The 224,395-nt window shown below is 55.1% G+C and overlaps 85 protein-coding genes across 85 annotated transcripts; 39 read left to right on the forward strand and 46 right to left on the reverse strand.

Moving 5' to 3' along the window:
• Nucleotides 1–1,159: 1,159 nt before the first annotated feature.
• Nucleotides 1,160–1,876, forward strand: LTR77_010609 (uncharacterized protein; the record flags this gene model as incomplete). Its single annotated transcript, XM_064807826.1, has 2 exons — nucleotides 1,160–1,579; nucleotides 1,628–1,876. 2 exons carry the CDS (start codon nucleotides 1,160–1,162, stop codon nucleotides 1,874–1,876), a joined length of 669 nt encoding a protein of 222 aa, XP_064653904.1.
• A 264-nt stretch (nucleotides 1,877–2,140) lies between these two features.
• Nucleotides 2,141–3,016, reverse strand: LTR77_010610 (uncharacterized protein; the record flags this gene model as incomplete). Its single annotated transcript, XM_064807827.1, has 1 exon — nucleotides 2,141–3,016. The coding sequence occupies one exon, from the start codon at nucleotides 3,014–3,016 to the stop codon at nucleotides 2,141–2,143; it is 876 nt and encodes a 291-aa protein (XP_064653905.1).
• Nucleotides 3,017–3,157: 141 nt separating this feature from the next.
• On the reverse strand, nucleotides 3,158–3,939 carry LTR77_010611 (uncharacterized protein; the record flags this gene model as incomplete). Its single annotated transcript, XM_064807828.1, has 3 exons — nucleotides 3,158–3,393; nucleotides 3,474–3,619; nucleotides 3,677–3,939. 3 exons carry the CDS (start codon nucleotides 3,937–3,939, stop codon nucleotides 3,158–3,160), a joined length of 645 nt encoding a protein of 214 aa, XP_064653906.1.
• A 1,627-nt stretch (nucleotides 3,940–5,566) lies between these two features.
• LTR77_010612 (uncharacterized protein) lies at nucleotides 5,567–6,404 on the reverse strand (the record flags this gene model as incomplete). Its single annotated transcript, XM_064807829.1, has 2 exons — nucleotides 5,567–5,722; nucleotides 5,778–6,404. 2 exons carry the CDS (start codon nucleotides 6,402–6,404, stop codon nucleotides 5,567–5,569), a joined length of 783 nt encoding a protein of 260 aa, XP_064653907.1.
• Nucleotides 6,405–6,498: 94 nt separating this feature from the next.
• LTR77_010613 (uncharacterized protein) lies at nucleotides 6,499–6,814 on the reverse strand (the record flags this gene model as incomplete). Its single annotated transcript, XM_064807830.1, has 2 exons — nucleotides 6,499–6,708; nucleotides 6,779–6,814. The coding sequence occupies 2 exons, from the start codon at nucleotides 6,812–6,814 to the stop codon at nucleotides 6,499–6,501; spliced, it is 246 nt and encodes an 81-aa protein (XP_064653908.1).
• Nucleotides 6,815–7,170: 356 nt separating this feature from the next.
• Nucleotides 7,171–8,745, reverse strand: MSS51 (translational activator for mitochondrial COX1; the record flags this gene model as incomplete). Its single annotated transcript, XM_064807831.1, has 2 exons — nucleotides 7,171–7,862; nucleotides 7,926–8,745. 2 exons carry the CDS (start codon nucleotides 8,743–8,745, stop codon nucleotides 7,171–7,173), a joined length of 1,512 nt encoding a protein of 503 aa, XP_064653909.1.
• Nucleotides 8,746–8,979: 234 nt separating this feature from the next.
• On the forward strand, nucleotides 8,980–12,987 carry RSE1 (pre-mRNA-splicing factor rse1; the record flags this gene model as incomplete). The annotated part of the gene is made up of 3 exons (XM_064807832.1): nucleotides 8,980–9,247; nucleotides 9,402–12,103; nucleotides 12,157–12,987. The coding sequence occupies 3 exons, from the start codon at nucleotides 8,980–8,982 to the stop codon at nucleotides 12,985–12,987; spliced, it is 3,801 nt and encodes a 1,266-aa protein (XP_064653910.1).
• Nucleotides 12,988–13,256: 269 nt separating this feature from the next.
• Nucleotides 13,257–15,717, reverse strand: LTR77_010616 (uncharacterized protein; the record flags this gene model as incomplete). The annotated part of the gene is made up of 16 exons (XM_064807833.1): nucleotides 13,257–13,276; nucleotides 13,327–13,417; nucleotides 13,516–13,857; nucleotides 13,917–14,153; nucleotides 14,209–14,401; nucleotides 14,458–14,478; nucleotides 14,529–14,560; nucleotides 14,623–14,670; nucleotides 14,732–14,829; nucleotides 14,903–14,985; nucleotides 15,035–15,074; nucleotides 15,130–15,155; nucleotides 15,219–15,235; nucleotides 15,292–15,360; nucleotides 15,408–15,464; nucleotides 15,520–15,717. 16 exons carry the CDS (start codon nucleotides 15,715–15,717, stop codon nucleotides 13,257–13,259), a joined length of 1,572 nt encoding a protein of 523 aa, XP_064653911.1.
• Nucleotides 15,718–18,021: 2,304 nt separating this feature from the next.
• LTR77_010617 (uncharacterized protein) lies at nucleotides 18,022–19,109 on the forward strand (the record flags this gene model as incomplete). The annotated part of the gene is made up of 3 exons (XM_064807834.1): nucleotides 18,022–18,234; nucleotides 18,299–18,830; nucleotides 18,895–19,109. The coding sequence occupies 3 exons, from the start codon at nucleotides 18,022–18,024 to the stop codon at nucleotides 19,107–19,109; spliced, it is 960 nt and encodes a 319-aa protein (XP_064653912.1).
• Nucleotides 19,110–19,970: 861 nt separating this feature from the next.
• Nucleotides 19,971–21,348, forward strand: LTR77_010618 (uncharacterized protein; the record flags this gene model as incomplete). Its single annotated transcript, XM_064807835.1, has 3 exons — nucleotides 19,971–20,213; nucleotides 20,273–20,435; nucleotides 20,489–21,348. The coding sequence occupies 3 exons, from the start codon at nucleotides 19,971–19,973 to the stop codon at nucleotides 21,346–21,348; spliced, it is 1,266 nt and encodes a 421-aa protein (XP_064653913.1).
• Nucleotides 21,349–22,191: 843 nt separating this feature from the next.
• Nucleotides 22,192–22,859, reverse strand: LTR77_010619 (uncharacterized protein; the record flags this gene model as incomplete). Its single annotated transcript, XM_064807836.1, has 3 exons — nucleotides 22,192–22,513; nucleotides 22,569–22,775; nucleotides 22,828–22,859. 3 exons carry the CDS (start codon nucleotides 22,857–22,859, stop codon nucleotides 22,192–22,194), a joined length of 561 nt encoding a protein of 186 aa, XP_064653914.1.
• Nucleotides 22,860–25,851: 2,992 nt separating this feature from the next.
• On the forward strand, nucleotides 25,852–27,426 carry LTR77_010620 (uncharacterized protein; the record flags this gene model as incomplete). Its single annotated transcript, XM_064807837.1, has 4 exons — nucleotides 25,852–26,083; nucleotides 26,164–26,455; nucleotides 26,515–26,825; nucleotides 26,882–27,426. The coding sequence occupies 4 exons, from the start codon at nucleotides 25,852–25,854 to the stop codon at nucleotides 27,424–27,426; spliced, it is 1,380 nt and encodes a 459-aa protein (XP_064653915.1).
• A 1,563-nt stretch (nucleotides 27,427–28,989) lies between these two features.
• On the reverse strand, nucleotides 28,990–30,810 carry LTR77_010621 (uncharacterized protein; the record flags this gene model as incomplete). The annotated part of the gene is made up of 3 exons (XM_064807838.1): nucleotides 28,990–29,344; nucleotides 29,395–29,611; nucleotides 29,664–30,810. The coding sequence occupies 3 exons, from the start codon at nucleotides 30,808–30,810 to the stop codon at nucleotides 28,990–28,992; spliced, it is 1,719 nt and encodes a 572-aa protein (XP_064653916.1).
• A 1,695-nt stretch (nucleotides 30,811–32,505) lies between these two features.
• LTR77_010622 (uncharacterized protein) lies at nucleotides 32,506–33,692 on the forward strand (the record flags this gene model as incomplete). The annotated part of the gene is made up of 3 exons (XM_064807839.1): nucleotides 32,506–32,671; nucleotides 32,749–33,003; nucleotides 33,052–33,692. The coding sequence occupies 3 exons, from the start codon at nucleotides 32,506–32,508 to the stop codon at nucleotides 33,690–33,692; spliced, it is 1,062 nt and encodes a 353-aa protein (XP_064653917.1).
• Nucleotides 33,693–34,069: 377 nt separating this feature from the next.
• Nucleotides 34,070–35,122, forward strand: LTR77_010623 (uncharacterized protein; the record flags this gene model as incomplete). The annotated part of the gene is made up of 3 exons (XM_064807840.1): nucleotides 34,070–34,366; nucleotides 34,427–34,936; nucleotides 34,985–35,122. The coding sequence occupies 3 exons, from the start codon at nucleotides 34,070–34,072 to the stop codon at nucleotides 35,120–35,122; spliced, it is 945 nt and encodes a 314-aa protein (XP_064653918.1).
• An 857-nt stretch (nucleotides 35,123–35,979) lies between these two features.
• On the reverse strand, nucleotides 35,980–37,944 carry LTR77_010624 (uncharacterized protein; the record flags this gene model as incomplete). The annotated part of the gene is made up of 1 exon (XM_064807841.1): nucleotides 35,980–37,944. One exon carries the CDS (start codon nucleotides 37,942–37,944, stop codon nucleotides 35,980–35,982), a length of 1,965 nt encoding a protein of 654 aa, XP_064653919.1.
• A 731-nt stretch (nucleotides 37,945–38,675) lies between these two features.
• Nucleotides 38,676–39,946, reverse strand: LTR77_010625 (uncharacterized protein; the record flags this gene model as incomplete). Its single annotated transcript, XM_064807842.1, has 4 exons — nucleotides 38,676–38,812; nucleotides 38,867–38,959; nucleotides 39,009–39,155; nucleotides 39,205–39,946. The coding sequence occupies 4 exons, from the start codon at nucleotides 39,944–39,946 to the stop codon at nucleotides 38,676–38,678; spliced, it is 1,119 nt and encodes a 372-aa protein (XP_064653920.1).
• Nucleotides 39,947–40,212: 266 nt separating this feature from the next.
• Nucleotides 40,213–41,385, forward strand: LTR77_010626 (uncharacterized protein; the record flags this gene model as incomplete). The annotated part of the gene is made up of 3 exons (XM_064807843.1): nucleotides 40,213–40,229; nucleotides 40,468–41,188; nucleotides 41,242–41,385. 3 exons carry the CDS (start codon nucleotides 40,213–40,215, stop codon nucleotides 41,383–41,385), a joined length of 882 nt encoding a protein of 293 aa, XP_064653921.1.
• Nucleotides 41,386–42,002: 617 nt separating this feature from the next.
• LTR77_010627 (uncharacterized protein) lies at nucleotides 42,003–42,530 on the reverse strand (the record flags this gene model as incomplete). Its single annotated transcript, XM_064807844.1, has 1 exon — nucleotides 42,003–42,530. The coding sequence occupies one exon, from the start codon at nucleotides 42,528–42,530 to the stop codon at nucleotides 42,003–42,005; it is 528 nt and encodes a 175-aa protein (XP_064653922.1).
• Nucleotides 42,531–43,322: 792 nt separating this feature from the next.
• Nucleotides 43,323–45,926, reverse strand: LTR77_010628 (uncharacterized protein; the record flags this gene model as incomplete). The annotated part of the gene is made up of 4 exons (XM_064807845.1): nucleotides 43,323–44,431; nucleotides 44,487–45,620; nucleotides 45,679–45,792; nucleotides 45,854–45,926. 4 exons carry the CDS (start codon nucleotides 45,924–45,926, stop codon nucleotides 43,323–43,325), a joined length of 2,430 nt encoding a protein of 809 aa, XP_064653923.1.
• A 1,508-nt stretch (nucleotides 45,927–47,434) lies between these two features.
• LTR77_010629 (uncharacterized protein) lies at nucleotides 47,435–47,987 on the forward strand (the record flags this gene model as incomplete). The annotated part of the gene is made up of 2 exons (XM_064807846.1): nucleotides 47,435–47,775; nucleotides 47,840–47,987. The coding sequence occupies 2 exons, from the start codon at nucleotides 47,435–47,437 to the stop codon at nucleotides 47,985–47,987; spliced, it is 489 nt and encodes a 162-aa protein (XP_064653924.1).
• A 917-nt stretch (nucleotides 47,988–48,904) lies between these two features.
• LTR77_010630 (uncharacterized protein) lies at nucleotides 48,905–49,183 on the forward strand (the record flags this gene model as incomplete). The annotated part of the gene is made up of 1 exon (XM_064807847.1): nucleotides 48,905–49,183. The coding sequence occupies one exon, from the start codon at nucleotides 48,905–48,907 to the stop codon at nucleotides 49,181–49,183; it is 279 nt and encodes a 92-aa protein (XP_064653925.1).
• A 199-nt stretch (nucleotides 49,184–49,382) lies between these two features.
• ALO1 (D-arabinono-1,4-lactone oxidase) lies at nucleotides 49,383–51,149 on the reverse strand (the record flags this gene model as incomplete). Its single annotated transcript, XM_064807848.1, has 1 exon — nucleotides 49,383–51,149. One exon carries the CDS (start codon nucleotides 51,147–51,149, stop codon nucleotides 49,383–49,385), a length of 1,767 nt encoding a protein of 588 aa, XP_064653926.1.
• Nucleotides 51,150–51,762: 613 nt separating this feature from the next.
• LTR77_010632 (uncharacterized protein) lies at nucleotides 51,763–52,769 on the forward strand (the record flags this gene model as incomplete). Its single annotated transcript, XM_064807849.1, has 3 exons — nucleotides 51,763–52,131; nucleotides 52,181–52,703; nucleotides 52,759–52,769. 3 exons carry the CDS (start codon nucleotides 51,763–51,765, stop codon nucleotides 52,767–52,769), a joined length of 903 nt encoding a protein of 300 aa, XP_064653927.1.
• Nucleotides 52,770–53,621: 852 nt separating this feature from the next.
• On the forward strand, nucleotides 53,622–54,587 carry LTR77_010633 (uncharacterized protein; the record flags this gene model as incomplete). Its single annotated transcript, XM_064807850.1, has 2 exons — nucleotides 53,622–53,635; nucleotides 53,690–54,587. The coding sequence occupies 2 exons, from the start codon at nucleotides 53,622–53,624 to the stop codon at nucleotides 54,585–54,587; spliced, it is 912 nt and encodes a 303-aa protein (XP_064653928.1).
• Nucleotides 54,588–55,082: 495 nt separating this feature from the next.
• PAP1 (polynucleotide adenylyltransferase) lies at nucleotides 55,083–57,161 on the forward strand (the record flags this gene model as incomplete). The annotated part of the gene is made up of 5 exons (XM_064807851.1): nucleotides 55,083–55,225; nucleotides 55,277–56,625; nucleotides 56,676–56,787; nucleotides 56,843–56,972; nucleotides 57,063–57,161. The coding sequence occupies 5 exons, from the start codon at nucleotides 55,083–55,085 to the stop codon at nucleotides 57,159–57,161; spliced, it is 1,833 nt and encodes a 610-aa protein (XP_064653929.1).
• Nucleotides 57,162–57,690: 529 nt separating this feature from the next.
• LTR77_010635 (uncharacterized protein) lies at nucleotides 57,691–60,158 on the reverse strand (the record flags this gene model as incomplete). Its single annotated transcript, XM_064807852.1, has 2 exons — nucleotides 57,691–59,487; nucleotides 59,538–60,158. 2 exons carry the CDS (start codon nucleotides 60,156–60,158, stop codon nucleotides 57,691–57,693), a joined length of 2,418 nt encoding a protein of 805 aa, XP_064653930.1.
• Nucleotides 60,159–60,407: 249 nt separating this feature from the next.
• LTR77_010636 (uncharacterized protein) lies at nucleotides 60,408–62,672 on the reverse strand (the record flags this gene model as incomplete). Its single annotated transcript, XM_064807853.1, has 4 exons — nucleotides 60,408–61,585; nucleotides 61,660–61,963; nucleotides 62,020–62,503; nucleotides 62,560–62,672. 4 exons carry the CDS (start codon nucleotides 62,670–62,672, stop codon nucleotides 60,408–60,410), a joined length of 2,079 nt encoding a protein of 692 aa, XP_064653931.1.
• Nucleotides 62,673–63,402: 730 nt separating this feature from the next.
• Nucleotides 63,403–65,407, reverse strand: LTR77_010637 (uncharacterized protein; the record flags this gene model as incomplete). The annotated part of the gene is made up of 8 exons (XM_064807854.1): nucleotides 63,403–63,796; nucleotides 63,857–64,170; nucleotides 64,228–64,269; nucleotides 64,327–64,730; nucleotides 64,816–64,892; nucleotides 64,946–65,025; nucleotides 65,082–65,259; nucleotides 65,313–65,407. 8 exons carry the CDS (start codon nucleotides 65,405–65,407, stop codon nucleotides 63,403–63,405), a joined length of 1,584 nt encoding a protein of 527 aa, XP_064653932.1.
• A 585-nt stretch (nucleotides 65,408–65,992) lies between these two features.
• On the forward strand, nucleotides 65,993–67,986 carry LTR77_010638 (uncharacterized protein; the record flags this gene model as incomplete). The annotated part of the gene is made up of 4 exons (XM_064807855.1): nucleotides 65,993–66,182; nucleotides 66,242–66,496; nucleotides 66,555–67,242; nucleotides 67,296–67,986. 4 exons carry the CDS (start codon nucleotides 65,993–65,995, stop codon nucleotides 67,984–67,986), a joined length of 1,824 nt encoding a protein of 607 aa, XP_064653933.1.
• Nucleotides 67,987–68,052: 66 nt separating this feature from the next.
• Nucleotides 68,053–70,045, reverse strand: LTR77_010639 (uncharacterized protein; the record flags this gene model as incomplete). Its single annotated transcript, XM_064807856.1, has 6 exons — nucleotides 68,053–68,518; nucleotides 68,572–68,645; nucleotides 68,700–69,234; nucleotides 69,285–69,697; nucleotides 69,751–69,892; nucleotides 69,966–70,045. 6 exons carry the CDS (start codon nucleotides 70,043–70,045, stop codon nucleotides 68,053–68,055), a joined length of 1,710 nt encoding a protein of 569 aa, XP_064653934.1.
• Nucleotides 70,046–71,193: 1,148 nt separating this feature from the next.
• Nucleotides 71,194–72,988, forward strand: GTR2_1 (GTP-binding protein gtr2; the record flags this gene model as incomplete). Its single annotated transcript, XM_064807857.1, has 5 exons — nucleotides 71,194–71,374; nucleotides 71,423–71,522; nucleotides 71,573–72,037; nucleotides 72,091–72,397; nucleotides 72,461–72,988. The coding sequence occupies 5 exons, from the start codon at nucleotides 71,194–71,196 to the stop codon at nucleotides 72,986–72,988; spliced, it is 1,581 nt and encodes a 526-aa protein (XP_064653935.1).
• A 1,789-nt stretch (nucleotides 72,989–74,777) lies between these two features.
• Nucleotides 74,778–77,369, forward strand: LTR77_010641 (uncharacterized protein; the record flags this gene model as incomplete). Its single annotated transcript, XM_064807858.1, has 6 exons — nucleotides 74,778–75,103; nucleotides 75,180–75,468; nucleotides 75,525–75,629; nucleotides 75,694–76,626; nucleotides 76,679–77,117; nucleotides 77,170–77,369. The coding sequence occupies 6 exons, from the start codon at nucleotides 74,778–74,780 to the stop codon at nucleotides 77,367–77,369; spliced, it is 2,292 nt and encodes a 763-aa protein (XP_064653936.1).
• A 1,241-nt stretch (nucleotides 77,370–78,610) lies between these two features.
• On the forward strand, nucleotides 78,611–79,948 carry GTR2_2 (GTP-binding protein gtr2; the record flags this gene model as incomplete). The annotated part of the gene is made up of 4 exons (XM_064807859.1): nucleotides 78,611–78,885; nucleotides 78,938–79,039; nucleotides 79,096–79,779; nucleotides 79,834–79,948. 4 exons carry the CDS (start codon nucleotides 78,611–78,613, stop codon nucleotides 79,946–79,948), a joined length of 1,176 nt encoding a protein of 391 aa, XP_064653937.1.
• Nucleotides 79,949–80,498: 550 nt separating this feature from the next.
• On the forward strand, nucleotides 80,499–81,587 carry LTR77_010643 (uncharacterized protein; the record flags this gene model as incomplete). Its single annotated transcript, XM_064807860.1, has 4 exons — nucleotides 80,499–80,559; nucleotides 80,649–80,756; nucleotides 80,820–81,343; nucleotides 81,405–81,587. The coding sequence occupies 4 exons, from the start codon at nucleotides 80,499–80,501 to the stop codon at nucleotides 81,585–81,587; spliced, it is 876 nt and encodes a 291-aa protein (XP_064653938.1).
• A 134-nt stretch (nucleotides 81,588–81,721) lies between these two features.
• On the reverse strand, nucleotides 81,722–82,417 carry ARL3 (ADP-ribosylation factor protein 3; the record flags this gene model as incomplete). The annotated part of the gene is made up of 1 exon (XM_064807861.1): nucleotides 81,722–82,417. The coding sequence occupies one exon, from the start codon at nucleotides 82,415–82,417 to the stop codon at nucleotides 81,722–81,724; it is 696 nt and encodes a 231-aa protein (XP_064653939.1).
• Nucleotides 82,418–82,756: 339 nt separating this feature from the next.
• Nucleotides 82,757–83,166, forward strand: RPS25 (40S ribosomal protein S25; the record flags this gene model as incomplete). Its single annotated transcript, XM_064807862.1, has 3 exons — nucleotides 82,757–82,802; nucleotides 82,863–83,078; nucleotides 83,141–83,166. 3 exons carry the CDS (start codon nucleotides 82,757–82,759, stop codon nucleotides 83,164–83,166), a joined length of 288 nt encoding a protein of 95 aa, XP_064653940.1.
• A 238-nt stretch (nucleotides 83,167–83,404) lies between these two features.
• On the reverse strand, nucleotides 83,405–84,187 carry LTR77_010646 (uncharacterized protein; the record flags this gene model as incomplete). The annotated part of the gene is made up of 1 exon (XM_064807863.1): nucleotides 83,405–84,187. The coding sequence occupies one exon, from the start codon at nucleotides 84,185–84,187 to the stop codon at nucleotides 83,405–83,407; it is 783 nt and encodes a 260-aa protein (XP_064653941.1).
• Nucleotides 84,188–84,865: 678 nt separating this feature from the next.
• Nucleotides 84,866–86,082, reverse strand: LTR77_010647 (uncharacterized protein; the record flags this gene model as incomplete). The annotated part of the gene is made up of 2 exons (XM_064807864.1): nucleotides 84,866–85,550; nucleotides 85,601–86,082. The coding sequence occupies 2 exons, from the start codon at nucleotides 86,080–86,082 to the stop codon at nucleotides 84,866–84,868; spliced, it is 1,167 nt and encodes a 388-aa protein (XP_064653942.1).
• A 961-nt stretch (nucleotides 86,083–87,043) lies between these two features.
• Nucleotides 87,044–87,914, forward strand: LTR77_010648 (uncharacterized protein; the record flags this gene model as incomplete). The annotated part of the gene is made up of 2 exons (XM_064807865.1): nucleotides 87,044–87,234; nucleotides 87,473–87,914. The coding sequence occupies 2 exons, from the start codon at nucleotides 87,044–87,046 to the stop codon at nucleotides 87,912–87,914; spliced, it is 633 nt and encodes a 210-aa protein (XP_064653943.1).
• Nucleotides 87,915–88,132: 218 nt separating this feature from the next.
• Nucleotides 88,133–91,121, reverse strand: LTR77_010649 (uncharacterized protein; the record flags this gene model as incomplete). The annotated part of the gene is made up of 4 exons (XM_064807866.1): nucleotides 88,133–90,064; nucleotides 90,115–90,812; nucleotides 90,868–91,028; nucleotides 91,093–91,121. 4 exons carry the CDS (start codon nucleotides 91,119–91,121, stop codon nucleotides 88,133–88,135), a joined length of 2,820 nt encoding a protein of 939 aa, XP_064653944.1.
• Nucleotides 91,122–91,473: 352 nt separating this feature from the next.
• Nucleotides 91,474–95,285, reverse strand: LTR77_010650 (uncharacterized protein; the record flags this gene model as incomplete). Its single annotated transcript, XM_064807867.1, has 2 exons — nucleotides 91,474–95,140; nucleotides 95,260–95,285. 2 exons carry the CDS (start codon nucleotides 95,283–95,285, stop codon nucleotides 91,474–91,476), a joined length of 3,693 nt encoding a protein of 1,230 aa, XP_064653945.1.
• Nucleotides 95,286–95,616: 331 nt separating this feature from the next.
• Nucleotides 95,617–96,796, reverse strand: fsf1 (Sideroflexin FSF1; the record flags this gene model as incomplete). The annotated part of the gene is made up of 3 exons (XM_064807868.1): nucleotides 95,617–96,392; nucleotides 96,443–96,576; nucleotides 96,693–96,796. 3 exons carry the CDS (start codon nucleotides 96,794–96,796, stop codon nucleotides 95,617–95,619), a joined length of 1,014 nt encoding a protein of 337 aa, XP_064653946.1.
• A 1,729-nt stretch (nucleotides 96,797–98,525) lies between these two features.
• Nucleotides 98,526–100,475, forward strand: LTR77_010652 (uncharacterized protein; the record flags this gene model as incomplete). Its single annotated transcript, XM_064807869.1, has 1 exon — nucleotides 98,526–100,475. One exon carries the CDS (start codon nucleotides 98,526–98,528, stop codon nucleotides 100,473–100,475), a length of 1,950 nt encoding a protein of 649 aa, XP_064653947.1.
• A 553-nt stretch (nucleotides 100,476–101,028) lies between these two features.
• On the forward strand, nucleotides 101,029–106,573 carry LTR77_010653 (uncharacterized protein; the record flags this gene model as incomplete). Its single annotated transcript, XM_064807870.1, has 2 exons — nucleotides 101,029–105,716; nucleotides 105,769–106,573. 2 exons carry the CDS (start codon nucleotides 101,029–101,031, stop codon nucleotides 106,571–106,573), a joined length of 5,493 nt encoding a protein of 1,830 aa, XP_064653948.1.
• A 490-nt stretch (nucleotides 106,574–107,063) lies between these two features.
• Nucleotides 107,064–107,918, reverse strand: LTR77_010654 (uncharacterized protein; the record flags this gene model as incomplete). Its single annotated transcript, XM_064807871.1, has 2 exons — nucleotides 107,064–107,632; nucleotides 107,687–107,918. The coding sequence occupies 2 exons, from the start codon at nucleotides 107,916–107,918 to the stop codon at nucleotides 107,064–107,066; spliced, it is 801 nt and encodes a 266-aa protein (XP_064653949.1).
• Nucleotides 107,919–108,827: 909 nt separating this feature from the next.
• LTR77_010655 (uncharacterized protein) lies at nucleotides 108,828–111,578 on the reverse strand (the record flags this gene model as incomplete). Its single annotated transcript, XM_064807872.1, has 2 exons — nucleotides 108,828–109,151; nucleotides 109,389–111,578. The coding sequence occupies 2 exons, from the start codon at nucleotides 111,576–111,578 to the stop codon at nucleotides 108,828–108,830; spliced, it is 2,514 nt and encodes an 837-aa protein (XP_064653950.1).
• Nucleotides 111,579–111,949: 371 nt separating this feature from the next.
• Nucleotides 111,950–115,351, forward strand: LTR77_010656 (uncharacterized protein; the record flags this gene model as incomplete). The annotated part of the gene is made up of 1 exon (XM_064807873.1): nucleotides 111,950–115,351. One exon carries the CDS (start codon nucleotides 111,950–111,952, stop codon nucleotides 115,349–115,351), a length of 3,402 nt encoding a protein of 1,133 aa, XP_064653951.1.
• Nucleotides 115,352–115,781: 430 nt separating this feature from the next.
• LTR77_010657 (uncharacterized protein) lies at nucleotides 115,782–117,306 on the forward strand (the record flags this gene model as incomplete). The annotated part of the gene is given in 2 exon segments (XM_064807874.1): nucleotides 115,782–117,264; nucleotides 117,278–117,306. 2 exon segments carry the CDS (start codon nucleotides 115,782–115,784, stop codon nucleotides 117,304–117,306), a joined length of 1,512 nt encoding a protein of 503 aa, XP_064653952.1.
• A 478-nt stretch (nucleotides 117,307–117,784) lies between these two features.
• On the forward strand, nucleotides 117,785–118,924 carry LTR77_010658 (uncharacterized protein; the record flags this gene model as incomplete). Its single annotated transcript, XM_064807875.1, has 1 exon — nucleotides 117,785–118,924. The coding sequence occupies one exon, from the start codon at nucleotides 117,785–117,787 to the stop codon at nucleotides 118,922–118,924; it is 1,140 nt and encodes a 379-aa protein (XP_064653953.1).
• Nucleotides 118,925–119,031: 107 nt separating this feature from the next.
• On the reverse strand, nucleotides 119,032–120,343 carry LTR77_010659 (uncharacterized protein; the record flags this gene model as incomplete). Its single annotated transcript, XM_064807876.1, has 2 exons — nucleotides 119,032–119,712; nucleotides 119,768–120,343. The coding sequence occupies 2 exons, from the start codon at nucleotides 120,341–120,343 to the stop codon at nucleotides 119,032–119,034; spliced, it is 1,257 nt and encodes a 418-aa protein (XP_064653954.1).
• Nucleotides 120,344–121,433: 1,090 nt separating this feature from the next.
• LTR77_010660 (uncharacterized protein) lies at nucleotides 121,434–122,986 on the reverse strand (the record flags this gene model as incomplete). Its single annotated transcript, XM_064807877.1, has 2 exons — nucleotides 121,434–122,031; nucleotides 122,085–122,986. The coding sequence occupies 2 exons, from the start codon at nucleotides 122,984–122,986 to the stop codon at nucleotides 121,434–121,436; spliced, it is 1,500 nt and encodes a 499-aa protein (XP_064653955.1).
• Nucleotides 122,987–123,246: 260 nt separating this feature from the next.
• On the forward strand, nucleotides 123,247–127,911 carry LTR77_010661 (uncharacterized protein; the record flags this gene model as incomplete). The annotated part of the gene is made up of 2 exons (XM_064807878.1): nucleotides 123,247–126,307; nucleotides 126,719–127,911. The coding sequence occupies 2 exons, from the start codon at nucleotides 123,247–123,249 to the stop codon at nucleotides 127,909–127,911; spliced, it is 4,254 nt and encodes a 1,417-aa protein (XP_064653956.1).
• A 1,560-nt stretch (nucleotides 127,912–129,471) lies between these two features.
• Nucleotides 129,472–133,446, forward strand: LTR77_010662 (uncharacterized protein; the record flags this gene model as incomplete). The annotated part of the gene is made up of 2 exons (XM_064807879.1): nucleotides 129,472–129,956; nucleotides 130,035–133,446. 2 exons carry the CDS (start codon nucleotides 129,472–129,474, stop codon nucleotides 133,444–133,446), a joined length of 3,897 nt encoding a protein of 1,298 aa, XP_064653957.1.
• Nucleotides 133,447–133,860: 414 nt separating this feature from the next.
• Nucleotides 133,861–135,071, forward strand: ADO1 (adenosine kinase; the record flags this gene model as incomplete). The annotated part of the gene is made up of 4 exons (XM_064807880.1): nucleotides 133,861–133,925; nucleotides 133,985–134,474; nucleotides 134,525–134,967; nucleotides 135,032–135,071. The coding sequence occupies 4 exons, from the start codon at nucleotides 133,861–133,863 to the stop codon at nucleotides 135,069–135,071; spliced, it is 1,038 nt and encodes a 345-aa protein (XP_064653958.1).
• A 477-nt stretch (nucleotides 135,072–135,548) lies between these two features.
• LTR77_010664 (uncharacterized protein) lies at nucleotides 135,549–136,358 on the reverse strand (the record flags this gene model as incomplete). The annotated part of the gene is made up of 2 exons (XM_064807881.1): nucleotides 135,549–136,119; nucleotides 136,165–136,358. 2 exons carry the CDS (start codon nucleotides 136,356–136,358, stop codon nucleotides 135,549–135,551), a joined length of 765 nt encoding a protein of 254 aa, XP_064653959.1.
• Nucleotides 136,359–136,947: 589 nt separating this feature from the next.
• Nucleotides 136,948–139,760, forward strand: LTR77_010665 (uncharacterized protein; the record flags this gene model as incomplete). The annotated part of the gene is made up of 2 exons (XM_064807882.1): nucleotides 136,948–137,947; nucleotides 137,998–139,760. The coding sequence occupies 2 exons, from the start codon at nucleotides 136,948–136,950 to the stop codon at nucleotides 139,758–139,760; spliced, it is 2,763 nt and encodes a 920-aa protein (XP_064653960.1).
• A 1,347-nt stretch (nucleotides 139,761–141,107) lies between these two features.
• On the forward strand, nucleotides 141,108–142,961 carry PDE1 (3',5'-cyclic-nucleotide phosphodiesterase pde1; the record flags this gene model as incomplete). Its single annotated transcript, XM_064807883.1, has 1 exon — nucleotides 141,108–142,961. The coding sequence occupies one exon, from the start codon at nucleotides 141,108–141,110 to the stop codon at nucleotides 142,959–142,961; it is 1,854 nt and encodes a 617-aa protein (XP_064653961.1).
• Nucleotides 142,962–146,151: 3,190 nt separating this feature from the next.
• Nucleotides 146,152–148,385, forward strand: BNI4 (bud neck involved protein; the record flags this gene model as incomplete). Its single annotated transcript, XM_064807884.1, has 2 exons — nucleotides 146,152–148,284; nucleotides 148,338–148,385. 2 exons carry the CDS (start codon nucleotides 146,152–146,154, stop codon nucleotides 148,383–148,385), a joined length of 2,181 nt encoding a protein of 726 aa, XP_064653962.1.
• A 2,115-nt stretch (nucleotides 148,386–150,500) lies between these two features.
• On the reverse strand, nucleotides 150,501–151,755 carry LTR77_010668 (uncharacterized protein; the record flags this gene model as incomplete). The annotated part of the gene is made up of 2 exons (XM_064807885.1): nucleotides 150,501–150,604; nucleotides 150,657–151,755. The coding sequence occupies 2 exons, from the start codon at nucleotides 151,753–151,755 to the stop codon at nucleotides 150,501–150,503; spliced, it is 1,203 nt and encodes a 400-aa protein (XP_064653963.1).
• Nucleotides 151,756–154,619: 2,864 nt separating this feature from the next.
• Nucleotides 154,620–156,486, reverse strand: LTR77_010669 (uncharacterized protein; the record flags this gene model as incomplete). The annotated part of the gene is made up of 3 exons (XM_064807886.1): nucleotides 154,620–156,076; nucleotides 156,130–156,333; nucleotides 156,381–156,486. 3 exons carry the CDS (start codon nucleotides 156,484–156,486, stop codon nucleotides 154,620–154,622), a joined length of 1,767 nt encoding a protein of 588 aa, XP_064653964.1.
• A 279-nt stretch (nucleotides 156,487–156,765) lies between these two features.
• On the reverse strand, nucleotides 156,766–158,393 carry LTR77_010670 (uncharacterized protein; the record flags this gene model as incomplete). Its single annotated transcript, XM_064807887.1, has 2 exons — nucleotides 156,766–156,956; nucleotides 157,382–158,393. The coding sequence occupies 2 exons, from the start codon at nucleotides 158,391–158,393 to the stop codon at nucleotides 156,766–156,768; spliced, it is 1,203 nt and encodes a 400-aa protein (XP_064653965.1).
• A 287-nt stretch (nucleotides 158,394–158,680) lies between these two features.
• On the forward strand, nucleotides 158,681–159,517 carry LTR77_010671 (uncharacterized protein; the record flags this gene model as incomplete). The annotated part of the gene is made up of 1 exon (XM_064807888.1): nucleotides 158,681–159,517. One exon carries the CDS (start codon nucleotides 158,681–158,683, stop codon nucleotides 159,515–159,517), a length of 837 nt encoding a protein of 278 aa, XP_064653966.1.
• A 411-nt stretch (nucleotides 159,518–159,928) lies between these two features.
• On the reverse strand, nucleotides 159,929–161,707 carry LTR77_010672 (uncharacterized protein; the record flags this gene model as incomplete). The annotated part of the gene is made up of 5 exons (XM_064807889.1): nucleotides 159,929–160,527; nucleotides 160,583–161,292; nucleotides 161,342–161,377; nucleotides 161,431–161,630; nucleotides 161,705–161,707. The coding sequence occupies 5 exons, from the start codon at nucleotides 161,705–161,707 to the stop codon at nucleotides 159,929–159,931; spliced, it is 1,548 nt and encodes a 515-aa protein (XP_064653967.1).
• Nucleotides 161,708–162,383: 676 nt separating this feature from the next.
• Nucleotides 162,384–164,105, reverse strand: LTR77_010673 (uncharacterized protein; the record flags this gene model as incomplete). Its single annotated transcript, XM_064807890.1, has 1 exon — nucleotides 162,384–164,105. The coding sequence occupies one exon, from the start codon at nucleotides 164,103–164,105 to the stop codon at nucleotides 162,384–162,386; it is 1,722 nt and encodes a 573-aa protein (XP_064653968.1).
• A 705-nt stretch (nucleotides 164,106–164,810) lies between these two features.
• On the reverse strand, nucleotides 164,811–165,161 carry LTR77_010674 (uncharacterized protein; the record flags this gene model as incomplete). The annotated part of the gene is made up of 1 exon (XM_064807891.1): nucleotides 164,811–165,161. One exon carries the CDS (start codon nucleotides 165,159–165,161, stop codon nucleotides 164,811–164,813), a length of 351 nt encoding a protein of 116 aa, XP_064653969.1.
• Nucleotides 165,162–166,762: 1,601 nt separating this feature from the next.
• Nucleotides 166,763–168,030, forward strand: LTR77_010675 (uncharacterized protein; the record flags this gene model as incomplete). The annotated part of the gene is made up of 2 exons (XM_064807892.1): nucleotides 166,763–167,678; nucleotides 167,732–168,030. 2 exons carry the CDS (start codon nucleotides 166,763–166,765, stop codon nucleotides 168,028–168,030), a joined length of 1,215 nt encoding a protein of 404 aa, XP_064653970.1.
• A 3,527-nt stretch (nucleotides 168,031–171,557) lies between these two features.
• Nucleotides 171,558–173,182, forward strand: LTR77_010676 (uncharacterized protein; the record flags this gene model as incomplete). Its single annotated transcript, XM_064807893.1, has 4 exons — nucleotides 171,558–171,820; nucleotides 171,893–172,120; nucleotides 172,169–172,205; nucleotides 172,256–173,182. 4 exons carry the CDS (start codon nucleotides 171,558–171,560, stop codon nucleotides 173,180–173,182), a joined length of 1,455 nt encoding a protein of 484 aa, XP_064653971.1.
• A 1,001-nt stretch (nucleotides 173,183–174,183) lies between these two features.
• AAH1 (adenine deaminase) lies at nucleotides 174,184–175,298 on the reverse strand (the record flags this gene model as incomplete). Its single annotated transcript, XM_064807894.1, has 2 exons — nucleotides 174,184–174,811; nucleotides 174,883–175,298. The coding sequence occupies 2 exons, from the start codon at nucleotides 175,296–175,298 to the stop codon at nucleotides 174,184–174,186; spliced, it is 1,044 nt and encodes a 347-aa protein (XP_064653972.1).
• Nucleotides 175,299–177,994: 2,696 nt separating this feature from the next.
• On the forward strand, nucleotides 177,995–180,593 carry LTR77_010678 (uncharacterized protein; the record flags this gene model as incomplete). The annotated part of the gene is made up of 2 exons (XM_064807895.1): nucleotides 177,995–179,286; nucleotides 179,360–180,593. The coding sequence occupies 2 exons, from the start codon at nucleotides 177,995–177,997 to the stop codon at nucleotides 180,591–180,593; spliced, it is 2,526 nt and encodes an 841-aa protein (XP_064653973.1).
• Nucleotides 180,594–180,971: 378 nt separating this feature from the next.
• LTR77_010679 (uncharacterized protein) lies at nucleotides 180,972–181,645 on the reverse strand (the record flags this gene model as incomplete). The annotated part of the gene is made up of 3 exons (XM_064807896.1): nucleotides 180,972–181,117; nucleotides 181,187–181,253; nucleotides 181,340–181,645. The coding sequence occupies 3 exons, from the start codon at nucleotides 181,643–181,645 to the stop codon at nucleotides 180,972–180,974; spliced, it is 519 nt and encodes a 172-aa protein (XP_064653974.1).
• Nucleotides 181,646–182,131: 486 nt separating this feature from the next.
• LTR77_010680 (uncharacterized protein) lies at nucleotides 182,132–183,841 on the reverse strand (the record flags this gene model as incomplete). Its single annotated transcript, XM_064807897.1, has 2 exons — nucleotides 182,132–182,383; nucleotides 182,438–183,841. 2 exons carry the CDS (start codon nucleotides 183,839–183,841, stop codon nucleotides 182,132–182,134), a joined length of 1,656 nt encoding a protein of 551 aa, XP_064653975.1.
• Nucleotides 183,842–184,243: 402 nt separating this feature from the next.
• LTR77_010681 (uncharacterized protein) lies at nucleotides 184,244–185,215 on the forward strand (the record flags this gene model as incomplete). Its single annotated transcript, XM_064807898.1, has 1 exon — nucleotides 184,244–185,215. The coding sequence occupies one exon, from the start codon at nucleotides 184,244–184,246 to the stop codon at nucleotides 185,213–185,215; it is 972 nt and encodes a 323-aa protein (XP_064653976.1).
• Nucleotides 185,216–186,653: 1,438 nt separating this feature from the next.
• On the reverse strand, nucleotides 186,654–187,073 carry LTR77_010682 (uncharacterized protein; the record flags this gene model as incomplete). The annotated part of the gene is made up of 1 exon (XM_064807899.1): nucleotides 186,654–187,073. The coding sequence occupies one exon, from the start codon at nucleotides 187,071–187,073 to the stop codon at nucleotides 186,654–186,656; it is 420 nt and encodes a 139-aa protein (XP_064653977.1).
• A 722-nt stretch (nucleotides 187,074–187,795) lies between these two features.
• On the reverse strand, nucleotides 187,796–188,615 carry LTR77_010683 (uncharacterized protein; the record flags this gene model as incomplete). The annotated part of the gene is made up of 2 exons (XM_064807900.1): nucleotides 187,796–188,441; nucleotides 188,581–188,615. The coding sequence occupies 2 exons, from the start codon at nucleotides 188,613–188,615 to the stop codon at nucleotides 187,796–187,798; spliced, it is 681 nt and encodes a 226-aa protein (XP_064653978.1).
• A 714-nt stretch (nucleotides 188,616–189,329) lies between these two features.
• Nucleotides 189,330–190,379, reverse strand: LTR77_010684 (uncharacterized protein; the record flags this gene model as incomplete). The annotated part of the gene is made up of 1 exon (XM_064807901.1): nucleotides 189,330–190,379. One exon carries the CDS (start codon nucleotides 190,377–190,379, stop codon nucleotides 189,330–189,332), a length of 1,050 nt encoding a protein of 349 aa, XP_064653979.1.
• A 513-nt stretch (nucleotides 190,380–190,892) lies between these two features.
• On the reverse strand, nucleotides 190,893–192,324 carry LTR77_010685 (uncharacterized protein; the record flags this gene model as incomplete). The annotated part of the gene is made up of 2 exons (XM_064807902.1): nucleotides 190,893–191,897; nucleotides 192,190–192,324. The coding sequence occupies 2 exons, from the start codon at nucleotides 192,322–192,324 to the stop codon at nucleotides 190,893–190,895; spliced, it is 1,140 nt and encodes a 379-aa protein (XP_064653980.1).
• A 913-nt stretch (nucleotides 192,325–193,237) lies between these two features.
• LTR77_010686 (uncharacterized protein) lies at nucleotides 193,238–195,344 on the reverse strand (the record flags this gene model as incomplete). Its single annotated transcript, XM_064807903.1, has 2 exons — nucleotides 193,238–193,419; nucleotides 193,442–195,344. 2 exons carry the CDS (start codon nucleotides 195,342–195,344, stop codon nucleotides 193,238–193,240), a joined length of 2,085 nt encoding a protein of 694 aa, XP_064653981.1.
• Nucleotides 195,345–196,666: 1,322 nt separating this feature from the next.
• On the forward strand, nucleotides 196,667–198,865 carry wis1 (MAP kinase kinase Wis1; the record flags this gene model as incomplete). Its single annotated transcript, XM_064807904.1, has 2 exons — nucleotides 196,667–198,346; nucleotides 198,416–198,865. 2 exons carry the CDS (start codon nucleotides 196,667–196,669, stop codon nucleotides 198,863–198,865), a joined length of 2,130 nt encoding a protein of 709 aa, XP_064653982.1.
• A 1,166-nt stretch (nucleotides 198,866–200,031) lies between these two features.
• On the reverse strand, nucleotides 200,032–204,183 carry LTR77_010688 (uncharacterized protein; the record flags this gene model as incomplete). The annotated part of the gene is made up of 3 exons (XM_064807905.1): nucleotides 200,032–201,641; nucleotides 201,701–203,557; nucleotides 203,613–204,183. 3 exons carry the CDS (start codon nucleotides 204,181–204,183, stop codon nucleotides 200,032–200,034), a joined length of 4,038 nt encoding a protein of 1,345 aa, XP_064653983.1.
• Nucleotides 204,184–204,722: 539 nt separating this feature from the next.
• Nucleotides 204,723–206,357, forward strand: LTR77_010689 (uncharacterized protein; the record flags this gene model as incomplete). Its single annotated transcript, XM_064807906.1, has 2 exons — nucleotides 204,723–204,931; nucleotides 204,986–206,357. 2 exons carry the CDS (start codon nucleotides 204,723–204,725, stop codon nucleotides 206,355–206,357), a joined length of 1,581 nt encoding a protein of 526 aa, XP_064653984.1.
• A 5,075-nt stretch (nucleotides 206,358–211,432) lies between these two features.
• LTR77_010690 (uncharacterized protein) lies at nucleotides 211,433–212,856 on the reverse strand (the record flags this gene model as incomplete). Its single annotated transcript, XM_064807907.1, has 2 exons — nucleotides 211,433–212,189; nucleotides 212,240–212,856. The coding sequence occupies 2 exons, from the start codon at nucleotides 212,854–212,856 to the stop codon at nucleotides 211,433–211,435; spliced, it is 1,374 nt and encodes a 457-aa protein (XP_064653985.1).
• A 1,011-nt stretch (nucleotides 212,857–213,867) lies between these two features.
• On the reverse strand, nucleotides 213,868–214,827 carry LTR77_010691 (uncharacterized protein; the record flags this gene model as incomplete). Its single annotated transcript, XM_064807908.1, has 1 exon — nucleotides 213,868–214,827. The coding sequence occupies one exon, from the start codon at nucleotides 214,825–214,827 to the stop codon at nucleotides 213,868–213,870; it is 960 nt and encodes a 319-aa protein (XP_064653986.1).
• A 1,237-nt stretch (nucleotides 214,828–216,064) lies between these two features.
• On the reverse strand, nucleotides 216,065–217,339 carry LTR77_010692 (uncharacterized protein; the record flags this gene model as incomplete). Its single annotated transcript, XM_064807909.1, has 1 exon — nucleotides 216,065–217,339. The coding sequence occupies one exon, from the start codon at nucleotides 217,337–217,339 to the stop codon at nucleotides 216,065–216,067; it is 1,275 nt and encodes a 424-aa protein (XP_064653987.1).
• Nucleotides 217,340–217,640: 301 nt separating this feature from the next.
• Nucleotides 217,641–218,647, forward strand: LTR77_010693 (uncharacterized protein; the record flags this gene model as incomplete). Its single annotated transcript, XM_064807910.1, has 2 exons — nucleotides 217,641–217,703; nucleotides 217,757–218,647. 2 exons carry the CDS (start codon nucleotides 217,641–217,643, stop codon nucleotides 218,645–218,647), a joined length of 954 nt encoding a protein of 317 aa, XP_064653988.1.
• Between the last annotated feature and the right edge of the window lie 5,748 nt (nucleotides 218,648–224,395).

Here is a 224,395-nt window from a genome sequence, read left to right on the forward strand (position 1 = left end):
CCCTAACCCTAACCCTAACCCTAACCCTAATTAGGAAATTCTAGTAGATAGTTTTATTCTAAATCCTTATCGAACCTTATCGGCGTATAGTACTACTCTCTAGCTAAGGTAGTCGTTAAGATTTCGATTTTCTAAGTATAACCCTAAGTCTATCTTTAAAGGCCTATATCTCTATAATCTTATTAGGTAGTATAGTACTTTAAAGGTAATTTTCTATACTTTAGACCCTTCTAAAGAAGATCTCGGCTTTAGATTTTAATAATTCCTAATCGTACCACCGAAAAATTACATTTTTAGGGATTTGCCGGTACGATTAGCTTTTTTGCCGGTATTCCTTAATCGTACCACCGTAGAAACAGTTAGGGCAAAGAGTACTACGACCTCGCCGTGGACTTCGAGAAGCTAGGCAAGCAAGCGCCTAGGCTTCGAATCGTGCCTCCGGTACAAGAGACCAACGACGAGCGAGCGGGTCGTCTTGACGATATTGCGGTCATCGACGCACATATTGATGCGCAGCGGGAGAAGATCGTAGCCTTCCTCGTCGACCTGATGTGTCGAACTCTTGACGGCACGCGTCCCGCCACCAACAACAACACCCCCTTCGGCGTGAACCGCAGGATGACTCAGGCCTACATCAGAGCCGAGCATCACCGCTTGGGTCAGCTTCTCGATTTCAACCGCTGCCTCCCACAATGCTACCCCAAGCTTGCTGAAGGCCAAGAGCCTGAAGTTCCCGAAGACTACGCCAGCCTGCCGGACGATTGGATTCGCTTCGGCCTCCTTAACAAACAGGCGGCGATGGCGGTGTTCCGTGAAGTTCTACCCGTTTACGTCCCCACTTCGTTCATCGGCTGCATTCCACCGATGAAGATCCGGCCGACCATGGCCGGGCCGAGGGGTGTCTTAGAGTACTACGACGTCGGCATGGACTCAGAAGCTAGGTAAGCAAGCACTTGGGCTTCGCATCACTCAACCGGATGGCGAGACGGTTGAGGATCGTCAGGAGAGATTATGCCAGATCCCGGTGATTGACACTCACATGGACTCCCAGTGCGAGGAGCTGGAATCCTATCTCACTGATCTGATGGATCATGGATGCCACTGAGGCGGGCACGCGCGCCCAACCAACCACAGCAGCCTCAATGCCATCAATCGAAACATGGCCACGGCATACATCGAGGTGGAGTGTCGCAGGCTGGGCCGGTTGCATGATTCTGTGCAACCCCTCCCTAGCTGCCATACTCTTCTTCCGGTAGGTGAGAAGCGTGAGGCGTCACAGGATTATGCCCAGCTACCAGACCACTACATTTTCTTCGACCTGCTCAAGAAGGAAGCGGCGATGGAGGTGTCCGCTGGAATCGCGCCCCTCGACGTCGCTACCTTCTTCCTCAAGTGCATTCCGCCCATGAAGATTCGCGCCACGATAATAGATCCTACAGGTCCGTTCATGATGATCCGCACACGGGATGCTATGATGGATGTCGCCAAGTTCGTCATCAACCCTCTCGAGCAGGCGAGATGCTTCCGAGAGGACCCCAACCTCCAAACCCTAATCAGAGCTCAATGGCCTGGTATTGATGTAAGTGTGCCCAGCCCTATTCATGATCGTATGCTAGTGCCTTCGCAGGGGCTTGCTTTCCGTACCAGCCAGGAAGGCTTCCTGGAGAGGTATAACATCGAGATCACCCGCCAGAACCTCACTCGTGCAGAGGGTGACAAGCTGCTGCATATACGCGATCACCGCTACGTGATGGTCGCGGTGGGGACGGCTCACATTCGCAACGTGAACAAGGCTAAGAGGGTGGAGTTGTTGAGGGACTTCGTGGTTGCTGGCGACGTTGGCTTGAGGGAGCTTGCCCCGGGCATGTTCTTGTGAGGGTGGCATTTCGTGGGGGTGGGTGGTCGGAGACGAGCTGAGATCGCGGAGCGTATGGAAAAGAGGAAGTGATACGATATGCGCGAAGGAGGAATGCACGACGGCGAAACGAAGCCAGCTGGCGCATCAACGATTGGAGTCCTCACCTTGGTTATCAGTAGTCGAAAGGGAGGCTCTGGTGCCGCGGCGACTCTTCATGCATACAGATTGATAGCACACACAACCACTTGCCTACATTTCGCTCTCAGCCGTATCATCGCAGCCTTACTTCTCCGTCCCCTCCGTCTTAGATACCTTCTTCTCCCACAGCCGTCCTTTGCTCGCTGGCACATCTCCATCCACACGGTAGAAGCCTGCCGCACTGGCATCATCCGTCTCCCGTACCTCCGGGTGCAAAGGCAACAACACCAACCCCCCGTTCACTACCTTGAGGCAGCACCTTTTCCCGGACGTGCAGTGCTGGCAGGCGTACTGCTCTGGCTCCGTACAAGTCCAGTAGCTCCTGCCTTGCCTGTTCACCCGATTGTGCATGCACGCAGCGGCTGTGGACTGCAAAGCCTTCTGCAACCAATCTCCTCCTCTGAGCGAGCTTTTCGATTTGTTAGCGGCCTTTTCCCATTCTCGCTCCATCGCCACAAGCTCTCCCATCAGCTCTGATTGTAGATTTTCGACTGGAGCAGGCTCATCCTCAGCAGCATCCGCGATCCTGTCGATGGCTCGCAGGACATTGAAGGCAAAGCTAGGTCCAATTGGTGATCGCACGTCTGTCTCCTCAGCTTCAAACACTTCCGTTTGCTGTTCCACACTCTGAGCCCGAGATCTAGGTCCATGTGTAGTCCGAGCTGCCAGTTGCTGCTTGACTGTGGCAAGTTCCGCTTCCAGTGCTTGAATCTTTTTGGGCTGCTCGTTGTGCAATTTCAACAGCTCGCCTCGTTGTGTTTTGATGTCATCCTTTGAAGCCAGCGCCTCATCTCGTGCCTGACAGGCCGTTTCGTAGTTCGCTTGCAAACGTTCGTTGTCGCTCTCCAGACCTTGTATACGCTGCTTCAGTTGGCTATTAACGTGCTGCAGGACTGCCACTGTTTGTTGCTCCACGGCATCACTAGGGATAGTCGTATCATCCGACCCGACCTCGTCCATGCTCGTGAAAACCTGGATGAGCTGGTATACCGGTCGATGAACTGTTGACGACGGACACTGCCAGTGCTTGACAAGGCAACGGCTACAGCGTGGACAGACAGAATTCTTACACCTGACCGTCCAACAACACTCTGATTTGTACTACAAGCTAGCATTACGCTTGATCGCTCTCTGCTCGTTCAGGTCGATGACATACGACACGAGTAACTCGCAGGTACTCATGACACGCAGCCGCATGAACTCACGCATCTCCGGCGAATTGAAGGTTGCACGGAACACCATGGGGCCGACCAGCGGCGCCAACAGCGTGGCCGTGAAGGTTGTTGCGATGTCGCGATACACATCTCGTCTTGCGTCCACGGACAGCTCGTAGTACTCTACTCATAGCGATGGCAGCTCCTGGTATGTTGATGCACCTTGCCCGCCTTCGGGGAAGGCTTTTGGGCCTGTCTCGTACGGGAGATGAGCTTGGGTGATTCTGTCGACTTCGTCTTCGATGTAGGTGTGGCCGAAGATTGCTGCCGGAAATGACCACCGTCGTTGGCCGGTTTCGAGAAGTCGCGGGTTGCATCGATTAGCTCTTGCGTATTCTCCAAGTACTGGCTGCGGTAAGCGGCGAGGCGGGCGGTGACACGAGCTAGGTGTTCCAGCCGTGTCTACTGGGCGTCGGGACCTTCGCCTGCTGGGATGATGGAGAGCGCCGCCTTGTGAATGCCGAGATTCTCGAATATCGCGCGATACGTATACTCTTGCTTCAGCTGACGAGCAATATCCGCCAGCGACTTCTCCGTCCCTCCGACCATGAACTTCTTCCATACCGTTTGCGCCTTCTGCTCCCACTCTGCTCTTTCGGTGGAGTTGAACTGTCCACTGCCCAGGTGGCCAATAATCAGGTGAGCTTGAGGCGATTCTTCAGCGGCCATGGGATTTTGGAACTGCGTGAATGTCAAAGCGAAGTCAGCTAGATGTGGCTGAGTTATGCAAATCACAAGATCGACCTAACGATCTGAATTTATGTAAGCACGCCGCCGCCTGCGTTCTTGAATTGTGACCGTCACTACGGCCTTCGTCGCATACCTATAGAGGACTAGCAGCGCTAGACCTACGCGGGGGTAGCACCTGGTACCGCCTCTGAACGACGCTTCTTGCTAGCTCTGACGTGGACTATACCGTTCAAAGGTTGATCGCTTTGTCTCATTGCCGGTAATGAATGGGCTCAGCCGATCGGTCGGGGTCCGGTGCCCATCTGCTGTCGGGTCGTGGAGATCTTGGAGCTCGTCGATGAGCGTCTAGAGGTGGAGCTGCAGTGGGTTCCAGGCACGAGTTCGGGATTGTTCGCGAAGGTCGCGCGCCGCTTGGTCTTGGTTGTCAGGGCGGATCGACAACACGAAGAAATGGCGACAGAGGTCCCATACGCACGTTTTGTATCGGTACTACGTATAAACCTGCATAGTGATACCGGCCAATTTGTGGGTGTCGAGAGACGCAGGCTGAAATTGGTACCAGAGGCGATTCGCAAAGGTGCTCAGGTATTGATCTTCATCTTCTCGATACTGGCCGTGGCCAATGTGCCTGATGGTAGACTTTAGAACCGGCTTGATTATGGTGCCAACGGTGTAAACCATTAATCCTATGAAGGTCGGTCAACCACATACTTCGTCGTGGAGTGACAATCACCGCTTCAGAAGCAGCGTAGTGTCTGTCGTTGTGCAGCATGAACGGGACAGGCTGCGGCCGGGTTCTTGAGCGCACTCTTTCAGGCTTGTCTTCATACCGTGAAAGTAGGTTCGGATACTGTCAGGTCTGTGCCGGTAGAACATCGGTCATGATCCTCATCCTTATGCTGCGAAGCTGCTGTTGGTCGAACCACTCCCTCCTGACAGACGTAGCAGGAGAAGCATCATTCAGGCTTTCGAAGCGCATGAGAGTCCGCGAGCTTGCCCTTTCAGCTGGAGTAGCGTGCATTGTTCGTCTCAAATGTCAGTGACGGATGGCCTAGCCTGGAAGATGGGGGCTTGATCGTTGGATCGTACAGCTGATACCACGGGCCAGCGGTGGCGTCTTGCGCTCTTGCTTGAGGTAGTTGAATGTGAAGATGTGTGGGTGAAGAGCAAGGATGGTGGTAATGGGTTTCAGAGAAAGTTGAAGGTGGAGGTTAGTGATGAGGAATGTAAGGAGTTGTGAAGCCTGTGGTTCCGAAGCTCTTCTGCAGCGAAGCTTTGGTCGCCGCGCTGCGAACGCAACTTCTGTCATGGTTTGAGGCAATGAGATAGAAATGAGAGCAATATGCTGTCCCATAACGGAACGATTCGACTCACCATTTGCCTGCGAGACCAAGGACCCTCTCTTCAGCTGCATACAATCAACTCTGTGCTGACAACCAAAGACCACCACTTTACGCCTTGCCCAGCTTCATCAACCGTAGATGCAGCTGCCCGCCCCGCCGGTTGGAGGAACCGCATCATCGACACTTCTTAAGCCGCCCAAGCCTCCTCATACCCAGTTCCATGCTTCCTCGGAAGGACCGAGCGGTCATGCAGTCCCGCCGTATCATTCGGCCCCCGGCCGCTCGAGCGGCAACACCTGAACGAGCGAGTGGTCCTGCATGAGCTGCCACCCGGCCTGAGGATCATCCGCGATCAACTTCGCGATATGGCGATTGTACTCAGCCCTGTACGCTTTCACGTGCTGCCCAAATCCCTCAGCCTGGCGCACAGTCAGCACGAACCACACCACAACAAAGGCGAGAGCATCAACTTACATCAGGGCCAATGGAACCACCTTGCACTCCGAACCGCAGCTCGAGCCTCTTCGCCTCCTCACTCGGCACGATGAGGTAGTTCACCAAAGCCGCCGCGGTGTACGTCAAGCAAAGGCAGAGGTAGTACTTCATGTTCTTGTCCCGGAGCGTCGCTTGGTACTGCATGGCGGGCAGGGCGAACGAGAACAGCACCGGCGCGAACTGCAGAGCCATGGGGTTGAAGACGGATTGTTTGTCGTCGAAGCTTAGCCAGCGGTATTCTTCGAGCGAGGCTGGTAGTTCGGCGTACGTCCTGGGAATGTTTTCGTCGTCGAATGTCTGCTGCCAGGTACGGACTCCGTCCATGAGAGCGGTCAGGCGGTCGCATTCTACGCGGACTTGCGGGCGGTTGGTTTGGCTGTCTACGTCGAACTCTTCTGCGCCTGTTGGGTCCCTGTCGCCGCTCGCGGTGTGATCGTGCAGCTCCTGCAAAAAGGTAAGGAGCTTGGCGCAGTGGTGGTTGAAGCAGTTCAGCACGATCTGAGGATCTCGCAGGCGACGCTCCAGGTCGTTGTCGTCCTCGCCATCCGGCACAATCGAGAGCGCGAAGTAGTGGATGCCGAGGCTACGAACCTGGGCCTTGTACATGTACCAGGTGGAGTACTCCTTCGTGATGTCTACCAGCTTGTGCGTCTTGAGAGAGGCCGGCTGAAACTTGCCCCAACAACGGGTCCGCGAACCACTAAAGCTCCTTCACCTCCGATGACAAGTATTGGCCGTGCCCAACCTGACCGATGACGCTTTCCTCGACCTTCTCGAACATCGTGGGTAACCGGATGGTGTTCTTGGCTTGCTCCTTGGCAGGCACAGCGAGGGGATCGTTGCGGTCGATCACTGTCGGAACCTTGAGTCCTCCTTGGTCAGAGGTCGCAGACACGGTATCGCCGGCATGCTGCTCGTTGGGAGCTGGCGAGAGCGATGGTGCGTAGTGGGAAGAGGCATAGGTGCGGGTTCTCCATCACTTCCAGTTCGCCGTCAATGAGGTAGCGGTTCGGCATGGTGGAGGTTTGGTTGGTCGGTGGGTTGGTGGATGGTAGGCCGGTGGCTGCTGTCGAAGTAAAGAATGCCCCAGGGCAGAACAGAAGGATGAGAAGAAGCAGAGACTTCAGGGGTTGGAAGGTGCAGTAGAGAAGAGGGAGGGAAGAGAGGGCAGATATATCCAGCGCTGAACGCATGGACCACCTCTGAACTGGCGACAAAACCTGAAACAGTCTTTCGGATTCACGTGCTGTGAATGGTGATGAATATGGAACTGTGAAGAATGTGAAAGCTGTTGGGTGAAACATCTCAAAATCTGTCGAACGTATAGGCAACGGCTCACCATAACGACATGGGCCGGTCACAACCCTCACCCTCACTCAGCACCCCGATACTCATCCGCCTCATACCTCTTCCCCCTAAACCCCCACACGCCCCAGTTCCCACAACTCACATCACCCGGATCTAGATCGTTCAAATCCCACCTCAAACTCCTAAACCGATTCTCCCCGGGCTCCATCAGCACGTCCATCTCGCCCCCCGCCTCCTTCTTGACCCATTCAATATCGCGCTGCATGTCGAAATCGGTGTATCCGGTGCACAGGATGGGGATCTTAGTCGATAGAAGTTGTGGTAAAGTCGGCGCCCACTCGTGTGAAGAAGCAGGATGTCCGAGCCCAGGATGGAAGAGCAGGAAGGCGTCGAAGTAAGGGTCGAATGGCGCGAAGTGCTGGGCTTCGAAGAGCGTGTGGAAGTACTCAACGTAGGTGCTGACCTTCATTCCGCCACCCAGACGGTCTTCAACAATGGCGCCGTAGGGATTCTGAGGTGTCCGGGAAGGTAGGGGGAATTCGTCGTCTCGGTTCGCCATGCTCTCCGGACCGATGAAGATGAGGTGGAAGGAGACACGAGGGAAGAGGTGGGAGAGCTGAATCCAGACTTCGCGGGGGAGAGAGGACTCAGCACGGGCGCCGAGAATGAAAAGACGGATCGGAGGAGGATTAGGTCGGATGCCGGACATGGTGGTGGAGGCGCCAGTTCGAGGAGGGTGAAGTGAGTAGCGTAGGGCTGTCATTGACATTAGCACTGAACCAGATCACATGGATGCTGCCGAGGACAAGGGTAATATACCAGACAACGAGCGCAGCCCTTCCGGCGTCAACCGCTGCTTCAAGCTGTACGGGCTCAACTCATGCAGCACACTGCCCACGGTCATCGGATACGTCAGCAACCTCGTCGCCTGCCGCATACTCCTCTCATCGTTGATCGCATTGAACTCTCTGCTGTACAACAACGTATCCCAATTCGTCATGTTCACCTGCGCTTCCTCAATCTGTGAGCTCGGATATTGAAACTCTGGAAAGAACCTTCCCGACACCAAATCATGGTCGTCCTCGTTGATCTGTCTCAGAGTATCGCAGATCTGCAGATGACTCTCATAGTCGCTCGCAAAGTGTTCCTCGGAGCAAGAGACGGGGATGCCGCAGTCTGGGCACTCGTAGCGGACGTGTGCGGGTGGCATTTGGCCCGTCTTCCTTCCCTCTGCATCATGAGGTGACTGAGGGTTGCGGGTCGGCTGGTGTGAAGGGTGGGGACAGTACGCATTCTGGCGGATGATTGCCGCCCGTTTGCGAATTTGAGGAGATGGCGAGTTCGTGAAGGGGTGGAACAGATTGTGCCGCTGTAGGAGGGCCCGGTCGTAGGGATTGGTGGCAGGCTGATCCACTGTGCGGCCTCGAGTGGCGGAGAAGGGGGGTACTGGGGAGTCCTGCTGGCGCTGTCCTTCTACTGCCGGCGCTCTTGGGTTGCTCGATTGATGTATCCGTCTTCGAGACGGCTGCTGCTTCGCCGTGGTGGTGAAGGCTCGTCGTGACTCTCGCCCAGCATTACCATTGCGTGGCAGTTGAGAAGCCAGCCGTAAGCAGCGGCTACATATCGAATTGGAAGCCATTGTTGTTGCTCTTGTACACTGCACCAATGTTCCGACTTGAATCCATCTCGTCACTGAGCCGGCAGAACCACGCCTGCCCCAAAGGAGATGTCGCCCGCGGGCAGATCCGGCGCTAAACTTTAACCCCGGAGCTTGGCCTAAATCTTTGGCGGGCTTGAAGATCAACCTCGAACAACTTCCACTCGACGATGCGCGCGACATAACCACCCCTACCCCCCTCCACCGCCGGCGGACATGGCCAACACACAATCCTCGCAGGCCTTCTACAGCCTCACCCTCGAGGCCTCCTCCGCGCCCACCGCTGCCTGCACATGTAACGTCATTCCCGGCCTGAAGCTGCAAGACCAGCAGATCTTCGAGGCGCGAGGCCAGCGACTCTACCTCCACCGCATCATTGAGAACAGCGACCGCACAGAGGTGCAGGTGTCGACCTTCTTGGATCAGGATGTCTTCGGCATCGTGCGCGGCGTGAGCGCCTTTAGGATTCCCGGCACGAGCACTGGTAAGTCTTCTTGCTGTTCAGTCCGAGAGAATGTGGTAGTGATGTCTGCAGCATCGATTCCTCCGATATGAGCGCTTCGGTCGTGGCTGGGGACTCGGTGTCTGTGGGTGTTGGGATCAGCTCCGTTCAAACTGCTGCTAATACGTCTTCGCAGACCAACTCGTCGTCTCCTCCGACTCCGGCCGTATCGTCATGCTGAATTATGACGCCGAGAAGAACGTCTTCAAACGCATCCACCTGGAAACCTTTGGAAAGTCTGGCATTCGACGCACAATCCCCGGGCAGTACTTGGCGAGCGATCCAAAGGGCAGGTGTTGCATGTTGGCTTCGGTCGAGAAGAATAAAGTGGTCTACATTGTGAATCGCAATGCAGAAGGAGGCATCTTGATCTCGAGTCCGCACGAGGCGAATCAATGGGCCAGCTTGTGCTTTGCCGTGTGCGCGCTGGACACTGGCTGGGAACATCCGGTCTTTGCGACGCTCGAGGTCGACTACAACGATGCCGAGAACGATCCGACGGGCGAGACGTACGAGAACCGGGAGAAGCAGCTGGTCTATTATACCGTGGATCTGGGCCTGAACCATGTGGTGAAATCATGGAGCGACACGGTCGATTACACCGCCAACATGATCTTTGGAGTGCCTGGAGGTGCAGACGGTCCGAGTGGTGTGCTGGTGTGCTGCGAAGACCGGATATACTACCGCCACGACAAGTCAGGTTCCCTCTGCATACCTATTCCGAGACGGAAAGGTGCTGGAGAAGACCAGCATCGGAAGCGGTGCATTGTGGCTGGCTGTCTGCATCTCGCACGCACGAAACACGAATTCTTCTTCTTCCTTCAAACGGACGATGGCGATGTCTTCAAACTCACCATGTCCATGGCCGAAGATGATCAGGGCAGGCCGACCGCGGATCCGGAAGCACTGCACCTCAAATACTACGACACCTTCCCCGTGGCAAAGCACATGCTGCTGATCAGAAAGGGCTATCTGTACATCGCAGCTGAAAATGGCAACAACAAACTCTACCACGTCACCGATCTTGCCGATGATCCAACAGTCGAGCCATGGAACAACTTTTCCTCCGCAGAGTATGGCGATCTCCTGCCCGCCCAAGACTACAAGCCTCTCTACTTCAAACCGCGCGGCCTCATGTACACATCTCTTGCTGTGGACGTCCCTTCACTACATCCTCTTATGCGCACAACAGTCGACAACCCGCTCAACGAGGATGCACCTCAAATCTACGGCATCCAAGGGACAGGTAAGCGGAGCAAGTTCAAGACGATCCGCCACGGCCTCAACATCCAAGAGATCGTTTCTTCTCCCCTCGGCAACGTCGACTGCTCCAACCTTTGGTCGATCAAACATCGAGCCTCCGACCAGTATCACAGCTATCTTCTGCTGAGCTCCGACTATGCAGACAAGACGATCGTGCTGGGTATCGGAGACGAGGTAGAGACGATGGAGGAGTCACCCTTCCTCACAAACCGCGCGACTCTGGAAGCCGGCTTGATGGGCGATGCCACTCTTGTGCAAGTCCATGCGAGAGGCGTGAGGAGTATTCTCGAGTCTGGGACAATCAATGAATGGCCTACCCCTTCACATCGCACGATTGTCTCTGCGTCAGCGAATGAGAGGCAATTGCTGCTGGGCCTGAGCTCTGCTGAATTGGCTTTCTTCTTCATGGGCGATGATGGTGTCCTTAACCAGCTGGAGGAGATGCCCGAGATGAGCGGCAAGGTGACGGCATTGTCAGTCGGCCAGACTCCGAAGGGTCAGATGCAGGCGAAGTTCGCTGTTGTTGGATGCGATGACTGCACCATTCGAGTTCTTTCCATCGAGCTCGACTCGCCACTTGAACCACGAAGCGTGCAGGCACTCAGTGCCGTCCCAACGAGTCTGGAAGTCGTGGAACAGGTCGATCCCACTACCGGCGTTGGTGTGACTTATGTCCATATTGGTCTTCAATCCGGCCTCTACCTCCGTGCCGTTATCGACGAAGTGACAGGCGAGCTCGGCGAAGTACGGACCAAGTTCCTAGGTGCAAAGGCCACTCGTCTATTTCCCGTTAACGCCAGCGGTGGTGCTGCCGGAGAAGGAGAGAGCAGCATCCTCGCTTGCTCTTCTCGACCATGGCTCGGATACAACCATCCTTTGTCGCAACTCTACACCCTCGCGCCGCTGGTCACTTCACCATTGGACGCTGCACGAGGGTTTGTGAGCGAGCATATCAACGGGTTGTGCGCTATCCAGGGCACCAACCTGCTGATTTTCGAGCTAAGCTCATTGGAAGGACGGCTGGCGACTGAGGAGATCGCGCTCAAATACACACCCAGGGGAATGTGCAGGCACCCGTACGGGACCACCTGGTGGGTGGCGCAGAGCGAAGGCAACGTATTGAGCCCGCGTACCAAGGCGACTCACATCGCGAACGAAGAAGCCAAGAAGCTGGGGAATGGCGTGAACGGTGAAGATGCGAAGATGGAGGATGGCGATGAGGACGGAGGAGTGAAGATTGATGAGGATGGCGAGAAGCTGACGCCGGAAGAACTAACACCTGATGAGCTCGAGCGACACCTCGGACTCACCAAGGCCACCGGACATTGGGCTTCCTGCATCTCGGCCATTGATCCGTACGAGGCGAAAGCAGTCACTGCTACGATTGAGTTTGAGGAGAATGAGGCTGCGCTTTGCGTGGCTGCTGTGCCGTTCGAGGTGCGGAATTGGGAAGTGTTTGTGGTCGTCGGAACGGGTCAGCACCTCCAGCCGGGCAATACAATGGTGCAGAGCAAGGGATATGTACATGTGTTCCGGGTAACGGACGAAGGGAGAGGGTTGGAGAGAGTCCACAGGGTACGTTGGCCAACCCATCTCGTGAGCGCTCACGTACTGACTATTTCGAATAGACCGAGTTCACCTCACCCATCTACGCCCTCCACCCCTTCCACGGCCGTCTCGCCCTCGGCATCGGCGCTGAACTGTTCCTCTACGACATCGGCATGAAACATCTTCTCCGCAAGACCCGTGGTGCCGCCGTGCCCAACCAAATCACCTCACTCACCTCCCAAGGCAACCGCCTCATCGCCTCCGACGTCTCGGAATCCGTCACCTACATCGTCTACAAAGGCGGCGACGCCAACCGGCTCATACCTTTCGCCGACGACACCGTGCAGCGCTGGACCTCGAGCATGACGATGCTGGATTACGAGACGGTGGCGGGTGGCGACAAGTTTGGGAATCTTTGGCTGGTCCGCAGTCCGGAGCAAGCGAGTAAAGAGTCAGACGAGGAGGGTATTGGTGGGTACATTGTGAACGAGCGCAGTTATCTTGGGGGAGCCCCATACCGGCTTGAGCTGCGCGCGCACACCTTCACTCAGGATATACCGACTTCTATCCAACGCACCGCTCTGGTGGCCGGCGGGCAAGAAGTGCTGTTCTGGTCCGGTCTCGAGGGCACCCTCGGCATCATGGTACCCTTCGTCTCGAGAGAAGACGTCGAGTTCTTCAGTCAACTGGAAGGGCTGCTGAGATCGGAAGATCCTCCATTGGCGGGCAGAGATCACCTGATGTACAGGGGCTACTACGTCCCGGTCAAGGGCGTGGTGGATGGGGATCTGTGCGAGAGGTTTTTGCGGCTGGGCTTCGATGCGAAGCAGAAGATTGCTGGAGAGGTGGAGAGGGAGGTCAGGGAGGTGGAGAGGAAGGTGCAGGAGATGAGATCGAGGGTGGCCTTTTAGGCGAGTAGCATTGTTGAGGGAATGCGAGGTGCACGAGGACACGATTGTGAGCAATAGGCTTCCGGAAAAGTCTTCGCTCGCGCGAAATGGATACACAGCGCTCAAACAAGGTAGCACTGTACCAGTCTTCTCCAATGATTCAGTGCGCAATTCTCCACATCTCGATCCGTATGACCCCTGCTCCTCTCCCTCCTTCGCACCGCTTCTCCGGACGACTCAATGTGATCATGGGTTGGCAAGCTGGCGGCGGGCAGAAGACTTCACCATGCTTATATAATGTAGCGGTACCCTGGGCTGTCAGTACAACGATTCCATGGATTGGAAGCTTGCGCCAAATACCTTTCTGCAGCTGCCTTGCAGTGGCCATGTCGATTTGCTCAAACTCGGCGGTCTTGCGGAGCTTGGCCAGCTCTTTTTCGTCCAGTTCGACCTGGTGATGAATGTCAGCATTGCTCTCTCGTGCTGACGTTCCCAGCCCGAAAGAATGGGCTCAAGAAGAAGAATTGGCAAAAAGAGGAATATCCTCACGTCCTCGTTCTCGAGTCTCTCCAACTCGCGATTCATCTTGATCAAGAGGAAGCGCAAGATACACGCTCCCGTAGCGCTCACAACCAGGAGTCCAATCACGACGCCGAGGGCTGGCCGATAGTACGGCTCGCTTCCATCAATATAAGTGTACGGAGTCCAGATCGAAGCCATGTTGCCAATGCTGTTCATAAAGGCGAGCGCGACAGTTCGCTTCGCCGGCGGGCGTGGGATGGCGTTGGAGATCCAGGCGTAGATGGTACCGAAACTCGCGAACGCAAAGTTCAGCAGGAAGAGGGAGAAGTAGCGGCCACCGAAGTTGCCCTGTGGCACGAACATGAACACCTGCGTGAGGAGGAAGTCAGCCATTTTGTACAGAATTCGGGGGCTAGAGGGTGAGTCACCAGGCATCCAATCGTGCAGACAATGAGTGGGTAGATGAAGAACCAAAAGCGATTGCCAATCTTGTCACTGGCGATGGAATGGCCGAGTGCATAGACCATGATGAAGATGTACGGGGGCGCGACCAAGAGCAGGGATATGACATGGTCGTAGCCGAGCGTGTCGGTCAAGGTCGGGAAGAAGTTCTGGAATCCAGTGGCGCCGACAATGGCGTGGTACATGATTGCCAGGAGATAGGTCTAGACGCAGAGTTAGTTGGGGGCCATCACACCAATCATGGCGATGTCGACGCACCTTCGGATCTGCAAAGGCCAATTTGGCGCCCTGGAGGTAGGACATGTTGCCTCCGGTGTCAACATCGGCTTCTGCGCCATCAATAGCCATGCGGCGGTTCGCAACTCTCTTGAGCTCGGGCGAAAGCTTCTTCCAGGTGTCTGGGAAGTCTGGTAGTACGACAACGACGAGGATGCCGACGGCTATGGTGATCCTTGAGCAAAGCTCAGTTAGCGTGAGTTGAAGTTGAACTGTGTTGCGCATACTCACGATCCTTCAAGGATGTACAGCCTTCATACGATCAGTAACAACCCTGGACATAAATTGATCGTAGTACGAACCATTTCCACGCACGCATTCCCATCGCGTTATCCTGCAGAGAATGATCGGTCAGAAAAGGGCTGCGATGCCGTAGGAGAGGTCAGGTATGTTCACCAGCCCACTCAAGATACCACCGGCGATGAGATTGCCAAACGCGCCGGCCTGAAGCACACAATGTTGTCAGCTTATGCAGTAGTTTGGGCATGGGATGGAGAAGTCCCACAAGCAATGACCCGGAGTAGAAGATCGACATGCGCAGGTTTAGCTCGCTCTTGGTGTACCACTTCGAAAGGTAGAAAAGCACTCCCGCAAAGAACGGTGCTATTGGGAGCGTCAGTAAATCGCATCGCAATCAGGCAGACGTCCGCTTCGAGGGTAGCTCTCCAGAACTTACCTTCCACAAAACCCAAAATAAAGCGGCAAGCAATAATTCCGCCGAAGCTGGTGACTTGACTTGTCAAGAGAGAGACTAGTCCCCTGTGATTATCAGTTTTGGCGCTGTAAGTCATGTCCTGCGTGCTCCTACCAGGCTATGGTCCAGAAGCCAAGATAGTACGAAGGACGACCTGTACGAAGGAATCAGCGAACAGATTCCTGGCAGAGCTACGTCGCTTGTGATACCGCAGTAGTTGAGGAACATGTTGGATCTGCCGCAGCGTTAGCAACGCCCTCAACATCGCCGCGTGTAGGCTGCCGAAAAGTGTACGTACGGCACCTGCATCAATACCTGCAGAGCTCAGTCAGCAGGACTTCCCCCGACGAGGATGAAGCTTTTGAACTTACGTAGCCAACAAACAAAATGGACAGACCAGTCTGGAACTGTTTATCATCTAGTCCGAGATCATCTTGTAGCTATTGATGTGTCAACTATGTTCCAGCACTCTTGGAACGTGACATACTCCGGATAATTTCGCCGCCGGGTAGTTGTTGCGGTCTATGTAGTTCATCAAGTAGACCTGTCCATAATCAGCCCATAGCTTGGGTAGTGAAATGGTTGCCTCGAGCCCGTACCAACACTACCATGGGCATAATGGTACCATCAATCTTCCTCCTGAGCTTCTTCTCATCGATCAACTCTTGCTCTGAGAGGTGCCCATGGTGCATAGCCTGCTCTTTGGTAGCCTCATTGTGTCCAATGATCTCATGGTCATGGAGAGAATCACGGTGGCCGATGTGGTGCTTCTCGATGTCGTTCTCGCTGGAATCCATGGCTGTGGAAGTTCGCAGAGAGTGGAAGGCAACGGAGTTGAGAGGAAGAAGCGCGTCTGAAAGTGGGAATGACGCGGGAGCAGAGAGAGACTACTATACCTTGACCTACCTCTGGACGTCATTAACCCGAGGCGTTCGTAGCCAAGGTGACAGGCCGCATCCTAAGCGACTTGGCTATGGTAGCTTGAAGTCTGCAGGCCAGAGGCACTCGATCTCTCTCTAGTCTGCTGGGAATCGGTCGGGGTGTAAGACGCGCTTCTTGGTATGGTACATATTTTGCACCAATTTTCCGCATGGTACCATGCCGCCCTATCGGTCAGCTAGATGAAGAGACGTGATTTCGAGCATCACGGTACACGATCGCCAAGTAAGCTGCCAATGCGCGAGTGTTGGCGGTGCAGGAGAGTTTGGGAGGTCGCGTGGTGAGAAAGCCATCGGACGTAGAAGCCGGAGATCCCGCGGTCTGGACTTGCACGAGACGCGGGGAAAGCTGGGGAAGCCCCAACGACTGGGGTCGGGAAACGACGGTATTCAGCCACGGCATTAACCACGGCATTGTCGTGGTAATTTATGCCGAGTGTAGGAGGGTTGTTGCAACATACTATTCAGCATGGTGGGCGAGCTACTTCATGGTTGCCACGTGAGAAGCGACGATCTGACCAGGTTTCGATGCAGGGGGGGGCTCGGAAGACAACGGCAAGGTCAATTGGATGTTGGCAGAACCAAGGTAAGCAGTCGTACGGACAGTACGTTTTTGTAGATAATAGTTCAGATGTACACATGGCCGCTCGATCACCATCAAGTCGACAGCTCCCGCTTTCAGCACAACATGTATGTCTTTCTCTCCTGTATTCCCACCTGCCTCCGGATCAACCGCATTTATCTCCACTGTTATCGGCGGCAACGCATTTGGCGGATTCACTTGAGCGGTTGCCACGGCGTTCGCACCTGCCCAGGACGGTCTGCCTTCTTGACCCATGGAGTGCGAACATCGAGTAATACTCGGCAATCTGTTCTCCTGACAGACAGGCGGTGGATGAGACGGAGGCATATGGGGTCCAGCCATAGGTGGCAGAACGTTTCTTCCTGCAGTTTGCTGATGGGTTGTTGGAGGGTGTAGACCTGGCGGCGGCCGATAAGGGCCATCCTCCCGCGGCAGAGGCAAACCGCCCATTCCCGCCATTCGCATTGGCGTTGAATGCGGTGGTTGCTGAGGGTGCGAGGACACAGGAGGACCAGGAGGCATCACCGGATAGCCGTTCTGTTGCGGTGGTTGCTGAGGGTGCTGAAGATATGAGGGTACAGGCAGACCAAGTGGTATTGGCTGATGGCCGTTCTGTTGCGTTGGTTGTTGAGGATACTGAGGATGGAAGGTCAAAGGAGGACCAGATGGCAATGCTAGATGAACGCTTAGTCGTGTTTGCTCGCCGACAATAGCCTGTTCTGCCGCGAGCCAGACTCCTTGCGAAGGTGGCGGTGGATTTGCAGGTCTCCGATATACGGATCCGCCTTGGAACTTGGAGGGAAACCCGGGGTCCGGGACACGGATATCTTCCCCATACATGACCTCCTCGGTATTCTGCCCATCTCTTGTAGACGCCCAGGAAGCACTGGGCTGGTTCCGACATGGTCGTGACTGGTGTGCGGCTGTGGCTGCTGCAAGAAGGATATCGGCTGCTCCGGCGCAACCGAGGGCGCGTTGCCAGGACCATGGTATTGATGCTGGTACGAAGGAGGCAGCAGGTCGTGTGTTGAGATGGGACCAAGGTTCATGGTTCAAACACTGCTTTGGTCATATGCATTTGAATCGCTCCAGCACAAGTCGTCCAGGTGTGCGATGCTGTCTGTTTTCGCCCTTGCTCTGGACCCAGCCTTGCATTCATGGTCATGACCATCTCATCTCGTCTTGTCTTGTCTTCTGCGAACGCTGGAGGGCGTGTAACTCGAGCTCGGAGGTCTTGGAGCGTAGGCCAAACTGTCTTTAAACAACATCTCTCCAGCTCTTTGTACACAAGGCGGCCAACAGAAAGCCTTTCGGCTCGACGTCGCTATGGACCAGGGCAAGAAGCTGTAGGGTTGCGGGGTGTGCATACAGCAAGGTCACACCATCAACCGCATCAGGCTGTACTGAGCCTTCCTCAGCCTTGATGAGGTTGCCATCATGTCCACAGCGACGAGTTCAATGTTGCTTCACAGCACCGCTTGACACCTTGCGATATTATCGTGCGGGACCTGCCTGAGAAGCAGGCTCGCTCGACCCTTTTGACTGAGCCGTCAAGATGCGTCTAATCAACAACAACCGACATGACGTTCAAGGAGTTCTTCAATCCTCGGGATGTCGAAGATGCGATTATCTCTCACCGCTGGACGAATGACGAGGTATCTTACCAAGACTACCCACAGTACCTTTCAGGGCTTCGTTCGGGAGATGGCTGGACCAAAATACTGCAAGCATGTAGGATCGCACGTTTCGCTGGCTACCTCTGGGTTTGGTACGACAGCTGTTGTATTGACAAGGTGAGCCCGCGGAGGAGCGTTCATGATAATGACCCGTTCGTGCTGATGATTGTTTTCTGTCAAGCGATCAAGCGCAGAACTCAGCGAGGCAATCAAATCAATGTACAAGTGGTATGCATCCTCGGAGGTGTTTTATGTCTTTCTGTCCGACGTACATCCCTCTGAACAGGATGACTGTATCGCACCAGAAGGTCTTCTACAGCAAGATCTCGCGCATTATCAGTGGCCTGCCGACGAAACAATGCCACAAGTATCAAAAGAAACGCGCTACTCCTCCCCACCATCGGCAGGGAGCGCAGAAAGCAATGTCACAACGCTCCATGAACGGTTCCGAGAGCGTGAGTTCCAGAAAAGCGAGTGGTTTACTCGCGGGTGGACACTACAGGAGCTTCTTGCGCCGGCCTGCGTCTACTTCTTCAACTCGCGTTTCGAGTACATTGGGTCTCGGTATGATCATAAAAACTTGATCGCACAGACGACTGGAGCCCACGTTGCCTGCCTTGGACGCAGGCAGTATGTTCACTCGGCCAGCATAGGCACACGCATGATCTGGGCTTCATCGAGGAAAACGACACGAGAGGAAGATTTGGCCTATTGTTTGCTTGGTAGTAGCCTTGCCGCATTCCTCTCTGCATCTCAGATACTAATATCGTGCTTCAGGTCTATTCGATGTCAACATGCCATTACTTTACGGAGAAGGCCAGACCAATGCGTTCATGCGCTTGCAGCTCGAACTCATCCGTAAGAGCGATGACGAGACCATCTTCTCCTGGGCCAGGCAGTCCACAACTTTTGAAATCCGCGGAACATATCGCTGGAAGGGCCTGCTTGCACAGTCGCCTGCAGATTTCGGCAATAGCAACGTTAGCAAGTAAGACAGACTCGAAGGCTTCCGAATGCCTTACGCTGTCACTAACAAAGGGATCGAATTAACGCTCGATCTTCCAAGAGGGGCCCTCAACGTCCTTGACGTCTGTGTGCTGCGCTGCCGATCATTTCTGCTTCCGCTACACTGCGTGTTGACGTTGGAGGGGATTTTCATGTTTCTGCAATTGTATTCAAAGCATCCTCAATATTGGTACAAGAACGGGTCGCGGAAGGACAAAGGCTCGCGCTTTCATCACGTGGTCTGAAATCCAGCGAGTGGTCGCCATGCGAAAATGCCGAGCCCATCGTCATCGGCGAGCCCTTTGGCGCGAGTCACGCGACCGAGAGGTGGAAGATCTACTTTCCTCAGACCGGTCTTAACGGAGGAGGGAGGTACTGAGGGAAAGCAGCATTGGGAAAGGTATTCGCGTGGCTGGGGCTTCATGTATCGGTGACGAGGCGACACGAAGTTCCGATGCCCTGACATATCTGTCAGGCGGTAACAATGAACCGGTGTCCAGATGCTTCAAAACTCTCGAAATCTCGAGGGGTATGATGTACTGCAGGGTACACAGACACATTTCCACGTGCTTTTGGTCCACCAGGCTTCCAACCACACCTGAGCTCTAAGCCTGGCAAGTTACACGCAGGTTTACATGCGCGCAGCCGGCCAGTCCTCAGCCTTATAACCAGCACCGGGCGGCTACAGTCTTGGCCTTCCAGGAAAGCATTTCTTCAAAGACGACCATGGCCGCCGTCGGTTCTCGAAATCTCTCTGCCATCGCTAAGCCACACTGTGGTCTTTCAGCACATCCAGATCTGGGTAGGTAGCTTTTGGTCAAATCGAGACGGCAAGATGACTCGATACCATGCGATTAATCAACACGACAACGTTGACCTTCAAAGAATTCCTCGACCCCCAAAAATGCCACCACGCCATCCTCTCCCACCGCTGGACCGACGAAGAAGTCTCGTACGAAGACTTCTTATTGCACCAGCAGTCAGCACTTCCACGGCACAGTTTGGGCTGGAAGAAGATCCGCGAGGCATGCGAGCTCGCCCGGCTCGAGCAATTGGAGTGGTTGTGGGTTGACACATGCTGCATAGACAAGGTCTGTATACCCACTGTCCATGAGTTCGGTCGAGTCTGCTCGCTGATATCTGCGTCCAGAGATCCAGCGCCGAGCTGACTGAAGCCATCAACTCGATGTACAACTGGTATGCCTGGTCTCGGCGGTGCTTCGTCTTCTTGCACAATGTCGGTCACGATGTCGCTCAGCTACACGACGAAGGCCGAAATCGGAGGTGCTCGCACGTCTACGGCTGCCCCTTCGGTACAGAAGAGTTCCGAGCGAGTGAGTGGTTCACCCGTGGCTGGACGCTGCAGAGCTTCTCGCCCCGGATGTCGTTCTGTTCTTCAACTCTGCCTACGAATACATAGGCTCGAAAGCCCAGCTGGCTGGAATCGTTAGCGACATTGTGAACATCCGGCCCGAGTACATTGTCTACCCCGAGCGGATTGGCACAGCCAGCGTAGGCGAGCGGATGAAGTGGGCTTCGTGGCGGAAGACTACACGAGAGGAAGACATGAGCTATTGTCTCCTGGGAATGTTCGGTGTCAGCATACCTTTGTTGTATGGTGAGGGAGGAACCAGAGCCTTTCTCCGGCTCCAACTGGAGCTCATGCGGTACAGCGACGACGAGAGCTTGTTCGCATGGAGCGTCTCGCAGGCCGGCATCTGGAATGGACTTCTCGCGCCCTCGCCGGCTGCCTTCTCGTCCGCGAACGGCCTGTCGATCGAAGTGGAATCATCCAGTGACTTCCGACAACCATATGCAATGACCAACAAGGACATCGAGATGACGCTTGATCTGCCACTGGATATGGAACTGATCGAGGACTGGGTACGACACAAATATGGCCCTGCAATACGCATGGACGGGGTGAGGGGTCTGATACTGCTCCCTTGGCGCTGCAGATGCGTAGTCGACGGCGTAGCGCAGCGAGTACCAGCGATCGCGATAGCCGCAGCTGTGAAGTCCAAGGAGACCAGAGTGATCGAGGGCAGCAGACTGTACTCACCTGAAGTGTTGCCTGTACGCTCAGGTCCTGATGACATGGTCCGATGGGTGCCACAAGAGGAGCGTAATTGGGCATGCGTGGTTGGAGAGTACTCGGGTCCAACAGAGAAGTGGAGGGTGTGCTTTCCTCAGGACGGCATCAATGGGCTCGCCGGCTCGCAGTGAAAATGCCTACCCATTCGAGCCATTCCATGAATCCGTGCCAGCCCTTTTACAGGAGCGAGCACGTTGTGGCGAATGCATCAGCGCTCTACCTTTCACAGGAGCGAGGGTTTCGTACCAAACGCATCAGCATTCTAATACTGGTCGTTACCATAGGATCACTACTAATGGCGTCTCTTGTGGCCCACGGGAGACACATCTCTTCTTGGCTCCACGGTGTCTGAGAGGAGACGTCCCTCAAATTGCTCGCGGCCCAACAACAAAGCTTCACATCTCGATCTCCAGCAGGCGAGCGAACGTTGAGCTCAGGTTCCATGCGTAGCAGGTCTCTCCGACTCTCAAGGATGATAGGAACACTTATTATTCGATTCTTCGACCGTTGTGGGTGTTGAAACCGTCGTGATGGGAGAAGTGTTTGAGCTGCGAGCAGTTTGACCGAGAGCCTAGGGAGCTTCCCAATGGCCGGCGTGAGTTCAGCGAGCTCTGTTCTCCTCGCACTGCGGTACCTTGCATGACACCTCGGTCTCTAAAATCACAATGGAGTACGGCGGGTACACAGGTAGGAACCAAAGGAAGAGACGGTCAAGAAGATATAGTCCACTCCATTCATTTCCACATATCTACAAGTAGCGTCAACGCCACCGTCCATTACCATTAAATTTCATCCCTCATTGTCCACGCGGACTACGAACTGCGTTGCACATCAGCCCGCAGACATGCATTGCGCGGAGCAAGCAGCCTTCGCGACCGTGTCAACGCCAGCTCGAGCGACATCCGGGATCCTTCCCCATTGCACATTGAAACATTGTCGTGTTCGTGTCCTTTTGGTCGTGAGGTTCAGGCTATTTACAAAAGCGCAACAGCGAGACCAGCAACGGCGACGAGGCCAGCGACTGGGCCATTGGTGGCAGCGGCTCCAGTCGCGGGAGCGACGGAGGAGTATGGGCCAACGCCAGTTCCGGTGGGTGCGGCCACACCGGTGCCGGTTGGGTAGTAGCCGGTAGCGTAGCCGGTGCTGTACCCGCCAGTTGGGTAGACTGGCGCGGCAGAGGACACTGGCGCCGCGCTGGAGACCGGGGCCGCGCTTGAGACCGGGCACTGGGGCTGGCCGTCTACAATTTGAGTGCACGACGGGGCCGGGGCGGGGACCATGGAGCACTGTGGCTGGCTAATAGAAGCAGTCAGCGAACTGTAGAACCTCAAGGAAGGCATCGCGATCTTACCCGTCGACGTATTCGGAGCACTCCATGACCATAGAGGCGGAGGGCGCAGCAGCCGAAGACACTGTCATTGACGGTAAGCATTCACCCGACGCAAGCGGGATGGGCACGGTCTGGGTGACACCCGCGTCGGTCAAGACGGTGTGTGTCCAGCCGCAGGCGGGGATGGGCGCACCGGAGTACTGTGGCATGGGGTTGGCAGCAGCGGCCCTGCGTGACTGTCAGCTCGGAGTCGAATGGGTGTTGGGTGAACGACACATACACCACCAAGGCGAGAAGAGCGTAGGACTGCATTTTGCTAGTAATGGTAATAGTACAGATAGTGTACAGATCGATGCAGGCCGGCGGATGAGGAGTTGTTGGCGCGTTGAATAACGACAGGTAACGGTTCTCGTTCGCGGTGCAAAGTGATCGGAGGGACAAAAACGAAGGTGCCTTGCAGGAAAGTCGAGGAAGCGGAGAAGGGCGGCGGGTTATATTGGCTTGGTGGTGTCGCCTCGTTGCATGCCGTCCACGCTGACCGGCGCGCAGCTCTCTAGCCAGCTGCTTCTTCCGGCTGTGATAAGCATCGGGTTGCAGCAGCAGACGGCTCAACGGACGCCACCATGACGGCGGGACTAACCCGAAGCGTGCTCGCTATTAAGCTTCCTTCAACAAGCCCTGCTACCCGTGCGGCCATTCATTGGTGGAGATGGGAGCGGGCAAGGTTTGGACCAGGGTGTGTATGCGGGGTGGCCGCGCACGCCTGCAAGCAGTCCGTTCGCTCCGTCCAGTCTTCTCGAGCTCTGCATCCACATCCAGGCCGTTCGAAAGGAAGCCTCTCAGGTACGCTGCTGCAGGGCCGCTCGCCGTCACCCGTGGTTGGACGAACGTCGCACGCTTTGTTTGCCCGGAAGGACGTTTCCTGGAAGCGCACCTCGACTGCTTGAAGCCGAAAAGACAAATAGCCGGCCGGCTGCACAATTCGCGCCGATTGATTGCTGATGATGTCGCCAAAGGTAAAACATGGCCAGTACCAGGATCCAGCCTGTCAATCAGCAACCGTGCGAGGGTGGGGATTGCGATTGCGATCTCATCAGGCTCCCCGCTGCCGTCATCGACAAACTCCAATGACTCCGCACACTTCGCTTGGAGAGAGATAACGGACAACGTTCCTCGGAGTAAGCTTCCGGAATGCAGGCTGGGTTCGTTGCCGTTAGGTTACATCAGCATTTTCAGACTCCACGTGCAACAAGCCGATGTTGGTCAAAGGCACCGCTTCGGGAGAGCGGACTCGTCCGATGGAGAAGCGACGACCTCAGCGCACCTTCGAATCGCATGATGCCTTGACATTGCGTTGCTGCCATTTTCATTGCCTTCAGCTGCATCCGTAGAGTTTTTGCCGAAATCTGCGATCCAGCCCGCCACTCGCCTGACTGCCTGAATTGCTTCCAGCAGTCCTAGGCAATGCTGAGTTGCTTGGCGCGCTTTCCGCCCCAACGACTAGCCTCCGCTTTGATGAGAGCCTCAGGCGGGTGAGATGCAGTCGCGCCGTACTTCCGTTCGCACTGACCTGCAGACAAAGTGGTCCAGGTGGAGCGCAGAAGGTATCCGGCAGAATGTCGCATCCTCACAGCGGGATGGAGCGGTAGTTGTGTGTGCCTACAGTTGAGCGCAATGTCGGTAGCGTCGAAGCAAAGACTCCTCTTGTCCTTCTCGCGTGAATAGAGCCATCTCTTGTGAACAGCGGGAAAGGTGGCGAAATGGATCGAGACGGTCGCGATCGCTTGTAGCCAATCGAGCCTCGCACAGAGCAGAACATGCATCCTGAAGCATCTCATGTCTTGCCCCGAGGCAGCGTAATGAAAAGCGCATCGAGACTACGCCTATGTCGCTTGGTCGTGTCTCTTGTAGACCGTGCGCGACTTCGTTTGTCATCTCTTCTGCTGGTTTGAAGCTTCGCGTACATAGTCATGTGCAAGTGTTCGGCTGAAGTTGTCGCCTTGTCGTTGCATTTTCGCATTGTCTGGCATCGGCATGTTGCCATCGCATGAAGGTTTCCTCTCAGACCGCATCGGTCTTGTTCGAGAGATCACAGGTACGCTCTCGAGTATCCTCTGCACAGCAGACGCTTAATGCCCAGTAGCACTGCTCATAGTAGTGGTAGCGTCCAGAGGAAGTATGATCGTGATGCAAATGGTTCGGCATAAGATGCATAGCGACCTCGTCTTCGAAGCTCGGTCGAATCCACTCAATTCACCGCCGAGTCTCGTTCTGAGGTCTCCGCATCTTCGCAATTTTTCGAACCGGGTGTGATCCTCGTGGGAACAAGAGAATGGGAGGCTGGCGCATTAGTACAGATGGATGCACGTAGCCAGAGATCTTCGGGCCCGGTTTGATTGACTCTTGGTTCGAGGATGGAGCATTTCCGCAAATGGCCTGTAAGGCTCAAGCCCGCTTAGAACCAAGCTCGGCAGGTGGAAGGGGCAGGATGGACCTGCGCTGCAGTCAAGTAGCGATTAATGCTGCCCGCTTGTTAAAAGCCAGCAATAGTTGTGAGCATGAGAGGTGTCTATGGCTCATCTCCAGATCTGGCCGCTTTCTACATGCTTCCTACCTTGCTCAACTTTGCCTTCTTGTAGCGTAGGCCGCCAGCAGGTTACCATCTCTCTTCTACTTCACTTCGTCTGGCTGTATGCTGCAGGCCTCATCGCAGCAGTGTGCAAGAGGTCTCTTTGCGGCGTCTTCGCTCTGCGAGAATAGAGAGTTGAGCGGTCAAACGGTCGGACTCGCTTGGTGTATCCACGGAAGAAGAACAAGATGTGTAGAGTAGAAGAATCAGTTGAGAGAGTGGAAAAGATGAAGAGAGGTTGAATTACGAAAAAGGAGAGCTCCCAGGAGACGCGATTTCGCCTTCGAGCACGCCATTTCTGCATCGCGCGCTCTTCTTCTAACGGCAGCTGCAGGTCTTCTTGGGCGGCTGTAGTTCGTGTGTGGAGGGGATGAATGTAGTACTGGCTTGCATTCTTTTCAATAGTTAATAGGGTAGTGCATCTGGTCAGTCGTTGTTGCTGCTGCATTCGACGACATTTGATGATCGACAACGTCACCCCCGTCGTATTCATCCGTGCCTTCCCTTCGTTCCACCCAATGAGAAGACGATGGGCCTCGCGTACCTGCCAAGCTGCGCCTTCTATTCCTAGAGACGCGCAAGCCTGAGCTAAGCCTCCAAGTCTTCTCTTGTTTCCCTTGTCAATCTCTTGGCCTCTGTTCCTACGACACTCATTACCACAACATCCCACCCACTATGAGGCTATCATGGACCGCTCTGGCGTCGCTGGCTATCGGCGGCGTCGGCGCAGTCGAGCTGGACATCGATTCGGCAGATTCGATCAAGGAGGCGTCGAGCACCATTGCCTACGACATGATGTCCTTTTATACCGGCAACAACACTGGTGACAACCCAGGCAACCTTCCCCAACCCTACTACTGGTGGGAGGCCGGCGCCATGTTTATGCACATGGTTGACTACTATTACTGTACGTGAGCTCGGCGTGAAGCGGACTTGAAACAAATGCGACGCTATGAACGAATGCGCTGACCGGTCCACGTGCTACAGACACCGGCGATCCAACATACAACCCAACCACCATCCAAGCCATAACATGGCAGGCCGGCGACACCGGGGAGTTTATGCCGCAAAATCAAACCAAAGACGAAGGCAACGATGATCAGGTGTTTTGGGCATTCGCAGCCATGGCAGCGGCAGAGCTCGAGTTCCCTCCACCAACCCAAGGCTACCCATCATGGACAGCCATGGCACAGGCGGTGTTCAACTTGCAGGCAGAGAGATGGGATCCGGATAACTGTGGCGGCGGGTTGAGATGGCAGATTCAACCGCTGAACGCTGGGTGGGTTTCCAACCAGGCCAAGACCGTCCGTCCTTCAGAGTATTGCTGACGCCACCAAGTTATGACTACAAGAACATCGCATCGAATGGCGGCTTCTTCCAGCTTGCTGCACGTCTCGCGCGATACACCGACAACTCCACCTACGTTGACTGGACGGAGAAGATGTGGAATTGGATCTCGAATTCGACCCTTTACGAACCTGGAACAGCAGTAGGCACGAAAATCTATGACGGAGCTCAAATCGAGGCACAATGTAGCAAACCCAACCCAGCGCAATATTCGTACAACTACGGAATCTTGATCGGCGGTCTGGCCTACATCTACAACCACACCGAGGAGGACAAGTGGTTGGAACCAATCTATGGCATTTGTAAGTCGACGCCGAAGAGTCCACAAGCCCCGGGCAAGACGCTTACATTGCCACAGTAAACGGCACCTTCAACATCTTCTTCCATGACTCCAGCCAGGTCATCCAGGAAGTAGGCTGCGAGCCCCATAACTCCTGCGACACCGATGGCTTGACCTTCAAATCTTTCACTCTCCGCTGGCTCGCCCTGTGCGCGCAACTCGTCCCGCAGACCGCCGAGCAGATCTGGCCGTACATCGACGCATCCGCACAGGGTGCAGCTGGCCAGTGCAGTGGATCCAACGACGAGTGCGGCTATCACTGGCTCGAGACCACTTGGGACGGTTCAACCGGCGTCGGCCAGCAGATGTCTGCGCTCGCGGCCGTCCAGGCGCCCATGCTGCAGGTGAAGGACTTGAAGGCTCCTCTGACGCTCAAGACCGGTGCTACGAGCAAAGGCGACGCGAGTGCAGGGACGGGCGGGGACACGGATACCAGTGGCGATTCGGGCAGTGAGTGGCTGACCAAGAGGATCACCACGGGCGACAAGGCGGGTGCAGGGATTTTGACGGCGCTGCTGCTGATAGCGACGCTGGGTGGGACTTATTGGCTTGTATCATATTGAGGGACGTTCGATGTTGGATGCGGGACTACTTTGCATATGGGTCGCATGTGCGCTTGGCGCCTTTTTAATGATACCAATGGGTGATGTTACGATACCGGTGGAATTGCATTTGTAACATCAGATCAATGCTTCAAAAATCGTTGAACCAATTTCAAGCAGGCCCATCCCAACTCTGATTCCCCCCATTCAGACGAACAACACCACCACCACCAAGCCCTGTCCAGCATCCCTCACGCCTCCACCGCATCAACCAACAACCTCGTCCCCGCACACCAACCCCCCTCATCCAACAACAACCCTCCCCCCAACCACAACTGCCTCTCGCAATCCACGGGATAACTCAAATCGTGCTCCCCCCATGTGATCAAACTCAACCGGCACAAAAACGTACTATACCCCGCCGTCACAATACTAGACCCACTCCCCTCTTCCGGCGGACTGTTGACGTCGAAAAACAGCACCGCGCTGCCTAGGTCGGAGATCCCGGACGTTTGGATGTAGGCGCCGTACATCCTATGCACAGTGGAGTTGGTAGTGGATGGGAGGAGGAGCGCGAGTTGCGGTATCCCTGAGATACTGCCTAAGGTAGCGTTGGGAAGGATGAAGAAGGTGGAGGCTTCGCCAATGTGGGCGAACGTCGCCGTGCCGGAGAGGTTGTTGTACGAATCCACCTTGAGGGTTTGGCTGTGGGGGTTGGAGATGTGGAATAAGGAGGGTGCGGCGGAGAGGGTGCAGGTTGCTGGTGGAGGGGTGGGGGGTGCGGATGGGGGAGGTGCCTGTGCCGGTTCCGGAGCCGAAGGGGGAAGAGGTGGTGTTGCAGTAGGCGGATTTGGTGAGGGTGCGGGTCATGAGGGTTGAGAGGGGGCAGTTGCAGCGGGCTGGTGATAGGATAGAGGAGGTGACTTGGAGTAGGGTCAGCTTCAATGGAGAGTAGGTGGTCTGCGTTGGTATTCTGACTTGTGGAAGTTGCTGTGATTGTAGCGGTCGGCAGGTGGTGGAACCAGGGTGGCCAGAAAGCTGCAGCAGCATGGCCCAGGGAGACTGCGAAAGGGACTGCGATGCGTAGACAGATCATCTTGTCACTAGCCGAAGATGAGATGACAGTGGAAGTACTGCCATCATCGCTCCAGCAATGGACTTCCGCGGTACTATATCATCTCTGTTCGTCCGGCCTTAATGAATTAACGTTCATACGATGGGTAGTACAAGGTCTCCTATGTCAACGGCACCTTGCATCGTCTGTGGCTTACCAGTACCTAATACGAGCCCCTTGGCTTGGTGAGATGGTGTGAGGCGAGTCGACGGTAAGTACAGAAGCAGCGACATGATAGCTTAGAAGGAACCAAGATAGGACTGAGGCCCTCATTGGGTATTTTCATTTAGAGTCTGCTATCTTACATCATGTCCCTTGATCGTTGCTTGGTCCTTGGTACCGCCCTCGAATTCGAGCCAGTGCTTGATAATGGCTGTATATTGTGAGCATCCGCTAGACAAAAGGAGTGGAAGGAGCGTCCGAAGGCGGCGAAGGAGTGTGTTTTGACATTGATCCCGGTTGCAATAGCATCACTGACTCGAGTGCGTCCTCCGAATCGACGGCGCAGGAGCAGCCACATGGTCATGCCATCCCTCGTCCGAAAAGCGCGGCTCCATCGACGTTCTTCTGGGCTGCACCGGCTGAGCATTGAACATGCGTTCCGGACTCGAGCTGTTGTCGCCGCTAGAAGTGGCCATGCCCTTCTCAATGTCGTCCTTCTCGGAGCCGCCGTAAGAGTCCGTCGGCTCGCCGTTCTTGTCGTACCATTTCGGCTCCTCCTTGGCGGCCTTGACTGCGCTGAGCCATGGGTTGCCGCGTTGCGAAGCGGACTTGAAAACAATGTCGACTTCTTCGAGAGAACGAGCTCCGGTTTCTGGGTAGAAGCTGTTTACTGGTCAGCTGTGCATTCAACGAGAGGGACTGTCCAGACTTACATGTAGATGACTGGGATAAAACAGAAATTGGTGACAGCGAATACCACGTAGGTTCGCCATGTGATATCGTCAAACATGACAGGCGTGACGAGGACGACCACAAAGTTGGAGAGCCAATTTGCGGCAGTTGACATGGCATTTGCTGGTCCTCGAATGCTCAATGGGACCAGTTCGACAGCCCACATCCAGCTCATTCCTTGCCAGCCGATGGCGAAGACTGTTGGACGGTCAGCACGATATCACCAGTGTATCATGGATGGGGTACTCACAAGTCAGGTACAGGAAGAGGAAGGCAGTCATGACCTTGAAGGCCCACGGCTCGCCGTTCTCCAAGCCGAGCCAGTTGAAGATGGTCAACATGACCATGCAGAAGCACATGCCCGAAGCGCCGAAGATGGTCAAATCTCGTCTCCCCCAAAATCGATCGATGACGAAGACAACACCAACGGACGCCAGGAAGAACTCAGTCGAGCAGCAGGCGGCCAGCACCATGGACACCCTATTGGCGTAGCGCAACTGGTTCACGAACATGGCGGCGAGGTACTGGATGAAGATGTTGACGCCGGTGAATTGCTGCATGATCTGCAGGCCGACGGCGAGCAACGTTCGCTGGAGGTATCGGTATTCGCCATTCGTGAAGACTTGTCCCGGAGCTGAGGAGGCCATGTGCTTGACGGCGTACTTGATCTGCAGGATCTCGCGGCGAGTGTCTTCGTGGTCGATGGGTAGCTCGTTCAATGCCGACAACACATTCATCGCCTCCTGCTCTCTGCCCTTGAGAAGCAGCCATCTAGGGCTTTCCGGCATGAAGACGATGACCAGTAGTGCCGGTAGGGTGAACATTGCGGCCAAAATGATGGGCACCCGCCACGCTGCTGAGCTCGGCTGCGTGAATGAAAAGGCGTAGACGATCCAGTAGGCGATGGCATTTCCCAGAGTAATGCAGCTCCCGAAGGAGACGAGCAGCAGTGTGCCACGCCTATGCGTCTTCAAACACTCCGCCTGATATGCCGGTACACCACTGGCGACGAAGCCATTCCCGATCCCAGCAATCATCCTGCCCGCAACGTATTGTCCGATCCCAAAAGAGCTGCATTGGATGATCTTGCCAATAGTCTCGCAGATGAGACCCGTGACCACGGTGCCCTTCCTTCCCAACCTGTCGCCCAAGAAAATGGTGAAGAATGCGCCAACGAAGCATCCAATGTTCCAAGTCGCGATGACGGAGCCGGCGTAGATCGGGGTCTCGAAAGATGGGAAGTAGTTCATGAAGGTGGACTCGACAATCAGCCCTCCGACGTCTCCCTGGCCGTACCCAAAAGCCACGAAACTCAGACCCGCGGCCACGGCAATGGCGGTTTGCAGAGCGGTGCCCGCCAGGCCCATGTAATGGGAGTGCATCTCGACGGTCGCCATGGTGCTCCGGTCGTGATGAGGGAACGAAAACGAAGAAACGACGACAACGAAATCTCACCTCGAGGCACGAAGGGAGGAAGGGGGTCCACTGCAAAGCAACAACTCTTCTCCCACTAAAGATCCCAGCTCACGCCTCTCGTCGACGACACGGCACGGCATCGCAGGCCGGCGGAGAAGCGAGAGTAGGCTTCAAGTAGCCACATTATCTACCAGGATCTCGCATCTGTGCAGCAGCCAAAGGCCAGGGTCGAATCTCGGTCGAACGTCATGACTTGAGATCCCACAAAGATAAAACAGCGCAAGCCTGTGCGAGACGAGACGGTGATTCGTCGACTCGACGCAGGAACAGCTTCGGCGTGGGGCATTGACGCTCGATCTCGGCTCCATGAGATGCGTTGCGATGGAGATGCGTCCGCTGCTGCGAGATTCGGTTGAGAGCATTTTCGTGAAGCTCTCTTTCCATGTGGATCGAAGTGTCATAGCCGCTGACGCGGTCGTCAAGCTGGTCGTGTATCTAGCTGTTAGGACACAGTCGGACACCAGCATGCGCAAGACGTGTTCAACGGGATGGATCAACTCATCTTGTCGACGGCGATCGATCGTGCGATCCCGCGCCAGGGGCCCAGGATCTGGGGAGTAACGGTTCTCCAACACGTTGTTTCATCTGGTCGCCTCCTGAGCCGTGCTTCGCATGCTGAGATTGAGAGCTGGGATTGTCCCGTCACGGCTGTGGGAGTCGACGACTTGCCGCTGTCATCTACTGTGTCGCCGTTGCGCTTGTACTCCATTCCACCCGTCGCTCACGAGAACAGCTCCATGGTCGATTGAGGTGCAGATTCGGTGTCCTCTGGCCAGAGATTATGTCGTTAGGATGACCTCGATAGGGGAAGGAGATGGCTTGTCGCTTTCGCACCGTGAGCTCATCGTCCACAATGTCCAGCGGCATGTCGTTGGACGGTATGGTATCCTGTCTTAGTATTCACGAGCGCCTGAAGGGAGAACAGCCTGGTCATTCTTACTGATGGCATTAAGTTGCTGACGGTGATGCTTGCGATGAGGATCAGATCATAATCTGGAAGCGAACAGCCACGAGGATCGAGCTGAATCGAAAGGCACGGGACTCTCCAGACCCAGTCTTCGGTGAAGAACACGCACATCATAGGGTAAAATACATGTGATTTTCCTTTTGCCCGACCGCCTTGCACATTCTACATTGGGATGCCTGCTGTCAACTTTGGTTCCACATCAGCTCACATGCGACCGAATCGGTCACGCCACAGTACGGGCAGCGCCGCTGTCACTTCTAGCTGGTCCATACAGAGCTTCGGACAAACGACAGCTGCTGCAGGGATCCTGGGCCAGAAAGGTCTCCAGCTACAACCATTGCATCTTCCGACACAAGCGAGGCGATCATATGCGTGCGCCAGACCACCTGAAGCGGTATGAATGCTGCCAATGGCTACGGCAGCGCAGAGGACATCGCGGTCGAAGCCCGCTAAGCAGAGCGAGAGCGTGCACTGCGCAAGATGTATGGTGCTCATCAGCTAGCCACTATCCTTTACCATGTTTACAATGGCGCGTCGGACGGTCACGTTCAACACATCGATCATATCCACAAGGGCCAGCTTCCCTGATGCCGAAGCAAGAAGTAAGTAAATTCCCGATATCCTCAACATTCACCGTACATTGCAAAGTATGGAGTACTTCAAAGAACAGATTGGCAGACTGCGAGCGGCACCAAACGATGAAGAAGCCAGTCGACGCGCCTCCGTGTATACCGAACAAGAGCACAATCATTTGCCAGGTCCTCAAGACGGTCACTGCCCGGTCGACGAGTCAAGTGTGAAACTCATGGAGTTCCGTATGTTAGTGGGTAGTAAGTCTGCCGCCATAAAGCTTCGGGAGAAGTTGGACCGTTCCAGCTAATGGTGGTAACAGTCAGCACCCACGGCTCATTCAAGGCACCAAAGGGCTTCGACAGCAATCAAAGACCAGTAGCAAGGACCCGTGGTAGACCGGCTCCCAACAGAGGCATCTATGCGACTGTGGTCGACAGCGAAATCAAATGCAGAAGGAATTACAGATTTTGTTCGAGACTCATCAACAGTTGTCTTGGACTTCAGATTATCGTTGCTGCCGCCCTGACTGCTCTAGGAGCTGCAAAGTCCAGTGGAGCAACAGTGACAGTCTTTGGTATGTGAATGAAACTCGCATGGTTGAGCGATATGCTTACCGTAGCAGGCGCCATCAATACTGTCATCGCAGGATTCCCGACATACCTCAAGGGCTCAGGTCTTCCGAACCGGCTGAAGTACTTTCAGCAAGAATGGTCCAAGGTGCGGGAGTACATCGAACAGCGTGAGCGCGACTTTAGCATCATCACACCGACCAGCGTTATGGACGAGGTCACGATCATCAGGCACACGTTCGAAGAAGTGCAAGCAGACGTTGAAGCAAACACGCCCAATCGATTCATCAGCACTGGAAGCTTGAGTCGCAGACGGCCGACGGTCTCGCCAATGCGTGCGATTGCTGGAACTCATCAAAGACATGGTAGCTCAAGCATGAGTGAAAAGGTCGGGCACAAGATACATACTCTTGAAGAGGGTCCTGGAAAGCCTGCTGGCCGGGTTGGCGCGGAAGCTCGTGATTTTGGATCACAGATCACGACTGAGCTCGACCACATGAAGAACATGGTGCAGCAGAAGGTTCAAGAAGTCGCCCATCTCGAGCAGCAAATTGAATCTCGCAGCAAACGAATTGTCGAGACCACTGAACGAGCGATTGGTATCCAACTCCAAGATCGACTGAAGGACGTAGGAAAGCTCGAACGAGAGGTTGGATCGAATAGCCACGAACCAGACGTGCGATGGAAAATATAAGTCCAAAGGCCACGACAAGGACGATGATGACGATGAGCGGCACGCTATGCAGATATGAATGATTACGTTGAAGTCAATCCGTTCACAACCCGAAAACGCAGATCAGGATACCGCTAATATGGTCTGCGGCTGGCCCATGCACTCCAACAGATACCGCTGACTTCATTCTCCGTCTCCTGTGAGAGTTTGATCCGGCTCTCTAGCAATACCTCAAAGCATCTTCAGCCGCAGACATCGTTCATGCGGTCTCCGACGACGCACTTTCTGGCCCCCAGCTGATACTATAAAGGCTTCAACGCCATTGTAGGAAACACTTCTGATCGCCAGTTCTCTCTATTCAGCTTCCGCACCATCACTTTCTTAGCACATCAACAGCAATGGCTGTCAGTACACCCACAGGCAATTCTCCTCTACGAGTCGTGGTCTTTGACAATCTGCGGGTACGCAGCCATCTGTTCGCGAGGCTCTTCTCCGAGCATCCACGGTTCTCGCAGATCTACCATCCATTCATGATGGCCGGGTTCCTTGGGCCAGAGGGAGTACTGCCGAAACTCCGCCATTCTGAGACAAGAAGCAAGGAGCTGGCAGAGGACTGGCAGCCACTCTGGGTGACTGATACGCACGGGTCCTGTCGACGACAGCTTGAGGACGACGTTGCTCGCGTCGAAGCAGCTGTAAGTAAGAGTACCCTCCCGCCGCACTTCTGTGAGTATGCATCACTAATGCTTCGACAGGGCAAAAACATCTGGGTCAATGAACACAGCTGCCTTGCAATCAGACAAGAGGTCGCACTTGCTCACCTTCGTGGCCACCAATACACGCCGCAGGATCTGGGCCCGAATCCAACCTACTGTCCAGACTGGCTCTTCGACACCTGCACGCCCATGATGGTTATACGGCATCCAGCGCTTAGTGTGCGTTCTCTGTACGACATGGCGATTCAGGTGCAAAAAGTGCGGCCAACTGACGAGGACTTTGTAATGTGTACGTCGCTGCACTTCTGTCGGTTGCTGTTCGACCTGTTCAAATCACAAGGCCGGACTCCGATCGTAGCTGACGGCGAGGATGTGGTTTTGAGGCGGAAGGGGATGACCGATGGTGTTTGCGAAGCGTTGGGCATCGATCCAGATGGCGTGGTCGAGCAATGGGACCCTACACCATTGGATCAGCGGCCACAGCACCCCATGATCGCGGCGTTCACGAAGACGATACACGAGTCACACGGCATCGAGTTCCCAAATGAGGTATGTTGGACTGCCCTTCCATCTGAATCTTGTTGACGTCCTGCGCAGAACAACAAGCCAGTTGATGTGGAGACCGTGCTGGACACATTGGTAGAACGGTATGGCGAGGACCTCGCCGCGGAGTTGAAGAGGCATATTGATCTCAGCACCCCAGATTATCAGTACATGAAGCAGTTTGCGGTGTAGCTTTCACAATGGAGGAAGGACGGTCTATTGGTTCAGCAACATCCACCAGTTTTGTACTTCTCACTTGTCTTGCGAGGGACCAGCCACCCGCTGCAGACTTGCTCCGTGTCGTGAGGATATCTCTATCGTCCCGTCCAGAAGCATACGCATGAAGCATTATCGTTGGGGTTTAACGACAATTCAGACAACAGCCTCTCACAAACACCTCCTACATTGACGCCATCACCTCACTCTTCAATCCTCAATATCTCCCTGCGCAACCCCAATCTCTCTCGCAAGCCTACCAGCATCCTCCTGTGCCCTCTTCGCCATCTTCGCCAAACCCACAATCGTCCGCCTCAGCGCCGACAGATCCAGCATCGTTGCACGTCGAATATCTCCTTTCCATGATGTCCACCACAGCTAACGTCCAGAGGGACATTCCTGCCTGGCTCTCTCACACCAGGACTGTGCTTCTGGCCTGGTCTTCTTCTTTTGCCTGCCGCCGACTACATGACGGCCATGGCGGCCAGAAGTATGGGAGGTTCAAGCCTGCTCGACGTGATTGCGTTCTGCTGCGCCTGCCTGAGCCGGGTCGCTGGGTTCACCGCCAGTGGTCAGGTGGAGCCTGCAATGTGGGCAGTATCTGTAGATATGAGCCCCTCGGCGGTCAAGCTGCTCGTGATGGTGTAGTGACGTCGGCACCAGGAGGCTGGAATACACCTCTGGTCGCGCCAATAGTCAATCTCCAGAGTGTAGAGAGCTGCTACGGCCGCGCATTCGATCGTCGAGCGAAGCGTGGGCAGCCATGCGCCCTGAAACTCTGCCACCGTTCCGGCGATATCCATTCGGAGGCCGTTATAGTCATCCCAGCACAATCACACCTCCCCCTTCTGAAACTCCATCCGCTCATTCATCTCCTCCACCATCGTATCCTCGTTGAAATCCTCCTCATCAAGCTCCTTCTCGCCCACCGGTTCATAAGGCTTCCGCTGCATCCAAGAGCTACCACCATGTCGGGCCCTCCACAGCAGTGCTGCCACCAAAACCGTGATTGCGCAGCTCACGACACCAAGGATGTAGGTGACGATTGGGCTTTCGAGCACAGAGAGCCGAGATCCGGACTGAGAGGTTACGGAGTGCGCTTGGAGCCATTGCGCTTCGTCTGCTACGACGTGGCTGATCAAATCTGATGGTGGGAGGGTTTCGATGGTTCTGGATTCCCCAAGCGCATTGCCATCGGCGTCAAGTGCCTCCACGACAACGTAGCTCGCATAGCCTTGATACGAGATCATACTCTCGAACCCCTGGCGCAGCGTCGAGCCGACAAGTTCCCTACCCTCGCCATTCGGATTCGTCTTGTAAAGATTCCACGAATGGACTTCCGTAGCCCCATTCCAGCTGACATGCACGATAGTGTTGACTTCCTCCTTCACGCCATCGATAGCCGCTGAATGAACATCGGGAGGTGCCTGCGGTCGACCTACCCACTCGTACTTGTACGCGCGGTAGGTGTTGGCGCCCTCGTGCCTGAACTGCGCTTGCATAAGCGTGCGGCCGTCTGGGGCGTGCTCGGACTGCAATGAGTGCTTGGCCCAGCCCACGAAGGCGTTGCCGTTGTCGAGCATTTGTACGCTGCCGCGAGCGGCGGTGTATTTGCCTCCTGGACGTTCGTACTTTGCGGCCACGTCGACGGTCATAGGCTTGGTGTCGGTGCGTAGCGAGAGAAGGAGGCCGGTTGAAGCTTCGCCCAGAGGGTGCTCCGCCTTGCCGGTTCCTCTGGCGTTGTTGAAGACAGTAACAAGTGAATGCGTCTCATTCGCACTGACGACACGAGCATGATGCTGACGTCGGAACTTCGCGTCGTCGTCGAGATATTTGAAATCGCCATGGTCAGCCTCCAGCCGCCACACGATCGAGCCGTCCTCGTGAGACACCTTGTACAAAGTGTTGGTGTGGCGTGCAGACAGAAGATAGTCACCATCCGGGAACTTGTCAATGGAGTTGAGGTGAAGAATGTCCCAACCGCCGGGTCCTGCATTGCCGTTGCACATCTCGTCGAGTGGGCCCTTGTGGTATGTGCTCTCCTCCAGCTGGATGTGACCATGTGCATTCCACTCGAACAGTATCTCGCCAGTCGCAACATCAACCTCTTTGAAGCCCTGCCATTTCGCTGTGCATTCGCCGTCAAAGCCGACAGCTTTCGACTCTGCTTTCGTGGCATTTTCATAAACCTTCGTCAGCATGACCGCGCGCTTACCGTCGTCGATCACATTGAAGTCGTGCATGTTGGTAGTGTGTCGATGTCCAATCTGCTCCATCAACCAATCGGGCAGCTCCATGCCGAACATATCAACAGTGTGGTGGATGTTGTAGCCTTCGTCAAGAATCAAGCCGTCTGAGTGTTCCGTGAAGATCATTGTCGGCATCATCTTCCCTCCCACCTCCGCAAGTCGAAAATCGTAGATGTTGAGATTGTTGAACATGGGCGAGCCACTCCAGATGAGCTCTCCCTTTTGATCGTAGATATGCGGGCCGTTCCAGCTGTTGTACTCGCTCTGTTCAAGAGCCGCATACGGCGCCAAAAACCAATACCCCGGCGCGAGCGCTTCCTTGTCGAAGTTCTTGATCTCCCAGCGGATCGGCTGGATGTCGGGTCTGGACACATAGCTGAAGTACGTCTCTTCATCGGAGTACTTGGGCTTGTCCGGTTTCTTGTGCTTCGGACGCCGAGGTCCTGCGTCTCTTGCAGCATGTGGTGTTCGTCGCGCGAGGACAGTGTCGGAACAGAAAAGAAAGGCGAAGACAGCGAGAAATATCAGGCGCGAGAAGGAAGCGGCCATCTTGTCTGAATGAGTGACTGTGGTGAGGGACAAGAAAGGCAGAACAGGTCAACGAACGACAGCAGGAGCAAAAGGGAAGGGCAATACCAGACCTTGAGGACCACTCTTACATCTATTCTTATTGAATCCCCGCAGCATGGCTGGCTGAGGCTGGTGCTGACCTTAGGTCGTGTCCTGATATGGTTCTGGCCTGCCTTGGCTCGGTTGGTATTGGATTAGCCTGTGCCTAAAACGATCAGGGGTCCGTCCGTTCGTCAAACGGCTTTCGCAGATCCCTTTGACAACCGAGACGCCCTCGAAGTACCATCCAGACGTTGTAGATTTCTCCGGCTCATGTACCGACTGTTCTACAACACTACTATGCGGCAGAGACAGTCGTCATCGTCAACGCACATCAACAATCGACGTGGAGTGTGGCAGGGTATCAGCCCTGTACGAGAGCCAAGGCGTCCCTGTACCCCTGAACGCCGCCCGTGTAAGATGATAAGCAGGCCTTATTCTGCAGGCACCCGGGACACGGCATGCAGCTTGCCGCTTGTTGGTTCTTCAGGCCGCCTTGTTGGTGTGCTCGCATTGGAGCGCGAGCAGGATGCTGGCACAGCCTCGAAGGATCACCAATGTCACAACACGGGTAGGTGAAATGAACGAGATGATACATAGCCGCAAATGCGAAGCAAGCGCGTGGAATGTACATTACACGATTTGTTGTTGTTCGTTACACCACAGCAGCATCAACCAGGAACCCCCACCGACTTCTCTCCACCAGACTGCGGCAGAGACGACTTCGTCTCTTCCATACTGCTCTCCTCGAAGAAGTCGTGCAGCTTCTGATCAAGCCATTTGACGTCCTCTGTACTCTGTCCTGGGCCTGTGCGATCATGTCAGTTGGCGAACTCGATCGGCTGAGGACGATCGGTCATACCTCCAGCCCAATGGCCCCATATTGAAGGGAATGGAATGCACTTTCCGATTCCTGGCCTCATATGTGCCACCTCGTTCTCAGAGTCTTCTGGAGCTGCTGGACGTCAGTTGTGTCCGCCCATGGACCTAACAGACATGCTCACGGAAGTATAGATCTGTCTTGCCCGGCAGCACCAGCGCCTTGGCTTTGATGCCCTTCATTGCCGCATCGAAATCGCCGTTGTAAGGCTCTTGGGCTGAGCAGTCTCCAGCTTGCCAGGTGAACAACATCACCAGCATGTTCTCCGGGTCTACCATGGTCAGCGCTCGTCCGAGTGACGAGCACAAATGACGGCTCACCTTTCGACAACGCCCAAGCCTCCCAGAAATTCACCATAAAGTCCTCAAGACCCTTAAAGCCGAGGACGGTCTCGTACAACTTCTCTCGGTAGAAAGCTTGCGAGAAGCCCCATCCAGCATACACACGACCGAGAGCCTTCAGCCCGACCTTCCGCTCCTCCTCCGACCACGACCGGTACTGCCCCTGGATAGCCTCACCTTTACAGACACCACCAGATGATGCCTGCTTGCCGCCCAACACAGCACTCTTGACACCCTCCAAGAACACCTGGTTGTGCAGCGAGGTCTTCGCGCTTCCGCAGAATGGAACGACAACATCCATGAAGTCAGGATACTGCGTAGCCCACTGGTACGTCTGTCCCGCGCCCATCGACCACCCGAGCACAGCAAAAGCATGGTTGAAGCCCAGTTTCTCCGTGACGAGCTTATGCTGCGCTCTCACGTTGTCGTAGAACAGCACTTCCGGAAACGGCTTGAGATCCGGTTTGTTGCTTGGACTGGACGACTGGCCATTGCCAAACAAGGCTGTGATGAGGATGAAGTACTTCTTCGGGTTCAGCGTCTTATCGTCGCCGATCAACCATTCATTGTCAGAGATGAGGCCGGAGTACCAGGAAGGATAGATGACGAGAGGGAGACTCGGGTTGCCGAGTGTCTTGTAAGCGATGTGAGCGTCTGGGATGATGCCGCCGTTCTTCAGCTTCCAGTCTCCGAGCTCGTACGTCTCGTAGTCGGCAGGCATGATTACGGTGCTTTCAGACGACAGTAAACCATTCCTATGGAAACATTGTCAGTTCATGTCCTAGAGGGCCCGCTGAGATAAGGCTGTCGATGCCCCACCACGCCCATTGGGACGAGATGGGAGGGGTAACGGAAACACAATGCGAGTCTCAGCTTCGCGAACGGCAATCAATTCAATACACAGACGAAGTCATCACACAATGTGTTGTTCAACTTTCTGAGTGTTAGTCCCACTGAAGACTTGTCTCTTCGAACAGCCGTTTTCCAATGCGTGTGTCGAAGCTGTTCGTACTGTCTAACAGTCTGACGGTGATGACGTAGAAGCGTACAAAGATTTGGCTTCAATCGTCCCAAAGAAGTTTTGTTCATCTTCCCATCAAGATATCTTCCAACTCTCCCTTACAAGAAATCTCATTCACTCTCAACATGGCGCCAACCCAACCCCACGAACAGAATGCTCACGAGCAGATGATGGACTCGCACGTTTCCCGCCCCAAATAACAGAAGAACCCACACTGATAGCCCCAGCGAACACCACGTCAAACGCAACCCCCACGGCAACTTCAAAGAAGTCGAGTCCTCCCGCGTCGACTGGCGCCAAGAAGGCTCCTGGACCATCTACAAAACCAAGAACCCGGACTGGAAACCCGGCCAAGGCTCGAACGATGATGGCGAATGGAAGAACCACAAACACATCCCCATCGACCCGTACCAGGACGGCCGACCCGCGACCTTCAACTACAAGCTCCTGATCAGCGCCATCATCCCCCGACCCATTGGATTCGTGAGCACGCGGTCCAAAGACGGGAGTAGCACGAATTTGGCCCCGTTTTCGTACACGCAGGTCATCAACCACGACCCGCCGATCTTCATCATAGGCTACGCGGGCGGGTTCGACAAGGCGAAGGACTCGCTGCGGAATCTAGTCGATTCGGGGGAATGCACCATCAACATCATCAGCGAGCACTACCTTGAAGCAGCCAATGCCAGCTCCGTGAACGCGCCGTACGGGGTTTCAGAATGGGCACTGACGGGTCTGACGCCGATGGAGTGTCAGGATGTCAAATGCAGTAGAGTTGGAGAGGCGGTGTTTAGTGTCGAGGGCAAGCTGTTGGAGACGAAGGAGTACGAGAGCCGGGCGACGCCGGGGAAGAGGACGGGGGTGTTGGCAATTATTGAAGGGGTGAAGTTTTGGGCGCGGGAGGATGCGTTGAATGAGGAGCAGAATCAGTTGGATACTAATGTGAGTCTGGATATGAGAATGATATTAGTGGTGGATGGACTGACGATGCGTAGGTGCTCCGGCCCATGGCCAGGTTAGGCGGCATTACGTACGCTCGAGTGTCAGAGGGTGTGGAGATTCCCAGGCCAGAGTGGGATGAGTTCAAGAAGGATGCAGAGCCTGCTGGACTGGCGAAGCCGAAGGCGGACGGTCAGTGAGATGAGAACACGCCTCACATTTTAAGGCACAATGGATAGAGCTAAAGTAAAGCCTTCGCACTGCCGGGTGGTTCACCAAGGAACGCACAAAGGTAAGCCAGTTCCTCCTCATCCCTCCCAGGCTCAACGACACGGTTCAACATCCCACGCAATACCATGCCACAGCAAGAACCCAACATCCCTCGCAAGAACCACGGCTTCTCGCACCGTCTCATCGTTTGGATTTGGAATACAATCCATCAAAGCACTCAAGAAGACCCCCCTCAGCTCCCGAGCGCAGTCGTACCAAACGAACCGCCCGCCAGCATTCCGTCCAAGCAGACGTTCAGCGCAATACAAGCTCAGCCCGAACGGTAGGTACTCGGCCTCCGCCCAGTCGACGAATCCGGACACCCTCCAAGTCTCCGGATGCACCATGATGTTGGCCGGAATGAGGTCGCCATGCGTGAGCACCAGCGGCAAGACGTCCAGTGCGGTGCTTCAACCTTTGCCCTACACCCCTTCGCGATTGCCCGGAGCGCAGCAGTCGGCAGACCAGCTTCCAGCCACCTTAACCGTTCGAGAAGACTCGATCCGATACGGCCAGAACACCCTCTCCGTTCCCCCTCGCTTACACCTCACTCCCACGAACTCGCATGAAACCCCGCCAGCCCCTCAAGCACACTCCTCAACCTCCCCCTCGTCGCGACATCAACCGAAGAAGTCTTCGGCAGTACCTCGCTCAGCCTTGTTCCTGGGAGGAGCGACATCCGGCAAACCTGGTACATCGCAATCGTCCGCGTCGGAACAAACCAGTCTAGTTCTTCGAATTCGGGAGCCAGGTCGGCGTACCACTCCCTGGCATACCTGCCGATTGAAGGGGTGATGGCGTGGCGTTCGGGGCGGATCTGGACGACGAACTCGGGTTCGGCGGGCTCTCGACTGCTGTCCATGACAGGATTCGCCTTGACTCGTAAGAGGGTGGTGTAGGAGCATCCCCCCTGCCACGCAGCCTCCTCGAGCACGTGTTCCGGAAATCGTTCCCGGGTGAAGCGGAAACACGTCTGCAGCTCCTCAGCATCGAGTCCAACATTCGACCCTGTGCAAGTTGAGGGAGCAGGAGGGGTAGGAGGGAGCTGCTGGAATATTGGTGGACGGCGATACATGGTTCGTATACATACATGTTTCTATGTTCATGTAGAGTTGCAGGAAGGTGAAAAGGAGGACATGCTGTCGAGCAGAACTCGCAGGGAGCGATGAGGTTGATTGCTTGCTTGCTACCACCGCATGCACGACGCAGCACACGACAGCGATCAAGCGAAGGGGGTACATGTGCATGTACATGTGTTGCTACCGCATGCGATAGAGGGGTAGAGGTACCTAGAGCTCTCCCATGTGCTGCCACCATCAATCGAGCGACTCGGCCATTGTGGTAGCATTGCTCTGACAGTCAGACAGAGTAGGCGAAACACATCTGACCCTGAGCATCGCACAGGCATCAGATAGCACAAGGGGATGGACGAGAGAGCCGATCTGAACGTCACACAAGAAACGTCTGTCTATACGCGTATCCGTATCCACTCATACCCGTTCATCCGTTCTGTCTGTCTGTCTGTCTGTCTGTCCTGTGCATATATCTACCCGTGACTCACGCGTGTGCAGCACATCGACACGCCCAACTGCACACACAAACACAGCCGTCCCAGCATCCATCATCACATCTCCAATGGCCAAGTAGAAAAAAAAGAATCAAGGGTATCGCTAAAGTTGAAGCCCCAACACAACCCGCTCCACTCCCATCATCATCATCTTCATCCCAAAAAAGGGTCGCTCAGATCCAGTGGCGGCGACCCATCTCTCGCGGTCCGCAAGAAGTGAAGAAACACGTCGCTGCGCAATCTATACCTCGTAGAACCGAACCGCAGGCGCTCTTTCCAACGCTCACAGTCAAACCATCATCACGTCGTCCCAAAAACCGGCGCTTTCACCAACACGCTCCTGCCCCGAACCGCAACCCCAATCCCGGCCGCCATCCTTACGCGCGGCATATCCCTCACCCCCTGCGAGCTCTCGGGTCGATTCAAACTGCTCGAACTCCCCGTCGCGCCCGCCGCCTGCTTCCGCTGCTCGGAGCTCTTGCGCTCGCGCTCTTTCTCGCGGCCACCGCTCCCGCCGGTGATGGCGCTCAACATACTCCTCCCCTTAGAAGTCTTATCGCCACCGCCGTGTCCATTGCCGCCCCCGCCCTCGGTGTTGTCCGTCATATCGCTGTGCGCGCTGCGCATGCTCGAGCGCTCTGCCGCGTCGTCTAGCGCGGAGTATTGGAGCGGTGGGATGCCGGATTCGAGCTTCATCTGGTCTTGCAGGATGCTGTGGCCGGGCATGTAGTACTGGATGTTGACGTCGCGGCTCTCGAGGGGGAGGTGGATGGCGATGCTGACGACGAGCTCGACGATCATGTGCACACCGCCCTCGAGGTCGGAAGGAGGTGGGTCGTGGAGGTGGGTTGCGAGTGCGCTGCAAAGGCCTTCTTGCAGCGACTCGGTGAGGTAGGTACGGTTGTCGGCGCATGACGGTGAGCGAAGTGACTCTTGCAGACCTTCAAGAGTGGACAGCCGCCAGCTGACGACTTTCGAAGTGAGGTTCTCGTCGTCTTCCGAGGTTTGTGAGGGTGGTGCCGATCGGCGAATGTTGGTCTGTATCGATTTGAGCTGCGCGGAGAGTGTGGGTTCCAGGTCGGGGTGGAAGATCTTATCGAACACCTCCGACACGATCCAGCATGATATGAAGGCTCTGCCAGCCGCTGTCATCTCTTGCTTGCCAGTCGCAACCGCATCCCGGTTCACCGAACCCATCAGCCATTGCGGCACGCTCTTCCAGCTCTTACGAATACTGAAGGCCAATTGCGCAACCAGCCCGTCGAGTCGGTTGAAGCGTGTGCTGTATTCGCTGTCGTCGAGTGATGTTCGTGATTGGGAGAGGCGTTGGTGGGCGAGACTGTTCTGCAGCTGCTTGACCTGGTCTTCCTTTTCAAAGTAGTACTTCTTGACTTTGGTATACTTCTCGCCTGTCACCTGCGTCAGTATCGATATGAGTGAAGTTGGTGGGAATATTCGACATACGCAACTCCTTGTGATCTTTAATCAGCTGGTTGACATCCTCTTCGGTCATGTCTTCGCTGGATTGCGTGGGCTGTGGCGTTATTCGTCCCACGGTGACGTCTCCCGACTTGCCCTGTGAAGTGGCCTGCGAGGGCATGCCTTGGCTGGCGGCGGGGACGACAGAGGCATTGAAAGCAGGTACGCCCTGTTGACCGCCGTTCTGCCCGCCGAGAGCCGAGCCTTCCCGAGAGTTTAATCCATTGTGCATGCTCTGCCGGTTCGAGTTGCCCGAACGCTGCGCTCGTGGTGCTGGCAAGCTGCCATTGTTGTTCGAGGACATGGACGGCTCCTCGGCGCCTGCGGACGATTGCTGCTGATGTGGGTTGCTGTAGCTGCGCGATGACGCCAGTTGCGGTCGGGAGGTTTCCTGTGACAGGTACGATGCGCCGGCGTCCGGGGGAGAGTATTGGGAGTTTTGTTGCTGCAAGGACTCCTGAGAAGTGTAGTTGGGGCCGCGAGAGGACGTGCTGATCGGTTGGGTATGTATAGCGAGCCCAGTGTTGGTGTGGCTCGACGGGACCGTGCGCGAGCTGTGATAGGTGGACGGCTGCGTTGAAGGATGCTGCGGCTGCGGCTGACTCGCTTGGTGATAGGCTGCTTGTGGCTGTGCTTCCTGCGGTTGTGCTGGATAGGGTGCGTTGTTGTAGCCCTGCTGCTCGCTCAGCGACCCCGGAGGGCTCAGGACCCCCTGCGCGCCGCCTTGCCTCTGCTCCCGGAAGCCTTGTTCGGTGTTCAGCCGCTGCAGCCGGCGTTGCGACCAGCGATCCAGATTGGCGGGACTGTGTCCGCTGTCGGACGATGTCTTGCCCGGGGCTGTCGAATATTGCGCGCTCATGGGCTCCGCCGCGACCTCGTATATATACTCCGGTTGGGCCTCGGGCTGCTCGCTGGGCGTCGGCAGCTGTACGAAATCCGGCGACCACAGCGGTGCTGGCGACGGCTCCGCGTACTCGTTCCTACGCGCGCCTTCTCTTCTCGACACCGTCTGCGACCGGGAAAGCCCTCCGGTCAATGGCGGCGAGGCCTGCGGGAAGTCGTCTGGGGAGAAGGGGACGTTCTGGTCGAAGCCCGGCTCGATAGCAATAGACCTTCTGTCTGTGTGCTCAAGCGGGTTAGCAATGTGTCCCTGACCCCCTCCTGCGGTCCCACGTACCGCCGGCGTATGTGGAGTTGAAATTCCGTTCGCTGACTGTCGCGCTGCGATTGAGGTTGGGGCTACCCTGAGGGCGGGGGCTGCGGGACTGGGGTCGCGGCGACAGAGGGAGATCTGATGTCGGCGTGTCAGCGGTGGTGGACTGGTGCTCTGACAGAGTTTCTTTCGATCGTACCAGGGTGCTGCGTCTCGGGAAACAGCTGGTTGTGAGAGATCTTGCGCGTCGCCGGCTTCAAGGGCCACCGCATCGAGCAGCGCACCAGGGCCCAGTATGTCCAAGTGGACGCGATGGGCCTGTCTCAGTGGCCTTGGTCGGTGCGCGGGGGTTCTCTGTTCTATTCTTGCTCAACGCGCCATTCCACCCGGCCGTGTGCCTGTTACTATCAAACTGTCAGGAGTGCTTCTTCAATATGACTGCTAACGGTGGCTCTGGCGGTGACAACGGTGGATGTGACAGGTGGTGTGTGAAGACAGCAATGTATCTATTCAGCTAATAAGCTGGACGAGCAAGCCATCCCGCTCGCGAATCAAAAGGCTAGATCTCCAGAGACTGCCCCAGGTGGGAGCTGTCTCCGCTGACTTTGCAGTATTACATGCTATTCATGGCGTTAGGATACATCTCGTTGTCCTTCTTCCTCTTCTTCAGCAGCTCGAATTCTTATATAATCTATATCGAAAGGTGTTCGGGTTGTTCCTCCTTCCACAGCTTCCTTCCTTGCACCGCGAAATGCACCCACCACGCTTCTTCTCCACGCTTTCTATTAATAACCCCTCCCCCTTCTCCTCCGTGTCAAGACTCAACTCTGTGGCGCCCTCCAGCGTTTCTCGAGCAGTCGCACAGAGGGGATGCAGTCTCCTACAGTCTTGCGACCATGTTCCATGCAAGCGCCGAAGCCTTCGAGACGGCAGAGAGTAGATTGAAGCATCATCTATCTGAAGGGAGCCAGCGCTGAATCTATCCTCATCGCGCTCCATTAGGCCGACTTCTCCTAGAATGCGGCAGACTCTCGGTTCGACGTGTTCTGTTACACCATCACCGTCGTTCACGATCCGGCGGGCGACCACCCGAAAGCCCCCCCTATTCCTGTCTTTTCGCTGCAGGAACACGGCACAAAGAGATTTGCTGCGCATCCATCAGATCCATCCTGCTCAGGGCCAAGGACAGCGGCCGAATACAGGTAAATGCTCCCTCACCAATCGTCCCGCGCAGCAAACAACGCACGAAGACGACACTTTGCGCTCATGGTCAACGTCAAGGCCGTCTGATCGCTTCCAATGGCTGGTTTCAAAGATTGCACCCAGCCAATAGCTGCGTGCGACCTCTCCTACTTCTCGCAAAGCTTGGCGATATGCACAGATGTGTACCTGTCGATCTCATCCACCGAGTGCACCGTGAGTCTTCACACGCCAGCGGCTTCAACGACTCGCAGGTGGGTAGGGTAGGCGGGCGGGGTTCCCAAACACGCCAGAGGATTCACGATTCACCTTGTCGTCAGTCTAAAGGATCGCGCTTTCCACCACAATCTTCCTTTGTCGCCGTCCTCTTCTCTTGTTGTTCGTGCATTCAACTACTAATACAGCTTTCCTTGTCCCGACTTCACCAACTCTTTGACCGATTTAGATTGCTGGGCGGTGCACGTCACACTACCTCACCGAGCAATACTTAATACAACCCGCAGAACCTCACTTCAATCGACGACATCACTACACGGAGGCATTAAGCGAAGACTTCATACAACAACACACCACCAGCAAAATGTTCACCACCACCCTCACCCTCCTCACCCTCCTCGTCACCCTCACCACCGCCGCCGCCAACAACGCCGGCCTCCCCTTCCAAATCTCCAACCTCAGCATCGCCCGCGTCCTCGGCGGCAACGTGACCCTCACCTTCACCGTCCACGACCCCGACCCCCTCGGCAAAGCGACCAAATCCTGCAGCGGCTCGTGGGTGACGGGCTCCAAAGCGTATCCCGTAGACACGTACCAGGCCTGCGGCAACACGACGTTTGGCTGGCACATGGAGAGCTACGAGAGCATGGGCGATTTCGTGCTGGGGCTGGAGCACTCGTACACGGATCCGAGTGTTGGTGAGCCGTGAGTACACCTTCTTTTTTTGCGTGTGGAGTATGAAGATGAAGGCTAATGTGTATATGTACAGACCCTACGACCGCATCACCAACTTTGCCAAGACGAACATGACGCCCGCCAACCACCCGTGCAAGACCAAGAACGGGCAGAAGGTGTGCGCGCAAAAGAGCAACAGCGTCATTAAAGCACCTATATGGGGCACGATCGCGAAGGCGTAGACTTTCGTTCTCGATGATTGATGTCCGTGTCGGGGAGGATATTTTAATCAGGATCTACCCGCTGCCGTGCACCCAGAAGGTGCCACCACGCTGGGAGGCTGCAGCGAGCGTGCGACCACGACGGCGACATGTTCGGTGCATATGCTGTGGCAGACGACAGGCCACTATTAATGTCAAAAAGGCGCATGTCACTCGATGTGCATTGCATGTGATGCTGGGTACATGTAATATGTAATACTAGATACACCCGCCTGTTCATCAGGCATATGATGACACCTGTTGACACCACAACGACTCATCTCTACATAGCTATCTTCGCTGTCACGAGATATCCCGATTTTCCCCCGTCTTCCACCGTCCAGGAGACTCCCGTCGTGGCGTGGGCGTCGCTTCGCTGCAGGCCGAGTCATGCCGACGCTTCGCTTCCAGCTTGACTCATCCGCTTTGCTGCCCAAAAATCACCTCACCTTTCCACGCATCTAGCAAACTTTTCCTATTTTTCCCTCTAGGCAACGTGACTACACGCGCCCTCGTCACATGAGTCCGCGGTTGGGCGCGGCGTTTGCGACATCGGTGAGTCGTTTTTGTGGGATGGGTTAGGTTGGTAGAAGCCTGCTCTGACTCTCACGAGCATACAAGTATAAAAGTCAAAGGTCGGTCACTCATTCTGCTTCTTTTTTTATTGTTAGACAGGACACTCCTTTAAGATGGAACGGGCACGATCACACTCCCTTGCGTTCGGAGATGGGGGTACATGTATGGATGAGACCTACCACATGGGCCAGCGACAGAATCGCAAAAGAGTGCGACATCGACCGCATCGTGCTGCAAGGAAGGCGCAGATGCAGGTGCAGTCCACACAGACGGATCCATCGATGCGGTCGTTCTCATCGTTTCCATCCTTTCCATTCACGACGATGCCGACGGCCATGTCGATGGGCTACAGCTATCTCACTCCCTCCACCACAACCACTTCCACTCCGACTCCCACAGCCTACCAAATCTCCAAGGCGGAGCGAAGTACATGTACTCACAGCAACCCCTTCAAGAAGGAAGACCCATCAACTCGAGACCTCAGGATCTTCGGCGGCACGGAGGATGAGCGGAACGCGAACGCGACGGATCTGAGAGGGGCGATGCTGGATGTGGTGTTGGGCTTGTTTGATGGGGTGGATTACGATGATGGGTTGTGCTAGCTCTTCGTAAGGGAGAGTGGGGAGGGGGTGAGGGTGGCGGTGCTGGTTGCGACGGAACGAAGACGAAGACTAGCAAGGAGCTGGAGATAGGACAGGCAAACAAGCCATAGATTGAGTAGAGCGCGAGCTCGCCCGCTAGATAGATCATCACGGCATAACACATCAAACATCATCTCCCCTCATCCCTCCAAATGTCAATTCACATCTTATGGAACACCGTCGTCCCCGTAACCGTCTCCTTCGCCCCCGGATGATACCTAAACCCCTCCTCCTCCCCCTCCTTCGCCAACGCATCAAACACCGTACTCTTCTCCGCCTCCGCGCCGTGCATCATGTCAAAACTCTCGCCACTCGAACTCGCACTCGGAGACTCGGCTTTGCTCTCCTTGGTCTCGAATAACTCTGCCTCCGTCTCCGTCGGCCGGGACCGCGCGGAGCTGATCTCGCCCATCCAGACTTGTCCTCCGTTCGGGGCTTTCGAGCGGGAGACCTCGCGCTCTTGGTGCGAGAACTCGGATCTTTCGCCTAGGCCGAGCGCGCGATGGTGCCATTCGCCCAGGAACATGCCTTCCGGGTCGGCTTCGTTGCGGATGCCCTTCCATTTCTCCAGATCCGATCCAAAGGCCTGCTGGAGGTATTCGGCGTTGGTGTAGGAGAAGTTCTTCGCGTAGTGCGGTTTCCCGCCCAATTCACGCATGAGATACTCGAAAGCTTCGTAGTACCGGTCTCGGCACGGCGGGTCCTGAAGGTAAGGGCGGTAGAGCGTGGCGTTAAGGTATAAGGTTGGACCATCAGCGCAGGTGTTGTCGAGGAACGGACGGGGAGAGGCGCGGTAGGTGCTGTCGCTCACCCGGACTTCGATGGGACAGTGCACCCACAGGCCTTTGGAGCTGAAGGGGATGTCGCTGCCGGCTTCGCCGTTGATCCAGGCGGAGAGGCGGGAGATGGCTTCGGGTCCTTTGCTGAGCGGGATGGCCCACTCGTTGACGAATTGCGAGTAGAGGCAGTTCATCAGGAGGCCGTCGCGGATCTCTTCGACGGCTGTGGTGGCGTTGCCGGTGCTGAAGCCGTATTGCATGCCGAAGACGAACCACTCTACAGCCGGCAGGATCCAAGGGATATAGTTCGACAGCCAGAGGAGGTTGTGGTAGGTATGGAACCCCACCGACCCGCCATACCACGTCTCTTCCGGCGCTCGTCGCTCTTTAGTCGTCTTGTCGGCCGACCAAATGATCGCGCGCTTCATGTACGGCATCCACCAGACCCGCGTAAACTCCTTCTGCGTCCACAGATCCGTCTGCCACCGCGTCAATATCTCATCCAGCCCAACCAACTTCTGCTCCCACTCAACATTACACGACTCCACCATCTGAAACTCCACCTCCGTGATAATCCCCAACGCACCCAACGATATCAACGCCGCCCGAAACAAATCCGGATTCTGCTCCGCCGAACACCTCACCGCCTGCCCGTTCGCAAGCACAATCCTCAGCGCCCGCACATTCTCCGACAAAATACCATGTCTTAGCGAACTCCCATGCGTCGCCGTCGCGATCGCGCCAACAATGCTCTGCGCGTCAATGCTCCCCAGATTCGGCACTGTCAACCCATACTTCGCCGCCTCTTCATTGAGCTGCCATATCCGTATCCCCGCCGCGACAGTCAGGGTCTTCTTCTGCGCATCCACTTTCAACACACCACTGTAATCGTCCAGGTTCACCATCCAAGACGATGTACACGTCAGATCACTCGGCGAGTGCCCGCATCCCACGACGACGATGCGGCGACGGCATCGGCGGGCGAGCGTGACGACTTTCTGGATCTCGTCGAGGGACTGCGGGCGGATGTAAAGTTCGGGCCGGGACTGGAAGGTTTTGGCCCAGGTTTTGTGGATGTAATTGGGGGTGGCGCGGAAAGGGGTGGAGGGGGAGGTTTTGGCGATTTCGCGCTCGATAGAGGCGTCCATGATGCTGAGTGGTATCGTGTAAGGTAGTCGCTTGTCGGTGATGGTTTTTAAGTTCCTGTCCTGGATTGACGACAACTTCAGCCGCAGCTATTGGAGAGTGTCTTCATCACCGTCGTCAACTCGGAGGATAGCATGAGAAAGAATTAGTTTGTTGGTTAGCTAGAACGAGGTGGTGTCTGCAAGGGAAGTCCCTCGGCCTAGACTGGCCCGCGCCGTCATAGACTTGAGTCAGCACCTTCCTTCCGGACAACAACACCTTCACCACATCTACCATCAATATCAAGTATTTGATGTAGCACGTTGCCATGAGGAGATAGCAACAATGCCATGCTGTACACTGATCTATTTGTATGACGAATGTTCAGCCAGCTGTTGTGCATGCATAACTCCAGCCTCCTATCTTACTAACTATTGCATTCACAACCTCCAGTCCAAGAAGTTTCAGGTACATGTAGGTATATAAACGGTGGCTACTAGGAGACTTGACATAACTATAACCACTCGTGCATACGGTAAGCACTACTTCCGACATTCGGCTTCTATGTTCTGAGATCACTACCAATTCCATATCCCTTTTCCCTCCTCCGAGCCTGGCCCACCGCTCACTACAACCATGCCCGCCCGGCTCATCTGTGGCAACATCAACGACCTGGACCCTGGAAACCTCAAGGCGACACTCAAGGACGCTAGAATCAACCAGCTCGACACAGCTGCCCGTTACAAGAATGGCGAATCCGAACGGAAGATCGGCAGTGCGAACTTGCCGAAAGACTTCAATATCGACACGAAGATCGATCCTGGAGCCAACGGAGAAGGTTCGCTGGCCCCGAAAGCCATCGAGAAGAGCCTAGCCAGTAGTCTACGAGGGCTTGGTGTAGAGAGCGTTAATATCCTCTACTGCCATGCGCCGGACTATGTCACGCCTATCGCTTTGCAAGCCAAGGCGTTCGACGAGCACTATCGCAAGGGAGCCTTCACACACGTACGTCTTCCTATCTGCTTGAACAACTGCGACGCTGAACGTCCCTTAGCTCGGCGTATCCAACTTCCCACCCTCAATGATCGAAGAATGGCTCTCCATTTCCGAGCAAGAAGGCTACGTCAAGCCCTCTGTCTTCCAGGGACAGTACAACCTACTCTGCCGCGGCTACGAAGAGACTCTCTTCCCACTGCTTCGCAAGCACGACATGATCTTCAACGCCTTCAGCCCGCTCGCAGGAGGCTTTCTGCTTGCTAATTTCACCGCGGATGGTGTCCAGGCTGGTTCGCGCTTTGCTCAAGCAGCCAACTTCCGCGGCTGGTACGATAGACCGAGCATGCATGAAGCCGTCAAGCGCTTGCGGCAGATGGCAGCGGAGGCAGGAGTGGGGATGGATGAGCTGGCGCTCCGGTGGATTGTGTATCATTCTGCTCTGAGTGACAAGGATGGGGTCATTCTTGGGGCGAGCAGGATCCAGCAGCTGGAGAACAACCTGGCTCAGATCAAGAAGGGCCCGCTGGAAGAGGGAGTGGTCCAGCAGCTGAATGAGCTGTGGGAAGGAGTGAAGCATGAAGGTATGACTGTCGATTTTGAAGAAGATGTGGTCTTTGCTGACGTTGATGGCTGTAGCGGAGTTCTGATTGTCTGGACGGACACTTTTTGGAAGTAGTAAGCCAATATTGATGGGACATGCTGGAGATGTAGTGTCTTTGAATGCCACGCTGGCTGGCCTAGTCCACCCACTCGTGTTCCCACATCAGCCCTAGACCTAACGGCGCATTGGAGTTTGCCTTGTGGCTGTGTTCCAGTCAGCGCAGCTCAGCCTTCAAATCCGAGTGCAACTTCACATCTTTTCGGAGGAATGCACCAACTATCAATGCTTGCACCTGTACCTGTTCCGTGAGCTTAACTCCATTATGACGTGCGCTCGAGTACTGTCCAGCATCTATGTAATGCACCGTCGTCATCCTTCAGCGCGCGTCCCATGGTTGGAGCTGAGAGTCTTCGCCTAGCGCGAACTGTGCCATCTCGTCTTGCCAGGGTGTCGACCACCGTACTGCCACTCGTTCTTCATTGAGCCTTGCTCCTGTATTTTACACTGCAGTGATACTGATACATACTGTTGTACTTTTGTCTACAGTAAAGCGCGCCTTTCGCCAGACCATCGAGACTCGCGCAACGACACCAAGAACCCCTACGAGCACGCCGCGAACGATTCAAGGAACGACCATCTGTACGACCGGCTGAACGAAAAAGCGAAAGTAACTTGTTCATTTGCAAGAGGTGCCTGCTTCAGTAACAAACATTCATTGGAACAGAGGACGTAAGAGGAGGCATTGCGGTCACCACCCGCGAGACTGGATGCCATAAGGCGCATGCGCCTGCCTAGAAGGCCGCGGGCGCACAACTATAGGGCCACAATCGATGATTTGAGCACAAGTCGGGATGACGTCGCCTGGTACTGGCGGTTGTTGGCCGTTGTGGCCACGACCATGATACTGGGAGGGTAGGTAGTGTGCTATTATCAAAGAACGGTGCGCGTTGCTAACTGGTACTCAAGCTTCCTCATGCTCCCGGCAACGTTCATACACGACGACGAGCTTCGAGTGTCGAAGCAGGTCATTGGAATCTTTGCGGTCGCCATACTAGCTGGCGGGTTCGCCTTCACCGGACTGTTGACCTTCGCTGTCCGCGATGCCGAGTTCCATGCCAACACGGTCTACCTACAAAGCCTCGTATCGTGTGCGGTTGGTCTGTTGACCGTACTATACAGCTTGTTTATCAACAAGCGCTACTACTGGAATATCCCAGCATATCTGTCCACAGCCGTTGCAGTCATTGGTATTCTGGCATACAGCGGGCTGGTGTTCTACAAATCCCACAGGACAGGACGCGTGAGACCGCGACGGAGCATGGTACCTAGCTCGCTCCCTGTCCAGCCTGAAGACAGCAGGAGTACGGAGACCTTGGTGCCTCGATATCAGGATACAGCGTTTTACGACAACTACGTCCAGAACATGTGGCCGACATCAACGAGATCGCCGAGTCACTCGCCCCAGCCTGGAGGCCATACCTCGGAGGCCATCAGCGAGGAGGAGATGCAGCGACAGCAAATGCTCATGCTTCTGAACCGGGAGACTCCAAGCACGACACCAGATCTTTCTCAGAGCACATTCCGAATCGACTGGCAGGGCCAGGATCAAGACCAAGACGACAGGACACCCGTCTCAGGTTACTACGAAGCAGGAACACAGACCTCAGGCTCCGGCTCCGGGTCGTCCGGTTACCCACGAAGCGGTATTTCGAGGAAGTTTTCATGGCAGACACAGACTATGCAGCCGTGGGATGGAGTCTGGCGTGATCCTGTACCTGCTTCCATGCGAGCACCTGGTCGGGCACAGATGTCTGGGTTTGATGTGAGGGAGGAACGGCGGCGGCAGATTGAGTCTGGCCGGTGACGATATTCACGACGTTGTGACTATTTAATCGACGCTTGGCCGTCGCGACCCTCTCGCCAGGGCCTGTCTGCACTGGAATTGAATACAGCTTCAGACCAAGTGACGGATGCCGTGCTGTGTTCTTTATCTCATGACCCAACGACGAATGCTCTCCACACTGTAGGCACATCTTGAACTCTTTCACATGTCAATCGCATACTCGCTCGGCAAGACTTCCGAACTAGAGGTCGGTGATCGGCCCGTCCCACACGCTAACATCTTGAGAATCAACGGCTCACAGCAGCTCTCCGAACAACTCCCACCACCACCACGATGGCTCCCAAACCGCCGTCGCATCGTGTTCTGACATATAGATAGCCCTAGGTTACTAACACATGTCAGGACGCAAAGTCCGCCTTCTCACCCTTCCAACGCTGCCGCCTGGCCGAGACGAGCATTGACAGTGAAGAGCCGACTGTGAGCGCACTCACGGTAAGGAAGCAGCAATACCTAACGATGGCGAGCGATCCGAGATTGGGCGTGACGCCCACCATGTCCAACGATCCGCCGACACCCAAAGATCTCAAGCTCGACGATGCGCTGCTGCAAGAGTTGAAGTCGCGGAATGAGTTTGAGGCGCAAGAGGAGACGCAGAGAAGGTAGGTGGGGTTTGCACATGCTGCGAGGTCAGTGATGCTGACGTATTGCAGACGGACCGTGCTGGAAAGACTAGAGAAAGTACTGAAGCGGCTCGTTGTGCTGGTCGGCAAGCAGAGGGGACTACCTCAGGGCATCCTCAGCGAAGCCGGCGGGAAGATCTTCACCTTCGGCAGCTTCGAGCTGGGTGTATACGGCCCAAAGTCCGATATTGACACGCTCATGCTCGCTCCAAAACACGTCAACAGAGACCACTTCTTTGAGCACATTCCAGGCCTGCTCAAGAAGGAGTTCAAGCCAGAGGAGATGACCGAGCTCACACCAGTTCCAGGGATCAGTGTGCCAATCATTAAGCTGGACCTTTGCGGTGTCTCGGTGGATCTGATCTTCTGCAGCTTGCAGCTCTCCTCCGTGCCTAAGAATCAGGAGCTCAACGATCTCAACCTGCTTCGTGGTCTTAATGAGACAGATCTGCGGTGTGTGAACGGTACACGAGTGACCCGCCGGATCCTGGACCTGGTTCCTCAGACGAAAGTGTTCCGGATGGCACTGCGTGCCGTGAAGCTGTGGGCCAAGCAGCGTGCGCTTTACGGCAACATCGTCGGCTATCCCGGGGGTGTCGCATATGCCATGATGGTTGCTCGCATCTGCCAGCTCTACCCAAGAGCAGCGGCTCCCAACATCATCCTCAAGTTCTTCTTCTTGATGCGAAAGTGGAACTGGCCCAATCCGGTCCTGCTTCAGAACCATGAGGATGCGCCTCTGACGCTCCGTGAATGGGATCCTGCAGTTTACCCGGGCGACAAGCGACATCTCATGCCGGTCATCACCCCAGCTTACCCTCGCATGAACGCTTGCCATACCATCGGCCCATCTACCAGAAAGGTTCTCATGCGAGAGATGGAGCGTGCCGAAACCATTGTGAGAAGCATCTACGACAACAATCGCCCATGGAAGGATCTTTTCCAGCGCCACAACTTCTTTACTGATGCCTACAAGCACTACATCTGCGTCATCACCGCGGGCAAGACGAAGGAAGCGCAACAAGCCTGGTCTGGCCTTGTTGAGTCGAAGGTCAAGTGGCTCATCGCTGGTATTGAGGTGTCGGATGCTAAGAGCGTTGAGCTTGTGCAGCCTTTCAACAAAGGCTTCCTCCGTGTTCACGAATGCAAGAACGACGAAGAGATGAACAAGACGCTCGAAGGAAGTCTGGACTGCCAAGTCAAGGAGATCAAGACGGAGACCACCGAGCAGGCCAACGATATCGTGGTTCAGTCCGCAGCGCAGACGGAAGCAGATGGTCAGCACGTCCCTGAAACTAACGGCGCAGCACCAGCGGAGACGAACGGGACTCGAATGATCTGGACCACTACATTTTACATGGGCATTGGGTTGACGAAAGGTGAGTACTCTAGGGGTCCATCTATGGGAATTCGCTGACTGAAATATTAGGTGCGGCCTCTCTGGACATCTCAAATCCAATTCAGGATTTCAGGCGTACTTGCATGGACTGGCCAAACTACAACCCCGAACTGCATTCGATTCGTGTCAAGCACATGCGCAAGTAAGCAATCACCCAACCCGCAATTCCATTTAAGGTCCACACTAATACGCGACAGCTACGATCTCCCAGCCGACGTCTTCGTAGACGGCGAAACGCGGCCGACACGCGTTAAAAAGGCGAAGGCGGCTCCGAAGCCTGAAGACGCGGCGGCTAACAAGCGCAGCTTCTCCAGCACGGGCTTGGACGTATGTGACAGCAGATATGAGCATCGCTCACACAATCCTAAACGTCTCTCCCGTCCAAGGTGAATTGACATGCTAACCGATGCGTGACAGGATAACCATGATCCAGCTAAGCGCCGTCAGTCGGCCAACGGGCCAAGCTCAGCCGCGAGACCTAACGGAGTGACCGGCATGAATAATACGGGTGGCTGAGCTCCATGATGCTGTCGGCAGACCACGATCAGACGATCTGCTCCACGACCTCCAGCATTTGGACCTTAATCCTTGCAGAATGAGACATTCGGAGCGCGGAGGAAGCTTCGCCTTTGATCAGTCGCTATGCTACGCGGCCAACGATTGAAAGGCCAAATGAGGCTCTACTTGTCGCACGGTCTACTCAAAAAACGAAAAGCAAAAAAAGCAAGAAGAAGTTGCAGGTGCTCAGTGGCTACACACTAACGTGAGGGTACAGCAGGTGAGTGTCCTTGACAGCGCCGAGCTCGCGCCCGCTGAATAATGGCCACGAGAGCTGTAGGGCGACCGACGACATGGGAACCGGCCAGCGTGTGTTGTGGAGGACCTGACGGCCAAGCGATCGCTTCATCGTCGAGGAGGAAAGTGGATGTGACAAGAGGTGGACATTATTACTTTTCAGCTCAAGAACTTTCTACGTAGCTGTGCAATCGAACGAACGTTCCTCAGGCCTACGGGTCTTAACAACCACAACCATACTCCCTCCAACTCAGCGACTTGGAAGTGAACCATCCCAAAGAAACGCCTCCAAGACTTTGCCCGAGAACTCTCCAAGAAGGTGTTCTGTAGCACTGTCTGCAATCTTACAATCAATAAGCTCCGGCCTCACGCTGCTGCTGGACAGCAAGCATCGCTTCAAGTACATATCACACGCCTCCAAACAGCCTTCTGCTGCGCACTTGCAGATGTAGCTAAGAGGCTGCTCGTGGTTCGCATCGCTGAACTTCCGCATAAAGCGCATGCATGCGTGGTAGAAGGCGAAGTGGTTGATCCGCGTAACGGGCATCGTAGGGTCGTTGAACTCTGAGAGGACAGCGGCTTGCATTCTTTCGACCTTGGTTGCTTGGAGGCGGTGTTCGTCCGCTCCTTCTACTCCCTCTGCTTGGACGTGCGCTGATATAGCGCTATCACGCCTCTCAGTCGCAGCGATCCGTTGCATCACGTCCTCATCGAGCTTGTACTGCCCTTGCACCACAGCAGCGAAGACCGAGACTTTCGTTGGACAGTAGCTGCGTCTCCAGTTCGTGCTACCATGGCTCGAATCGTGCACGGAACAGAGATCCCACCTCTTGTCCCCCTTGCCTGATCCAGATCTGCTGTGATGTGAGGACCGCAGGACCTTGGCGCCTCCCCATCGCTTCCAGCAGCTGAATACATTGTGCGTAGATCGCTTGCCCAGGAAAAGAACGTCCTTGTATGTGTCGCACACAGCTTCCAGAACAGGGAGCTGGGAAGCGTCCAGCAGTCTTGCTTGAACCAGCGCGTTGTAGACGTGCAGAGTTGTGCCGACGTAGTATCCGTAATGCCAGAGGTTCGAGCCGCACGTGGCAGTCTGAGCAAGATTCGTCATTGCGTGGAAGCCGGACATCCATGGAGCTTGGTAGAGCAGATCGAAGCGGTTGATCCTGGTGAAGTGGTTGAGGCTGTTGTGCCAGTCTACAATGCTGGCTAAGACTGTGGTACCGTTGGCTCTGAAGCAGGAGCACGGGACGTCTCTGTTGTGGAGGGTTGACTTGACCGTGATCAGGAGGTTGAGTGACAGCTTCAGTGCATGTAGGCGAGCGATACGCTTCTGTGCGGGCTTTTGTGGTCGCTCGATAGTCGTTGCGTCGCTGTCAATTGCATCAAGGCTCTGAAAAGTCTTGTAGGACTCAATAAAGAGATACAGTCCGAAGCAGAGATTGATATGGTTGAGTGGAGCTTCCTCTTTCTCGTTGTCGCCCTCCAGAAAGAGCTCCAGGTCACGCCAGACGGGAAAGCATGGTGTCTGCTGATGCTGGCTTTCCTTTCGCATCTGGATATCTTGATACGCTCCACGTAAGACGGATCTCAGTACACGTCGCTCACTGGCTTCGAGATCTTCGGATCTGGATACCGTCGCCGGATCCGTTGCGAGGAAGTCCGTAACGTCCTCAGTCGGGAACGAACAGGAGGCGCATTGACATTGGCGGCATTTGACACGATAATCGAGATCGTGACGAGAACTCAAGCCACCTCTGAACGCCAGCAACTCTTCCCAGACGAGGTGCAGTCCATCCAAGGTAGCTTTGCCGCTCGTCGGAGCTCGATCTGGCACAGAAGTTGCATGAAAGTCCCGCGCCAGGGCTTCGTATCGCTTCTTCAACTGGGAAGGATTGCGGATTTGGTAACTTTCAAGGGCACAGGTGAGCGAGCTGCTACACTCATACGCACAGCAACTGGACATTGCAGCTACCGCAAGCGGGATGGAGCCATCGGCAGCCTGGCGGTAAGACCGTTTGATTGTGGTCATTAGATGCTCCAGTTGCTAAACGTGCTGTCAGTCAATTCCAAGAATCAGTAGTCGCGCTGACTTACAATGAGGAGCGAATGAAGACTCGCCCACTCTTCCAAAGCGTCGTCTGCTATGGCTGGCCCCTGAGTTCGTAGCTTGTTCTCTCCCTCTGGATCAACGTCGGAAGGTACTGACGGCCCCTTGTTGCAGTCTTCGCAGCTGCTGGTCGTGACTTTCCGCGTGCCATTATCGCCGTCATTGATCTTGAGGCAGTCGAATGAGTTCAAGAAGGGCAAAAAGAGTTCTTGAGACTTGCTCCGAGCGTGCGACAGGCGGCAGTTGCATTGCTTATGGGCCTGGTAGATGTCTTGGTAGATCCCTTGGAAGGTCTCATTAAAGTAGACATGGTGGTCCGTGGACTCACAGTCAGCAGTGTTAGGACTGGACTTGTAGAAGGTCGTCAAGCGTCGGCGAGCATTGATTGCTTGTCGGAACTTCTTCAAAAGCTCTTCCGGGATGTCCACGCCGCACGAGAGAATGCAGTCTGTCAAGTACCTCATTTCCTTGACGGAGTGAAGGCATGCCCTGGAGATCCCAGCGCCAGTATTCTTCGTGAGCCATTTGATGACATAGTTGGTGGCTTCCTTGTAGCTGGCATATAAGGGAAAGAGGCTTCCATCGAGACTGAAGGAAGCGGTACCCATGTTGTGCTCTGGAATCAGTACGCTGTTATCGCAGTGGTCCTAGATGTCTCGGTCCTTGACTGCTTCAATGTTTAGTTGTGGCAATGAGGTAATTCCCATCAAGGTGCCGGTCTCCATCAATGTTGTTATGAACAAACCTTGTCTCAAGAGCTACCCAACAGCTGTTTGAGGGTTGAGTAAGAGAAGGTGAGCAGAAGCACAGAGATCATTTTATTCAGCAATGCCTAGTATCCTGTCTCAACAGCAGCTTTACAACTTTGGCCTGAACCCTGGCGGCTTGCCTGGACGACCATGCCCCTTATGACCCGGCCCGCCGTGCTTCTTACCACCAGAAGGCGACGACGAGCCAGCAGACGACACATCAGTATCAAGCACAGCAACGCTTAAATTCGGCATGCTGAACTCGAACACACCGTCCGCATTCGCCGTGATGACCTCGGTGGTGGTTGATACCACGTTGACTCCAGTAAAGGGGTCGTTGTAAGCCCAGGGATTACCCTCAGCTTGCGTGCGCATGTCCAAAACAGCCTTCGTACCAGCTTTGACGCCGTCAAATGCCACGGAGATGGGGACGTCGGCTTTGTTGGTGGAGTTGTAGACTGCGCCCTTCCAGACCATTGCTCCGTCTCGTTCCTCGTCTGTACCCGCTCCGTAGTAGAGAGGGCCGTAGCCCGCTGGGCTTTCAACAGGCAAGACATGCGTGATCGGATGAAGAGCGAATAGGTCCCAGACATACCAGCTGGTGCTTCTCGTAGTAAGAGCTGGGTCGGCTGCGAACTGGACCAAGGTGATAGACCACTGCCAGCGATTCATGTTGCGGAGAACAGGTGCATAGAACGTCCCGAGTACACGGTCAGCGTTGCGCTCGTAACCGATCATGCTGACGGCTTCGCCAACAGTGCCGATCCACCATGGGAAGGGGTGGAGGTCTCCGTCGAAACCTGTGCCGTTGTTCACGAAGGTGGCTGCCACCTCTCCGACGATATGTCTCACGGTCTGATTGTCAAAGAGGTCGAACTCATCAACTAAATCGTCAGGTTCACGATACGGATGATAGTCGCCAATGGCAGGGTTCTGCGGTGGGTGATAGTTGCCTGGGCTGCTGGTATCGTACGCCGAACCGGAGTACAAGATCTCGATGTCTGGGTACACCTCATTGATTGCTTGCTGGAACAGCGGGAAGCGGTATCTGAAGTAAGCATTCCACCCCTTATCCCCGCCGGCGAGCCAGTCTTCGTTGCCCACTTCGACATACTCGAGGGTGAAAGGCTCTGGGTGTCCCAGCTCAGCACGGCGGGAGCCCCAGGTAGAGTCGGCAGGACCGCGGACGAATTCGATCTCTTCCAGAGCTTCATCGATGAATCGCTGCAATTTGTCCTCAGGGGTGATGTCTCCGTTGAGTGACAGGCCGGCGTATACCGCAAGTACTATAATGAGATAACCTGTTAGCATTGAAACGGCGTCATGTCTTCTCTGAGTGAGAGGACATTCGACAACGTACCAAACTCCACCTCAAAGTCTTCTGCCCACTCGAGATACTCGAGCAAACCCAGTCCATGAGTCTGCTGATAGCCCCAGACGCCAGCGAATCCAGGTCGCTCAATGAGTGGCCCAATCGAGTCTTTCCAATTCCAATAGGATCGGTTGGTGTTGCCCTCAAGCATATTGCCACCCGGGAAGCGAATGACGGAACTCCATCCATACAGCGTCTCGGCCACATCCACACGCAGACCGTTCTTGCGGTCTTTAAAAGTTGGCGGGAAGAGTGAGATAAAGTTGAAGTCAAGGTGGCCAGAAGGAGCACCCTGCATAACATCAGCATAAATCCAACCAAATTGGGTGAAGCCAAATCGGCACTCACAGCAGCATCAAATGTGATGGCCAGGGTGTTGTTACTATTCGGGGCATCCTTCGTTGGCACCAGCTCGTAGGTGTGCTCAACCCACTCGTCGCCGGTCTTGCACTTGGACTTAACCTTCGTAGACCCGAAGACAGCGTCCGTCAGGTTCGACTGCAGCGAGGCGGTAAAGTGGCCGTGATATTCGCCCTTGACCCAGAAAGTTCCGGAGTACGGCTGCTGCTTGACATCCATGCCCCAGTAGCCCTCGTTCTCGAAGCCAACAACACCTCCGCCTTTAGGAGCCTTGACACGCATGGAAGCCGGCAACGCCTCGGAGAGCGGCTCGTCAAGCATTTGGATGCTGAGCTTTGCGCCATTGATGCTGTAGTAGCCATCCGTGCTGACTGGATACTTCCTGGAATATTGGAATGCTCGGTTCCTCACGAGTTCGGCATAGATGCCACCATCACCAGAGTTGTTGATGTCTTCGTGCAAGAAGCCGTACCTATCGAGGAGTGCCGTCAGAGAAAGCCTCGATACCAGTAAGATTCGACAACATACCTAGTCTGTCCATAGCCGGTTGCATTGCCTCCAGAAGAGCTGACAGAGACCTCAATGGCAGCGGTAGAAGCTACGCAAGCTGCTGCTGCGAAGGCATATTTAATGGCGACCATGTCGATTTCGGCGGCGCAAAGAGCGTGCACTGGCAATCTACAGATCCAGTCTCCATCGCGGTCGAACGAGCTACAGCCACCTTATACATCACGCCGATCTGGGCTCCACGAGCTCTCATGGCATTCGAGGATAAATCGCAGTCCGTTTAGGGTAAGAGATTGAGGGGAGATCGGGGTTGTGATGCAGGCCAAGGCAGTGTTAGTCCATGACAAGACGGAGAAACTCAGTGGCTCGTTTTCTTGCTTCTATTACGCCTTTTAACCAGCCAAACATCGTGTCGCCGTACAGCCACGGAGACATTGGCATTTCTTGTTTCCAGTGCAAACAGAGTTCGACGTCAACCTGTTACCTGCGGTGGTTGTCGCCGAGGCTTGAGCGTAATAAAGAGGATAGGCTAACGATACTGGGTCAAACAGCCTATGCAGACCGGTGCGATAGCCCACGGGAGGCTCCTCTCAGTCCTTGATGAATTGCCGGAATGTGCCTCTTGAAGTGCCGTAACACGGCATTGTGCAGACAGCAAGTCTTTGCTTTCAAAGTCGCCAGGCTAGACGAATGATGGGGATTGAACCAGGTTCGAGGGATGATTGCAAGACTCAAAGAATGAACGCACAAGAGCAAGTGTGATGCAAGCTTGGCAATTTGAGCAAGACGACCTCCATGTTGACTTCAGTCGTATTCTTAATGAAGAACCGCTCATCTTCCCACAACCGTTTTGCAAACAGTCGACTAGTTCTTTCCCGTCCCATCCGAGTCCTCCCTAAGCTCAACAACGCCATGCGGTTTAGACAAAGCATCTTTCTCATACAGCTGCTCCGCGTTCTGAGTAGTGATCTTGGAAAACGTCCTCAACGGAGCTCCACTGGCGAAGAGCTGATCGACCTCTTCCAGACTCCGGTTCTTCAACTCCGGAATGATAAAGAAGACTCCAATGACCATCAGGACGTTGATGCCGCCGTAGATGTAGCCCAGCTTGCCGCCGAGGTTGGCATACTCTTCGTTGATCAGGTATGGCACCGTGAAGGAGGTGACGAACGTGGTGAGCACGGACACGACGATGGCCAAAAGGTTGGTCTTCTCCTTGACTCGCGAGGCAGCCGCTTCGGATACAACGACGTAGGCTCTGCAGGGACCAACGGTGTCAGTGTGATGAAGTGTTTCATGCTCACAATTATCAACTTACACTGGCGCCCACGAAATGTTGAAGAAGAATTGGAACAACATCAATGACGCCACCATTGTATCTTTCCCGGATTGCGAGAGTGTGTTGGGGTTGGTGCCCAAGCCACCGAGGATGAGCATGAAGACGCCCATTAGCGAGCCACCGCAGAGGAGCATCGTTCGACGTCCCATGCTGTCGACAACGAGCAAGGCCAGTAGGACGGCCACCAGTGAGACGATGTTCTGCACGATGTTGAAAAGGAAGGATTCGCTCGCGTAGCCCTGCGACTGGTAGAAAACAACGCCATACTGCGAGGGGAATGCTTGGCCCGTGATCTAATGTATGTCAGCCTATGCCGCCGACAAAATAGATGTGCATTGGGCTGGGCTTACCTGTTGCCCAAACATTGCGAACACTGCAATACCGGTACGGAGCTGGAGAATCAGTCAGCGATAGGACATGCACAACCACCGCCAGTGTATCCGACTTACCCTATTCTTACTGTCGAACACTTCTGCCCAGCTGCCCTTGTGGGAATTGGCATCGACATGTCGGAGGCTCTCGAGTTCGAAGCTGACTTCCTCTTCCGTCGCCTTCTTTCTCAGCTTTCGCATGTTTTTGGCAGCGTCATCATATCGATCCTGGCTCAACAACCATCGGGGAGATTCCGGCAAGATCGGCAGCAGCACAAAGATCAGACCGGGCATCACGAGCTGGAGGCCGATCGGAATCTGCCAAGCTGCATCGGTCGAGAGGCGCTGGGTGCCGTATGAGATGACAGCCGCAATGACTTGCCCGAGAACGATCATGCCTTGAATCGTGGAGGCGAACATTCCGCGCAGCTGAGGGGGAGCGACTTCAGACTGGTAGATTGGGACGACAACGACGGCCATGCCTGTGACCATTGAACCCGAAGTCAGCGTTGGTGTTAAAACGAGCAGAGCGATAATGCAGTACAACTCAGCTGCCGTGCTACTTACCCGTCATAGCGTAGGTAATGATGCGTCCAATAGTAAACTGCGCGGACTCGACCGCTGAGGTTTGCAACGCTACACCACTGTGTTTTTCGTCAGCATCTCGATCCGTGTATCTCAAAGGCCATGGACGTACATGAACGAGACAATGCAGAGACCCAAGATGGCAGCGCGACGACCCCAGCGTTCTGCAATCATGCCGCAGGATATGGCACCCTAATCAGTCAGTCTTTTTGACGAACGCTGCGGATCCCAGGGACAATGCTTCGTACCAAGGCCTTGCCAATGAATGGTGTCGCCGTCATGATGGAGCGCAACCAGCCAGCCAGCACATACTCGTCGCTCTGTGCATCGTAGTGACCGAACTTCTGCACGAATGGCGCCATAGCCTGTACGCCGCTAAACGTTCCGACATCGAAACCGAAATTGAAGGCGCAGAAGGCCATGTAGCTTGTAAGCAGGTCAGTAACAAGTCCTTCAAGCAAACGTATCTGTCCACGTACACCATGATGAAGACTAGAATGCCATTGAAGTATTGGAAGCGCTCAAGGAAGGATATCTGGTCCTGTTTGTCTTTGGTCGTGTTTGGGGGCGCCATTCTTGCTTGGGTACGTGGGAGACACGAGATGGTGATTCTGGGGGAGGTGAGCAAGGGTGCATGTATCAAGATGAGCAGACGAGCCGTGCATAATATACACTCCGCGGTACACCATATGGCCTATTGCGGGGACTCTTGGAGCAATGCATGTCGATATCTGGCCGCGAGAAAGAGAGTGGTCCGTGAAGTCCGGACTGCAGCATCCTCGTGGCGACAGCGGCTTGCGCATTGCTGTTGTCGGCTCTCGCGGCGGCTCTCGCAGAAGATCTGGTTCCCGCACCCTCACCTCCACTCCTGATCTGGTTCCATGTCTGCTATTGCACGGCAGTGTTCAACAACACCAGTGCTTCCGAGGGGGCACTACCACGCGGCTCTCCGTCTCCATCCGCTTACTGGTGGATCTCTAGTTGATGTGCCAGACCGAGTCATGATTTATTCACTCTCAAGATTCTCTCCAGTAGGTATTCTCGGCTTTCGATGAGCAAACCGCATCGTCCGAGGTTCTGGATACTCTGTCTGTAATAGAAGTCCAACTCCAGTCATTTGGCTTGCAGGGAGAATCGACAAACAATCTCCACCGCCAACATGTCTAGCAAAAGGCCTAATTTCCTCGTCATCGTGGCCGACGATCTGGGATTCAGTGACTGCGGTTGCTTTGGCTCAGAGATCCAGACTCCGAACGTGGACAGGCTTGCGAAGGAATCGGACGCGGCTCGATTTACCAACTACCATGTTGCGGCGGCGTGCTCTCCTACCCGTTCGATGTTGATGACTGGTATAGTTCTACCCCGTCTACCCTTGAAATACAGCATATTGACCAAGCCGACTTCATAGGAACCGACCATCACATTGCAGGACTTGGTCAGCTCCACGAGATGACACGAGCATCCCCGGCCCATCGTGGACAACCCGGCCATGAAGGCTACCTGAATGACCGTGTTGTCGCTCTTCCAGAGTTGCTCTCCGAAGGCGGATATTTCACCTGCATGAGTGGCAAGTGGCATTTGGGTATGCGGCCGGAGCACCATCCAATCCAACGTGGATTCAAGAAGTCATTTGCCTTGCTTCCAGGATGTGCCAATCACTACGGTAAGCATGCCCCTTCTTTGCCCACGTTATGATTGTGCTGAAATGACCGATCTTGAAGCCTACGAACCTCAATACGAGGATCCTCTCCATGAACCGACCAAGTTCTTCGAGACTGCCACCAGGGCTCTCCACGCAGAAGATGACCACTTCATCAAGGAGTTGACGGAGGACTTCTACAGCAGTGACGCCTACGCCGATAAAATGATCAGCTATCTGAGCGAGCGAAGCGAGGCTGAGAAGGACCAACCATTCTTCGCCTATCTCCCTTTCAGCGCTCCCCACTGGCCTCTGCAAGCGCCCAAAGAAAGCTGCGACAAATACCGCGGGCTCTACGATGACGGACCTGAGGCGTTACGTCAGCGACGTCTTGCTCGTTTGGTCGAACTCGGCATGGTCGACCCAGATGTGAAAGCCCACCCCGTAGTAATTATAGACGGCAAGCCGGAGAACTGGTCTGACCTCCCACCTGAGATCCGGCAAAGCTCATCTCGAGCTATGGAGGTGTATGCGGGCATGGTCGACCGTATGGACCACAACATTGGCCGGGTGGTAGACTACCTGAAAGAAACCGGTGAATATGATAATACCTTTGTATTGTTCATGAGCGACAACGGCGCAGAAGGTGCAAGCTACGAGGCTCAGCCGCTGGTGGGTCAAAGCATTGTTGAGCACATTGACAAGTACTACGACAACAGCCTCGACAACATTGGTCGTGCGAACTCATTTGTGTGGTACGGCTGTCGATGGTGAGTATATTGTCTGCGGTGTAGTACTGGAGCCTTGCTGATTGCTTTCGCAGGGCTCAGGCAGCCACGGCACCTTCGCGGCTGTATAAAATGCACTCCACCGAGGGGGGCTGTCGGGTGCCGTTGATCGTGAAACCGCCTCGCCAGAAGCAAATGTCTGGCGGCTCAAATCCAGCTTACATGACAGACGCTTTTTGCACGGTGATGGATATTGTGCCGACGGTGTTGGAATACGCCCAGCTGAAACATCCTGGTGCGCAGTATCGGGGGCGCAAGATCGCGCCACTGAAAGGTCGCAGCTGGGTTGACTTTTTCACTCGCCCTGTCTGCAATGGATCTATCGTCTCGTCGAAGAAGACCATTCACGACTCAGACTATGTGGTCGGGTTCGAGATCGCTGGGTCAGGAGCACTGAGGCGCGGAGACTGGAAGATCACATTCGTGCCGGCGCCCAAAGGGCCCCAGAAATGGGAGCTCTTCAACATCAAGACCGACCCAGGCGAAACCGACGATCTAGCAGATAAAGATCCCGCGAGGATGGCAGAAATGCTGGCGCTGTGGAAGGAGTACAAGGAGGAAGTTGGCTCTGTCGGCGTTGCAGGTGAATATCCTTCTTATGTCCAAGGCGACCCCAACACGACAGTTGCGGACGAGTTCGAGGATCCTTATACGTGGATCAAGTACATTGGGCGACCAGAGATGACACCGGAGCGACTCAAAGCGACGATACCTTCTTGCAGGTAAAGCAGTCTTCAGAAGCGTTTCGTTCAGTAAATTATATTATGTATTGCATACAGTCGTGCGTCGGCACTACGGCTCCTGATACATCATGTCAAAGTCCCACAACGTGGAGAGATCCGCTCCGGTGCGAGTCAGGTATTGAGACATTTCTTCGGCCACTCGAGTGTAGTCCTCCGCGGCCGCCGGTTCCAAGGACGACGCTGACCATGTTGTGTGTGGCAGATTTGAACCATCGTGAAGTGGAATTTCTGGTACTGGAGCTGCAGCTGGGTGCGGCAGCCAGGTATAGGTGTCTGGTTGGCCCAGGTTTCGTGCCGTTGCCGGTTCATTGTCCGCATATCGGGCGCCATTGGTTATTTCGGGCGGGACCCTGCTATCGAGTGTTCCAGGAGAGGTACCCGAGGCAGAAGAAGGTGCGCATGCAGCACTCGCTATCTGCTGTCCATCTGCAGCCTCGTGGCGTGCTCTCCGGAAATGAGAGATATTCGACAGATGGTCCAGGTCGGCAGGACCGGTAACCTCGACAAGCCTTTCACTGCGCAATCATTAGTACATGTGGACGATCGGAAGGATCCAAGGAAGACTCACATGCTCTCCGCCCCGTATTCGCCGGCGATATCGTGAAAGCCAAAAGCGTTGCAGATTGGTAAGAGTGCTTGCACCTACAACCGTTAGCCTTTGCATTCACCAACAGAGCAAAACAAAGTGAAGATTACGTGTGGGCTAGGTTTGGACCTATCGAGTCTTAGTCTGTGCAGCAGATCCATGTTGAGCATTATGTTGTTTCTCGTTGCCCGAAAATTGACGTGCTGTGAGATGATTGCTGAATAGATGATCTGGATCTTAGTTGACTCCATTGTAGCATCAGCAACAAATGGATCGTCGAACGCCGTATCGCCTGCCAATTGAATGCGCCGTATAATGTTCGAGATCTCCTCCGCATGGAAACAGCAACGCTGCTGACATGACCGCACCATTTGCGAGGGAGACCTCCGAACCGCATCCGCAAGAGGGAAGTCGAAGCCGGGAAGGGAGATGCGTGTCAGGTCGCAAAGTGCGGCATGGTAGAGCATGTGCAAGAAGACTACGCCCCCCAAGACGCGGTGGTCCTTGTGCACATAGATGTTCAGTTCGGTCAATTCCCATTTGGACGGGAGTTGAGTCCGAAAGCGCTCCAGCTGTGCCAGGAGGCTGACGAACGGCGAGGTCGGGGTTTCAATGGTATCGTACATCTGAGCGGTACGTATACAGCTAAGCAGTGTCAGTATTCCGTGCTTTGGTCCTCAGAAAGATCGACTAACCGCAAGACTCTCGTGCGCAGGTGTATTAGCACCACGTTCAACGCAGGTAGATCTAGAACAGGCACGATAGATGAGGTACCCAACTCCTCTATCGATGCCAGGAACAACGGCTGCGACGCCTCTTGAGAAAGAACGGACTCGTTGGAGCAGGGCAATGGGATGCGAGGAAAGTCATTGCCCCAGGACGAATGCTTATCCACCCCCGAGCCGAGCAGGACGTCAATGCTGTAGGAGGCCCAAACGATTCGGTGTTCGATTTCTCTTTCTGGTGTCACGAGGGACAGGCTCGAAGAGTCTCCGCGCGGAACATCCAGGCCCAAGATCCTGATGTGCCGGAAGACACAGCCAGCCATCCCGAAAGCCCAGGAGAAATGCTCAGTTCGGTGTGCATACTCGCACAAAAGCAATAGAGCCTATCAATCATTAGTGTACGTCTCCTGGAGCGGCCGGCAGCAATGCAAAATACCATCAACTGTTGGTTCGTCGGTACTTTGAAGGAAGAGAAAATATTGGCTTGGGCACCCTCCGCCCAAACATGATCTGCTCCTGGTGGAATGTTCACATTGGTTGACGTTGAAGGTGCTAGAATCTCGTCGCGTCTAATCTGCCTAGATATAGGATCAGCTTCTTGTCACGAGACGTCGCCCCTGCTGGTCACGTTGATCGTAAAGGAAAGCTTACCAGGCGCCTAGAGCGAGAATGATATCGATCAAAGGCTTCTCGTAATCCGCTTCGAGTCGGCCATGGTCGAATGAATGCATGAAAGACGGCTTGTGAAGAAATGAATAGCATCGTAAGGGATGTATGCGGTCGAAATAAGAGTGGAGTAGCTGCTGTTGCACGCTGCTTTCAAGGCTTTCCAGTCTTGAACGGGTAGTAAGGCTGCATCGAGTATTAGTGACTGTCTTCTGCAGAGAGTGTTAGTAGTGTTGCTTGCTGACCTTAGTTGAAGCCCTGCGGGACCACTGGTTGGGCTCCCTGGAGTCGTATCGACGTCGTAGACACAGTCGATGCCACGAGCATTGCATCTTGTACATGGGGTACTGCGACTGCAGCGGCTCTTCGAGCTACGGCAAGCTTTGCATGCGCCAACGCTTCGTCGTTCCTTGTTCGAACTGCGGTAGACATGCTCTGCCACCTTGTCTATCTCCCTTCTGGAAATCTCCTCGTTCGCGTAGCCGGGGCACTGAAGCGCTGACTGTTGACAGCGCTGGCAATGTGGCCGTGCAAGGTCGCATCGGATCTACTGAAATTCAGTGAGCTATTGTACGGATAATGCGAGTGCTTCGCGCCGTCGGCGATATGGCTGCGGCGTACCTTGCGGGCGCGGCATAACAAGCAGCCCAAGGAGCTGTTTGCCCTGCGTGTCGCTTTTACGACACCCCGGCATGACGCTGTGCTCGAGTCTCCATCATCGCGGTTCTCGCGAGCTACGGCATCTTCCGTGGCTGCATCTGCTTCACTCATCCCCAGTGCCTTAACGGCAGAAGCGATCAGTTGGTGTTGGAGGAAGCGACAGGGGCAGAGTGCGAGAGCCGGAGGGGAGACGTTTGCCTTTCCCAGCACTGACACGCGCACCCCGCACGCCATCGTCCAGGTCTACGCCCGTGGGTCTGAGCATGATTCGTGTATTCCTTCTAACGAGTTGGCAAGCCAGAGTGTTCTCGCTCGAATATGTACTGTGTATGTACTCCAGACCCTGTCAGTGTCCCCAACCGAGAAAATTTGCGAGAGCCGTGCGAGAGCCGAGACACACTTCTCCATCCAAGATCATCACTCCATACTACCCCGTCATGCGCGGGGCACAGACGAAGGCAAGACAACATAAAGACACGATTCCGTACACGATGCTCTCATTCCTGTCATACCCAACCCTTGCTCGAGCCGAATCGTTGCAGTTTGTAAAGCCATGGCGCCTAGCATTCGCTGCACGACCGCGTTGAGCTTGCTCACCATGCAAGCCACCATCGCTACCAGTGAGACTTTCAGCTTCTCCTCGCCCAACAAGGTGCCCAAGGGCGCATCTGGAATCGTACCCAAAGACTTCGCCTCCTACTCCTGGCCGGGGCACTGGTTTACGGACTTCGCTGGTCAGTTCTGCACCCCTTTTTCTGGTGAATTAATCTGACGTTTCCAAGGCAATGCAACGTATCCAAACCTTTTCTCGAAAGACATTCTAGACCTACTTGCGTCGAAGACGGGAGCCCAACCGTTCGTTCGAATTGGCGGAACGTCAACGTAGGTCTATTCCTGCAGTCCTTACTTCGGCACCAAGCTGATTTCGACAGTGACCGAATCTGGTACAATGCTTCCCAGCAAGTCGCTTCCCGCAATGTCTTCGAGAATACCGGATCTCTCACGTCGAACATTGGCATTCCAGACCGTGTCGAGATCGGTCCTGCATTCTTTGAAGGTTTCCGCAACTTTCCCGACACCAGCTTCTCCTGGCAGATGAACATGGGCAATACCTACGGCACGCCGGGCGGGCTCGAGAATGCTCTCGAAGTTGCGCGACACGTCATGCATACCGTCGGCGGGCGACTGGACTCCTTTGAGATCGGGAATGAACCGGACATATTCTATCTTGTTGGCCATCGACCTAAGAACTACACGTTGGCCGACTACGTCCGACAGTGGAACGAATATGCGGACGCCTGTAGCTCGCAAGTGTTGAAGGGAAACCCATACGGGCTTGCGGAGACCAGGTTCTTCCAGGGTTTGACAACTGCGTCGGGGGAGCAGGAGTGGTCGGCGTACGTATGATGGTTGGTGTTCCCAGACTGCTCAATGTTCTGATAGCAAGCAGTGACAACGTCCTTAATTCCGGTCTCGACAAACACAACCACCTGAAGTCCATGTCGATGCACCATTACGACAGTAATGGAGAGCCTTGGGTCCGATTGCAGAACTCTTTCATGAACCACACGAATATCGCAGCGAACGTGTCGCTGTACGACGACGATATTGCGGCCTCTCACAACTACAAACCGTCGCTGCCCTTCATCCTCGGCGAGACAAACTCAGATTCTTCCAACTTGAACATGTCGCAGTTCATTGGAGTATTTGGCTCGGCACTGTGGACGATTGATCGGACCTTCCTTAGCATGGCTGCTGTGAGTTTCGATCCCGCAGTTCTTGTCGAAGGCTGAGTGACTGACCAATCTTTGCGTTTCTAGAACATGCAACGTCAGAACTTTATCCAGGGCACCACCTTTGGTTACACTCAATGGGTTCCAGTCCCGCTCGAGGGACGACAGCCGTACACAAGGCCACCCCTGTACGGATACATCTTCGCTGCGGATGCCCTCGGACGCCATCCTAAAGCGCAGGTCTACCCGATCCCAACATCGGTTTGGAACCTCTCCGCGTACGGCATCTACCAGGCTGGCAAGCTTGCCAAGTACGCCGTGATCAACTTGGACGAGTACAACAGCACCGCCTCGTATGCGCGCCCGGAACAACGAGTCCGTCTTACCGTTCCCAAGCACGTCCGCCATGTTGGAATCGAAAGGCTGACGGCTGCTGGCGCCGATGCTGATGAAGGCGTCCAATGGGCGGGGTTGAGCTGGAATTACACCGATGGAAGGCTTGCGCAGTCGGGCAAGCACAAGGTTGAGAGGGTCCAAGCCCGGAGAGGTGTTGTCAACCTGCAGATTCCGTCGACGCAGGCAGTTTTGGTGGCTTTGGATGGGTGCCAGGACTGAATAGGGAAGATGATGTTCGCTGGCAGCTGGAGGTGTCACGTCGAATAGCCAATAGCACTCAGCACATTCCATAAGGTAGTGTTGAATCAAAAGCTGTCGGTAATCAGTCTCCTCTGAGGTCGTGAGTAGAGTAGAAGGACACTTGCAAAGGACTGGGTAAAGTCGTCATGAGTGAGCAATGAAGTGAGGTCAACACAAGGTTGAAGAGGAGAGAAGTCAGGGGAAGGAGCGCTGTGGGTCGTACCTTCCTCAGCTGTGTATTTGGAGACACCTTTTCTTTGGCCATTGCGAAAGTCACACTGTTATTACTCGCGCCTGGCACAATTTCTTGTGTACTAAGGCAGAAGACAAGTCAACAACTATCGAGTCGTCACAGCCGCTGTCGAACAGAACGATCGCCGACAAGGAGCGGGAATCTGGCAAGATGGCATACACCTAGAGCAGGAAATCAGCAGACCGAAAAATCAGAAGTTTAACTCTCAAAGCCAGGCATCCATGATGTGCGAGGCGAGAGATATGGAGAAGGCGGCGCTCGCGGCAAACACGTGAGGGTGAAACGGCAGTCTCTACAAACCCGGCTGTCCCTCGTTCCATGGCATGAACTCATTTTCCGGTGCGAGTAGCCTCGGGCATCGAGATGTTGCGTTATCCAGATCTGTTCGAAATATGTTGGAAGGCCTGGACGTCCAGGCAGGATGTGAAATCCTTGCGGGAGGATCTGTGCGATCCAGCGGCTAAGCGCGTCTCACGGTCTCACCGGGCATTAGCATGGCATTGAGGAGAAAGCAGCTGGCCGGAATGCAGGAGCAGTGTTCTCTCGACACGTTCGAAAAGGTTGACTGTGATCCAGCTTCGGCCATGATGGAGAGCGAAGACGAGAAGCGACCTTTCGACCCGCTGAGAGGAAGGTGAGGTGGGCTTTATCAAAACAGTCAGCCTCTTCAGGTCCTTGATCTGCAGCGCCCAAGCGCTTCTTGCCGGTCTACGCCGAGGCGCCTTACGCCACCCATTGGAAAGGCTCGAGTTGGCCGCTTTTTCAGCACGTGGAGATATTCATGGATCAAATGAAGGACGATCCTGCCATCCTTCTGCTTGCAAACGGACATGTGTTACGCGCAACGGCTCGTGTCAAGCCGAAGTCATTGCGCTGAACCGCCTTGTCTGACGGTCGGCAGGGCAAGCTCCGCGTTGGTTGGAATTGAAATCCATCGCTCAGGCGATGCGATTGGCGGCGCACAAATCAATAGCAGTATGCAGCCAGGCCAGGCTAGTCAACTGAAAGGCTTTCAGCTCGGATCCACCAGCAGGGCAAGCAGGGCTGTCAGCAACGGCAGTCCAATTTGGGGCTCTCGCTTGGCGTCCTGTTGCTGGCGGCGGGCGGGAAGATGGGGTCGGCTGTGCGACGTGAATGGGGGCGGTGGGCGGACAAACGGGCGAGAAGTTGTGTCGGCGCCGTCGAGTACTCCGTAGCGTGGGTGTGCATGTAGTTTATGTATGCTTTTCCATCAGGTTGCAGTCTGGTAATTGTACAGCACTCTATCGTGCATATCGCCCGGTGTGCATCCTGGCCCAGTCCAGTCGAGCTGACGAGTGGCTTTGAACTTCCGGATTCTTGGCCCATCCATCTCCACCACCTGCCTCGCTGCACCTGCACCTTGCACCGCAGCCCTCAGCAGCGACCCCAAGCAATTGCGCGAAGCTGGTACAGCCTTCCGCTCCGCAAACCATGGTCTAGCGTGGCTGTTAGTTCTGCCGACCACTCGCTCCTGCTCACCCATCTGCGCTGTCCATGTCGTCGAGACGCTTCAGGGAACGGTTCTTAGGTTCTACTCGCAAATCGAGCAACATCTCCAACGGGCCCAACCACTCCTCCACCTCCGTCGCCTCGCCCGCACCCGCTCCCTCCGCCGCCTCTCCCCAGCCGACGCACCCTCCCTCGCTCACCAACGGCAACTCCGCTCCCTCTGAGCGCAGCTCATCTCAGACCTCGTCTATCCCCACCCTACAGCACACGACGAGCAACACCCCGCCCGCCAACTCCACAAACCAGACCGCACCCGCCGCGTCAGCACCAACTCTTGCCATGAGCGGCCAGCAGCCTCTTGGGCGACCTCCGTAAGTGAGCTCTCGACACCCTCATTCGATACATCGTCCAGGGCATGTGCTGACAGGTTTTAACCTTGTGCGACAGGTCATACCAGTACGCGAATACCGCTTTGGGCGCCCCCAACCCTAACGCTCAGGGCAGGCCGACCTCTCCCATGCCTCCTCCCATCAACACCGGCGGTGGCTACGGAGGCCACCCCGCAAACACGAATCCGATGTACGGCGCGAATCCACCCATGTATGGCGGCCAAGCACCTCAGCACCAAGGCTATGGCTATCCCGCCCCGCCCGGCCAGCAATATGGCCAGAGAAGTCTGGCAGAAGTAGAAGGCAACCAGCGAAACAGGGCGCAGCTTATCGTGGGCATCGACTTTGTACGGACATCGAGCCTTGATATGCTTGGCACGATGAGCTGACAATGTGATCGCAGGGTACAACATTCTCAGGTGTGGCATTCGCGTTCGCGACCAACACCGAGGCGAAAGAAGACATCATTGTCGAATGGCCAGGCGCAGGTACTCAGACCAAACAGAAGGTGCGCCTTGCACTCGACGACATGCTTCCTTCAGCCGCACAGCTTACTGACTTAATCTTCTCAGATCCCGACTGTTCTGTACTACGACCAACACCAGCAAGTCGTTGGATGGGGTCCAGACATCGCAGAAGCACTGGCGCCCACCGGCTACCCAAAGCCCGGCGTACAAAAGGTGGAATGGTTCAAGCTGCAGCTGATGATGAGCGGCAACACATACATTGACCCGATCAACCTTCCTCCGCTCCCACCGGGCAAGTCGGAAGTCGACGTTGCCGCAGACTATCTCTTCAAGCTTCGGCAAGCAATGCGCAACCAGCTACAGAAGTCGCTGGGCGAGGTGTTCAACCGTGAAGAGCGCAACATCCGATACTTCCTCACAGTGCCTGCCATCTGGAACGATGCTGGCAAGGCTGCGACAAGAGCAGCCGCCATCCAGGCTGGCTTCCTCCGCGACGAGAACGACAACCGCCTGACCCTTATCACCGAGCCCGAAGCAGCCGCCATGTTCTGTGCCAAGACCGGCCTCCTCAACCTCAAAGTACACGATGCGATATTGATCGTGGATTGCGGCGGTGGTACAGTGGATTTGATCGCATACGAGGTCGAAGAAGAACAACCTTTCACCGTCGCCGAGTGCACAGCAGGCTCCGGAGATTCTTGTGGTTCGACAGCGCTCAACCGCAATTTCTCCAACATCCTGCGTGCAAAGATTCGTAAGATGAAGCTTCCTGATGGCTCGAAGACGGCTGGCAAGGTTTACGCCAAGTGTATCATGGATTTCGAGAACAGGATCAAGGCAGACTTCCGCAACAATGGCCAGAAATGGGCTGTGGATGTGGGTATCGAGGCGGAGTTCCCGGAGGCTGGTATTGAAGAGGGCTACATGACCTTTACGAACGAGGAGATTCTGCAGTGCTTCGAGCCGGTCGTGAACCGAATATTGGAGCTGGTTAGGAACCAGATCATTGCCATTCAGGCTCAGAACAGGCTGCTGCAGGTGAGTGTGATCATGGTTTGCATCTTTGGGAGACAAGACTAACTTCCTGCAGAACGTCCTTGTGGTCGGTGGATTCGGCGCATCAGAATACCTCTTCCAGCAGATCAAGCTGCACGTCCCGCCGCAGTTCCAGAACAAGGTGGTCCGACCCATGGACTCCGTCGCCGCCATAGTCAAGGGAGCTGTCACCGCCGGTATTACCGAGCGGGTTGTTACCTCGCGTGTGGCCCGTCGGCACTACCTCATGGCCACCCTGCAGCCATTCAAGGAGGGTCACCACCCGGAGCAATACCGCGTACCTTCGCTGGACGGCAAGGACCGATGCAAGTACACGAGACAGATCTTCGTGCAGAAAGGACAGCGAGTGAAGATTGGCGAGCCGGTCAAGGTTTCGTTCTTCCGGCAGGTGGCGCCAGGCGCGACGCTGATGTACGAGGATGTGCTGTATGCTTGTGACGAGGACGTCTGCCCGGAGTATACAAAGGATCCTCGTAAGTTGAAGCACTACTGAGCTTACGCTGGAACATGCTGATAGTCTCGCAGGTATAAAGGAGATCGTCACCCTCACCTCGGATCTCAGCCGCAAGAACCTCGAGAAGGACTTTGAGCGCATGGACACCCCGCAGGGCACCTTCTACCGCGTGTACTTCGACATCTACCTGACGCTGGACGGTTCCGAGTTCAACGCCGAGCTGGTGTGCCAGGGAGAGGTCATGGGAAGATGCTCTGCCAGATTCAGATAAGCGGAGACGTCGCTCAAAAAGAGCTTCGTGATGGAGGCAAGCAGCAAGTGCTTGCGAGGGCAAACGAAGTGGACATGGGTAATGGGGGAGCACAGCACTTGGATCTAGTAAAAGTGGTATTCGGGGAGGCATGGCGGATGTACTGTGCCGCACGAGGGGCCTGGATAGCAGGGCATGGCTTACGAGGACGTCTAATCACGATCGGAGAAGGGGAAGGCAGGTCGGGAGTGATGCCATGGCTGTGCTGGAAAGCAGAGGACTTTTTGTATTTGCTTTTCTCAAGCTTGAGAGTACGGCGTAGATAGCTCGGCGCGAGGTGGGTTCGGGGTAGATACCTTTGGTAGCATCTGTTGATAATGGAGGCATATATTGTTATTTGGGCTCCTTGTGCGGAAGAGGTGATGAGTGAGATGAAGTCTGATCATGCTTTTCGTGCCAAGCTCGTGCATTGCTCTTTCCGAATCGAGTGCGCACGCACATGCAACTTTGCATATACCAATTGTGTCGGTCCTCGAGCACATGTAGCGCCGCTCCTCGAATACTCCGGGAGTCCTTGTCGGTGTGCGACCAGGAACACGCTACAGGCATCGCCCTCAACTGCAACCTGATCTGTCTCATCGGGCAGCAATCTCGACATATCGATCTCACATCCCCGACCAGCCGGATCGCAGCACGCGACGCCTCGCTACGGCCTCCAACATCCGAAACATTCTTATCAGGACCTCCAAAACTGGTTCCATCGTCTGACTGGATGCGCGAGATCGGTTCCACGAAAATCTCGATAGGCGGTGTGCTGCTGGGCCGCCCTCCCCGGGTTGTAGGGCAACGCAAGGTACAATCGTCGACTGGGATCTGAGGAGTGGCGGTATGAGAGTTGACTGGCGACGATGACGACGAAGGGGATGGAGGTGAGTTGAAATCTTTTTATTTCCTTTTATTCTCGGAAGGGTAGCGTGGGATGGTTGGGTTGGATGAGTGAATTCCGATCGTTGTGAAGGATTGTGTGTGATGATGATGTGTGCTACGAGTGCACATGGCTGAAACGGTTTGATCATTGTTGCACGTGGTTGAAGAGGTCGTGCTACGCTTGCTGGAAGCCGTCGAGACCTCTTGCCCTGCTTGTTTGGGGCGTTGATAAGGCAGGTGGGCGTAGGAAGGAGTGCTTGAGGTTGGTCTGCACCAGTTGAAGAAATCGATCAGACGCTGCGTACGCAACGACAATCATCCCTGAGTCGAGAGCCATGCACACTCTCTTCGGCGAGAACATACTCAGCCCACCGCCTCAAGAGGAGGAGCAAGCTTCAACCAATCCGTTCGACCTCGCCTTCAACTCCAACCCACCAGCTACCTCAGATGCATCCGGTGGAAGTTCGTTGCAGCAGAACGATTGGTTGACACAGCATGTACAGAACTTGTCCGTAGTCGACGGAGCGACCTCATACTCCCATGGCGAGCAGTCAGGACCTCCACCTAGGCGAAAAGGCAATCCCAGGTTGCTGTTCATGGGCTTGAGAAGGTGAGGTATCATGTTAACCTTGTCAAGACCACCAGGTTGCTAATATTCTCAGATGTGGCAAGTCATCTGTGCAGAAGGTGGTCTTCGAAAAGCTGCCACCTGCAGAAACACTATACCTCGAGGCTACCACTAAGATTGAGAGAGCCTCGATGCAGTAGGCCACTGTCCGTTTTGCGAATTCAACACAGCCTTGCTAACCATCCTATCCAGATCCTTCATGACGTTCGACAGCGCCGAACTCCCTACCTCCCTCCCCGTTCAATCGCCGGACTACGACCACGCCTCCATTTTCACCAACATCGGCTCAGTGATCTGGATCATCGACAGCCAAGACGAATACCTCACCAGCATCTCCGAACTTCTCCGCCTCGCAGTCTTCCTGGCCGAGAACTACCCACGTATTAACCTAGAAGTCTTCATCCACAAGACTGACGGCCTGAGCGAGGAATACAAATACGACACCTTCCGCGAGGTCCGCCAGCGGGTACAAGATGAGCTGACTGACTATGGCTACGGCGATCGACCGGTCAGCTATTACCAAACGAGTATCTTCGACCACTCCATCTTCGAGGCGATGAGCAAGGTCATCATGAAACTTCTTCCAGCCCTCCCGTCCATGGAGACTCTCCTGACTAAACTCTGCTCAACATGCCGAATCCAGAAGGCATATCTGTTCGATACCCTCAGCAAGATCTACATTGCCACCGACACGAGTCCGACTTTCTTGAAGGACTACGAAGTATGCTCGGACTACGTGGATGTGATCGTGGACATCAAGCAGTTGTACGGCTGGCGAGATGAGGGCAAGCAGGGTGATCAGAACTCGATTGAAGAGAGCATGGTTTCGTTCGACAAGAGCGGGGATACGTATATCTACACGAGGGAGATCAGCAAGTGAGTGTTGCTTGCTTTGACATTGTGCTGTTCAGGAAACTAACGCTATTATAGTAATCTCTCGCTCATCTGTCTGATGGGCCAGGGCAGCGGGCCCAACATGCGACCAGTACTCGACTACAATGTCGAGATTCTGAACGGTGCGCTGCAAAAGGTCTTCAAGGTTTAACAAAGAGGATGAGAGATGTCTTGGAGGCGTCGGAGAAGGAGTGATTGGCGATAGAGCAGCGCAGCTATGAAAGCGACATGCTCCACGTGAGCTGGGAATGAAGAAGCCGTCGTCGTCGTCGAAATGTTGGCGCAGACTCGATTGTGGAGATGGCAGTGGATGTTAGTTGGATATGCGTCCAACGAGCCTCATCGGGCGCCCGGACATATAACAGTCCGTAGCCGGTACCATTCAACAGCTCGATCGACATCCTGACGAGCTAATAATGTCCAGCTGCTTCCGCTTCGCTTTCGTGTTTCGCGTGCGAGAGCGTTACAAAGGACAACTACTTCGCACTACAAATTCATCTTCAATCTTTGGTAGAAAAGTCTACTGCAGAGCATTGAAGGGCGCCTATAACTGGACTCTGAAGGACTCAAGACCGTCATGTCAAACCAAGAAGTGATGCTGGAGGTTGATGTGAGCCGCTTCTCTCTGACTCAACCCTTAACAAAACCGGCACTGAAGCTCGCTATGTACTCAGGCCGATGACAACATTCCAACCGCGGACATGGGCGAGGAGAGAAAGCGATACGGGCTGCTCGACGGAGATCCTGCTATTACGAGATTGCGTACGTCTGCTTGCCGCTCAAGCTCGAAGACTACACGCTCGACTGCGACAGTCCGTTCGCAGCCAGAATCTAACAGCAAGCGTTTACAGAGCTGCAGCACCGTATCTGGCAGCGGACACTGCCCGACCGCATTACTCTCGCACCTATTCCAGCGTCTGAAGCCGGGAAAGTGAGAGATGTCATCGATCTCGGCTGTGGTACATCTCCGAAATGGCCATTACGAAACTGTCAGATGAACCTGACCACAGTTCTGTGACCAGGCACCGGCGCATGGGCCCTCGAGTTCGCAGCTGCATATCCCAGCGTACATGTCCGCGGCGTCGACCTCAAGCCTCTGCAGCCGACCTCCCACCCTTCAAACGTCGAATTCCTGGTGGACGACATCACGTACGACTCCGCCTGGGCCAGTCCTTCGGCCGCAGCGCAACAATACGACCTCATCCACTCCCGCAGCATGTCATCCGGCATCAAATCCTGGCCCGCTCTCATCTCCAAATGCTGGGAACATCTCCGCCCGGGTGGGTGGTTGGAATTCCAGGAGTTCCATCTGCCAATGCGGTGTGATGACGACTCGATGGCTGGGACGGCTTTTGAGCGGTGGAATCAGTTGCTGGTCGAAGCGAGTGGGAAGGTAGGTGTGAAACTGGATGGAGGGTTCGCTGAAGTTCCTCGCCTGCTTCAAGGTGCTGGTTTTGCAGGTATGGGACGGAAAGCGCTGAAGTGGCCGGTTGGGCCTTGGCCAAAGGACGACAGGATGAAGGAGGTTGGGCGGATGTTTCGAGCGGTTAGTCTTCCCTGCGTCTGCCGAATGCGAAGGTGTGGCTTGCTGATCGTTATTGTCGCAGGACCTGTCAGTTGTCCTAGAAGGCGTAAGTATTGGCCTCTTCACCAAGGCGCTCGGCTGGGAGCCGGAAGCTGTTCGGGAGCTGTGGAAGGAAGTCGAGGGAGAGATGGCGATGGCGAAGATGCATGCCTACGTTTCGATAGACATTGTTTGGGCGCAGAAGCCGGATGGCGCTGTCGGCTAGGGCGATGTCGTCTCCTCAGTGGCCATGATCCGTGAATGTTCAATTTGAACTGTCAATCATTCGGCGGAGTAGCAGGCCGAGCAGAACATTTCCCTCTTGCGTAACGATGTTTTATCCTGAGACCTTAAGACATCTCATCTCATCACTGGCGGTCGGCCCTCTTTGTTCCATTTCACCCGTGAACAGATCCATTCCACGGCTTCCTTCACGCCTGTGCCCGTCAATGCACTCAGCGGCAGCACTCTTGAGTCACGTACATTCTGCCCCTTCTCACCCTCAAACACTTTCCTCACAAGTCCCTCCTTAATACGCACAACTTCCACGCAGTCCTCACGATCTTGCTTGTTGGCCAGCACGAGCACGGGGATGCCAGAGGTGTCAGAATGCTGCAGTACGTCCTCCAGCACCAGTTTGCACTCGTCCAATCGGCCCTCCCGTTCAGATGATGTCGCCGGATTCGGTGTAGCTGGAGGGTCCATAGAAGAAGATAGGTGCGCTGCATCGCCATCTCCAATGTCCGTGCTGTCAACCACAAACACGATCGCGTGAGCGCTGCTGTAGTAGCTTTGCCACAAACCACGAAGGCTGTGCTGGCCACCAACGTCCCAGATGCGGAGGTAGAGATCCGGTAGGTCTATCAAGCTGACGTTCTGGCCTACCGTGGGCACAGTGCGAAGGTTGGGCTCGTGAGGCGCGTGGTGGGAGGCGAAGATGGATTTGATCTGCTCCAAAAGAGTGGTCTTGCCGGCATTGTCCAGCCCGAGCAGGAGAATGGAGTATTCTTCTTTACTAGTGACGCGGTAGTAGAGGCTCTTGACTAGGTGATACATTGTGCATCGAAGGTCAACTTGTCTTCTGTCCTCTTGGCTCCGTGGAAGTAGTGGCCGACTGTTAGGTGCTGAAGCTGATCGAAACCCTTTAAGCGCAGTGCTACACTTCCAAGAGACCCCTATTCATAATCACATCTGGAGGAATCGCCGGAGGTTAGATCGACGTGTTCTTCTCCGGTTCACGACAGCTGAGCAAAGTGAAGTTGTCCTCCGTCACGTGCTAAAGCGGGCCATGCCGCGCCAAGACCACACAGCGCAGACTCCATCCCACCAAATCCGACTTGCGAAGCACCGCCGACGACACCATTACTTCTCCATACCACATCAACATCAGCGGTCATGGCCCCAGCAACCAAAGGGAAAGCGAAGAAGAAGTGGTCGAAGGGTGCGTCAACAAACCCACCAACAAATCCGAGCAAAAACTAACGGAGCGATCACTGTACAGGAAAGGTCAAGGACAAGTCCAACCACGCCGTCATCCTCGACAAGGCCACCGCCGAGAAACTGCAGAAGGATGTGCAATCGTACCGCCTCGTTACCGTCGCCGTGCTGGTCGATAGGCTGAAGATCAATGGATCGCTTGCGCGCGCGGCGCTGAAGGATCTTGAGGAGAAGGGTACGATCAAGAAGGTTGTGGCGCACAGCAGGGGGAACATCTACAGTATGTTGAGGCTTTTGAGATGGTATTGTATTAGTGCGCATGTACTGACGATGCATTCACAGCGAGAGCGGTTGGTGGCGGCGACTAAACGATGAATGAGATGGCCATGGTCTGCTGTGCATTTCTCGGCGTATGTGTGGATGACGGACATGAGGACATCGGGTCGAGATGCGGAGGATCTGGGAATGAGCAGCAACCCATAGCGCTCCGATAGTTCAGCAATCTGTCCGCTGCACAAGAGAATGAACTCGGCCAAGGTGCTATGAGACATTCTACGCCTCCAATACGGGTATATGCCACATCAAACCATTACAGATCCATTACTCTTACGACGGCCGGTACGCCGCGCCAGCATCCTTAGCACCCTGCTTCGGCTTGGGCCTACCCTTCTCCGCGCGCTCACACAAAGCCTTCCGTGGCTCCTTTTCCAACCAACCCTCCTCCCTTACCACCTTGCCAACCTCAAAGTAATCCTTGCCACCATCGCCCTGAAACATGCTCGCCCATCCATCCAGCGTCTCCTTGACCTTCTTCCGCGCTTTCCGTAGCTCTTGTTCGCGATAAACCTTCTGCTCCGCCTGCACCTTCTCGTCGAAACCCGGCACATCGATCGGGACATACGTCCACTCCGCCCCTCGCAAGTCTGGCGTCGAGTCTTCCGCGAAGCAACCCGTGATGAAACCGCGCGCTGCGTCTTTCCCGGCGAAGACATTGTAGGAGCCGCCTGGCCCATACACTCGTCGTCCAGCCGTCACGTCGTAGATCGTCCCGTTTAGAGCGAGGTATACAGGCAGATCAGGATCACTTCCATTGTACAGGCTCAACTCGGCGTCAGTCAGCATGACGGGTCCCTGGAACCAGCGTGCGACAAGTCTAGGTCGCGCGAACCAAGGCCGGTAGCCCCAGAGGAAGCTGTCATTGGTGATGAAATATGACCCGAGGGAGTTGAGGAGCAAAAGGCCACCGAGGATACGCAGGATGTCCAGGACGCTCCAGCCGGTCTTGTCAGAGGCCAATGTGCCCTTGCTGCTTGTGTGAACCGTCGCATTGGGGCCGCTGGTGTCCTTTGCGCCTTTTCGCTCTCTCAGACCTCCGTTCGCGTCTGCCATGATGAGCCTCCGTCTCGCCCCCTACCGCTCTTGTTCTCCGGTCTTCCTGGCCAATGGCTCTGCTGGTGTCCTTCCTTTTGAGTGATTCCGCGCCCGACTGCTACAGCGACAGAAGAGCGTAGCTCGTGTTGAGCGTTTCGTACCAGAGCGCTATGGTTATAGGAGCACTCGGCCTGCAGCTGAAGCACGGTAACGTGGTCTTCTCAGAGCAGCGCCGTTGTTCTCCGCCAGACTGTGCCGAGGCTCGATATTTAAGGTCAACAAGGGCTCTGAGCTTGAAGACGATTGGCTTTGGCGCTACTCTTAAGAAGAAAGAGCGGAAGCCGATCGCGAACAACCACGACACAGGATATATGATTTGAAGCCAAAGGCACAGCGATACACAAACGCTGTCAGAGCCTTGGACCTAGACTGTCTACATTCTTTAAAGCAGCAAATTCAGCGTAGCCAGTATCTGCCGCTCCAGCTGTCTATGATTTTCAGATGCCTCCCTGAGGAAGTAAGGATCATTGTGAAACCTCGAGACAGGGTTGCCTCAGAACGGATGATGGTGAAGGTGTTCTTTAAAAGTACACGCACGGTTGGGTATCTTAATATAAAAACAACAAGTGAGCGTGAACCCCAAAGACTGCTCACTGTTCCGGAACGCCAGCGCTATGCATCACCAACCCACTCCTCTCACTCCACAAGCCTTTCGCTATCCGGCAGCCGCAGAGCATTCTGCACCGCGATCATGCCCCCTCGCATCTTCTCCTTATCATCAACTTCGTAGGTCAAAGCGTACGACAGTCGCCTCACGGCTTCCCAAACAGCATTATCTTCCTGCCGGCTCCGCGCCACGCTCAGGAGCTGACGCGCCTTGCGTATCCGCTCCCAATAATCGGAGATCTCGCTCTCGTAGGTCGTCTCCTCGAAAGGGACAGCCCACTTCTTCTTCGCCTTCGCTGTCCGTGCGAGAGTATCGGCCATAGCTGTCCATTTGTCGCCGCCGATGTCGTGGAAGTGGACTAGTAAATCGCCACGGTGGCCTTCAAACTGAGTTGCATTCAGTTGGTATGCATTATACCATGTTCGCGGCTGGTATACCACTTGGCCGCGGAAGCGGTCAGAGCGCAGCACCTCGTCGAAGGCTGCTTGTGTCTTGTCCTCCGCGCGTTCGATCTCGGGGTGGAAGTTCCCTGCGTACAGGACTTCGACTAGCATCTGCACACTCCAGTCGTGGACTCGGAGGAAGAAGACGCCGCTGTTGAAGCCTTTGCTATCGTGTGTGCCCAGCAGATGTGTTCGGCTGAAATCGGCAGGAGGGAGAAACGACTCGAGTGGGACATGAGGGTTCAGGATGATCACGTCAGGTCCAGACCACCTGTGCCCTCGGTCAGCGACAACTACACCGTCTAATCGAGGCATACCCACATCAGCCATTCCGACCGCAGTTCCTTTGGTTTCGCCAGCTCTTCGACAACCAGCGAAAGCAAATAGGTTGGCGTGCTCCAGTACTTGCTCACAATCTTCTCCCTCAGCACCTTCATATCATACTCATGAATCCGATTGTGCTCTTTATGACTTCGCAACGCGCCCTCGTACAACTCATTGTCCTGCCCAAACACCGAGGTCACCTTGACGATCTTCGAGCCATGGCTCTTCCACAACGACTCGGGCGTCAGGTGGCTGATAGCCTGCAGCGACTGCCGAGTTGTCCTTTCGAGTTGGTGCGGTCCGACATTGAGCGATTGCAGTAGGATATAGAAGGTCACTACTAGGATCGTCCCGAGGGCGATATTGCGGACCTGGTGGGTCTCGAGTGTGAGCTTGTCTTCTATTGCGTTTGGAGCTGTCTCGGGTGTTTGCGACTTACTGCGCGAACTGTCAGCGTCTTCATTTCGACGACGAGCCATGTCTTTCAGCAATACAATGTAGGAAGGGTATACTCACCCTGCGATCCATTACCCGTCGATGGCGCAAGCAACATTGCGCGCAATCGCCTCCGGCGCAGATCACTCACGTCGGCGGCAAGTGCTGTCTTGCGTGCTTCTCAGACGACAATACATTCGCGCGAGGTTCAAGAAGCGACTGTGGTGAAGGACTCGAGGTGGTGAAGTGGAAAAGAGAAGAAACCCGACCTGCCTGTGCTGCGCGTCCATGGCACCTCCCCTCATTCCTTTGGATCCCTCCGACACGCCGCCGCCGACACCAATTTCATGGATCCGCGCTAGCGGGTGTTCTGATGATAAGGGGACCACTTCCGACATCGTGGCCTTGTAAAAGTGTCGACAAACGTACGGATACGTCTTACCGGCATCATCAAGGAAGCTGAAGAAGATTGTAACAGGTTGAAGGGTTCTTGTGTAGCTGTGGTCAGAGAAACCCGGTCGCACGGCCGTCACTGGAAGCCAATCGGCCTGACGAAGTTTGTGCTCCATCTCACAGATCTCGTCTCAGGCAAGACGTCGGCTCAGGCCGAGTACCGCAAGACGGAACACGATCTTTGTACGACGTTGCTGTGCAGCACTTCACAGTGTACATGGTATGGCGGGTTGGGACAATCAGAAAACCCGTATACTGGATGCGGAAGACCCGGATGTTCAAGGATTTGTGTGAACCACGGTTCAAATTTCGATATTGGTGAAGGCAAATGGTCCTGGAACTCTAATGACCAGAACGTATATGCTTCTGAACTCTCATGAACAACACCCACGCCTGCAAGCCCTTCAAGAATAGTCGAAGAAGTATAAGTATGGTCTCCCTCCCTGCAGTAAGTGTCTCCAAAATACCATCATCTCTCAAGAATCCCGTCATTTTCCAACACTACTTTCATCCAAAAAGCACACCCCGACAGCGCTACCCAACCACCTCACCATGGCCTCCCTCGCCCCATGCATGGCTGTGGCCGCACCCATCCGCAGCAGCTGCATGGTCTGCGAGCGCATGCGTTTTAGCAATAAACGCTACAACATCCACAAGGATCACGCCAACCTGGTCACTAAAGGACCCAGCCGAGGCTGCGTGCTCTGCAACCATTTCTTCTGCCCAGCCCACAAGTCCGACAAGTATGACAACGTCTGCTCAATCGACCACCTCGTGTACTACAAGAATACGATTGGCAGGCCGGATATCTATCCAACCATGGAGCGCCGGGATGAAGTCCTCGGGTTGAAGGAGGCGAACGCCTCTCCGAGTCCATAGTCGACGGTGACGGTGACGACTTCGAAGGCGAATAGGCCAGATGCTTGGAGGTATGTCGTCTCATCTCGAGATTTTGCGACTGTTGTACTAATCGATGAACAGCAAAGCCGCCCAAGCCATGATCGACGCCGGTCTGGATAGCTGCAACTCAGGATCGAGCAGCGATAGCGACTGCGGATCCAGCCCCAGCACGCCAGAACCACATCCAGACACTACCCGCGAAGGGGGCCAGTACAGCACATTTGAGGGATATGTGTCAGCGGCCGCGCCAAAGACAGCGGACGAGAAGACGAGACCAAGCAACGGATATGATCCAGTGGTCTTCGTGCCCATAGCTGATAGGATCCAGCCTCGCGATCGGACACCGACAGATCCCAAGACACTGAGGCCTTTCGCACTGCTGCCGGACTGGCGTACACGGTTTCCCGAGCCCGAGTCGAGCGGAGAATTCGAGCAGAAGCGTGAGCCAGTGGGACGTTGGCCGAACCTCAGATTCTCTAATAGCTATGGGTCTCGGCGCGAGTTGGGTCTGATGTACGGATAATCTCCGCCTCATCATCGTCGTTGGGGTGGGACGGTGGATTGCGGTCAGTGGGTACATTACTGAGTTCGGCGTGCTGCGACTCTGCTGGAGCTTGAATCACTCAGAAAGCGATTGGTTTGGAGTTCAGGGTTGATTTTAGGCGCTACCCTCGCCGTCAGGAGGCGTGTCGGCGAAGCTGTTGGAACGACATGGCGGAGGAACAGGGATCCCTTCGTCGGTCACGACCAGACCATTCGTTTCAGCGAGTATCCGATAGATTCCATATAGCCTGTGCTCTTTTTCGCATCTGCCGCTGAGATGATGGGTTTCTCTTCGACCTGTATGTCGTCGTCCGCATGTATTGGATACATTCTGGCTTTTGCCGTCCTCGCGGTATCCCGCAGTCGATCACAGACGTGCGTCACCAGCCGGACTTCGTTCATTTTCTCCGTCGCTTCAACATCCCCCTTAGCAGCAGTAGAGCTCGGTGGCAGCGCCTTAAACGCAAGCATCCTGCTCTCATCCTTTTCGGGCTCGGCCTGCTTCTGCAGCTCATCCTTGCCTGCATTCTCACTGCTCGTCTCGCCTTTATTCTGCAGAGTGCGAGTATTCCTCCTCACAATCGAGTTGCCCTTCGTACTATACCGCAGCGCAAAGCCATAATTCTTCGCTTCGTCAAGATGCGTCTCCCCAAGCGCGGAGGTGATATACGCCCCTCGCCAGACCTCCGTCACATCGCACAGATCCACCCTCTCAAACGCCCCGACCTTCTCCGTATCCCAGTCAAACCGACACAAATAGAAAGCCGCACTCGTAAGCAACACAACACACTCCTCAAACGGCAGACTCCTCAACGTGTTCGATTGCTTCGGACAACCCATTGTCCATCCCGCAAGCAACTTTTCACTTGGATCCTCAAGCACGATCTTCACACATGTCTCGATCGCGCTCTCCCTAACCCTTCTCATGTCCAAAGAGTAGTCTTTACTAACCATCTCCGTTTCAAACTCCTCAAACACACCTTGCCCTTCATTACCCAGGAAGAAATCGATGCAGGTTTGTAGGAAGTAATCCCCAATCATGTTATTGTAATACCTCGTCAACGTGATGCTGAAATCCGACAGCGCGCCCGCCCAGTTTCGCTTTCGGGTGCGCGTGAAATCGCCCTTCATCGCTGCGGTGCCGGCGTACTGCATGGAGCAGGCGTCGCCGTTATCTGCCCAGAGAGTGTTGAACCATTGTGTTGTTGGGTCGGTTTTGAGGTCGATGTGTAAACCACGGTCTTTGAGCTGCTGCTCCAATGCCCAGCCTGCGATGGAAGACTGGACGATGTTGGTTCGATCGAGGCAGTCCATGCAGTTCGTTCTCACAACGCCCGTCTGCTGGCCGATGTTACGGTCGTCTTGCTTGACGATCCAGCCGAAGGACTTGAGCGTGGGTTCGATGGCGTCCATGAGGATCGAGACGTTCTCAAACTTCATGCCCCTGCAGATGGTGTGGAAGTCGAACCATTCGAAGCCGATTGGTTTCCCACTGATGCCGCCAGCATCGTTAAGGAGTGTGGTGTGCGTTTCGAAAGCTTCGCCAATAGGCACTTCGGGGCTATTGTGCTTGTCGATCAGTGAGACCACCTGGATCTTGCCATATCTCGAGCCAACAGATGAGAGATGCTTCTTGAACGCCGCCTGGTTCGTCGCCTCCGATCCAAACATCACGGGCGTAGGTTTGAGCCGGCCAGGTGTTTGCGTAAAGTGCAGTGGTATCGACCCTCGGAGCTGAACAAGCGAATAGGTCTTGTCGGACATACTCCAGGTCATCGGCGAGAGGATCTGCTCCGTCTCGACCGTATTCGCCACGTATCCATCATCGTCAACGCCTCGCCGCATGAAACGCAGGCCTGCTCGCTTGACGGAACGTCGGGATATCAGTGTTAGCAGGAACTCTTGTGCTTGGGTGCCCTCATCTGTGAGTTCCGTCTTCGAAGGCGTCTCCTGAGCTGCGACCACATCTTCAGGGGCTTGACTTGCTCCAGCGACGGAGTGTTCCTCTTCGTCTTCGCTCTTCGCGATGGAGAATGCACGCTGGCCCACGAAACCTTGCATCAGGGGTAGCACAAGCTCATCGTGGTTCGTCTTCATAAAAGGATCGATCAAATGTCTATTCCAGAAGTACTGCCACGCTGTCAGCCGACATTATTCGGGAATGAGAGAAGGAAACATACAAGACCATCGAATCGCTTCCACAGCGGCATCCCTGAGACCATTGTACTCTTCTGCGTCAACGTTCCGGACAAGTCATGATCATAGGAGAAGTAGAAGCCGCTCGTGCTGAACATCATTTTGGCAGTCCTGAGGATACGAGGCGTGAGGCTCTCGATGGTGCTTTTCCCCTGCGAAGGCTCCGTGGGCTTATCATTGCCCTCGCTCGAGCGGTCTCTTGGCGGAGACTGGGGAGTTTGCTCGTTTTGTTCGTTGCTAGTGACGGAAGCATTCTGATCATTGCCTTCCTCTGCCACGGTTTCTCCTTCAACTGAACTGTCCTTGCTCGTCGATTGCTTTCTACCTTTTGGAGCATTCCTGCTAAACCACCGCTTAGCGAACGTAGCACTCTTCTTCAGTCCTCCCTTAGGCAGCTCAGCGGCATCCTCCTCTGGGCCCTCATCCTCAACAGAGACTACCGAAGCCGTCTCAGCATCGTCTCCAACATCGCTCTCATCAGTCTCAACACTGGCAGCAGTGCCGGCTGCCTTGGCAAGACTCTTCTTTGCTGTATCAATACTCACCTGAGCTTCCGCCTGGGATGTCAGTGGTATCAAGGTGACATCTCGAACGCCGTAGATGGCTTTGCCACGGATGGAAGCGACGTGCTCTCTCCGTGTAATCACAATGAGGTGAGACGATGTGACAAGGTCGAGTATGCCTACTTAAGATCAGTTTCCAGAACCAGGAGCAACAGACCGGTCAGTACGAAGTACCAACGAGTCCATGGGCTTCCAAAGGCGTCGAGAATGTCCCATCGTCTTCATTGCGAGATACGCTCGTTATCTTGCTGGTCTGGTAGTGAACTTGTACATCTTTGCTGCTATGACTGTGGCTCCCCGTAGGTCGGACAACCACACCACCCTCTGTGGCAGCTCTGCGACACTGGTCAGTTGAATCATCCCTCACAAAAATTCTTCTTGGAAAGCGCAGAGGCCTACATCAAAAGTTTCCACGCCAGGCCCGGCATGTTTCAGTCGTGGAGTTTGAAAGAAGCTGCAATGTTGGAGGTAGGAGGACCTGGTGTAGTGTCTTGATTGCTCGTACGTTCGTCATGACGTCGCCTTAGAGAGCTCAACAACAAATCTTCATGTTGTTCGGAACAGAAGACGCAGCATTTGCACGGCATCTATGCAACTGCTTCTAAGCGTTCAAGGCTAAGAGAGATCAGAGTTACGATCGATATTATGGAGCAAAATGCCCTAAGAAGAATTTTCAAAGTCTTCATTCCTCACACTACTCATAACGCTCACAGCACTCAGCCGTTGAAGCCTAGGTACACACACAGGGAGACTAGACTAGACTACCTCACACCCCCGCCCCTACCAAATCTCCTCCAGCCCCTCATCCAACCACCCCCTCCTCCCCTCACCCACCGCATCCCTCACATCCCAATACTCATGGTTGAAAACCCAATACTCCTCCCCGGTAACCGGGTGCCGTCCCTTCTTGAACCACCTCGGCTCGAACTCCTGGCCCTTCGCCTCCCGCTCCCTCCTCCGCGCCCGCTGGCCGTCTTCCACGCGATTCTTCTCCGTAGCGGCGAAGTCGTACTCGCCTTCCTCCATCGCGCGCTGATCGGGCCGCAGACGGGAGTCCGTGGGCGCGAGCCAGGGCTTCAGCGACTCGGGCAGAGCGTTGAGCGTGACGACGTAGGGAGTGAGGTTGAACGGGATACCGGTGGGTCGTTCATGGGCTTCCCAGACGAGGAAAGCTTTATCGTTCGCTTTGCCGCCGCCGGAGAGCTGCTCGAGCGGCGCTTCGTAACCGGGCGTCAGACGGGCGTAGATCTTGTCGTTCCAGCGGCCGCCGATGGACCAGCGCGTGGTGCCTTTGGCGTCGACGACTTTGCCGGCGACTTGGTAGGCGGAGTTGGCTTTCCAGCCCTTGGCTTTGAAGTCGAGGGTGCAGACTTCGCCGGTCGTCCAGTTCTTGACTTCCATGGGGCCGTAGTTGTCGACGGTTGGGTTGCCGGTGATGATGCCTACGACGCTGGAGGTGACTTTCTTCCAGGTGTACATCTCCTCGCCGCCGTCGGGGGTGCGGAGGTGCAGGAACCAGGTTCCTAATGGATTGAACTCGAAGCTCTTGCCGTAAAACTTTGACTTTACTGCACTTTCGCCGTAGTACTCCCACTTCGGGCTCTGCGCGTGCGCGGCGCCGACTGGCGGATGATGCGAGACTTGCTCAATGAAGAAGCGGTATCCCAGGTCTGGCCGGCAGTACTCGTACGTCTCACCCAGAAGCGGGTTGAACGGCTTCGCAACACGTCCAATGGTGCTGGCGTAGATACTGGCCGCAAACCCTGCCACGTAGACCATGCGCTCCATCGAGTCGTTGCGGTCAGCAGCGATGTTCAGGAGATCAGCGTACTCCATGTCTTCCACCACGCGGTAGAGCAGCGATGTCGGCTCGTTGAAGGACACCGGCAGCGTCATGCGTGTCATGTCCTTGCCAATCATAGACTTCAAGATGCCCCAAAGCCCGACCTTGGGCCTGTTGTCTGCGTCCAGCTTCAGTCGCTTTCGCAGGCCATCTTCGTAGCCCTTGAATGATCGGGAAATCTCCTGAGCTTTCTCCTGCTCGCCTTCCCTAGCAGCCGGGGTATCGCTCACTGCCGCAGCAGTAGGATCTGCCATCTTCTCGGCCACAGCAGGCGGGCTGGTCGGAGGCAACGACTCCACCACTTCCACCTCACCCGCATCTACAGCATCGAAGAACTCCTCTTCATCCTCCGTCTCGTCGTCAGACACCTCGTGATTCGTGAAGTCGGCAATGGTAGGTCGGCGCTTGTCGACGCTCAAGAAGTCTTTGGATTCCTCCTCCTCAGCGTGCGTGAAAGTGCCCGGCGTAGCACCAGGAGTGACGCCACCTTCAAGAGCGTCTTTGAGCGCGCGCTTTGTCCGCTTACGTTTGTCCTCGCTTTCGCCGATACGGGTCTCCAGCTCTTCGTGCTCTTGCGCAACGCGTGCCATGCTGTCTTCCCATAATCTACGGATGTTCTGCTCCCGGTCGAGGCGGTACTGCCAGTATGCTTCGTGGTCTCTACTGATGCGCAGGAGGTCGATGAGCAGGCCTTTGAGATTCCCGACAGCCATGTCATAGGAGCCGAGAGCCTGCGACACCGTTGGATGAGATATAGACATATCTGGGTTCTCCTTCTTCTGCGTCTGCAGAGCCGTCGAAACCTGCTCGATAAGGTCCAACTGGAGTTTGGCGCTTTGAGCAGTGATCGAGAAGGCATCCTTGTTCGCCGGTCGCATCTCGTGGCTGCTGGCATCATCGCCGTACTCCTCGTCTTCGTCAAGGTCGCCTTCGATGTTGGTGGCAGTGTTGGTCCGGCTGAGTCCCCTGTTCGAGATCATGTCGTGACCAGCATCGCTTGCCTCATAAGCACTCGTCTGGTCGCCGACCGTGCTTCCGCCCCAAGGTGTAGAGCTGCCAGTAGTCAAACCAACAGCTGTCGCTGGCACAAGACCACCGCCGGTGTGCGCAACCTCAGCTTCTCGAGTACGCACCCTCTCCAGCTGCTCGTGTCTCGCCTCTCGCAGTGCCAACGACTCCTGTTGCTGCCTCTTTTGTTCTTCCTTGGCCTCGTCTTTAGCCCATTGAATTGCGTTGTTCAGCGCCCAATACCATCTCTTCGCTTCGACTTGGTGATTGGCCTTCAGATTATACTTGACACTGCTCTTGCCATGGATCTCAAACAGCAGCTTGTCCTTGGGGTCCATATGCAGCTTCGCGATCCGCATATTGATCGCACCACGACACGCGCTCCCAGCATCGTCCTGATGCTTGTAGTAAGACAGCACTCCATCCTCCAGCACGAACCATCGCAGCTTGTACCCAGAGGTGTAGTTCGTCCACTTGCGCAGGTAGCCCTTCATCTCCCTACTCTCTTTCCCGCCAGGTCCGGCTTCCGTGCCAGCAGGACCACCAGCTTGTGCGGTATCTCCGAGTATCGTCTTCTCTTGTATGCTTCGCTGAGCCGCCTGAGCAGCCGGAGATCGCTTGAGGATAGCACGCGTCCGGTCGTCTTTCGTAACATCCTGCGGCAGCTTGCCCTTCCTGTCTCGTCTGAATGGATCCGCGCCGTTCAACAATAGCATCTGCGCCAGCTTGAGATCCTTCTTCCGCGCCGCCTCATGCAGCAAGCTCCCGCCATGCTCGGTCGTCGCAGGGTCAGTCGCAAGTTCAGGGCCGTTGACATCCACGGCAGCGCGCACTCGACTATCGCCCAATAGCTGCTCCAAGCCATCGTAGTCCCCAGCGCCCACAAGCTGATGCACCTTCCGCACATTCTGATCGATGAACACCGACCGCGCGAACTGCAGCTGCTGAAATATCTCCGGATTGCGCGCCAGGTCCAACGCCGTCTTCCCTTGCAAGTTGGCAGAAGAATCATTGATCTCCGTCTGCTCAAGCAACAGCTTCACCACCGGCGCCCTGCCCAAGTTCGCAGCAACATGCAACGGCGTATTGCCATCCTTATCCCGCGCGTTCACATCCGTACCGGGCTGCGACAGCACATACTCAATTACCGGCTGCTCCGCGCACTGGATCGCCAAATGTAGCGTCGAAGTGCGCTCGAGCTTGCCGTCGCTGTCATCCTTTGTCGCTTTCGCAATCGCGGCAGTGTCACCATTCCTCAACGCCTCAAAGACCTTGAACAGCTTCACGCTCTGCTCGATTGTGGCGCCCTGTGTCGCGCTGCCTGGCGTGGCCGAGATGGGGCTCGTCTCGCTGAACTTCGGCAGGCTGCCGACGGTGCTCATTGTCGTGCTCAGATGCGGTCGTGTACTGCTTGCCATGCTCGGTCGTGAAGCTGCCGGGCTCAACAGGCCATTCGAGTCCGCCGCGGGGCTGGTGGACGACATCTCGCCTTCGTTCTGCGCGGTGTTGGTGGTGTTTATGGTAGGGACATCGCCTCGAGTCGATATTCTCGACAGTGCTCGTGTGACGGCGCTGGACTTTGATCGCTTGTGCTGCCTGCGCGTGGGAGAGAGGTGGTCAGTGAGGGGCAATGCAGGTAATCTGGACACTGCGTCGGTGGCACGCACGACATGCGCCTCGTTCGGCTAATGTCTTCAATTGAATGCTCGACTTACGTGGGGGCCTTTTCGCCGTCGCTCATGATAAAAGAATGTTCAATGGCACGTCTTCATGCTGGGAAAGGTCGAGGCATCGGAGAACAAGAACTGATACACAACATACTTTCCACTAGCCAACGTTCTTTCCAACCAGGTCCGTGTCTGCAAGCTGATGTTAATCTTGCCCGAAAGCTCAACGGCTGCTGTTCGTGGAGCCGGGATACCGATGTAACGATAGGTACGGAGAACGACCAACGACTCTCATAACGCAATATCCCGTCAGCAAGATAACATCAGCCAAGCCAAGCTATACCTCTGCTGAACGACTGATATGTACGTCCCATCTATCGAAAGTATCCACAATCCCATAGGACGTCACAGCCCTCTATTGAACTCGAGCATCCCATCCTCCCCTCTATGACCATGGAATTCCGGCTCCAAAGTCGACGCCCTGACAGCCTGCCTCTGCGGGAACGCAGCCAAAGCCAGCGGTAAAGCAAACAGACTCGTCGTCAAGATCAACCCAAGGTTGACCGGCAGCACCATCCGCGGCCGCTGGCTGAGCCATGCAGTTCGCTGAAGCCGGACAAGTACGAGTGGTGGGATGACCATGATGGGCGTTGCATTGAGCACTCGTGACAGCGCAGTCTCTCCTACAGCCAGCGTAGCAGCCTTCTTGCTCTTGCCGATGGGCTCGAGCTGTTGGTCTGCTTCCTCGCGCTTCCGGCGTGCTGCGTCTGATTCGTGCGGGTAGACGTCGATGCCTTTCCGGATCTCTTCGCCGCGCATGAGGAAGACGTTCAGTGCACCTGCGCTTGCGACGGCTGCGAAGGGGACCAGTCGGGTCATAGTGACTCGAGCAGCAGGACTCAAGCGCTTCATGCGCGGGATGAGGGAATTCAAACCAACGGCTACACCACAGCTGGCTCCAACGGCCAGAAAGTAGGACTGCACCATTTGGGAGGTCGATAGAGGGGTGGACTTGTTGGAGTTGGCGTTGTTGATGGCCACATTGAGGGACTGATTGGCCCATTGCCACGCTACTGTGCCGGTAGTGCTGAGGTTTGGGCTGAGCATGCCGGCTGTGACAACGAGGTTGGAGATGACGAAACAGGACATGCGGAAGGGTAGGACGACTGGCTGGCCGGTGTCTAGCACATGTCAGTAGTGTGGTAAGTAGGGGAGTATGTGCTATACTCACCAGGATGGAGCGTAGAGTCCACAATCTTCTTCGCCTGCCATAGCTCCGGAGTCATCGCCTGTATCTCGCCTCGCTTGTATTGGGAGATGAGTGTTTTGGCATGTTCGAGACCAGCGCTCGATGTGAGCAATGTCCTATACCACAGTCAGCGAATGCTCCTAAGGGAAGAGAACGGAGACAGGGCGAATGTAACAAGCAGTGTATACTGACCCATTCGGATCGCACAAGACTGCAATCGCATATATCTCACCTCGGATCTGCTATGTCTGCAGAGTGCTTTACTCTGCCCCAATACGTGTTTAGGTCGTGGCGCGACGGCGGTACGTCTCTGTTGCCGGGCAGAGACGCCGACATGATGAAAGACCTACTGGCCGCTAGCAGTCGAAATCCAGATGCTCTTGTGTCCGTGTGTAAGCCTGGGTACTGTCAATTGATCACAGTGTCTTGAGCATGGTGGAGGTCGGTGAGCCTGAAGGCCAGGCATGGAGCTATCTCGGGCTTGGCAGGCGAGTTTCTCGCGCGTTTTCTTCTCCCTCGAAAACATTTCCACCATTTGAACTCAGAACGATGCAGACTAGCATTCACCGACAAGGAGTCCAGACGCAGTATATCGTTCTCTGCAAAAGCGGATGCTACAACAGTGCTACGGCTGGCAAAAGACCACGATGAGGCGCTTTCGACAACAATTTGTAGGCAGTCTCTTACCGCGCTCGGTCTTGCATTCTATCACATAGATCTTGAGCTGGTCCATCTTTCATCAGATGCGTGAGACAAGATCGACTTCATCTTCGGCAATCTTTTGAGTACGAGAGCACTTGAACCTCTACAGTTGCTCTCGTAATTATTTGTCGATACAGAATTACATGTATACCCTCCCCGAGAACCTCTCGTTCTCAACATTTCCTGTCCACGAGACGACTCATCATCCCGTCCCCTTCGAAGGCTTCCCCTTGGCGCCTAGAGAGCCACCGTTCCCGACATATGAAGATGTCGTTCTGGACATGAGCCTCCTGTTCGTGGCACAAGGCGCTTGGATCTCGAGCGTGTCCCACCTCTCTGAAACCGAAACAGCCAGCGGTTCTTCCTATCCCCGCGAGTCGGTTGGCTCTCCTGGCATCTTCGGAGCGACCCTCTAGCGCGTGTACCAAGATCTGTAACCCACCCTGTGGCGCAAACGCTCTCCCGAATCTCCTTCTCCTGCTCACAGTTCGAGACCGGTTTCATCTCACAGTCGCACATGGCAATTTATATTTGCTACTCGCTTGGACCGAGATCTCCAGGCTGGAGGCGACGTCAAACTACAGCTGCGATAAGGGCGTTGGCGGTGGGGACGTTGCCATGGGGCTTTACGGAGTAGCACGGTAGGATTCAGTAGAGACTTCACTTCACCTTTTGATGCCCTGGACTCCGACTCCTTGCTCATCATCTGCGCTTTGCTCAGACAGTCTGTCGTTATCGTCTAACTTGCTCTTCTTCATTCTCCTTGACGGAGACTGTGGGCGTGCTGCTTATTACATACTCCTATTCGAGCCTATACCAGTACCACCCTTCCAGCACCGCTTATGCTTCCAGCTATCACGATCTCGACCAGTCGACACAGTGCCTTGCAGTAGCTGACAAGAAATTCAAGAGACGGCGTGCTTTGTCTTGAGAACAAGTGGACACGATTCACCATTGTCTGGCCCACGACAATAGGACAAAGAAGGCCGCCACGACACGTGAGGGCAATCACCCAGCAGTCGAGTCACGTCGCGAAACCCACAGCGAAAGCAGATCACGTTTTCTGGACAGCAGCCAGTATACACTTGAAGTGTATTCCCTAATTACCGACTCATCGCGTTGAGCGCGATCTATTGGCCCTCGTTACCCGCGCGGCAGCCGCATTCTTCGGATACACATTACAACTGGCCCACCGCCCAAAACCAAAATGGACACTAACACTTTGGGCCGCATACCCTTACACCAACACCACCTCCATCGTCACACTCTGCGTTCTGCAATACACACTCACGCTGGCCATGACCCTATTGCACGCGGAAGTGGCGACATTTTCACAAGAGAGGAACACGTTGGGGATTTCGGAATGATTTTGAACTGGACGGCCGACGCAACACCATTCAGCCATGGGCTCGATGGAGTCAACCAGGGCGCGAACTACACCTTTTCGAACGTTATCCTCATATCATTCTTTGCGATACTGGCGGTGACGATTGTTTACCGATGCATTCAAGTCGTCAATGCACACTTCCGGCGGATGTTTACGATGGGAAGGTGTGAGGATCAACGATACTGGATGATCAATCACTCGCATTTTTGGCCACGGATAAAGAAGCAGTTGATCTATGCGCCGCTCGGTCGACAGCGGCACAATCGCGAGCTCCAGCTGTCGAGAGCCGTCGCCATTGGAACTCTTCCTTCAAGATATCACATGATTATACTCGTGCTATACCTCGCGAGCAATGTCGCCTACACCCTCGCCTTGAGCTGGGGTAGAGGCGAGAGCTTTTCGGTCGTCGCGGAGTTGCGAGGACGATCTGGAACATTGGCCGCGCTGAACATGATCCCTACGTTTCTCTTTGCGATGCGCAACAACCCTCTTTCACCGCTGCTGGGAGTGTCCTACGACACCTTCAACCTTCTCCACCGATGGTGTGCTCGGGTGGTCGTGCTGGAATCGCTCATCCACACCCTATGCTGGGCATCCAACGCCATTCAGTCTGGTGGACAAGCGCAGGTCCGGCTGTCACTCTCGACAAGTACAAGCTACTGCTGGGGAATGGTTGGAACCTGCGCTTTCAGCGCCATGTTCGTTCTGGCAGTCGGGCCACTACGACACGCCTTCTACGAGGTCTTCCTGAACGTCCACCGTGTCCTCGCCATGGTGGCGCTGGCGGGAGTTTGGGTCCATCTTGAGAAGGCCAACCTACCTCAGCTGCCGTTCATCAAGCTATGCATCTCATTCTGGGTGGCGGAGCTGGTGTGGCGATTCTTCCGGATCGCATACCATAACTTCAGCAGGAAGCATGGCGTGACGAAGGTCACTGTGGAGGCTCTACCCGCAGAAGCCTGCAGAGTGACTTTCGACCTCTCCCGGCCATGGGTGTGGAAGCCAGGATGCCACGTGCATGCATACCTGCCAGCAATTGCACTGTGGTCCAGCCATCCGTTCTCGATAGCATGGGCGGAAAATAGGTCCCGAGAGCCCGCACTCGAGATCGAGATGCAGGAGAAGGCAATCTATCCACCACCCCCGACCAAGGCCATGGACGCACAGTCAAAGTCTTCCGGCCTCAGCGTCAACAACAGACGACCAGATCCGCCGAACCGAACGTCAACCTGGGCATCGAACCTGTCCAGGACGAATCCTGGAACAACAGCAGAAAGGACCCACCAGCCAGAGAGCAAGAACATCGCCCTCCCACGAGACTCAGCCGTCACCTCCGTCTCCCTGGTAATGCGCGCTCGCACGGGCATGACCAGGAAGCTCTACGAGAAAGCCGCTGCATCTCCTTACAGAACATTCTCGACCTGGGGAGCGATTGAAGGTCCCTACGGCGGCCACGAGAGCATGTCCTCCTACGGCACCGTCATCCTCTTCGCCGGCGGCGTAGGCATCACCCACTGCGTCGGCTACGTCCACCACCTGATGCTCCAATACCAAGCCGGCATCACCTCCGCGCAGAAAATCCTGCTCGTCTGGTCCGTCCCCAACACCGAAGCGCTGGAATGGGTCCGCATCTGGATGGACAAGATCCTCAAGATGGAAGGCCGCCGCGACGTCCTCCGCATCCAACTCTTCGTCACCAAGCCCCGGCACCGAGGCGAGGTGATCTCGAACACGGGGTCGGTGCAGATGTTCCCCGGCCGCTGCAACCCGCAGACCGTTATACAGAAGGAGATGCAGGAGCGGATTGGAGCGATGGGGGTTACGGTGTGCGGACCGGGGGCGTTTGCGGACGCGGTGAGGAGTGCGGTAAGGGATGTGGTGGAGGAGGGGAATGTGGATTTTGTCGAGGAGGCTTTTACGTATTAGGAGATGCTGTGGTGGTAATTGAAGAGAGAATCGTTTGATGCATAGCGAGGGGTTTGTGTATAGAAGAAATTCATCTGCTTCATCGAGAGCTGGTATTTGCGGCTCCGCTCACTGCTGGAGAGTTGTGTGTTGTCCCCTCTTGCTTCTTCGATACCTTGATTGTCTTCTCTCGCTTCAATATCGAAATGGATAGTCGCCCTTGAATCGGACGTCTAGACACCTGTAGAGGAAGAAGAAGAAGCTTTCAGGGTGCTACCTCATCATTTCTCCGATGCCGTCCCTGCCCGCCCGCATTTTGCCAGGAACCGAATAGGCGATAGGCGAGAGCGGGTGTGTCTCGACGGATGCGCGTTTGGATGGAAAGTGTCGAAAGCTCTGTATCCTGCACGTCTTTGCCATCCGACATGATCGTGCGATGACCGACGGAATTTGTTAATCGACGCGACACGAGACGCCCCTCCTACGATACCGCACATGCGTCGAGGGGTCGGGCGACCTTGACATTCGATACACATCCTTGATCCTGGCATGATTTTGATTTCACGAGCAGACCATGGCTGAGGAGAATCCGGAGCTGCAACGGCGGCTGCAAGAGCTGGACGGCGAGTTGGAGGATGGCGACATCACGCGGAAAGGGTACGAGAAGCGGCGCACAGCCATTCTCTCCGAGTACTTCTCATCGCAACAACTGGGCGACTTGCGCGGCGAGAGTAGTGACTTGGGAGCCTTCAGCTTCCACTCGCCATCGCAGAGTATCGGCAGTGCGGGTGATGGCGGTGGTGCTGGTCACGCGAAGACGGACAGCTACGGCAGTATCACCGCGGGACCATGGGCCGGCGAGTACAACGCCATGAGCTACGAGCCTGCCAACGGGGGCGGCGCGCATACACCCGGGCCACCGAGTCACGCGCAGCGGTTTCAAGCGCAGCAGCTGGGGATGCGGGGACAGGCGCCGCCGAGACAGAACTCCTATGGCAGTCTCGATAGGCCGGTCAGTCGAGGGAGCATGTACAGTTCGCCGGAGAACACGGTCGTGGGAGGGAACAGCGGACCTGGCAGCTACGCGTTCAATCCGAATGGTGGGCAGCAGGCGACGTGGTCGCCGGAGGGGAGCAGGCAGAGCACCATGTTGGACTCGGCACAGCAGGGCTACTTCTCGGATTTCACGCAGCAACAGAACCCGGACGATGATATGCGGCCGCGCGAGAGCTATGGAGGGCCGCAGAGATACAGCCAGAGTGAAGCTCTATCTCCCTCGGCGGTGATACCACCACCGCTCATTGGAGGTGGGCAGTTCTTGCAGGTGCCGCAGCACATGATGCCTCTGGAGCCGCGAGATGTGCCCTTCGCCGTGTACGATCCACACAACAGCAAGATACCGATGTCGAAGTTCGACAATCTCGGAGCCGTGTTACGGCACAGAGGGAAGATGCAGGCTAGACAACCGGCATACTGGGTGGTGGATTCGAAGGGCAAGGAGCTCAGTTCGATCACTTGGGAGAAGCTGGCTTCAAGAGCTGAGAAGGTTGCGCAGGTGATTCGGGACAAGAGCAATCTATATCGAGGAGACCGCGTGGCGCTGGTGTACAAGGAGATCGAGGTGATTGACTTCGCCATTGCGCTGATGGGATGCTTCATCGCAGGAGTGGTCGCTGTGCCGATCAACAATATCGACGACATCCAGAAGCTGTCCCTTCTCTTGACAACCACACAAACACATCTGGCCTTGACGACAGACAACAACCTGAAAGCTTTTTCGCGGGACATTGCAGCAAAGGGGCTTAAGTATCCTACAGGAGTCGAGTGGTGGAAGACGAACGAGTTCAGCACGTACAACTACAAGAAGAAGGATGAAGGCCAGGCACTACAGGTGCCAGACCTTGCCTACATTGAGTTCTCGAGAGCGCCGACCGGCGATTTGAGAGGAGTTGTGCTTTCACATCGTACGATGATGCATCAGATGGCCTGTCTTAGCGCGATGGTCTCGGCGATACCATCATCTGAGAACGTGGACACCTTCTCTAACAACTTACGAGGCGCCGATGGCTCGTATGTTGTGCCTAGGCCTGGCAAGAGCGAGACGATATTGTCGTATCTCGATCCGAGAGAAGGCTGCGGTTTGATCATGGGTGTGCTGCTTGGCGTCTACGGCGGTCATACCACCGTCTGGTTTGAGAGCAAGACAGTCGACACGCCTGGCATGTACGCGCATCTGATCACCAAATACCGAGCCACGATCATGGCAGCAGACTACCCCGGCTTGAAGCGAGCAGCGTACAATTACCAGCAAGATCCCATGGCCACCCGGAATTTCAAGAAGAACATGGATCCCAACTTCAGCAGTGTCAAGATCTGCCTGATCGACAGTCTGACCGTGGATGCCGAGTTCCACGAGGTCCTGGCAGATCGGTGGCTGAAGCCAATGCGCAACCAGCGAGCTCGAGATCTTGTGGCACCGATGCTGTGTTTGCCGGAGCATGGCGGTATGATTATCAGCGTTCGCGACTGGCTGGGAGGGGAAGAGCGGATGGGCTGTCCGCTCTCCATTGAGGATGAGAACGATGACGACAGTGATGATGGAGCACCTCCTGCTGCTGCGCCTGGCACGAATGGGTTTACGAGTTTGCTGGATGGGACGAACAGCGAGAGGAAGCATTCGAAGCGGAAACGCAATCGGACAGAATTGAGTGAAGTGTTGCTGGATAAGGAGAGCTTAAAGACGAACGAGGTGGTGGTGCTGGCTATGGGCGACGAAGCAAGAAAGCGAGCCAGCGAGCCCAACACCATCCGCGTTGGAGCTTTTGGCTATCCGATACCAGATGCGACGCTGGCGCTGGTCGACCCGGAGACGAATCTACTCTGCCCTCCCTTTACTATCGGCGAGATATGGGTCGATTCGCCTAGCCTGTCCGGCGGCTTCTGGGCACTACCAAAGCACACCGAAAACATCTTCCACGCGAGGCCGTTCCGCTTCGTTGAGGGCTCCCCAACACCTGTGCTGGTCGAATGCGAGTTCCTTCGAACTGGACTGCTTGGCTGCGTCATCGAAGGCAAGCTGTTTGTCCTAGGCCTCTACGAAGATCGGATACGACAGCGGGTGGAGTGGGTAGAGCACGGCCAGCAACAGCACGAGATCGAGCATAGGTACTTCTTCGTGCAGCACCTGGTCGTGAGCGTCATGAAGGCCGTGCCGAAGATCTACGACTGCAGTGCGTTCGATGCTCAGGTGAATGGCGAGTACCTACCCATCATTCTTATCGAAAGTCAAGCGGCGAGCACAGCACCGACGACGACCGGCGGACCCCCGAATCAGCTTAACATACCGTTTCTGGACTCGCTTAGTGAGCGGGTCATGGAAGTACTGTATCAGGAGCACCATCTGAGGGTCTACTGCGTGATGATGACTGCACCCAACACTCTACCGCGGATAGTGAAGAACGGTCGAAGGGAGATCGGGAATATGCTGTGCCGGAAGGAGTTTGACAATGGCAACCTGCCGTGCGTGCATGTCAAGTTTGGAGTTGAAAGAGCAGTCCAAAACCTGCCCCTTGGTGATGACCCTGTTGGTGGCATCTGGTCGCCACTTGCGAGTCAAGTCCGGCAAGACATCCTGCCCTTACACTCAGACAAGCAGTACTCCGGCGTCGATCATCGGGAGGTGGTGATCGATGACCGGACAAGCACTCCCCTTAACCAGTTCAGCAACATCCACGATCTCATGCAATGGCGAGTATCGCGACAAGCGGAAGAGCTCAGCTACTGCACCATCGACGGCCGAGGCAGGGAAGGCAAAGGCGTCAACTGGAAGAAGTTCGACACTAAGGTTGCCGGCGTGGCCATGTACCTCAAGAACAAGGTCAAGATCCAGCCTGGCGATCACTTGCTCTTGATGTACACACATTCCGAAGACTTCGTGTATGCCGTGCATGCGTGTATATGTTTGGGCGCGACTGCGATACCGATGGCTCCGATCGACCAGAATCGTCTTAGTGAGGACGTGCCTGCGCTGCTGCATATGATTGCTGACTTCCGGATACGAGCCATTCTTACCAATGCGGACGTTGACTCTCTGCTCAAGCAAAAGGCCGTCAGCCAGCACTTGAAGCAATCAGCGCTGATTTTGAAGATACACCTTCCGCCTCAGTATAATACTACTAAGCCGCCGAAGCAGTCTCATGGGTGCAGAGAGCTGGGACTCACCATTCGGCCAGCCTGGGTGCAGGCGGGATACCCGGTCATCATCTGGACTTACTGGACGCCGGATCAACGAAGAGTGGCTGTGCAGCTCGGCCACAATACGCTCATGGCACTCTGCAAGATCCAGAAGGAGACTTGCCAGATGACTTCAACGAGACCTCTGCTTGGCTGTGTGAGGAGCACAATGGGTCTCGGATTTATGCACACGTGCATGATGGGCATCTTCCTGGCCTGCCCGACCTACCTTGTTTCGCCTGTAGACTTCGCAGGTAACCCTAACATCTTGTTCCAGACACTGTCACGGTACAAGATCAAGGATACGTACGCGACCGCACAGATGCTGGACCACGCCATTGGGCATGGAGCTGGGAAGACTACGAGTCTGCACGAGCTTAAGAACCTGATGATCTCCGTCGACCAGCGCCCAAGAGTAGACGTCTACTCACGAGTCAAGACCGCCTTCGCACAGTCTGGCTTGGAGAGAACAGCCATCAACACCATCTTCAGCCACGTCCTCAACCCAATGGTGGCAAGTCGCAGCTACATGTGCATCGAGCCCATTGAGCTTTACTTGGACGTGCAAGCGCTCCGGCGAGGCTTGATCAACCCAGTCGATCCGGACCAGGAACCTTTCTCGATGCTCGTACAGGATTCTGGCATGGTACCGGTTAGCACACAGATCTCCATCGTCAACCCCGAAACTTTACGCCTGTGTCTCGTCGGCGAATACGGCGAGATCTGGGTGCAATCCGAAGCAAACGCGCACAGCTTTTACGGCAAACAAGACCCCCTCGACGCCGAGCGCTTCAACGGCCACACCGTCGATGGCGACCCGCAGGTGCGGTATGTGCGGACGGGTAACCTGGGTTTTTTGCATACTGTCAACCGGCCTATCGGTCCGGGCGGCAATATGGTGGAGATGCAGGTGCTGTTCATCCTGGGCGAGATTGGTGAGACGATTGAGGTTAATGGGCTGAGTCACTTCCCGATGGATATTGAGAATAGCGTGGAGAGGTGTCATCGGGCGCTCGTTAGGGGCGGGTGGTATGTATACGGTCTTCACCTCCGGTCGTTGACAACGCTAACAGCTTCATAGTGCCATCTTCCACGCTGGCGGACTGCTTGTGCTGGTCGCTGAGGTGCGTACACGTGCGTTCTTGGCTTCGATTGTGCCGGTCATCGTCAACAACGTCCTCAATGAACACCAACTGGTGCTCGATATCGTCTCTTTCGTTGCTCTAGGAGACTTCCCACGGTCAAGACTGGGAGAGAAGCAGAGGGGCAAAGTGCTCGCCAACTGGGTAAGCGGAAGCAAGAAGATGCAGACGATAGCCCAATTCAGCATCCGCGATCCGGACGCAGAGGGCAGCGTGGCCACCGTCGGACCAGCGGACATGATGGGCAGAAGAGGCAGCGGCCAAAGCGGTCGAGCAGGCGCTGGCAGTATCATGCAGGGAGCCCCCGGCAGCTCATTACGGCACGTCGAGAGCTTGACCAACATGCCATTGGCAGAGGAGGGAGAAGATGGCCAGCTCGCTGTCCACTCGAACGACGACCGACGACCCTCAGAGCGCAGCCAATCGCGCAACGACGCCACGCCTACCAACGAGAACCCTCACCCCTTCGACCTCAACACCACGGTCGAGTACTCGCCAGTGGAGTCGCTGAAGTTCGACTCGCCGGAGCAGCTGTCACGCGGACAGCCTCAGGATGACTATCAATATCGCATGCAAGCGAGCTATAACGCCCCGCTCGACCCATACGATCCTTACAACGACCCCGACGGCCCGCGCGAGATGGAGGGGTCGGGTAGCGGTTTGCGAGTGGCGAACATCAGTAGCAGTGATGGGATTTCGGATTGGGAGCAGGAGATGCTGCGGGAGATGAACATTGGTCGATGATGATTGTAGGTTGTGGAGGGAGGTATTCTTGATTAGCACCCGGGCTTGGGAAGGTGTTGATCATGTACAGCTAGATGGCAAGAGCGACGACGGTGATTGAAGAGTCATATTGATTGCGATGATGAGCGACAGAGCATTGGCAGCGCGTATCAACACTTGTACAGTTTCGGATCTATCGATCATGTGGACCGCTTTGAAACTCACAGTCGCGCGGTTAGACGATACTTGTATCGTTCAGCTACCGGAGAAGGAAAGCACCTTGAACGCACTCAGATTGGTTGAAGAAGTTGATTGATTGATCATTCATATCTCATATTCCCAGCAAAACAGACAAGCAGTCGGCCAGAAAGCGGCCGTTGGTATCTAGATCGACCTCCCAACACGCCCACAACGCCTTTTCTCGCCGCCCGATGCCGCTAAGCCCTACTTCAACTCGATCAAAAGAATAGAAGAAAAAGTCTCTCTAATTACAAACCATATCATCCTCCATCTACTTGAACAACCAATAAACCGCCGCATACGGCACCTCGATCGTCGGCGTCGCCTCCTCGCACGTCTCCGGCGGCACACCGCCCGCCGTGTCGAGCCGGTAGACCTGCTTCCACGAGTCCTGCGCCGCGGGCTTGACGTCCAGTTTCAACCACTGTACGGCGCCGTTGCCGGTGCCGCCGGGGCCGGCGTAAGCGTCGTTGGGCGCGTCGGAGGCGTTGGCTTTTTGCAACGCGCCCATGCCGTATTGGTGCAGCTCGGTGTCCATGTTGAAGAAGGGCGTGGTGTCGTCGAGGAAGTAGTGGTGGCCGCTCATGTCTTGCATGATGGGGGAGTCGGTGTCGTCGGAGTCGGGGACGGGGAGGTCGAGCGCGACGATCGAGAGGGCAGGGAGGAGTTCTTTGGCGGTCGCGGCCACGCAGCTGATGTCGAAGAGGGTGGCGAGGGCGCCGACGGGGATGGGGACCGCGGTGCTGTTGGAGAGGTCGCAGGTGTAGTTTTGCGTGCCCCGGCCGACGACTACTTGGAAGAGGGAGAGGCTGGGGTGTGGTGGTGGGAGTGGTGGGTCGGCTGGGAGATTGTTAGGACTATGATTGATTGTTGATAGTGTGGGTTCAAACTCACCAGCTGCGAGGTTCATGTTCTGGACGGCAGCGGCCATATCACAACTTCCGGCCTGCAGACCCCATCGCTTGCCAAAGTCTCCAGAGGACGGTGCCGGTGCTGAGTTCCACCAGTGATGGCTTCCTCCGCTCCAGCTACCTCCCCATCCGCCCCATCGCTTCTCGGCAGGACGAGCAGAGACTGTGATGGCTAGTATCGATGCAACGACAAGCGTTGCCCTTGAGAACGACATCGTGTTGGAAGTTGTGTAGTAGTAGTCGTCAGTCGTTAATCGTCAATCGTTGTGTCGATGTTCGTCTCAACAACGCTCAGATTGTATCGACGGTCAAAAGAGAGTAATGTCGAACGTCCTGCAAGCCGACCGCAAAGGCGTAGATGTAATGGTGGAGGGTCAGAGGAAGGAATGGTGGTTCCATTGACGGCGCTTGCTGATTCTATATACATGGCTGTCATGTACCACCATGCTCATTGATCTTTTCTTCGGTGTACACCGGCGGCTATATTTTTTTAGAACTGCCAAAAGCTCTCGAGGCCGGTGGTTGTGCTGATTGGGTGGACAGGCGGGTGTGGCTGGCCTTGGCTCCAACCTCTCCACGCGCCTTCGAAGATTGACCGTTTGATGGTTGTTCTTCCTCGTTAAACTTTTCGTCGAGAGCGGGTTGCGTGGAACGTCTCTCGTGCTGCCGTGTGGTGCGGAAGCGTTGTTGCATTGCTGTGCAGCTTTTCGAGCGTTGTTCGTCGTCGCCAAACCATCGATCCCGACCGTTGTCAACCACCAAAACAAGCCAACCAACGCCAGCAATTGCCTGCAAAACGCCCTCTCAGTCCAGATCTGCAGCGCATCTGATCAAGGATATTAGCTCCCATTCAAAATAGCAGCATAATCTACCACTTCCATGCAATTAGTAGTCATTCTCGACCTGCCCCACGAGGGCGCTTAAATCCCACAACGGCTGGTCGAGAGCTTCTCCCGACCTCAGCACCGAGTTTCAGACCGCGAACTCTGGCACCACCTTGCCCACTTCCGCGCAATTACGTGCATGAGGCTAGCAGCGGCCAATGAGGGACGAGGGAGGTGTGTTTGCCTTGTTCATATATCTGGATCCGAGTAAGCGCCCTACGTCGGTAGCCGTGTACCCTTCTATATGACACCGGCGACTGGCCGAGTAGGCAGATCATCAGGATGGAGGTGTCGCGTGGTCAATGGCGAGTCGTCGGCCAGACGGCCGCGTTGTAGGTTTCGTCGCGATGAGCTGGATTCTGCAGCGGTTCCCGGGCAGTTGGCGCCGGAGCTCTGGTGGGGATACACAGCAGATGATGGCTGGGTCTTGTGGGACAAGAGCGCTTGCAGGTGCGTCGCATTGAGTTTTTTTGGGCGGGGTGTTGCATTTTGCTCGCCACATCGCTGTCTTGCGTGTCCGTTGGTGGTGGCGACGAATCCGATGATCGAGTCGGACGAAGAATCCTGGTGATGCAGCCATATACTGCGGCTGGGATATCAATGTCGACTCTCCGGCGGAGACATGATGGTGGTCGCGATGAGCCGACCCACAGCGTGGCCTGTCAGAGTCGACCGTCGTTCCCACTCAGCGTTGCAACAACGCACTCCGTCGACACCGTGAGTGACTCTCTTCCACCCTCACGTCGCCCCCTCAACCCCCTCAGCAACCCACTCCCCATGCCCCCCCACAACATCGCTCACCCCGGCACTCAAATTACTAGCATGCGCCTCCACCTCCGTCGTCCCCGCATAAAACAGCATCCCCAGCACCATCAAATGCAACCCCAAACAATACACCGCGAACAGATTCCGACTCGTCCGCGTCGCCAGCACCATCCTCGTGACCTGCCACACCGCTCTCTCAGGCAAGGACATCCTTTTCAAAGCCCGCGCGCTCTCGCGCCCGCGGAAGGCGGCGAAAGGGCTGATGTTCGACTCGTAGGCGGTGCGGTAGCGGTCGATGGGGGTGTCGTTGCCGCCCCCTCCGCCGGGGGTGATGGGAATGGTGGAGGGGTTGGGATTGGCGCCGTAGCTTGCTCCGGAGGCTGTGGGGCGGGAGTAGGAGGAGACGTAGCGGGTTTTCTCGTAGAGGTTGAGGTTGTCTTTTTGTAGGGAAGCGACCTCTGAGCGCAGGGAGGAGACTTGTTGGTATTGTTTTTGTAGTTCTTGCTCCAGCTCGGCGATCTTCTTCTTAAAGCGGTCGCGTTGTGCTGTCACCATTGGGAGGATGCCGGAGCCGCCACCGGACGGTTCGTTGGCCCGGAGGCTGTCGAGGCCTCGTGGAGAGTGGGACCCAGGGTCGAAGCCACCGATGATGGAGGAGGTAGGTGACGCGCCGCCGCCGCCTCTTCGGCTGCCATAAGCGGACTTGGGGTAGCGGGAGGTGTAGGTCCCGGCGACGGACATGGTTTCGAATGCGTTGGATGCTTCTTGTTGCGTCTTCTGCAGGTCGTTCTCGAGGGTTGCGTTCAGGTTGCGGGATTTCTCGAGGTCCATGTTCGCGATGGAGAGGTCTTCTTGAAGGTTCTCAAGGCGCTGCTGGATCTCGTTGTGAGAGACGCGCAGCTCAGTGAGCTCATTGCTGAGCTTTTTGTTGCGGGCGAGAAGGAGTTGTTCTAGGGTCTCACCCGCTGCCTTGTCGGCGCTGCCATTTGTGTGGCCCATGTCGTCACCGTCCGGAAGATCTGTGTCGTCGACAGTGGCAAACTCGATGGCTCGTAGCATTTCCAGTTCTCGCTTCACCTCCTCATAATTGCTCCACTTGTGCACTTTGTTCTGCAATGCATCTCGGTCTGCTTTTACGGCTCCGATCTCTCGCTCAACGCCACGTAGTTTCGACTCCATGCCACTTCTCTCAGCGTCCTTGTCGTGTCGGGCTGATTCAAGCCGCCGTATCAGTGAAGAGTTCTCTGATCTCAGCCTCAAGTACGCAGGCTCATCTTCCACAGCCGTGCTTCGTCCAGAGCTGTGCGACTGGGACGCATTTTGTGCCAACTCCACCCTCATCTGCTCATTCCTTGCCTCTACTTCAGCCAGCCGCACGTTGGTCCTCTCCAGCTCAGAGTTGACCAGCTCGAGCTCCGCAGCAGTTGCACTATTTGCTGTTGTCGCTTGACTCTCCTCCCCAGACCTCTCCAAACGCTGCGACACCTCATAGCTCGCCTTAATCTCCCTCAGTAACCTTTCTTGATTCTCGACTTTCTCCTCCAAGCCTTTCTCCTTCGCCGCCCAATTATCCTCCTTCTCCTTCACCACCGCCGCCCAACTCTCCTCCACCTCCTTGATCCTGCTATCCTGCGACCCCTCAAACGACTGCCTCTTGGTCCGCTCCGCCTCCAACTGCTGCTCCGACTCTTCCAGCTGCCCATTCAACTTAGCCACCTGCTTCTGCAACCGCTCATTCTCCGCCTCCAGCTTCGGCGTCACCTCCTCAGCCGTCACCAAAGAATCCACGCTCGCTTCAAGCAAAGGGTAAGGATCCGGCGCCTCAGACAACGGCGAGTACGCCTGCATAAATGCCGAGTTGATCGTCTTGTTGTGGTTCGTAAGCACGTCGACATAGCCCTGGTAGGCTTTGAGGAGGTCCTTGATCTCGGCCAACTTGGCTGGGTCGTCGAGTTTGCGGAAGTCCTTCGTCTTCTGCGCGAGCTCTTTGCGCTGGACCAGGGCGTCTTTCTGGTGGGTGACGAGGTCGGAGGCGGCGGTGTCGAGGCTGCGGAGGAGGGAGGTCAGGTCGAGGGAGCGCCATGCTGAGATGGCGTGTTGGAACTTGTTGCTGCTGTCGCTGTCGCTGGTCTCCTGGGTCGGGTCGCTGGCGGTGGTGTCTCCTGCTATGCCTAGGCCTTTCGCCTCTGTTGCGCCGGCCTGAGTGTCCTCCATTGTGTCGGCCATGATCGCTAGAAACGCATTGAGGGGGGTGACTGTTCCTTCGGCTCCGTTGGTATTTTGTAACACTCAGATCTTCGGAGAGTTGCCGTAACTCATACAGCCTTCTGTCATGCGCCTTGCAGGCCTCTCAATAGCCGCGTGAAGCAGTGAGATATACGTGTTTGCCAACCAGCTAATTAAAGGACAACGTTCATCCAGCTGCTGCGGCGGAGGCGGAGGTGAGCTTCGAGGCAGCGATATTCACTCTTGACTCGCGCAACCGCGACGACGACCTCGACTTCGACCTCGACTTCGACCACACTACTTGACCCGTTGGATGACTTGGGAGTGTTGGAGGTCGATAATGGTACAATGACATCCACAGCTCGGCTGCAATGCAAGCGCAAGATGGCTCCCATGCAGCCAGTACTGGATCCGACCAGACCTTAGGAACATATGCCCTTCGAGACCTGATCACAGATCTTGCACTCGAAGAAGGAGCGCGGATAACCTGCGTAGACGCCTGGAACAGCAACATTTACATTGGGACCTCCACCGGGGACGTCTTGCATTACGTCTCCATACCGCCCGACCCTTCAGATCCCCAAGGCCAGCCCAGTTATATCTTCGCGACCAAGCTCGAGCCGCAATACACCACTAAGCAGGAAGGTCGCGATGCTGGCGTCAAGCAGATCCTCGTCCTGCCAGACGCGGGGAAGGCGTGCATACTATGCAATGGCACCTTGACCTTCTACTCGCTGCCTGAGCTCAGCCCGGCGTATGGGGAAAGAATCAAACAGGCTGGGTGCACATGGATTGGAGGACTGGACTCAAATCAGAATGGAGAGGACTCGGACAGCACGGTGGTGGTCATCTGCTTAAAGCAGAGGCTACGGGTGATCAGGATTGGGAAGGAGGCGAGGAAGATACGAGACATTGAGCTAGGCGGAGTCGGAGCTATATCACGACGAGCAGATCTGGCTTGTGTAGCCGAAGGAAACGCATACAGCTTGCTGGATATCTTCAACCATCAGAAGCACGAGCTGTTCCCAATAGCCTCACAAGCGCCACAGGAAGAGGAGAGACCGCTTCCGCCTCTCCCTCAGCGCGGACATGGTCAGTCGAGGAGTGTTTCTGCCGCCAGCCCTTCGCCAGAACCGCGAGGACACGATCGGAACGTCAGCGTTGGAGGCGAACCACGCGATAACAGCCGCCTTAGACCGGATTCTGCGTCTCCTTGGCCGTCGAGAACATCTTCCCGACAAGTGTCATCTCCGGGCGAACCTTCAAGTCGAGAATCGAGCCCAGCAAAGAGCGACGGTGCTTCGCCTCGCACTTCGACAGAGGTGCAGAGCAAGCCGCAGCAAACTGTTCCGAGATCGCTGCCTCCGAACATCGTGACGCCCACCCCGAACGAGTTTCTGCTCACAACAGGAACCAAGGCAGACGAGCCAGGAATTGGCATGTTTATCAATCTGGAAGGTGACCCTTCTCGAGGCCCGCTCGAGTTTTCCAGCTATCCCGAATCGCTTGTACTGGATGGTTCTGGCGAAAGCGGCGGGTTTGCCTCTTCCGAAAGCGATGTGTCTGAGGGCTACGTGCTTGCTGTCGTGCAGAGAAAAGTCGACGGAGAGACAAGGAAGGTCATCGAGGTTCAGCGGTGGGACGTTGATCCTAGCGAACAGCGCGGGTCGAAAGAATGGCTCATGCTGGACACGCCGAGTGATGTTGACGAAGAGGCTTACTTCGGGCTAAGAACTGCCACGACAGCCGCCGAATTGTCCGTCCCAGAGATTAGCACTAGTCTTCGATTGCGGTGCTTGCAGCTGTCAGGTGAAGCCAGCAAAGCTGATACGAAGCGAGAGGCGGAAGAGGATGCATTCGCGGCGCGTTTCGCGCAAATACAGGCACGCGTACTTCTCTACACGCCCGACAAGGTGCAGTGGCTCACTCGGAACCCGCTCATCGTCCAACTGGACCAGCGTTTGACCTTGGCAGTCCAGCAGAAAGAGGCCGGCGAGCTGTCGATTGATATTGGTTATGTCCAACACGTCCTCAACGACCTTCGTGGGCAAGAAGCCAGAGACGAGCTTGAGTTCCGAACGTTGACCTACATCCGGCAGAAAGCTTCAGTGCTGCTTTTTGGCAATCTCCTCCTACAAACCGCCAATGGCGTTATAGCCTACGAGAGCGGCAAGCGGCTGGCCGAAGAAGCACTCGTGACTGGCGAGCTCGACCCGCGCATCGTCCTGTCACTTGTGCCGCCCTTGCAGCAAGAGGTCGATGGTGGCGAAGAGGGTATCTGGATCCCACAAGCTCTGAGAGACACCATCACGATGTTACGAGAGAGCTTCAGTCCCGAAAAGCTGGTACAGGATCCGAAGGGTGCGTACGGCGACAACTTGCTCGCGATCCTGAAGCGGTACCTACTGAGCTGGCGGAAAAAGAAGGGATTTGGAAGTGTTGCGGACGAAGCACACGTCTTCCGAACCGTTGATGCTGCGCTCGTCCACGTCTTGCTACTGCTCGACCAGAACACCCCACGTGGACCAGCGACACCGGGATCTGTCCGGGCGGAGATGAACGATGTGGTCGACAGAGGCGTCGACTGCTTCGGCCGTGCTGTAGAGCTGTTTGAGCAGTTCCATCGTTTGTACTTGCTCAGTCGCCTGTATCAGAGCCGCAAGATGGTAGCAGAAGTTTTGTCGACCTGGAAGCGCATTCTCGAAGGCGAGACTGATGCTGGCGGCGAGCTCATCGAAGGTGAGCACGACCTCCGCCGGTACCTTGCCAAGATCCGTGACCAGTCGCTCGTTCAAGATTATGGTGCATGGCTTGCGACCCGCAACCCCAAGCTCGGTGTGCAAATCTTCGCAGACGAAAGCGCCCGGGTCAAGTTCCAGCCCTCCGAAGCCGTTGCCATCCTGAAAGAGAAGGCTCCTGGCGCGGTCAAGGACTATCTGGAGCATCTCGTCTTCGGCAAGAACCACCCTCAATACGTCAACGACCTCATCGCCTTCTATCTCGATACCGTTCTCACAGCCCTCTCCACCTCTCCAGATGCCAAGACCTCGCTACTCGAAACCTACACCACCTACCGCGCCCTCCAGCCCCCGAAACCAACCTACCGCCACTTCATCACCGACAACGCCACCAACGAAGAATGGCAGCACAACCGCCTGCGTCTCCTCCAGCTCATCGGCGGCAGCCACGGCGCAGCATCCGAATACGACGTCCACGCCCTCCGCGAACGCCTCGCACCCTACAGCGACGCCCTCGTACCCGAGATGATAATCCTCAACGGCCGCGAGGGCAAGCACGAAGAAGCCCTGCACCTCCTCACCCTCGGCCTCGGCGACTACGACACCGCGATCCGCTACTGCCTGCTCGGCGGCTCTTCCATCTTCCACCCTTCCTCCTCCCTCGGCGTAGCCTCCCAACACGACCTCCCGAGTAAAGAACAGCAATCCCACCTCTTCTCCACCCTCCTGCGCGAATTCTTCAGCATCCCCGACCTCTCCTCCCGCCTCGAGCGGACGGCGGAGCTGCTCGAGCGGTTCGGCGCGTGGTTCGACGTGGGCGAGGTGTTGGAGATGATTCCCACGGACTGGAGCGTGGAGGTCGTCAGTGGGTTTTTGGTGCAGGGGTTGCGGAGGCTGGTGGTGGAGAGAAGGGCGACGGGGGTAGTAAGGGCGTTGAGCGGGCAGCAGAATTTGAGGAAGGGGGTGGAGGTGGGGGAGAAGATTGGGGGGTGGGGACCGACTGTTGTGACGGAAGAAGTTGGGGAGGGTGGATGAGGCGGGAGATGTGGGAGTTGGGGACTTGTGATGACGTCTGGTGGTAGAAAGGAATGAGACGGGCGCATAACTTGCTGAGAGGCGTGAGTAACCAGTGTCGTAGTGGACGATCGAGGTTGGGGAGGCCAGATCACCTATGGCAGAATGGTCGTCGAGAGTACCTCAGGACACCCCACCCCACCACAAGTACCTCGAGGTACCCAAGCTCAGCCTCAGCCTTGCTTCGCCTCGAGCCGGTCTGCCATCTTTTGAACTGCTTCTTGCACCGAGGCAAGAGCACCTCAGGACGACTTCACGTGATGCTCTAGCTACCAGAGCTTAGCCTCAGCCTTACTCCGCCTCATCCCTGGCTCACGGTATTTAGTTTTCGACCTTGTCCCAACTTCGACAAACCACTCTCCCGCAGGCACTACGACGAATCTCACCGACCATGAGTACTACCGCCGGACCAAACGAGGGGTTTCCGTACCCAAAGCTTGGCCTCACGAAGAAACAGATCCGACTACTCAAGTTCCTGGAAGTGGACCAGGCTGGGCTTCTGTCCTTTTCTCTCGAGTGTCATGATTTGAAGGAGGCTTCCTTCGTCGCCGTGTCTTACACTTGGGAGCGGTACACACTCGACATCTGGCGGCCAACAACCCTTAACCCAGTCCAACAGGAATCTACCGAACACGTCTCAGTCGCTGGTGAACATTTCGAAGTCACTAGGTCGTTGTTCGAGTTTCTCCAGAATGCCGTTCCGACGAAACTGAAGGGGCGTTTGTTCTTTGTGGACCAGATCTGCATCGACCAGCGCAAAGAACTTGAGAAACGCCATCAAGTGTCGATTATGGGTGATGTGTATGCCGGAGCTGCAGAGGTTATCGCATGGATCGTGCCGTTGATACCCCAGGAAGAAGATCTAAGTGCTTTGCAAGCAATGAGCGATGATGATGGCGCTCAACGATGCCTCCAGGGACGGAGGGGACTGCCATGCTTGATGACGCACCACAGCCGTCTAGACGAGTCCGGTGCCATTTTCGCAGCGCTGAGGCTCGTTCTCACATCCGCATTCTGGTCTCGACAGTGGATTGTCCAGGAAGTTCTTCTAGCCAAGGAGCTGTCATTCCAGATCGAGTCGTTCAATTTCGACTGGGAGGTGATCCTGCAATACACTCAGCGCGTCCCGAACTATGTCGGACTAGGCAAACATGGGCGCGATGGTATTACCGCAATGTTCACCTGGCTTCGCGACGGCAATAATCTAACCCCATCCGGTCCTGAACGGCCGCAAACTACTCGAATGATTGCCGCCTGCTCAGAGCTCTTGCTACTGAGACACGAATGCTACCACAAGTCTGGCGATTACCAAAGACGACCACTGCATGAAGCTTTGACACGCTTCGGAGCCCGTGACTGCGGCATGCAGCGCGACGGCATCTTCAGTCTGCTGGGCCTCACAACAGCTGATATGAACGCCGACTACTCTATGAGCTCTGCTGGCCTTTATCTGAATGTCTTACGCATCGGCTTGACTGAGCTTCGTGAGATACGCACTTTGAATGACGAACGCCAAGAGGACAGTGCCATCTTCATCCACGCGGCTCTGACTGCCCTCAAACTCGACATTCGCGAACCGCCTATAGCCCTCATCACCGAAAGGATGCTGTCGCATTTTGATATGCCTTCGACAATGCAAGGCGCCACTACTCGGCACGTATGGTACCTCGCTATCCTGGGCTCCCTGGACCTTGGACTCAACCCTTCCCAGACCCGTGACGAGCGAGTGCAAGCAGAAAAACAAGTGGTCATACCAGCGGCTTATGCAGAACTACAGAATGAGATCCGAAGCTGGAAAGGGTCTGGAAGCGAGAAGAGTGTCAACAACTGGGATGACTTGAGAAGGCTGCCGGGCACGGAGAGCCGCACGTATAGTGAGTGGTGCAGAATGGTCGACGACCTCGTGCCCGACTTGAGGGTTGGCGAGTGGGCGTATGATGATTAAGAAGACTTTACGATCGATTCGAAAGCGTTCATATTCTATCCGGCATTCGACAGACGAACGAGTACCCAAATGCTTTTACCCAAAGATGGACTGATCGCTCGACCCTGCAATAATCGAAGCAAAGCACTAGTTGCAAGTTTACCTAGGTATTGATTCTCGCGCTTGATTTACTTTCCTGCTGACCAACTCTTCAAACATGCTTGCAGCACTTTTTTCTTGGTTGGACAGCGTCGGCAGTGGCTGAAAATCATGCTTGTTCCTGGATCCGTCCTGATCTTCACACCGATCAAGGCCAGGGATCGACGTTAATCCTTGTATCGCCCCGCGCTTTGACGGACGTCATTGCGATCATGATATCAAGGAGAGTATTCGGTACATATAGCCTGCAGACGTATGCAATCCATGCTCGCTCTTGTCTTGTCTTGCTGTCGACCAGTGTAGTAGTCACCATGCTTTTCAACACATGCCGCGCGCTAGCGATAGCTCTTGTAGCTGCCATCCCATACGCGACAGCGCAACGATTCTACGGTCCAGAAGATCCACGGCTTGTCACTCAACTCACGACAAAACACCCAATTAATGGCGTAAGCACAACTCCAGACGGCCGCTTGTTCGTCGTATACGCCCGTGTCGACGGCTCCAAAGGACCTCAAGTCGCTGAATATGACCAAAGCACCAACACAACGAGCGCCTACCCAAACGAGAAATGGAACAACTACACCGAGGGTGCAGATCCAGCAACGCATTTCGTCGGCGTCAACGGGCAGCGGATAGGGCCCGACGGCAACCTCTGGGTCATCGACAAAGGCGCTGCGGCACTTGGTGGCACTGTTCTACTGCCGTACGGACCGAAGCTGGTCGTCATCGATACCAAGACGAATGAGGTCAGCAAGGTGTATTTCATGGGCAACGCTACTAGATACAACAGCCTTCTCGACGACGTCCGCTTCAACATCGCCACTGGAAAAGCCTACTTGACCGACGCTGGTAGCCCCGGCTTGATCGTGCTGGATCTCGCCACTAGCAGTACTTCACGAGTTCTCGATGGCGACCCGACTACAGACGCTACAATACCTGTGTCCGCCGAAGGAACAGCATTGCACATTGGCTCCAAGCCAGCGTTCATCTACGCCGATCAACTGGAAGTAAGCCCTGACACCAAATACCTGTATTACCAGCCCGCCAACGGTGGCATGTTCCGGGTCGAAACCAAGTTGCTGGACCAAGCCACCTATAACTCCTCCCTAAACTCCAACTCAATCCTCGGTCCCTACGTCGAGCCCTACGCCAACACCCCATCAACAGGCGGCACAGCGATCGATGCGCAGGGCAACATCTACGTCAGCGACACGGACAGCCAGCGAATCATCAAAATCTTCCCCAACTCTACGATGACTTTGCTCGTGCAAGATCCGAGATTGTTGTGGGTGGATGCGATGTGGGTTGATTCGCAGCAGAGGCTGTGGATGCCGGCGGCGCAGCTCAATCGAGGGACGCCGTTTAACGGTGGGAAGAATTTGGTGGAACCGCCGTTGCATGTGTTTAGTATGGACATTGGGGTCGGCCCTTCGCCTGTTGATCATGCATGATGGCATCACGTATAGCATAGAGTTAATTATGCAGCTGGCTTCAATTATGCTACCAGGCTATGCTTCACCAACCTTCGATCTGCTGTCGACTTCAAGCTACATGCCCATCAAAGCGGCGAGTCCGTCACGTTGAGTGCAACATTCTTGACTGTGCAGCCCTTGTGATGGTAGGTCCCACTAAGCACCTGCGTCAACCATTCTAGCGCCCGCTGGTCACCGTTCGTTTCCTCCGCCAGATGACCGCCAATTGTATTGCGCTCGTAAACGATGTTCGCTCCAACCTTGCAATACTCATCAACCATGACGTCCGTGTCCTCAATCGCAGTAATCTCATCTGCAACCGCCTTGTACATGAGCATAGGCATAATCGGAACGCCATGGTAACCCATGTAGCCTTGATCGTTGATCGCTCGCTGTATCAAGGGCGATATCAGCACAGCTTTGCCGTTCTTGAAGTAGTTGAAGACGGTCTGATTGAAATAGAGTGTGAAGGCGTCTGCGATCGATAGTTTCTCCGTCGCCAGGAAGCCCGTCTTGTTGTACGGTCCTTCAGTCTTGAGCTGGGAGAGCAGGTACTCGCGGGCCTGTGGATACTGATCTGTGATGCCGAGCAAACCTCCTGGGACAAGGCCAGCCCATCTGGTACCATCGGCTGCGTGGAGGCCACTCGTGACGTTGGAGACAACGCCTCCCATTGCGGCTCCTGCGAAGTGCATCTCGGGTGCGTATTGGACTTGGAGTTCAGCTGCCCATTCGGTGGCGACGCTGCCTCCGGAGTAGCCCCACATCTGCATGACAACGATATTACCAAGTGTTAACTGTTTCTCTCGATATCGCACTCACCGCATATCTCGCGTCCTCCTTGAGACCAAAGCCATGATTGAGCACCGCACGAACGTTGTCAATCGTAGCATGGCCCTCTTGAACACCAGCAAAAAAGGACGCCGTCGGTCCCTCAAAATCAGGTACACTGACGTACCGTCCAAGGCTGAGAGCTGTTTGGATGTCGCTTTGGATCAGTCCAAGAGAGGAGACAGGGCCATGGAGGGTAAAGCTCGGGCTGGAGTCCACGTCGACGCTGTTGTATGGGATCTGATAGGATAGCAGTGCGCTTCCGTTTGTTTCTTTTGGCACGAAGAGGGTCGTCACGGCCCAGGAAGGATGGTAGCGAGCGTTAGTGGTTCTGTAGAGGATGTTGTATACACAACTCGCGTTGCCGAAAGTGGTGGTGGTCAGATTGCCAGGCGCCTTGCGAAAGCGCAGCACGTCACCAGGCGCGGCATGCTCGAAGCCGTCTGGCGCGGTGTACCAGGGGTCTTTTGAGGGCGGTAATAGAGTGGAGGTGGTTGTTGGCGCAGCGGTGCTGGCAGTAGCGAGCGCCAGGAAGGAGATAATCTTGAAGACGTACGAGAGTTGCATTTTGAAAGAGCACAAAGAGATGGAGTGAAGATAGAGAAGACCTACTACCGCCGCAGTAATGTTCTTATATACTGGCTGGCTCATCGCTCGATGGTCCTCGCATCATAGCCCGTCGATGTCATGCCTTCGGAGATTAACCACATCGCAGCCTTTACGGCTGTGTTCCCGAGAGCACCTTGTGTGCGGTGAAGGTGCTCCAAACCCATAGGATGGATCAAACGAGACGGAGAGTGTTGTTGATCACTTCCTGGAGTCGTTCTGCTTTCAAATGCGCGGCTCGCCAATCCTGGTCGAGCGTGAGATTTAGCGTTAGAGCTAACCTCGATTCGTACACATTGGCCTTCTTTCTTGCCGACCACCGATGCAACTCTCGGCCTCAGCTTGCGGTCCATAAGCACAGAGACAATCGCCTGCATCCATTGAATTGCAGAAGACCCGCGCCTTGAATGCTACGCACGTACTGGTCCAGTTCAGAAGCCGTCATAGAAAGTGCCCAGCACCTGAGTCTCGTAAGCAAGCAGGATTTCGCTCTTGAATTCCGTTCCCAGGGCCATGACCACCAAAACCGTCTCAGGCAGCTGCGGCTGCGGCAACATAACCTGGACCTCCACCTCCCCGCCCGAGCACCTGGACTACTGCTACTGCCTGACCTGCCAAAAAGTCTCGGGGGCACCATTCATGGCCTGGATGGGCGTGCCCAAGGCTTCGTTAGATTGGAGTTTCAAGTCGAAACCGTTCAAATACCATCCTACTCTTGGAGATACAGGAGAAGTCGTCTCGGAGCGGACGTGCTGTGGGAGCGATGGGTGTAATATCATGCTGCAGTATTATCTATACCCGGAGAAAACGCATGTGGCTGCTAGTACGATTGTGAAGAATGATTTTGAGACGCCGAAGGTGGGCTGTCATATTTGGTGTAGGCATGTGCCGGCATGGCATCAGATTCCTGAGGATGGGGTTGAGAGGTTTGAGGAGTTTGACGAGAGCTTCAAAGAGAGACTTGATCAGTATTTGAAGGTTAAGAGGAAGGGGTAGCCATTGCATGGGCGGAAAATGGACTGCAATTCCCTACCCATCTATCTGTATGAGTCTATAAGCCCGGCGGCCGCTCGATCTGGCCATTCATCGCCGGTTTTCCCAGGTTCATGCCACACTCAGCCTTCCAGTCCTTCGGCGTGAACGAATCAACAGCCTCCTTGAACGCGCTGAGCGTGCAGAACGTCTCATCGCCCTCGAAATGCCTGCCCGCGGGCTTGCAATACGGAACAGTCATCGGCTTGTCGTTGAATCTCAGTCGCACGTAGTATTCGTCAAGACCAGCCTTCTCCGAGTCGGACCACTCTGCCAACGGCGTACGCGCAGAGACAGGCTTGGAGCTTGTCGCTCCGCCGAACAGAGAAGACCACCACGTCCTTTTCTCACTCGGCCAGATGGCGCCGCTCGTACTGTCTGAAGAAGTTGGCTTGCGCTTGAGAAGCTCGAAGGCAATGTTGCTGGTGAAATTGGGCCATTTGTCCTTCGTGGCGTCCATGGCTCCTAGCGCTGTCAAAGTACCGGCAAGAGTCGTGTCATGGCAGCCAGCAAGGCCTATCTTGAAGGGCGCTGCTGATGCCTTGCCGCCCGCTGTTGCGTGCTCGACCATGCGCTGTGTCAGGTCGCCAACCATTGCTCCAACGCCAAGCTTACGACTAGTCCATGGGAGTCAGCATGTTTTGGGTGTCGAGTCAATTGAAGTACTCACTAATCATTGCTCTCCTGGTACCCAACGAACCACTCCTCGACGCAAACCTTGTCAATGTCATCACGAACTTTCTGATCGTAAAAGTCCTTTGGAAGCTTCGTATCGGGACCGTGGGCGAGCGTGGCATTGACTGAGTCCATGATACCACTCAGCCGAGGATGACTGTCGACCTTCACTAACGGAGATGCTTCGGGCATGTACTTGCCAAGTTTCTTGTTGAGGTACGAAAGTTCTGGACTGGAATTGTAGAGCTGCGCAGTCCTGTCGGCGAAGGCGTGGGCTAGTTCCGCGAAGCGCTTGCAGGCACCCTCATTTGGGAACAGAGTCTCCTCCTGCATTGACCGGGTTACGACTGTCGGTGGAGGAAGGCCGGGTGCTCTTGTAGTTGCTGGATATAGACCAACGTACGCTTGCTGTACACTCTCCAGCGCACGTGGAATTGGTGTTGCTCTGAGAGTGACCTGAGACGCGGATGCAGCATCCAGGCCGCTGGAAAGAAAGCCCAGTTGATCAACGTACAGCCTTCGTATCCTTTGCCCCAAAGCCAGTGTAGTCTCCCTCCCTCGGTCGGTCAACTCTCCTGGCTGACATATAGCATCCACCTCGCCCTTTGGACCTGCGTTCAGCGTCGGCGAATTGTTCTGTCCCAAAGACTCGATCCTCCGCCGCCATTGTAGGGTGTCCGGCGAGCCGTCCGCATTGATCACTGCTGATCTCATTCCTTTCGCAACCGAGCAGTACGGCCAGTAGGCAGGGAGCCCGGTATCCTTGAACCGCGCGTTGACCGGCGTACGTTCTCCATGTCGTAAAAGTATCTGCACTTGTGCAAGTTCGAGATCCTTTGGGTAGAGTTTGGCCAGCTCTTCCGGCGAGTATGGCGATCGCGGCTGGAGGGTCGTCATGATGTTGGTGACCTTGCAAGCTCAAGGTCACAGAAACGTTCGTATCATGGCGTGAGGTGTTATTTGGCACCGTATATCTGCATTGAGTCAGATGTGTCGTGAAAGCAAACGCGGTGAAAGCTAAAAGTGGAAATGCCGCTAGCGTCTTAAGGTTTCCACGTGGGCGTGGGCGAGGAAGGTGCGGCGAACACGGGGGTGTCTTCACGACTTCCAGAAGCATTGGAAGCAATGCTGCCTCAACTTTCAAACGACATGGCAAGATGAACGGCTACGTGTGCAGGAACTGTCGACTGCAAGCCGCAGTCAAACGTCGCCTGTACGCTGGACTCTATCGTGGCCAACAACTCTCACAAAGTGCTCGGCGGAAGCAAGATTCCGTCGACGACTTATTCGAGGAGGCTAGCCGGCCCCGAGGACGCGCGGGTCTAAAGGATGATCCTGAAAGGCCTCTAGGAAGATACTCTGCTCGTGCTCTCCGGCCTCAGCAACTCTTGGAACAGCTGGACAAGCCGGCGCAACGTGACCATGTTTCCTCACAGCAACAAGTCGACAGCCGACCGCCCCAACATGAAAACACTGGTCCACGCTATCGAGCCAACAAGCGTCCGCCCAGGGATACAGCAACTCCTCGCCAGCCTTCGTTGATGCATGAGGGAGACGTAACCTCCCGGCTTTGGAAGTTACGCGAGACTCTCATTCACGCTTCTGATGCTGGCGAGGAGAACTCTCTGGACCAGGAAGTGTGGCCGCTGCTGGTGGAGATCTTGTCATCGGGAGGAAATCTGGACTTGCAGTCTTTCAACAGCGCCAATCGCGACGGCGACTTTCGGGCCGCCATCCACTCGTGGACAATCAGAATCTGTGACGCATGGCTGTTGCGTCTTCCCTCATGGCTGAGCTCGGGTGCTCGAGCAGATACTGAGATGCAGTCTCAGCCCACTGCATTGCAAGCTATTGAGCTGTGCGCGCTCTTTAGCGTTGGGTTCAGATCAAAGGCGGCAAAAGTCCTATGGTACGCTTCTAGAGATTTGTGGGAGCTTCGCAGTACGACCAGTGAGGATTCATCTTCGGAGAAAAGCGTCCTCCGCGACGTTGTAGAGGTCTGGAACCTATGCATGGCGAACCAGCTGTGGAGGGGGGACCTCATGCGCAGGTCGAAGTTTCCCTATTTCAGAAGTCTGATCGCCGACCGGTCTGCCTTGACCTGGGACTTTTTGCCTAAACCCGAAGATATCGATGTGCTTGTCCAACAACCGACGGCCATAGGGTCCACTTCAAGTTCGATCGCTCGCTCCATGTCTGTCCTTTGCGGCCAGATCAATAAGCCTTTGGACTCAAAACGCCTGCCTGCATTCAGCGGTCAATACCACCATGACTCTGCTTCTGCGGCGATCCTCACGATGTCCTGCTTCACCAAACACAGGCGAGAACTTCCAGATCCAAGCCTGAAGGATTTTGAACCCTGGATGGAGCTGATGGGCGCCACGATCCAAAAAGTGCCGGACAGGCGTGTGCCTGATGCACTCGCAGAACGAGCAACCACCGTTACAGACCAGGCTATCGCAGATAAGTATAAAGCCCTGTTCGAAGAGCTCGAGCTGGATTTGGATGCCGCCTCAATACCTCCAAGCCGGTCTGTGGGGGCTGTCCAGGCGCCACGTAGCGGCAATCGAATAGATGCACACAGTTCTACAACGGACCAGCTAAGCGAGTCACCCAAAAACGCGCAAGATCCAGTTGAGAGCCACATCGGAAGTGAAAAGAGAGCCGCGATGGACGACGCAGGAGCCATGCCATCAGAAGAGCAGTCACCATCATCCACTGAGGCCAATCTAAAGAAACGATTTACCTGGCTGTCCATCAAAAGACTTGGTCGTGCTGCCGAACAGCAGGATCTCAAAGCCACCGACAGAGTTCGTGGAGACGTATACAAGTTTGTCAAAGACAACCCTGGCGTACAGCTTCCTCTGCAGCTTTACGAGCATCTGATCCTCACATATCTTGCCTTGAGGAACTTCAAGGGCGCAACGGAATGCTGGGGTAATATGTTGCGGGCTGGCCATCAAGCAACAGCCAAAACATACACCATTGCTATTCGGTACAGTCAACGCCTTAAGAGTCTGGATGCGATGAACCATTTTTGGGCTAAGATGAGGCAAGAGCGGGTCCAGCCAGACGTACATGCGTGGACCGCCTGTATCTACGGCCTCTTCACTCATGGCAGAGTAGACGCTGGGCTCCGGGCTCTCACAGACATGGGGCAGGAGTGGCTTGCTACTGCAAAGGCCGCGCAGGCACCACACTCCTTGGGGAAGGCAAAGAAGGGCAAGCCATCAAGCTCGTCTGCAAGTTCTGATCAAGTGGTGCATATGGTACAGGGCGATATCAACGGTGTACCCAAGCCGACAGTGTACACAATGAACTCGGCCATCACCGGGCTGTCCATAAATCACAGCGAACTGATCCCAAAGATCCTAGGCTGGGGTCGCAGCTTCGGCATCGAGCCGGACAGCGTCACTTACAACACGCTGATCAACGTCAGTATGCGCAACGGCCAACCGGCGGAAGCTATGAATCTGCTCCGACGCATGAGGTCACTGAACATGGAGGCCGACGGCAACACCTGGAACATCCTGTTCAACGCCCTGTTCGAAAGCGGAGTGGTCGAGAACCTAGAACCGAAGCAGCAGGAGGAGAAAGTCATGCAGCTCATCACATCGCTCGAAGAAGCGAATGCAGCGCCAATTGCCGAGAAGGGCTACGGGGTTGTCATCGATCGAATGGCCAGAATCTATAACAACCCCAAGGCCTTCCAGACCGTGCTGAACCACATGATGAAGCGCGGAGTCGAGCCAACCTCGTACCATTATACCACCCTCATGCAATTCTACTTCGAGCATGACCCGCCCGATCTAGCCGCCGTCGAAAGCCTTTGGAATCGCATCAAAACCGGCAAAACCGGCTACGGCACCGCTCTCGGCCCACCCTTCTACAACCGCATGGTCGAAGGCTACGCCATGAACCACGCCGCCGTCGGCACCGCGCCAATGCTCTCCTTCCTCTCGCAGATGGAAGCACAAGGCAAGCGGCCTTCCTGGCGCGCTCTCGAATGCGTGGCGCGAGCGCTGGCCAAGCGCGAGGAGTGGGATCGTCTGGTGCAGATCGCGGATACGGTACGGAGGCGGTTGCAGGAGAGTGGCGTGGGAGGGACGACGACGGGGCAGCATGATTTCTGGGCCTTTGTGATCTCGACGGGGATTTATAGGCATGAGGGAATTACGGAGCCGAATCAGCTTATGGTTGGGAATATGGGGAGGCCGAGTGAGATGCTGTAGTGATATATTCAATTGTACTCTAGAAGGCTCACAGAGATTGCTCTGACCAGCATGTGCGTTCGTAAAGTCGCAGCTTCCCAACTGGCAACTTCCGGACTTGGAATGCCGACGTACCTTCCCGATGTGAATCTTCACATGTCATACTGTAGATCTTCTATCATCGATTGCTAAGCAATACTGCGTCGTACATACTTCCACCTGCCTTTATTTCTAACCTACCAAACACCTTTTTAAGAACCCGCCGGATTTAAGGTTGCAAAAGATGCGCTCTTAGAAGGATTGTGTACAGAATATACATGTGTGGCGAACTCATGCCTTGAGACTTCGACTCCAACCATCCCAAAATACACCAGGACTATCACGATGGCTTTAACACAACCAAAATCGGTCATCATAGTCGGCGGCTCCCTCGCCGGACTCATGCACGCCTTGACCTTCCTCTCCCTCCCCAACCCACCCAAGGTACGGATCCTGGAGCGTTCGCCTACAGCCCTTTTACACAACCAAGGAGCCGGCGTAGTAGCGGGCGGTGATACGCTACATTTCTTCGAGCAGTACGTCCGTCCAGGCCGCGAGATCTCCGTTTGTAGCCCAATGCGGCATTATCTGGACCGCAAGGGCGAGGAGATGCCGGAGAGTGTCGAACATAGAACGCAGAGGATGACATCTTGGGATTTGCTGTATCATTTGCTGCGGTGGCGGGTGGAGGGGTTGGAGAGTGAGTACGTCGAGGGACTGGAGCGGGATGAGCGGCCGAAGGCGGATTATGAGAACGGGTGTATTGTGACGAATGTGGAGGATGCAGGGTCTGAGGGTGTGAAACTGACGTGGACGCACAAAGATCGGGGAGAAGGGCAGACGGCGACGGCTGATCTGGTTGTTGCGGCGGATGGAGCTTCGTCGTCGATAAGACGAATGTTGATGCCGGAGGTGGAGAGGAAGTATGCTGGATATGTGGCATGGCGAGGGACTGTGCCAGAGACTGAGCTTTCGGATGCGGCGAAAGATGCGTTTGTTGAGAAGTTCACGTTCTTCCATCAGACTGGCACTCAGATCCTAGGCTATCTCATACCCGGCAGAAGCGGCACGCTTGAGGCAGGCCAACGGCTGTTCAACTGGGTCTGGTATTGCAACTATAATGACGGCTCGGCCGAGCTGGAGGAGCTCATGACTGGCACCGACGGCAAACGGCATGCCATCACGCTCCCCGTGGGAACGATGAAGCCTCAAGTCTGGGAGCAGCAGAAGGACCACGCGAAAGAACTGCTTCCGCCACAGTTCGCTGAAGCTGTTGGCAAGACACAGCAGCCGTTCGTGCAAGCTATCACAGACAACATCGCTCCTCAAAACAGCTTCCTTGCTGGGAAGGTACTGATGGTCGGCGATGCTTTGGCAGGTTTTCGGCCGCACACAGCCGCGTCGACCAGCCAGGCAGCGTTCGATGCTCTGACACTAGGGCTGTGGATGGGTGGGGAGATCGATCAGCAGGAGTATGGGGCAAGGGTGAAGCAGTACGCGCGAGAGACGCAGAAGCATGGGGTCAATCTTGGGGAGAGAAGTCAATTTGGCCGCCACCCGCTGGCCGGGTAGTCCTGCTATTACAGTCCACAAGATGTATTGTACATGTACTGCGCTCGAATGTGTTTCGGCACAGAGCATCACACAATTCCAGGGCCGTGCCTATCACCAGTGCTTACCGTCTCTCCAATGAAAGCTCCGAGCCAGCCTTGAGGTCGGTGTCGGGAATAGGTACTTGCTGCAGTGTCTCGATGATAAGCTACTCCTGCTGTCCAGTGTCATCAATGCCTGGCGTGTAGCAGTACGATCATGCGAGACCACTGCACGGTCGGCTCCAGCAATTCGCGGCACACATCGAGCAGGCGGGAGAAGGCTCGGGAATTGTAGTGCCCGAAGCCGAAAATGTGCTAGAAGGCGTACACTCGACACCGGTGGACGACTCGCCATTGCTACATTCCAGGCCTCCCATCGTTGCGAATTGTCTGGTAAACGATCTCCACTCCAGAATCGCAGCGATGCGAGAGACCACAGCGGCGAAGCGCTGGCAATGGAGGCGCAGGTCATCCCTCCGTGAAGATAGCCAAACCACTTCTGCCCGCCGAGCGTATAGGTGAGCAGACGTCAGTGGCACCTCGCGCGGCCGCGAAGCAACGTACAGCAGGAAAGCTGTGAGTACTTGCGCTTTGCTGACTGTGGCCTGCATCTCCACCGACAGCTCTGTCGCGTCATGTTCGTAGCCTGCCACTATATAGCGATGGCAGAGCTCAATGGTGGCGATGCCGTACTTGAACTCCCGCAGCCATGCTTCAAAGTAGTCAGTGTCCTCGACTGCCAGGAGCACGAAGTATGGCTGGAACTTTGGGCCCGCGCGGTGAACCCCGTAATTCATGGTCTTTGATCAAGCGTCTGGGCGGATCCTAGAGCAATGCCGTTGTATGGAACGGCTATGACGGGGTCGAGTGAAAAGATATAGCATTATGCCCTGGTGCTTGACCTACATAACTCGTCGATGTGTCAAATGGCCCGATGACCATACCACAGGTTTGCTTGCCAGAGCCGAGATATTTGTGCCGGTCGGCGTGAGCAGCTCCGCATCATACATGTTCCCCATCTGACTTACCTGGCTGTTGAGTGATCCAGGTGGCTGTACTGTAGCAGTGCTGCAGTGAATATGACCTACCGTTCTTCAAGGGCGGCCTCAGTCGATACAGGTCGGATCACGGCTCAGGTTATGCTTTCCCAACGGTCAGTACAAGTCGGTCTCCACGATTAGGTCCAACCGCCTCCACGTGGTGTGTCCGGTGTAGCGCCTTTTCACGGCATGATGATAGGATGAGGTCGCGTCCATTCCGGCGACGCGAAACCACCTCGGCTAAAAATGCACAAGCGCGCCACAATCGTCAAGCGCTTGCTGGGTTATTCAAGTTTGACCCATGTGCTCTCCTGCAGCTATTCAAGCCATCAATCTGTTTATCCCGCTTCACCTCTTCCCTAATATTGTCCTTCCCGGTCTCCTTTGTTGCAGACTCTGCGTAATGTCTAGCACCTGACGACTCCTTCGGACGCTGGCGAACGAAGGGTCATCGACACCCCAACGAGCACACCGCCGGGCCGCCATATTACACCGCGATCATGTCGGCCGATACGGATATCCCTGACCCTTCGAACTGCAACACCAATGGCGGCTTCCTGGCACTGCTCAGTTGCGGCACTGGTTCTGGTACTGACAGCGAGGGCGAGACACTGGGCACGCTGCTTGCCGCCATTGCCACCGCCTTCGCTTCTTTCGGCGCACAAACACTCCTGTTTATGCTCCTGCGGATGAAGCTCTCGCGCATTTACCGCCCTCGAAGCTATCTTGTCCCGGAGAAGGAACGTGTAGCGGCGCCACCACAGGGCATTGTAGGTTGGATCAAGCCGCTGTTCACAACCACCAACCTTGCCTTCATCCAGAAATGCGGGCTGGACGCGTATTTCTTCCTTCGCTACCTCCGCATGCTCCTCAAGATCTTCTTGCCAGTAGCTTTGGTGGTACTGCCAATTCTGCTTCCGATCAATCGCTACTCTGGCACGAACAAGTCTCTGGACAGGCTGTCAATATCCAACGTTGGACCTAGGTATGTTGCAACGAGGCTCTGGGCACATCTGATCTTGGCTGTGGCAGTCATTCTATGGATTTGCTACGTGGTCTACAGTGAGCTGCGTGGCTACATTCGTGTCCGTCAAGCCTTCCTCACCAGCCCCCAGCACCGACTGAGAGCATCGGCAACGACTGTCCTGGTCACTGGTATCCCTCGCAAGTGGCTGACTGTTGAAGCCCTGAACGGCCTCTACGACGTGTTTCCCGGCGGCATCCGGAATATCTGGATCAATCGAAACTTCGACGCTCTCGCTGACAAGGTTAAGTACCGCAACAAACTAGCTAAGAGCTTGGAGGATGCGGAGACGAAACTGGTCAAGAACTGTCGCGCGAAGCACGACAAGACAGAAGAGAAGAGGAGGAAAGCGGAGGGCAAGGCTAGGAAATCCAAGAAGGAGAGGCAAGCAGATGAGAAGGCAGACGATGCAGAGGCAGACAACATGGCACAAGGCGTAGGACTGAGCGCCGGTGATCAGCACAGTACACCTCACGGGCTGCAAGAAGCTTTACACGAGGCGGAAGAAGCAGAGGAGCGACGAGAAGCGCACGACCATGTTAAGCACAAGCCAGCGAACCCTCTGGGACTCATAGGGGACGGCTTCGGTACTATCGGGCAGGGCTTTGCCAACATTGGGAAAGGGGTCGGAAATTTTGGTCGGAATCTCGTTGGCGATGTCGACAACGGTTTCCACAGAGCAGCCGAAGGTGTGGATCAGAGAGTCGATAACGTCGCAAACCTTGGGTCTGGATTTGTTATGGATGACGACCTTTACCGGAATTCACACTACAGCCATGGCAGTGTGCCACCTACGCCACCTCCAAAGTCACCGATGCCACGGCAGACAACCTCATTTAGCAGACAGGTTGACGGCGCAGGTGGTGGGTTATCCCGCGAGCAGCAAGGCCCACCTGCTCAATCGCACCCACTTGCAACGATTGTACGTGTTCCAAACGGTCAGCCTGATGCCAGCCCTTCCAGCGATGGAGCTCAAGGAACACCTGGCATTCGTATGGCAGGCCCCTCCATCGAATCGAAGCCAAGATCACAGATGCAGATTGTGGAACCAGCAGAACATCAAGTCCAGCACAGCAAATGGAAGGTCTGGAAGAACAGCGACCGTAGTCTTGCGCTGCCGTCTCCTCAGCCCCACACCGCTGATGAGGATGAATATTCTTGGGAGACCAAAGACACCGCCGCTGCCAATGCATCGGATAAGGCTGGACCCAAACTCAGTGGGAGCAAGTTCTTTGAGCAGATCGCTTTTTGGAAGCACAAAAAGCCGAGCGACGATGAGATCAAGGACGAATACCCCGAGGCAATCATCAAGGAGTGGGACGAAGACCAAGACGGTGAGCCGTACTGGCGTCGGTATCTCGAGCCCAAGGAGCGCGAGAGCATGCGAGTGCCAGTCTTCTCGCCAACGTGGTGTCCCAGTTTGCCTCTGATGGGACAGAAAGTCGACAAGATCTATTATCTCCGGCGGGAACTGGCACGAATGAATCTCGAGATCGAGATAGACCAGAACGACGTCGAGAAGTTTCCATTCATGAACTCGGCCTTCATTCAGTTCAACCACCAAGTCGCGGCTCACATGGCCTGTCAGTCGCTCTCACATCACGTACCCCAGCACATGGCGCCTCGCCTCGTTGAGATCAGCCCTGATGATATCCTCTGGGACAATATGTCCATCAAATGGTGGGAACGATACCTCCGTACCGGAGTGGTCCTCCTCATCTCCGCCGGATTGATCGTCCTTTATGCCATTCCTGTCACCTTCAGCAGTTTGTTGAGCAAAATCTCCACACTGCAGCAATTCGATGGATTTACGTGGCTGGCGGAGATCCCTGACACTATTATCAGTATTATTCAGGGTGTCTTGCCGCCGCTGATCCTCGCAATCATTCTGGCATTGGTTCCCGTCATCTTCCGAGCGCTTGTCAAGCAGCAAGGCGTGGCTACAGGCAACGGTCAGGAGCTGGGCGTGCAGCAATGGTACTTTGCTTTCCTGTTCATCCAGGTGTTCCTGGTTGTGTCGATTACGGGCGGGCTCACGAACCTCGTCTCGGCGCTCGCGAACAACCCGAACAGCATTCTTAACACCCTGGGAAACTCCCTACCACGGGCAAGCAACTACTTCTTCTCGTACCTTACCATCCAGGCACTGTCCAACTCGGCGTCGGCACTCTTGCAAGTTGGCGCACTGCTTGGCTGGTTCATCATCGCTCCCCTGCTTGACAGCACCGCGAGAGCGAAATGGCGACGACAGACCACGCTGCCGTATGTGCAATGGGGCTCTTTCTTCCCGCCATTCACCAACTTCGCAGTCATCGGCATCATCTACTCGATCCTGGCACCGCTTATTCTGGTCTTCATGCTTATCATCTTCTCCCTCTTCTGGCTCGTCTACCGGTACAACGTACTCTACGTTTATCAGTTCCGCAACGACACGGGCGGATTGCTCTTTCCCACGGCGGTCAATCAGCTTTTCACTGGCCTATACATGATGGAGCTGTGCCTGATCGGCTTCTTCTTCATCCAGCGCGACGAGAACGACAATGTCGTGTGTTACCCTCAGGGCATCATTATGGTCGTCGCAGGAATTTTCACCATTGCGTTCCAGTTGCTTCTGAACTCTGCGTTCAAGCCGCTCTTCCAGTATCTGCCTATCACGCTCGAGGACGAAGCGGTCATACGAGACGAGGAGTTTGCCCGTGCACAAGCGAGCAAGTTTGCCCCCCTCATGCAGGAGCGCGAGCCTGAGGATGATAGGGACATCCAGGATGTGCTCGAAGAGCGGGAGCAGAAGGAGGAAGACGCCGAAGCTCGCGCTGAAGACCAGGAAATGAAGGACATCGCGGAACATAGGAGGAGCCAACGAGAGAGCAGTCTTCACGGCACAGCGACGACGCGGAGAACGAATAACAGCCATCCTCCGTCTTGGCACCTTGATCATGGTCAGAGCCCGAAGCAGACGTGGAAGACGGACCGATGGCGAGCAGCGGCGCCACAAGCCGTTACTCGCCTTCGCCATCTCGCGAATTCAGAGAACAAGGAGAAGCCGGCCGCTAATGGCAGGAAGGTAGATCCACAAACCGCCAAAACTCAAGACGTCGAAGCCCAGCGCTCTATCGGCGACGTCCTCTTCTCTGGCTTCGCGGATGAGATAGAGGATCTGACACCCGACGAGCGTGACCTGCTCGTTCGCTACGCCTTCCAGCACTCCGCGCTGCGGGCCAAGCGACCTGTCGTCTGGATACCACGCGACAAGCTGGGCGTCAGCGACGACGAGATCAAGCGTGCAAAGAAGATGAGTACTGTCACTATCACTGACGGTGAGAAGGGTGGTGCGGTGGAGAAGACGAATATCTGGATCAGCAATGAGGGTGTTGCGTTGAACGGGAAGGGCAAGGTGGTGTTTAGACGCAGTCCACCGGACTTCAGCAATGTGGACTTGATCGTGCTTTGAGTGGTTTATGCATCAGCGAGCGCGCGATTTGTGCATTTGAAGGGTCATTGGAAAGAGCTATCAGCATGTGCGGCTGGCGTTTGGTGATGGGAATACCCCTGGTGTGGCTTGTTTTGATGTTGGCGGGCTAGACCTGAGAGTAGCATGAGTTGATGCGATATAAATCTAGACGTCGTCAAGAAAGCACGAGTATCTGGAATTTGCTGGTTTTCCTTGAACCCTTCATGCCACTGCCTCTGACGATGCAAATCTGCCGGATGGAGAGTGTGATGAGGTCAACGTCAGACGTGGGGCCGGTACATGAAAGTCTCGATGGAGGGGTCTTCATTCGAGATCAAGCAAGGATCGAAAAATACTGTCTCGAACAAGACTTCTTTCAAACCTGAACCCAGCATTGGTCAGAACACCGAAATCATGGCATCGCAACAATTTGAGCTCCTGTGCTTGGAGAACCCATTGCTCGACATCCAAGCCCAAGGGTACGTTCAATGGCCCGCGAGCGCTTGATATTGTCGAGACCATTACTGACTCTCATTAGTGACGATGCACTCCTCCAGCAATACGGCCTCAAGGCCAACGACGCCATCCTCGCCGAGGAGAAGCACATGTCGCTCTACCCCGAACTGATGAACAACCGCGAAGCCAAACTGCTCGCTGGAGGCGCTGCCCAGAACACCGCGCGAGGCGCCCAGTACATGCTACCCGCAGACTCCGTGGTCTTCTTCGGCTGCGTGGGCAAGGACAAGAATGCAGAGACACTGATGGCGGCGAACAAGGAGGCCGGTCTGCAGGTCCGGTACCGGTATGACGAGGAGCAGCCGACGGGGAAGTGTGGTGTGGTCATCACTGGACACAACCGCAGCATGTGCACGGATCTTGCGGCGGCGAACTGCTACAAGATTGAGCATTTGAAGGAGAACTGGGATACGGTGAAGAACAGCAAAGCGTACTTTGTTGGCGGATTCCACTTAACGGTGTGCGTGCCGGCTGTGATGGCGTTGGCTGAAGAGGCGGCGAAGGAGAACAAGGTATGGCATATGTTCAAAACATCCCTCGAAATTGGCTAATTGATGATTAGATCTTCGCCCTCTCCCTGTCCGCACCCTTCATCCCACAGTTCTTCAAGGACCCGCTCGACCAAACCTCACAATACTGGGACTACGTCGTCGGCAACGAAAGCGAAGCAGCCGCCTACGCCGAATCGCACGACCTCGACCCCAAGGACATCCCAGCCATCGCAAAGCACCTCGCCAACCTGCCCAAGGCCAACAGCAAGCGCAAGCGAACGGCCATCGTGACTCAAGGCACCGATCCAACTATCATCGCCATCCAAGGCGAGGACAACGTCCGCAGCTTCCCTGTCCACCCGATCGGTTCGAAGGAGATCACCGACACCACTGGCGCTGGTGATGCCTTCGCTGGCGGTTTCATGGCCGGTGTGGTGAAGGGCGAGTCGCTGGAGCGATGCGTCGACATGGGATCTTGGTTGGCGGCGCTTAGCTTGCGGGAGCTTGGTCCTTCGTACGTGTCTTCTAGAACACTGAACTGTGTCATGGACATTTCATGCTGACATTGAATCTTGCAGGTACCCATTCCCGAAGAAGACCTATACCGCGTCGTCGTAAATGCGATAGCGGTGGCGGTGGCTGCGAGCGTTGGCGTTTGAGGAGTGATGGTGTTTCAACAACCAAGACGCTCCATGGCATGGTATAGGTCCGAAACGCCCACGGTGGCAATGATGATACCCAAAAGACATCCTCCACGATGTTTTACACAAAAGTTAGGGGAAGGTGTAGACCTCCTAAAAAAATACCGGCAGTCCTTCTCAGCTGTCTGCGAGAGCACCCTTTCGTGTCTCCGCTGACTTATGAGCTACATCTTCACGTCCTTTTCTTCGCACCAACAGGCACACACTTAGATCTTGTTAATTTGCGCAGGCACAAGAATGGTATACACATTAGCTTAGCGCCCTCGATCCAGGTCACATTGTGGAACGGCGAGCGAGTAGCGCTTGTAGTGTTTCATGCTGAAATCCAGAACCCCAGCATACAATTGTTGTTACCAGGTTGTGAATTTGGCTGGTAGCTCGCAGCAGGATGAAATCAGCTTCGTGCCAGTCCCGACCGCCCTTTTCGCCGACCAAAGGTGACGCTCCGCGGCACCATACTCAACGAAGAGAGCGAAGAGGCGAGCGCGTCCACGTCGGGCTGTGTAGCAGAAGAAGACTGCTTGGCCTCGCGACCTTTGTCAGTCGTGTCGGAAGGCCTCGCATCCACACTCATCTTCTCCTGCGATCCAACATCGTCTGGCTGATCCACCGAAGTCGCCTCCGTGCTCTGCGTGGCTTCCGTGGCATTCGAGCTGCTCCTCGCTCTCTCACGGCTACTCTTACGGTGGCCATGCTCGTCCACTCCAGGCCGTAGGAGGCTTCGCTGACGGTCGATGCCGTGATCTACAACGAGAAAATCGTAATTCTTAGGAAAAGCGTGCTTGTCGACCAGATGGGACCGGCGCTTCTGCCACTCGCCGCAGACTTTGTCGCAACCCTCGACGAAACAAGCATACGTCTTCTCGCCGGCATCCCGTTTGCCGGCCACGATGGGATCATGGTTCTCCGCGATGTGCAGCTCCAGGAAGCGGCTGGTTGGGAAGTTGGCCTTGCAATCAGCGCACCTGTTGGTGTGAGACTGTTGGTAATGCGTCTCGTACTCTGCGTACGTCTTGAAGCTTAATAGCTTGTGCGGCGGAAGGGCGCAACGCATGATTGATGGTTGTTGGTCTGAAGGCTCTACTGAAGCATACTTCGTGGTGTGTGTTGGTGCATCAGCACTTTGAGATCGCCGGATCTCGTGCAAGTCTTCGGCGCCGTCTGCATGGGAGGATACGGAGGCCTCGCGCTCTCTTTTAGCCATGGTGAGGGCGGTGTAGCTGTTCCGACACTGCAGCTAGAGGCGCATGTCAAGCTAAGCTTCTCCGCCTCGAGTGAATTGGGTTTCACGCTCAGGAGGCGTTTCGAGAACACGTGCTGGTTTGGGTGTGAAATTCCCTCTGGAAAGCTGGTCGAACAAGGCAAGTACTCCTACTTCATATTTTTTACCATCCGTCTGAAGTTGTTGTATAGATCTGGCAGGGATCTCGGAGTCTGGAGCGAGTGGTCCGAGCTTCCGCCGATCTTCGAGGTCAGCCAGCACCTCCAACCTTCGTCGACCCGCGACCTCGCTCGAGTTCACCTCACAACACAGCGCGCCTTACATTGCTTGATCACTCACTGCTTCGCACCCCGATATTCAGCACACTGACTCACATTCTTCGTGCGACAGACAAAATTTTGTCGCCGCCACTCCGCTCCTACACACCACCGACGCAGACCCCAATGGATCGCATCGGTCACTTCACCAGCGCGCATCACTTCTACACATAACCACCGCGGAGCTGGCCACGCCGTGGTCATTTGCCAAACTTTTGAGACGTCCATGAGACGTCTGTACCTAGAGAAGAAGCATGGAGGACCTGCTCGCGCAAGAGCAGGCTGCTGAACAACTTGTCTACTACCTGTTGAAGAGGCCCGATGAGCCCATTGTGAGCTTGCTGAAAGCTTTCGGAGACTACCGCAACATCATCGAGAAGTGTATCTTCACCGACTTCGAACATGGGGCGGCACCGCGGGAGGCGAAGCTATGGCAAGCGCACACCGAGGGGAAGAAGTACTTCCACAAAGCTCTGAGCCCACTGCGAAAGCAGGCGGATCAGCAGCCGGTGGCGATTCGACAGCTTATCAAGCTGTATCTCCAGTTCTTGAAGGAGGGCCAGAGCTTCTACCGACAGCACATTCAGTACCTCAACAGGATTTTCGGCGGCATTCGGGAGTTGGAATTGGTGGCGCATCACGTGAAGAAAGACGACTCGGGTGAAAGCTCGCAGTCGTCGCTCTCCCCAGATCTGCAGAAGGTCGTCCTCGCGTCTTGCCACAGAGCGCTGATCTGCCTGGGCGACCTTTCGCGCTACCGCGCGTCTGAAAAGCTGGATAGAGACCCGGATTTTGGGCCAGCAGTCGGCTACTATGGCTTGGCTTGCACGATTGTTCCGTCCTCGGGTATGGGACAACATCAGCAAGCCGTCATTGCCCTCGAACAGCAGCATCATTTACGCGCGATCTACCATCTGTACCGTGCGATTGTTGTGGAGGAGCCACACCCGAACGCTGCGCAGAACCTCAAGCGAGAGTTCGACCGCACCAATGCTGCTTGGGACCGTGGCGAGCTCATCAAGAAGACCAGGCCCAAAGACCCGGAGTCGGCCAAGAACACCTTGATTGGATGGTTCGTGCGCCTGCACAGCATGTGCTTCAAGGGCGAGCCTGTCCGTGGATACGACGAGCTGGAGCGCGAGGTGCTGGGTCAACTTGCGGCTGAGATCAAGCAACGCCCGCTTGATGCTACCCTCTTACGCATGGTCATGACGAACTTCGCTGCGCAGTACAATGCTGCGGAGCAGTTTCAGGGTATGTGTGTATTGCCCGTGTGACTATTATGCTGCTAACGCGTGCGCCAGAGAACCCGATCCAGCAAAACCAGAATGCTTTCCTTCGTTTCTTCCGCCTGAATATCAAGACTTTCACGACATTGCTACGTGTATTCTACGACGACCTCCGAGCCATTGACCTGAACAACATGAACATTGACGAGGACGACGATAATGCCGCTCACCTGATGAGCAGACTGACCAAGACCGCACGACGCATCTTGCCGATGCTGCGCCTCTACAGCGCTTGGCTTCTACCTATGGTAAATCTTCTCGACGGCCTCTCTTCTGACGAGCTCAAGGACGTCATCGAGCAGTTCTGGTCCATCTACGCCAAAGCTGTCGACCTGGTTGCCAACGTCTTTCCTATCTGGGACTTCGACGACTTGCCTGAGATCACTTACATGCTTGAGGAAGATGCTGAGACGCGAGGCTTCAAGCCACTGATGGATGAGCCGACGAACGGCATCTGGTACGACAAGAATACTGGTGAGGAGAAGATGCGCTTCTCCAGCTTGGGTGTGCATCGAGCCTCAGTCGACGGAGAGATGCTCGCCCGGGTCAAAGGTTTCCTCGTGGATGGGCTGTATCTGGCAAACGATAACGACCAGGCTCCCATCAAGCTGCGGCAGTCGCGGATTCTGCACAACGATGCCCAAGATGTCGAGACGCCAATGCCCGTGTTCCCGAAGAAGGCTGCGCCTGCGCCGGCCACCAACAATGGAGTCACTTCCAAAAGCCCAGCTCCCACCAAGCCAATCTCTTACGCTGCTGCCGCCTCCTCCAACCGGCCAGTCAAGGCCACTGCTCGCAATGCTCAATCAAGCGGTGATCATCCCGGCCCAAAAGTCTCACGACACGCCCAGCTGAGCCGCATGGTGGACGATCTGGTTGGCGACGATGATGACGGCAACACCCCTACTACGCCACCACAGCAGCATACTAGCAATCCAGCTGTTGTCAATGGAGGTGATGTGTCGTATTCGGCAATGCATGGCAACGGAGGCCTGGGTCAGATGCCTACCTACGCCTACACCGCGAAGCAGAAGCCCATCGGAGCCGGTCCTGGTATGGATATCACGCCGCCCAACATTCGCACTCCCAGGGATGCCACGATGTCCAGGCCCACCGACCCCATGCAATCTGTCGCAAGCCTGTGGAACGACAACCCTGCCCCCCACTCGTCGCCGTTCCCATCCGGCCTTCCAACAGGCACACTAGGCTCACCAGCCCACTTCAACAGCCGTGGTCACTCCCGCGTCAACTCTGCGAGTAGCATTCGCAGCAGGACTTCGCAGACGACCCAGGCTGCCAACTCCGGCCTCGCAGATTCGTGGTTCTCTTCCGACTCTACGCCACGCCCTGAAGACAAGCTGTCCGCTTGGAAGAGAGCATCCCAGAACATGCCGCAACAGTACCGTGCGAGCGCTGCCGCGGCGGAGACGAACTGGCGCCGCAACGCTGGCCCCAACGTGCCGCCGGTGCGCGACGAGACCACGATCAAGGAGACTTTTAAGAAGACTTCCGCGAACCAGCGTCTCGGAGCGCCGCGCCGCTACCAGGAGCCCGAGTACACCGTCCATGATCGCGAGGGCTCGAGGTCCGTCGCGTCCCTCACACCGCAACTGTCGCCTGCTGCGCCTCTCCCGAACGGGCTTGCGCCTGGTTTCGCGATGGAGAGTTCGACGGTGACGAGTCCGCTGCTCTTTGGTGCTGGGGATAGTGTGTGGAGCACTGGGGCCGAGCCGACGTTTAGGCAGGTGTCGCCGCCGAGTTTCGGGCAGGCGGGTTGAGGATGGTTGGAGGCGCTGTTGGCGCGAGGAATACTTTTGAAGAACTATGCCGAGTGAACGAGCTGAAAGGATGGATGATTGGAGCAAAGATCACTGCCAGTGACTGATGGAACAATTGCCACGAAGTACGGTCATTACGGGCGATGCTACCTGCTCAAGCGCTGCGCGACTGCTGCTGTGGTGTCCACGCTCGTATGACGATGCTACGGTGCGATGTCGTCGCTTGTACCCTGCATGAGCGGCTGCGATTGCGACCGTCTACCCATCACGGAGTACAGCGAGAACGAAATTGAAGGAGAAGGATAGGGAGGAGGAGGGTTCAGACTGTGGTGGATGCTTGATTGACTTTCTATGCTTCCTGCGCTGTATTTGGGCTTGACGTTTGATGTCAGCCAACACCCTCGTTTGACCAAAGTATGATAACAAGTACGAATGCTTTATTGCTGCGTTTATCTGTTGCTGTAGCTCACCAAAAATACAATATCCGCCGTACACTCAACTTCGCCGTACACTCAACTTCCCAAAGTCTGGAGCGGTCTTCTTCAGCCGCATCTGGTTCCAGAACACGCGTGGAAGGGCTGCAGATTGTGGGGAAGCAGCGGCGATCCCTCCCACTGGACCCAGCGGAGCGGGATGGTACTGTTTCTGGTACTGTAGGAGGTGGTAGTAGACCCGTAGTAGGTCCGAAAGTGTGCTCGAGAAAGGCCAGCCCGCTTTCTGCGCCCTACAGATCAATAGAGGTAAGTGTAACGACGCCATGTCAGGTGGCCCGCCGCATGACGGTCTTGGCGGGGCGTAGCTGCCAGCGCCTCAGACTCCGGAGGATGCGCTCGTGTGAACTCTCCTCTCCACTCCACGTTTCTTCCCAGAGCCAGGGTACAAGAATGCTCCGGCGAAGTTAAACGTCTACTCCTACGACTCCTACTATACATAAACCGACCGGGAGCTCTTTCAGCCCGCCTTCTTGGACCAGCCAGCCAGCCACGTTGTAGCGTGCGTGGTGTCGTCGTGCCCGAAGACTGTGATCCCGAAAGCACGAGGACGAATCGAAGCGTGACGCGGAAGACTGCATCAGACGGAGCACGGTTGGGCGGGACGGTGCGGGACAATTGGGACGAAGAAGCGCACGTGGCCGCCTCGAAGGACGCACATTGCGACACCCTCGATCGACCGACCGACACAGAAGCAAACAAGGACTCGAGCAAGCACTTCACTTCTCGAACATCGCACAGCCAGCACGCCCTCGTATAAGACACCTACGTCCCTGCATGACTCTGCACCGCGAACAAAGAACAACCACCTAGGCCCACCCGAGCGGGAGCGAAAACACGGCTACATGCGTCCCCAATGAAAGACAAGCAAGATGAGACGGCCGACGCAAACACGGGGCTGCACGGCCACCGCCCGGCGCTCCAAGTCATCTGTCTCGGCTCCGGCGGCGGGCCCAGCGAGGAGGACGTCACCGGCTTCTTGGTGCGCTCGATAGCTAGTGACTGGGCGAAAGGCAGTCTGTTGGCTGTCGATGCTGGGTCGCATTTGGCGCCGATTACCCGGATATTGGAACGAGACTTTCCGAGCGTGAGCGGGGGTGGACTGGGGAATGGGAAGGGGGTGAATGGGAGTACGCCGGAGCTGAGACAGAGTCTTGCACGGGCGTCGCTGTCGCCTAGTCCGGAGGACGAGGAGATTGTGAAACCGGAACCTACGGTGTTGGCGAAGGGGCCTTTTGCCGGGTTGAAGTTCCCGAATGAGTCGGCAAGGGCGAATGCGCTGCATGTGATTCGGAACTATGTGAATACGTATCTGATCACGCATCCGCATCTGGATCATCTGTCGGGGTTTGCGATCAATACGGCGGCGTTCCATGCTACTTCACGACCGAAGACGCTGGCGGCCTTGCCTTCGACCGTGGACGCTGTGAAACAGCACATCTTCAACGATGTCATCTGGCCGAATCTCTCAGACGAAGATGGCGGCGTCGGCTTCGTCACCTTCCAACGCCTCAAAGAAGGCGGCGACGCCATGGTCGGCGAAGGCGAAGGACGAGGCTACATCGACGTCTCCGACGGCTTGGGTGTCCGCGCCTTCAAAATCTCCCACGGCGTCTGCACCAAGAGCCCGCCCAGCCATCACCACCGCGGCAGCATCGCGGGCATCTCCGACCTCCAACCCCCGCACAACGGCTCTTTTCATGGTGAGCCCGCCAGCATGACCCGGACGGTCTCGATGTCGCAGAATAGTGTCTACTCCGCGCCGGGCACGCCGGGTCTCACGCCCCGTCAGTCCTTCTACACCCCGCAACAACCTTCCCCGCGCATGGCAGCCGCAGACGCCAACTCCTGCGTTGTGGACAGTACGGCCTTCTTCGTCCGCGACACGGAATCCCACCGCGAAGTCCTGATGTTCGGCGACGTGGAACCGGACTCCATCTCCCTCTCCCCGCGCACGCTCGCCGTGTGGAAGGAAGCCGCGCACAAGATCGCGCATGGGTTATTAGGAGGCATCTTCATCGAGTGCAGCTACGACGACTCGCAGGCCGATGCTTTCTTATTCGGCCATCTGAACCCGCGCCATTTGATCGCGGAGCTGCAGACGCTCGCGTACCTGGTCCAGCAGGCGAAACACACGGTTCTGCAGGAAAAGGGGGCGAAGAAGCGGAAGCGCTCGGGGCCGAACGGGAGTGATGTCGCCCGGCATGCCATCAGTGAGAGTGATCGGAAGCGGAGTCGCAGTTTAGCCAGTCGAGGGGTTTTGGCGAGGGATCAGAGGAGGGGGAGTGTGCCGGATCAGAGTATGCCGGACGCGGGTGCAATGCCGCCGAGTCGGTTGGAGACGGAGACGTCGTCGGAGAGTCTGGATCAAGTGCAGCTGGCGCATTTGGAGCCCGTGTCGCCGAAAGCGGTGCAGGCGAAACCGCTTCCGCATCCTGCTGCTGGTATCCCTTCGAAGCAAGGCGGTACGGGTGCAGGCGACGCTGGAGTTGGACGAGGCGACGGCGGAGGTGGAGGGGTAGCAGATCCCCCGCTCACGGGCATCAAAGTCGTGATCATCCACATCAAGGACACGATGAAGGATGGCCCGCACGTAAGGGACAACGTGCTCGCGCAGCTGAGGGATTATGAGGAGGTGCTGGAGAGGGAAGGACAGGGGCTGGGGTGTGAGTTTGTCGTTGCGCGGAGTGGGGAGAATTATTGGTTTTGAGGCCGGAGGGTGTTGGGCTTTTGGGAGGTATTGGTCCGCTTGGGAGGCTAGATGGTGTGTTTTGCGTGGGTTGGGTGGAGATGGGAGCGAGGAGTTATAGGTACGGTACATGAATGGCATGGGAGCGGTTTGACGAGGATGAATGGGTCTGTTGATGAAGATTACGGTGTGGATCTGATACCTACTAGATTGACATGACCTCCGCACTCCAGCGCATCGAACACGAATACTTCGTCCACTCTTACAGCAGAAGAGCAGTTTCCAGAACGAAGTGAAGTCGATGGGGTTCTTGGTAGTTCGACCTGCTCGCCCCATCGGACCTGCACTCCAGCAGACAAGCAGCGCGCAGCACCACGAGATCTCGGAACATCTAAATTACTTTGCATGGCACGATGGGGCTCAGGGAACTTAGCCTGTAGTCATCACGCCGTGCATGCTGCCGATGTCCCCAGCCTCCCGCAACGCCAGGCTTATCCACAGTCCTGCCGTGACGATGTATCCACTGCGAATTGTCCGCAGGGCAGGATGTACCCCGCTCATGAGGCGCAGTCCAAGGGAAAGAAAACCTTGGAAGGCGTCTCTGCAGCCTGCAAGTCCTACATCATGCGATGCAACGCAGTCATTCGTGCATGAGCATGATGAGCCTGAGATAGTCGGAACCTTGCCGCTAGATTCTGCACGAATCGGACGACGCCTCAGCGTTTGGAGGTAGGGATGGGGAAGAGGGAGAGATGGTGGGGAGGGGCAGCAAACGCCACCGAGAACTTGCCTTGCCTTGCTTCTCGGCTGGACTGTGTATTGCCATTGAAGATGCCGCTGCCGCTTGCCTACCTACCAAATGCTTGTGTTTTTTCGCCACCGCGATGGCGATATGACCTGCCGCTTTGGAGCTGGAGCTTGGGGATGCTGCTGTTGTGTCCGGGGCGGCTGGAGCGCGTGGGGTCTGCGGAGAGTTGAATCGGTTGTCGGTGAGGGGAACGTGAATGAATTTTTCCTTTGACGAGGAGGCGAGCTAGTGCAGGGAAGGTGTAGATGGAGTAGATTGAGGTGCATGAAGAGCTTGATGAAGTCGGAACTTACATAGCTTGCGGGTGTCGGTCTGGGCTGGATCTTCCACAGTGCGGAGCGGGATGTGAGTGATGCGCTGCTGCACGGCAGGTCAGCTCGCGGGGCTGAGATGGAGCCGGATGGTTTGTGCTCGTGCCGATGGAGATTGTGAACAGGTGGCGAACAAATGTGAAGATATAGATTGCCCGGAGACGGCCAAGTTAATAAGCTTGCGAAGGACACCAAGGCGTTTCGAGGATAGAGGGAGGGAGTTGGTCTGCAGGCGTGCAGGGTCGGCGTGCTGCACGACGTAGATCTTTTGATTGTGATGACCGGCATATCCTGACCAAGACTGCAGCGTTGAGCGTGGGGAGAGCTCCCTTATCCACTGAGCAGGATGAAGGCTGTGGGATAATCTTGATGCTGTAGCGGAAGAGATACGAGACGACAACTGCGTAGAATAGTACATGTGTTGCTGCAAAGACTTGGAAAGCAACAGGAGATGCTTGAATGATTCGCTGACAGAACATCGAGCATCGCAAGCCACCCGAAGGTCGTCGGTTTCGTCGCGCCGAACGCGCAAGCCAGAAAAGCACCAGGTCGACGCTTGCGGTCTCAAGCGGGTCGGGAGGCGCTTGACTCTGGTGCTGCCATTCGCCGGCCGAGGGGTGTGCTGGATCATGCAAGTGCTATTTTCGAAGGGGTTCGCAGCTCGAGCGTGAGACAAGGGAAACGAACGACGACAACGAGGAGACGGTGAGCGGAGATGGAAGTGCACAGGGTGAGACGGTGTTCGGATGTCAGCAGTGATCACAATCTCCACGCGAGGAAGATGAAGAGGATGAGGTCAGGTTCTGTACGCCGAACGGAGGTTTATGATTTGGGGCTGGCTGCAGATGTGAAACGTGTAGGCCGGATAGGATGGGAAAGTTTATTGCTTCCGGATGGCGTCAGCTGTGCAGAATGAGATGGTGTTGAAGATATATGAGCAGCATGTCCCCTCTACTGGTGTTGAGAACATTGCAGGAGGGAGACGGGCAGATCTGTATAGTAGAGGCAGTTGCTGGAGAAGGGCAGATAGATGAACGGGCGATCTGGCTCTCGTATTTGTTGCAGTTGCAGCTTGGCGCAGCATCCGCATCCTACGCATTGATAGGATGATGCTGTCGCTGCCTCGTATGCTGGATACCATCTCTCGCAACAGCTGAATACCGGTAGCAGCACTCGGCCAGCGCTATGAGACAGCATTGTGTTGCAGGAGAAAGGGTGAAGATTCACGAGGTGGAAGGGGTGGTGGTGTTCCGCAGGGGCCAGCAAGTAGATCATCCTTCGGGGCCTAACCAGATTGTGCTGTAGCCGTCTTCTCCCTCGTTGGCCCGATTTCTGAGCGTCGTGTGAAGTCGTCTTCCATCCGACTGCTGTGCTCTTCCGCCTCGAGCAGCAGCAACTACCAGTACCTTCTTGCTCGTATGCTTTCTTCTGCTTGTAGCTGATAGTTGGCGTTCGGGGCATCTGTTCTACCTTCCAGTGAGACGCGCATTTCTGGCTGGCATTCCTTCACGCTTCCGCACGCCTGCCGAAGCCCCTACAATCTGCAGAACGCTTCACCACTTCCACCTCCACCTCCACCGATACTCCTCTCTCTCCATCACGACCGTCCACGACTGACGACTGCTCCGACACGACACGCCCATCCGGACCGACTCTAGGCTGTACCTGCCCGGAGTCCATGTCGGCGTAAAGCCCACTGCAGCCGCTGCGGCTGGGACGCACTTGACTTGCTCACTACTCCCTAGAATTTTCAAGAGGTACGTACATCACGACCGACAGCTGCATTGCATTGCCCCTTCACCCAGCAGAGGAGATTCGGTGGTGGTCCATCACATACTCGCTGCCATGTGCATCAGCAGACCTTGATCTGCCCGCATCAGCGTGATAGGGGGCCGAGACGGCGAGGCCATTGCCATCACTCGCCCTTCACCATCGTTTACTCCACCATCTCTGCCGCCGTCATCACCATCGCTGAGAGTGGTATACGATACTGACTGCACCTCGAATCAGATAGCATACCTTAATCAACACCGCCAAGACCCTCTCCCTTCTCCTCCCACCGCCACACGCCTTCGATAAACGCCAGACCCAGATGGCTGAGGTACTGCCACCTCCTATGCAAACCTCGAATACCATCAGTCTGCTGCATTCTCGCCCCTCCTCCGCCGACGCGTTCCAAGGGGCATCACAACAGTACGCTCAGCCTCATCGGCCAGGGCAAGCGCCAAGGAGCATGTATCATGGGCAGAACAACACGTCGTACAGAGGAGCTTCGGCGCCGATACAGCCATACGCCTTTCAATCTACGCCGACGCTGCGGCAGGATATGAGGACAACATCGGCACCCACGACCTCACACGGGCCGATTGGCAGCCATCGAGCAACGGCTTCTACCTCGACCTCATCCTCGGACGCTTCCTCATCACAGCCATCTGCGAAGGATGATTCCGTGATGGGCGGAAGACCGACGTCGTTCATCAACCTATCGTCGAGCATCCCCGACCTATCGCTGGGCTTTGACCAGCCCGTGAAGGCATCTCCAGACCGGTATAGGCGACCCGGGCAGAAACGCAACGATTCCTCTGCTTCCGGTGTTCGAGCCGTCTCGCCACAACTGGGCACTTCCGCTGCAGCGCCGATTACCAACATCACCGAGCAGCCAGAGCCCGTGCAGCGACAGACAAGCGTTGATGACATGGCGCTGTCAAAGTCAGGCCAAAGCGAGTTGGCCAAGTCGAGATACCGACGGCGAAGCCTGAACCAACTGGAGACTCAGAATCTCGCTACGCCTCCTGCTCAAGCTGGACCGGGTGCGCAGCGGCCTTCTTCCGGCCATGGACCGAGTGCAACTTCGACACCAACGACCATTCGGCCTGTACCAACGCAGACAGCAAGCGGCGACAATGTCTCCAATGCTGGGAAGACGGAGTCGGCAAAAGCTGCGGCCGCCGGCGCTCAGCAGAAGCTCAATGTGCCTCCCAGAGGATCCTCCGAGGCCAGCAAGCGTCTTGCCGCTCCGTCACCTCTATCTCGGCAGGCAAGTGATGCAGAGGGCCAGCAACCTTCGGTGACCGCTTCACCAACCAAGCCAAGGACATATGCCGCTGTCGCGCAATCTGCTGTCCAAACACCATCGCCAGCTGCAGCACAGCTCGCTGCGGTATCCGACAAGGACCTGAACAAGGGTATGAAGTCTCGCTTGCGGCGAGCCTTCTCCTTTGGCAGCGCACAGGAGCTTAGAAGAGCTGCTGGCGAGAACAACCAAGCACAGAACAACCAGGCCCAGCAGATGCAACAGCAACACCGGCAGCAGATCGATGATGAGATGGACGCAGAGCAGTTGGAGATTGCACGACGACAAGAAGCGGCCGGGATTGGTGCGGGCATCTACTCGGGACAGGGTGGCTTCAGTGGATCTACGGACAACCTGTCTATCTCCTCGACGGCCTCGTCGGCGTCAATGATGCTCCGAAAGATGGGTCGCGGAGCGAAGAAGAGCGCGCGAAGTGTTAAAGGCCTCTTCCGGCCGAAGTCCGTGATTGGAGTGCCGGCTGCCGATGGACCACTGGAGACGACTGTTGGACCCACTGTGGCTCAGGTGTCTATGGTCACTGTCGAGGCGGAGCGGCTGAATGTGAACGTCAACGCACACGCAGCCGAACAGTCAGATGGCGCTACTGGTTTCCCAAAGCTGGAGAGGAACTCCATGGATGTCGCCAGTGCAGCTGCCACCGCAGAAAAGCAGCGAGGCTCTGCCGATGGGTCAGACACGAGACGCAGCATTGTTGGCAGCGACAAGGATCGTGCAGAAGTCCTTGCGGCTGTGAAGAAAGGCATTCTCAAACGTTCTGGGACGAGCTCGCCAAATGGTTCACCAGTTGTGAAGCCGAACGAGGCGGGCCTGACGCCAGTCCCACATATCACCGAGAGCCCGAACTCCAGCTTGCCCAGCACACCCCGCGAGGCACCGCAGGGTCAACAAGGCCGCAGCGTATCGACGCCGACCGTGAACGGCGACTACTTCGCTACACGCGTGACTGTCACCAAGAGTATGCCGAACACTCCTAACGGGAGCGCACGCAACATCTCTTTCAGCCCTCGGATCCAGTTCCACGATGTCTGGTCCAGCTCCGAGTACGATCGACGAGGCGAGGTCGCTACTTGCAACCGCCTGACGCCGATGCTGGCGCAGCAGATCAAGGAGGAGCTCAACACTTTCAAGATGGTACGCCAACCATTCCACCTGCTGCTTGCAACAGATACTGACATGCCAAACAGGAAATGGAAGTCCACGAGATGAGCAAGCCCCACACCCACTTCTTCTAACGATACCACGCCCCGACCATCTACACCTCCATAGAGACACTCGACCAGGCGGCACACTTGTCTACGAAGAGAACATCCAAAAGCAAGCACACACACACATACGACACACCACTAGATGATCAGCATCAGATCCATCGATACCTCTTCCTTCGGCCTCTGGGGGTATGAAAGGGAGGCAGGCGTTCACAGGGCGCACATGAGAGATTTGGGATGGGTGGGGAGGAGAGGTGGGAAGCACTCTCCTTGAGTCTTGAATTACCGTTGCCTGGATTAGCGATTGCATTTTGTGTGTTGGGCTGTGTGTGTGCCCTTTTATATTGAAGAAGAGGAGAGAGAAGAGGAGTGCGCATTGGGCGCATCGGGGGTTGGGAATTGGGCATTGGCTGTAATGTCGCGCTTCTTGACTTATTGACTGCTTGTCTCTTCTCTTCTTTCATTTCCTCGCTCGCTCGCTTGGTTGGGTACGGGAGGGGATGAATGCAGAGGGACTAATGTGTTGGAGAGTTGAATGCGTCTTGCTCCCTGATTGATTTTTGGTAGGGTGTACACATCGATCACTGTTCTTTTGCACGTGCTGAAGGTCAATCATCGTGAGCACGTGAATTCTGTCCGTCTGCCTCTGACTCGGCAAGGATACGGAGGCATCAGTGTATTTGCCCTTTCAGTCCGTCGGAAACAACACTCATCATCAGCATCCTGCCCCATGCATTTGGCGTCCAAGTCGCGAGCCATCCCCAACGCCACCACAGGCCAACACAGCCACGCACGTGAAAGTAAGCCAAGCTTCCCCGGCCTCGGGTGATCGGCGTCGATGAGCTCATCATCGTCGTTCTCGTTCGCAGCATGAAGTACTACATCCATCGCTAGGAGGCGAAGCGCACAACCTCTCTCAGCCTCTCTCTTCACGTACTTAAGCACACCACCACCACCTCCAACACCTCCAAAAACACTCTCCAAACAACCAGCACAACAGGAAAAGAAGAAAGAATGGCAGCAATCTTCATAGTAGCCGGCCTCGCCATCGCGGAAAAAGTCGAGAAGAAGAAAGAAGCCAAGCGCCTCAAAAAGGAACGCGACGAAGTCCGATACAAGCAGTTACAAGTCGAGACGAATAAGCGGCTCGCGCGCCAGGATTCCGCGACGCTGGAGGTGACGGAGCCGTATACGGGGGATGAGGGCGAGGGGGAGGGGAGTGGGAGTGAGGGTGTTGGGGAGGGGGTGAAGCCGCCGAGTTATGAGGACGTGGTTGGGGCGCGGGAGGAGGAGAGGAGGAGGAGCGTGGGGAGTCAGAGGAGTGTTGGGGGGAGTCGAAGGGTGGGTTGATCAGTGAGGCGGTGTTGAAGAGAAGGGGGTGAGGGTTACGGGAATATGGATAATGGATGGAGATGATGCGATGGGGAGTCGCTCGACGCTGAAAGATGGGACATGTGTGACGATTTTACGGCCTTGATTGTATCATATTGTTCGATGTATAATGTTGATATCACCTTCAAGCGCTGCTTCATCAGTACGTCTGTCGTCTCAAGACAAGTCTACACGGGTGGTATGCTAAACGGAGATGGCTGCTGAAGATGGCTGACAGTATTCGGATTATCGGACATGGCTGAACACCCCATCATTACACAGCGTGCCACCACGCCACGTGGAGATAAATCGACAATTATGTACTTGTATTGTAGTAGCAAAGTAACATTCGTAAACGCGGCATAAAATCATTGCTCTAATGTCGAGCGGTCCATCCATCATACGGTCACGTCTTCGACCAGCGAAGAGCGTATCGATCGTGCGGCTGATACCGCTCGAACGCCTCAAGATAGTGAGACGTGGTTAGGATTACTCGTCATATTCGTACATGCCATGCGCGTGCACGGCTGGAAGTGCGGTTTCGTATGATACTGTGTCCGGATGCGCTGCTGCAGGTGAATCCTGCTTCGAGACGGGGTCTTCGGTGCGCTGCAGCAGAGCGGAGCATGCACGAAATCGAGCCTTGCATTCGATAGTGCATGCAAGTTTCGGAGCAGGTCCGATAGGTCGGGTGCTGGTAGGCGCACACGGCGCGTGGTGTTATGGATTGGGAAAACGCAGACGTTCTGGCTAGCAGGCGTTCTGCATCGGTCATCGTCTTCTCGTGGTGCTGCTTGCGGAGGGTAGATTGTAGGGTCCACCTTGGGCGTACAGGGGGTCCGTGGGCTCAAGCGAAATAAGGCAGCGGATAAGCACTGAAGAAGAGTGTCAGTCAACAGTGAATGAAATGCTGATGGTGACGCTTACAATCCATAATCTCATCCTCAGCAACGCCGAGTTGATAATCAACAAGCCCATGCTTTTCCACGCTGTCACAGAGTCGAGCAAGCTCATCACCAAGCCGCGTCAGGCTCGCCGCACTCATCAGCGACTGTGGTTCCCGAGGCTGATAACTCGTCTGAACCATCTCCTCGGTCATGTCGAACTGCCGCTGAAGCGCCACCAACCATGCGCGATTGAACTCCTCCCACAGTCTCAGCCTGTCGCCGTGGAGGTTCTCATCATCCCTGGTGAGGCCAAGCTGCTCGGCGTTTCCGATCAAGTAACTCGAAACATCCAGCAAATGGCCCCCAACGTCCCGCAATGCTCCGTCGCGAGCGAGAATGAATATCGTCCTGATCTGATCGTTGTAGCGGTCGAATCCCTGGTCGAGTGTTGGTTGCTGCTGTATTTGCTGGTATTGAGGTTGAGGTTGTTGTTGAACGTAATTCTGGTATTGAGCTCCGTGAGAAGGGTCTATCATCGCGGCACCGTAAGGCTGCGTGTTTGACGAACCTGGCTGAGGGTAGGTCTCCGGCTGCTCGTATTGTGATGGAAGATGATGAGAGGGCATCTGCGGTGCTGACGTATTTGGCTGCGACGGCTGTCCTGCAAGATAGTATTGGGCATTCTGTGGAACTCCGAACTGTGAGCCGAGTGTTTCGGAGGCCGTATTCGTACGCGATCGATATTGTGTGATTGGATCGTACGGCGACTGCGCGCCATGTGGCTGCGCCATGCCGTACATCGTGTGCGACCCATAATGTGGGTACGGTTGTGACTGCTGTCTCTGCGACTCAGGCGTTTGCATCTCCTGGCCGTACTGCAGAGCGGTGGGTTGCATTGCACTCGCCGCACCGTATTGCGCAACCGGCGCGTATCCATATGCTGTCTGCGCATCGCTACCTCCTCGGATGGCAGAAGGTGGTGTACTGGGAGATTCTTGCAAGTAGGCTGACTGTCGGAATCGCTCAGTACCGCCCGGTGCGGCGTATTGCCCGGACGTCGGAGCGAGGGCTGGTTGAGGTTGCTGCGCCGTGAAGGCTTGGGTCGCATACTGTCTCCGTGGTGGATCATGCTGTTCCATCACAGGACAGTAGGCCGACCAGGAGTCTAGAAGTTCGAGGTCGGCGTCGGTATTGGATCGCTGTGCCAGCGGCGATATAGGTGGAGTTGCATAGAACGCAGCCAGTTTGACGGCTGGTGATATCTGGACGATGACTGACTGGAGTTGGCGCGAACAATGTAGAGCGCCCAGTCCTCGTGGTTGAATGCGAGCGAGGGTGTCCGGCGATTGGAATCGACGTGTGAAAGTCGAGGAGGATGTCGTTTGGCTTCTGTAAAGGCAGTCCGATGTGGAGGAGTGGTGTGACGCGTGACAGGCTACCGGATGTAGGTCCAGGTGAGATGTATCGTACACTGCGCTGCGCTAATGGAAGGTGAGGTCCAGAAGGCCGCCAGAAGAACAGGTGAATGGACGCCGATATGATCAAACGAGTGACTTGGTCAGTTCCCAATCGCGGTCTGAACGAGTGAATGTGCTCTCGACAAGCGAAATGAAAGACGTAGTCGGATTAGAAAGGCGAGCAAAAAAGACAATGCTCCACTTGTTGGTGGGATGTTTTGGTCGGAGGTTGGTAAGGTGGATTAGCGCGGGGTCGCTGAGTCGCTGCCATCGGCAGCAGCAAGGAAAAGTGGCCGAGTAGAGGCCTTGGACACGCCCTTGCACGGCAGTGGAAATGCAAGGCGCTGGCCTTCTGGGGCAGGTATATGACGGGGTGACGACGGGTCCTGCTGGTGTAACCAAAGGGTGTATCCCGCAAAAGGATAAAGTGAGGCTTGAACGTTGTTGTTGCGTGAGGTTAATGAGAAGAGGCTGGATCCTGCCGCGGGCTTTGGTCGTGTCCTTGAAGGTAGGCAAAGGGAGTCGAGGGTTGTTGATGAGACAGTCCGATGGCCGTAGGGACCGAGGAGAGGCCCAAGGAAGGAATGACAGCCCAATAGTCCCCGTTTTATTGCTGAAGTCCAAGTGAGCATTGAGGTCGTGATTGGCCAGGCGGAATCGAAGCCAGCGAAAAGCAAGACAGAATGGCCTGCAGCGGGTCAGGAATTAGTTAACGCTAACAATCTCCACTGTCCGCAGTTGAGAGTTTGTTTGACGACAGTCTTGTTCTGCTCCCCAGCATTCGACGTGCTCTCATCGACCTCAGCCGTGTTGTGCGGGCAGCCTCGGATGTCAAGGTTGGATTGACTTTGCTCCAAGGGGCCATGTGGCGAAAGTCTGGCTAAGTTTGAGCATGAAACGGCCCGCGGTTGCGAGCACAGAGTTCTGTCCGTTGAATCTTCTAAGCTTCAATACAGCCACGACAGGTGGTGTGGAAGTGGCGTGCCGTGTCGCGGTGGAGCCCACTGCAGTCCCTGTCTGCGAACTGCTGTGTGGTCAAAGTAAGGATCCTCTTCCGCCCGTCGCATGGCATGCAAGGCAGGCTCTAGATCCCAAGATCCTTCGGTACCTGCATATCAGATGGCGCCCAAAGCACGAGTCCACTCCTGCGACTGGTTGCCCGTCGCCTCTGACCTGCAGCTGTGCAGCTAGCCAGGATCGCCTGATGGCCGATTTTCCGTCTACTTCACCCGCGCGTACCACAACACCGAGTCTTGAGAGGAGATGCTCGGCGGCCGACGCGGCTGCTGACAAGTCGCATCATCAGCAAGCAGCTGCGTTGCAACGGGACCTTTCATCTCGGGTGGTGACTTGAAACGCGAGACGGGCCTCGGACATTAGCAGCCTTCTCTTTCCCCCCGGCCACGACATCAGATACAGTACGAGTGTATTGTGCGTTCGAATGGCCAGAAGCAGTAGGCAGAGAGGTAGACAGCTCTCGCATTGCTGCCCGGCCTGACGTCTTGTCGTCAATGGTTGTTCCGAAAATGGGCGCAAGATCGACAGACGATCGTTGAGGTGAGGCGAGAGGCGGTGCTAGGATCATTCTGGGCAGGCATTCGAACCGAACATCTCCAGGACCACCGCAGCTCCTGCGACGCAAGGAAGGACGCTTCACAGGCGAGAATCGATGGAAGTCAGCCGCCACGTTACACGACATATGCGCAGGGCGTCAGAAGGCGAGGCTAAACGGACACACGGGTTGCGATTACCGGGTTAAAGGACGCCGCCGTTGGGTAGGGCTGATGTGTCAATGTCCGTGACTCGGGACGACGGCGAGACCGATTACGCGTCAGATCCTTCGTCTTATTACAACTCCAACAGCGCCGTGATGATTGAGACGCCGTGGGAAGGAAGGGTGTATTTTGGTCTCAGACTGGGCTCCATCATGCCCAAAACTCAGCGGCAAGGAACAATTGCTGCCCAAAGCATTGATGCCCATACCGCGACTCATCATGCCTGACCCTCCTCATCAGCCCTTCCAGAAGCCAGTTCTTCGTTTTTTCTTGCAAGGAAGACGCCTGCTCGTAATATCAGACAGCCGGAGTCAGAACTGCCGGTAGGCGTTGCCATCTTTGCGCCGTGGATCTTGTCGAATATGACACAACGTCGTTGCAGGGCCAAGCGGATGCGATCGTAGCTCGAATCACACTGAACACGCGAAGAAACCACGACGTGGCTAAGACTTCTCCCGGGATCTACGCCCAATCACCATCACTATGGAAGGCTACCTGGGACACCCTACATCAAACAACGCTTGTAAAAGAAGCACAACAGGACTGCACTGCCTGTTGGGTACGGATCAACTGAAGATGCAAAGAGATCATGAGAAAGCCGGAGGATCAGAATGGTACATGGGAAGTGCTGAAGACTGCCTTATGTACGAGGCAAGCTCCTGCATCCACGAGGGCGAGCTTAAGCATTAACATGACATTGTTTGACAATCTGAACATGCGCCGAGTATCAACACCTAAACACCTTGCTAAATCCAAACCCATCCCACCACCTCAGAAAGTATGCCCACGCTTCGGCGGCCTCCCGGTCTCCTTGACCGTCCATCGCCATTCATCATTGCTCACCATAATCTGCTCCGCAAACTTCTGATCCCTCTGCAAAAGCTTCAACTCATACGGCCCCAACTTATCCTCCAGCATCGTCCGCGTGCAACTCTGGTCCTCGCCCTCATATACCCAGCTAATTTTCCTCGACTCCACGGGACTCATGTCGATGTCCCAATTCGGCTCTCTGTGCGACACATGGCCATCTTCCAACCGCCAGCCGTGCAGCGGGCCACCTTTCCGCTGCGGTTGGTAAGGCTTCGGAGGCCGCCCGGTGAGCTTGCGCCAGGCGAGCACCAGCCAGGGCGTGATGCCCAGGCCGTTGGGGAAGACTTGGTTCCAGTCTGGCTCGATCCCGCGGCCGCCAAGATCGATGCGTGCGCGGACGGAGGAATGGACATGTTCTTGTGTGCTTTCGAGCAGGCGCTTGCCGTCTGGTTTACCAGTCTCCCAGAATGTGCCGTGGTAGCGAGCCGGTGCGCGGACCGTGGTGCCCGTCAAGGACATTGGAAAGTACACAGTATCGTAGACCTTGCCTTTGCTCCAGCCGCGATACGGGCCATGAGCTGGACTGGTGTCGGGATCTTCGGAGCCGACAGAGGTCCAGAGGTAGTCGTCGTCGAACTTGATCCAGTCTCGTGCGACGTATCCATGAGGATGCTTGCTTGTGTTGCCGGACAGCTGATCCATCATCCAAGCGAGGGTGATGTCTGCGATGCCCGTGTCCGAGTATGAGCCGCCGACGTTGGAATGAGATCCCGGGAACCAAACTTGCTTGAGGTTAGTTCGCGATCCGCTTCGCTTTTCCCACAGCGTTGGCGTGAACGGGAATCTTCGCTCATCCAACGCTAGCGCCTGGAAAGCGTTGTCGATGTGCTTGTCCAATCTAGTATCAAACCACCTGTAGCCCCGGAGAAATCCTGGTAAGAAGGGGACAAGTTGCTGCACCAGAGGATTGACGGGGACACCCAAAGCACCCACAGTATCCCATACTCCGATGCACCTTATCTGCACTTCCTGGGTGAGGTCCATAGCGAGCAGCACCTTGAGGTATTCGTCCAAGTAGTCGTCGATTCTGTGCTTGTCTCGGGCTAGTTCGACAGCCGGTCCGCATGCCTTGACATCCTTGTGCGTCCGGAAGTAGCTGTCGAAGAACAAGGGCGTGTAACTGCTGTCACCGGCATGCATCCAGTCCGAGAAGATCTCGTAGAAGTGCGACATTGCTGGCTTCTTCAACAAGCCGATGGCTCCCAGCAGTCCACCTATGCTTCTGGCGGTGTACGCTCCCCGTGAAAAGCCCACCAAGAAGATGGAATCTGGTGGCACGCCGGGCATGTCATGGTCTTTCTCACGGTAGTTGCTTGCGAGGAAAGAGTAGGCTTCCCGGATATTCTCCTCTAGTCCAACTGGGGCAGAACAGTCAGCATGCGCGTCGATACTGGCCTCTGTGTTTACGTACTTCCCGTGCCACCACCCAGGACATGGTTGGTGAGTCCAATACCGGTGCCTATGCCAGATTGATAGTACACTATCTGCGCGTGTTTCGAGTCATCCTCGGCGCTGATTGCTCTCGCAATCCGAGTGACATTCGATGGGGTCTGCATCCGGCCGGGCTGACCCCAGCTGCCTTTGACGTAGCCATTGTCGCTGTCCATCCATGTTCCTGCCGTCGATTAGCCCTGTACCGCACGAAATGTCCGATTAACTCACCATCGCAACAGACGATGAGCTTCTTTGGTCGCGTAAAGTTGTTGAAGTCTGATGCCGAACTATGGCGGTTATGGGGAGTCGGCGGAGCGAAGTCGCGGGAGGGCATGGTGGTCAACACAGTTGAAGATGAGGTGCAAGTGATTCGAGCGTTGCCTTGGTGTGGTATCTGACCGCTGCGGCTTGAGCCAAGTGTTTCCAAGACGAAAGCAATATACAAGCCAGATAGAGAACCGCGCGCGATCAAAGTGATTCAGCCGACATGAGGAGAAGTGGTAGCACCATACCTTACTTATACTTGAGTGTAGTCGAGGACATCTGACCCCAAACTTCGGAGACCAAAGGATCACGTTCAAGATCGTCTTCTTTAGCAGCCTTCTTTCTTAATTTAACGGGCCAATAGGGGATGAGGCGCATGTCCTAGAATCGGGCGCAGCCGTGGTTGTTCTGTTGGCTGAAAATCCGCGATGCCAGCTTGGGCAGGCGTTTGAACGATCAGACGAATGGGGGCCAGGATGAAAAGATATGCAGCCGCGTCGGCGGATGCGGTGGCTTGCGAGTCTGCTGATGGGATGCCATCTTGAAGTGTTGGTCAGGTCATTCACCGATTTCTTGGGTGATGGTGTGAGAAGGTGGTGAGAAGGAAGGCAGGAAGCCTCTTGGTAGGGCTGAAAGTTGAGCTGATCCGAGCTTGGACGAATCACGGGGTTAACATAGATCTCTGCTGACTGTCACATGCTGGATCGAAGATGGATAGAAGCTATGGTGTGGGAGCGAGTAAACGCTGATGAGCATGTATCTCGGCATTAGCTGTACAACGTTGACACCGGTGGAATCCAATTGTTTCTACCTCCCGTTGACGTTGGCAAGGGCTTAATAGACTGCAGCTGCCTTGATCGTAGATAATACACGTCTTGATGTCGCCTTGACTTATCAACCCATCAACTGCCCCAAATCTTCTGGCGGCCATCTCGTCTGCGCAAAACTCAAACACCGCTTAATACCCTGCACCATCTTCCTCGTAACCTCGTCTGCCAGAATATGTGCCTCCTTGCCTCCTCCCTTCTCACTCTCATGCAACTTCTCTCTTGCCGAACGCTCGTGGATACCCACCATCGTGACTCCAATCGGCCACGCCGCCTTCCCGATACTGAGCCGCAAGTACGCATCGTTCGCGTTTACGTACTGCTTCATCTGCGCTAGATGTACGATCTCGTGGATTGGCGGTAGTAGCGATGGTTTCACTGAGCTCGATTCGATCTGCCGGAATAGTGGTGTAAGGTTGGAGACGGCGAGTGTGTAATTTTGATAAGCTTGCTTGCCAGTGGCGGAAGTTTTGACTTCTGCAGGCCGCCGGGAGAGGGCGAGGGCCCATTCGGTGAGGAGCATGTTGAAGTAGGAGGCGATTTGGCGGAGCAGGAGGGCTTTGCCTGCTTCGTCTGTGGGAACTGTGTCTGGTACCCGCATGTCCTTTCCAGGCACCAACTCTATGGTGGTTGGAATGGGTCCATCACTGAGTTTGGGCGCGAGGGCAAGGGCCTGGAGTTTGCGGTAGCGGCGAAGTCGTTGTGCATGTGTCTCTCCGAAGAGGCGGCCGGGCTCATCGAGCTCGCGCAGTTTGGAAAGCAGCTCTTCTTCATCGATGTCCTCTTCACCCTCCTTCAGCGGTATCCCCTCTTTGTCCTCTTTCACCAGCGGGGGAAGACCTAATCGCTGCCTCCGTGCCGCTTCCTCAGCCTCCGCTTCATCCTCCGCCCGCTTCTTGCTCTCCTCTGCTAGCCGTCGCTTCTTCTGCTCCCGCTCTCGGTTCCTCTCCGCTTCCTCCTCGTCTCGTTTCCGTTTCTTCTCTACGCGCTCCACCCGTGCCTTCTCCGATTCCTCCTGCTCGCGGAGATAGTCTGCTTCACGCTGGGCCTCGACTTCACTCCGCTTGAGATATTTCTTTCCACCTTCATCTGCTTTGCTGGCAGGCTTGGAAGCAGAGATCTGCGACTTCATCAAGGAAGCGAAGTCCATTTTGGCGGAATTGTCCTTTGAGCTTGGGCTTGGAGGGATACGGCGAAGACAAGGAAGTGGAGTGTTCTGACACAGCAGTATTTAAGGTTTGCGCCGGAGAAACAGTTCTTCCGAAGTTGCAAGAAGAGCTTCACTTCTTGTTATTCACTCATGTACTCATGTACCTTCAAAAACATACGACGACAAACTGTTTCGTATACAACTTTGGAACGCCTCACCGACGGCCTACCAAATGCAATCACCGCAATAACAGCATCCATCCTCGCGCCGACCCGGCGCTCTTCAAGATGTCCCTCCAACCAACCAACCTCCCCATCGACCGCACAACCACCCCACCCTTCCTCCTCCGCCTCTTCTACCGACCCTCGCAACCGCTCCTCCCACACGAGTTCTCCATCGCACCACCAGCAGACACCTCAAACATCCCCGACTACACATCCCTCCTCCCACCTTCGATCCGCCAAAACAGCGTACAGATCTACACCTGGCCAACATGCACTCTCAGCGAACTTACAGGGCTGCTTACAAGCGTTTTACCGGAAAGCCTACTACCACGCCCAAGTGCAGGGACAAGGCTGGTCTTCAAACTAATCTTCCCGGACACCCGAGGCATGGTCGATGAACGAGGGAGAGGGAGGTGGATGGACAAGCATCTCGGCTCCGTGGTCATTGGCGCTTCAGCTCCGGCTGATCGGACGGAGGATGAGGACGAAGTAATGGGCGATGCGAAGGAGAGCACTGTGCTAGAAGGGGATGCAGAGAAGACGCTCTCGGACGCGCGATTCGTGATTGGGGATTATGTGGCTTGCACCATCATGCCGCCTGGAGCTGATGGGAGAGTCGCGCCGATGCCGCCGCCGGCGATGTCGGGACGGGGTGGGAGGGATGTGTATGCTGCGCCGAGGGGAAGGGAGAACGGGTATGGGCCTCCTAGAGGAGGCAGCTATCGAGGGTCGTATGGTGGGAGGGGAGGTGCGGCGCCGCCGATGGGTGACTGGCGGAGGGGAGAGAGGCCGCCGCCTCCTGTGGCTCCGTTTGGTGGAGGAGGTTACGGGGGCGGATATGGAGGAGGTGGATACAGAGGCGGTGGATATCGGGGCGGTGGAGAACGAAGACCGTACTAGGAGGACGGTAGGAGCGCCTCCACTGCTACTGCGGTCCCTGTGCCCGAGTATGCTGGTGCTGGGATAAGCGATGGGCGTATAAGAGGCGACGAGCGCAAGCTGCCAGACGACTAGGTATCGCCTGGGTGGAGCTCAAGGAGTGGAAGACATGGGCAGGGGTTTTGCTGATCTGGACCGTGAGCACAATCGCGAGCAAGAGGTCTGTGGCTGTAAATGTAGCTTTTAGCGTCGGCGCTGGTGGGGTCAAAGCGACATTGAGAAGAGCGAAGTCAAGAGTTGAAAATCTCATTCACAGAGGTGCATCGCGCGTTTCTTAGGCCGTATCCTTGAGGTGTCTCTAGTATCTCATGCCACTAATCGTACCCTCAGGTCGACACAAATATCGTAGGTCTTCGTCAAAGCACGACTCGATCAGCACACCGCATGCGACTTCCCATGCTTCCCCTGCAAGCTGTGCTTCTCATCAGTGTAATGCTGATTCATGCCCTTCCTCCGCCCATTCTTCAACCCATGCCCCTTCATGTGCTCCGCATGCTGCTCCAGCTTCTTGTCATCCATCTTTGTCAACTCGTGTACCGCCATCTGCAGATCCGCCACCAGCGCATCACACCTGCTCCGCGAGAAGTCCTCCCGCACCACGATACGCATCATCTTCATGGTCTCGCTATGCGGCGCCATCGTATACGCTGGCACGACCCAGCCGCGCTCGCGGAGCTGGTGAGCGATGGCGAACTCGTCGAACTTGTGTCCATCCTCGGGGTTGAGGCGGAAGGCGACAAGGGGAAGGCCTTGGCCACGGGTCTTGGACATGAGGATGAAGCCCATCTTCTGCACGGAGAGGGCAAGGTAGTCCGCCGTGCGGGTCAAGTTGGACATGATGCTACGATAGCCTTTCTTGCCCAGGCGTATGAGCTGGTAGTATTGGCCGATGACTTGGCTGGCGCCGCGGGAGAAGTTGAGGGTGAAGGAGGCTTGGTCGGCGCCCAGATAGTTGACATTGAAGATGAGCTCTGCATGAGTATCAGTCTCGACCAGACGACTTAGACTGGATGAAGTGATCCTTACCCTTCGGAAGGAACTCGGGGTCACGCCAGACCACCCAACCCACACCAGGGTAGACAAGACCATACTTGTGGCCAGAGACGTTGATCGAGACAACCTTCTCCAGGCGGAAGTCCCATACCAAGTTCGGGTTGACGAAAGGTGCGACGAAGCCACCGGATGCTGCATCCACGTGAATCGGGCAGTCAATGTTCTTCTCGATTAGAAGATCGTTGATGGCCTTGGTGTCCTCATACTCGCCAGTGTAAGTCGTACCCAAGATCGAGCAAATACCAATCGTATTCTCATCCACCAAGTTCACCGCCTCTTCTGGGTCGATCACGTATCTGTCCTTGGTACAGTAGACGAATTTCTCCTCAACGTCAAAGTACCTCGCCGCTTTCTCCCAGCACACCTGCACAGCAGAGTTCATGACAATGTTCGGCCTGCTGTAATGTTTCCCAGCCGCCTTCCGCTTGTTCTGCCAGCGCTTCTTCATGGCCAAGGTGGCCAGCATGATGGCTTCTGAGGAGCCGATAGTGGAGGTGCCCATGGCGTTGGTCTTGTCGTCGTGGGCGGGGATGTTGAAGAGACGGGCAATCATGCTGACGCAGCGGTTCTGGATGTCCGCACTGACGGGGTACTGTTCGTAGTCGATGAAGTTCTTGGAGAAGGAGTCGACCATGAGCTTTTCGGCTTCTTCTTCCATGTAGGTTGTCACGAAGGAGGCGAGGCTGGGGGTCTGTCAGCTTCAGTAGGATCAGTGACTCCAGTAAGACTTACTTGAGAGTAGGAGTGCCGTCAAGAGTCAAGTCATCCCTGGTTCATGTCAGCCGGCAACCATCATTTGAGCTGCTGTGCAGCCAACTCACTTGATAAGGCGGTAAGCAATGTCCCTCGGCATCTCATCGTCCGGCATCTTATGCTTGGGGATGTCCACGGCTGCGAACTTGCTGCCGTAGACACTCGCCGTGAAGTCATTGTCGTCGGGGAGGCCGATGGTGAGCTCCTCGAACTTCTCGTCGAACGCCTGGCCTGCGTCGGCATCATTGGCAACGGCAGCCAGGTGGACCTACAAACAGTAAGGCAATATGGTTAGCAAGTGTCTCAGACATGTTGGGAGGATTTTGCTCGTGGATTTGGTACCATAGTGCCGGCTACGCTTGAGTGTTGGTTTGAGTGAATGGAATAGGAGTAAGGAAAGTGAGGGCCAATGGATGTGCTACGAGAAGTGACGGTAGAGACGAAGCTTCAGTATACCACTCTAAAGCTTCTCGAGAGGGATGCGAGAGGTGGTGAGGACAGACGGGAGAAGAAGAGGAAGGAAAAGCAAGAAGCAGCAACACCAAGCTTGATTTCGAGCATGCAGGCACGATGCAGCGTCCCTCGTCCTTGCCAGTCCAGACCACCACGTTCCACTTTGAATGCAGCTCGCCGAGGAGGTGACGTTGGTGACCGCGGATAATCAAGCCAAGGTTTGCGCCAGCGGTCTTAGCAAACGCTTGTGTCTGAGCTTGCTTTTCTTGATCGTCTGTTTTACCAGACTTCAACATCCCCATCAACCTGTTTCCTGCATGGCCATCAGCGCACACGTATGTGATCGAACATACTCAAGCTCGAACGAAGAAGCCCCGGGGATGCTTGACTGTTCGTTGGGACAGGACACGAACAGACTCAAGCTTTATGCGCAATCCTTAGTCAGGCATGCGAATGTCTCGAGAAAGCGACCAAGAACTGGCTTATACAACATTTACAAGGTGGCCATGAAACCCACTTGTGGTGAGGAGAACCTCCGCAGCCTGCACGACGAAGTATGTCACCGGATCTACAGCTTACTCCTCCTGGCACTCTCCTCTCTCAACCCCCTCAACGCCTCGTCCAACAACCCCATCCCCTCCACCAATCTCCTCTCCTGCAACCTCGGCGCCACCACCTGAATGCTCAGAGCGCTTCCTAGATACGTCTTGCGGTCGAAACCCGTCCACATTTCTCGATTGACCTTGTCCCATCCATTCAGCGGCTTCGTGGCCGTGACCTCGCTCTGCATGTCTTTCTCGGAGAACGTCCGCACAGGGAGGATGCCAGTACTGACGTCAAGGATGTTGAACATCGAATGGTAGTTTGTATCGTTCCATCTATCGATCGCTGCGACAGGATGCGGAGCTGGAGGGCAGATGAGGAGGTCGAGGTGTTTGTCTTCTCCAGCTGTGGATGGGGTGGAGGATCGCCAGTAGCCGCCGCTCTCTTTCCAGACGGAGAGGAATCTGGTCTGTATATCCGTCCGTTGGGCTTGCAGCTTTCGAACGTCGTCTATCTTCTTCTGCGGTCGGCGCTTCAACCGAGTTGATAGCCAAGGCGACAGTGGCTCTCCCGTCTTCTCCAGATGATCAAACCAGGTATTCGCTCCATCAATCGACATGATCCCATTGAACGTCTTCACAATCTGCGGCCCAAAGCTCGACAAATCCATCTCTACCACCTCAATACCACCCACTGCGGCCAACGTCTTCGCCACATCATCCATCAGCCTCTGAACCGGCGGCAAAGGCGTCACATGCCCATCCGTTCTTGCGACTCCGATCCTCAGTTTCCTCCCACTCCCCACGGGAAGCGATGCCTGCTGCCCCCACGTCTGCTCAAGCACCTCAGGATCCAGCCCCGTCGGCTTTGCATCACAAACCACCCTCAAAAACATCTCGCAGTCCCTCTGACTCACCGCAATCGGTCCCGCCGTGGCCTCCATCCCCACCTTGTTCGCTCCCGGCAGCGCTCCGCCTTCCTGCCCAGCATACGGCACCCTGCCATGCGAAGGCTTTACACCATACAGCCCATTCACAAAGGCCGGCACACGGATACTGCCCCCAATATCCGTCCCCACACCCAACACACTCCCGCGCATCGCAATTAAAGCGCCCTCGCCACCACTACTGCCACCGGCTGTAAGCAAGCGATTCGCCGGGTTTAAGGTCCGGCCAAAGACGTTGTTATGGCTATCCAGCGCTGCCATCGTCTGCGGCACATTGGTCTTACAGTATAGCACTGCGCCAAGCTCGAGCAGGAGGTCCACGAGCGCGGAGTTGGTGGTAGCGGGCTGGAAGCAGAAGGCTGCTACGCCGACGGAGGAGTCGTAGCCTTTGATTTTGAAGGTGTCTTTGAGCGAGATGGGGAGGCCGTGTAGAGGTCCGATGGGTTTCCCGGTCCGTGCGTAGTGGGCATCGAGTTCCTTTGCACGGGTGATGGCGTCCGTGAAAAGGATTTCGGTCAGGCAGTTCGTAGCTTGTTGGGCGATGGCGGCGCGTTTGCAGAATGCCGTCGTGACATCTACAGATTTGAGGAGGCCTGTCAAGAGGCCGGAGAGGTGAGCTGTAGCATCGAAGTTCTCTGTGAGATCAAGTTCTCGCTGGGTCAAGATGCCAGACTCTCGTGGGACATCTTTGAGATTGAAACGGTCGGAGGGGATGGCACGGCGGAGGCGCCATTCTTTGGGGATGCGGGAGTCACGCTCTTGTCGCTTGCGTTCTGCTATCTCTTGCCAGGTGTCCGTCATAGTGATTCTGCCGTTGATTGACTCTGATGAACTCACACTACTAAGCTGATTATACGGATGAGTATCGAGTGAAGACTGGAGTCAACATCGGTGATGTCGATCAGCTGTGGTCGAGAAGCCGAGGTCCAAGTCACACCTTGATCTATAGACATCTGGCATGATGAACATATGCAAAGCTATACTATACCCAATAGAGCTTCTGCTATAGCATGTTACATCAACGACTTCATGTTGATAGTCGTTAAGGGATATGTGTTGTTATTTGTCGAGGAACATTTGCTGTTTGACGAAGAATATGTGTCAAGCCGGTAGGGCTAGTCGAGTGCTTCAGCGTAGCTGGGAAGAATGTCTTGTAAACGAAGCTTGACTGAAAGGTGCTGTTAGTTCTGTTGACAAAGTGGGCGCTATAAGCAAATGTGTGAACGACACAATGATTCAAAATGGTCAAAGGTAACGAATGGTCATTCGCAACTTGCACCTGGACTAACCGTCTCGACTTCTCTGATGGCAACTGACTAACGCTCGTCTTCGATGTTTATATTAGAGAACGGCTTCACCTTGTCCGATATATAAGATCCTTCAAATTTGGGGTAAAGAAGATGTGACTGTCGGACATGTTTTGACCATGGTATTCAACTGATCGACGAAGCTCCAATACTCTGTTGGTGTATGCGTATTCATCGCCAACATGAACTCGGGACTTTCCTACTTCCGATACCACATCCTCGTGACCTTCGTCCTCCTGATCTTGGCTTGCAACTGAAATACTCCATAGAGCAGCGCTTCTGCCGTCGGCGGACAGCCTGGAACATAGATATCCACCGGGATGAGCCGATCCACTCCTCGTACAACACTGTAGCTGTAGTGGTAGTAGCCACCGCCATTCGCACAGCTGCCCATGCTAATCACCCACTTGGGATCCGGCATCTGGTCGTATAGCTGCCGCACAGCGGGACCCATCTTGTTGCAAACAGTCCCGGCAACGATCATGACATCGGCTTGACGTGGGGAGGCGCGGAAGATGATCCCAAGGCGGTCCTGGTCGTAGCGAGGCATAGATGCGTGCATCATTTCGATCCCGCAGCACGCGAGCGCGAAGGTCAGTGGCCATACCGATCCGTTGCGTGCTCAGGCGATGAGCTTGTCAATCGTCGTTCTGATCAATCGTGAGCTCGGTCAGTCTCCGAGGATGGTCTGGCTTTTTTGATTGGGTAGCTCGCAATTGCCTACACTGTGTATTCGGCAACAGCAGTCCGTTTCATATCTTTGGATACTGCGTAGCCAGGGGACGCGTGTTGTCGCTGATCTCCGCTTTGCTGGCGATTTGGCACATTGGTCATGCATCGTGTCGAGACATCGGGGTTGGGTGTGCCGACGTTCTGGGACGAAGTAATGAGGCAACGTCTTGAAAGGCTAGCTGGAACTTTGTTGTTTGTCAGCCAATGTATCACTTCGGCAGAGTCAGGAGGAGACGAACATCTTGCCAGTCGAGTAACACTCATTGCTAAGGTCTCTCAATGAAGTCTTCCGAGCAACGGGAAACAGCCAGTACCCGGAGGAAAGCGACATGCTGCTTCACCTTTTAAAGTGGTCGTCGCCGGATCTGGCGTCGGGAAATTCACACCTCTGGTCTCTTGACCAAGAGACTCCACCCCTGCAGATACACGGACGAGCTTCACCAGCAAGAGGACGGAGTGACTATTTTTGTAGATACGTAGGCGTGCTCCTAGCCAGTAGGCCTTTATGACAACAAGTGACAGCCCTTGTGGGTGGGAAATTGGCGAAGAAGCAGGCAATCCTGGTGTGCCATCATGCTGCCAGTCGACATGGTCTTGCTTCTTTCGGACCGGGTTCCAGCATTCGTGACAGGTGTCATTTTGGACCGATCCAGCTATTTTTTCCTCTGTCTACCATCTGTTCCGATCAGGTGTCTGCCGTAGCCACTTGGTCCGATCTGATCTTGAACAAGGGTGTGTGAAGAAGGAGCTAGAGAAGATTTCGGCCTCGGAAAATCAACACCTCTATGCACGCACCCTCACAAGCGCCATACACTTTCCAGTTTCCTCCGTCATCATCTCCTTCTTGGTATCATCATCACATGGCAGCAGATCAGCTGTCGCGTGATGACAGGACTCCCTGATGACAGCCGACAATGCCCCTTCTGCTCTGCTAAATTCTCCCGAGTGGACGCGGCTCGAAGACACGCCAAGCGATGCCCGGCGAGGCAAGGTCATGTCTTGCCTAATAGACAACGAGGGCGTCGACTGAAGTCTTGCGACCAGTGCTCGAGGCTCAAAGTCCATTGTCTCGTCGAGAGTGGACCTGGTTGTAAACGATGCGCATCTCGGAGGCTACAATGCACCTTCACCCGTAGCAGTTATGATCACCCTCGAGGGAGCGTGCCTTGGACGCCAATCCGGGCAAGTGCACGCAGTGACTGGCGTCTCACAATCGCCTTCTTACTCGATGCTACCGATGACGACCAAGACTTCGTCACAGGGAACGTTCTGGGAACTGAGCCGCTGGCTGCACCGCTGGGCTCAATCTTCTCGTCACCGTCTCAAGCTGGGCACGATGAGTCGCGGGATTTTGTTGACCCCTCACTTTCCCTGCCCTCTGAGGTATGGCTATCTTCCCTGGACCTAGATGGGCTCGACATGGAGGACGATGGAAACATTTTTGGAGCGTCGAGTTCTTTCCACCCCCAGGACGACCCACTCTCTACTCGTCTCGAGCTTCTAGGATCACAACTCGCCTCCTACATCGACTCCAACCACAGTCTCAGTGACGATTTCGATCGAATGATCTTCCGCCACTTCTTCACCGCATCGAACGTAGCGGTGTTCGCTACGACGCTCTGCCGCAAACGACACTACCAATACCCAATAATACATTGGCCGACACTCGTCCTTGAAGACATTTCGCTTCCCCTGCTCCTGGCAATCTCTTTGACAGGAGCCGCCTACTCGATCCACGAAGAACATGGCAAAGAAAACATCACCGTCGCAAGAAGTTTCTATAGATTGGCCGATTCCTTTGTCTTTGACCAGCTGGACAGAGTGCTCGAAGAACGTCCAACTGAAGCTGACATCACCACAGCTATACAGGCCTGCCAAGCCGGGCTGCTCATGTATGCATTGAAAGATCTTCTCGTGAGCGACGCGACCGCAATATCTACTACGGTCTTCACCCGACTGCCGAATCTCGTGTCTGCATTACGCCGATTGAACTTCACTGGCTGCCGACACAGCGATGATGAAGACCCGCACCTCTTCCTGTGCCGCGAACAGATTACTCGACTGGTCGCCTGGACCTATTGCGCAGACTGTCTCGCAACGTTGTGCTACAACAAGCCGCCGTGTTTCTCCTTGACCGAGATGACTGGGGACCTTCCATGCGATCCTGCGCTGTGGGAGACTGGCGCGCCGTATGCGGAGGTAATACGGCGGTATCCGAGGCCAAGCTCGTCCAAGTCCCTGGTTGAGCTCATGTCACAGCTGCTCGCTGACGGCCGACCATCTGATTGCGAGCTGGAGCACTTACCGGTTTTTCACGTGCATGTTATGCTATGTGGTAAGTCGTGTGAACAGCTTTACTATAGTCGTCGCTGACATAGAGATTGACAGCTATCCAGCCGATAATATTCAACTTACACGTCTCCATGGCTCTGGAGCAACAAGCAGAGAAATTGCTACATGCTTTGGATAAGTGGCGAGGCCTCTGGCGAGAGACACTCGAGCTACTCACAGACGAAGATCGCAAATGGCTGGGCGTAGCGAAATATATCTCTGGTCTTGAGCATCTGTCTAGGAGGATTGTTGAGGTCGCGATCAGCGCCGACGCTGCGAGTTCGCAATACCTGCGCCGGTTACCATCAACCAGCTCCAGGTATCTGCATACGTTTTTGCGAACGTTTGTTGTCTGACCGCACGAATCGGGTGACCTCGTAACACGTGTGCTTACGGAGCTCTATGTCGACCTGCGGGGGCCATTGAGCACAGAAGCGCGGAGTTGTCAATGCAACATCCGACATGTCTCAACTCGATTGATGGGGTCCAAGCGGCCATCTCGACTTCTACGACGGCAACTGACGGGAATGATCTGTCATGGTCGTGTCGAAGATCAACTTCGCCTTGCTCCAATACGATGAATGAAGGCTGAACTTCTTCCAGCAACTTTTATTGGTGAAGGAGAATATCGACAGGAGGTACGAGGTGATGACTATCCAGTTGTTGGCATTTTGAAACAGGGATACCTCCGATCGTCTGGACAATTGCTAATGCGTCTCCCATGATCTGGTGCCCAATACGAGTTGCCATCTTTGTTGAGAGCACCACGGCGACCTCCAAGAGTCAATGAAGTCAACACAAGCGAAGCCCAAGGCCGGTGGGTGGTGTCGTTTCCAAAGCGCCGGTGCCTAGGTACGATGCTGGCCAAGAAAGGACTCGGCGCTCTGCCTTGTCAACCGGAGCCCGAGATATCTGCGTAGGTTGGATGTCTTTGGTAAGGTTCTGCGCCATCGAGGTATCTTTTGACTTGCGACCTTGTGTCCCTAATGGCAGGTTGAGTCGAGTCTGAGCAGATTATCGTATCGATGACAGCTTGTTCTGTTTCATGATGGTTTTGTCGAGGCCCAGACTGTGGAATGGCTTGCAGGCCAACAGTAACAACCTAACTTGCGTCTTCTGCGTGAGCAGGCCAAGTCTTTGGCAAGCAACTGTGTACGCAGCCTTGTCCAGTGAAGGTATCGTAGATTAGGAGCGTCTGTGTAACTAGACTGTGAGCTGGCCTTGACGGTATCGTGTCATCCATCATCTTCCAGCTTCCCTTCGCCGGGGATGACTGGCGACAGAACCGTGTGACTGCCGTGAAAAACAAACACTGAACAGCTGAAGTTGCAACAGCACTTTGGTTATTACTCAGCTTGGGTCCGGCCGTACCTGGATAGCCAGCCCTACAGCCCATTGAATGGGAACAGGTAAGCACGCGATAAGCGATTCACCTTGCAGCATCCTGCCATTGCGCAGGTATAGGGTCAACCGGTTGGTCGCGAAGTTCCCATATGTTCAGCTTATGGCGTAGGTGACCTGTGTGCTCTGAACCGGACAGGGTGCATGCCAGCTGCTATCTTTGACGGCGCCCTCGGGTGCAGAATGCGCCTTCACGCTGTGTCAGCGCATACAGCAGATGCAGCATGGCGGCGCCGAGTAGTGAGAGCGGAACATGGCCGCGGTATGGTGTTGGACAGCAGCGGCTCCGAGAAACTTCAGCGTCCTGGGTGTATCAGTCAGATCTGATGCTCCCTTTCTCGGATGCTCTCGAGTTCTGTCGACTCCCGCATCTCCGCTGGCAACATTCACGACAGTCCCGTCGTCCCGTTGGCAAGTGGTCAGGACATACGGAGTACCCATAAAGTGCAGTCGGTGGTGAAGCCTGATGTCAGGCGAGCTAAAGATAGCCAGGGGTCTCAGTTGAGTCCACAGCTTTTTGATCCTGCGGAGAACCAGGTGCTAAGCTTTTGACCTAGCGTGGCTGTGCAAACGGCTCGTCTCCAGGCATCTTCTTTCTCTCGACTGTGAGAGGTCTGCAAGAGACGAGAAGAAGTCGTCGTTGAGCTTTGCGAAACAGGAGGATTTTGCCGCGTGCATTCCACCTCGAATGCATCCTCACGCAAGCCATGTCCACAAGCTGCAGCTGGCGATACGTCACCTTCGAGACTTTGAGATCGGACGGCTTCGCCGATCCAAACCTACGCCGGGACGAGACCTCGCAATGCTACTTTACACGAGGACAGAACGCTGTTGCATCCCGGAGGGTGGTAGCACGTCGTCGATCTATATCCACATGGTGCTAGAGATTGGCTTTCGCTGCCCGCATGGCAATAGTTGTATGTGTCACAAGACAATTGACACTTCTGCAAGCCCCCAGAACGGCCAACCCAAAAGTAGGCGCTCCAAGCGAGTCGAGTGCTTGTGCGTGCGACTCTCCGGCTCGAGGGAAGACCTTGATGATGGAGAGGCGCTTCGGCCGCGTACTGCTTGTCGACCGAAGGCCATCCTTCAAGACGGGAAGAATGGGGTTTCATATGCTCGTATTCACGACGGGGCTAGGGAGTAGTCAGGACACCGACGCAAGCGAATGCCATTTGCCTGACCAGTGCGGTCCAAACAGCAGTGAGGTCTGCGCGATCAGCTCAGGGTCTCGGTAGACGTTGAAGCTTTTGCCTTCTTGGAAGGGCCCTGATTGGCTGTTCTTGTTCGTCCTATTTTTGGTCTTCAGCAAAAACTACCTACACAACCTTTTGGCGAACTGTGAACAGGCCTCACCCGCTTGGACCGTCTTCACTGACCGCGTCGCCGACCTCATCCTTCGCCGGCCGGCGTCATCGCTGCTGAGAGTCTGACCGACTGGAGGGGTGAGCGTCCGTGGGGCGTCGTACAGGAGAGGCTGAGTCCAAACCATCGCAAGTGCCAGGCCCTCCCATCCGCCTCGGGCGCGTTCCTGACAGCAGACAAGCATGCCCGTTGCCCGCGTCGATTCTCTAGCTCTTCCTGGCAAGGTGGGTTGTTACTCTCTTGGGCCATACCGTCGGCTCGGGTGGTGTTTTTGGCAATTCGTCGCCCAATCAAGGCTCAACCTGCTCTCTTTGCCTCCCTCTGCTGACCAGAGGCAACTCTATTGACACGATGCGAGGCATGGGTCGCAACGGGCCCTCGCCTTGACGTGCAGCTGTCCACGCCGTGATCTCATACCGGCTTCCACTCTCCTGCTCGGGCTGCTGATGCGCTCCGGGGTCCAGGCGAACCATCTCCCATCCAGCTAGCTTCGACGCAGGCTATTCTAAGATTCGATGCAGCTCTGTCAGTATTATACCACCTCGATCTAAGCTACTCCATGAGGGAAATGGCTCTCTGTGACTACATATCGCATGCCGGCCTCCACCGGATGAGACTCTCATCAGCAGGCTACACACTCGCTTGAAGTTGGGTTGACTACATTCGTTATACTTGTCTATCCATCCCTTCCCGCTATTCCGTTCGTTGCTATCCTAATAGTGCAGGAAGGCATTACACTGTCGCTCTCACCCTTGTCCTGCTGGAGGAGATCGTCATATCTTCTGGACGCCTAACCTCGTCAACATCTTCGCCCAGCTGTGAGAAGTCTACAAGTCCTGGAAGAAGATCACCGACGCGGGGAAGCAAATACGAGACTTTTATTCCTGTCCACCGACATTGATATCTCGTTCAATGGCAGGAGGCCCAGGTGCCGCCGGCCCTTCTCGAAGGTCTCACACGAAGAGCCGCAAAGGTTGCAAGACTTGCAAACGCCGGCACATTCGCTGCGATGAGACCTTCCCGCAATGGTCAGTCATGGCTGTCCATATCGACTTCTCTTCAATACTAACTCTCAGCAAGCCGTAACTGCACGAAGCACCAAGTACGATGCGATTACATGGAGAATTTGTCAGACTCAGACCTTCAGTCCAGCCCAGAACAGCCTGTCGTCGCTCTCACTCCCACGTCTGAGAACCTGGTGGACATATGGCAGGCAACTGGAAGCTTCCCATATCCGGATCTCCAGGTCTTCCCACCACCTTCAACCCACGAATATTCGAAGAACGAATTACGTCTAATTCACCACTTGTCATCGCTCTCCAACGACCTTCGTCGCAACGGCTCTTCAAAGCTCACTGTGTTCACACAACAGATACCCAAGTAAGACGATGGTTGCCCGGTCACGCGCTGATCGGTTTTACGGCATGATTACTTGCTGACATGTCATCCAAGATTCCTAAGCATAGCCTCCTCCTACCCTTTTGTGATGCACGCTCTGCTTTCCTTCTCCGCCAACCATCTGGCATGGACTCATCGATCGAATGAAGCGCGGACGCTGCATATCCATCATGGCAGCATTGCTTTGCGAGGGCTACACGAGGCCATTGGAAGCTTCTCGCGTGAGAATGCAGACGCTGTACTGGCTGGGTCTGTCCTGATGCTTTGGCAGGCCACGGATTGGTGAGTCGCGCGCACCATACCACCACAGATCTAGACTAACAGGCGCAGGCGGAGTTGGTCCTCGCTTCGAGCCGGCATTCAATCGGTTGGTAAACTCGCATAGAAGTCTCTCACACAAATACTGACATGTCACAGATCCTGAATACGATGCGATCCTGGCCGCACGAGTCGAACTTTGCCGAATACCTGGTGGAAGGAGACATCATCGCCAATTCATACCGCACGCATCGCAGGCGCTCGTCTGTGCCGTTCAGCGAAAGGAGCGCGATACTTCAGCAGGCCGCGCAAGCCGTGCAGCGAGCGCAGATGGCTCTGGCGGGGCAAGATTGCGAACTTCACTGGATCTCCCAGTTGCTTACCTACATCCAACGGCTGCAAGGCATGCCTCCTGCACAGTCAGCTCCGGACCAATTCAGCCAGTTCTACCACCTACGGAAATGGCTCATGTGGCTTCCGGTTGCGTTGCTTCAACGCACGCAAAGTCAGGGCCCGGCCATGTTGACACTGGCGCAATTCTACGCGACAGCGTTGGCACTTGAGCCCTTATTCCCGGATCTGGGCTCATCGTTCTGCGGTGCAATTGCGCTGCCCCCGCTGGAGGCCATTATCGGCGTGACGGATTCGATGCAGACCGAGCAGGTGATGAGCCCAGCACTACTGGAGATTGCAACCGTCATGCAATACCCGCAACAAGTCGCCCTCCAATACCGAACCCGCGCAGCGCAATTCCAGCATATGGCGACCGCACAAGACCACCACTTCACAACCATGAGCCCCGAAACCATGGGCCCTGCGTCCATCGGCAACATGAGCCCCGCCTTCGCACCACCCGCCCTCCACTACTCCACCTCCCAATCCTCCTCAGCAGCGCAATCACCTTTCCTCGAAGTCCCGTCATCAGCACAGCCCGGTTTCAGCTGGGGCACACAAGCATGGGGCGCGGTGCCGTCTCCCGGCTTGCCGGCGCAGAACTACCAGCCGCAGGACGAGCAGCAGATGTACGGATACTTGCCGTCGAGCAATTTCGCAGGAGGGTTCGTATCGCCTTCGATCTGGGTTTGAGGAGAGGAATTCCGGGCTAAGCGGGTTACTAGGACTCCTGAGGGTGGGCCGTCGAATTACTTCGGGCCATGACGACAAATACTGCAATGGGAGGCTACGATACACGAGGCGGGCGGGATTGGACGCAGATGGGAAGACGTCGGTTCATGCATCTGGGCCGACTTCATACATTCTTGATGACGAGTTTACATGGCATTCGATTGCATACGACACAGCGGCTCCGGCATGGGGCTGCTACGACTCTCCTTGATTTCAACGACGAGACCAGACGACAGACCGGGGGCAGGCTTCACGGAGGAACTCTACATGGAGACGGCATGTTTGATGAGTTCGAATATACAAGTATCGTGGGTGTGGACAATGCGTGTGGTGATGCATACCCATTGAAAGAGCATGGAAGGTGAAGGAATGTGGGAGATGCGAGAGCGACACGCTCGAGTAACCTGTACGATAGATAGCTCCAGAGCATAAGCATTACAATAGAGGCATTGCCACGACCGAAATGCATCGAGTTCAACATCCACTCTGCATACACAACTCCCACCTGGCGTAGCGCCCAGCTGCTGTTTCCGCATGCCCTTCATCTTTGTTCAGGAACTGCGTGAAAGCTGCAATTGCTTGATCAGGCAGTCATTGCGAGAAGCCTTCTCTTCAGCTGATCAAGATAGCCCACTGCTGAACGATGAATCTGCTGAGGTCGGTTCGATGCAGACAGGCTCGACAGGCCATTCTCACGATGTCTCAGCTGAGGTCGGTTCGATGCAGACAGGCTCGACAGGCCATTCTCACGATGTCTCAGACCCAGCGCTCGTGGGTACAGTGTAAGGCCTCGTACACCTTGCCACGCTAACGGCTCCGCCACCTCCTCGAAACGACCCGCTCTGCAGCAAGCGGTTGCCGCGCAATGCTTCTATCTAGGTGAGTACAATATACTCGCGCACCACTCAGAGATGCGGAAGCAACATTGAATACAACATCCCTTCACCCGACAGACCTTCGCCTCACGCCTGTTCGTACTTTGCAACTACCCTTTCCAGCCTCTCCAACATCTCCGCCTTCCTCTGCTCACTGCACCAACTCCCCCGAATCCCCGCCTCACACACTCTTCTCCACTCATCCACAGACAAGTTGAAAGCTTCCTGCACTGCGCAAAAATTATCCAGAATATAGTGGTTCCCAAAATACGCCGGATCGTCGCTATTGATCGAGAACTGCACACCAGCATCCAGGAACTCCCGGATCGGTAGCTCAGAGACCGATCTGACGCCTTTGAGAAAGACGTTGCTCCAAGGGCATACTGTCAGTAAAGTGCCTTGCTCCGCAACCCGCGCCATGAGCTCCCGGTCCTGCACGAGCGCGACCCCATGATCGACACGGCTAACTCCCAGCGTGTCGAGGGCGTCGCGGATATACGACGCCGGACCTTCCTCGCCTGCGTGCGCTGTGCGGCGGATTCCGAAGGCGGCGGCTTGCTGATAGAGGTCTTTGAAGAGTAAGGGTGGGAAGCCAGATTCGCTGGAGTCGAGGCCAATGCCTGCGACCGAGCCGTTGGTAAGGCTTGCTTGCAACTCTGGAATATTGAACGCTGCGAGGGAGTCCGGGACGGGAAGGTGGCGGAGGAAGCAGCAGCTAATGTTTACAGTGTTGTTGTAAGCACCTGATCGTTGGAACTCTTCCAGGAGAAAGGGGTGGGTGCTTACATCAATTCGCTTGTGATGCCAAACTCCTCGAGTGCCCTGGTCTGGGCCGTTTTGAAGCCTGAAAGTATCGTTTCGTACGAAATACCACGCGATAGATGAGCTTGCGGATCGAAGAACACCTCCGCATGAACCACACCATCTCGAGCGGCGTGTTGGAAGTAGTCCCAAGCGAGCGCCTCAAAGTCAGATTCGGTAACTAGTACACTCATGCCGATGTAGTAGTAATGGAGAAAGTCGTCCAGGCTTTCAAAATGCTGGTATCGTTCGTATAACGTGCTGACGGATTGAAAAGCATGGTCATCTGTGGGTAATGTTACACCGTTGCTTGACGCCAGTTGGAAGAGCAGTTCTGGCGTTAGAGCTCCTTCAATGTGTATGTGGTGTTCACCTGGCCATGAATAAGCATCGGCCGCCATTCGCTTCAATGAGAGACCTACACTTCGGCAGCGCATGGACGAAGCCGTGGAGCGGTGATTGGCACATTGCGCCGTCTCCCACTGCCAAAGGCTGTTCGCTGCAGGAATTGAATGCTGCTCGAGCTGGTGTAGGCTTTCTCTTCAACTTTTCAATATATGAAATAATAGCAACAGAATGCGACTGCCAACGGAGAGAATGGACTGCTTGCTGCTGTTTGGACACGTTCAATTGAAGGGGAGTAGGACTAGAGATAACTGATACCTGTAAAAACTCTGCTTACCGTATCGGCCAGATCCGATGTCTCTCGCTGGCGGTTGCTCACACCATGTGCCCACAAGAGTCTGCTGCTGTAGATAGGCCCAGTTGTTGACGAAGTACACTGCGTTGACTCTCGAAGGAGCCAGGTGCTGCCGATGGACTGTATGGCAGCGAGAATTCTGGGACTGTGAAGGAGGTGTTGTTCTTCACGTGTCCACCCTTGACACGCAGGCTCGGCCTGCTCCATTAGGAAGTCGCTCCTGCTGGCTCCGAAGTCTCAAAAGACGAAGGATTCTCATTGCTCAATTGCCGGCAAAATGGCCGACCTCCACGCTGGACCCGCGTCTGCCGCGTGCACGGGGTACTCTCCTAGCACGAAACGTTGCGAGAGCCCGCACTGACCGGCAGACGATTCCGAGGTGTGGGAACAGGCGGAGATCAGACGCCAGGGTCGGTGGTTGACAGACCGGTCTGGCAACGTGGCCCGCTTGCGAGTCCGGCAGCACGACGACTCCCCTGTTGAGCGGCTTGGGGGGGCTATCGGACCGATGGCGTGTCGAATTGCCAGGGCGAACAATCTGCCGGTGTCCACAGGGAAGGATTTGAAATTCCCACCGACAAGGTAACTTTGGCGGCGGAAGACGGGAGAAGGAGTCGATCTGCTTGGGTGTACTCTTAGCCGATGCAACGGGACGATCTTGCGCAGATCTCGTCAGCCTTGTGTGGCACCTGAAACGACAATATCCGGGAGTTCGAGAAAAGCGCATTACTCGCGATGGTGCCAGTGTAATCCTTTAGTCATCCTGGACGTTGAGAAGGAGCTAAGCGTGGGTGTTTGGTGTCTGTTTGCACTCGCTTAGCGATGCAGGCACAGAAGCCGTCATACAGCGACGTGGCGGCGCCACAGCGGCTCTGTCACTCTCTCGCGGCGGTACTCCAGCTCCCAGCTGAACACGAGTGGCTGCACAGTACATGTGGACAGCACAGAAAACGTGTCTGCAGAACGTGACTCTCGGTGTGTTACGAGAGGCTTGAGGCACGACCCGTCGTCCACTCGGAAAGTCTCCAACGCCGCTGATGCTGAACGCTTCGGAATGGTGAGCCGGGAGTGCTGCAGGTGCGCCATCAGTTCCCGACAAGCGTGTATGGGATAGCGACCTGCCTCTTCAGGAAGGCTTGGTGCATATCGTTCCAAGGCACTATCCGGATCGTCATGAGAGAGTTTCGAAGGACTTCTCAGCTTTCATCTTGTATTTCCGCGGCGTGAGTGTTGTCTCGCTCACAGCTCGCTTGACAGCCTCACAGCAGCATCGCTACAGCAGGTGCACCGACGACAGAGGATGCCGAGGGTGGCTTCCGAGAGTCAGCCTCGATCTAGGGCACAGACACCTGGTTCCGAATCTAGATCACAACGTTCTCGAAGCACGCACGCGAGCCTTCTCCCGGTCCCTAGCGCCCCATCCTTGCCGACAACACACAAGTCGGCTATACCGCAATGCTATCATTCGTGCTTTGTGCTTGCGGATAGGTCGCCAGGGGCCGGCGATTGGCGGGGCGCATTAGGAGGAACCAGGGGATCAAAGTCTGGTACTGTGGTCTGCCGTGCAATGCAACTACTGCTGGATGGTCCAAGTTGTCTTGCCGGTGATGACATCCTTGGACATCCTCGGCGGGCGTACCGGTAGCGTGGGTAGCTTTGGAAAAGGCGTGGAGTAGTATACTGTTATTCCCTAATAACTTCTCGAAGAGATGGACATGTTTGTTGCACAAGATGTTCGTGGAGTCTTCAGAGAGTGTCATAGGACACTGTAGATGTCATTCACATGCCGTCGTGTCACGTTCAAGGCGCAGAGTGATACTTCTCGCACGTGCGCCGCCGCCACAAATGCCGTCGAGTGGGCGTCGTCGTGCCTAGGCATCTCGCTTGTTGCCCTTGCACGTTGTTCCCACGAAGTCCATCCAATGCCTGGGTTGAACAGGGAGCATTCTTACGCTCTACGCCGCTTTTAGCCAAAGCCTGTGGCTTGCACATCTTTCTCTTCTTTCCGCAGGTGCACTTCAACTCTCTCCAAACAGCCACCCGAACCACGCTCCGGTCTCTGGCCCTGCTCTCTCCCTGCCCGCCGGTGATCTACAACATACACTCCTTCGCATCACCACGCTGCTTCGACCCTGACGTTGCATCCTGTCTTCCTTTGCCCCGTGCCGTTGCAGTAATGCCATTCGCAACGCCGCCGTCGCTGTCCTAGCACCGGAGCCGACCTCATTGGATGCATATCTGCCGCACGACGTTCGCGTGGAATGATCTTCAAAGCACTTCCTTTGCATTCAAACCAACGTCTTCGCTTTCCACGTGGCTCCAGTGGGAATTTATGCTATAGACTGTCCATTCTGGCGGGCTCCTCGTAACAGCGTCTATACTCGACATCCACCCGCCATGGACATGGACGGCCTCAGCGACAACATGCCCAACGGCCGGTCTTCAGCTCAACCGCATCACATGCCCTACGGTACACCTTCGACCTCACAAGCTGCGCCAGCAGCCCCTCTGGCATCGACTTCGGCCGTGTTCACGACACCTGGAGCACAACAACCCACAGACAATCCAGCATCGCCCGCACCTGCAGGACAGGCTCATCCCCACATGAATGGCCTATCCCAAGGCTACCCATATCCTACATTGCCTGGACAAGCAGCAGCGCTTCCTACCATGATGCAGGACCAGTACATGAACCACGATCCGAGCATGTCTACACCTGGCATCTCACCCACACAACAGAATGCGGCAAAGAGAGCCTACCGCCAACGTCGAAAGGATCCAAGCTGCGACGCCTGCCGGGAACGGAAGGTCAAATGCGATGCAACCGACATGACCAGCTGCTCGGAATGCTCAAGTCGAGGCGTGAAGTGCCAGTTCACCAAGGAGACCAACCGGCGGATGTCCTCGATCAAGCAGGTGCAGGATTTGGAGAAGCAGCTGGCGAACGCGAAAGCTCATATCGACTCGTTAAATGCGCAACTACGAGACAGAGGCGCCACCGACCTTGAGGCGGGCACCAGCAACATTCCGACTCTGAATCTTCCTGATGCCAGTGTGAAGGAGCGAAGGCCAGGACCACCAGCCATCGACGGACTTGACGAGACGAGGCAGAACATCCGAAACTTCTCCAGAGGCATCTTTGTACCACCACCACCTTACCGGACATTTGGCTCTCAGCCGAATTACCCTCACGCAACACATCAACTCCCGCCCAAACATGTCGCCGACAGATTGCTCTCGCACTACCACGGCTCAGTGCACGTGTATGCACCGCACCTGCATTGGCCGACCTTCATACAAGAGTATGAACAGGTGTACCGACTGGGCAGCTTCCAACAGTCCCCCCATATCTGGGTGTCTGTATTCTACGGCGTTCTGGCTTGCGGGACTCTGATGGATCCACAGCCAAACGCGCCTGCGCAAGAAGGAGAAGGTGCAGGGTACCTGGATACCTGCGTGAGGTGTATCAACACATGGAGCGATGAGCTCACGCTGGACACCGTACGAGCGGCGCTGCTCATTAGCATCTACTTCATCGAAACGAATATGAGGTCGGCAGGGTGGATGTGGCTGGGAGGTGCTATTAGGACTGCACAGGACATTGGGCTGCATACAGATCGAGGACCGTATCCGCCTGTGGAGGCAGAAATGAGGAGGCGCGTCTGGTGGAGCATCTACAACTGGGATCGGTGAGTTTCGTTTGGTCCTTGTGCCAGAGGTTTAGCTGACAAGTGACAGCCTCCTTTCACTAGAAGTCGGCAGGCCCCTGACGATAGATGACGACGACTGCGATGTCACTGAGCCTACGCCCGTCGACGACGAGTTCATCCGCCCTACTGGCATCAGCTTCCCACCTCCAGGAACTACGTCCACGAACGGGCTAATACCTGTCATCCCGGTCGTACGCCTCATTGCACAACTCAAGAAGACGCTCAAGTCCCGCACCATCGCAGTAGCAACACTGACTCTTTACGATGACCACTTCCGATCCATCATGGACACCTACCCGGAACCGTTCTCGATCCATACACAGTCCTATCTCGACCCACGACACCTCATGGCAGCATGCAGTCTGCAAACTGCGCGCTTTTTCCTCTACCGCCACAACCTCTCACCCGCTTGTCGTGCCCCGGATAGACGCGACGCGCTCGACCGATGCGTCCGCGTCGGCATCGACACAGCACACTACGTACAGCGCTCGATGCAGCAGGGCTCGCTTTCACCCAGCCAGAGTTTCTACTCAACAGCACACATGGCGAATTGGGCAGCACGATTAAGGACCATGGCGCCGGCATTCTTCTGCTCCCACCTCTGGCGTTGCGCTCTGGTGCTCTGTCTACGACTGGAGTTTGCTCAAGCCTTGACAATCGTACAAGCATCAGCAAGCATCGGTGACCTGCGCAAGAGTAACACAGCTTGCGGGCGAAACCTTGCATTCTTCCTCGACAAACTCATCGGCCGACTACGATCAGGTGCGAACCGAGACACACTGGAGCAAGACGAAGAGATGCTCGCGTACACCAGCGGTGACCTCCAGGGCTGCGGTGAAGAGAGCTGGGTCTGGATTGGAAGCGACACCGGTGCAGCGCTCAGCAAAGCTCATCGCAACGCCTTCCCGAACGAGTCTCCGAACAGCACTTCGCTCACAGAACGCGAGACACACGAGTGGGGAGGGTGGGATCACGTACAGAGGACGCTCAATCAACTGCTTCAGGACCAGCAAGCTTCGATGGGACCTCCGCCGCAGACCCAGCATCAACAACAGCAGCAGCAGCAACCACCACCGCAACAGCAGCCAGCGCCTTACCCACAACATTCACCGACATACCCACCACCACCATGGACGTACCCACCTCCGCCACAAACACCCGGGATGCACCATCTCGCGCCACAGCCGTCGATCACGTCGCAGCATTCGTCGCTGTCGCCGGGTAATAGCAGCCATAGCGGCGGAAACGGCGGGAGCGGGCGGATCAGTATTCAGGATATCATGTAAGATCAAGCGATTGACGAAGCTGGGGTCTCAGGCGTTTCATATGGGGGGTGTCAGGCGGAGTTCTAGCGCTTTTGCGAGGGATTCAGAGGCATATGCGTGAATACAGCAACGCAGGTACAGCGATCGACAGATATGGGACACTGAGGGATGAGGAAAGGTACGGCAGAGCGATGTGTAAGATATTGAGAGAGATGTGGCGATGCTACTTGATCCTCAAGCTGAAGCCCGGATGACCATACGGGTCCACGGGCCAGAAGAGTTGTATCAAACGTGCCTTTACCATTTGATTGAAGTGCCTCATTCCAATCGACCTCCGCCACCAGCCTACCTTCAACTCCTGTACCGGCCTCTTTGCACCGAAGGCCATCCTTCATTCTCCTACTTCGCCAGCCTCGGTTTCCCATCCACCTGGATGGTAGCAAACATGCTCATCGCCTTCATCGTCACCTCCCCCGGCAACGGCTCATCCGGCTTGCTCAGTGAACTTAACAGCTTGAAGTAGTTGATATAGAAACTCGGCGTGCCTGCAATCTCAACATCAGCATAACGACCCCCTACCCAAGACAAAGAGAAAAGGGGCAAGAAAAACTTACTAGTGAAAATAATCGTCGCCTCCTCATCCCCTGGATTGCTAAAAGTATGCGGCGCTCTAATCGGCACCTTTGACCCTTCGTCAGCAAACCAACCCCCTCAAACCTCACCCCCTCCCCACCCTTCCATTGGCCTCCGAAGAAGAAAATACTCACAACAACATAATCCCCCACCCCCGCATCCCTCACCACCCTATCCTTCCCCTCGCTCTCCGGATCCGGCACATGAAACCGCACCGTCCCAGCCTGGATCAAAAACGTCTCATCGTGCATTTCATGCCAATGCGGTGGCGGCCCGGGCGTGTGCGGCGGCATCGTTAGCTCGGCGACTCCCAGGCGCTGGGAGGTGTGGGAGCCGTCTTCGAGGATGCGGCAGGTCATGGGGCCGAGTTTGAAGGTTTCGCCGGATTTGATGCCCACGAAGGAGATGTCTTCGTTGGGGATGGGGATCGCGGAGGCCATGGTTGTGGTGCTGGAGATGGATTCGACGACTGGGTGACAGTGACGATGGTCCGGTCCCTGGGAGATGCGTATATCCCGCTGTAGAACCTGGTCGTGGATGTGTTGGAATTGTCTTATATTGAAGATTTTTACATTGAGGAGCCTCTTGTCAAAGGGCTGAAGTTGACGGCGGCGGGGCAACATCGGGTGGTGGAGCTCTACTTCGGAGCCATGGGGCCACTGTTGTACGCATTCGGACTCGCATGTTTTCGTAATTGTTCATCAATGTTGCGGTTTTGCACATATGCTCTCGGTGACAGTAGAATGAAAAACGAAGGACGGGAGACTGAATACGGATGAAGTTGAACTTGAGGCATGGCAGACTCGTGTTGAAAGCTTGTTGAGGCATGATCGTCACATCAGATATTTAGTAGTATAACCATACAAGCCTCATCGGAGCAGTCGCCTGCTCGATACACACTCCGCTCTCCATCCTTAACACCGTTCTTACGCCTTCGGCATCCACTCGCCACTCAACCACCGGTTCAGCATCTCCAAACTCGCCACGGGCTGGTCGTAGGGCACCATGTGGCCACCCGCGTGCACCCGGATAAAGGTGAAGTTACCCGAAGACTTAACAGAGCCAAGCTTGGTGCCGTCTTCCTCGAGCTTGAAGTCGTCGAGAGGAGCCTTGGCGTAGGCCTTCTGGCCAGGCCATTCGAGCTCAGTGGTCCATGCGAGGTTACCGAGCCAGTTGCACTGTAATCAGTCAGTACATGTTTTTCATGGATAAGAAAAGGGGAATGAACGTACAATAAAGTCAGCATCACCAGCGTAGACAAGGACGGGGATCTCTTCAAGAATGCCAGGTACCAGACGGTGGAATGGCTGCATCCAGTCACCCTGGAACAAGAAGTTGCGGTTGATGTCGAAGTTGCAGCTGTCGTAGCTGTCGACCTCGGCACCAAGCGCCTCCATCACATCGTCCTTGTTGAGGTATTCCTGAATCCAGTCTAGCTCGTCGTAGCACAAGCTGTTGCCCTTGCAGTCCTTGCGGACATCGTACGGGTTGCGGCCAGATCGCTGGTAAGGGCCGATCATTGCGTTATTACAGTAGATGGAGGCCGGGACACAAGACCACACGCTCTCGCTGTTGTAGCATGATTGGATGAGGCTTTGGCAGCGAGGAAGGGCGTTGTCCATGCTGGTGCACTCAGACTCGTCGAGAACAGCTGGCCAGCCACCATCACCACAGGCCATCGGGCGGTAGTACTCGTACTGGGTGAGGCCGTCGGTCAAGCCGTTGCCGATGAGAACAGACTGCAAGTTGATGTTGCGGTTCTTGTGGGAAAGAATCTCAGAGGCGAACACCGGGATGTAGTGGCCGGCGTAGGACTCGCCAGAGATGTGGAAGGACTGCTTGGCGTACTCTGGGAACTGCTTGAAGAAGAGGGTGAGGAGAGCGTAGACGTCCTTGCCGGCGGCGACGGTGTTGCTGACGCTGCTTCCGGAGTAGGAGTAGCCAACGTTGACTGGCTGGTCGAGGAAGATCACGGATGCATTCGCGTTCCAGCTGCTGGGGTTGAATTTGACCTCGCGGTCCTCGTTGATGAAAGACGGGCCAAGCTCCATGAATAGGCCGGTCAAAGACGAGCAGCCAGGGCCACCATTCAACCAAAGCACCACAGGATCGTTCTCGGGGTCATTCCTTGACTCGAAAAACCAGTAAAACAGATGCTTGTCGTCCTCTTCGTTGTCGAGGTAGCCCGAGTATTGCTTGACCTTGTCCACGCCCAAGCTGCCTGGGTCTACCTTCTTCGTCCTGAGGTTGAACGACTCGAGATTTCCATCAATCTCGCGCTGTTGCTCGCCATCCTCGTTCATGACCCACACGCTCTGGACATCCTTGCCAACAGTGTGGAAGTCCCAATGGCTGGCGGGCCTCTTGGTGTGCTTCTTTGGCATGCTGAAGAAGGATGCCTGGCTCATGCTCTCCGGGAACATGAGCGCCACCTCGTCCCAAGTAGCTCGGGCCTCCTCGGTGAGGTGCTTGAGCTCGTGCTGGAGGTTCTCCAGCGGCTTCGTCCATGATGAGGCCTTATCGCTGGCCGATTGAAGGACATCGTTGACAGTCTCAGAGGACATGAGGGGTTGCTGTTGCTGCGGCACAGCCGCACTGGCAGCCCCGATGAGGAGCGCCGAAGTGAGGACCTTCATGATGGTCGTTGTTGATGGGGTTGTGTTTCCAGCCACGCAATGTACTGTAGTAGACCTGACCGATTGTCAGGGCGAGTGTTCAGGTCGATTCCAATGATCCAAGAAGTGTCGCTGTTGTGATGAACAGACGACGATGCAAGTGATGGAAGTGGGTGGGAGTGGGAGTGGGAGGAAGGAAGGAGAGACAGAAGCTCACGCGCAGGAGCAGGCAACGAGGGCACTCGCGATGACGACCAGCGAGATGCCCCAAGCTTCTCTCCAGCCACAGCTTATCCGGGCCGATGTTCCTCCGCCTTGACGAAATCTTGGCGGGGATATGATTCACGAAGTGCAGGTCTCCATCTTTCTCTCCCGAATGCTGGATGCCACTACAATCCACACCACAGCAACCAAAAATACAAGATGCCGGCCCAACAAATCAACCAACCGTCCAACCAAATCCGCCTTACCAACGTCTCCCTCGTCCGTCTCAAAAAAGGCAAAAAGCGCTTCGAAGTCCCCGCCTACAAAAACACCGTCAACTCCTACCGCGACGGCAACGAAACCGACCTCGACAACGTGCTCCAAATCAACAACGTCTTTCTCAACGTCTCCAAAGGCGCCGTCGCACCGAATGAAGACCTCAAAAAATCCTTCCCCGGCATGACTCGCGAGGAGATCGTGCTGGAGATTCTGAAGAAGGGCGAGGTGCAGGTGGGCGAGAAGGAGCGGGCGCAGGATCTGGAAAGGGTTCATAAGGAGGTGATTGATATTGTGGCGGGCAAGTTGGTGGATCCGAAGAGTAAGCGGGTGTATACGACGGGGATGATTGAGAAGGCGCTGGATCAGTTGAGTAGTCAGGGTGGGCACGCAGGAAGGCATGCAGGTAAAGGGGAGGGGGCCGAGGGGAGTAGGAGTAAGAGTCGGGAGCAGAGCGCGGGGACGAGCACGCCGAAGGCAGACGGCGAGGCAGATGGGGAGGCGAAGGCCGAGAAGGCGAAGCCGGTGTGGACGGGTGTGGTGGATGCGAAGAAGCGGTCGGCGAAGGCGCAGGCGTTGGATGCGACGAAGGCACTGATTGCACATCAACCAATACCAGTGGCGAGGGCGAGGATGCGGCTGAGAATTACATGTCTGAATAACATTCTCAAGCAGAGCGTCAAGTCGGCACCGAAAGCGGAGGGCGAGGAGGCACAGACAGGCACGGTGAAGGACAAAATATTGTCGTTTGTCGAGCAAGTGGAGAGCCAAGATGTGATGGGCGAGGAGTGGGAAGTCGTTGGGTTCGTTGAGCCGGGTAGCTACAAGACGCTGTCAGAGTTCGTGAGCACCCAGACGAAGGGGAGGGCGAGGGCAGAGGTGCTGGACATGGCGGTTACCCATGAAGGCGATTGAGATTGTGAGGCGATTCTATTTCTGCATTGACAAGCGTTCGAGCGTAGATGCGTATACCAATTCGACCTTTCACGTCAGATTGTCCTCCAGGCTTGTCCCATATTCAGCACCGTCCAGCGTTTCGAAACGATTCGCGAAACGAGCCTTCAGCTTCAGCCTCGCCGCCAGACATCTGAACGATCCAATTGCTCTTTTGCCGGGGTTCATCGTGTAGCACAGCCGAGGGGCCTTCGGGGGGACCTCGTCATTGCCAGCAAACAAGGCTCTGGAACGACCATTCGCTGTTCTCCTTCAACAGTCCGTCTTGCTGGTGCCACTAACGACCTCTTCCAATCCAGAACTCCATCGACTAATAGGAGAACCTTACTACGGTGGACATTGCTACCCAAGATCCCACTTTCGAGAGGGCTTCTCAGACCCCGTCTATCGATCCGGTTTGAACCTCCAAGTCTGGTCCGCTGCTGCTAAGAGCCTGGCACAAAACGTTACTCACGATGAACGCCAATAGTGTCACCTGTAGTTGGGAATATAGCTAGGTTCAAAATGTTGGCGAACCAGGCCTGACTTAGGCTATCTACTGAACGCTACTACATACATCACCCTCAGCTGCATCAATCATTATACGAAGACCTTCCCAAGCATGCTCGCCTTTTCTAACGGAGTGATTGCTCCTCGACCTTCCTCCCCGTGAGTCTCTCATGAGCCTTCTCCTCCGCCGTACGATCCAAACTCTTCCGCCACCTTCCAGCATCCCGAGCTAGAGCCAAGAAGATGCACCTTCCCCCTTCTTTCCCAGTAAGCCTCCCAACTACTCGGCGGTCGTGCATCAATAAACATGAACCAACTCCAACGCCATCGCCTCCTCCAAGGGCCTCAAGCATCCCTCTCCCATCTTCCTATCACCCCTTGATTTCCCATAATTTTGCTCCCTCGTGATCAGGTAGCTGATCGTATGGAGATCTTGAATAGTCTTGACGCAGTAGCACAACCTTGGAGCCTGTGTTGGCCCTTCACCGAAGACAGGCATTGGTTGGAGACCAAGCCAGCTGAGAAGTTTATCCTGGTTCGTAACACCTTCGAATGTCCTGGGTATGGCGTCGACATAGACGCGAGTGAGTGGATAGCAGCCGTCAAAGAATGGCACGTCTTCCGGGTAAGCGTCGATATGCTTGTGGATGCGATAGTGGCCAAGACCGCGGCCCAGCTTGAGTCTTTTGATGTCGGAGTCTGAGCTGTCTGAGTATAGCCGCCACTCGGAGACATAGCTGGGGTCATCAGCTTTGAGAAGGGCCTATTGAGCGTCGTAAAGCATTTGCCTCAGGCGACTTTCAGTCTCTTAAGGAGTTTGGGCCCTTGAATCGCATCGACAAGCGGATGAGATTTGCAGCATATGCAGCGGCGTCCTGCCGCGCCTTCTTCCCTTCAGTACCCCGAAGGCTCATCCAAAGAGCGCAAAGCTATCCAGGACCGGAACACCACTCTGGTCGACACAGAGGCCTTTGTGCCCCAGCCAAAGCCCCAGCCCGTCGGCCATCGAAATGCAACGGGAGTAATCGAACATTTGAACCTCAATTAGGAGCCGCTGGTGCTCCCTTCTCTTTGTTGTGTCGGCGATCGTAGCTTCGTGTTTCTCGATGGCTGTGGCAGCACGTGAGCTGTTATGCAGGAGCTGGAGTAGTTCTGCGGCGGTCATATTCTCGAGAAGACAGTATTGCACCTGGTCCAGCATTCTGCCCCAGTCTTTTGGTGGAAATGGTAGCAGCGGCTCGATGCTCCAGTTGCTCGAGGCGTTAGCCATGTCGGTGGAATAGGTGTGTGGCGCCTTCTCCGATGTGAAATCAGGATTGAGGTTATTCATCGTGGTGTTCTTGTTCTGTGAGGAGCTTGGGACATCGGAGAAGAAGTATTTGCAGCAAGCACTATGGTAAGCTTTGAAAGACCAGTCTGGTGCCACATCCACAGCCTTGTGCGCTGGCGATAGCGAGCTTTGTGTAAGGATCCCGCTGTTGCACTACTAGACCACAGGTCGCCCAACGTCTGCAGGAAGGGAAGTGTCACTGTCTGCTGAGGTTTTCAGTATCGATGTTCATGATTTTGGCTTCGACTCACTCGTGATACGTAGTTCAATGGATCTATGTTGAGAAGCATTCTAGCATGTTAAGATACAATCCAACCAGGCACGAGTAAACTATCTACAAAACATTAGTACCATTAGGACTCTTCATCCAGTGGTCACAGTCGGTCTCAGTCGAGAAGATTCAAACATCTAGTAGATGACAAGACTCTCCAGAACTCTGGCTTTTTCTAATGGTCGAGCCTCATCGTTAAGAGCCTTCTCGATCAGTTCAAGAACCTCAGACTGATCCTCCTTGCGGATGCAGTACGCCATGCGTGGACGGTTCCCAAGCGAGAAGCCCACAGCCCGAAAGGGCTTCAAGCCAAACTTCGCTAGAACTTCAGGGGAACTAGGGTCGGCTATGATGCCCTTCGCATGGCGACCATCCACCCAAGTTGTAGGCGTAAGAGGTACGATCGAGTTTGCTTCAATCCATGCGTAGTCAAGAAGCACATCATGGATGTTCAGCTTCCCAAGTAGCCATTCTTGATCCTCTCAACGTCGTTATTGCTGTCGTGCGACCGATTTGCTCTAGCACGCGTGGGAAGTTCAATCGCACGGCACATCTCTGTCAATCTCTCCACATCATCTGCCATAACAGAGATGTCTGTGTGGGCTTGTATGTAGATATGGACCAAGTTTTGGACGTAACGGTCGACTGGCTCGTAGTCGAGGAAGACCTGGAATCCGTTGTACCATCGTACGAAGTCAGCCGCGCGGAAAAAGCCATCGATGATCCAGAGGTCCTTGTGTTCGAGCCAGTGCTTGAGAGCGTCGAGGAGTGAGAGATGCCAATAATCGAAGGACGTCATGCTATCCTCGAGCGCTTGCTTGTGGACTCGCACAATGTAGGAAGCGATGTCATCCTCCATGGTCTGAATATCCTGGCTTGCTCTTGAGTCGCTTGCTACAGCTTTGAGCAGCTGTGATGCGGATAGGGTCTTCAGTAAAGTGGACTTTTCGGACTGAGGAACTTCATGCCAGCTTTGTCCGTTCACCGTCACCTCGCCAGTGTGCTCGTCAAAGTTGAAAGTTAGTGCGGCCATTGAAGTGCCCAAGGAGTACGTAGCTGGTGAGGATGGTCTCTTGTTCAGCGTAGTGTGATAATAGCTGGACGTCTAGGTGGTGTTAGAACTTGGCTGGATCAGGGTTTCGGAGAATGAGTCTGTTTGATCAGATTGAGCTGTGTCGTATCAAGTTCAAGGTTCGTGATAGCCCAGGTCTGGGAAGGTTGCATGGCTTTATATACCGTTGGTACTCAGGAGTTTGCTGGAGCGGAGTCATGCCAGCGAGCCCAGTCAATCATTCTTTGCTGCTCATTTCTGGAGACTCAGCCCAACACAAGCCAGCATCTCGGACAATCATGAATGTATGATCACCCTGGGGGTAGTAAGAGTTTTCCAAGTTGGAGATCGATGTGGCCCATGGCTGCCGTTCGCAACATGGCATAATTGCCCCCCGTGATCTGAGGCAGAGAATGAGAAAGAAATGCTATACCTTTTGTCGTGAATAGTGCAGGAGAGAAGGAGGACAAGCGACCTGGAGGCTTGGAAAGTGGCAGTGATTCTTATCGGGTTAGCGCTGCCAAGAAGTGAATGCAAGCTGTCAGAGAGAGGGAGTCTTTCTGGACTTCACACTTCATTCAATCCATGTAGGTACTTCATACTACGCTCGTGACCTGGGAAGCGCAGCCGGCTTCAGAAGTCACAAAGCACAAACGAAATGGAGTGACACCAGGCCGGTCAAATTTGCCTTCTCCGTGACACCGATGCCCATCATCACGCCTGCCGCTGGGTTACACTCTTCATGCTGTGTCTGTGAAGCATCAGGTCGCCACGCTTGTTCCCATCTTTCCCGCCAAACGATCCATTGCCCAGAACCTCTTTAGGATGTTCTGATCTAAGCTAGGTCTTTGATACTGTCACCATTGCGAGAGCGCCGCCTACTGGAACAGGGCCCTTATGATCCCTCGTAAAGCTCTAGCTCCAACTCGTCCGCCTACGACGTCCGGCCCTTCGCCTCCTTGAAAGCATCATTCGCCGAAGAACCGCGCGCCAAGGCAAGGTAGAGGTTTGAGGTAAAACCTATTGTATTGCCAAAGTCGAGACCGAATTTCGTACCGATCAAGAAGCCCGCTGCGTCGGCGATGGCCTGCGCCGCCTCGACGCTGTAACAAGCATTCATTATCACAGCCCGGAGCCCCATTGAAACCTTTGCGTCCCGGAGGATATCCGTGAGACGAGCCTGGTCCACGACTTGAGTTTTCCCAGATTCGTCTTGAAAGGAGAGTCCCGATGACGAATCATTGCCGCTCAGATGGATGATGGAGGGACGATAGTAAGCTATGTTCTCCTCTAGGAAGGCTGGCCTGCAGTTCTCGATCCAGATTGGTATGTAACGGAATCCTGCCGCCCACAGCCTCGGCCGGATGTTCTGGTGGATTTCCCACAGGTTGACGGAATGTTTGTTCCATGGAGCCGCCGACATGCTGAGCACGGTCAGTGGTCTCTGGAGACTGTTCAAGACCTTACGGAGAGCGGCCTTCAAGCTTTTCTCGTCATTGTGTGCGGCAGATTTCCAGAAGTCTGCCAACATTTCGTCTGGCCTGATGTTTATTCTCGGGTACAGCTGGTTCACGCCATGCAACCGCAGGTGGATTGGCTGCAAGACCGGGTCGCGTCCGACGTTTGCATTGCCACTGGCTACCAAGAGGCCAACCATGCTGCTCACGAAGCCGATCTGCCAGAAAGCAAAATGATGCTCCATGCTCTTGCGCTGCAACTCGGCGGTGATGCCGTCGATCATGGTGGTCACCTCTCTCAAAGCCACGTGCCGATGCCGAAGCTTAATGACCGGCACAAGGGCCTGCAATTGGCCTTCGAGCAGATCCTTGAGGCGTTCCTGGGCTTCGCTGAGCGCTAAAGGCGAGTTGCGACTGGACTCAAATGCGTGGTAGTACATCTTCGCCGCTTCAGTGCCACCATCCAATGCCCAGTCGTCCACCCCTTCCGAGAACTGGAGAGTACCGAAGGTGTTCGCTTCAGCCATGATACTCTTAGAGCCTTGTTGTGAAAATGGAGAACAGAGAAAAGAAGTGCTCGAAGGGTGATGCTGAGGAACATGAGATGAAAGCGAGATGATACTCTACTATGTATGCTTCAGGTGGTTGTACCTCCTAACCCGTGACATGGCAAGGCTGATCACAGTCTCCTGAAGTAGCGTACCACAACATCGCCTCTCCGCAACGGTACAACCCTTTCGGCAAACATATGGCTCGGTGGTACGCAGACGTTCAATGGATGCCGCTCTCGTTAGACCGCAGTTCTCCCACACGGCGATAGGGTCGTTGAGGCCAGAACAAGGCTTCCAGCTCCTCAAGGATCTTCACGCTTTTCGGAGAACGGTGCGGACCTCCTCTCGTCGCTCTTCAGTCTGTTACCAAGTGAATACGTGCTCAAGAATCTCGGTAGATCCAAATTCTCACAGACGGGGATGGGGTCCTTGAGGCCAGAACAAGGCTTTCCGCGCCTCATGATCTCCTCACTTCTCAGAGAAGGTCGATCACCAAATAAAGACGTGCTCAAGAGTCTTCGCTTCGACGAGCGGCCTCAGCAGTCCCTCTCCTGCAGCTTCGCGACGCATCACTTCGCGAACGGTCTCGCCGATCCTCTTCAGATACTTGAAGTCGGCGCAGTACGCTATCCTTGGCCCATGGCTATCCTCAGGTCCGCACTCTAGGATCCGCGGCAGGTCGAACATTTCCAGGAACGCTGTCTCCTCTGCACCCTTCAACTCCGGGCGCTGCACGGACGGCATGACGGCGATCCACTCTGCAGATTGTCCAGTGTGATATATATCTCGGAAAGTCAACTTCGTCAGGGTGTTGAAGCGTCGAGGAGGTTCTTCGTACAATGTCGATATGAGGTGGCGGGACTCCATGCGCTGGACATCGTTGGGCTGACCGGTCTGGTTGGCTTTAGCCGACGGTGGCAGACTGATTGAGGTGCCGATGGACAGCGCTTCTTCGCGCGTCATCGGTACCCAGTCGCCCAGTTTCCTGTGTACCACGGCGTAGTTGTGCTTGAGCACAAGTGTTTGCACGTAAGAGCTGATGGCTTGGGTTTTTTTGGCGTCGCTAATGCCGCAGCAGGCTGCGTAGTGGTGTACGAAGTCCGACGGACCTTGGTGATGTCCCTTCGAGTCCTCGTCGTACCCGAGAAGGGTCTTGTTGGTAGCCCAGTGCTCGAACGCCTCGAGGAGTGATTCGTACTTGGAGTAGTCGAAGCCGTCGAGGACATCCTGGAAGTCTTTCTTCTTTGGCTCGATAAGAACCCTTTGAGCAATAGCCGCCTCATGCTCGCGGAAGACGTCTCGGAAAGGGGAGACAGTGTTGGCGTGGACCAGGAGCTCGGTGAACGACAGCTTAGTAAGGACCTCGAGTTTGATCTCCGGTGGCATACGCTCCCATTCGGCAATATCCAAGGACGAGTGCCACTCGGTAGCATCCACTGGTTCCGTCTCAGGCTCGATGCTGTTCGACGCTTGAGTCAAGGCATCATTATTGCTCTTGCGAAGTTGGTGGGCCCAATAGCGAAGCACATCGGCCCAACGCGTAGTGTGGTAAAGGTTCACGGGCGGTTAGGTGCTGTTCAACAGTAGGTCACTGGCATTTTGTTCGTCGTCATGTTCCCAGTCGGGGCTGGCCGACATCCTCGATCTTGATTATCCTGTGCCGGTCGTTGTGAGAGAAAGCAAACTTGACGAGCGGATGTATTGGGCTTGCTAGGTACTGCCAGTCGGTCAGTAAATTTTCCGGCGTTCGACAGTCATGTGGGCGCTTTTTCAAGCAGACACTCACCACTCGTTCTTTGTTGTATTCAACCCACACGTCGATGCAGTCAGATGTCGAGCCATTGCTATCGGTCTTTGTTGGCTTTGACCATAGTGGACCCGGTACAATATCGTCGCGGAAGTTGGATCCGGCGAGCACCATATCCAACGCTACAGCCGCAGAGGCCAGAGGCCACCACAAGCATCTCCGAGACACAAATCGTCCGTTCGTACAGCCGGCGAGGCTGCCGTGACCTTATACCCAAGCTCGAGAAGGTCCTTTGTCCAGTCTACACACTCAGAGATCGCTGCCGGCCGGTTCATGAAAAGAACAAGCCACAGCCGTCTTCAGGACCCGATAGCTGTTTCATGCAACCAGCACGGCAGCCATGCCCTTGTAGTCCGGCTCGAGAAGGCCTCCCGTCTCGAGCAGTCTGCCGTGCGAAGGGGTGAGGTCCAAGCAAGTACTAGTGCAGGCGGCATATTGTGTACCCCCTGGCAGTCTTCTCCCAACACCCAAGCACAGCCGAGAGACCGTACCACGATACCACTCTCGTCGGCGAGCTGTCGTTGTCTGTGAGAAGATCTGACTCGACGGGCGGGTGGCTGTGAGCTGTGGCCTCACCAGTCGATGGGTCGGTTGAGCACTTCTCATAGTCTTCTCCCGTACCCAAACGGACACTTAAACCACCTCACTCTCGTCAGCGAGCTGTCGGTTTCTGCGAGAAGGTCCTTCGACCACACGGCTGACTCTGACTTGAGGTAGTGGACCATTTTCACCGTCGTCAGCTCAAAGTCCGGCCACTTCCAGCCATCTCGAGTCGCAGGCCAAACATCCAACAGCAACAAGACCAGCAAGAGCAACCAGCAAAGGAAACCCGCGAGAAAAGAGAAGGGCCTGAGGTGTAATTCCTTCGATTCCTTTCATAGCTCTAAGGTATCGACTCTTCAGCATGCCCTCGCCGCTTGACGTACCCTGGCTATGTACACTTTCGTTCAAAGCACCGCATCGCATAACTCAGCAGGAGACCACTTCCTTTTCCTTTTCCTTTGCCCTTCAAAACGCCGAGTGAACGCTACGCCAGAATGTGCAGATCGAAGAACACCTTGGAGGTAGTGTCGTGACGGTCGTGTGATACAAGTACACCCCCCTTCCTTCCCTCAAACCCCTCCATACCCACGTGCTCCTCGACCCTTTCCTTTCCTCCATCCAGAGCTTCACATATCTCCCCTCGCAAACCTCCAGCGTCTCCCGAAGCTGATAATGGTATCTCACATACTCCACTCCACAACCTCCAACGCCAACAACACCAGCACCAACGTACTCGGGAAAATCGCCCCGACATAACTCGCCAGCAGCAAACTACTCATCGCCCCCATGAAAACCTCGTTGATCTGGCAGATCTGCGCCAACTGCAGCGCGCTCGGGGCGCCAGTCAGCAGGAAACAGACGATGATGAAGATCGGGTCGTCCAGGATCGATATCGGGAGGAATTTCGCCATGAGCGCGAGGATGGGCGCCATGATGATGGTGGGGAGGACCATGCGGGAGATCAGGGAGGCGATGAGGAGTTTGCGCTCCTCGGCTTTTTCTTCTGGACTCGTGGCGAGTTGGTCCTGCGGGAGAGTGGAGCGCGCGAGGTTGGCGCCCAGCACGACCAGGATTAAGGGGACGGCGACGGAGCCGGATTGCTGGATCGCGCGGGTGACGGAGTTGGCGACGAGGGTGCCGGGGGTGAAGAAAAGGCGCTGTAAGGCGGGGATGGAGGCGACGAGGAGGGCGAGCAGCATGGCCCACAGGGGCGGGTTCATTTGGCGCCAGACGCCGCGCCAGAAGCGGGCGTTGTAGTTGTGGAGGGTGGTGAGGAAGGTTTGCAAGGGTGAGGGGAGGCGGGTGAAGAGGGCGTGGCCAAATTTCGCCAGGCTGGCGGACAGGCGCGTGGAGAGGGATTTGAGCGTGGTGAGGAGGTTGTGGTAGGCGCGTTTGTGCCAGGGTTGGGCGGAGTGGTCTTGCGGTGACGCCGGGCCGGAGGTCTGGGAGAAGTTGGGGAAGGTGGTGATGTGGTTTTGGGAGCGGGCGCGTTGGTAGAGGGCGCCGTCGGGTGCGGCGCCGGTGGATTTTGAGCTCGAGGGGCTGATGTCGTCTGGCTCGTTCGTGAGATTGCCGTTCGTGGGTGTTGCGCCGACCATCAGCGGCGTGTCCTCGTCGTCGCCTTCTGAAGAGGTGGTACTGGCACTGCTCGCAGGTGTTTGAGTGCCACTCCCAAACCCAGAGTCCGTCGGCTTGCCGTTCTTCTTCGCGCCCACAAGCAAATCTTCCTGACTCCCAGAGTCGTCCGTGTACCTCCCTTCCTCGGCAATCCTGTCCTCTGCATTCGCCTCTTCAGCCGCCTTGTCCTCTTCTTCATAAGCACTCTTAGGCTTCAGCAGCACATTAAACCCCCAGGTCCACCTCACCAGCTGGCCCAGCTGCTGGAATATCAATAAGTAGAGAATGCCCCTCGCGCCCACCTCGTTGTCGTTGTCCCCCGGAACCTTGTCCCAATGCAGCCCACTGATAGTGTGCGACAAACTCAAGACCAGCGAGATGGGCAACGAGTTGGAGTTGCCAAACACACCCATAGCCACGATGAAGTTCTTCTGCCGTCTTTTTGCCTTCCCTCGGAAGCCGAACAGCATCGCCATGAGGTGTGCTGAGGCGAAGGAGATGAGAGTCTGCGTGATGAAGATGACTGGGATCACTGCAAGATCCGCCAGCTTCTCCGCGTTCAATTGACTGGCCAGCTTGGTGAAGATGAGACAGGGTGTGAAGACGAGGACGTTGAGCTCGGCGACGAACTTTTGATTCTCGGTGTTGAACATGCCCACCGCGGCGGCGATGTAGCCGGGAAGCGCGACGAACACCACCTCCAAGACAGCCTCGCATACCAATCCGGCGAGGTGGAGGAAGTTGGGGTGAGAGCTGTGGTCGTTGAGGATATTGAAGTCGGCGCCGGTGGCAGAGGAGGCGGCGGCCATTGTCACGTTTGTGAGAGCGGTCGCCATGAGGAGCGGTAGTTGGGCGTCGCCGGCAGAGGGGGAGGGGATCGATCGGCGGGAGTTGTAGTTGAGGCCGGAGTCGGTGATGGAGTCGGCGAGGGAGCGGACGCGGAAGGATGCCGGAGATTGGAAGAAGGAAGGCATGACTGCGCTTTCTGGGGTATCCTCTTATAGAGTCGGCGGTGGTGGGGCGTCGAAGTGAAGGGTAGGTAAGCGGTCGAGTCGTTGCTTCCTGGAGGTAATGGGTAATGCTTTTGTTGCTTTTGGATTCGTTCGTTATGTCATTCGCGGGAGAGTCGCGTCGCCGCTATCGCGAGCCAGCGTGCACTGCTTCTGCAACATCGAGGTATTACAGCAGAAGAAGAAGAGGGAGGAGGTGGAAGGAGGGAGCGGGCGGCTTGAGAGGAGGAGGAGGAGGAGCGGTGGTGGAAGGTTTCAATGCGATGCGGCGGCTTCCTTGGAAGCGCTGGGCAGTCCAACTTTTCCGAGCTGCGTCAAGCCACAGGCCACACGTGCGTCCGCCGATGATCGTCGCGGAGGTTCTGGCCCAACCGACGGGGTCTCTCCTACTTTGACTGATGCGACCAGTGAAGCTGATACAGTAGAACTGCAGTCTGAATGGCCTGCTATGGTATACGAAGAGGCTCTGCTGGTATAGCAATGTCTGACCGATCAAGCTGCCAACTCTTCCACCCACGCCTGATAAGGACGAGCCAGCCATATCTACGCCCAATGCGCGTGCTTGGATGCAGGAAAAAGCAACCGTCGTGGAAAGTCTATCTCGATTGACATGGACATGACGCCAGAAGGCGACGACAGCAGCAACGACCTGCCAAGCATACCATCTCCCTCAAGAGTAGTAATCCATGTTCGAGACAGGTCGAACATCCCGGAATGGCTCTCATGCTGTGCAGCTTACGAGGCATTGGGCATCGCTCGGGTGCTATGCGAGTGTGCGCAAGGACAGGCGTTGGGCTAGAGTCTTCTGGGCACGACGGAGAGGGCGACGAAGAATTTCCCGTTGTCGTAGTCCTTGACTCTCGCTGTGCGGTCCGCTCGTGCCGGCAGTGGCGAAGCACATGATAAATTCCAGTGTCACGACGTCCACGTCCACGTCCACCATCCTATTTCCCTCACCATCTGCTGTACAACGACGGGCAGCAAAAGTTGGAAGAGCAGCAGCGCGCACGCACCGCCGCCGCCTCCTCCGCATCCACTTCATCGTCACTAGCCACAGCCAACGACGATCCATCGCATCGCCGATGTGAAACACTGCAGAACATCATCTCTGCCCATCAACACCCACTCTCTCTCCTCCACCCCTCTCTGACAGCACCTGCGAACGCGTACACCTCTCTTGTCCGCCCGCCAAGTGTTGGCAGCTTCGCGGGCAACGCAACTGCACATCTCGCTGCCTTCCCGACCATCAGCCCAACACCACCCTACCATCCTCGTACACCACCACCATGGCCTCCTCTCCAACCCCCGACTCCGAACCCGAGTCGCCCTTCGAGTCGCCCTCCGACCTCACCACCCCCCTCTCCGAAGTCTCGACACCCGACTCCGACTCAGCACCATCGCCCCCACCACTCTCTCCCCCACCGCTCGTCCACAGCCAGACTTCTCCAGCATCGCCTCCAACAGCCAGAAGTAATTCTTCGGTCGGTGCGGCAACGACAGCGAATATGAATCCTTCTTCAACACCCCTCGGAACCCTCAACGCTGCACGTGGTAAGCCGCCCACCACGTCCGCATCTTCAATAGCCGGCCGTGGCGGTGCGGCAGCGAACCCGGATATCATGGCCAAGATGAAGGCCTTCTCCCTCTCACGATCAGGTCAGCCGCCTCCAGCAACCAGCCGGACACCCGGTCCCAGCGTAGCGGCATCACCCGGGCCTGCTCAGACGGGTGGAAATATGGGAGGATTTCCCGCTGGCTTCAAACTGCCACCTCATATGCAGCGACCGATGATGCCGAGTACGACAAACAGCTCGCCGGCAGTCACAGGACCGGGTGCGGCGGGGGCAGCAGGAGCAGGAGGCGCGGCAAAACCCATGTCCATGGCGGAGAGGAGAGGGATGAAGCTACCTGGTGGTCTGCCAGGCGCCTCAAATGCTGCAGCACCGGCTCCCGCTGCTGGCGGCGGGAGGAGAAAACCGCCGGGCATGACACTATCACAAATGGGAGCGGGACAGGCTCAAACAAATGGAGATGGAGAACAGCAGAATGGCGATGAGCGGAAACAGCAGAGCCAGATGGACAAGTACGCCCAATTCATCGACACTAAGACTGGCGCATTGAAGTTCAAGGGCAAGGCGACGATCGATGGCTCTGGCGTGGTGTTTGCATCTGGACGCAGCTTCAGCATCAGCCTGGACGAGGTGGATACGCTGGACGAGCTCGGAAAGGGCAACTACGGCACGGTATACAAGGTACGACATTCGAGGCCAAAGTTCCGGCGGACTGGGCAAGGGCTGGCTGGCAATAAATCTCGTGGTCCCAATGCTTCCGATGAATCCGACTCCCCCTCCTCACCTCGCTCCGCAACAGCAGGCGGCACCACCGGCGTCGTCATGGCGATGAAGGAGATGCGACTCGAGCTCGAGGACGCCAAATTCGCCACCATCATCATGGAACTCGACGTGCTCCACCGCTGCATGTCCCCCTACATCGTCGACTTCTACGGCGCCTTCTTCCAAGAAGGCAGCGTATACATCTGCATGGAATTCATGGACGGCGGCTCCGTGGACCGCTTATACGGCGACGGCGTGCCGGAAGGCGTTTTGCGCAAAATCACCCTCAACACCGTCCTCGGCCTCAAGAGTCTCAAGGAAGAGCACAACATCATCCACCGCGACGTCAAGCCCACCAACATCCTCGTCAACACGCGCGGGCAGGTGAAGATCTGCGACTTCGGCGTGAGCGGGAACCTGGTCGCTTCGATGGCGCGGACGAACATCGGATGTCAGAGCTACATGGCTCCCGAGCGGATTTCGTCCGGTGGGACGGCGCAGCCGGGCTCCGCGGCGGGGACGTACAGTGTGCAGAGCGATATCTGGTCGTTGGGGCTGACGATTATCGAGTGCGCGATGGGTCGCTACCCGTATCCGCCCGAGACTTATGATAATATTTTCTCGCAGCTTAGCGTGAGTTTCTTCCCGCCCCCATCCACCACTCCCTTTTGAACTAGTACTGATTTGTTTGTGTGTGCACAGGCAATCGTAGACGGCGAGCCCCCCGACCTCCCCGCCGACTCATTCTCCGACATCTCCCGCGACTTCGTCGCCGGCTGTCTGAACAAGATCCCCAAGCTGCGGCCGACGTATCCTATGCTGCTGCAGCACGCCTGGCTCGCTCCCTTGGCTAAGCCTCAAACTATCATGGAGGAGGACGAGGAGGCCGCGGAGGCTGAAGGCGCTGTTGGAGGTGAAGCCCCGGCCGCCGCTGCCGACGATGAGGCTGCGGAGAAGAAGGAGGATTGGGTTGATCAAGAGGTAGGCGAATGGGTCATCGGCGCCCTGGACCGCAGGAAGCGCGGCGTGATGGGGAAAGCGCCGAAGCCGGCGCTGCATGCGGCGCCTTTGGACAAGGTGGGAGGCCCGGGGAGTCCCGGGGGGATGGATGGGGCTGGGGAGAAGGTTGCTGCTGTTGCTGTGGATGCTTAGATATGGGTATGTAAGGGGTAGAAGGGGAGGGTGGGCTGGGGGCTGGGACCCTAATGCCCTGTGCCGTTTGGAAGGGAGGAGAACGAGGGGAGGGCTGCGTAAGCTGCTGGGAGGGAAGGGAGGGCGACCGGAGGGAGGGTAATGTATGTACAATGTCATGCATAACGCTTTCATCTCTGCTTTTTACTCTACTTTGCTTTACCTTTACTTGCCTAGAGAGAAGACATGGATAAGGTACATGTACGTAGGGAAGACATGCGAAACCCTGTTACCCTGAGCACTCGGCCCCTGCGTTGCCGCCCTCGAGACCTCTCCACAACCTCCATGCGCAGCTGAGCGGTATGATGATGTGCTCTGCAGACACGGCGGGCGAGGAGAAGGGACTCCATGGTTTCAGAAATCCAAACGGGGGTGCGGTCGGTCATGAGGCTTCTCCATGACCTAAAACCTTTTCTGAGGGTCTCTCGTTGACGTGCTGTTGAGCCGGCCGCGCGAGCAAGTTTGGCGCGGAGAAGGAGAGGGGGAAAGGGGCAGAGTTATACAGTTACGGTGTTCAGGGACCCAGCACGTCTCTCTGGGGGCTGGAATGCGGCCGGGTGGTCTGCTGTTGCTTCCTACCGGTGTTGCTGGAAAGGAGAAGGACGTTGTGAGTACGGGGAAATCTCAGGGTAGCGGAGTTCTTGGATGGTAAGGTGGTGCTGGAGAGGGGGTTGAGCACCCGCCTACTGGGCGGGAGAAGGGTGGATCTTTGGCGGCTGGAGATTCAGGGGCTTCGGTACGGGGTGGTTGTTTCTCTCGGAGGTTGAGCGTGGAGATGCTGTCGCCCTGCCAGATGTGCTGCCGTACGTGCTGCTGAGGATACTGCCGGGAAGGAAGATGCCCCGTGAGCTCATCCGCGCGGCCGTGTCACTCCGCTGGCCTTCTCCTTGAGGCTGAAAGCGGTCCAGGAGCGTTTTGTTGCTGTTACGTCGACGGAGCTGGCGAAGAGAAGGGTTGGGAGATCTGAAGGTTTCTTCCCCGTTTCTCCTGGCAGCGAGTATGTTGGGTTGTCTGGCTGATGAACTGAGATTTGACGTATACATCAGTGAATGATCGCCAAAATTGATGAGATGGCTGATGTGTTGCCAGGCCAAAGAGGACAGTACCGACGAGGACATGGACTACGTCTAACGACTGCCGTTGTCTCTTCTTCCTCGTGATTTGTGGCGTGCATCTCGAGACCTCGACCGGCTGCGTTCCTTCTCGTCCGCGCCGAGCAGATTGGTGTGTTGGACTGGCTTCACTTTACCACCCGTCATTTCTCCGACACCCGACGAGAGAGCTTTCTGTATCGAAGGCCAAGAGTGGATTTGAGGTCGCAGCAACGCAAGCAGATTCTCGTGGAAGCCATTCTCAAGGGCAATTTGCACGAGCTTGACGCCTTTGATGCCGGTCCATTTGCCCTCTTGTCCCTGCAGCTTCATCGCCTCGAACATGACTAACACGGCGGTCGAGCTGCGCTTGTGAACGCTCTCACGTGAGCCACGTGATCTCTCCTGTTGGGGCTGAATGCGCGGTCGATCTCGTTTGTTACCCAGGCCGAGGTGTAGACCGCGAGCGTCGTAAGTCTCCAGAAGCCGGCGGATTTCGGTATAGCCGCGCTCTGTGGCCAAGTCCAATACCTCCATGTAGTCATCCGTCAGCCATGCTCCCTTCTCCAGCAGCATGTACACCATGTCGTAATTGCCGAAATCGACAGCTTGATAGAGTGCACTGATGTAGCGACCTCCAGCAGCAAAGACGTCAGCGTCAGCCCGGAGTAGAAGCTTCACCATGCCGGCTTGGTGTTCAACAACGGCAGCGATCAAGGGTGCGTTGTATTGGCCGCCTTTTGCGCTGGCATTCGCTCCATTGCGAAGGAGCGTGCGAGCCATGGTAACGTTGCCGTTTGCTGCAGCTGCTTGTAGTGCTGTGCCGTATTCTGCAGATGGTGCGTCAACGTCGTAGCCCTCGTCCATCAGCTGCTCGAACCCCTCGACATCGTTTTGCAAGACCTTGGCCACCAGCTTATCACCAAGAAGCAGCAAGCTTGTTCCAATCGCCGATGCGATGGTGCCCTCCTGGCTGATCAACTCGCCGTCCTCCATGTCGTTCGTCAAACGATTGAATGCTCGACTTCGCACGAACTCATCGATGTTCCAGGGAGGATGAGCTCTGACATCCCATGGCATAGACTCAGTTTTGGAGACCTTCCCGCTTAGCATAAAGGTGACAGCTTCAACATAAACAGCATCGCCGTCGGCATCATTGATTGCAACTCTTACGTCCCCCAGCTTTAGCTGTGTATTCGGCCACATCTCTTCTCTTCTGGAAGTCCGGAATAGGCTCTGTGGTCCGCCCTTTTCGTACAGATGCGTCAGACACGCGGAAGCTTCGTCAGATAACCCATAAACTAGAAATCCGATCGTGCTTTTGGCAGACTCGTCGCCGTGCGCTGGACGAAGACAAGCGAGTCGAGATGAAGGGGAATTGCTGGACCGTATGTAGCCGTCGAGTCGAGCTGGCGTCATGGCTTCCGCAGCGAACTGAACATGCTCACTGATGTTGGCCCAGTCAGCAGCATTCGTTCGAAGACGTCGGCCTTGTTCAGACGAGTATGTTCCTTCTATCGTGTTGAAGGCTCGGCTCCGGCTGGTCAACACAGACGGAAACATCAAAGTGCCGTAGACGAACAGTGGCTTCCTATGTTTCTGCTCGTAGCTGGTGATCTCGGAGCGTGTAAAGCGATTTTTGGATGCTGGAGGTGTTGTCAGCTTGTCTCTGCATGACGACTGTAACAAGAACGATGGTGCTTACCTAATAGATACGACGGAGCGACACTGGCTCGTGGTATGCCATCTGTGCCACCTCCAGAAACAGTATGCATCGCATCGTTCACGGCCTCTTGATTCAACGGTTCTGCATTGATGCCGTATGAGATCCCTTGGGGTCGTACCGCCTTACGCTTGCTCTGCTCCTCATTCTGTGGTTTTGGACGTCTGTCTGCGGGCAGCTCGACAAATCTTCTGGGGCCGGGAGCTAGTATGATTGCACCGGTCTGTGGGTCTGAAGAAGAGTGCGTTATCCCACGATCTTGTTGCTGTGGTTCATATAGCCTTGTCCAACCGAAGTCATGAACAAGATGGCTCTCTCGGAGATGGTCCCGCAGCGCCTCAATGCTATTGAACAGAAGGATTGCGAGACCTTTCGGGGGGACACACTGTGGCCAGGGACACGGCAGTGACGTTGGATCGTGCTTCGGTAGTTGAACATGTGGTCCACGGGGGCCTGGGTTGACACTGAGAAGTACTGGTGGTCTTGCTGTCTCCACATGGTCTGGATTTGATCTTGCATCAATGGATGGCTCGCTGGACACCAATTGCGTCGAGTCTGTATCTCCTTCTGCTGCAGCGATGATACCAGTGGACATTACCGTATCATGCCTCTCGTGATGTCTCGCATTGGGTTCTCGAGGCTCCTCGAGCTGCTTCTCAACTTGTACCTTGACCGGGCATTGCGCTGATTGAGGTTCGCTATCGCTGAAGTCCAATGGCACGGTTACATTCTCGAGCAGATTCCGTGCTTCGTGCGGTGCCACATTGCCATAGGCTTGCAATGTGATCTGATCCTCCTCTACCGATGGCGGTTCGTAGTTCTCCGGCAACGGCGTATGCATCACTTCTTCCGGCTCGTCAACAAAGTTGAGGTTCTCTGCCGTGATTGTCACCTCCTCATCGTATCCAATCGCCTCTGCATAGGACGGTGGACCCGGATCGGTGTGAGAGCCGCGTATCCATCGGTCACGATAGCAGCATAGTCCCTGATAGTTCGGACCACCGTCCAGCTCATATATCCGACGAACAAGATCTTGTGCCTCGAGTCGACGGTCGGGCTCTGGTCGGCACATCATCTCCACCAGTTCGATGATCCGCCCATCATGAGGAATGTCCGAGGCCATGAAGACGTCTTTGAGCTGTTTGAGCCATTCCATGAGAGCATGCTGATTTTGGTAGTAGTGCTTTCGGCGTTTGCCGGAACTGTTGAAGAAGGTGGCGATGTCCTCGAACTTCCGGTCAGCGAGGACAGTGCACATTTCCATGAAGACACATCCAAGTGACCAGATGTCGCTTGGCTTGCCGCGTGCTTGTGAGTACTGTGCTTCCGGAGCCAGGTATTTGAGCGTGAAAAACTTTTGCGTGCCTTCGGTCATGCCCGACACATCACCGGTCCAGGCATATGAGGTGCCAAAGTCTGCAATGTACACCTTGTAGTCTTTCACTAAGATATTCTCAGGCTTGATGTCCTTGTGGCGAACCTTCCCCTCCTTGTTGTTATGCAAATAATCTATGGCAGTGGCAATACAGCCGAAGAATGATCGAATCTTGATCTTGCGGTCACGTCGGTCATCGAGGGTATCCAGCGGCTGCTTGAGGAAAGCGGCAAGGTTCATATCGGCCACAGGCGACATCAACAGGCCGACACAGACTCTATCCGTGTATGAGCCCACCAGCTGGACAATGTGGCGGTGCGTCAAGCGTTTGAGGATGTCGAGCTCGTTGGCAAATAGATCAATGCTTCGTTGGTCGTCTTTGGAGAATGCGTTTCGCCCGATCTTTTTCAACGCAAAGTGACTAAGAGTACGTTTGCCAACGACATGATCAACTTGTGTCTGGACTATTCAATCGTAGTCAGTAGATGCATGCAGAATAGCGAAGACGTCTGCACTTACAGCCTGCCATGCCAGTTCCGAGAGTTCGAATGTAAATGAACAGAGTATCAGCACTTCCGCCTTCGAAATGCTGGTGTGCGCCTCCTTTTCTTTCGAGGATGGCTCCGCGGCCTGTCAGAACATTGTTCTGATAGCTTAGAAACAAGTCTCGTTCAGATCCAGTCAGCCCGTTCGGGAGGTTGCCTTTCTGGTAAGGCAAGTATATATCGGATCGCTCTTCCGCGACAAATGAGTCCATTGCGCTTTCGAGCCCCGTCATATACAGCACGACGTACGTCCGTGGCCTAAGCGCCCACTTGGGTTTGCCTCGTAGTTTAAGCAGCTCCGCAATGCGCTCAAATTCGGCCTCCCGGAACATCTTGCGAGGAGGTGTTTTGTACCGGCTTGGATCCGGCAGCATCTGGCCCAGGTGTGTGTAGAAGTCATTGTCGGAGAGCAATTGGCTGAAGCTTTGGTATAATGATTGTGCCGCATGGTTTCGGCTCTGTGTTGCTGCGAGTGAAGCAATGTCGCTGATCACTTTCCTGCGATGCGCCCAACAGTTATGAGCTGCATTCCTGGGAGATTCCATGGCTTCAGATGGTCGGTCGCGGCTTTTCTCTCATGTGAGAAGTTTCTCGGTCCTCTAAAGCACAAGGTTATTAGCTTTTCACTGCTCGACGCATGAATCCATCGAGTCGAGCAGAGGGCGCGCCTGAAGTACGAGACAGCGGCAGCCTTGTCGCCTCAGCCTTCTCTGCATCAGGTGATGGTACGGAGTTGGTATGCATGATTGCGCCCCCGCTGGTTCAGCTGCACAGCCTTGCAGGCTTGCTCATCCAGCAAGGCACGGCCGGGCTGCCATTAATACGAGCTGCCGCCTCAAGGCTCGTGTACAATACATGTCAATTGTCCGCCGGATACGTATCAATTGTCCACCGAGAACCGACCAAGGAGATTGAATTCTTCTGCCAAAGATGGATCCCGTCACAGCTGCAGGAATTGGCATTAGTATAACCTCACTCGCATTCCAGGTATTTTCGGGCTGCATCGTCGGTAAGGAGTATGCCTTGGTCTGTGACATGGAAGCTCACAGATATAGGATACGAAATGTTCATCGACGTCCGACACATGCCAGCCGACTATGAGCACCTCAGGACGAGGTTGCGCATCGAGCAGAGCAGGTGTCTGCATTGGGGCCAAAATGTTGGCTTGGCAGAGGATCTGCTTGATGAGACGAACCAACTTCTCCGTCTGAATCATAACTTGGTGTTGGATGTACTGCACGAGATACAAAGGTCATTTCGTTCATGCCTGGAGATCACCACCAGGTATGATCCGTACGTACAATCAACAGGATCGGCAGAATCAAAAGATGCCACAACACCGAAAAGAAACCCTCTGCAAAAGATCATCTCATTTTGGAAGCGCAGCGGTCGAGTGGTAGGGAGGGTTGAGTGGGCAATGCTGAAGAAAGGCTCATTCGAAGACCTGGTGACGACGTTGATTAGTTATAATGACCGCATAGAGTCATTGTTGGATCGCAAGTCACTGGACGACGTCCGTACAATGCAGGTGCGGTCGAACCTTATGCTGCTGCAGGTCACTGACAAGATCGATGCGCTGCACACGCTTGTTGATGCGATCAGAGTCGGACGAGAAGAACCTGGGAACGCTACCGACGACCTTTCGCGCGCATCGACGCTCGTAGAACCGGAAGAAACAGGGAAGGCGGCACTCATATCTCTGGCGGAGTTCAAGATGCACCGGCTCAGGATGGAGCTGCTTTTGCCCACCGCAGAATCTCAGCTCATCCCGATTGACTCGGTTACTTTGAAAGGACCACCGTCACTAACAGGTCGCCAAAGAGGCATGCTGAGCTCGAAGCCTGTTTGGCTAGAGTGGCGGGAAAGTGCTGACGAATTCATGACCAACAGCAATCGTGCACGGCAGGTCGACGCTCGCGTGCAGCAGCTGGCTGCGGTCCTGGGCACTCGGAGCAAGCCTGCCATTTTCCGGACGCTGGATTGTAACGGATATACAAGGGTCGTGAAAGACGGTCGGACCCGATATGCACTGGTTCACACCTTGCCCAAGGAGAGACCATCGGCAGGGAAGGTGCGCCTGATATCTCTCCGTGAGCTCATCGAAGACGGCAGGGTGCCATCCTTGAGCGATCGTGTAGAACTGGCATCGGCTCTTGCAGCTTCTTTGCTGTATCTTCATGTCATGGACTGGGTGCACAAAGATGTCCGTAGCGACAATGTCCTCTTCACGAGACCCACCGACGGGACCCTGATGCTGACGAAACCAATTGTGGCGGGCTTTGAATTCTCGCGACCCTCAGTGCCTGACGAGCCTACCGTGACGCATGTGTATACGCTGAAGCAGGCTTTGTATCGTCATCCGGATCTTCTGTCTCAGGCGGTCGATCGGTCGACGAAGTCTCACGATATATACAGCTTGGGCCTGGTGATGGCTGAGATCGCTTTGTGGCGACCAATCGAAGAGATTGTCGATATTGAAGTCCGCCGGACGAAAGCGATGCAAGTGCAAGGCCTGGTGTTAAACGAAGACATTCTCACGAGAATCACGAGCCGCGTCGGGCGGAAGTTCTGTGGTGCCATGCAACGATGCGTAGACGGCTCTCTCGTGGCGCGTGTTGTCGATGAAGCTGGCGACGAGGAGTCGCCTGCGGTGGCAGCGGAGATAGTACGACTGTTTCACGAGGGGGTGGTGACAGAGCTGAGGTCCATCAAGATGTAGGCTGCCTTGTCGATAACCGTAACAGTGGAACAAAGATTTTCCCACTCATCGCCTTGTAGCAGCCAAATCTTTTTACGACGTTTCCTGGGAAGTGGAAAATACAGCGCCGTCAATTCTCGGGAAGTCAACGCTCTCGAGATGCACCGGCCACGATGCCGCCCGTGTCAAGGTGCCATGGGCAGGTCTGTATGAGACTCTCAAGAGACTGCCCGCCGGCGGAAGCTCCATGACGGTCGCCTTGATCTCACGCCCCTCGTTTGCGTGGTGAGCGGTGGACAGTGAAAGCGGTCGACCAAGTCAGAGTGGGCAATAAAACGGATCTTCTCACAGACACTGACCACCCGCCGACAAGAGTGGTGTGGCCTTTTTGAGCGCAAGCTCATCTCAGAGAAGACTGCCAGATTCGCCCTGGTGGCCAATCTCACTGTCTCGTACTTGCGCGGATCGGACCAGAGCCGAGTCACTTGCGACGACTGTCGCTGGTTGACCGAATGTAAGACAGCGCAACTTTCGCCGTCTGCGCTCCAATAAGTCCGTTCCCTTTTCTTCGGGTTGGACATCAGAATCGAGCAGACCGGGTGCAGAGGGAACCCGAAAGTCTTTCGTCGTCGGGCTCGAAGTCTAGGACCACGCAATGTTGGTGTGATGAGAAGCAGTACAAATCTGTTTCATCCACAGAATGTTGAAGAAACCGCTCAGATCCACAGCAGGGACAGCTGTGCCAAGCATCAAGGTGGTCAAGCCGAAGCTACCGACTATACAGACCATCCGTACGACTGGTCATTCATGCTGGTGGCTGGAATTTCGCGCGTTTGAACTTCCAAAGTCACTCTCAAGACAAAGGCGACGTTCTGGTTTCGCTTCAACATCGCAGGTGACTCAGAGATGTGCCCGCCTTGCATGGAGATTTCCGGAGAAAGAACCTTGAGGGTAGACCGGTTCCAAGGATCCCGGATGCAGAGAGCAGTGTCATTGTGCTCCGTGTGCAATGGGATGCAGTACGGACATGCCAGAACACCATGGCCCAGGGCGCAGTGCTCTCAACTCTTACGCGGGAAACAGCCGGCGGAACGCTTGCAACGACCTCATGGCGGATCAAGAGCCAGCATCGAGCCAGCCCTCTGGTCCTGGTCAAGAATAAGATGCATGCATGGGGTGGAACCATCGACTCTAAGTCTCAGTGCCGATTGCTGGAGAGGTGGAGACGGAGTGCCGGTCGGTAGCCCAAGCGTCCTTCTCCGAGACCCGGCTAGGCGGTCCGAACGCTGCTTGTTCTGCCTGTGTGCTTGGAAGGTGCATTGAGAAGGGCGAGCGCCTGCGCTTGCTGGCGGACCTGGACGATGGATCTCCGAGAGCTGCTAAGCAGCAGAAGGGCGTATGTTTGGCGATGGAAAATCCTTCTCGGGGACAGGAACAGGTGGATCAAACGCTGATGGTCCTGCCTGTGTGTTTGCCATTGTCTCGGTCTGCGAGAACTCCTGGAGCTGCCGGCTGACCTGGTCATGGTTCTCCGTGGGCCGCCATAGGCGATGGCAATGGCATGTGTTTGGCAATCGAAAATTTCTCTCCCAGATGCGAACAGCCTGGCAGAATGCTGCTAGTACTATCTGAGGACTTTTCAATCGTTCCAGCCTGTGAGAAGGTCTGCGACTGCTGGCTGACTTGTGTGGTGGCACATGATCCATTCTCCAAGGTCAAAACGGGCGGTCCGAAGGCTGCTGGCGCCTCCTGAAACCTTCGCCGGTATTGCGAGCCGTGAGAAGGCCCGGCGCTGATCGCTGACCTGTTTGCCGCCGTCGGTTGCTGCTGGGACGAAGGCCGCCCGTGTGGCAGCCTATGGCCCATTCTCCAAGAATCAAACGTGTGGTTCAAGGGCTGCTTGTCCTGCTCGTACATTTCTGAAGTGTTCCGACCTGGGAGAAGGTCTGCGACTGCTGAAGTCTTACTGACGTATGTGGCGTCCCATGTTTCGTTCTCCAAGATCCAAGCGGGCGATTCAAAGGCTGCTTGTCTTGCTCGTGTAGTTCCCAAGTGTTCCGGCCTGCGAGAAGGCCTGCGACTTCCGACTGATCAGGGGGTGGTCTCCGCGAAGTAGAAACTCCATACGCTCATGTGTAGCCGTTTGCGAAACCCAGTGGCAGATATGTGGACTGAGAAGGCCTGCAAAAGCTCGCTCAATCGGACGATGTTCTCCAAGAGGTAGACAATGCGTAGGCTCATATGTGGCTGTCTGTGAAGCTCAGTGGCAGATATGTGGACTGGGGAACACCCCCGACGTCTGGCTGAGATGAGCAGTGTTCTCCAAGAGATAGAAGATGCGTAGGCTCACGCGCAGTCGTCCGTGAAGCTCAGTGGAAGATTTGTGCATTGAAGATGGCCTGCGACAGTAACTGCGACTCCTGGCTGAGTTGGGCGGTGTTTCTCCGCGAACAAGATATCCTGTATGCTCATGTGCAGTCGTCCTTGAAGTTCAGAAGCAATGTGCGCGCCCGAAAAGGCTTCCGACTCCTGGCTGAGTTGAGCGATGTTCTCTGAGTTGTAGAAGGTCCGTAGGCTCATGTGTAGCCGCTTATGAGGCTCAGTAATAGACTTGTGCATTGGAGAAAGCTTCCGACTCCTGGCTGAGCTGTGCGATGTCCTCCGAGAGGCAGAGGATCCGAAGGCTCATGTGCAGTGATCTGTGAAGCTCGGCAGGTGAATCTGCGCAACGGAGAAGGCTCGAACTGGGCGGAGCTGAGCGATGTTCTCCAAGGGGAGGGACACCCCAATGCTCATGTAAAGTCGTCTGTGAAGCTCAGTAGGTGAATCTGCGCAACGGAGAAGGCTCCAAACGAGCTGCAATTCTGCTAACACCTGCCACGCTGAATATTACCTACATATGTATCTTGGCGGTATTCGGGAGCATCCTTCGAAAGCAGTCCCCGTGGTGCAGTTGGCTAGCACGCGTTCGCCCGATAGGGTTTGATAGAGACCCAGGTTCGATGCCTTGGCGGGGGCATATGACACGGTATACAGATTGTATACCTTCTTTTTGCCATTTTTCTGATCCCTCGACCAATGTTTTGATCTTTGCGTGTTTCATGTGAAGATGCATCGTTCCTTCCACATTGGACTAGCGTACGAGTTAGTGACGTTCGTTTGACGCTCTGTTTGCCAAGCTCGGCCTTGGCCAATCGCGCCGTTTCGAGCTCTTCTTCGCGGTCGCGTTGTCGAACTCTTCCTTCACCTTCTACCACCACAACTTCTACCTCTTCACGCCGCCGCCTCCGCCATCACCACACCCCTTCATCTATCATCCAGCACACCTCCTCTCCAGTCCACGCCGGACCCCAGCCCACGCTGGGCCCGTATACGAACGAGTCCACGCCGGACGTCACCAACCATCGAGGGCCGTCCACGCTGGACACCTCGCACTGCCCACGAAGCGGGCGACACCGTCCGTTCGCCCTGCGAGAGACACCAGCTACCAACGATCGAGAGGCGCACGCGGGAACGAGGTAGGCCGCTACTCCCCCTTGCTCGATGACCTATGAGGACCAGCCGACCGTCGCCCCTCTTGGTTAATCGCAGGGGGGAGAGGCTGTCGACAAGCGGCATCGATCATCCTCCCCCACGCCGCGTCTTTCTCTGCGATGCTTGGAATCTTCGTTCGCGAAGTGGTGCTCGCTCTGCGTAAGCGTCGTCTCCCAGGTTGCCGATTCTTCGTGCTATTCAAAGCTTGCGGCCATCGCTGCGCGTTGGGAGGTTGTTGACCTGTGGAAGCATCGGTAACTGATGATCTTCGCGGACGTTGTGCTCTCTCTGCGAAAATGCCACGTACTTCGTGGTCGTTCAAAGATCGAGGCCTTCGCCGCGCGTTGGGAGGTTGTTGACCTGCAGAGTATCGGTAACTGACGATCTTCGCCCACGTTGAGCTCTTGCTGCGACACTGCCACGACCCCCGCTTGCGGGATGGTGTCGTTGATAAGCTGAGGCGGTGCTCCATCCTCCGAAGGATGGCAGAGTAAGTTCCCTTCTCCTTCCTCCTGCTTGTGGTGCGCCGTGTCATGGAACCAACCCAAGAGCCTCGCTGCTTCTTTTCGGCGGTACACGTAGGGTGGCGGCGTCTGCGCTTTGCGTATGGCGTCTTGCTGCTCTGCGTTCTGGGCACGTGATGACGGCGCATCATGACTTGAGGCCCCAGCACTGCACATTACCACATAATCACACCCATCCCCACCTCCATCGCCACTCCACCACCACCGCCCCTCCCTCACCTCATCGAAATATCACCAGTCTTCGAGGCTCTGTGGCCCTCTTCTGTCGGGGTCATCGGTAGTGCGCTACACTTTGGCTGTCGTCTTTCGACGTTTGCTGTGAAGCTGAGGTGTTGCATCTTCGAGACTGTCTCAGCACCTTCCCCCATCCCATAGATAAACAGGAGCGGAGGACTGGCGGTCGTTTTATGCTGATAGTCTCGTGTAGGCCATAAGAGTCTGGCGTGTCCACGGACGTGCTGGGTGCTGGAGGCTACTCAAATTCTCATCGTCATCCGCCCTTTCATCTTCTCACGCACAGGACCGGTCCTCACGGTGCCTGAGAATTGAGTCGATGCCATCAGTAGCACCGGAGACGATACAAAGCTGCCTCTCCCGAAGAAAGGGTGGCTTCAGAGGACTGTGAATTCTACACAATCCTCTATTCCTCGCCATCTCGTCTGCTGGCTGCCGATCTCACATAGCCTCATCACACGCTTCGCCAGCTTTTCCAAGACTTCGAGAAGCGCGCTCGAGAAGTAATTTTATGGCCATAAATCTCCTTACGCTGGTAGGTCTCGGAGGCTGACCTCTATCTGCAATCGACTGGGCTCTCACAAGGTGGAAACAAGCTTTGCGTTCACGCACTAAAGAAGGATCTGACGAATTCGGAACGCTCGGGGACCCAATCCGCTTCAGCACGTTACAACACTACTATCATGGACCACGTCAAACACAATTGGCAGTCACAGGCATAATATGAAGCCTCTGAGTGCACGAGCGACAATGAAAATAAGGGACACGGTCAGCTGTCAGAATCTTCATTGCTCATGCATAAAGCTAAAGCTCCTTCTTCCAGAAATGCTCCGGCGCATGACTCGTCTCATAATCCACATGCACATAACACCGCTCCACATCCGGCAGACTCTCCAGCTTCATCTGCAGCTCCTCCGCCACATCATGCGTGTCCTTGAGCGTCATGTTCTGGTCCATCACGATATCCACCTCCACAATCCTGCGCGGTCCGGAGTGCCAGGCTCGCACGGTGTCTAGGGATTTGATAAGTTCCGAGTGCGTCATGGAGATGTAGGTGATGTGCTGCAGGAAGCTCGTGTCGGCTGAGACACCGATGAGGAGCTGGAACTCTGAGTAAGCCGTTCGGGTCCAGAGGAAGGCGATGAGTGCGGAGAGGATGATGGCGCCCATGGGGTCGATCCACCATTTCAGCTTACTTCCCAGCACGCTTGTCAGCAGTCCGAGACCATTGATGAAGAGGTCGTTGCGGTGATCTTCCCAGAGGATGTGGATCTGGGAGTACTTGTGGCGCAGCGCCCAGCAGTAGAGGAACAAAGCCAGTTTGGTTGCGAACGCGATGGCCACTGCAATGACGGAGGGGAGATGGAAGCGGCCGGTCTCCTCGCCGTTGTTGCCTTCGACGAGAGAGCGGATAGATTCTACGATCAGGATGAAGGAGACGGCGGTCATGAGGAAGCAGAAGGCGATGTTGCCGGAGGTTTCGATGCGGGCTTTGCCACTGGGAAAGCGGCGGGGGTCGACGCGCTTAACGGCTCGGTTGCAGAGGATGAGCGTGAGGTTGCTGAAGAGCGTTAGCAAGCAGTCGTGTTGATATAAAGTGTAAATTCGTACCTCGCAGGGTCAAAAATAGCATCAGCCATAGTCGTGAACAACGATAGCGAACCAGAGCTGGTGGCCCCGTACACCTGCAAGATGGCCAGGATGACGTTCGCAGCAAAGCTAGCATTGACAGCAATCTTGAACTGCAACGCATCCGCGCCCTGCTCCTCCTTTGCCAACCGTACGTGCTCGTCCACCGGCCTCAACAACTTTTCAATCCGCTCATTCTGCGCCTCGTAAAACCCTTTGATCTTATGCGCCCTCACCACATCTTTCGACTGAGACACTGGCGCGCATCCCGCTGTCCGCTTCCGGGAGGTGTTGGCCTTGATAGTATCAATCTCCTCCACCGTCTTCAGACCGCTTCGGAGGGAATACGGGTCGTTGAGGTCGCTGTACGCGGGTAGGCTTTGCTGCTCGACATCATCTCGTTCTTGCTCGGAGCTGTTTCGCGAATAGACTGGTCGTGCTATGGGGTCGTGTGCGTTGGTGCTCTTGCTGTGGTCGAAGGCTGTCGTCTGCGCAGGTTCTGCTCGGTCGTGCGATTCGGATATGCGCTCCGGATATTGATGGAATGGCGAAGGGCGGAGCGAGATGGCGCGGTGCAAGTCGGGATCGGAGCGGCTCATGCTGGCGGTTAAGGAGGAGAAAGATGGAAGCCTACTCGTTCAGTCGTCTGTCGTTCGTTCAGACAAAGCAATCTACATCGCAGGACGTTGGGTGGCTCAACAGCCAAGCCCACGTGGTCGGTACCATAAAGCATGAAGAAGGCGCTCTCGCGTCGAGCGACGTCTACTCATCTGACTCCATCTCCATGGCCGAAAGACTTCCTTACGCGACTGCGTTCAGGACGAGCTCTTCAAATGGAGTCTGAGACGAGATATAGGACACGAAAATAACGCGAGATACTTGAGCGAGAACAGCCAATCATATCGCTCAATCGCAGGTTGCTCTCCAATTTCTCCCGAACGACATAAGCTCGGCAGTGGACTGAGCATGAGTATATCTCGCATTCTTGGGAGCCCAAGCAATCGCTCTATCGCAAGGATACTGAATCGACAGGCCTACGATATGAGACCTACAGCGGCAAGCCGTTGACACTGAAGTCGGCCTTCTACCGCAGGTCAGGGCGAGCCTTGTTACCAGCCTTCTCGCAGACAAAGAGAGGACGCCGACGAGGTTGACAAGACCATCTCTGGGACGGCTGGGTCTGGGAGAAGACTGCGCGGCATGCCTGGGAGCCTCTTCCGCTGTCACTTGCTTGGGCTGTCTCTGCTTTCGGCCAAGAGGCTTAAAGACCCAGATCCATTGGGAGATCAAGAGATAGGCTCGTATCTCGTATGGGCCCAGTAGGGTAGGATGGGCCCTGTCGTGCACTTCTCGCAGACAAAGACAACCGCCCGAGAAGAGTAATGTGGCCGTTTTAGATGCATTTGGATCTAGGAGAAGACTCCCATACATGCTCGATGGGCCGCCTTCACATAAACTTTTGACTGCATTTCAAGTCATAGCTAAGTAGCTACAAGGTATGTAAGTAATGCTGAGGTCTCATGCCAGATATCCTCGTCCCCAGAAAAGAAGAGAAACCACACGTCATGACTATCGCCTCGACAGCCATGTCCTTGTCTCACGCTCACGTCTCATCGATGAAGATCCTTACTCTTCTTCCTGTCCAACCTACGATTGACTGCTCCGAGCACCACCTTCAAGATCCCATCAGCAGAAAGCTTCGTACCCGACACACCCATGTACGGCACCGTATCCACAATATCCCGCAGCTCGTCATCACCCGCAATCTCCGCCATGTCATCATCAAGCTGCTTCAGATGCTTCTTCGCCTGCTCATCCTGGCCAACTTGGAAGAACTGGATCCCGATCTGCCACGGCGGCGCATCAAGCTTGTCAAGCTTCTTAGCTGCAGCGATCAAGGGGCTCTCAACATCGTCGGATGGCGCGCCATCAGTGATGCAGATGATGTTGATGGGCTTAGTGCTGTCCGGCTTCGCCTTGTACTTCGCCAAATAAGGCTTCAGAATGCTATTTAGCTTCTGTCCAGTCGGCGTGGAGCCCCATGGTCGGACTCTCCCAAAGATCTGGTCAACTTTTGCTGGGTTCGTGATGTTGTGATACTCTGGAGAGTCTTTGGCGTTGAGAAAGTAGATGTCGATGCCGTCCTCGTCGTGGGCGGTGCAGATGGGTGTGATGTGCTCGAGGGCCTCCTTGGTCTCTCGCCACAGCCCGCCTGCCATGGAGCCGGAGTCGTCGATCAGGAAGATGGTGTCGAAGCTGGAGAGGAAGGCGTATGGGTCGTCATCTTGCGGGGTGATGGCATTGGCAGACGGTTGCGCCGGAGCCGCTGGTTGCGTGAAAGCCGGAACAGTCAACGAGGAGGATGCGCCTTCTGAGTAGGGTGGCGGGGCTTCTCCGGGGCTCCTGAAAGGATTGCTGGAAGTAGGCGGATTCATCGGCCTTCGAGTAGCCTGCGAGGCGCTGCGCTGAGGGTGATTGTTCGTGCCTTTGCTGTCAGAGTTGGAAGTCTGTAGCAATGGCGCGTTGTTGTTCTTCGCAGGCGAAAGCTTGTCCTTGAGTGATCGAAACATGCTGGACCTTCGTTGCAGCGAAGAGTCTGTAAGGTGAGATTGTAAGTTGTGGTGTGGTGTATCAGTATCGAGCAAGACAGGAGCAAGCACTGTGGTCATTGCTGTTTTGTTTGTGAAACGTGGCTGAGCCTGATCAGGAAGGTTCGACCAAGTGTCACTTGATGATGATGAGCTTTTACCTTGGTAGACGCCCGTGAATGTCGACCACAGTTGAGGGAAAGTCTATAAGCTTATATCGCTGACACGAGCTCTGGGGATAATGGTCACGCGAACGATGGGTGGGCATTGCTAGTGGGCAGTGAACAGCGACATCCTCATCCATCCACCCAAGCGCTCGCCTACCGAGAACTTCGGAACATGGCACCACGAAGTGAATGTGAAGACACGCACATGAATTACGGCGAAGTCGAACGGGAAGGATGTAGTTGGAGGGCCAGGCGTCTAAGGCGTGGAGATGGGTGGGGTCGACTTGAAGGCGCAGCATTCAGAAGCCAATCAGCGCTCTCCCAAGGCATAAAGCACAGCCCGACCACACTGCCTTAAAAGCCGCCTCGTTCATGGTTTTGCAGTCAACGTACCGTGGTATTTGAACGGCGGGGTTCCACAGCCGCGGAGATGATTGCTTGCAACCCCTGAAAAACAGCATTAACGACGGATTCACGGTACACGGAAGCTGTCCACAAGGAGAGCAACCCATTAGGTCCGTGTGAGCCGTCTCCTGTACGACAATTGCCCGCTGACGGGAGTGCTATGAGATTTTTGGGTTAATAGTGCCTTGAAGAAGATTGCTAGATATGCCCGCCTGGCCGCCTCCACTGTATCTTGCTTGACACGCTTCCAAGGGCGGTTGAAATCTCTTCGTGGACTGGGGTGGTAAATCTGGGCCGCGGTCTGCTATGCAGTCGCCAAATCGGCGCAGGGCGTGGCTCCGAGAACTCCGTGAATACCTTCGAGCTCTTCGTAGGTGCCTTTAAAATCCACTCCTGGGAGGGTTCTCCGAGAGGCGTCCAATCTTTGAGGACTGTGCGGCGCTCGAGGACCTCTTCATCCTTTATCGCGGCTGCGGAGACTTATGCCGATCCCTCTGCCCGTCATCTTGTTAGCAGGTCAAACCGATGAGTGAAGGGCTCTCCGAGATACGTTCGAGGTCCGATGACTGCATGGCGCTCTGAGACCTCTTTGCTGTCGTTGCAATCGTCAGAGACGTCTGCTGAGTCTTCTTGCCATGATCTTCGGTCTAGCTCCACTGCCGTTCCGTGGCAGTAAAGAAGTCACGGATGCCAGCGTGCCTGTGTCCAGTGCCGTAGAGCCCTGAGTCCCCCTTTCTCCATAGCAAAGGCCGTTTCGCTCCAAGCCAAGCAAGGTCAGTACGATTGGCTTCCCAGCACTCGCCACAAACCGCAGCATGTGGTATGGCCCGTTGAAGCAAGTCAAGCATTGGCACGAGCCTTGTCCGGATGCCGCAATGTGAGTGGAACTTATCGATCTGATATTCCGGCACTTGCCGCAGAGTGTCCAGTAAGTTGATGAGGTCTCCTGCGTGCGGCTCCGGGGGATCGGCGACGTCGATTAGGGTTCCTTGAAGCTGGACAGTTCCAATGCGTGTGAAGAAGCGGACCATCTCACCAAGCTGGAACGAGTCGCACTGCGCTGACGAATCGTAGCCAAGCTTACATTGCCTTTCGCGGGAACTGTAGAGTGCAAGAAAGTGCGACTGCAGCGATTGGATCGTCTCGAGCATGCACTCGCGCCGATACACCAGTTCATCCTCCAGTCTGCCCGGGAGGTCCCACCATAATGCTGCCGAGACCGACACTTCCTTGCTAGCCCAACCCTTACAGATCATGCGAAGACTGTACTTCTCAACCCAAGGCGTGTGGTCGAGTAGAACGCCAACGAGTAGCCGCTGTCGTACTCGCTCCTCACCCAGAGCCAGGTCTGCCTTGGCGGTCGTTTTCGCATCCAGCATCTTCATGACCTTCTTGCGACGAAGGTAGGTCCTCACGACCTCCAACGCGTCGAATCGGTCTGCTACCACAGCCAGGTTGGCAAGATTCGCAACGGGTGGCGGTATCTGCATCTCCCTGTTGTGTAGAATATTGAAGAAGTCTCCAAGAAGTGGACCCACCGACTTCACTGCTACCCGACCTACGTCTTTGATGCTGAGAGCAGGCAGCTCGCGTGGAGGAGCCTTTCCGACCTCGCCATACTGCTCGCGTAGATTCCGGTGCTTGGCCTCGACGTTCGCCGCCTCGCTGAATCGTCCCGGTTGCAGCAGACTCGCAAAGTACTTGGAGTGTGTCGTCAATATTGTCGCGCTGACACGGTACGAATGAACCGCTGCAGGCTTGCCAACTTCGTGCTCGATCTCAAGGACGATGTCGCCGTCTGGAGCAATCTCCATACCTTTCGAGGAATTATTAGGGGCTGGTGAGTCTGCAGCTTCGCTCATAGGCGTGCTTGGAGTACTCCGGCCGTCCGAAAACCGGCCTGTGCTGCTGGTAGATACCATCTCGTTGTTCGGCCTTCGAGCGGGCCGAGAGGGTGTTGATTGTATGTACAATAGCCTGAGGAGGCTACAATCTCGTGCAGCTCATGGATATGGCCAGAACATGGTGGTGGATGTCGTGGTGGAGTCGTAGGAGGAGCAGGTGAGGTTGTAGAAGGCAGAGATGTTGCCGTCACCAGAATCTTGTCTCACTAGCGCCACTTTTAGGTCTTGGCATTGTTTACGACTTCGCGTCTCTTGACCGTGAGCTTCGTTTGCGCCGGCGAACGTAACAACCCGACTCTACACACTTACGCCCCAAAAAATGGCCAACACGAACCAGATGTCGACTGCACTTCTTACAGAGCACTTCCGATACACACCACTCGTAAGCTTGACCCGCACCCACGCGACAAACGTAGACCACTGACAGCGGGGTAGACATTACTAGACGACATCATCAACACCGTAAATGAGCTGGTCTTTCGCGCCGTGAATGCGGTAGAAGAAGGTCTGAATAATGCACCACCCGAGAGCTTGGGCTTCAAGGCTGCAAGCCCGGATGCTCCGCCAGAATCGCAACGAGATGCAATGCAGGAGGCCAAGCAGATGGAGATTGACAACGGCATCGTGAAGCTGGAGAGCTTACTGAACGCAACTGTGGACAAAGACTTTGACAAGTTTGAGATCTACACATTGCGGAATATACTGGCGGTAGGACATGACAAGGAGCAGCTGGCGGGGTGGGTACAACTGGATCACTACAAGAACCTGGACTTGTCGAGAGCAGAGGACGCGCCTACACCGGAGCAAGTGCAGCTACAACGGCGGAAACTACATGAGACGACAAAGCTGAATACCATGCTGAAGGCGGAGGAGGCGCGAAATGCTGCAGTCCTCGAGCAGCTTCGGTCGCTGATGGGTACGGACTCTACGCCGGATCTTTCGAACTCGCCTTTTGCTTTCCTCACATCTTCGCAACAAGCTGGTAGCGGGCAGACTCAGAACCAGAATGTGCAGTACGCAATCAGCCAACTGCCAGCGCTGCGACAGCATCTTGCACTGCTCAAGGACTCGCTTCAGACGCTGCCGAATGCTCGTGGAAAGGAGGAGGATGAGGACTCTGTGGAGGCTAAGCGGAGAAGATACATCGACTCGCAGTCGCGGAAGGCTCTGCAGCGGAGAGGCGTCGAGCCAGACAATGCGAGCGTAGCAGGCGGGACTGGTAGGAGGGTTGGTAGGGAAGAGGTCGAAGGGATTGAGGCTGTTGTGCAAGCTTTCGGTGGCGCTGAAGGAGCGAGCAGACGTGATGACGATGAGATGGAGGAGTGATTTCTGGAGCGCATGTGACCTTTTCGAGCGTGGCGTTCGGAGTCAATAGTGGTCACTGCTTGTTCCTGCATGCGCAGATTCAAATGAGTTCTCGATTGACGAAAGCGCGGCCTTATGCTGAAGCAACAGTTTCTTCTCCTACGCCGTTAAAGGAACCCAACGACCTGTAATCGCCGCTATCATCCCTCTCGACTCGGGAGAAGCAGACAGAGGCTGCACTCAGCTCGAGCCATTGGGACCCTCTCCACCTTGGCAACGGCATCTCACCCACCTATCAGCACCGTCGTCACCCATTTCGAGGTCGAAGAAGCAAGCTCAGGCGGCATTCGGCTCGAAAAGGTGATCTCTTCTCCATCGCTGGAAGGGCGTCTCGAACCTCCGGTCAGCACCACGACCGTCCATCTGAGAGTTGGAGAAGCCAGTCAGGTGGTACTGCTGGAGACCAGGCTCATGGTGCAGTCGACAGATAGCGGAGGGTCTTAGGAAGCAATTGAGGTTCTTTCTCACAGAGAAGAACAGCCCGCCGACGAAGATGACATAACACTTTTCGGTGCGGTCGGGACAGGGAGAAAACTGGCGCCTCCAGGTATGTTAGATATGTCTTACCACGATCGGAAACAAGTGTTGGACTTCAAGGGTTGATCACTGCGATTGATTGAATGTTCAGTGGTGCCCTCAAATCAAGTTTATTGAATTGTTCTATTACTGTCATGAAATTGTTAACTTCAAGATCACTGATCCTGCATAGACACATCCTCTCCCGCCTCCCGCTCGACACCCATCATCTCCGCCTCCATCTTCTCGCAGACCGGTTTCCACTTGACAGGATTCGCACGAGGTGGCCTGTCCTGTGTGTTGAGCTGAGTATTCCTGTGTATCTCGGGCCGGTAAATGCACACTTTCGCGCGACGTACAGGGCGATCCTTGAAGGCAGCAACGATTTCCAACCATTTTGCTTTGTCTCCGTTGTGAAAGCGCGCCTCGCCCGACTGCTCGTGCCATACGGTGACATCCTGCAGCTTCGGCAGTCGCTTGATCAATTTGTTGAGCCGGGGTATGTCTGATCGAAAAGGCGATGGGCTATGAATAACGTAGCTGACGGTAAAGCGGCGTAGACGGTGAAGTGGCGTACGAATCTAGACTCCTTACTTCGAAAGCTATCTTCGAGATGTAACTATTATCTCTTCGCCTTCCGATTCTTTAAGGATACTCTTAATATCTTCTTCCTCCTCCTCTTCGATCTCGAGCGACGGGGATCGTTTCCTTCGTCGCTTTTTCGACCTTCTCGTCGCCGCTTCGGCTTCGGCTTTCTTAACGACTTCGAGTATCTCGCGCGTATTAAAGATAAACTTTCCTTTTATCGCGACTCTCTTTCCCTTCGTACGTTCCTTACGATATCGTAGAAGCTCCCGTACCTTAGTATTCTCGTTTCGAAGAAGGGTTCGTTCGGTATTCGACTTTTTATAGGAGGAGGTAAGCCGGGAGATATACCGCTTCGCCGGAGATAAAAGATTCGTCGCGTCTTAGACCTTTTCGAGTAGTTCTTCGTTTACCTTTCGAATATCGGTCTCGGAAGGAGGAGAGCTTACTAGAAGCGTCGTTTCGAGAGCGGATTCGGTTTAGTTCGGCGTCGTAGGTTCGATAGAAGAAGGCGGTATTTCGAGCGTAGAGAGGACCTCTATTAGCGAGAGAGGGTAGATACCGGTCTTTCGAAAGCTAGAGAGAATATTATAAGATAGGAAAGCCTCTTCGCGGGCGGTAATATACGCCTTAGTCTACTCTACCTTTAAAATTCGACCCGGATCGAAGCGGGAGAGTCGGTTAGTCTCTCGAGAAAGATAGGTCTTTAGTAGGCTAAAGACTACGACGTCGAGAGGTTACGTATTTACGAGGAGTACGGCGGTAATATAACGAGATCTATTATATTCTTAAGGCAAAAAGCGATAAACCTAGCCGTAAGATACGAGGAGTACCCGTCGGTAAAGAGTAGACGGCGTTAGGGGGTTAAAGGCTTCGTTTTAGGGTTAAATACCGTCGTAAGCTACTCGTAACTAATAGAATTAGAAGTCTACCCTCTCCGACTCGACGTAAATCGATAATCTAACGGCGTAGACGTAGGAATCTACCTAGTATTCGTATTCTCTCCCTTATATATAAGAAGCGGAGGTAACGCTCTTCCCGTCGCGCTTATACTCTCGATAGCCGTAATCTACTCTTGCCTACCGGGTATTCTCTTTCTCGGGGTCTTCTTATTCTTATTCGTAAGTACTCTCGTCGATATAGAAGTACCTAGCGAAAAGCCGGACTCGTCGAAGTTATAGATATCGTTAGGAAGGTAGCTATTCTTAAGGAAGAGAGCTATAAGAGCGTCGAAGTAGCTAGCTATTATTAGATAGCTAGTACCTACTACTCTCCCGTTCTCGAGTTACCTCGTATATACGCCTCTTATTATAGGGTATCGTCGGCGTAGTCTATTAACAAAATATATACTAGGGAAGGAGGGAGGAGTCGTAGAAGTAGAAAGCGTCGGTTAGAAGAGACGGATTTCGTACGCGAGTCTTCGCGTAAACGCCGGCGAGAGAGGGTTTCTAAGGCTATCGAGTTAAAGAATATACTTAATAAGTATATTTTCTTCGGTAGGAGAGAGGTATTACTCGAGAGCGTAGCTCGTAGTATACGAAACGCCGCCGGAGATATAGCGGCGAAGTGTTATAAGAGGGATATTATAATCCTATAAGGTAGTCTTATATAATTAAGGTTAATCGTACTTCTTTAGAGAGTTAAGTAACGATTAAATAAGGGTAAGAATACTAACTTAAGCCTAATTGGTTATAGACCTTTTAGTAAGATTATAATATAAGTTGAATATAAGAATACTAGAGGTATTCTTAGTTCCTATATACCCGTCTTCGTCCTACTCGCTCGAGTAGCTATAGCGAGTACTCGTTACTTAACGGCTATCGAGCGTCGAGTACCCTAAGCTTAGACTCCTCCGGTCTAATTAGCTTACGTACTCCTCCTAATAGTAAAATCCCGTAACTTCTCTACTATATTCGTAATACTTTTAATACTTTAAATACCCTTAGGATAAGTTAATTGGGATAATTAGAACGGGGTTCGACCTATTAGGATTCTAGCGTACGACCTAGCGGAGACGATAAGATAAAGGTCGCCAAGCTAGACTTCTTTTATAGAGATAGAAACAAGCTCGACAACTAGCTTAACCAAGTCCTTATCTACTTCCGTATAGAACGGGTCTTAGACGATAAGTAGCTCTTAACCGCTACCTCGTACTTACGGGGAGAAGCCGAGTAATAGATTCGTCTAAGGCTTACTTAGAAGCTTCTCTAGAACTACGACCTAGATAGATTATTTACCTTATTCCAAAACCTTATAGTTACTATCCGAGAAATATACGGATTAAGTAACGAGAAGTAGGTTACGGTTCGTAATATCTAGTACGTAGTTTAACGCACTTTAGTATTATAGTATACTACTAAGTTTAAGGAGTTCGCTAGCAAGATAGGGTAGAATAATAATACCCTTACGACTATATACTATTGCGGACTTAAGAATACCGTTAAAGACGAACTTATACGCACTAGAGCTAATTAATCGATACTAGAAAACATTATTAAGGCGGTAATCGGTATCGACGATCGATTATACGAACGATCTATAGAGAAACGACATATAGGATAGTTTCGCGGACAATCTAGCTTTACGCCTACTAGCTAGACTAGAGGGTAACGTCGCGATTCTAACGCTATAGAAATCGACGCTATATAACGAGTACCTAAGAAAGGCAATAGGGGTCGAACTCGGGGACTAAGGAAGCCCTAGGGTAAGAAGAAGGAAGGACCGGAGTACTATAATTACTACAAAATAGGGTATTTTGTACGTAACTACCGCGGATTAAAGGTATAACCGTAGTAGCAATAGATTAACGCGATAATCTATAAGGAAAACGAGTCTCCTACTAATAAGACTCGTAACGACAAGACGTATAAACCTTCTAGCGAGGAAGGTAAGGACCTAGGAAACTAGAGTAGGGAGTTAGTCTAATACCTAAAGCTTCTAGAACTATTCCTAGTAGAGCTAGACCCGATCTACGGACTAGGGTTTATCTAGTATCTACCCTTCGAGTAGTACGCGGGAATAGGTTAGAACGAATAGGTTATAGACGACTATATACGGCTCTAAGAAGCGGATAGTATAGGATAGCCTATAAGCGAGAACGAACGAAAAGAATTCGAACGACTCGATAAGAATATACGTAACTCTAAGTAACGACCTATAATGGAAATTAATATACTAGAACAAATCGATCTAGAAGATTAACTCGAGGATATCGAGGACGAACTAGATAATCTATATAACGAACGATAACGTATATAGGAAACCGTAGATCTACTATAACTATAGTAGTAGAATCTAACGAATACCCTATAATAAGGAGACCGACGAGCCTATATACCGTTATACTTCCTAGCAAACTAGATAAATAGCCTCTACCGATAGGCCTAGGAGTAGTAAGAGAAACTCTATAAACTATTAGAGAAGTAAAGGCAAATTAGGGTACGAATCCGAATAACGTAACTATAGCGCGAGTTTAATATTATAGAAAGCTAGACGGAAACGTAGGAAAGGGATAACGGTAATAACACCTAAGGAAGATCCCTATCTCTATTTAGATAGGAGGCTACTAACCTATAAGAAATTACACTATAGTTACCTTAATAGGAGAGTAACTACGATAGTAATAAATCGGAAGAATAACCGATCTTACTATTAAACCTAGACGACGGACTCTCCTAAGAGATCTTAGATATAATCGAGACGTATATATAGTAATACGACGGAACTCTTAAAGCAATTATAGAAATTAACGACTTAGATATAATAGACGATATAATACCGGAGAGTTCCGATAGCGAAGAATACTTAGACGACGAAGGTAAGGACGACGTAGAAATTCTTAGGATAAGCGTCGAAGTACTAGCTCCGATTATTAAGATAATTCTATACGCTACTCGAGTATACGAGGAAGTATTTCCGAAAGTTATAGGAAAGCGACGCCTATACCCCTTAGAATTCGATAAGATACTCGGATATTTTAGAGCGATATTCTAGAGCTACTAACTAGTTAATACCAAGTACTAGGACTATAGCTATATTAGGGAAGTTATACTACTAGGAAGTACGTTTATAGACAACGAAGGAATATACTATACTCCTAATAGTATAGTAATAAATAAGCAAATAACGGAACGAGTACGACTACTAGACTAGCGATACCGAGAGATTATAATATACTAGTACTAGTACTAGAACGATATGCTTATACTCGAAGAAATACGATAGAAGTATATAGAGTATATACGATAGTAGTCGATACTAGTACTTTAACCTCTAGGTCCGCTACTACTAATATAGCGAGGAATAACCCTCGGATATATTAAGATAACGACGAGAGACTTATTATAGACGCAAATAATACAAGATAAGGTTGTATTTACGCTACGATACGGACCCCTTAGTTGGGAAATCTATATCGATGTTACGGACACAGCAGAGAAGTCACGGGATTTCACTGTCAGGAGGAGCACGTGAGCTGATTGGGCCGGGGAAGTCCAAGCTCAGAGTGCTCGACGCTCGCTCGCTTTCGAGCAGCGAGCACTCGACGCTCGACAGTTGTCGAGCGACGAGCACTCGCTGTAGCTGCTCGAGCGAGCAGGACATAGGAAG

This window comes from Saxophila tyrrhenica (genome assembly GCF_035928015.1).
Source record: "Saxophila tyrrhenica strain CCFEE 5935 chromosome Unknown scaffold_25, whole genome shotgun sequence".
In the NCBI taxonomy this organism is placed as follows: domain Eukaryota; kingdom Fungi; phylum Ascomycota; class Dothideomycetes; order Mycosphaerellales; family Extremaceae; genus Saxophila; species Saxophila tyrrhenica.